Genomic DNA, 262,771 nt, shown 5'->3' with positions numbered 1-262,771 from the left:
GAAAGTTCTAGAAAGAAAGAAAGAAACAAGTAGTTGAGTATAGTGCAGACTACAAGGCTTGGTTCCAATCTCCACAAAGATCCTGCATCATTTTAGGTATTACAAGCTACCTGGGCCTCAGCTTTTCCCCAGACATGTGGGGGTCTCCTGTAAGGTTTGAGTCATGTCCTGCTAGCCCTGAGAGATGGATAGTCCCATCTCTATCCAAGATGCTCTGTACCATCTAAAAAGGCAATAGGAGCCCATGTTTAGGCAAATGAAATGCCTCTGCTCTATATTCTGTCAGCATACTTCCCCTTTTCCAATAGCCACAGTTCTGAGAGTCTGCAGCATAGAGTAGGAGGAGATACACCAACTGTGTTTGAAACACAGACCCAGATGAGGCTTGCAAATAAATGACAGGCCATGGAGTGTTTTGAAAGCTTCTATTATTCCAGCTGTTAAAGGAAGATGCAAAGCTTTTTTACTTTTTTAGACACAGGGAGCTTCTCTTTAGTTTTTGTGTCAACAGGAGATTTCTCCACAATAGTAATTGAAATCCCAGATATAGCTGCACTTTGTATTCATCTTTAGTAAGGAATTTAGGCTGCAAAGTGGAACTGCACTTAACAGATTCTGTGCATCAGCCAGAAAAAGCCATACTGCAGCAGCATGCTGAAAATGTTATAGTGAACAAAAAAAATATGGGAAATCACATACCTCCACATATCCTTCTTAATACCCTGTCCTTTGTGATCAGTGATAGTCAATCCCCAGATATCCTAAAATCTGCAAAAGCATAAAAGCAACAAGTGGTATCATGCTTTGAAGAAATTGAAAATAGGCTCTGTTTTCCTCTCTCAAATGCCCGAAAAAGAAGTGGTGGTTTCTTTTCCCAGGTTACACCTTTTGTAGCTTGTCTTTTCTGAGACCAAACTTGCTTATTTTATAGGCAAGCTCTGCCTGAATGGCAGACCTCAGAGGGTCATGACCAACAAAGCAGAATCCAGTTGGAGGTGTGTAGTCAATGATGCTTCCCAGGGATCAATACTGGCTCCAGTCTTATTTAAGTTTTTTATCGATGACCTGGACAAAGGGATAGAATGTACCCTGAGCATGTTTGCTGATGGTACAAAATTGAGGGGAATGGCAGATACACCTGGAGTCTGAGCTGCCATTCAGGACCTTGAGAGGCTGGAGAGTTGGGTAAAGAGAAACCCAATGAGATTCAACAGGGGCCAGTGCAGGGTCCTGCCCGTGGGGAGGAAAAACCCCAAGTCCCAGCACAGGCTGGGGTTGGACAGACTGGAGAGCAGCTCTGAGGAGAGGGACCTGGGAGTCTTGGTGGATGACAAGCTGACAGTGAGCCAGCAGTGCCCTGGTGGCCAGGAGGGCCAGTGGGATCCTGGGGTGCATTGGGAAGAGCATTGCCAACAGGTGGAGGGAGGTGATCCTTCCTCTCTACTCGGCCCTAGTGAGGCCACAGCTGGAGTGCTGTGTCCAGTTCTGGGCTCCTCAGCACAAGGAAGACAAGGAGGTAATGGAGAGGGTCCAGTGGAGACCACAAAGATGATTTGGGGTCTGGAGAATATTTCTTACGAGGAGAGACTGAGGTGAGGATGTTTAGTCTGGAGGAGAGTGAGAAGGGATCTCATTAACACATGTAAATATTTCAAAGGTGGGTGTCAAGAGGATGGTACCATTCATTTTTGGTGGTGCCCGGTGACGGGATGAGGAGCAACGGCCATAAACAAAAACACAACCTCAACATGAGGAAAAACTGCTTTATGTTGAAGGTGGCAGAGCAGTAGAACTGGCTGCCCAGGGAGGTCATGGAGACATTCAAAAGTCACCTGGACACATTCCTGTGTAACCTGCTCTAGGTGACCCTGCCTTAGCAGGGGGGATAGACTGGATGATCTCCAAAGGTCCCTTCAAACCATAACCATAATGATTCTGTGATACTGTGATTTCAAAGAAGAAGTTCAGATTATGTGACATGGGGAACTGAGAGAAGGACAAAAGGAAAACAAAAAGTATGAGACAGCTAAAATTGGAGAAAGAAGCAGTCCTGGAAGTTCACATCTGAAGGTTATATGTACTTTGGTTATACCAGTACACAGATACAGACACAGGTGCCTGATCTGATGAGATGAAATGTCAACAGCAGAAGCAAACAGAATTCAGACACTTGCTAGCAAAACCACAGGAACTGTTAAAAAAAAGAAAATAAAACCAGACCTGCTATTTATAACATTTATCAAAAAGTGCAAGGCCATGCAGGCTTGTCTTATAAAGAGTACCCTAAAAAAAATAATTTCTGAAATAGGAAAGACATACTAGGTGTCATCTGCTGATCCATTGTTTGTGCCAGTAAGAACCACGTGGCTTTTCTTTATCCATCAGCTTTACAAAGGCTGCTTCTCCAGGGTCTCCATCTACCTTCTTCCTGCATGTCGTTCACAGTCAGCACCAATGGAGACACAGAGATGCCACTGCAGAGTATCTGTGGCCTCCTGATCATTCACAGTAACTCACATCACCAACGAATTCACAGCTGCCTGTGAGGAGCACACTGCAGTTCTCCTGCCCTGCAACTGAGGTGGTGTTCTTCAGGGCTAAGCAGCAAATTGCTGCAGTTCCTCATACCAGTCACTTGGGAGCATAAGCACACATAAACACAAAGACGTGCTAAATCTGTTGGATTGCAGGTGATTCCAGTGTGTATTAGCTGGATGCCTTCAGCACAAGAAGGAAGATGAGTTTTGCATTTCTGAAAGGAGTGAACTAAACCACAGATCCAGTCGACCCAGAGCTATGAAGGATTTGGGTCTAGATACAGATTAGTGCTTGAAAACTTGCCAATTTCTAGCCAATCTCCAATATCTTCTCACTGTTTTTTCCCCTTTTGTTTTCATTTAAGCATGTGTCAAAGCACTGAAGCAGCTTGTTGCTCTGCTACGATTGCCAGCTGCTCAAATATATATGGCACAAAAGCAGTTTTGGTGCCTGGATAGGAAAATATTGTTGGCTGTATTGGATACCAGCAGATGGCAATTTCCCTCTTTCTGTCATCACATAACACATTTTCACTGAGTTGTTTCAGCCAAAAAATGAAAACCAATCATGTGCTTTAAGTAACCTGAGTTTGTTTTGACCAAACTTGACTCTCTTTTCCTGTTCTCCTTAGCCATCCTGATATCACTTCAGTTCCCAAGGAACTGGACATGGCTTCATCCCCCACTAAGCACAGGTTATCTGGGGACAATACCAACAGCCACCTGGCAAGACCGTGGTCACGTGTAGGTTCCCTGTGAATCTGCACTGTTTCTCTGTGCTTGTTTCCATTTCTCTTCCAGTTTGGTGAAAAAAAACCTTCTTACATTATTTATTCCTTCAGTGAGCCGCATTGTCTGCATGTCCTGTGCTGAGTCAGAAAATAGCAATATATAAGGTGACTGTACACAGCAGGCAGTGCTAAAGTGCCATGATGCTTGCCAAGAAGAGAACTACAATGGTAGAAGGAGAGGGGCTGTCATCCCTCCGTGCACATTACAAAACCTTTTGTTGCATGACCACAGTTTTATTCCCAGGAAAGTGTGTTTGGCACACAAAGCGGATAGTACCTAGTTTATGGGCAAACATAATTTTTTCTTGTTCTTTTATTGTTTAATGGGCTATTTACCAAGTGCTGTACATGAAATGAGTAATTCTTTGTTTTGTGGGCCTTCATGCAGCACTTGATTATTTGCGATGCTCCTTCAGTCCAGAGTTCATGGCCATTAAAAAAGAGCTTGGCTTGTGTTCTTCAGCAGAGGTAGGGAGAGAAACCACCCCTTGAAGATTTAATTCAGAAACTCTGGCCTTGAGATGAACTAGGATAGAGGGGACCATTCTCCATGGCTTCTCTAGGATAGAGGGAACCATTCTCCATGGCTTCTCCACTGCTTGCTTTGCAGGTTTCCCAGGAACGGTTTATTATCACAGATTAAAAGCTGCATTTTAGAAGCAGCAGCTCCACAGACTGATCCATCATAGAGCAGAGTTCTTTGAAAAACACGAGATGTGGTAGAGACGAATCAGCAATGTGATAGATAGAAGTGAGGTAGGTAAATGGAATACTTTTAAATTTCTTTGGTGATTTCAGTGTTAACACAGATAAGCTTTGGCATTTCACTTTGAAAGCATTTTTGTTTGGTTTTTTTTTAATGTACAGATTAGTTCTATCCTTTTATTATTACCTAATTCTAGGAGGTCTATTATATTGTAACTTAGATTTTTAAAATATGAATGGGAAAATGCAAGGCTGTTTCTCTTCCCCCTCACCACTGCTGAGGGATAAAACAAGGTCCTACTCACATACATGACTCATTCAAATCCATGTGCCACAGTACTGGGCCTTAAACACAATGTTTTTGGTCTAAGTTAGTAACTGAAGCCAAGGAAATGCCTCTCTGGGAAGGTGTAGGGCCATTACAGATTTTTGAGTGGGTCATCCTTCTTTAGGTCAGCAATAGGGTAGGACACCCAGCAGCACAGCAGCAGCTGATTCACAGCTGGATACCTGTGAAACTTGCTGCACAGGGCTTGCTCATGCTGGTCACTGAAGTGAGTGAGTTCTACAGACTAGGAGCTATGAGATATGAGGACTGGCCCAACTGATAAGTCATTCAAAAATGTCATTGCATGTTATTTTCCCTCATTTCCTTCATTCAAGTAATTTTCTTTTCTCTCTCATTTAATGTTGACTAGAATAAAGAATTGTTCTGTAAACATTTTGTCATGTCAGACTTCAGCTTTTGCCCTAAATTTTAGTTCTAGTAATTTTTTTTTGCATAATTGGTATGATTTGAAACCAGTATTTTCTTTCTGTAAAACTGATTTTTTTTCTTCAAAAAAAAGTTTTATCATTTTTCTTTTCTTTTATCCCTCTCTATGCACAGCTCTTTTCCAGTCACCCTGACAACGACAAGGCTAAATACTGAGTATCAAAAGGAAGCCTTTTTCATATTGCACTGTGAAAAGTCTTCTCATGTAGGAATGATTACTGTCAGGCTGATTATTGTCTGATGACCATATTGTTCTCTGTCTAAAAAAAATACAAGCATTCTTCTATGGGCTCTCCCCTTTATGACTCCACTCAGGATATTGTCATTGATGATGTTGTATAAGCATTGAGGGGATCTGTCTTGTCAAGATTTATACTTTGAAATTATTGTATAGATTAGCTAGATTAATATTTTTTTCTCTTTCTGGCATTTGGTCTTTAATTATCCCTGTCTTTCCCTTTTTCCATATGCTATGGATACATGTGGCAACTTAAGGCAAGCAGACTTTTGTTGACAATCCATGCTGTATTTCCCATAAGTAATAAATGTCAGTCCAGACCTAGAAGAACTGAACCCATCTGTTTGATGTATGATCAGGTCATTTTTTTAAAATCTGTGACAGAACATCCACCCAAATATGAGCAAAATAGAAATTAGGCAGTTGGATTTCTATAAATAAAACCATCTACAGTAATGTTAAATGTTCAATATCACTATATTGCTATTTTATGTCTGTATATGCTTAAAATAACAAGGCTCTCAAAACTCTAAAAATTATACACCACCAGTAACATACACAGGATTTTAGGAAGTTTCCTTGCTGCATATGACAAGTAATATGAGAAAAAGCAAGAAATAAACAACTGAGTTAAAGAAATAGATGAAATTAAATTGGAAATTATGTGATGGAAAATAGATGCTATCGATGTATAGGAATGTGGCCAAACATGCATTTAATTGCCAAAGAAGAGAAGGTTGCCTGTTTCTAGGGGAACATTATAAATGTTTGCATGAGATCAAATAATGGGTTTTGAACATCTGTTTTACATTATAAGTATATGTGTGCAAACACACACCCTCCTCTGTTGCTTATCACAGCCTTTCTACAAGGTATCTGAGTATTCACCAGTAAAATTAGGGGGTTTCTGGAGAAAGGCCACTTCTTTAGAAAACTTAGTCCCATTGGATTTCCAGAGATTTGGGTGTGCATCCCCCTAGTCTCTGAAGCATCATCCTGAATCTCCTGGGTAGCAGAGGTGCCAGCCTGTGAGTCATTTAAGGTGGTGGGCACAGTGTTCTTTGTCCTGCTGGGATGGAGGTGCGCCCTGTGATGCCAGACAGCACAACACAAAGGTTTCACAGGACCCCAGATCCTGGGACACTGGCCCATTCCTGGACAAACAATGACACCTTCTTCACACCCAAATCTCTGCCACCAGGACACCCTGTGACACAGGCAGGAGACAGGACGATGGCAATTAAGAACAAGCAGGCCCTGTGAAGCTGTGGACCATCATCTCCTGGAGCCTCCTGAGGGCCTGGCCACCTCTCCACTGCAGCAGCACTCTGTATTCAGGGCCAGAGCATTTTTAATGATAGCTGTGTGGGGAGGGACAGACGTCTCCCCTGGTCCCTCTCTGACTAACCCCAGGCTGCTGACGTAGGTTTGGCAATGGAGGAGTGGCGGCTGACTCACTGTGGTGCCGGGAGCATCGGGGGAAACATGCCAGGGACAACTCAGGGTGATGGATTTTGGACCCAGCAGCTTCTCCCTGTACCTCCGACAGTAAACCTCAGCAGCACGTCCCAGCCAGCCAGAGTGGTTTTATTACTGGTACTTATATTTTTAGAGTTTGTTCCATGACAAAGCACCAAGTCCTAACCCCCACAAACAATGCACGATTAATATCTGAGGCAGGGCAGACTACTATAAAATTACTGCATTTTCAGTTTGAAGATCCCAATTTAGTGAGTGAAGTACCTGCCACTGAGATCTCTGGTATTCCCATCTGGACTGAGGCAGGATAACAGAATTACAGAATATTTATTCTGAGTTGGAAGAGAACCACAAGGATCATCAAATCTGGTTCTGGAGTGAATGGGTCATGTGGGGATCAAACCCACAACACCAGCATTATTAGCACCATGCTCTAAACAACTGAGCTAAGCAACAAACTCCTGAGAGAGAAAATAAAATTTGAGGAACTTTGCAAAAAATTAATCAAATAAACAGGAAAACAACTGAAAAGGAGGTTTTTATGGTGTAACACACTTGCACGCCAACTTTTTCCACTATTCTCTTAGGGTGTTGATGGAACTGCTGATAGAGCTACGCACAAAGTCAAGCAAGACCAGGCTTTTGTACATATGCTAGAACAGAGATCTGATCAAGCATTAAGTTTCTTTTTTATTTAAAACACAACCCATTTCTTTAGTCCTCCCCTCAGTATTTCAGTCTCTTAAGCAAAACCAGAATGCTGTTGTTTTGTTTGTAAAACCCAGGCAGTTTCCTCTGTGTTTCCTGCTCACTTTGGCAGGAGTGTACATGCTACAGCATGACCTTAGCACAGGCCTTCCCTGCTGTGTTAGGGGAGGGGTTTACGTGCATTCCCCTGGGGCTATGGAACGCAAATGTCTTATAGGGGACCAATTCAGACTTCTCTGTATCATTATAATATAAAGACATTATGATGATTTTCATTGCTGAGCAAAAGAACAAGAAGTGTGGCTTCTCAAGGACCTAGAGCTCTTCATGTTCCCTCAAAAACTTAAGCTGAAACTTCACCTGGGAAAATGAGATTGAAGGTGAACCGAGTAAGATTACTTTCTGATTCCACAAATAAAATGTTACATATATTATGCATTCCTCAAGCACCAAATGTGAAGCTTTGACAGTTTTCTGTTATAATTTTAGTTCAGTTCTTCTGCTTTATCTTTATCAGCTTTATAATGGTGAGGATATCTTCATTTGTTTATTTAAATAATCACTGAAACATGTACCAAGCAAAAAATAAATGTCTACATTCACATTCTGTTGTAACAATCCTTTTTTTTTCTGTGAAAACTGTAAACAAAAGCTGACACGGCATTAATAATCTACTGTCAGTGTAATTAATATGAAGAAGGGACACATTTCCCAAAGGAATGCCTAATCCTTTTCATTTCTATTTATCACAGCAGCTTACTAGTAAACAAATCTGTATTTATTTTACTTCATGTAACCTATTCACTGTTATTTCCAAAACAGGGCTCACTCTAGCAAAGTCTTGCTACCATAGCTACCAGGCTACCTATACTTATAGCAAGAGCTGTGTCCTCTCCTTGTTTGCTTCTGCAGGGGGTAGTTAATCTGTGTGAGCACAAAGAAGCAAAGCCTCAGTATCTTGCATGACTTAAAGAATAAACATTTGTTCAATGTGGCAGATCACTGAAAGAAAAGAGAATAATATCAAGATGCTTTATGATACTACTAGTAATAATGAAACAATGGAATGTCTAACCACAGCATTCAGTGGGATTATACCTGGACGTTTTTATCCTGGCGTAAGCCATGGCTTTTTGTGCAGTTAAATAACAACTGTGCAGTTAGGAAAGGATTTTTTTTTTCACAACCTGAGGAGATTCATGCTGTTGCAAAAATTCTGGAGTTGGTAACAGATGTCAGTCAACCCCAGCTTTTGCCTCAGCAGAGATAAGGAAGCTTAAGCAGCAAGGCTGGGAGGAGCCCTTCAGGCACCCGTGGGTGCAAGGGTGGGTAATCAGTGCCCATGTGAGCTGGTACTCAGCTGCAGTCTCTGCCAGCAACCTCTGAATCAGATGTGCCTGCCATTTCCCTCAATTCAAGGTGCTAAGGATGAGAAAATTTAATGGAAAATGAAGGGCGCTTATCTGGTCATGGAATAATGGTGTTACTTATAAACACTGAAGCAGACACAGAAAGTTGAACAGCAATATATTATAGAGAAATTTAAATGCAGACTGCTTAGAGAGTTTTTTTTTTTAATATAGAAAAGTCACATTTATCAAAAAAATTGATCTGTCTGCTAGTCATTCTAGATATATTCAAAATGCAATTGTAAATATATTAGATTGAGATAGTGTCTGGTATTTCCGAAAAGCAATACAGGGCACAGAGCCAGTGAATTGCAGGGTTTTTATGAGGATGCAGTGCCTGTAACTAATGGATGGTCAAAGCCTTTGAAGTGCTGTTCTACCCAGAGGAGAATCACTCTCGACCTGACTGGGGAGGCAACAGCTTCAACTCAAGTAATTTCATACCACAAAATCATCATAGTTATCTGCTCAAACAGGTGATGGTCTTCATTCAGGTTTTTCTTTTATATTCTGCTATGTTGACATTTCTGATGTTAAAATTATACACATTAATTAATAGTACTCCATTATGTCCCATTCCAAAAGCCTGAAAGTAATAGTGATGTAATGGTTACTCATAGACGTGATTCTGCATCTGCTAAAACCCTCAGGAATCACTAAGTGCCCTGGCAGTACTGGTAGTGGGCAGAGGAAATCAGAGCCTGTGGCATCATGAGCAAGCACTGTGTATCTTCTTATCACTGCAGCCTCATCTCACCCCATGGCTATCAATCTACCAGGGAAACAGTCAGAAGCTGGAATACTACAAAACAACTTATGTTAGGTGACTAATTTTTTATCTTGCCAACCCGTCACACACTGTCAATGTTTATTTCTAATACTTGCTCCATCCACTGTCCCAAACATGATTCATTAAAATTAACGATTCTTCTGTCTTCATGCATCAGTCATTTTAAGCTGCATTAGTTCAACTCCAGTGTATTTAAGGACTTATCATTAATTAAATACAGCTTGTACCGGGATTTGTAAATGTAAAGTACTATCGAAAGACTAACTATTAATACTTGTCAGGTTCTTCTTAAAATTATACAAGCATGTCCATATTTTGCCCCATCTGCCTTCCTTGGTGGGAACACCATCTCTTCATCACATTTTATCTGTAGAGAGATGGATGTGGGTCCTCCAGAGCAATTTGTTTCAGACACCTGTGTTCAGTTCAAGCTCTGTGTTGCACCATGAATCCCCTTCTTTGCCTGATGCCCCTTTTCAGTGTGTATGCTCAGCAGTAGTGTGCATCATCTCAGGAGCTAAGGTTCTGTCCTCAGCTTTCTGGAAACACAAAGTACCCTTTAGAAGGGACTCCTCAGTGTTTCCTGCACTGTAATTGTGGCTTCAGATGTGATTTTGCCACAACTTGCAGGGCAAAATCGCATGTGAAGGGGCAGTGTGGGGCAATTTTTCTGCTTCTTCTGCTGCCCATTTGCAAATATTCAGTCAGTCCAAATATTTAATTTTGTTTGGACTGGATTTTGAATACACATTCCTGTTAGTGAAAAAGAGCAAAGATAACTGTGCAACAAAGAACTCCATCAGGGAAGAAGTAGTGGTGGAGAAGAGACCAAACCAAAAGCTTGTTTCTAGATCATTTCCATACTTCAGCAACAAGGTCTGCTCTTGAGGATTTACTGAGATGAGACATACACACCTTTGGCTTTAATGATATTTGTGGAGGAGCATAACAGTGTATTCCAAAGCGTTTGTGATTTCTGTAGAGCTCTTGTTTCAGGTGATTTTACTGCAAGGTTGAAGGAGTCAGTGTTGGGTGAGTCAGAACTGCAGAATTTCACTAGTGACTTTGACCTAAGGTAAGATTTCCTATTTTCTTGTCAAAAAATGCAACATTTAGAAAAATTTCAGGTCTTCAAGAAGAATGCTTCATCCAGGGAACGCTTAATCTTGCTGTGGCCTGGCAGGACATGTCCCATTTCCACTCCTTTTCCTGCTCATATTATCCACTGGAGTAGAGAACACATCCAGCAGACTCACTCCAGAAGGCACTTCCACATATAAGGCTTTAATGGGAGATAAGTTTGCAAAGGCTAACCAGCACTAAAAGTAGGAAAAAAAGAGATGTTCTCATATTTGGTTTATCTGTTCCAAATCGCAGTTGATGACCAGGTAGGACTGGCAAAGTTTCCTCCTCACTTGAGGAGAGTTAGGTGGAACTTTGCTTCTATGTTCAGTACCAAAATCTCTCAAGTATCAGACTGTTGACCTCTGTCAGCCAATAAAGATTGACCCAAATTATGTCTACCAATCTGCAGTAGAATGGTAGACATCATCTCATCAGCAGCTAGTATGGAAATAAACCCCCAGAGTTGGATATCAGATAAAAATGTAATGAATGATAAATTCATTCAATTTACAGGATATATAAAACCAGTTTGATCATAGGATTATTAAATATTAAATTGTGGCATTTGCCACTCTTGCACATTTTAGGTATATGCGTCTGTTTCAATCAGGAATAAGCAGATTAACTTAAGTAGGAAAAAATTGCCCTCTTCTCCTGTATATGGCATAAAACGTAAAATATATTTGATTCTATTTCCTGCATCATCAGAACCTGAACAAGAACTTTTCATTTGTTGTTAAACTCAAGAATAAGCATCTTTTTTATTTATAGACAACCTACTCTTTACTTAATTCAATAAAAGTCATAGACTTTTAAATTTAAGCATTCTGTGACTGTTAAAAAAAGGGTAAATAGTAATTTTGAGTAGCTCATTTCAAATCCAGTCTTAATGAGCCAAATACTGTTAGCAGACCTTATACTGATTTTTGGTTATTTGGATTTTCTTCTCATGCCGCTGAAATAATTCTCACGCTGCTGAAACAGTACATATATTCAGTAGAACAAATAAACTTTTAATGAAATATAAGGCCTCCATAGATCTTGTGAAACAATATTCAAACATATTTAGGTTTATATTGCCACAGCTAAAACTTATACCTGAATAGGAGCAGGTGATGGAACAATAGAGAAATACCTTTGCTGCCACTGAGAAAGTGGTTAAGCTACAAATACTCTAAGTGGAATAGTTTTGACAGATAGGAAAAATGAAATGTGGATCTACCATCAGGAAAGATAAAATATGCAGTAAACAACATTTTGAGAATACTAAAATGTAATAAGCAAGTTTTAATATGGTCTATTTGCACATTTTTCATCCTTTTATTTATTTATTTATTTATTTATTTTTTATTACAGACTTGGTTATGACTTAGCTTCCAGGCTATTCTTCTATTCTTCTTCAAAATCCAGACAAACCACTTCACAGTATTTTATGATAAATATGTCTGGGAAAAGTCTTCCATGAACAAGTCAGTTTAAAAATACTCTTCAGTGAGTATATTTGTTTTGGTGGTTGTTACTCATCACTTCTCAAAGCCCTGAGGAATTCATTAACTCTTTTTTAGCTAGTACTTTTTATCTTTCAGCAGTTCTTTTCTTTGTGACATAGGTACATGTGGTTGTGGGAGTGTGCAGAGGATAAATTCTATGCACTAAAATACTTTAAAAAGAGAAAAAAAAAGTTAATCAATCCAAAAGTTTAACAGAAATGAAAAATTAATCCCATCCTTCTTAAAAATGTGAAATGAAAACTAAATAAATTTGCATGTAGAGGTATGTTTTCTCTCTTTTTTTGCTTTACCATCACCACTTTATAACACATCTTTCTTCAGACCTATCTACAGAAATATTTTTCAAGTCTCAATATTTGCTTTTTATCTACATATTTGCTCAGTGAATCCAGTCCGATCCAATCCAATCTTCATCTGATCTCCATGATCTACCCCACTCTTGTTTGGGTTCAGGGACATTGGTGAGTGGCTCCTGACCAGGCAGCCCTGCAGTTGTTGTGTCTTGACCAAGTCTACCACTTGTCCCATCTTCACATAAATCACCTTTTTTTTCCACCAGGATTGTGCAGGATGCATGGAGAGCTTGGAGCTTGCCTGGAGCAGCCATGTGGGACATAATGGAAAGCATGATTTTACAATTGGTCTTGTGGAACAGCCTTTGTAACCTGAAATGGGGCAGAATTAGTATATTAATAAATTACTTTTTATAAACATTTTACCATAATGTTTTGGTTACCTTCATTTTCTTGCTGCTTGGAATAACATCACACAACTGTATGTGTGCTCACTGGTTAAAACAAGAGATGGATGTTTTTGAAGGGATTTGAAATGCAGGTTGAGCACATAGGTATACAAAATACACAAATATATCCATGTGCTTAGGTTAATCCTGATTTATTATCTTAAAGAATATTTCAGTGGTTTAGATGTAAGTTTTTATGATTCATTCACTGGTTCTTTTATTTATACATGTTGTTTTACTCTACACCCTTAAGCTATCACAGATATTTTATGTGACAGTACTTAATTGTGTTCATCCACCAGAAATGCTGATTGAAAATTAAAATGTTCCTGCTCATTTCTTTCTGGAGATGTGCACATTGAAGATTAATAGGTTCATTTTTATTATGTACATGAAAGAAACAGGACTTGTTAAGATGGTGAAATCCTTAAACTGATAGTTTCATAACTAGAAACTATACCTGAAGCAGTTAGTTTGGGCTTTAATGGGTGTTCCACTTTAGCCATGATCAGCTCACTAGCAGTCCTAGTACTTGAGCTTTATCTTCATTATCGGTTTAACGAACTGAAAAAAAAGAGGACCAAGCTAAGTGCATGTAAACCTTCCATGAAAATGTGCTGAAACTCATTATAAGTAAGGTACATTTATCAAGCAGGGGGTAAACTGCCTTTCACGGCAGATGAGGTCCATTCCTGCATTTTCCTGTGAAAGGAAGAATGGAGGAGAAATGACGGATCCCACAACAAATCTCATTGGAAGAGTAGATGAAGGGTGTTTTAATTTCAGTGCATCGACTGCAATATGTTGGTGCCTATGGAGTGAACTGAACAGATGGCCAGGCTGTCCTTGGTCCTCTTTGTCCTGTCCTCAAGGTTGGCCTCAAGGAGTGGTGGGAGCAGCCTCTTTCTTACTGCCTATCCCTCCACCTCCTCTCTGGAGTAGTGATGTTTACACTCCCTTTCCTACAGAAGCGAGCCAAGGGGTTTGAGGGGCAGAGCCAGTGCTCTCGAGACAAAAAGCCCCTTCAGGGTGTCAGTGCCCTACTCTTGCCCTGGGCTACCTGACAGCAAGCACTTCCCCACTGCTGCCATCCTTCCTGAGGAAAAGAAGGGAAGAGAAAAATTAGACTGGGCCTGAAGTCCATAGACCTCCTTGTTTTTTCCTGGCTGAGGGAAGCCACATCCCATTTTCAGTCTCAAAGAGAAAGATTAATCCACTTTTCTTTCTCTGCTGAAGCTCAAGGGGATGAGCTATGATTGGGAGGGAAGGTAGAGAGGCACTGCCTATAGGACAAGTATATCGGAGAAATATGTTCTGAATTTATGACTTACTGAGTATCTGGGGTCCTCCTGAGCATTTCCAGTTTGGGCTTTAATCCATCCTGTTCCTTATAGTCTTATAAGGTTTGGTTGGGGGGAAAGAAGAGAAATATTTGGTAGAGTTACACATTTAACCCAAGGGACAGCATGCCTTTGAGCTTGAAAGACAGTAGCAGATTTTTTGCTTTTGAACTAGTCCTCTCCTAGTTGGGAAAGAATGTTGGGTATCTTCAGCTGCTAATGAATACATTTCTGCCTGAAATAAAATTAAAAGGAGGTAACGGCCTGTTTTTCTGGGCAGATGCCAGTCTAAAGGCTGGGTTCAGTATGTTGGGTATGGAATAAATGCCTGTGAAACACTTACAGTAATTTCACGACTATAAGGCGCACATTTTTGACTAAAATTTTCCCCTGAACCCAGAAGTGCACCTTACAGTCCTGTGCGCCTTATCTGATGTACAAAGTTGCGACATTTGCCACCCCAGAAGTGTGAGCTGCAATGGGGGGGTGGTGCTACAGGAGCACCAAGTCGTGAGGGGGGAGCGGGAGCGGGTGGCCACTACTGGCAGGAGCCGCGTGGGGAGGGAGGGAGCCGGCGCTGGCCCCAGCTGCCGCATGGGGAGAGAGGGAGGGGGCGCTGGTCCCAGACATGGTACGGGGAGAGAGGGAGGTGGTGCTGGTCCCGTACGAGCCACGCAGGGAGAGAGCAGAGCGGCATCAGCCCCAGCCGCCTCACGGGGAGAGAGGGAAGCACCACCACTGGCCCGGCGCAAGCTGCGCGGGGAAGGCAGGAGTGGGCGGCCGCAGAAGGCGTGAGTCGTGGCCACCCTGAGCCAACCCAGACCATGGGCAGCCCTGAGCCACCCCGGACCGCCGCGAGCCGCAGCTACCACGAGCCCCGCCTCGCCAGCCAGCGCTGCGGACAGGCGGGAGTGCCGAGGCACACGGCATGGGGAGAGCGCCTGGGACTGCATTTAAAGGCTACGCCAACCTGTGAAAAATGTTTGCAAATTGAGCACATGCCAGTAAACCCATGATGGCGCAATTCTGTTACTAATTTGTTGCTTTGTTGCGCGCCGCGCGGCTCCTCGCTGCAAAGAAAAAGTGTGCCTTATAGTCCGGTGCGCCTTATATGATCTACAAAGTTGCGAAATTCGCCGACTCCCGGGGGGTGCACCTTATAATCCGGTGCGCCTTATGGTCGTGAAATTACTGTACCGTGGAAATAAATTTGTTCCCAGACATCATGTGTTTCCAAGTATTTCAGTGTTTGAACACCTCACATCTTGTGGCACAGCCATGTACTGTCTTCTTTTGCCAAATCAGAAATATTGGTAGATAAATAAAAAGATTAGTGTTGTTTTTTTGATTTCTTTAGCCTGGTTGCATAATATTAGTCGTTACAGTTTTACATTAAAAGATTTTTTAGGAAGATTTTTTTAGGAGAAATTAACTCCTTGTGCTTGAGATTGAGCTAAGATGTACAAAATGTCTCTTTTTTTGTTGCGATATGCTCTCCTGCTGGCCACAAGCAAAAAAAATTGGGAAGAGACAATCCCCTTCTGACTTATAGGATCACTATAATATGGAAAACTGATGATGTTTCCAGATTTTATGGTTTTTCCTCAGCTCCAGCTCTGGGACTAGCAGATCTGCACCATGTAGAAGCAAAGACAGGTAAAATGTCCCAAGTACGAGATGGAAGTAGGTTTGGTGGCTTCATTTGGAATTACACTCAACTACACAGAGTGAGCATGACATCTATTTGCGAATGTTAAATGGTTTAGAATTCAGTGCACCTCTCTTCTCTCTGAACACATGCATCACAGCCGTGCAAAAGTGATGTTGTCGTAAGCTCAAACCTTGTGCCCAACATTCCCCAACTGGCAAGTCTTTCATTACATTAACATTCACATTTGCTTGCTCCCATGTTCCTAAAATGGCGATTAATTTTCATCATGTCAAAGTTCTGAATGTCACAGGATTTCTGCAGTCATCATTCACAATACTTGTAAGGAAGTGATAGTGAAAGCAATTCCAGCTGTTGATATGGAAGTCTGGAGGTGGATGAGGACTAATTACACAATCATTTGAGAAGAAATATGGAGTGCTAAGCCACTTATTGATATGTATAATTTTGTTAGTGCTTTGCTTAAATTTTGAAGCAGCAATATGATTTCTACAAGTTGCAATGCATGCTTTGTTCCTAGTTAGTGTCTGCAGGCAGTAGAATTGTTGGGGGCATAACAATAGCTAGAGAAGGTGAGTTGATATAAATTTAAAAAAAAAATTGAAAGTTCTGAGTTATGAGTAGGAACTATGTATAACTTGGGTGCAGGGGCATTCATGATTTATGTTAGCAATAAAGAAACAAACTTAAAATAATTATAATAAATATATAATAAGCTACTTTATTAATGTAGTTATTAATTTATTCTTTATTATGCATATGAAGAGAGATTAATTACCTCATAAACATCCTTTCCTAAAGACTGTGCACTAAATGAATGGTAAACAAGGCTATGGTTGCAGTAGCATGTAGAAATAGGAAAAATGTTGCTGTTAGAGCAAGATAATGAATGCCTTGGAATGAGAACCAGCATCAGAGATTCTGCAATGCTGCTATGGCTTTTAACCTTTTTATTCAACTGCAGTTGCTTTGCTGTTTCTCCTTGTTTCTGGTAGATGTATTACAGCAAACCTTGGCAAGCTCCTGAAGCTGAAGTGACAATAAAAGAGCAGGACAGGTAACAGAGAGCTTAACAACTTCTATGACAGCTCCACATGTTGATGTACAAAGAGCATCTGAGCTGCTGATTTCAGACTTCTCTCCTGATGGAATCCATCTGGAATATGGGTAATTCCTTTTGGTTTGGTTTGGTTTGGTTTTATTGTTTGTTTTTAGTTTGGTTTGGTTTGTGTTTGTTTGTTTGTTTGTTTGTTTGCTGTTGTTTAGTCGTTGTTGTTGAAGGAAGTGTCTAAATGCTATTTTGGTGTCTTAAACACCCAATCTTTCCATGAAGAGAGGGCTAAAGAGGCCATATTCTGCTAAGGCATGGATGTGCTTTCAGTTGTTCCAAAGCAAGTCTTAGGCAGATAGCGACTGCCCCTGTGGTTGTATGAAAGCTCAGGTAGCCCAGGCAGCCTTGACCCCACTGAATTCCTCTATCCCATCAAACTGCTCTGCACTGGCATTTGTCCTGAGCTGACAGAAAGGCAGTTCAGCTACTAAATTATCTTGCCCAGATGTGCTCCAGATGAAGAGAAATGTGCTACAGGCTGTTCTCATGGGGCTGCTTGTGCACATTAACTTGGTCCCTTGTGAGGGGTAGGTAATGGTCCCTGTGCTTGTTCTGAGTGACCCTTTGCCAGGACTAAACCCCCTCCCACAAGTCCTTCACCTGGGGGGTGAATGCTGGGCAGAGATGCAACACCAGGAAGTCAGAAAGCTGCACACTGAGGAATTGGAAAGACATGGTTCTAGTCTGAAGCTGTGCAGTAGAAGGACAGAAATTGAATGTGCTTGTGGATCACCACTTGGGAAGGACATGATTTAATTTCCTTCAAATTCAATAGTTTAACATCAAATTTCCTAAGCGTAGCTGGGACTTTACCTATTGCTCGTTCCCACACCATAAATTTCAAGGGCAAAACCACAACAAGATGTTTGATTTTGAGACATCAAGCTTAACCAACTCCATTTATTGAAAGTTCAATTCAGTGCTAACATGCTGCTGTTGCACTTCGGTTGCTCTGCCCTGACAACTTCTGCCTTTGCAGCAGACTCCCTCTGGACAATGCAGGAGTGCTCACTGCAGAAAGGAGATTTGTGCTACTCCTGCAGTGCATCATCTACTTTGCGCTAATAGCAGTTTGAAAGCTTTGATTCTTCTCTGTGTATTTGACCAGACAGCAGGGCCTGTCCTTTCTGCTGGCAGCCTGGCTATTGCTCTGCACCAAGCAAGCTTCAGTGAGGAATCCCTCCCCTTCCCTCATGTTTTCCTGCCCTTTTACTTGCATTACTACAAGTCAGGCAGAGGGACCTGAAACCACAAGTCAGAAGAGGGAGTAGGACATGATTTTCAGGAGCAATGCCATCCTAGATCAGAATGAACTGACATAGAAGTGGCACTCTCCAGAGCTACACAAGGTTATTTGTATACACTTAGCAGAAGTGGCCCATTCAGGTCTGACCTTTTTTCCAGGGGAGGTCACATCCTAAAAGCATGAAATTTAGTTTTTATCTTTCTATTAGTGGTGACAAGCTGGTTTATGACTGATTCACCAATGATCTTTCATCAAGTATGTTCTGCTCATACCTAACCAAAGTACCCAATATTTGATTGCCCCCACAGCACTGCAATCCCTGTTACTCTCAGGTGCTGCTGAGCAGGTTGATAGGAACAGAGATTATCCCAGCCCCATCTGAAATTCAATGATTCTCATGCTCAGAGGGATTGCTAGGCCTGCCTGGATCAGAGCTGGCTGTAAAAGGCCACTGCTGGACTAGATTATCTTGTGCTGGAAGCAATCTTAGCTCCTGGGTAAGGATAATTTTGTGCTGCTTGTAAGGAGGAGGGGTTTTTATAGGGCAGATATATATTATGGACAAAACAGAGGGAGATGATAGAAGAGACATCACAGAATCATATATTTGTTAATCAATTAAGGGGTAATTAATTACTTACAAGAAGAGCAATCAAACCATTTTAGGAACATTTGTTTCCAAATTGCTTTTATCTGGCAATCAAATGGAATAATAGATCTGTGTGGGGGCATGACTGACAGACTGACTTGCATTACAACTTGCTGGAATAGCATAAATGCTCAACCTAGGCTTAGTTTAGCTATGTTAGAACTGTAAAATAGGTGCTGACTTTGTGGCATCAGTGGCAAGCACTACATACTGATTGGAGACAAACTCCATGTACCTCAGGAGATGCACTGAGCCTGAAACCGAAATGGGTACCATTTTCCCTCATGAAAAGGAAACAGTCTATTTGAGATCTGCCCAGGTTCTCTTACAGTTTCTCAGAAACGCACTTATCTCATCCCTGGAGAGTGTTTTACGGAAATATATTTACTTAAAATGTATGCAAAGAATTTCCAAAATGCAGATAAATTATGAAATGTTCAGTTACACAAACTGAGAAATGTGGTTGCAGTATCTTTTGTACATTTTCTAAGACATTTGGGATTCAAATACATATCTGGTGAGGTCTGCAGAGGTATCACAGTGAGATGAAATCTGTAGATATAAATTACAAGCTATTTAGATATTTCAGAAAACCCTCATAAATGCATAATCATTTTCTTTAGGAACTCAGCGCTTCCAGAAATCTTGCCCACTTCTCATATCATCTTCAAATGCCTATACAATGCAGGACACATCTCCAAGGAAAAGGAATTTACTGTAAACCATCTCCTTCTCGTGAGTGATTGGATGAGCCGAGTGAGATTTAGAATTTGAACCACTGCTGGTAAATAATTGAGGTCTAGACTTCAGGATAATGAAATGTTTTTGAAATCTTCCAGCTCCTCTGTGTTTACAAGAACATTTTTAAAAATTATTCTTGTATTAAAAAAAAACCCCCAACTATCACTACCTTTTTTCCTTTGCAAAAGGATCAATATTACAATAATTGCATAAACGAGACCTTGATGGTGAATGCAAATACAAAGCCATTTAAAGTGATTTTTGTCCCACTTGATTGTATTGGTTTGTTAAATTCATTACTGGTTTGCAATATTTTGGCTTTTACTTCTCTCTCTTCAGTTACTGTGGCATCAAAATGTTCCCCTCCCCTACCATTACATCATTAGCATTCTCCCAAAAACTCCAATGTACAATCTCTACCCCAAAATTAATGTCTAGTGACAGATAATAGCAACGAGTAGTTAGTTAGCAATCTTTTTAAATGTGGCTTGGAAAGCTGACTGCTGAGCCAAGCCATGTGGCCTGAAGCTATGGAGATACAGATTTCTTTGCCTCTAACAGCTGCTGAGCACTGAGCAAGACAACCTACTGAAGGGATCGTCTGAAAGATTTCTTGCTTGTTATGCTGTGAAGTTGTCAGAAAGGTCTGCAGAATCATAGAATGGTTTGGGTTGGAAGGACCTCAAAGATGGTCTAGTTCCAGCTCTCTGCCATAAATATATAATACCAGCCACTAGAGCAGGGTCCTCAAAGCCCCATCCCTCCTGGCCCTAAATGCTGCCAGGGATGGCATATCCACAACTTCTCTGGGCAATCTCTGTTCCAGTGTCACCAGTGTCAAAGGCTTTGCACAACTCCAAGTACATGTAATGTGGTTTGGTAACTGTATAATTGTAATAGGGAATAAAATCCTGGATTTCTCCTGATTTTGGTCTTTGGTGATGATCCAGGATGGCTCTGAAGTGGCACTGGGCTGACTGTCTTAGTGAGTGTCAGATCTAGCAGGATCCTGCCTGTTGCTGCAGAGAGTATCAGAAGTGGAGAGTTAATTCAGTGAGGCTCTATCTGCTCAGCCACCAGCCAAAGCCAAAAACCATTAAGGGAGATGAACAGCAGAGGCAGATGGTATTGCCTGAGTTAAAGGGACAACTTTAGCTAGTGTGCCTCTAACACTGGGACTACACTGCTCCCAACCCAAACTACAAATTGGCCTAAGAACAGCAGAAACTGAGAAAAAATGGGGTACAAGACACTTCTACACTGCATTTTCACCCTAATTGCAGGGGAGACAATCTATAGGCCTTTCTTGCTTGTTAGACTTTTAATTTATCATTTGTCATCAAAAGTTCTGCCTACCAGTTGGGTTCTCAGTAGTATTCACACAAAGAAATTTGTAGCCTTGTCTGACAGTAAATATGAGGATGGGATGTTTTTCATGCTGTAGGGATGCCTCAGACTAACTCGCTTGTATTCGCATATTTGTAGAAGGGAGGGACCCAATCTTAACTGGCACAAGTTAGCCATTTCCAAAAGCAAGACAGAAATTTTGGAAACTTTCCCTAAAAATCTCTGTCATGTTAGTGTTTGTGGACCAACTTAGTCCTGTTCATGTTGTATGAGAGGCTTTTCAATGCCTAACCTGCCCAGGACTAGAGAAAAACCGTGTCTGATAGGATGCTGAAGTGGAGAACTACACCACCTGGATGGGACACAGTAGCAATGGTGTCACATAAAGCTTTCGTCCAGAAGGTGACTTTGTGATGTTCAGCATGACTTCACTTCTTGGCTAACTCTCCAGTTTTGCTTTGCTCTTTGATTAATGCTAAGCCATAATGACTGGTGTCTGGCTTTTTCCTCTTACAGTCTTGCTTTTGCTGACTAAATGTCCAGAAGAAGTTTCCTTCTTACTTCACTTTACTCCATGGTTTCCTGGTTTCAGTTGGGATAGAGTTAATTTTTTTCCTCATTGCTGGTACACAGCTGTGTTTTGGGTTTAGCATGAGAATAATGTTAGTAGCACACTGGTTTGGTTGTTGCATAGCAGTGCTTACCCTAATTCAAGGACTTTCAGTATTTTGTGGTCTGCCAGTGAGAAGGTGCACAATAAGCTGGGTGGGAGCATAGCCTGGACAGCTGACCCAAATTTCCAAAGGGATTTTCTATATCATAGGACATCATGCCAGTATACAAACTGGGGGGTCACTGGGAGGGTCTGATCACTGCTCCGGAACACGGTCTGGCATCAGTCAACATGTGGTGAGCAACTCCATCATGCATCAATTGTATTTCTTGGGTTTATTCCTCTCTCTTTTTTGTGAGATAACAAAATTTTTTATTATGATGATGAGGTTGAGAATGATGGTTTTTTTTTCATTGAACTTGGTTCTTGTCTCAACTTACAGGTTTTATCCTTCTTTTTTCAAATTTTCTTCCCCATCCTACCGGGGAAAGAGTGGGGATGGGGACTGAGAGAGCAGCTCCCTGGTTCTTAATGGCCAGATAGGGCTAAACTATTTAAAGTCTAATGTCAGCTTAATACCTTTCCTAGAAGCCACAGGAGTGCCACTCCAGAGGGACATGGTGGGTAAAGGTCTACTGATACCCCATTCAAAAGTGTTGTAGACAGAGTATCTCACAGTGAGATGCTTTTGTAGTCTTTGTGCAATTTGGGTAAGATACTCCTCTGCCTGCTTAGGTAAAGGCAGCTTTCAGTTAAAACAGCCCCCTTGAGGGAGGCAGGAGCTTGTTTCTCTTATTTTAGTACAAGTTTCCAATGTCAGTATGCTGTTTAGTGTAAAGTTTAGCTTTTTTTTTTTTAAGAAAAGAGATTGACACATCTTCAGACTATCAAGACTATATCCTAATTTTGTTGTGCTGAGGCTTCATGGCACTGAAGTGTATTATCTGACTGTTGAAGATAAAAACCTGATGAAAAACCTATAGTGTAGGAAGGACAAGGAAATGGAGAGTAAGATTTGGAAAGTTATGCAGTGAAGGACTTTAATTCCAAAATCTTAGCTGACCTCATAGACCTGAGATAGATACCATACCACACTGCTTAAAAATAGTCTGCACAGAACAGAGGAGAAAATTTCATGCAAAATCCATTGTCAGTAAAGGGTTACCCTCAAAACTTTATTTTAAACTTGATTTCTGAGATAATTGCAAAACTAAAAGTGTCTATTTTTAATATAATTCCTCCTACCAAAGAAATCCCTAAAGAATGAGAAGTAGTACCTGTTTATAGGCTAAATTGGTGCTTATTGCAGTTATGCTACATGCAAAAACTGCTACATAAAGCTTGCTCAAGTCTCACAAATGGATAGCTATTTGTAACGTGGTGGCCTCTGAAAGTCTCCACACTGAAAGCTGTGGAGTTAAAAATCAGGCACTAGATGCTTCTGGTTGGGTTTTTTTGTGGGTTTTTTTTGGTTTTTTGGGGTTTTTTTGTTTTTTTGTCTGTTTGTTTGTTTTTGTTTGGGGTTTTTTAAAGATTTACCTTTGTCCATTAAAAAAACCAACCTAACCTGATTTTCCTGGACACCTGCTGTTTGCATGGCCAGTGGCATCCTGGCCTGTATTGGAAGTAGTGTAACCAGCAGGACCAGGGAAGTGATTCTTCCCCTGTATTCAGCACTCAAATCCTCTGTTCAGTTTTGGGCCTTTCCCTACAAGAATGATGTTGTGGTGTCAGAGTGTGTCCAGGGAAAGACAACAAAGGTACTGAAGGGTCTGGAGCACAAATCTGATGAGGGGTGGCTGAGGGAGCTGGGATTGTTCAGCCTGGAGAAGAGGATGATCGGGGGACCTGACTGTGCTATAACTACCTGAAAGAAGGTTGTGGCCAGCTGGGAGTCAGTCTCTTCTCCCATATCTCGAGTGAAATGATGAGAGGAAGTTGTGGCAGAGGGGGTTTAGATTAAATATTAGGGAAAAATTCTTCAGAAGAGTTTATCAAGCATTGGCACAGTCTGTCCAAGGAAGAGATTCAGTCGCCATCCCTGGAAGTCTTTACAAGACATGTAGATGTGGCACCAAGTGGCATGGTATAGTGACATGGACTTGGCAGAACTGGGTTAATGGTTGGACTTGATGACCTTAGAGATCTCTTCCAAACTTAATAACTCCATTATTCCACCACACCAGGATTCATGTTGGAACGGAATTTAAGGTGGAATGATGCCCAGCCACCTCCCAGGAGCTACTGCATGCCAGCTAAGGCAGCAGAACAGCGAGCACCTCTGCTCCTCATCTGCTGCAGTTTGTTGCTAAAAATATGTGAACAAGCTGAAATCAGCAGTAGTTTGGGGTTTTGAACTGCTGGAGTTCTGGAAAAGTGGCACTTCCTTCTGTCACTGGGACAGTAAGGTCTAGTGGAGGTACCAGCATAGCTACCAATACAGCATTAAGTCACAATAACGGGAAGGCAGAACCTTAATTCTCATGTGTTATACAACACAGGCACTGGCCTAAGACCCACAGAGATCATTAAGAGTGACCAAGTTGGGGATCAGCGTATGAGAAGAACATCCCAAAGTATTGTAAATAGATTGGAATCCAAAGCCCCCAGGGCAGGAACACAGAGACACACACATATATTCTCCTTGCACAATATGTGGATGTGCTGGCTTTGCCAATGAGCTCTGGACAGCAAGCCCATGCTCAGGGAAAGCAAGCAGACATGGCACAGGTTATCTGGATGAGTGGCAGTGCTATGCTGCTCCTGAAAGTGCCCTGCAGTCCTCCAGAAATTTACATTCATTTTGTTCATTTATTCAGTATTATCTACTAAAGCAGCCCTGCTGCCTGTAAGCAGCTGCGTATTACCATGCAGATAACCTCTGACTGAAGCATGGGAACAGAGCAGTAGATACAGCAAGGTACAGCAGAATGCAGCTACAGCTGCAACAGACGGGGGAGGCAGAAGAGAGGGAACTGTGCAGAAGTCTTGGTTCCTTCTCCATTAGGTGCTCTAGGCAACTGCAACACTCACAGCAAATCTGGCTGTGCTGCTTGCCCCATATTTCTCCAAAACCACAAGCTGATTGTAAAGCCAGCATTTGGGAAACGACTTGTGGTTATGCAATATTAAAAGAAACAGTAGTTTGTGCATTCATGGATACCAGTGGTGTAGGAAATGGTGCATGCATGCTCTGAATGGACAGTTTATTTTTCTTACTGTAACACACATTGATAATTCTCTACTTGGGAAAAACAAAGGAGCAAACCCTCTCAAATTGCAAAGCATGGCACTTCCATAAGGATATTGTCTTCATAGATGGTCATTGAACAGTCTCTGGAGATATGCCTGAGAGAGGGAGTTCTTGCAGTATCTGAGGACAGGGTGGGAAACCTCACAAAACGTGCACTGTGTCCCCTTGATGTTGATGTGTAAAGTTCATGGAGCTTCAGACCCTTATATCAGTGGGGTGGTCAAATATTCTCAGCATGAGGCTGCTTATCTGTGGAGCTGTTCTGTCTCAGCCAGCAGCACTGAAATACTACTTTTGCATTCAGCTCCAAAGTGAGATTAGCAGTCTGATATGTATTGCAGCAAGATGCTTTAGCACAAACTCCTCTTTTCTGTCTTCTGAAGAGAAGAGCTGAGTGAAGTTAGTTCATGGCACATTTTTCTGAGCCAAGGATTACCTTCAGCTTTGTTGCTTTGACATTGAGTCCTTCTCTTGTGCAAGACATTTTCCAGCAAAAAACAGCCAAGTGTTCTCTATGCATGAAGAAGGTTGGACTGTGTTTCTTTCAGCCAGAAGCCCAAATGATTTTCATTTAATGATTCTAGGTAGACCTTAAAACAAGGACAATTTTAAAGGTAAAAATCAGCTTACAATTGCTATTACAAAGACAGGCAAATCTCTAGCTCAATTATTTTCTCCTCCATAGAACATATCAATTTCTTGCAGCACAATACCTCCATCAGGGAAGAGGACTGAGGGCACCTGAGCTTAACCAGGCCATCTTTGCCCTGGAAGTAACAGAATGGTGGTAGTTCATCTCCAGCTGCTGTAGTGGAAACAAAGAGTTCTTTCACAACCTGCAGAGCTTTGCACATATGTTTTTTTACATATGCCTGACTCTACTTTAGAATTGGTTTTTTTATATTGCTGTAATTTGCTTGCAGAGAACTTAAATTTCACTTTTAAGGTAGTCCTGAGCTTCCAGAGAGCCCTCAGAGATTGGTAGCAGCATGACCAAAAGCTAAACGTGACCTTTCCAGCACCTAATTTATGAGAATCTCTCTGCCCCCGAGGAGAGACTTGCATGCCCATTCTTCCTATCCTGTTGAGTTACTAGCACTAGTTACTAGCCTGACTGGGGAGCTGCAAGTCACCTGCAATCAGCCAAATTTGCATCCTGCTGCAGCAGTCGAGTCAGGTGATGCCTTAGGCACTTATCAAGAGCTACAGGGCAGAAGCTCCATCTGCCATCTAGAACATTATAATGAAGGAAGATGGCACCTTATATCCATGTCTTTTTAAAGAAAACCCAGAGCAGAGTAGGAGTTTCTCACCAGTAAGGTTTTGTTTGGTTTGGTACGGTTTCTTATTTTTGCAGCTTCTGCATAAAATCCAGTGGCAGTCTTGAGAGTCCTCATGAATTCTCAGCTGAAAGCCCCATTGACACATCAGGCATTCACATCCTCCCTCTTCTGATTGAGCTCTTAACAACAAGGTAGCACAGCTTCCATAGGGAGATGCAGCCTGCTGATTTCTTGCTGGAAACAATCTGTGAGAGCAGTTGTCCCACTGCAAAGAAAACACTGCACCTTGGAAGGGTCTAGGGATGTGGAAACTGAGAGTGCAACAGCTGCCATCACTGTTCCTATTGTCTGTCAACACCTGGATTTTGTTCTGTGCCCTGTCCCATCAGTCCAGAAGCCTCAGGAAATGATTACTGGAGACAGCTCACCCCTTTTCATGGACAGAAGCATCCTCATCTCCTGAATTGTACTAAGTTTTAGCAGAAACAAAGTGCACGATCACTTAGCCCAGCTGGGAGAGGAGCGCCTTATGGCATGGCACGATGCCCAGTGCATGAGCCGGTTTTCAGTCAGACACAGTGGATCCAGGCACCTTCAGGGCAGTGACAGTGAAGCTGTGAGAGACATCCTTTTGGCTGTTGTTGGAATTTTGCTGAAGCCTAAGTCCATTTGTTGGACACACTGCAAACCCAGTCCCATTCAATGAACTGCCGACCCAGTCCCTGTTCCATTTTGGATAAGCATGTATCAAAGCACTGTCTTGCAAGTAGTCAGAATTTTATGTGAAATGTCTTCACAAAATATGAGTGGCACACTGCATGCCTATGAACCAAAGCAGTGGAAGTGCCCTGTAGGCATAGCTTAAAAAGAGCTACACCACCCCCTCCTCCCCAGTAATTGCTGAATGCACATAATCAGGTATTCTTCATTTTCTGTTACAAGATTTCCCTGGTTTAATTTTCTCTTTGCTGTTGAAACCTATTAAAAGAAAATGATGGAGCAAGCAACTAGAACTTATAGGTGTAACGTTCCGTTGTTTCCATAATCACAAGAAAATAAAGTCCCGTGGATCATGGAATAGAAAAATGAAGAAAATCTGAACACCATCTCAAGCAGTGTTTGCTTAATGAGTCTAAGACAGTGTTGATAACAATATTTCTTGTTGGTGGTACTTTATCATGTGATGAAGACCGCATTATGCAGCTCTAATTCTGGTTTGTGTTTTTTAATATACTTTTAATGAAGAAAAATAGATCTCATGGCTCTTAATGAGTGTACTTTTCACTTGTAGGTAGAATGAAGGGGAAGGAAATAGCTTTGGGAAAAAGAGAGAAAAGAAAAATCTTCTATCAGAATAGGAAGAGAATAAGGGGGTCTTTCATGGAATGGTACATTTGGACCTTCCATGTCCTTTTCCACCAGCCATATCTGTGTAACCAACCCAGTTACACAAGAAAAGTGCTTCCAGTCTTGAAATCTAGTTTCAAATACTTATTAGTGAGAACACATTTAGCAACTGTTGCTTTTCTAAAGGCACTCTTACAGATGTTTTCACAGCTGTATCATCTTTTGGTAATATTCCTGCAGACCTAGGGCTCTCATGTGAATGCAGATGCCCAAGGACATTTACATGCATAAGGTTTGCATGTAAGCATAAGCTTCTAATTTATGCCTTTGGGGTAATGTAAGTCAGAAACTGAAGCAAAAATCTTTGTTTGAATTTCTTAATAAGGTTCAGAGGGATTTTAGTAATAAATGCTATTTTGAATGCACAAACCAAAAGTTGTTCTTTTTGAGTAGCTTCTTTGTCATTGGTATGAACTTTACCACGGGGGGTAGATACGCAGAAGTGGAAAATTCACAGCACATTGCCCTCTCTGCTGGAACTATTGTTTTTCATTATAAATAACTGAAATGAACTGTTGAAAGATTGGATGAGTAGAGAAAGATATCTATTTCTTTTAATGTAATTCTTTTTTTTTTCTTTTTTTTAGTTCCTGTTACACATCAAAACTATGTAGGTTAAAATCCTTTCTGAACCTCTTCCCAGAAACATCAATGAGAATTTGCTTTTAAGTGCCTTGGCCACCCCAGCTGTGGAATAAAGCAGAATTTTGCTGCAATTCATATGCTCTAACATCTTATGCTAATTAATCCCAACCCCAAACAAAGCTAAGGGGAGAAAGAGGGGGAGAAGCAATGAGATAATAAAACTAATGCTTATGCAATTAGGAAAGAATATTCCTCAGTGGTTAGCAGGGTGAGCATACAGCTCATTTTTATCTCCTCTGTATGTCCCTTTTCGCTTCTCTGTTTTATCTGTCTTCTCATTTCTTGCCGTAATCCTGGACAGAGGAGCAAGGCACAAGGTAAAACCTATGCTCCTATAGGAATACTTCATTATGCCATGATATGGGATGATGTAGGCCTATCTCAGTCAGGAAACCCCCAGCCAGAAAGTTGTTTTGATACAAACAAATGTGTGAATGATCAAACCCAACCATATGTGTGAGCCTTCCCTGGGAAGGAAAAATGAGATGCCTGCAGTCTCCTCAGGGAGACTTCTCAACACCCTCTCTTCATGGTAATCCCGTCTTGATCTCTTTCCTTCCTCCACCCTTTATGTAGGGATTTAAGGGTGTTTAGGTAGCTTATGAACATTCAGGCAATAAAATATAACTGTAAAAGCCTTCTACACTGAGATTGTTATAGTTCTTTCTGATTGCAAACCTATCCAAGGCACCATATCTGCAAACCTGTTTAATGTATCTCTCCTGGTTAAAAAATGTGGTGCACCTTGTGTGAATGAAGGGCCACTTGCCTTAAGGATGCAGGAAATCTGAACACCAGAATTTTAAATAAACCATAGTAGAAATGTGTAACACTTTGGATTCTGAGTACTTCCTTTTGAATCGGACAATCCAAGAAAGAAATCTAGTCATGCTTTCTTGACACTGTGTAGCCAGGATACACTCTGACTGAAAAGTGCCTACCCTAAAAACCTCGATGCAGACCAGTGTCCCCAGCCTGGGTGTGGTGCATGGAGCGTGGGGTCCTGACCACAGCTGCTGGCACGGCAGCACAGCACTTGCAAACCTGTTGGAGCAGGTCTCTTCTGCTCAGTCCTGATGTGCAGCCCCCACCACAGGAATCAAGAACTAATGCTGAATTGAAGCAGCAAGAGGAGAGAAGAGATTTTTGCCATGCAGTTTTTGGGAACACAGCACACCGTGTTTCTCCTATATTGCAAGTGACAGACAGGACATTTTGAAATATAATGGACTTCAAATATCAGGTGTCATCAAGGGTGACACTGTGAATGCAAATGAGCTGTTTTCATAAGTGCAATCCAAAAACCAAAACCAAATTATAGCTTCCCTGTCATGGCAGTTCTGCTGTGTGAGGTGAAGGCAGCACAAAATCCTGAGATGTGAGCAGAGTATGAGCATTTTCTCACTGCACTTGGGCACAGGCACCCCTTGAGACCTGAAGGGGCAAAGGGGTGCCATTAGCTGTGGTTAACCAAGAAATGAAGGAAATCTGTGATAAAAGTGCAGGGCAGTTGTACTGGAAACAAACAAAAACCCAAGCAACTTCTTGATATTTTCTTTAATTACTGCTTCTGTCTCCTATCTGAAGGACAAATTGGTGGTCCCAAATCCTACAAGAGGAAGACTGCTACAGAAGCAGGCTATCTGGTGCTTCACATGCCATCTATTCCCTGGTACCTGCCTGTTCCTTTTGTGCATCACTGAATTACTCAAGTTGTGATCTGGAGTGCTGCCTTCTCCTCCACTATCAATTTGAAATTACTAATACTTTATTTTACTTTCAAAAGAAAATCTTTCATGAGAGCTGAGATGAAGATTTTAAAATTACTCAACCACTCTATGCAAATAATAACTAATTTTTGCAATGCCCTAGTGAGGTAGGTAATTAGATGTTACCCTTTCTGACAGGCAGAGACATTAAGTTTGAATTGGCCCCAGACCAGAGGAGATTTTTGATCTCCTAGTTTTCCTAGGCTGAGGTGAAATTTTGAAAAAAGCTCTAGTTTGATCAGATGCAGGTTTTCATTTTCCATTTTTGTCTCCTCAAGAAATCAGGCTTGGAAGAATATCCTTTGGCTGAGTTGCCAGAATATGTTCATAAATGATTCACTTGAACCTTTCGCAGTCAAAAATGACACTGAGAGTACCATGGAAATAAATTTTTGAGGGTAGATGAGTCACCTGGGTTTCATTGCAAGTAATGACAAAAGCTGATTCTGTTACTCACATGAGTTTTATCTTCATCACCTAAAATGCTTTTGCTATATAGTGATCTGGCTGGATTGCTCCAGCTACCTTTCCAGTTTAGGGTCTTGTCATAGATGGGGGAGTGTGGTTTGGTTGTGTTAAAACTGTGCAAACCTGAAGTGAACAGCACCCATGTTAGGTGTAGGCCCTCAGTAATCCAAAATTGGCTTGTGGTCTGAAACAGGTTTTGTATCTCTTCCAGAATCTGCCACCTACAACAGCTCAATTATCTTACGAATGACTCACTGAGTTCTTGTGGCAGTGAGCTCCTGTCCTAATTAAAGGAACAACCACCTGAGCTCTTTCCTTGCACAGTTTCCTGCTCCCCTTTTATCTTCTCTCTGCCATTCCATAACCTTCTTCACTGTGACCTGTCCCCAGCTCTTTGTGCCCATGTTTACCTTCCCCACTCATCACATTTACATGCTCAACATCACTCTGAACCTCTTCTGCATGATTTTAGGTCGCCAGAAGGGTTCACAGAGCCCCAGAGGCAGCAACATGGGGCATTAGGGGGTTACAGGGCAACAGCACTAGGAAAAAAAACACCATTTCCTCTCCATAATTACAGCTTGCTCAGCTCCTGATCTTTAGGCCATAGGTGGGCTCTCACTAGAGATGTCAGACTCTACTTGCTGATGAAGGCCATCAGCCATGCTATTTGATCTCTGAGTACCCTGGGATAGCTACAGTGTTCATCTCTGAGCACATCCTGCTCTGACATTCAATTACCACTACCACCATCCTCTTTAGCTTCAGAACAAAGTCATGAGGAGGTATGGAAACTTCTGTAACTTTTCCTGCATAGCACAATATCTGGGTCCTGTAAAGTACTCCTAGTCCTATGCTCACAAGAACTCCATCATATTGAAGAAAGGATCTTGAGAGAGGCACCACAATAGGACAACGGAACTTATTTATCTGGTTTTACTGCAACCACCTCAACACAAATCCTGATTTAATGAACACTCTTTGCTTGTGCTGGTTGGATTCAGTGTTCACCACAGGTGTTATTTACCTCTGAAATGCATGATGACTACCAATCAGGCTCAGGGAGAGGCACATTTTTCAATAATAGATCGGTGCCTGAACATGTCAGCAACTCATGCCATACCTAAGGCTGGAAATGGTAACACTGAAAACAAAGGTTCAGTTCATAAGTTCAGAGGATTTAGTGAAGACAAGCAGGAGCACATCAACCAAATGCATCCCTGCCACATTAGACAAGGGCTCATTAGCTCTTGGAAAGTGTTTGTCCCAAGTACTGCAGGTTTTTTCCATTAATGTGTTTACTCATTTTGTTTTCAGATGCATTCTCTCACATGTGCTGCCAACACCTGGGAATCCCTGTGACTGTGCACTTTCTACAAGAGCTCTCTCTGGACATATGTCCCAGGGCCACATGTGATACTGGGAGCATCAGACGTGGGAAAGGATTACAGAGCCCCGATTCTCATAGTCAGCAGCTTTCATCCTGGCCAGACTATAAATTGAAAGCAGTACACAAAATTTCTGTGAGTAATGAGGAGCAGCAAAAAGTGAGATAACTGAAGTATTATGGAAGAGACAGAAATCCCATTTTAAGCACATGTATAAAAGGTTTGATAAGTCCAGGCTTGTGCAGGGGTACACTAGCAGAATGTGGTATTCTTGCAGCTTTAGCCATTTACACAGATCTAACTTGGCTCAGGCCAGAAAACTGAGAAGCTTTGCTTTTTGTTTAAAAAACTGTGAGTCTGAAATTTCCATTCTGAACACAGGGAGAAGAAAATCACCTTGCTTTGAAAAGAGAACACAGATAAGAGAATCTAAACAACAACCTGAAAATTACTCTGTGGACAGAAATAGGCTGAATGTGATGGTCACAGGAGTAAGTCTGCCTGCGTTTACCACGATTCAAGCAGCTTCTTGGACAAGTAGATTTATGAAGAAATAGCTTTACCTCCCCAAATCAAATCACCATGTTTTATATATTTAGCCAAATAATTACCAGCCTAAAAGGGGAGGTAAGAATTTCAGTTTGTGCCTCATGCATCTCAGGAGAATGCTTTAATCATTAAGTACTGGTTGGTGTGAATCTCAGTCACTTTCACCTCCTAGAATCAATCTGGGGCTTAGTAAGCCTTCTGGATCAATATACAAAGTTAATTGAACCTTTTAATGGAAAAGTTCTGTTTTACCTTACCAACATTTTCTCTCGGGAAGGACAAAATAGCTCCATATCAGTATCGCTTCTTACACTGTGCATGAAAATGCCGTCTGTTTTAGCAGCCTATTTTAGTAGAGATATTTGGGTGAACAACAGCATTTTTTTTCCAATTGCTTTTTCTGATTTTGTTTATATGTTATACACAAGGGAAATTCTGAGAAATTATTTTTGCTATATTTCTCCTCTAGAGAATTTTTTTCCAACTCTGAGCTGCTGAATTCAGATGAGCATCAAAGCCTAGAAAACACTGAAATTTTGTCCCTACAAGAGAAAGTTCTACTAAAAAACCCTGGCCTGAAATATTAGAAAATCTCTCAAAAGGACTCTATAGTGTCCTCATGAGTGCACCTGACTTAGCATGGAATTGGAAAATAACAAGCAGGAACAGACAGTGTCATCACTCTGTCATAAGTGACTCTATTGGATTATGAGCTCTGTTTTAGAGTGGTTTTGTCACATTAACCAAACACCACACTGGACGCTTTCTAACGCACAAACAAAAGTAAGACAACATAAATGTGATGGTGGTCTTTGAGGTGGTATTCATTAATAATATGTAGGATTCCCATAAAGATGACTTCCACATACCCTCACAAATGCTGCTTTTCCATTCTATTTATGTTTTTAATTGTGGTGCCCAGAAGGCAGCTCCATGATCTAAAAGAAGAGACTTGGGGATAATAGCTGGTGGATTCAGATTATAAGAAACATGATTAAGAAGTGAGGAAAATAACTGTGAAAAATAGTAGAATTTTTTGAGCAAAGTGCAAGTAGTCCTGGAAGAATAGTAAAAGTAATAAAGAACTGCAGAAATACAGAGATGTAAGCTTCGGACTAAGCTCTAAAATCCTCTTTGTCTAAAGCAGATAAAGTGCATGAAGATGGTATTTCACAATGTCTTTGCAGCTCTTGGTCTGAGATCTCAGGAGCAGAATATAAACACATATAAAATGGATGCAGCTGAAGGGAACGTAGTAAATAAGGAGCAGCCACTCAGCCATGTGGAAGGACTGCTGGTCAGGCACCAAAATAAATTAAAATAGTCTATTCACCACCTATGCAAGAATAGAAGTTAGGATTACATCTTACATAGAAGTCAAGGCTCAGACATTTCAACTCTGCAGCTGTGGTAGATGATGCAGAATTAGAATGTGCTTGTAGAAAAACTAACAATTACCAACCTTGTCAAAGCTTTCTCTCTCCCCTTCTCTTTCATGAATTGTTCTTAATTAGACTACATTTCAAATGTGGTTACTATTTAATAAGAATCTTCAAAAGAAAACAGAGCTAATTGACAAAGATTGTAAAAAAATGCCTTATTTCTTTGGGTTTAATCCTTTGTGCCAAATAAACCGATGTTTTCTCAAATTTCATAACTTATTTTAGAAAAGTTAATTGTCTGAGAATGAGTATCTGCAGACAAACAAGAAGACAAAGTTTGGTATAAATTCACCCACGCCCAGTCAAGCTTTCATTCTCAGCCCCTCAGAGACAGTACATTAGTGCAGGAAAAAAACCAAATCCTATGGTAGCCAGAGTTCATTAGTCAGTATTTATCATGTGTCCCTTTATGCACACTTTCCCAATAATGCAAGCGCAGAACTACCTTCTAACCTTGTATTTGCTGGCCTACATTTCTGTGGAAAAGATGATGCTTACAATGCTCTTGCTGCCCATATACAAATGACTTAAATTTCTTCAAGCAGGTGTGGGTTGGAGTTTTACTGACTAAAGTTCACAGAGCAGTGAAGAGAAGCCATTTCCCCTGGAGACACTTTGATCAAAGGAAGCCCATGAGATATAATGCTGAGGGTCACAGAAGAGGGACAGCTTCTCTCGCAGGAATACACCCTGAGGCAAGTGGATTTACAAGAATCAGGAGAGAAAAAGGGAAAAAAAGGTAAGGTACATGGCAGGAGTTAATTTTAACTGCCAATGTAAGAATTGGCAGGAAAGAGCAAGACTTCCATGAGAAGTCAGAAAAGTCAGGAACAAACATGGTCCACTGGCAAAGTAGAGAAGAAGACAAGAACAGAAAGTTAATTGGATGCTTTGAAGGTATATTAAATGTTAGACAGAGAAAGGGAAACTAGTTTGTGGGCCTAAAATTACCCACAAAGTGAAATGGAAAAATCAGTGATGGGAAAAGAAGGAAATTCTTGATGCAAGCCCCTCAGACATCTGAGGGATAAAGCAGGGAAGTAGTAGAAAAGGCTGCAGGTTCAAAAAATGCATGTTGACCTATGTTTTTTGGGTATATGACTGGGTTTTTTCTTTCTTCTTGCTAGAAAATCTAGGTGGGGAGGGCTGTTACTACTTCACAGTTCAATGTTTCTAGACTTCACATGACTCAGCCAAAGGTGCCAGGATCCTCCAGCTTCCTGACACTGCTGAGAGCCCCATTGGTGGCAAACACGGAAGCTGATGTTTGCACCCCTGCTACCAAAACCTTGTCACATAAACCCACCAGTGACTTGCACAGCCACTGTGCAGCAGTGCAGCTGAGGCAACACTTCCAGAAAATCAGAACTGGAGCCCAGCAAGCAGCAGCTCCACAGCACGTGTGCTGAATTAGGTCCTAAGAGTAGTGAAGGTGGAAACTGGGATTGCTTTAAGTAAAGCAGAAGAGAAGGAGGAAGCAGGTATTGCCGCATCTGTATCTGCAGCACTCTGACATTGCTGCTTATATAATAATTGGGGTAAAACCCAAAAGCATCACAGAGCACATTTGTCTCACTGTCTGCCCCAAGTGGTGGGGCACAGTCATTAGAATTCTTTGAGCAACTCAAGATTTTGACTTTCTAACTTGGCGTGCAGAGGCAGGCAGTTGAGTGTAAGAGAAATTATGATGGCAAAATACAGGAAGGGAAAAATACACATTAGTCATAAGGTTAGACAAATTACGTCTGTCAACTTGATGCTCTTTGCTTTCTTACATATATATATATATATATGTATGTATTCATAGATATTTAAGTAACCTCTGAAATGCTTAGTTATAATTCAACGATTTATAAGAAAGTATCTTCCCTGGTACTTCGCATGTTTTATTCCCAAGACAAGAGAAAAGAGGTGGAAACAAAACTGTTCTCAATACAAATCTGATCAGCCCCTTCAGTTTCTTTGTTATGATAATTGCTAATTACAGGGGGAAAAAAAAATCTTCATTTAACATGAAGATTGCTTCAAATGTCTTCCCTACACATGATCTATCACAGCCCACCTATGGATGACATGTGTACTGAAGGTTAGACCAGGTCACATGAACTCTCTGAGCAGCTACCAGCCACTGCTCTCTGCTCCCCCATTCTCCAACACCTGGGGAAGCAACTGGGGCAGGACCAAGATCTGGATGTTTGAAATGGGCTCCTATATGAGGTGGCTGTTTGAGATACTGCATTTCCTTCCCTGTTTAGCCAAGTGGATGGAAATTACATGGCGCCAGTGAAGCCATCAGGAAAGCTTTGGGCCAAAACCAGAAGCTCAGTGAGGATTAACCCCATTCTGAGAAGAGTCACTGCCTAGTCATCCTCTGATTGGGCCAGACAAATCCAGGCATCTGGTGCTGGGTCACTGCACACCTACCCTCATGAACTGAACCTTTCCAGCAAAAACCTACCCAGCTTCGTGCCCATCTGCTGCACTACACCAGGATGCATCTCGAGTGATGACAGGTGAGTCCTGTCCTTCAAAGTCAGCTTCTGTGCATGTCACAGATTCACAGAATCACTGAATCGTAGAATTGTCTGTGTTGGAAGGGATCCACAAGGATCAGTGATTCCAATGCTTCAGTGAATGGCCAGTACTGGGATCAAACCCACAATTTTGGTGTTATTAGCACCCTTAAAAGGCACTCAGTTTCCACAGACCAGCTTTTGACCAGCTTTAGGTTGTAGCACTCACACTAATCACCAGATTCAGACTTGGATTTCACAACCAGTTTCTGTTTGCATCCTGGCTTGAATCCTTGGTCTGTGTTATGAGGTTCACTGTGGGCTTCCCATCACAGGTCCTGACACTGCCCCAGCCTGGAGGGGAGTTTTCCTGGCAGTGTGTGGTAGATAAGCTGTGCTCCCAGCAATGTGGGGGAACTGCTCTGACGAGTCCTCAGGGGCTCTGGTGGCAGTGGGGAGGGTGATGGGAAATGGCAAAGGTCTGACTAAGGACAGTTAGACCTATTTCCACAGCTGCTTGATTATCCTATTGCCTTGCTGGCCGTGTCCCCTTGCCTACACACAAGCACATATGTGGGTCTGCACACACACACACACACGCACACACACACACACTCTCACACACACACAAGCAGCCTTTCCGAGTTCAGAATTCTGCTATGTGCAACTTGCACTTATTTATTTTTTTTCCTGAAGCAAACACGTGACATCTGTGACAGGGAGATTAGATTGGATAAATTAGATGCAGTATCAGGCAATTTTCAGAGCAGAACTGAACATCTTTAACTGGTCCTGGAAAAGGGGAAATATTAATATTTCAGAAAAGTATTTGCTAACACTGCTGAAAGGGGTTGCAGTTTGATTCAAAGGTAGCCTTGTCTCTTTCCTTCCTTCTAAACACTTTTTGGGAGCTTGCTTTCTAATCTTGACTAGATACACGTGCTTATGTTATACTGCTGTGAGCTATGCTCTTGTGGATTTTTCTGAAGTATTATAAAATAAAAAGGAAAGAGAAAAACCCATTGACATGAAAGACATTTCCAGCTGAATCTAGGTGCTTGGCAGTGTGTACAGGTGTGCTAAAATAAATACACAGCCTATCAGAAAATGTAAGACAGGCATGCATGCAGAGTCTGTCATAAACTGCAAACAAATCTGCCAACAGGTAATGAGTGAAAAATGTTGGTGACTACTGAACCTCAAACAAATATATTCCACTGTTATCCAGGGAATGTGTGAACTCAAATGTAGTCATAGATTCTACAGTACAATTTTATGGGACATTGTCTTTATCATTAACACCTTTAAATGTGAAGGTAGAAGGAATTGACTGCGTGTATTCAGGAAAAAATACCCAAGAATCATGACACACTATTGTTTGGAACAAAGTAAAATCAGCTTCAAACCTTGCTTCCATTAAGAAGCTCAGCAGTATTGTATACAGATAATGTGAGAAGAGCTGACAAAATCTGTTGTTGTCTGGGCTTTCTGGCTTGCAGCAAGCACTTCTTTGTCGTTTATTGGTAATTTCTCAGTGTAATGGAGTTAAACTGGAATTACATTGGTGTTATCACTAACGATTTTCAATCTGGTTTGCTTTATGAGACTTTCAAAGAGTTGTTTTGCTGTTCCTATTACTTCTTTCCTTTATTGTAAAGCCAGTTACAGGATTACCCTCTCTCACTATATATTTTATATATGCTGTGTTTGTATAATGTGTTTCATCAGAACAAAGACTTATTCTGATGACAGAACAAAGAAATCAGACTTGTGGTAAAGGAACTCATATGTGAACTTCTTCAAATGTGCACTGCCCATGAAAACATACCCTCTACATTAAAAATAATGTTTATCCCACAGAATCGCAGCAGTTTTAAACTCTGAGTCACATGTTCCCCATTTTTTTAGCTTTTGGCCATTTAGCCCCAGATCAGAGAAACCACCACCTGTAAACCCAAGAGGTGACTCCCTCAGCGCTGAGCTACCAAGGTTTTTGCTGGAGCTAAGGCATCCGCTGCGGATGGGGAGCTCCCAAGGAGGACATCAGTATTTTCCACAGAAATAAACCTTAGATCTTTCAGCTGCAGTTAAGAAACCAGGCGGGGAGTGTAAATAATCTCCAACCAGGAGCTCTCCTTGGGAACCTCATTTCCATGTCTGTGTCTCCTCCCTCTGTCCAGAATTGTACCTGATCCCCTGCCATTCCTGCATTTTTTCAAAATACCAAGAGCTCAGCCCTCTGAAGGAGCAGGTAGCTGTTGCTGTGCCCTGCCTGCAGAGGTCCAGAGGCACTAGGCAGGCACCCTCTGCCTGTGCCCATCAACTCACAGGAATGCTGGCAGCAGCCCTGGGGCGTTTGGAATGCAATGAGTGCCCTCATGCTTCTCTCCAAGCATTCCCTGCTGGCCTCACAGCAGCCCCATTCTGTGCCTTTGCTCCCTAGATTTGCCTGTTGAAACACCATCCCTTGGCTGTGTTTTCTGTGCAAAGCTTTATGATGCTTTTAAGGTACAAACAAATGTCATGCATTAAATCATTACTTTTATAGATTCATTTAGTGCGAAATCACATTCACACTTCATTTACCAGATCCCAAAGCCCCAGAGAAATCAGGCTCATTTGTTCCTAACCAGGCAGATATAACTGAGAACAGCAACAGAGAACAGCTGTGAGGGGTTATCCAGGTGTATCTTAAAGGCAGTTTACAGGTCAATAAATACAGGTATATTCATTATAGCTGTATCCAGAGGCTGCACAGAGATGAGCTCATGATTGCAGGCCATAAAACTTTCTAATGTTGTTCAAGAAGGATAACACTGAAATCGATGCTCCTGCCCACGGTGAAGATGTGGTGCAATGAATGACAGAAGAAAGCCACTGCCTTTGCTCACAGACAGCTTGCACTTTCTGAGTGGCTTCTGAACAGGTGAAGTAAACCAGCTCATGCAAATGAGAGCAGAATTAATACACACAACAATATTCATTTAGCTCGGGAAACTGAAACTGGAGGTGAGCAAAGCAACAGCAGAGTTTGTTGGGAACCTGAATATCTTTTACCAGGACAATCCTGCCATTTTATGCATGGGGAAAAATCCTTCTAAACTGGAACCAGGATATAAGAAAATTCAAATTTTGCATTACCCAGAATTTCTGGGAAAAGTTCACTTGGTATTTAATAATTTTCTCACAAGTCATGTGAGAGCAATTTATTTCAACATGATAAAGACTTTTCTCTTTCTTTACATTTGTGGTTAGTTTCATTTACAGCTATGCCATATGAAATGTAATGTAAATTCCCATAAATGATTCAGTGAGAATGTCTCCTGCCTCGACATTGTGACTTGCTGCAAACAGTGTCTACTTAAGAAATCATCACATTCCCAAGGCCGTATAGCAAGAGTTACACTTGGGGCTTTCTGTGAAGTTTATAGTCAGAAAGGAATCCTGCACTTGTTAGATTGCAGTTTGAAGGGTCAAATTATTTCTCTGTTGGAGCATATCTTGGGAGAGATAGGAAAGATTTATTGGAATACCCTCTGTCCTCTCCATTTTCATCAGCATTAATTTGCAGCTTCTTTGGTCCCTTTTGCCTCCATATTTTCTCTTTAATGAGCATGAGGAGAACTGGTCTGTTATGAAACACCAGTAAGCTACAGATGAAAGTATATCAATATGAATAGTTTTAAGCAAGACAGCAAGAAAACCTCAAGTTCTACTCCCACTCTTCCCATACCTTAAAATCATAAGAAATTTGACAGCACTGTCACTGGAACTGAAACTTGTTTCTGTGAGATGAATGAGGCCAGGCAGTACATAGGGCTGGCATATCCCAATACATTAAAAATGGTCAAAAAGACCAACAAAATCATTCCTGCCACAGAGCTTACAAAATCTGTGTCTCTGCTGGAAGGGCAGCACTAGTGAGGTGCATCAGAAAACATCTCAGCAAATGTGTTTGCTATGCAGAATTCACTGTATTTCTCATTAAACTTATTTAAAGTGTCTCACAATGGATAACAGTACATTACAAAATATATTTTATTTTTTATTTCTTTATACAAATATATTTTTATGTCTGTGTTTATGGAAACAAAATTTAGAGTAGTTTTGACAATAATTCATTGCATTTTTGGCCTTCATCCCTTTAAGTTTAGATCCATGAATCTGTTGGGATTTCACTGAGTTTACCTTGAGTTAGTTGTCTAACATGGGGCTGGGAGGCTGTTTGAGATGCTCTGTGCTCTCCCACCTGGCCTCCAGTGGCTGCCCCAGGGACCTGCCAGTGCTGTGCAAACTTCTCTACAACCTGAGGGTGCCCAAAATGGCACTGCACACCTAAAGAGCTGAATCCCAGTTTGCAACCCTTCCACTAAGGGAAACAATGGAGGGAGAGAAGCTTGAGACGCTGACATGGAAATTCATGTTTCTAACTGCTGCTGCCTACATTGCAGCTCTTGCAGCCTGGCAGCGTCTTTTAAAGAGCTGCTGCAGGATGGATTTGCTTTTTCCCTCTGATTACACTGCTGTTAGAGCTGCCTGGCAGGAGCTGCAGCCCTTCTGTTTCCTGACTGAGTGTGCTTGTGTGGGGTTGGATTAAGTGAGGCTCCTTGTGGGAATGGCTTCTACGTGTTCTTGGTTCCCTTCCCAGCCTGGTTTCTCTCCATGCTGCAGACACTGAGATCCAGGTACTGGGGGGTGGAATTATATGCCGGGCACCCCTGCAATCTATGCAGAGCAGGATTTTGGATGTTTCATGGGGGCAAAGATGCTCATCTCTCCAGCTCAGCAGCAGCAGTGTTGCCTGGGCAGGAAATGCTGGTTGCCCAGAGCGCACCACTCAGGATGACTCCCGGTTCTAACCCACCTCCAACACCCTGCTTTTTTCACTTGTCTCCCTTCCCATTTGCTAATCAGGATGAAGCTGCATTTTGTTCACTTAATTTGAGAAAGCCTAATGTTTTGGAGACACTTCTGTGCCAGAAGGACATGGCCATTTCTGTTTACTTATATGAGGTAATGAGCACTGGCTCAAGCTGAAAGGACCTCCCAAACATTTTGGGGACAGAAATAGAGATGCATGAACCATGGGACTTGTCAAACTGGTTATTACCTCTGCTTCCACTTCTGCCATTTCCTGCGTCCAGTGACAAGGCATCCCAGTGATGCTGGTGCTCCTTTCCAAACAGGAAAACGCATCTTAGCCTCCTCAGGAGGGGATTATTTTGTGCCCTGAAACATGAAACCTTAATTCCTCCTACAACCACATTTAATTTCTGTGAACAGTTGAGCCTTCTTCAATATTTTTTGAACCTGGAAAAAAGGGAGAATTATTAGAAGTAAAATATGTTATTAAATGAGAGCTGACATGTGTCAGGCTTATTGATGGGAACTTGCATAAAATGTGATATTACTTCATTCCTACCTTAATTGAAGATATTTTCAGCCTAAGTGATGTGTAACTGCTCGGTGATTTAGCTCTCTTTTATGAATAATTATATTACATGTATTGTCTCTGGGTATTTCCATTGATACATAGGATAAGTGACTCTCAGAATAGCCTGTAAACGGGTCAGGCAGATCTCACTTCATTGAATCCCTTTGAAAATAGCATATTTTTGCCTTCTTAAAATCAATGGTTAAATTAATAAACACAATGAGAAACCTTCCAAATGAGAGAAATATTCCCTCTGCTTATGATCTAATTCCCTGGACACCCACTTACTAAAGATTTGACAGGAGTAACATGAAGCTACAGCATTCACTATGTGGTTCATTTTTTATCAAACAAGACAGAAAGAATGAGGCCTTGTCTGTGTTTGAAAGCTGTATCATGTTTCTGCCATTTCTTTAGGCATTCTTACAGAAACCTTTCAGTTCTCCCTTTCTCATCTTCTGCAGGCTATTGTATTAGCAACATCTTTTCAGTGATTAACAATATAATGGTGATTTTTGCATGAAGCATAGGAAGAGCCTAATTCTTACCTGTGTACTCATGAAATAGCCAATTTCAAACTGAGATGAGAACAGAAATAATTATAAACACTTCAGAAAATAAAGAAATCTTCAAGAGCTATATTTAATATTAAACACCACACAGAAAATTTCCCGGGCAACAGGCCAAGCAGAGATTAACTGGATCTTCTTTAAGAGGTGTTTGTAATGTAAATTTGAAACCAAATAATAAAAAACACTTTGACAAACCTTTACATCATTGCCATAATCTGCACCTAGACCAAATAAAATAATAGACAGGAAAGCTGCCAGCATCCAAGCCAGGAGTATGAAAATGCCATATTCTGTAGCTCACTGATAGCAGCTGAAGAGCTGAATCTAACAGTACCACTTCAAAGCTTTCCTAGGAAATAATTGAACACTTAATGATTTTAAAGTTCCAAGATAGGTCTAATGCCAAGTTTATTTAAATTAATTTACCTAGCAAATGATCAACACATATGTCTGGAAGACGCTTACCTCTGTGTGTGTGTGTTTGCAGCTTTGCTACAGTGATGAGTAGAACAAGAAATGCAGTGGGGCATGGATCTTGTCCCAGGACCCTGGGGTGAGCTGGATAGGAAGTTGATTTTGGATGAGGTGAAAAATCCACCTTTCAGACCACAGCATTCCTTTGATTTATTTGTTTATTTGCAGCATTTATTTGCTGCCAACTGGGTCTGTTTCCAAGGCAAACTCTGGAGGGCATCTTTCAAAATGCCACGGAAGACTCAGACTTGCCTGTGGCAAAGAAGCAATTGCTTTTGTTTGAGGCATTTCTGTGTGATATTGGTGTTTCAGTACCAGCTATGTTGGCTTCTGCTAGCTTGAAGTAGAAAAGAGAGGGAGATCAACCAGCAAATCCACGATGGGACAAGTACAGGAACTTTCCTCTCTGTCCCATTTCTCAGAGCGCTCAGGGGCACCCCTTGAAAAGACGAGGCCGCCCACATTTAACAGAAGAACAATGCTGTTCCACACGACTTCTCATTGAAATTTGGCCTTCATCACCATGGTATGTGCACCTGCATTACCTGAGGCCAAGGTTGTCATCTGCTCCCCTTGTTCCTGCTCACTTGCCATGTCCCAGGCAAACTTCATTTGCACCACCTCTTGGTGTCTGCACTGCATTTGGCATGATTCTCCATCTTTACCCACCATCTCTTTTGGTCCCAAGACTTGTAACCTCATCTGCCCTTCTATAGCTCAAGCTTGAAGTATGCTGAAGGGTTACTGCAAAGTTGTTCATAGGGCCAAGGGCAAAATAGAACTTGCCTTGTGGATAAATAGGAATTTTCAGCTCTCAGGTTTCTGAATTAAAATACGTGGCCTCAAAAGGCTGTGAGATAAGTTAGTGAAAAGTGCTGCATGGAAAAATGTTTAAGAATCTTACAGCATGAAAAGGGGAAAGAGAAACTCCAACCAGCCTGGTCTTGCAGAGGGTTTAATCCTTCTTTATAAATTAGCCTCTTTGTACCAATGAAACATGTTTGATCAGATTCCAAATCATGGTAGTGATTTGTGCCAGCTGGGAAGCTGAAGAGTAGAGGAATGTTGGATATTTAAATATTTTACCAGCCCTTCATCTGAGTTAATATTTTATTAGCAGCAAATATGCCTTTCTGCTAAGGAGTCTGCAATTACTCCTCACCATGCTGAGGTATGGGTACCTTTGCCTTCCACAAAGGCAGTATGAAAGACAAGAGTTGAGAGAACAATTGTTGCCACTAATTTCTCTTTCCTAGGGGTGCACCAAGTGCATCCATACTGATGAGCATTTGTATTCTCTGTGCCTTGATTTGAGTCTCACAGTTCAGCTTTTTTCCATTCACATTGCTTTCTGCGGGACATACCAGCCACTGTGTAGCTGCACCATCCAAACCATACCAGATCCTTGGGTCTGTGTCTGATCAGGATGGCAGCTAGCATGTCAGTAGGACAGAGAGGATTGCAACACCATCTATGAAAACTGCTCTAACCTAGATCTGACAAAGTGGTTGCCAGTGGGACAGGCCTGGCAATGACCTGTCTTCCTGCACTCCCTAGCAAATGCTTCATGGTTGGGGATTATTGGTCTCTCCTGCACCCAGCTGTGAACAGAACCAGGTCTCTGAGAAGAGCAGGCATGGATATTTTCACACAACCAGACCTAGGATTTTGGAAGATGCTTAGTTCAGTGCTCAGAGTGCAACAGGTAGAGCAGGGTGCAGGAGTAGACTCTGTTCTGTGCTGCCACCTGATCCAGCCATGAGCAGCCATGCTCAGTATAGATGTGTCTGTATAGATAATTATTTAAAGAAAAACCCAAGGCAGTTTCTCTGAGCAGCTGTTTCTGGAAAGGATATCAGTGAAGTGGCAGTATAGAGGTGAACTGGTAGGCTGGGAGCATGGGGAAGCTGCAATGATAACTAAACCATACACAGGAAAAACTGATATATTGAAGTGTTGATATATTAGAGTAAACTTTGTGGGAATTTATCTCATTTTCTAATGCTACTAATCGTGAAACTTTATATTTTATGCATATTGAGCTAAAAAACTACTCCCAGTCTTTCTGGTTGATCAACTCATAGTGGGCTATTTACTCTACCAAAAATACTAAAATTATTTTCTCCCAGGATTTTGGTAGATTCATAGTGCCAAGGAATACCCGGAATTCACATTAAATTTAGTATTTGTGGAGTTGATGGCAGTGACTAGGACCACCCTGCTTTGTATTCTTCCTCCATTCTTTCATACTATATGTCCTACTAAATTAATTAAAAAATTGGGGAGCCCTCCAGTGGCTAAAATTATAGAGCCTAAATTACCAGTGTATTAAAGAGGTATCCAAATATTTGATGGTGTCATCCAGCTTCACAAAAATCCATATAATTTTAATACAGAACTTTACAAGGTGTTATCTTTCTACTGAAGGCACAATTTTTGAAAGGTCAATCCAGTTAACTACCTGTGGAGATACTTAAAGAAAAATTAACATATTATTTTTTTTTAGAAAATACCCACAAATTGAACACACAAAATATCAACTTTGAGCCCTTAGAGGTTTCATTTTAAAGATAAATGTCAGGAATGTAAGAATGTTCTGCATTTGGTGATACAATTGTTCTCCTACTCCTCAGACTCTTACTTGGTATTCTGCTTTCATTTAAAAAAAAACCAAAACAAGCCAAGCATCCTCTGTGTGTGTTTGGAATCACGACTCTTGAGTCTTTGACAATGTCCATATTGATTCCTTAAAAGTCTGTATATTGCAGGTTTGTCCAGAAAATGTGCTAACACAGTGCTCTGTTAAAAGAAGAGAGAAAAGTAATCCAGGTCTGCAGCCCAGCTGAGGTAAACAAAAAGTATTGAGGGACTCTGCTCTGGATCCTCCTTGATCTCACTTCTAAAATGCTCATTGATTTCCATGAGAAGAGATTTGGACTAAAAATCCATGGGGGGATGTTGCAAAGAAAAGAAATCTTTTGTCTTAAGGCAGTAACTATCTCCTACTACATGCTTTGGATTTCTGTTAGATCATGGAACTAAGCACAGATGGAACATAAGTAATACTCTTATAAATGAGGAAATTTGGGACAATTTAATGTGTATCTCATTGCAACAAATTGGAAACCCAATGCAAAGCCCATTTAAGTAAAAAGCTTTTGGCTCGGGCTCTTGGAGAATGATAAATGGATCAAACTTAGAACAATGCTAAATCTCCCTTTGAGCTGGGAGACAATCTTTGCACGGGAGGCAACTGCTGAACTGCTGGCTGGCTTTGCCATTGAGTGGGATGGTGATACCCAGCTCAAATCCTGAGCTCCCAGTCATCTGTGTTTTGTTGTCAGCTTTTTTGGCAGCCAGGAAGCAGAGCCAGTCTGGTCACTAGCCCGGAAAGAGACTCCTGCCCTCTAATTAGCTGTGAACTGAGGTTACTGACTTGAAAGACCTCACGGTTTGTTTTTTTCTCCCTTCCTCTCAAATATTGCAACAGGTTTCTGTCACCTTGCATACTGTTCCACAGCCAGCAGGTGATCACAGTGCTTTGTAGGCAGTCTGAGACAATATCCCAGAGCCTGCACAGTGGCTCTGTAACCCATTAAATAATCCAGCTTTCAGCCGAGGTGAACTAAACAAAAAGTGTCAAGGATCTGGATCCTCCTTGATCTCATTGGCCCATTGATTTCCGTGAGAAGAGATTTGAACTAAAAATCCATTGGGTGTCATAGGAGGACAGTTTCATCACACAGGCTTATCTCAGGGTACAATAACTGACCTTGACAGTGCTGGGCTGCAGGGAATGACAGCCACTGTGGGAGAGTTGGAGCATCAGCCTGATGGAAACACCCTGCTTCCCAAGGATGAGGATGGCTAAATTCTGCACTGCACTGTGACCATTGCTCTGGAAGCATTGGCTGCTGCTGTTGGTGAAGGGCAAAGCCCCTCCTGATGCCACAGCAGTACAAGTCCAAGAGAAGAAGGTGCACAGTGCAGCCATCCATCATCTGTAGAGGCATAAAAATAGCATGGGGTGCCTACAAATTGAAAACGGTCTGTGTCAAGAGCTGTCAAAAGCTGTGGTTGCCACAGGGATAATTGGTTTGTGCCAGCTGTAGTTGATGGGTACCAAGCTGATGAAAGGAGACAGGATAATATGCCTTCTGTTGTTTAATTAAGGATTTTCTAAATCTGTATAAACTGAAAGCTCTGGATGTTGAAAACCACCCAAATGCACCCCAATATTTGTAGCAATGCCAGAATCGTGGGGAAACAGGTTCCTCCTAAAAAGTGCATGCACTCACAAAATGCCATTCCTGTGCAGGAAAATGTGGCGATGCTCTTGGCCTTTATTTCCCACCAAATGGCTCCCTTCAGATTAATGCTTTTCAGAATCTTCCCTTATCACAGGGGTTGCAATCTTTACTTAATACCCTGAGGGAGAGACATCTTGGGTTATTTTGCAAAGAACAAGTGATTGAAATACGACAGCAAACTGTTAACACGATCCCAAAACTGCTGGCTCCTGGCCCAATATCTTTTCTACAGTAATTTCAAAGAAGGTGATTAATGGCATGTCTGAGAGCTGCTCTGTATACCAAACATTACTTGAAGGACTGTAAATAGATAAAACTGAACAATCAACAACTGTATACTGAAATAAGGCCAGGTACCCGAAGGGTTCTGGGAATCTCAGTTGTGATTTCTACTTTTATTGTTGTAAATGGTAGGTATCAGGAGGAGATGAATAGCTCTCAAATTAAATTTGCAGCTAATCTCATAGTAGGTGGCAAAAACTCTATCATAGAGGCAGCAGCCTTATCTGGAGGATATAGTAATAAAATCCAACCTGAACAACATAAGCTAATACACCCAGAAGAAATGAAGAAACACATGTAGCTATTTGATGGGGCTGGAGGTGTTTAGAAAGAAGCAATGCTGGAAAAGTGCTGGGTGAGATGATGTGCAACAAAGCCATGAAACTGGCTGTAAGCTCCCAGTGTGGCATGGCAATTAGGCTGGGCAGCCTGTAATAGCAAAGCTCATTGTTGTTGTAAGTCTGGGCAACATGAAAAGGATGACATTCATTTCACAGGACTGGCATGCTGGGGGAAAACAGATACTGTTATGCCATCAAGTATTAAACTTGTGAGGAAAAGGCTGGTGATCTCAGAAGTGTTCATCCTTCCCTCTCTGAATTTTCTCTCTGTCCCCAGCTTGCCCAGTTTCGCAAGGATCTGCTCCTGCAATCAAGTCTGAACCAGGAAGAGCAGGGGTGGCACAACTATTCCCCCCTGCCAAAAATCACTGCTGGGGGCTGGTGAGTGCCCTGTAGCCCAGCTGTGCTCTGGTTCTCAGCTGCAGAGGTGGTGGGCATCTTCAGAAGAGTGGCTTGGATTGCATAAAAGTCTGGTCTCAGCAACAGAGGTAGTGCTGGCACTTCATAAATGTAGTATTGTTCCACAAAGGGCACATCTGTCCTCATCCCAAAAATAAGAGGACGGGGGAAAAAATCAGAGATATAAAAAAACCAGGATAAAACCAGAAAAAACCAGGATATACAGAAGTGTGGAATGGCTTTTACACCAGGAGCAGCCACAGAGACCAGAACTCTCCAACCCAGGAAAGGACATGTCCAGGGACTGATGTGCTCTAGGTCCACCAAGCATCACAGAAGGATGGGCAGGGAGTGACTGTTGGCTGTCCCACATGAGTTTGATGTCCACCAGGATGCAGTGATACCAGAATGGCGAGGGCAGAACTGGCAAAAGGAAAGAGTTCTTCACAAAGATGGGGTAAAATATTCACATTGGACTAAAACCAACTGGGTGAATTCACAAACATCCCCTAAATACCTCTAAATACAACCAATGACAGTAATTATAATACTTCCATAAGAATAACTCTTCTGGATCAGGAGCTGCAAATTTTCAAAGGCTGGAAGGTTATTTTGGGAAAACAGACCTAACATGTTCTTGCACTCTTGCTTGCATGTCTGCTATGACTGTCAGAAGAGACTCAATACTGGGTCAAATTACCAAATAGTCTGACTCAGTATGGTCACTCTGATGTCTCTGAAAACGAGTATGTGCCACAGGTTTCCCTGTGTATTTCCTCTTGCCATAGCACAACTGCTGCACCAGGCTAACCCTGATGTGTCACTTCTCTCTGTATTTATCGTGTCAGTGGATATATGACCAAGCTACACATTTCTGTGCCTTCAGTAACCATCTTTTTCAGTGGTCACTATCTACTCCAAGGCAGGACAGGCAATAAGAGAGGAGTATCTAAATTGGGGAAGAGGGGTTTTCAAAATCTTCCTGAAAAGTGATTTTTAAGTTTGTACATTGAAGTCACTTTTACCACTTTCAGGTTTCGTTCGTGGTAGATTTGGCTGTAGTTTCCACAGTCCCAGACTTCGCCACGGCAAAGCAAGCTGCATCTGGATCAGTCTTCAGGGATCTCTCTACAATTTTCAGGTGATGAGTTGCTTCAGGTCCTAGACACTCATCCTTGTCCTAAAGAAATGTCTCTTGCAGCAGCTCATCTTGCACCAACCCCCAAAACCCCCATGCCCAAAGCAAACATACACTGTTTGGCTGCACACTGCTACCCTGATCAGGGTATCCGGTTAACACCACTTGCCTCTCCCAGGTCCAGTGGGCTTGGATCAACCCCTTGCTACCTTACAGGTAGAATTGGCAGCTCTCCAGAGTATGCACTGCATGTTCAGCATCTCCATTTCTGCCCTGAAATACAATCCAGCTGCTCCTGAAGATTGTAAAAGTAATCAATAATAGGTTAAACTGTACATTTTCTCCAGGCACTGGGTCTCCTTACATGTAATAAGTGTTTATGAACTGAGAAAGGCATCCCAAATTTACAGAAATGCTTTGGTAATCCTGAAGCTAGAGTTTTGTTGGTTTTTTGGTTTTCGTTTTTTTGGTGCCTGTGTGCTCTGTGATACCAATTTTATTGTGCTTAGGGAATAAATTTTTACTCACTAACATAGATTTGGATGGGTTTGCTTTTATCACATTTAAAAACAGGAGGCTAGTCCGTGCTCCCCCCCCCCCCCCACCTCCACTTCTTGCACTACTATTTCTTAATGATGTGCTTTTGTCAGTGAAGATGAGTTGGTAAAGACATGAGGATTACATTCAAATTCAGCTGTATTTGTAGTTTAAACATGCGGGAAATGAGATGAGGGGAGGAAGAGCTTATGCTAATCCAGACAAATGGAAGAGCTTGTTTTCACATGGTTTATTTGAAGTCACATTAAATTCTGTTTGTAACAAGATGCATCGGCAAAACTGGAGCTGCCAAAATGTATATGCTTACCTGTTGTTATACAAGTACTCTAGGGATTTTAATGAGCTGTCAGATGCTGGAGATGCTTAAATTATGTAATTATGTGCTGCACATGCAAAGCACAATAGAATATATTAGACAACTGATCCACAAAAGCCCATCTTTTTAATTCATTCAAGTGGACAAATGAAGGTAGACAGACAGAAATGATCAGCTTATGGCTCCACAGAAAACCTGCCCAGAGCTGGGGTAACTGTATGGGAATCTGGCATTACCCTCCCAAGCCCTAACTCCTCCCAGGGCTGTGGTGAGCCTGTACCAAATGACTGATCAAGCATCATGAGCGGTGTGTCTCCCAGCTCCAAAGGAGAGACTGCTTTATAGAGGAAAACAATGCTTCCTGGGCAGCTAAATAATCGCCCCTCTCATCTTTGAAAGGCACTGTTGGCCCTTTCTCACACCACTGAAAATGTGCTCATGTGTCCCTTGGGCTTGACTGTTTCTGGGAGATGGTGCTGGCTCCATATGCCAACTGCTCCATCAGCTTCAGTCATAGCTCATCCCAGGTGAATGGGATAGCTGGTCTTGGAGTCATCAAGGAGATGAAAGACACAGAGCTACTCCACCCTGAACCAAAGGTTTGACTTTTCTAGTGGTGAGGCTGGCCAGAGCAGTGTTTCTGCAAGTGAAATAGAGTGGTTTAAGCTAATTTCATCCTTCATGCACAAGGTAGAAAAAACAGACAGAATAGAGGTACTAGAAGGAACTACCCTGCCAGGGTCTGGTGGGGTGTCACTCTTTAAATGGTGAGCTGCTTTCAGTCCGACTCCACAGATGATGCCCAGATCTACAGAAAGAGGACATACCCTGCCTGTATCAGCCTTTCCAGTTGGTCTAATAAGCATTTGTGTGAAGAATCAGAGAGGGCAGCTCACCAGCTTGCTCATGGGTGGTTTCCACTGCTCCTTGGAAAGCCACTAGCTCAAGATGCCAAAATGACACTATGCATGTGTCCCTCATGCAGCCAGTCAAACTGTGCCTGCCAAGTCCTTTTTCTGAACAGAAAGTGTATCATGCTCTCCATCAACATGTGTGTTAAACTGTTTGCTTCCCTAAAAAATAGAGACACATTTGGGATTTTTGGAAACTTTTTATCCACTTTTGTTTCTATTCCTTCCCCTTATTCCTTTGAAGCAGGTCTGATGCCCTATATTTGCTATGCTGAAGAAGGTGTTACGACATTTCCAATGTTCAATATTTTTGTTGAAACCATCTTGAGAAAATAATATTTAATTAAACACATTTACTATTTCTCATCTCTGTGTGATCTGTCTGATTTCCTAACTCCTTAAAATGATAAAAAACATTTGTCTGTTCATAGATGCTGGCCCAAAGCCCATCACACCCACAGGCTGTAGTTTTATGATATGAAATGTTTGCCTAATTCTACGTACCATGGAATTATAACCTTAGTTTAAGAAAAAAAAATCTGTTACATAAGCAATCCCACCAGAACATGGAATTAAAGGACAAATTCCAATCTAGGCAACCCAGAGGAGTGGACATGTATTTACTCTCTGAGATTACCTTTTAGCAAGTGCTAAGATACCACAGTGAGAGGTGCTGTTATAAAAAGAAAACACAGATTGCTGGAGCTAGAGCTCAACCTCTCCAGAGAACACCAGAAAATACCTCTTCCTCTGCTTTCTAGCACTTGCTCTTAGCAGGTGTCCTGCACAGCAAAGGGGCAAAAAAACCCCAAAACCCACCAAAATCCAAAGCCTCACAGTACTTTATTTTGCAAGAAGCAAAATATTTCAGGTAGATGTTAAATGACCCCAGCTCTTGATTTCAGTGAAACCTAAATGTGCTTTGCTATGCCACCAGGCAAGGCAGGAGAAGGAGGAGGATGGCTCAGTACTTTCATCAAGAAGCTCTACACATGCCAGCTTTCCTCTCCTACGGATGGGATGAGAAACAGGCAGTATTTCTTGGTGAGTTGTGCGTATTTCTGCAAATCACTTTCATCACGTTGCAGCAATTCCAACAGATAACATGACATTTTTCTCCCCTTTTGCATGACACCTTTCTCCCCTTTCTTTTATAAAGCGCTCATTTGTGTCTTGTAGGTTTAGGAATATAATCATCACTCAGTCACATGGCTCAGTACACATTCTGTTTCTTACATCTTATCTAATAATGCTCAAACACTTCTTGGTATCACTGTATCTACTTTGTATTTACTGATACCCCAAATTCCTCACAAACAATAGATGAATTGTTTCTGTAGCTTTCCTTTCCCCCAAAATTGACACAACAACTTCATTTTGAATACATTAGTATTTCCCAAACTCGCATTTTTCAGGGTTGTCACACTCTGCTTCTCAGCATGCCCTGACATGCTCCTGCCTTGATGATGCTGAGCAGCACAAGGGCCAGTCCCTTATCACACCCTCCCCTTCCCCTGGGGAGTCACAGCCCAGGTGCTCCTCTGCCTGTCCCACCAGCACAGCCTGACCCAAAGGCAATGGCAAACTCCTGCCCAGGAATGTGCCACAACAGCTGGATGTCTGCAACTGCTGTTCGCCAGGAAGGCACAGGGCCCTGTTTATGCTGCTCCCCTTTGCATGGGATAGATAAATGTTCACTGAGGGTGAGAAAGAGCACAAGATTGAATTTGCCTCTTTGCAGTCACCGTTACAGGTGGTGAGTTTGTGCACAGGGAGGTGGGATCTGAGATGTGCTCAAGAGGAAGGGCATGGAGAGCAGACCATCCCCCTCTCCCCAGTGAAATGCTGAGACCAAACTGGCCTTGGCCTCCCCGTGATCTCTTCTGTCTTCCAGTTGGTGCTTACCAATGCCATGGAAAGATGGACAGCTCCTCCAAGAGAAGCATGAGTGCCCCAAGTTCCATCTCTCCTTGTGTTACAGCCTGCTGAGTTGGAGAGACGTTGGCCTTGTCTTGAGCAGGGAGCAGCCTGTGTCACCTGTGTGGTGAGCTGGCTACTGACATACAACACCAAAATACTTCAAAAATACCAAAGGGAGGAAAACAGAAGAATTTTAAGCATCAGTTTCTGGGTGGCAGTAAAGACTTGCACATTTTTAAGATAGAAGTGGCTCCTGGTACTCTGCCCTAAGACGGACTTGCTTAAGGGACAACCTACAGTCAATGTTTTCTTTGGTCTGCTTGAGAGCTCCTGTGTTGGCTTGCTGGTTCCTCTGATGCCCTGCAGCTCCAGCACAGGTCTCCAAGTCAACCTGGGCTACACCCTGCCTGGAGATTGGACCTTTGTAAATGTGAATGAACCCAGCTGTCACTCAGAGAGGATCCTAAAGTAGAGAAGAGCAGCAGCTGACCACATAGTGATGAGCACTGGTCATGGATCCTGAGTCCATGAGGATGGCAGCCAGCACAGACAGAATGCTGTCTGGCTTTGGCCCACTTGTGCTGCTTGTTTTCCAGCCTGTGGTGAGCACATCTGTGAGTGGGGGGCGCTGCCAGCAGCACAAGCAAGGCATAACACAGAAAGAGCCCATGAGCCATGCAATAGGATGTACCCTGTACCATCACTGTCTCAAGACTCCTCACCTGAGCCAGCCAGTCAGTGGTGGCTGCTTGGCCATCAAGAAGCCAGGAGGATGCTGCTGCTTTCTGGGAGAAGGGGGAACCCAAGCATGCCGCCAGCCTGGGGTGAACACCTGCCCTTGGCAAAGAAACAGATCTAATTTAGCAGGTCTGGTGTCTGCCACCAAACGTGCACTGCAAGATCAGGCACCTGTGTTTTGCCTTATGCTTCAGCTGGCCTGAGGGTTCCTCTCTCTGCTGGGCTGCTACTGCTGCTCCTCTTTGCTCGTGCATGGCTTCCTCCACAACCCTACCAAGAACATACACAGCTTATGCAGTAGGTAATCAACTAATTCCTGAGGACATGTGAATCAGCTTTTAGAAATGGCAGCAACATCTTTCATTTGTTTCTTTTGCTTGAGTAGCTGAAACAAATTAACTATGCATGCTGCCTTAAGTCACTGATTAACTTCAAGACAGTCCATATTTTTGTCATCTGAGGTTTGCAGGCAAAAGCAGTATTGTTAGTTAGATCAACTGGTACAATTTGAAAAGTAGCCAAAGTTTGGGACATATGGTTTTGTTTTTAGGTCTCGAGTGGAAGGAGCAGAACTAATACATTTCTTCGCAATACAAGTGAATCAAAGCAGTTTCTTCTCTTGTTTTGACAAATTTATTTTTTTTGCACCTGATTTTCACATCAAATAAATATATATAAAAAAAACCCCAACCCACAATGCTCTCAGTTTTCATTAGAAATGGAATAAACATAGTCAAAAGAAACGTACACACTACAACTCATTTTGCAATGAAGATTATGTGCTAGTGACAGAAAAAGTCCATGTTCCAGACTGGAATCAGTTAATGAAAACTTCTTGTTCAAAGAACATGCACTCATACACTCATAACCATATTAAGACCTATTGAGCTATTAATCTATTGGACTATTGAAATCAGAAGTGATATGTCAATGAGACTCAAACGATCTTTGAATGGCTCCCTTTCAAAAACAAAAGAAAACCTGGGCCTGTCACAGTGAAGTTTCCCCTTTCCTCGCCTGATTAACAACGATTGCAAACATTCAACTCCTTTGCATACTCTTCTTCATTGGTTTTTGCAAGGAGCAAAGCAAAAGTGACCAAGAATACTAACTCTGCATTCTAAAAGTTCAAGAGATGTGTTACCAGGTACTCCACGCTGAACTGTAAGGGCTCCAAGCAGCTCTGGAAGAGGGATCAGAAATGCAATTGATTCTCACCCACTGCTGTAAATTCATTGTTTCTCTCCTGTCAGTCACTGTCAGAGGTAGTGTAGGAGAATGACTGAGAAGCAGATGGCTCCATCTAATAAATTTTGCAGGCTCATTTTTAAACAAGTGAGGCAGTCAGCACTGACAGTGCTTCACGAAAACCCTCCTGCCTGTCCCAATGTCAGCAGCAGCACTGAAAATGGGCTGCACGTCCCTGCTGGTTAGTAGGCTGGTCCTGCTGGGGCTGGCAATAGCCTGTTTCTCAGTTCCCTCAGCAGTGGCACAAGTCTCTCTCTCACTAGCAGACGTCTCCTGGGGGTGGGGAGCTGAGTATAAACCTGGTGGATGGAAAGAAGTAAGAATATATTCTTACATAAGGAGGATGTTTTTTACAATGATGGTGGTGAAACACTGGAATAGGTTGCCCAGAGAGGTGGTAGGTAGCCCATCCCTGGAAATATTTGAGACCAGGTTGTAGCAGACTCTGAGCAACCTGATTTGCAAGTGTCCTTGCTCATTGAAGAGGGGGTTGGACCAGGGGACTTTTAAAAGTCTGTTCCAACCCAAGCTATTCTATAATTCTATGATGCTACGGTCCTATGACTCTTCAAATCATCAGCTTGCACTATTTTGATGTTCACCGATACAATGGTGTGTAGGATTGTCAGGTCCTTTTCAGTAACCAAGGAGCACTAATTGGCAAATGGTGGTGGTTTTGTTATTCTCACTGGTACTTTTTTTCAATTCCTCACATCTCCAGCAGATATTCTCAGCACTAGGTCAGCTTGGCCCAAGCTAAATGCAGAACATGCCCTCAGTAGCTTTTCCAAACAATGGTACTTTAGCTTGTGTATACACTCACATATGCATTATCTGTGTAGGCAAGAATATTAGGCAGACCCTCTTTGCAGCTGCACCTTGTCTCTGAGGAGAGTGCAGCAAATCAATTCCTGTACGATCCAAGGGGGGAAAAAAATCAGTCTTCATGGATTCCTGTAAGTGAAATATTTAACATATTCTGAAGCCATAAGTTAGTTTTCTCACATTTCTCCCATTTTGCGAAGAAAGTAGTAGTGCATGCATATTCATGAGTATATGAAATTGATGGGGAATAATTATGCTATTCCGGGTAGTAGTAAAAATGGTTACATTTTAGTCACTTTTAGCTTGAGAACCTCTGTGGAAATAGTCACTCAAATGTTTAGAAAATAGATTCCTAAAGAATAGAGGATTCCTGAAGTTTCTGTGTATCACAACAGTCTCCCCTTTCAGAAGGTCAGCAGAAAATAGATTATATTGCCTACATGTGTTTTATTTTACATAGAATCTAGAATTTACTCTCAATATTACAGATAATGTGTTTAATTATATAATAGATCTTACATATATATAATAGTTTGTATTTTTTCTGACAAAACTTGCAGTGAAGCAGGCAAATTATTATTACATTTGTTTTGTCTCAGGTCAGGAAGTCCCAAGCAGTTCTGTGTTTTGGGCTACTGCAGATGTGTTGCAGTACACTTGCCAGAATAACAAGGCAGCTGTCTTGCAGAAATTCACAGTTATTCATGGGGAAAAAGAAACATTTCAAAGAACTGCTAACCAAGAAAACTGCTGGAGAGAAAAATCACTTCAAGATTTCTTCTTCAGTTCACATTGCAATCATATGAAAATTTTGATTGATATTTAAGCAACAGCTTCCTGACTAAATCTAAAATTTTCTTGGTTTGGTCTCTGTGTATATTCTTGTATAAAAGCTAACCATTTGGTTGAGCATTCTTAAAAAACTATTTTTGGTATGTATAACTAACCACAACTTGCAAATCTTACATATAAAAATCCACCTCAGCATTTCAAACATCATTTGAATACCATCAAACATATAATCACTTCCAGGTTGCAGAATGCTCTCATGCAATGCTAAAGGCTTTAAACAGAGACACTTTGCTGTGAAAAACATGGCTATTGGACACCTGATTGAAAAGCTGTTTGCTCGAAGACAGAAAGTCCAATTCACTAGCAGACAAAGCAATACTCTTGATGCAAACATGGCATCTCTCATTTGCTTAGAGAAGCCTAGGCTGGTGTCAGATATAATAGCTATAAACATAATTAATGCAAATGATGCTCTGCTGTCAGAGGACAGAGTTTCTAGACCACGTGTTCATTGTTGACATCTCCTTCATGTTGCACCTATTGGGGGAAATATTAAGCATCTATTTAAAAAGTCCTTTATAATATTTCATTTGTTTCTGAGTTTTCCTGTTAAAGATCAAAGGCAGATGACACCTCCCACCTTCAAACAGCAATGAAATAGATGGCAATTTTGGGACATGGAAAGGGAAAAGACAGAAATCACCTTTCTCAGACTTCATTTTTTGGAACCTATTATAGTGGACTATAGCACTATTATAGTGTCACAGAAGTTATTTTGTGATGAAGATCTCTACTGATAACTGATTCCCCATGCACTCTTTCCTCACACTGAGGAAGAGAACCTATAACCTCAATGACCAAAAATGCCTAACACATCCTACATGCCCCAGCACTCTGTAGTTACAGGTGTAAGAACTTTATTACATAAGTCTTCCTTCCTAACTAAAAATATTTCACCACAGATATGAAAATGTATAACCAAAATAATTATTTTAGTAAAATAGCAGTGTTCTGTGTTCTGTGGCCCATTCTGTGTTCTCCTATTACAGTGAAAAATGCTTCCATGTTTTTGTGGAGAGATAATTCAAGATATGCCACTGTATAATCTGCTTTCTTTCAATATACATTTTATGGACTAAGAGTTCCCTTCATTAGTGGTTATGGAACAATCCTCTAGGAACCATAATATTTCTAGCCTTACCCTACGCAGAAGGTGCAGGGCTTTTCCTGATTCTTTTGTGTATTCTTCCTACAGCAGGTATTTGGTTTATGAAAATAGGGCAGGGCATGAAAGCAGGCATGTGGGCCTTCTTCCAGATTCAAGAAATTTGGTCTATTATTGTGATTTCAGCACATGCAGAATATTCAGTTATGCTCACAAAAATGCCCAATCCTGGCTGCTTCAAGGTCCTATCCAATTTATGGATGTGGGTAATTTTATCCTTGCAGGTGATTCTATTGAAATAAGGGAAAGTTCTCTGCTGATGCAGTTTCTAGCAGCTGGAGATGTGCGTTTTGGATTTGGGTCCTTGAATATTATTTGAAATATCTTGTGATGCATTGACTTGTGGTGGGTTACACATTACCCTGCATGGACTCCTACTGACTTCAAGGAGTCTGCTCACAGTGCCAGGACCCACTCACAAGTCAAAACCTGGGCTCAGGCACAATGTATATTAACCCATCAAAAATTACAGTAATTTCACGACTATAAGGCGCACCCCTTTGACTAAAATTTTCCCCCGAACCCGGAAGTGCGCCTTATAGTCCGGTGCACCTTATATGATGTACAAAGTTGCAAAATTCGCAAACCCGAAAGTGTGAGCCGCAATGGGGGGTGGTGCCGCAGGAGCGCCGAGTCGCGAGGGGGGGCGGGAGCGGGCAGCCACGGCTGACAGGAGCTGCGTGGGGAGGGAGGGAGGGAGCTGCCGCCGGCCCTGACTCTGGCATGGGGAGGGCACCTGGGGCTGTGTTTAAAGGCTACACCAGTCTGTGAAAAATGTTTGCAAACTGCCAGTACTTCATCACTTTGTTGCATGCGGCTCAGCTCCTCGCTGCAAAAAAACAGTGCGAGCCGTGAGCCGAGCCGTGAAGTGGGGGCAGGAGCGGCCAGCCCCCGGCCAGTGGCGGCCGCGCGGGATGAGAGGCACCACCCAGCCCCCCATCCCAGCCCCCAGCGGCCGCGTGGGCTGAGAGGGAACGCCCAGCCCCCTGCCAGCGGCAGCTGCACAGGGAGAGAGGGAGCGGGCAGCCCCTGGCCAGCAGGAGCCACATAGGGAGAGAGGGAGTGGGCAGCACCGCGCTGCCTCGAGCCACGGATGGTCCCAAGCTGCCCTGAACTGCAGCAACCCTGAGGTGTGAGCCGTGGCCGCCCTGAACCGTGGCAGCCGCGAGCCCCGCCTCGCCAGCCAGGGGCGGGTGGGAGTGCCGGGCCCCGTGCATGGGGAGGGCGCTTGGGGCTGCGTTTAAAGGCTACACCAATCTGTTAAAATGTTTCCAATTTGAGCACACGCCAGTAAACTCCATGATCAGGGGATTCCGTTACTAATTCGTTACTTTGTTGCACACGGCACGGATCTTCGCGGCAAAAAAAAGGTGCGCCTTATAGTCCGGTGCACCTTATATGATCTACAAAGTTGTGAAATTTGCCAGCTCCCGGAGGGGGGGGTGCGCCTTATAGTCCGGTGCACCTTATGGTTGTGAAATTACTGTAATTTTGAGGTCTGTTTGGGGAAAGCCCTGTGCAGCCCAGTGGGTGACAGCCATCAGTGTGTTTGGTGCTGCTTTCTTGCTGTCCTTGGTGAAGGAGAGAGAAAATTCATCAACTCTGAGACTACATGAATCACCAAGTGCTCTGGCACAGCATTTCTCACAAGTCACCATGTTTACTGCTCCTCCTTGCAGACTTTGGGGTTCCTATCAGTCTGTCACCCTGCCATTTATGAGCTTTAGTGAAGCTATTTCTGTGCTTTCAGCTCATTTTGGACTCTGGAATGAGATGCCAGGGACAGCAGAATGAACCTTCAAGCACAAATAAGATCCTCACAGTTAAATTTAGGGGAAACTCCACAAGACTCTATTGATTTCTTTTTTCTTCTCAGTACTTAATAAAATTTCATTTCACTCTAGAAATGTAACAAAATTATAGGATTGCATGTCCCATTTACCAGGATGTCATTCCTAAACATCAAAGACCTGCTTTTAAAAGGACACACGTTCCCCTTGACCATTTTGTCCAAAGAGGGTATGAGCACAAAACCAGGTAAGAATTTCTGTATTGATTTTCAATGAAATACTAGTGGTTATATGACTGGTTCACTGCAGAACTTCGAACACTAAGCAATGATGTTACATTTACAAATGCAGGAACTTCATCCTATTGAGCTACTTGTCAACTTCTGTCCAAGTATAGACAGGTATTTTTCACATCAGACACTTTCAGGATGAAATCACCTGAGTGTTCAAAACAAGGGAAGCAGAAACCAACCAAAATCTTTCTGTTGGTGAGGGAGGAGAGAAAAAAGAGCATAAGACCCTCTTATTGTGTCTTACTCAGTGAGAAATAAAAGAGTGCAGTCTCATGCCTGAGTTATAAATAATTGTTGCTTTTGGCCTCGAGTAAAACAGACCATATGTCTACACTGCAGTCACTGCAGGTTGCATGAGTAAACCTGAGTTAGGCTTGAGCTCTCTCCCAGGCCTGCCTTGGCAGTAGGGACATCAGTGCAAATTCACCTCTCTGATCAGCCAGCTCCTTTGGCAGCATCACTGTGGCACCTATGGTCTAAGCAGTGCCTGAGCCAGCTCATGGCTTTGTCTCTCTGATTCCCAACTAGGTGTAAAAGCATGAAAACAGGAAAAAAAGAAAGAGAGGGGTGCAGGGGAAAAGAATAGGTAAAGTTACTAAAGTCAGTGTTCTCCAGAATAATTCATGCCAGCTGCTCTGCCTTAGCCACTGAGCCACAGCTCAGGAGTATGACTCTTTGTTTCTCAGGGATCTCAGCCCATTGGTATGATCCCTGCTTCATTTCTCCCTTCAAGCATGGCAGAGCTGGCTGTCCCCTGTGCTGTCCTCCTGCTGCTGCAGTGCAGGTGAGCTGAAATCTGAGAGGGAGAAGAAAGACAGAGACAGCAAGCAGGAACTCTCGAGGGAGGAGTAAGCAGAGCAAGGTCTTGGATGACTCAGTGGGGTTTCAGTACTCACCAGGATTACTATGCTTCCATTTGCAGTCTGAGGTGTAGGAGGCATGGACCTCAATATGCATGAGCAAACGGTGGTGTCAGAAGGCTGAACCATTGCAGCTTTAGCATAGTATCCCTCTGCATTTCATTCCATGGGAAGGATCCTTCCAGTAACTTCCTGCCAGAAGATATCAGTGGCAGAACAGCCTGGCATCACTTTCGGCATCCCCTTATCAGTTACATCCAACTCCTCATCTCTTGTCCATCCATCTCTGGGAGACTCCATTTCTGTTGGCTTCCAGACAAAGGAATACTCCATATCCATGGAGTAAGTCTGTCTGGGAGGTGGGTGCAGTAACTCCTGCCACTGAATAAGGTAAACACAGCAGAGTATTTCACAGCTATGCCATACACAGTTAATGCCATACACAGCTACAGGCACAACCAGATGAATGTTAGGCTTACTCCAACATAGGATTATGGTGCAGTTTGTCACAACAAAGCCCAATGAGATCCATGTTACCTCCCTCATTCCCATGGCACACACAGTTCCTGGCTTTGATGCATGTATAATTACTGAGAAGTGATTCAGGTGAAATTTAGATCCTGAACTACGCATTTTGCTCTCCCCTTCTCCCAAGTCACAGGAGTAAATATAAAAATAACTTCACAAGAAAATTTGAGTATTATGTTTTTATAAAAGACTTTCAAGAAAGTAACAGGTGACTAATAATACTGATGTAACAAGAATATAATAGGTGAATTTCAGCAGTAAATCTCAGTCATGTTACCTATGCCTTAAGGTATTAAGACACGATGCAGACTTGAGAGCTTTAGAGACCTTTGATCTGTGCTCCATTACAGTGACATGAAAGCACTGTCTCACAAAAACAAGTGGGGGAAATGAAATAACACCGGAGTTTTTAAAAAGTTGGTGCATTTTTTCACATAAAAAGAAGATATATTCTTATTATATTTCTGATGTAATCATGAGCCTTCAGCTTGAGATCTTGACAGAGTGTTGCTGTACTAAAATTCATACTGAAAAGTTTCCATGGGCTCTTTATTAAAAAAAAAAAAAATTGATTTTTTTTTTTTTTAAGCAGAGCTTTAAACAAAGAAAAAAAAATCTGAAAGTAGCCACAGGTAAAACAACACACTACTTTCTAGGACACCAGTCCAACTGGCTCCAACTGGATACAAGGAAAAACAAATCATCAGGAGGAAAATTAGGCATTAGAGCAGGTTGCCCAGGGTCATTGTGCAACCTCTATCCTTGGAGATTTTCAAGACACAACTGGATAAAACACTGAGTACCCTGGTCTGATTTCAGAGCTGACTCTGCTTTGAGCAGGAAATGGGACTAGAGACATCCTGAGGTGCCTTTTGACCCAAATGTTTTAAGTTCAGCTGAGTAGCAGCTGCTTTGTGGTGAAGCATTTTTTTAACATGTAGAATGGGGGTTTTCCTTTCTTATTAGGAAAAACGAAGACTTCTGAATATTTACATGAAAATGGAAGGTGTAGGAGTGTCAGCTGCACACATCTGAGCCTCTGGCTAGGGTGGTGGCTCAAAAGGTGGGAGACCCAGCTCCATATCTCTGCTTCATGACTCAGAGAAGAAGGTTGCCCCCTGCACCACTCCAGATGGGTTGCCAATGTCACACCATTTGGACCCATGTTTGCCTCAGCTTGCTCGTAGACATCTTTGATATGTTTGTGGTCACCATTGCATTTTTGGCTCAGCAAGGCAGCATGGTTTGTGGATTAAGTCCTGAGCCCTCTGGAATCCAGCAGCGGTCAAAGGTGGTACAATGCCTGCTGTGGCTTGGCCCAGCCTCAGACTGCTCTAAATTGTTTGTGGCCCCTCTTTGTTCACAGAGCAGCTCTCTGAGACTCCACAACAGCCCAAGAAAGGTCATGTTGCTGATTTTCTCCTTCTTAGTGCATGCCTGTCACGGCCTTGCTCTGCAATATAAGTATGGGATAACAAATGCCAGCACCCAGATCCCAGACCAGTCTCCTTTGTCACCTTACAGACAGTACAGAGATTGCAAAGGAGCCAGAGCGGGAGCACAGCGTTTTCAGCATCTCTGAGAGCCCATTCAGTGCTCTTGGAGGCTGGCTATGCTGCAGAGCCAAAAGTTCCCAATGGCTAATCCTGCCCCTAAAACTGTCTCCTTCTGTGCCCTCAAGCACAGCATTTCACCTCTCTGTTGCAATTTTTTCATCTGTAAAATTGGGATAATGACATTTTACTAACTCACAGGACTGCTGTGAACTTTAATTAAGGTAGGTTTTGTAAAGTGCTGTAATGAGGGAAAGCACTAAGAACAAGTAGATTATTTTGTTAAGCTGGCTGATGTGGTGCTGACAGACTTGCCTGAATAACTCAGGATCTGTATGTGCATACTGGAGATTGCTGTTCTGTACACCTTCATTTTGGGAGTGCTCTCCCTAAGAAGACTGGTGTGCAGCACTTGCTGAGAGTGACAGAATGGGTCAGGTAGAAGGGACCACAGTGGTCATCTGGTCCAACCCCCCTGCTCAAGCAGGGTTATCCTAGAGCACATGGCACAGGACTGTTCAGATGGTTTTTCAATATCTTCTGTGAGAGGGACTCCACAGCCTCTCTGGAGAATCTGTTCCAGTGCTTGGTCACCCACAAACGAAGAGGTTTCTCATGTTCAGGTGGAACTTCCTCTGTTCCACCTTCTGCCTGTTATCTCTTCTCATATTGCACCATTGAGAAGAGCCTGGATCCATCTCCATTGCACCCTCCCTTCAGATAATCAGACATTGATGAAATCCCTTCTTACATTTACTTCCCACCTTCTTTTTCTTTATTCTGCAGACACAAATGACTTTGACTTACCAAGATCTACCTTAAAATGGAGTACAAATCCAGATGGTAGGATAGTCTGTGATACCAAGGACCAAAGGTATATCCTTTCTAATCTCCTCTTTCTGTGTATAGGGAAAGCGACAGGCATGTACAGATTAAAGGTGGGAAACCAAAGAATTTCTGTACTGCAGTGGCAGGTATTACAAGGTGACAACATTGCATCCAAATGCCTTTTCCTTAGCATGTGAACAGGAGTCTTGTGATGAAGTTGCTCTGTTTTGCTGCCACCACTCAGCCCCAGACCCTCCTCTGCCATGGACTATAACTTGCATAAGGTGGCTGAGGCAGAGTTTCTTGCAGGGAAGCAAGTGGTGTGTCCACAGTGTGTGCACTGCAAGGGGATAGAAGGGATTGCCCTGCATGCTGTATCCAGCCCCTCAAATGCACTTAGGCTTCATGTTACTATTTTCTCTGCACTGGATAGCCAAACAGCAAGACCTTGGGCATCTGGCAGCACTCAGCAGAGGGGTGATTATCACATAAATTCATGCAAACACAGTGTCTCACAGGTATGTGTCCATCTGGACACTCTCTTTCATTTTGCACCTTATGGCACCCAGCAGGCGATGACCATCATCCTTGCATCTTTCTTCCAGTTCCTCTGCTACTTCCTGGGCCAGGAAAGAATTTACTGCTGTGAGCTACACTGAACAATTGAGCAAGTGAATAGAGAAAGGCAGCACCAAGACAGGGAGGACTGGGATCCAAGTTGTGCCTCTGGTTGCTCAGAGTAGGAATCAGGCAGTCAAAGGGACAATGCAGGGACATTGTGCCTCTCTATGGGGATCTTTCACTGTCCTTGTTCTACACCAGTAGAGGTAGGTGCCACCACAGCCTTGCCCAAGGAACTGGTCTTTTCTTGCATGAGAAAAGACCAGTCCCTCCAGTCAGTTCATCTGGAGCAGTCGTCAGGTCTGGGACTCCATATTCTTCTCTGAGGAAGATTTAATCTGTCTGGCTCTTAATACCACCCTGTTGCTCTTTGATCAAAGATTATTTAAGCTATTATTGAAATATTGTGCTCAGACTTCTATTATGGCTGGTATTCACAGAAACAATGCTCCTCACTAGCTGAACAAATAATGTTGAGCTGTTTGTTTTAGTCAGAATTCCACATATTCACTTTATGTTACTTTCACACTGCTGGTCAGGAACAATGACACTTTTCCAGGGCTACAATAATTACTGGGAATCATATTTCGGCGACATTTCCAGTAAGCTTCTACAGTGAAAATTCATTTGCAGCACTTCCAATTCCTAGGCATTTCTTTAAGAATCAGACATCTGATCGTCTTTGGGGTTTTGTATTCTGATGAGTGCCAGACTTCCTCACTGTGTTTCCATTCTTTACATTTTATCCATGTTTGGAAAATGTCAAACATCTAAATCAGTTTATTGTTTGTCAGATATGGAAGATTATTGTCTGTAATGATCAGCAGCTACTAACCTGGCTGAATGCATGCTGTTTGTTTGCTAGTTCTGCTATGGACACCTTGGCTCCGAGGTTGAGGCAAGCTTCTCAAGCTTGAGCATTAGCACAGTATCTTTTTTATTGCAAGATTGTTTAAAGCAGCAAATACACAGTTAGAGCAATGACCACAGACTAAATGTTTGATGCTGCTGCTCAGTTTAGATACCTGACATGGAATATATGGACATGTATTTTCAAAGCAGAGTTGCTTAGTCCAACCTGAAAAATCAAGCTGCGGATGTGAGCTATAGATCAGGCTTATGAAATTAGTAGATGATATTGACAATCCTGGAACTTTGCCAAAAGAGTTCCTGTCAAGGTTTATTTTTTTTTTTTTCTGTTTCAATTCAGTTTGTTTTTTCCTGAGAATCATAGAATCATCATAGAATCATAGGATGGTTTGGGTTGAAAGGCACCTTAAAGATCATCTAGGTCAATCCCCCTGCCATGGCAGGGACACCTTCCACTACACCTCTTACTACAACTGGTGGTGGCTCAAAGCCCCATCTAAGCTGAGCTTGAACACTTTCAGAGATGGGACACCCTTCTCCCTTTTTTTGTTTGTTTTTAATAAAGATTTCATGAAGTTGTTTCCAAGCTATATTTTGGAACAATTAGTGCACTTCAACTGCTGCCCCACTTAACAGAGAGAATTTGCATTGTTGAGATTCATCATGCATTTGAAAACTGTTGTATGGCAAGTCTAACAATCCAAATTATTGTTTGCTAATCCAATTAGGCATTTTTATTAAACTGTGCAAAGTTCAGTGGTGCTGTGAGGTTTTATATCTGCCTCTTGGTTCATTTTATTTTAAATTTTTTAGGTGTTATCAGATGACAGAGCTCTAGCTCAGAAAAACAAAGGTGAGGTGTCTGCATATTGGCATACTGAGTGGGTAGCTCTCAAACACTCCCGTCACTCTTTCCCGAACAGTAAAGTCAGATAAAATTGCAGATCCTATCATTAGAAAAGGCATCCAGTCCATTCCTCTGCCGCTGGCTCACTTCTGGCTGTATATTTACTTCTGTTTCCTTGTGACCATCACCTAGACCTCAAATCTGCTCAGAGTACTCTTATGAGATCTAGACCCAAACTGATGTGAAAGATTTGTTACATAAACTAGAAAAGCCCAAAAATAGACTGAGGGAGTGCACATGAACTCTGTTAATTCCACCTAAAACGGCAAACTGAAGTATATCTGAGCTGGAGTTGCTTTGTACTTGACAAAAGAGCCCTACTGTTTAAGCACACTCTTCACAACATGTCTTGTTACATCTATTCTCATTCTTCTGGAACAGAAGGAAGAGGAGAATGATAACTCCTCTGTGACCAGATATGGGAACCCTTTCCCCTCATATAAGAAAGACTGACCTACACAATACTCTCTTTTTCCAAAAAAAGCTAGAGGGAGGCAGAAAATCAGCATTCCCAAGTGGAGAAGTCTCATGAGCTGTTACATCTCAGTGTGCTGCTCTCAGGGTCAGCACGAGCTTTGAGCTAGCAACCAACCCTGCTCTGAGAGTGCAAGCTTTCCTTTTCCCCTATGCACAAATAATGCTGATTCTGAACCAACAAAAACTGACTGACTATCCTCTTCAGCAAGCAACATGACCATGATTACTCCTCCTCTGCTTGTAGATGGGATATCAGATCTTGCCTCTACTGGGTGGATGGAAACAAAAACAGTACAAAAGCAGTACAACTCACTACAGGCATAGGAGTAGGACAGGCACTCATCTTTCCTGACACTTCTTAGGAGGAAGATCAGCAGAGCTTTAACTCTACTCCATGCTTCTACATCAACATCACTTGGACAAGAAAAAGAATAGAAAAGCAGTTCTATATTTCTTTCATTTTATTATATGGAGCTTTACTCTTTGCCAAGTTCATATTGTCAGAATAATTTATTTAATTTTAAATTATTTAAAACAACAATTCTTTTATTTTGAGGTAGGTTTTTTTTTTACATTTTTCTTATACCTCCAAAAGTCTGCTCCAAATCTGTTTCAAGAAGACTAGAAAGGGCCATTTTCCTGCTGTGATGTGGGATGTTAGACAACCCTGTTGCTTGACGGGTGAAGAGCCAGGCTCCACGCTGGCAATGGGCTTCTCATCAGCTGCCGATTGAGATTTGTAAAATTATACATAGGCTGATAGCTGACATCTGTAATTGTGCTATTAACTATGACTGCCAAAGGATGCAGTAGGAAGATTCCAGCCAGCAGGCCACCACTCTTGTTAGCATGATCATTAGCTCTGTCCTGCATCAGCATTTAGGATGTGCTTTACCTGGGACTGGACTTCAAGGCCACCCACTGCCACCAGCAGCCCAGCTACCCATCTGTCACGATGTATTCCTGCTGTGGAATGCTTGGTGTTGGTGTAGCACAGCTTGCAATGTCTGCTTAGACAGGGGCTTCATACTAAAAGTTACTCAAGATCTGGAGTGGGGCTATCTCCCTGCTCATCCTTTCCCCCCACATCCAGTAGAAGCAGCCAGGGAGCTCTTCTCACCCTTTCTGATGCACCCTCTATGTCTCAGAACGGGAGGCACTACCCCTGCACAGCTCCCAGCTCTCCCAGTTGGCTGGGCAGAACTCCAGTTTGGGATTCAGTTTGGGATTGCAGCCAGGCTTATCTTATCTACAGAGGTTTTTGCCTGAAACCAGGCCTGAAGGGTTTTCAGTCCTCACAAGTGAGGGGAATTTTTTTGTCTGACTTTTTACCAGAGGAGGCTATACCACTCTGGGTTTCATTCCTTTTAGGCAAACAACTCTCTAGTCTGTGTAGATGTGCCTCCAGGCAGGTATAGATACATTTTTGGATCTGAATAAATACCTCAGCTACTTATTTGATCTTGGCAAGCAGGGAGCTATTTCACCATGCAGGATAAAGATGGCCCTTGTAACATAGGTAGATAAGAGGTAACTTTCCAGAGATAAACTTCTGTTCTAACTTATACATGGCAGTGCTCCTTTCTGGGCTATCTGAAGCCTCTTAAATAATTTCTTTTGATCCAATGTGCTTTAAAGATTCATAGTTTTCACCCTTAGAAAAAAACAAAATTTTCATTATCAGGTCAGAGAAAGAATAAAATGCATGCTTAGTTTCTGAATTTGGGGGAAGAGTGATACGTGTGACAGTCAGAGAGAGCACATGGTGACATTAAGCACTAGGCATGGCTAGGTAGAGTTCCATTTCTTCTGTTGCTTCTGGAAAATAAAACAGAATCACCTTTTTCCCCATGCCTAAGTGGGTGTTTCACAGAAACTGTCTGACTGGCTGAGGGGGCTGGCCACATTCATCCAAAACACAATTTTCTAAGAAGTTGGTCTTTGAAAGAATGTGTGCATCAATAAGAAAGTTTTCTCCATCCTATTCATCCTATTTTTTTTTTTTTAACTGAGAGATGAGTCCTTCTCCCACAGTGAAAGAACCCTTCGTAAACTCCAGCTCGGGAGCCCAGCCACTCCTAATATTAGCTTGCACCATTATGCAAATGCAGCCCTGGTGTTCCCACAGTCTGGGGAGGGATGCAATCCCAGCTTCCCACAGCATCCAACAGCTGCCTACAGCCTGGGCTCTGCCACCACTGAGGAGTGCAGCATTTGTCTACACTTCAGTTCTGACTTGGGTTTTGCCAGCTTCCATCCCTGGATGTACTTGTTGTTGCTCCAGTTTTCAAATGCAATAAAACATTAATTGCTGAGAATACATAATTTCAGCTGCTAACATTCAGAAAGATGGTGAAAGCAAGATTTCAATCATAATGCTTTATCTCAATGCCTACATGTAAACCTAATCCGGTAACTTTCTGTTTACCTTTTCTGGATTACTGTATAAACCTGCTCAGCAATTTCAAAAGACATTGAGAAACCACAAAACCCTGTTGGTTTTTTTTTTTTTTTATTTTTAAATTTAATCTCCCAAGAAGCCTGAGAAACAATTAGACCTACTGACAAAAAAGTAAGCAATCCATTTCTCCAAACTCAGGAGCCATTCTGGTAGTGCACTGAAACTCTTTTTCACTCAGGGCAAACAAACTATATTGACTTCATTTCTCCACTAGATAAGATCCTAGTCTGGACACAATGGAACTCTTAATGTTACAGGGTTCCAAGCTGATAGCTGCAAATGTTTGGCTTAATCGTTTTGGGATAAGTTTTGGGCCCTGGCTGAGATGGTAACATGTTGGTATGCCCCTGTGGAGAACCAGGTCCAGAAGAGTTGAAATTTCTTTTCTTCCCACCTCTCTTCAAAAGGCCCCCTCACCTCCCTGGAGCATGGAGAAGAGCAGCCAGTACCCCTCACCCTGCCACTGATCCTCTTGCATCATGCAAGGCAACCTCAGTGAACAAATGCTTACAGCCCAGTCTATTCTCCCATTTAATTTTGCTCATCTATGATGGTGAGAATACTTAAATATCCAAACAGAGAATACTTATGGTTGTCTGCCTGTTAGCACAATTTTTTTTACGCCTGCCTCTAAAGCTGTAAACATGGGAATCAAACATCTGTTGTGCTTTCAGCAGGAAAAGAGATTACAGTGAGGTACAACTACTAACACTATTTCTGGCTCAGATTTTTTTTTTTAATTGCTAAGAGTTTTAACACAATGATCTTATACACAATATAAAAGGACTTACTAAACAGGCTTACAATTATTTTCACTACATCTTAATAATTTGAATGACACATGCCTTACTCTTTTATGAGCTGCCAGGGTAAAAAAATCCTGTCTAGCGCAGCGAAATTTTCTCTGCATGGCTTCACAGCAGTGAACAGGAAAGGAACACTCCACGAATCTCCAGTCTTCATCTAAAGTTGCCTACTGCCTTTCAGGTCTGGAAGTGGTCCTATTGTCAGGATGTAAGACAGATATTTTCTGTGCTACAAATGTTAGAAGAGTTCATACATCCAAACTTGTAAAGGAGTCAGAATCATGCCATTGCTTTTGAAATAAATCTGCATCCAGTCAACTGAGTTAAGGTGTGGCTGAAGGCACACCAAGTATTTTGGAGAAAATAACTATGGGGATTGTTGTTCACATAAAAATGATGCTATGTAAATTTATTTGTTCATTTCAGGCAGAACCCTCTGTATCAGTCTTTTTGTTTTTTTAGAACTACTTGATTTTTAGACAGATTTCTTCTGCGCTGTAACTTGGACTACACTTAAGGGAAACAGAGCTAAACAAAGAAATAGTTGTTTCCATCTCTTCAGCAATGTGTTGTAATACTGCCAAAGTTATCAAACTTTCTTACAAAAATATAAAAACATTTATTTATAATTAAGTCACAGCATACATAAACGGAAACTTATTGTATTACTAATTTATACTTTTTTAAACTTCTCTGGCTGAAGATGTAGTACCCAGTAACTGTACTGTGTGTTATTATGCAGCCCTGTCTTCTAAGTAGAAGCAGCCCTTCATGCTTGTATTTTAGAGGAAACATATCTTTCTGTATCACTGACTTTAGAAAGATGAGAAAAGTAAATTTACTTCTCAGCATGCTTGGGATTCACTCTGTTTCCTCCTGATAAATTTGAAGAATACAAATTTCCTCCCAGTCATATAAAGAGGATCTTTCTGATCTTTCTGCATATTCCAGCCAGTCTACATGACTTTACTTTTATTATTGGGAAAGGGCTTCTGAAAACCTGCCAGAAGTTTTTCCCAGTGATTCCAGCTGGTAAATTGCCACAGACATCAGAATATCTCAAGACAAAGATGATATGGAGCCCCTTTTCTACCCTTTGGCAGCATCACAACCCTTCCTGTGGTCTAAGTGTCTCTCCACCTTACACTGCCATCATCCGACAGAGAATCCAGAGAGACTAAAAATACTGCTACATAAAAATGCGTTTATGTGACAAGACAGAGAAAACAGACTGAGAACATTAAAGTCTTCTGATGCTGTCACTGCAAGATGGCATAGGACAGTGTGTGCACAGCACAGTGCCTGGCAATAAAGAAGGAAAATGTTGGGCAAGAAGGAGCCTCTGTTGACAGTACATGTACATTATTAACATTTAATGGAGGAAAGGAAGGAGAAGAAAAGGACTCAGGATAGATTTCCTTCAGCTGGTGCTGTAGTTCTTATGAAATGACAACCCCACAAACTCAGTAGGAAAGTAGCATGTCAGGAGACTTTAATGACCAAGTAGATGTCAAGTCACAAAAATCTCTGAAAGGTTTCCCCCTCCAGGTCACATATTATGAAGAGACATTGCTTTCCAATCCTACCATAGATTTTACTTTTTTTTTTGCTGGGATAAATTTGCATTTGTGTCTGACAATCAATCTAGGAAACTAAAGTTCATACACACACAAGAGAGGACTGTAGCTTCCCCCTAGTTGCCATACAACAGGAATGAAAAGCCATGCTGTAGGGTGAGTGATTCAGTCCTCCTACAATTTTCCTCTTTTGAACACCAATGCAGTTTTACTAGTACAGCAGATTTCTATTCATTTGGAAGTAGATGGTGTTGGTTCATTCTATACTCAGGTATCTGTCAGATATAGCTAACATTTAAATTAAAATATATTTCACATCCTAGAATGAGCTGTTTGCTGTTTAGGAAAATGCAGTTTCTGAAAAAAAAAGAGTTACAGAACATTTCTACTTTATGAAACAACTTTGTAGTATGTCAACAGTTTGGTTCCACATCCTCAGAAAAACCTGGGCTAGATAATGTAAGATTAGAAATAAAAATGATTAAAAAAAATAAATTATTTAAACTATTGACACTGATGGTTCAGTCTTTCAGTCTGGATTTTTCCTTCCTGTTTTCTTGTTACTAGTAGGCACAGGACAAATAAACTGACTCAGCAGCCTTCTCAGTGGCTTAATCTTTTTCTTTTTTGTTGCTTTTCCATTTTTGTTCCCTCAGAAATACTTTTATTGACTCATCTTTTCATTTGTTGACTAGCTTTCCTCCAGCAAGCTCCCCCTCTTGAAGTACAGTGCCCTGGCTGCCTCCTGTCCCTCTTTCAACAGGTGAAGAGCTGAAGTCTCCAAATGAGAGGATCCCCCTTCTGCCACCAGCCTAACAACCAGTGGACTGGAGTACCCAGAGTATCTGACTTATGCTCCTTTTAACTAACCAAATTTAATGCGATGCTTGTTCAATATAACTTTCACCTTAATTTGATTGCTCAGTAGATTTTTAACGTATATTGAAGGTTTCCAGCAGCTCTCCTAAGTGGTTTGTTGCCCCATCAGACCTACACAAGGTATCATTCAGCATTGCAGTGTCACTCAAAGGTATTTTTGTTGCAAATTTTAGACCTTATTAATTCATGCACAGCACAAGAAGCCATGGATATCTATTTTCAGTGGAGATATAATTAAAAGATGCATAATTACAGTTAGAAAATATTCCTAGAAAACTTTATTCTTTCAGCATGTGATGTTTCCTTATAGGTAACATTCTGAGCAGTCTTCTAGGCTCATTAAAGATTAATATCGAAACAGCTCACCAGTGGAAAGATGCCTCAATTTTTTAGCTGGGGATCTGTTATCTTTGCAATTTAACAAAGCATTGAAAACTTTTTTTATTCATTCTTTAAACCTAAGTTTGAATATAAATAATATTCAATGTTATTTATATGCATTGAAGTCAGGACAAAACCTGATAAAATTCTCACTAAAGGAAAGAACATATGATTAAGACATATTGAACTTGCTTATTAGATGGACGGGAGGCATTGCAAAGTGTTCACTCATCAAGAAACGTTTTCTTTCTGTAGATTTTCTAATGAAAAGGCTTTTGTTCTTCCATATTTATGAACAAACCTCTCTGGAAATACAAGAACACCTCTTTAAGTGGACATACTAATTCTTCAGTGAGCTATTTTATTTATTCTGACAAAAAAAAAATTCTTTCTGTATATATGGATTAACATGAACAGCATTAGCTGCCAAAATTCATGCCCACTGAAACACTGATATTTTAAATGGAGAACTATTTTTTTTCTTAATGAAGGACTTTTGAAACACTGTTCTACTACTTAGAGTAGAACATGATAAAGGAAAGTCCTGACTACCAATGATCATGTGGTACCTTTTGCAGGAATTTATCCACCAGCTCCAGCATTGTGACTCTATGATTTGCGCAACTTTCTGCCTGTTCAAACACAAATTTCCATCACAATTGCATGACAGAGATTCTTAGTATTTTTCTCTGCTGTTAAACAGCTGCTGCCTTTCAGTGTTGGTAAAATAGTAACCTTCCTGTTTTTTACAAATGAAAGTGCTTTGGGATCTCTCCAGCTGAAAGATGGACTGGAAATGCAAATTATCCTTAGCCACATAACTCAGAATTACCTTTGTATTTTATTCTAAATCTGTATCTGGATATATATAAATCCTGAAAACCAGTGACATTAGACCTGCTCATATAACTGACATGCTTTTGGGGAAAATAAACATAAAGAACTGCCAGCTGCTGCAGTTGTAATGGAATGAGTACTAAGAGTATCTCCTTTAACGAAATTTTTAATACAAAAATTAAATTTATGTGTTGAGAAAAAAAGCCCCAGAAAATTAATATCCAAAAGCTTGAGTGAATTTATGTCATAACTCCTCAAGTTTCTTTTCCCCCCCAGTTTTATTAACACATTTGGGTTTGCACCAATACTCTTTGTTTATATAAGTTTCCTCCAAGTAATGACTGTAACAAAACATACCCTGACAGAAACTTGAAAAATATAAGCCTGTTTAAGTTACTCAGTAAAGACAACATTTCTTCAAAAATGCAGAAAAAGAAACTCTAGCTGCATGTAAATTAAAATTAGAACACTCCTTTGCATAGAGTGAAAGTCTGGCAGGCCAGCAAAAATCCATAAATGTGATTGCAGTGACAGAAGGTAAACCAAGAAAGAGGTCTCTGGTGTCCAGGCAGCACATGCATGCCCTGTGCAGGAGAAGTCTTTTCACAGAACTGTTGATGGCTTTGCTCCCCCATCCCCGTGACATGGTTGCCTCCACTTCCAAGCTTTTCAAAAGCTTCCAAACAAGATTTGAACAAAACCAAAACACTGAATGATAGAGCAAGAATAAAGTGCCCATCAAAATTTTATGTAGTTATTTAACTACAAGCATCAACAACAGGGGTTCCAATGGTTAGAGATCCCCCATCTTGGTGCTGCCACACCAATGTCAGGAAGGATTTTGCCAAATAAGACTGGTAACTTGCAAGGATTGCTACCAGAACTTCAATATGGGTTAGGAAAAATGGTTTGCCATTTTTGGTAGTGCTAAGGGTACCACCTTTGCTGTGGCAATAATCAAACCATGGCTTCCAGCAGAGACTGGAGTACTCCATGGGAGGTCAATGTTGCAGTGGAAGGCTATTTTGATAAAGATTTAAAGGAAATGCCCTTAACTCCAGTAAAGGTGAGGACCACAGGAGCTTTGACTTGGGTCTCTCATTGGAAACAAGCAAGTAGCACGGACTTTAAGGAGAGATTGCAGGACAGGAGCCAGCAAACCCAACCCCTTTAGGGCCTGTCTGTATGAAAATGAAGAGAGGATGTAGATGGATGAAACACACATGTACAAATCTGAACATAAATGCTAGTTTAAATACTTCTCAAGGCATCCTCAGTACCGCTGTTGCTGGAGGGTTTTGTTTCATGGCTAAAGATAGCTCTGCTGGTAACATGAGACAAAATAACGGTGGAATTGTTTTACTCCAAGAGAGGCTGGGTACTAAGGAACCAGCTTTATTTCCTCCCACCACCAGCTCCTTCTAAAAGATCCTTTGCTGTGAGCATTACCTTCTATTTCTTAACATGAGCCTTAATGGGACCTCAGCATCTCTCTGGCAGTTCTGTAAGTGCAGGACTGACTGCCTCTGGGGTACGGCCATTGGCCTGTATCAGGTGTGCTGCTAATGTAAGTCAAGCAAGCCTACGTCTATGCATTTTAAAATACCAGACTGCTGTTTCCATGACAGAAGTTGAAAGAGACAAAGGGCTGAACCCTCACAGCTTCAGAGTAAAAAAGATTTTTAGCACGGAAAAAGATTTGCTCGGTTTTCTGCCAGTGCAGTCCCAAGTGATGCAAGACCTCTCTTCCACCCCACTCTCCTTTGCACCAGAATTGCTGTAGCTCCCTCAAGAGATAAGAGTATTTCTGCTGAATTTTCAACTCTTAAGATAATTTGTGCTGCTTGTGGTATGCAAACGAGCTTTATGGGACTGGGATAACGTCACAGTGTTTAAAGCAGTGAAAGAACCCCAAGGTATGCTGCACCATTCAGGATCTGAAAGAAAACTGAAATTCTACATCTAAATCAAGGGAAAAAATTGAAAAAAACCCCCCATAATCTGTAATAAGTGTCTACTTTTGATTATGAACATTAGCAGGCAGAGATTAGCACCTTTCCCCTCTGTTTCTGTAAAAGCTCTTTTATGCAGCCATAACGTGCAGAAGGGCTGCGGGTAGATCTCTGCCAAAGATCATGCAGTTTAGTGACGGTCTTGGCTGATGAGACACTTCAAGACCTGATCCAGGGCATTGAAGGAACATGGAAAAGGATGCAGAAGCAGCAGGCAGTTACCTAATACTATCAAGTCTCAATAAAAAGAGACAAGCTGAGACATTTTGGCAGGCTTTTTGAATACCAAATAGGACAATGCTTGGGCAAATGGGCCTGGAAGTGAGGTTAAGATAAATAAATTCACAGCAGAAAAAAACCGCAAAGCCACACTTCAGAAGCGGTACCTGATTTCAGTTCAAAGCTCTTCAGATCACATTTGACCATTGGGCGACAGAATTAGCCTCACTGATTATTTCTGCAAGCCATGATTCATGTCCAGTATTTTATACGTAGCAATTGAGCAAAAACGCTCCCATCCGAGCCAGAATACATAAATATTTAACTTTTCGGCAGAGCGACCGTGAGAATATTTGTACCTATGGATTTGCTGTGACAACTAAACAAGTCCATACTCCTTCCTCACAGCTACAGAAGCGAAAGGGAGCAAAGCCCAGGGACATCGGGAGGGTCTGATTTTTCCAAGTTCTCACAGCGGTCTCCTTAAACCACCAGACCGCGCTGGTCGCAAAGGCAAACGCGGGGGCAGTCCCAGCACCGGGCAGACGTGTCTGTGCACAGGGGACGGAGGCGGCGGCGGGGGGGGCGGTGCGGTGCCCTCCTCCTCCTCCTGCCGGCGGGATCCGCCGCTTCGGCCACCTCCAGCACGGCCGAGACCCGTCCTTCTGCCTGCGTCCAGTTCTCTAGCCTCCCCGTGGATCTTTTTATTTCCAGCTAACTTCGCCCGGCCCCTCTCCCGCCCGTCGGAAGCGCAGACGGGCGCGGGGGGGGACGCGGGGCGGGGGCAGCGCGGAGAGCTGGGCGCGAAGCAGGACCCGGCCGGGCAAAGAGGCTCCGCGCCCCGCCGCTGCTCTGCCCTCCCCGGCCCGCGGGCGGTGGGGAGGGGCCGCCGGGGCAGTTTCTGGAAGCGAGAAGCAGCGCGGCCGGCTGCCCTCTGCCCCGGCCTCCCCCGCAGGTGGCCGCCCGCCTCAGCAGCTCCCCCTGCCCGCCGGTGCGCGGCGGCGGGAGGGGCCGCGTCCCGTCCCGCCCCGCCCCGCCCGCCGTGCCGCTGCCGGGCGGCGCTGCAGAGGGCGGAGCGGGCGGCGGGGCGGTGCGGCCGGCGCCCGGCGCGGGCTGGCTCCCGGCGGGCGGCGCTGCTGCGTTGCTCTGGGAGGCGCCGCGGGGCCGGGCGCGGAGCTGCGGGCTCGGGGGTGTGAGCGGCCGGGCAGGGCGCCCCCAGGATGCTGCGGTTCCTGCGCAGGACCTTTGGCCGGCGGTCGATGCAGCGCTACGGGCGAGGAGCCGGGCGCGGAGCCGGGCGCGGTGGGCTCGGCGGCGAGGGGGACGAGCGGGACGGGGGGCTGCGAGGAGCGGCCGCCGCCGCCGTCGGCTCGGGAGGCTTCCCCTCCTCGCCGCTCCCCGGAGGGGTCGTGCACAGCGCCGGGGCGCCCGTCCACATCCCGGCTGCCGGCGGCAGCAAGCCGGTGCTGCAGTGCCGCGTCCTTCTCCTGGACGGGACCGAAGTCAACGTGGAGCTGCCGGTGAGTAGCGTGCGCTTACCTCCGCCGCCTGCAAAACGGCGCCTGCAGCTACCCTCTCCCCTCCTCCGCATCGTCCCCCCCTCCCTGGCGACGGGCACCTGCGAGTGCCCCCCCCCGGCCGCACAACAGGCGCCGTTCGCCGGGAAAGCCTCGCTAGTTTCGTCCTTTCCTCCGCGGGCGCCCTCGCCGCCGTCCCCGCCCGCATGCACCTGCTGCCAGGTGCGCGGCGCGCCTCCCCGCCATGACCGCCGCCCGCCCCCGTCCAGCCTGCCGGAGCCGTCTGCGCCCTTCTTCCCTCTCCCCGGAGCCAGCGGGGAGCTGGGCACCCGCTGTCCTCCTCCCCTGCGCAGCCGAGAACGGCCCCTTGCAAACACTGCTTTCCGCGGCGCCTCTCCCGCCGGGAGGGGCCGTCCCCGCGGTGCGGGCGCTACCTGTGCCTTTCGCCGGCTGCTGCGGGGGGGCTGAGCCCGCCCGACGGCACCGCCGGCCGTGGGGGGTATCCCGGTGTGCCGGGCGCGGGGAACGGAGCCTCTGCGGGGCAGCGGTGCCCCTGGTCTCGCTGCCCTGCGGCCGGCAGCCCCCAGCCCCGAGCACCTGTGGCGCCGCGGGCAGAGCCAGGCGCGGCCGCGCTGCCCCCGCCGCGGTCTCCGGGGGTCGCCGCCTCCTGCTTCTCCTTAGTTCGTGTTTCCCACCGGCCCCGCTGCCGGGGCCGGCCGAAGGCCCCTCCGGGCTGCCCGAGGCGCTCTTCCCCGTCCCGTGGTGCCCGGGTGCGGGGCCGGGGCCAGGGGTGAGCCCGGGCGGCTCCGGGGGCGCAGCCCGACCCGGGCCGCGGGTGCGGGGACGGAGCCGGCGCTGAACTTTCTCCCCTCCGTTCCCGTGCAGGAGGAATGAGGAAGGGATGGTGCTGGCCTGCGGGGCTGTGCGTGTGTTGTTTGTGCCTGCTCGCTGAGGTTGGGCTGCGTTTGTAGGTGTTTCAGCATCCCCAAAGCCCGTTCTGTGTCCTGTCCCTCTTAAAGGCAGCTGCACAGTGTGTATCGGTAATGTGTAGTTTTGGTTTTTTCGTTCCTAAATACCACTCATCCTCTTTTGCTGACCTTTTCTGTCTTTCTTGAAATCCAACTTTCCCATGAACTAGGATGGAAGTTTATCGTGGTTGAAAAACATTTAATCTTCTTTCCATTTCAACCCAAATAGTCACTAGCCATTAAGCTTGGTCTCAAAAAACAGGTGGGAGAACTTAGTGAGTGTGACAACCTGAGAAATTGTGCACTCTTTCATCTCCAGCAGTATAAAAGAGAAGTTTTTTTTCAGAGTACCTTTAGACTCTTGTTAGGTGTCTTTCATATTCGCTGTCATCTGTATATATTGGCATCATTTCACTAAAACATGGAATTTGGCAATGCTGTTGTTTCTGCTTAAAAGAAACAGAATAGATTGAGTAAGACTTACAAGTGAATACAGAAGTATGTGAACGGAGCCACCTAGAGATACTTGCTGCAGCATTATCAGGCCTCCCTTGCCTACGGACTACATCGCACATTTCCAGATATTTGAAATGCTAGTATATTTCCTCTCCTCACATCTCCTTCACAACTTGCTGCACTCCTCCTAGCATCTCAGCACAAATCTTTTATAAAGTAGACTTGATGATTGTTATCAGTGTGGTAAGAGTTTACTTTTAGAGGTCTGTGTTAATAAGCTTGGTAAATATTTTGTTTAAGGTTATATTCTGATTTATCAAAGGTCAGATGTTGCTGTAGAGCCTGTTTAAGATGGTCTGAGGATTTGTAGGATTAGAAAGTGAGGTAATGACACTCTTAGTCCTTGAGTGCTGAAAATGTATGGACTTACCTGCTTGGCCCAGTAAAGAAGCTGTGGAGCACTCTTGCTTGAAACTGATCTCCAAATGAATCTTAGACTTGCCAGTACTCTCAGAATGGGAGCTGCACATGTGGTGGCTGTAGCTCAGCTGTCCAAAGACAGAGAAAGAAACTGGCGGTTTTTTCCCACCCAAATCCCTTGACTGATGGAGGACTTTAGAGCATGTAATAGCTGTCAGTGTTTTGAGGATTAAAAACTGTTCTGTTGAATTACATATCTGTTCCTCATGTTTTTTTCCTTTCTTTCACAGAAAGTAACACCCACACGGAGAGTTAGAAAAACTGAAAGAGGCATTGCACCATTTATAGAAGTTGATCAGTAAAGTTTCTCTGAGCTTTGCAGGTCTAGATTTTATGGGAATAGGGCATGAAACAGAAAGTGCTTTTATGCTCAGAAGCTGAGGTATGGGACTGGCTAAGCTGAATGAATTGAGTAGCATTTCTTAAATTTCTTTCATTTTAGAACAAATTTTGTCAAAAGGAGGGAGTGTGGGCTTCATCACCAATCAGCAGCTTACTCATGAAGTCAAGTACAGAGATGATTGCAGAGGATTTCACTGTGGTGCTGATTGTGTTTGCAAGCACTTATTTCAGGAGACACTGGTATCTATAAAATGTGCTATTCATGCCGGCATTGGACCCCTCTTGCCTTTCTAGGTGAAAAAGGAACTTGTTGATATTAAAACACAATACTCTCACAACTACAACTTTTTAGGTTATCTCTTTAGCCTGTTTAGAAGTAATTGAAAGGTTATTAGATTTCAAAGACTACAGGGTTTATTTGGTTGTGTGGAAGAATGACAGAAAAGACATGACTGGAGGAAAACTAGCTAGCTATTACACAGAATAAAGGTTCCGGGTTGTTTTTTTTCTCTAGTTATTGTTTCATTTAAAAAAATATTCCAATAAAACTGAAACTTTTGTCCAAGTTAAATGTATCATGTTCTGCCACAGTGTTTTCTTATAGATGGGGGCTGTTAAAGAAATCCTACATCAATAAATTGGCAACTGTCTTTGTGGTTAATGTTACAATTAGTGTGAGAGTGTCTGTGTCAGAAAGTACATGCCTTGTAAACCCTTGTCAGTTTATGGTGGTAACAGAAGCAGAGATCTACCCCGATCTCCAAGTTCTTTCTTCGCTCATTCTTCTCTAGGCTGTATAGCAGTAGTGAACTAGTTATCTTTCTTCTTTATCTGTGCTTCCACACCCTCTTTCTACTGGAACATTTGCACTTTATTCTTTTTATTGCATATGCTCTGCCCTTGGACTACCCCATCTGCTAGCCTGCCCTTCTGTGTGCTGTGTATTCTTTCATTTGTAGGTGTTCTCTGGCTTTCACAAACTTGTTTCGTACCCAGCTGCCCCCACACAAATGTCAACATGAGATTATTCTGAGCACTGCAGATACCCCTGGATAATGGTTTCTATACTCAGCTTCTTGCATGAAATTTCAAGGATTGCTTAATGATGCTGGCTTTTTTCTTCACTCTTAAGGCAAGAATAATGTACTTTAAAAGTATTCTTTCTAAATAGAATAATGCATTGGATGGCTTTTTAAACCCACAAGCTCCTCAGGGCCCTATATTGAATGTGAGATGCTATTAAGGTTATACAGGAGTGAGTGGCAGTTGACCAGGTCTGTTGCTGTGGGGTGATTTCCCATGGGAAGGGGAGCATAAATGGTGTCATTACTTCTTCTTGACCTGACACCACGTGTCTGCACATCTGAAATCCAGTGATGAGAACTGATGCAAAGAGAAAAACACTTCCATTAGAAACCATCCCTCTTCCTCACACATATATTTCTTTTTATCATTGGGAACCTGTTCAGTGTTACACTCTCACTTACAATGGAGACTATTAACTGGTCAGAGTTTGCAACTCGGTTGTAGGTATATGAAAGGCCCACTTGCTCACTGTTGCCAAAACAGTCCTGCCTCTGTTTTTCTGGAGGACTCGTGACTCTTTAATGAAAGAAAAACTGGTTGTAGGTGATGCTGTGTTCTTACAGAAAGAATGCAAGGAGAGAGCACTGACATTTAGACAGCAGTGATGGTGCCTGCTAGTTAATACATAGACAGCTCTCAGATAAAGCCAAAAAGCCAAATTTTTCTTAACTCTAAGGCATGATGGCTGACATTTCTGAAAACAGAGCCTTTGATTTTTAATTAGGTGCATCTTATGAAAGCTTAAAGGGCAGATATGAAAGATGGCTATTCAGTGGGACTGTCCAGAGTAGCAGGAATTAATGTCCCGTAATGGTGTTGAAAACAGGATTTTCTGATAAATTGTGAGAGGGTGGGAGGAGAATGAACATGTGTAGAGTGTTCTTGGCTTTCTGTAGTCTTAAGTGGGATAAAAGAAGCAGCAAATGGTAAGCTTCCTCCACTATGAAAATCCTCATCCTGCAAAGCAGATCTAAGATACCTTACATTTTCTGTGATGTGAATCCACAGCAGTCAAGATGTTGTCTGTTATAAATACTTCTTTCTAAAAATCTGCTTGCTCTGATAAATTCCTCTGCTGCTGTGAGCACCTTTGCAGAGACTCGTGTGATGTATTAGAAAGTATGTAATGTTTAAGGATTAAATTAATCAACAACCCAAGATGAATGGCTTTTCTATTATTTCTTTGACTTCCTTTTGGTGTATCTGTTTTAATAATTGTTTTGGCTGCTATGGAAACACTTCAGGATAGGAATAGTAAATGTTCTTCAGTACTGTTTTCTAATCTCTGAATCTCTGCTATGTGTTGTATTCTTTGCTTTTTTGGGGTAACATGAACATAGCAAAAATTGCTGTCTGGCTTCTATGCTTATGTCAAATATAAACGTTAAATTAACTCTTGAGCAGTCATCTCAGTTTTATTGATTAGTGTGTTCACCTTGATAAAGTTATAAATATCAGAAGAGAAGTGCAACTCATTTTTTCTTTCTTGCATATCACACATGACTTCCAAATAATGTTTCATTAATATTAACTCTAGAGAAAAGCACTAATGTGCATGTAGACAGTTGGATTCAGGTCATGCTCTGGAGTTAGGAATAACTAAGGAGTTATACACGCACATACACCCCCCTCCAACAGATATATTACATCACATGGATGATGGGATTTTTTTAATACATTCTTTAAAGCTTTTATCACTTATAAAGAAGGCATATTACCAGTTTTACCCAGAAGTTTCCTTTCAACAACATAAAATTAGAGTACTTGCTGGAAAATGTTAAAAGCATATTTGCAACACTGGAAAGGCCTCTCGCATTCATGAGCTCCTGTGAGCACCAGCACCAGTAATTTCCTTCATAAACTGATCAGGCTCTGTTGGTAGAAGAGGTTGGATATTTTTGCTTCTTCAGTTCACGTTGAAATGCCTTTTGAGTACCTTGCAGCTCTGATTAAGCAGCTGTAGCTAGAACTCAATGTGTTGTCTGCTGGTAATAACCTTTAATTATGTTATCCCTGTTCCATATGCCTTGATGCATTGCTGCAGCGTGTACTGAAGGTGTGTGAAAGGCATTCACAGTATAATCACATACAGTACCAGGAACATACACAGCCCCAGAGAGAGAGAAATGGGATGGGGTGTGCACACATGACTGCAGCCATGCCTCAGAAATGCAGAATGTTAGGCTCTTGAGAGAGAAGAGGGAATTTTTGGGCCTTGATGTGCTTGCCAAAAGTCCCCAATAAATCTACAGTAGATAAAAGAAACATAGTAGAAAAGGAAGCACATAGTAGAAAAAGGAGACAAAAAGCAGTGTTTTGTTTTGGCATATGTTAGAGAAGTTCTGCTTGTGAGTTCCTTTAGTTATTAATGAAAACCAATACAATTTTTCAGTGTAATATAGATAAACAGGATGACAGGAGTGCTGCTGCAAAGAGTTGACAACCAGGGAGGGTGAAAAATCACTGCCAGTGATGAGAGCAGTGTAATGCAAAAGCAGGAGCACCTGGTACAGATTCCCTGATGGAGAGCTTATGTGTTTGGAGAGATGAGGAGAAGATAAGGTTGTTGTATGTACTCGGTCAGAAGCCTTTTTGCAATGGTCTAGAAGACAGCTATGCTTAGAAGAGTAACCATGTGAAATGTCAGTGTGGCTCTCGTTTATTAGCACAAAAATGCATTTCATAGCAGATGTTTGCACTGCTCTTGCCTATCTGATAGCAAACCTTGGAGAAACTTTGAAGACCTCCATGGATTTGAAGGGGGAGGGTCTATAAGAAGGAAACTTACAGAGCAGTTTGACAGTACAGGAACTTCTTTTGTCAACAGTGTACGTCTAATATGTATTGGGGTTTTGTTCCAGTGGTTCTGTTCTAGCCTAGAGTCCTGGGTGGCTCTTAGCAAGAGTCCTGAAGAGGATAAAGAGCATCTGGGCATGTGAAAAATTCCTATGAGGCAAAAAATAGGAGCAAACAGACTTTGGAAGTGCAGTACATGTGTAAGAGGAAGCAGAGGGCTACTTTTGTTTGGATTGCAGAAGATGGTCCAAGAAGAAAAAAGCTGAAGAGACTATATATATAACTGTGTAACGTTATATAAAGTAAGAGATGTATTGTTCATCTGTTTCTTTTCTGAAACCGAAAGGGGACAGCTATCTCCTGCTTCTCTGCACCTGCTTTGTCTTTATGCACTTCCTTGTGCTCCTATTTGTAGTGCCTCTGTAAATACCCTTTTTATGTAACTTTCTCCAAGAGGCTGGCCTTGTTTAGTGTCTCACCTTCTTCAAGCATAATTCCATTTTGCAATTCAAGGCTTCTGTTGTTAAATTCCCCATTTCAACTCTCCCTTTTCATTTGCAGTCTCCTCCTTGAGCAATTATCTATACTTTCTCTGTGGATTAGTAGCATGATACCTAATAGATTTTCTTTTTAATAAGAGCAGATTTCTTTTAGTTTTATGAGTTTTCCTTTACTTGACTCTATTTTCCCAGTCTGTAAAAGTAGTTTTATTTTCCTCCCAGGAGCAGCTAGCTACACAAGCTGTGAGGGATCTCTTCTGGGAGGCACTTTAAAGAGCATTAGAAGTCTGTATCCTTCTGGTTTGGAGCTTGAGCGTAGTTCTCTGTCCTATTCCCTCTTACTAGTTGAGAAAATTTCCGTGGCTTTCTGCAGTTGTCAGAAATTTGAATCACTCCTCAGTCCTGTTCTTCTCCAGGAAAATTCAATTTCCTGGCTGTGGCCATGAGTCTCTGGCTGGCTCAGCAGCTCATCCAGCCAGCTTGACTTGCCTAAGTGCGCTGTCTGCCAGGACACAAATGGTGCAAGCTGAGGACAGCTCGTTGTGAACCCTTGCAGAGCTGACATTAGGGAACCACTATCAGTGAAATAATTAATTCAAAGGTTAAACCTCCATACTTAAAAAATGTATGGCTTCACATGGAACAACAAAAATGGACTTGAAAAATCAAATGATGTGGAAAGGAGGTGGAGAGAAAGGAAAATATACACATCATTGAGTTTGCAGACTCTTTGCAAAGTAAATAGAAGGATAAGGATAAGTACAAATAATTTCTTTTTTTGCTAGAAGGATGAACTCAACAGCTGCTAATAGTATGTACAGTGTTTCTGGGTTAGTATTTTAAATACTTGAGAAATGGGGCTTTTAGTACTTGTTTTCCAATGTAGACTATGGTAAATGTTCTTTTATTTTTTTCTGCATTAGAAATAAAAGGGTTGAAGGGTAATGAGGTGTTTAGAGTGACCATCTGCTCTTCATTTGATTTACTATTCCCATTTATTTCTATGCATCAATTTCAGTGTGTCCTGGACCATTAACTATATTGTGATGAGATTATTTTGAAATATTTGTTGCAAGTTACAGACTCAGACTCCAGCTATGAAGCATGAAAAATATTAAGAGTTAATTTATGTTGACTGTTTGGTTTTGATCTGTACAGATGCAGATTGTTTCCCTTCCGTGTTGTTATGGAACCACAGATAGTTTATCCAAACAAATACCAAATGTTGTCTTTTTTTTCTTTTCCCCTTTCCTTTTTTTTTTTAAGTATGCTAACAAACACATTGAGTTTATTCTATATTTCATTATCTTAATACATGTGGTACAATGATAAGAGACTGGAAGTCCTAATAGAAGAGCCAGTTTAATGTTTGTGAAATATTACAAATAACTCTACACATATACGTGGAGAATGTTGATACTTTATTTGAAGAACTTCACTTTATATGAACTTAGTGCTATCAAGTATACAGTTAGAAAAGCAGTGTTATGCATTGTGACCTGTAATTAAATTATTCTAGCCTGAAACATTATTTCAAAGGATAATTTACATGAGGATTAATTCTTTTATAGCTGTTTGAAAATAATTATTTTCTCAGTAGTTCTTTGTAGCAGTAGTAATTGATTTTATGTATTATTTTCATTGGTATATTATGTGTATATATATCTAAAACAAATGTAGACTTGAGAGGATTTTTGTAATTTAGTAGTCTTGACTGGGAAAACACCTGTTTCTTTTTTGTCCTCAACTGAGACTAAACAAGGATAATGCTTCCCGTTCCTAAGTTTAAAATTTCCTATTGTGTGAGGTCCTGTAGGTTATATATTGGATGATAAACAATTTCAGTTTTCTTTGTTAAATTATCCCAGGTTCTGAACAAGTTCTCACTTTAATTTTCTTAAATAATATTAACAGGCTAACTGTATCACATCTCTCTTGTTGGTATGAGGTCCAAATGTTAGCTGCTTTAACCGTACAAGTGAATATTTTCCAGATTTTCTGAGAAAAGAAGCAGTCCTATGAATTTTTTTTCCTTCTTCTCCCTTGTTTCCATCCAGAACTGGTCAGGCTACCTTCTGTCATTTAAACAAATCTCTTTCATACCTTGTTAATGGTTCCTAGATCTATGATAATGGCATGATTTTAAATGAAGATCTTACATTTATGTAAAAAGACCAAACTGAAGAACATCCATTTTCGTAAGCAGGTCTGAACACACCAGTGTTCAGTGCAATCATTGTGTTGCAATAGAGATCACTATTCACTAGAGATGCTGATCCTCAGTGTGGAGGTTTTACATTCAAGCTACTTACTGAGTAGAAATTCTTCCCGAATAATGAACCTTCCATGAGTGCTTTGCTTTGAGAGATGATGAATGATGAGTCTGTTATCTCTTTGAATTAAGCAAATAAGTGAAGAGTGGTGGTATTCTTCAAAGTAGGTCGTATCGCTAGGAAGGGCAGCACCCTGCAAGTGTAAAGTCCAGTGGGCAGTATCCATTTTTCTCTCATTTTTTGGTCTTTGGATGCCGATGTAAATTGCTGTGAATTCAGACTTCCTGCAGTAGCTCTGTGGAGGAATGAGCTGCTTTAATAGTGTAACAATATCACTTTGTTGTGCAAAAGACTTGATTTCTTTTTCTCCCTCTTCCCGCTGTTTCATGTTACTGGGTTGTGTTTAGTTTCTTTCCCTGCTGTTCAGCAATGAAGAGAGGGTGACAGGAAATGTTCTTTTTTGTGGCTGGCATTCCTTTCCCTGAGGAGGAGCGTTTCCAGCCCTGCTCTGTCCCAGGTTGGGCAGGGGTCTCGTGTGCCAAGGCCAGGCTGGGAGCTGGCAGCGCCCAGCTGCGGGTGGGTGCCCGTGTGCCCAGTGTCTCTGTGGCACTGCTAGTTCTGCACGCAGCTCTCTGCAGCACAGTGCGGTTTGGTTCTTGACTTCCAGTGAATTAAGACGTTAATTTCGATGGGTTTTCTTTTTAATGGGGGAACTTGCTTGCTAAGACAGCAGAGACCCCTGATTCCTTTTACAGAGGCCAGTGAAGCCATTTAATGTTGGCTGTAGCGCTTTTCCTTTTCTCCTTTAAGCTGGTTACTTAATATCAGCCTGTATGTGTGTTGTCTCTCTTCATTCCCTTCTTCTCATACAACATTTCACATTTGGCTTTTCTCCATTCTATGAACCATTTCAAAACTTATAAAATCAAACACCTTGTTTTTAGGTGTGAAAATCAGGGAGCCTTTGGGGCATCAAAACTCAAACTGTTCCAAACAGTAGGCACTTGGAGGGAAATTTTTCTTTCAATAAAAGAGATTTAGTTCATGAAAGCTGTATAATATATTTTGGGAGGTCAATCTATGAGGAAATAATCTCAACAAGAAATGTTTTATACAGTATTTTTAAACTTATAATGGAGAACAAGATTGAGGCTTGAGGCTATTTACCCATTGCCTTCGTGTTTTCCCTTGAATTCTCTGAGCCATCCCCTCTTCTGTTGATATTGCATACAATTGAGGGTTTTGTTTTTTTCCTGTGTAGCACGTTGATGCATTCTGTGCATTAAAATTTATCCTGCAGTAAAACTTTTCTGATGTGTCATTTCTGGCTTTAGAAAATAAAGATGTTTACTTTAAAGATGGAAAAAACGAGGAAGGAGTTGGAGATTTTGTATATTAGCAAAAAAATAGGCCTAAGTTGATGACTGCATTTCTCAGAAGGGAGTGGGAATAGAAAAATTCAGTGCTGTGAAACAAAAAACAAGTAGGTTTTGTTTGCTGCTATTGAAATTTGCCAGCAGATATTCTCATTTTACAGTTCATAAGCTTGGATTTTGATGTATTTTCACATTAAACACCCAGCATATTTTGGTCTGTGATTTGATCATAAAAATCATATTTTGTAAAAAAAAAAGTTAATCTGTTTCAGCAAATGTTTTGCTTTAACAACATTGTTATGGTCAGGAAAGCAGACCATGATTTCACCCCCCTACATCTTATTGTATTAGCTACTGATAGAATGGTTTCTTCTTGAAGAATTTCATCTGACTTTGACAGAGCAAAACAGATCATCTGATAGCATTTCCAGCATAATCAGAATCTTGAAAAATTGTTGAACAAAGCACAAAGATATGCTCTTTCATAAGTAGAAAATACTGTTCATCCAAATTCTGTTTCAGAAAGCAGATCTTTTCCCTGTAAAAGCTGCCAGTTTCTTAGCATTTGTGTAATGCCAGGAGGGGAGAACTTTCCCAGCTGTTTCAGTAAGCTGTGTGCTGGAAGCTTTCTAGGAAGAGGAAATAGTCTGAAGAACCTCTGTGTGACACCTCTCTTGAGCTTGCTGTGACTTTCAGCAGCTGTTGAGAGTGGGAAAGCTGCAGTGCAAGTGCTGGCTTGAAGGATAGCCCTCAAAATGAACTTTGTTTCTTTTGCATTCTGTAAGGCACCTTACTGTTTACTGAAATCAAAAGTTACTTCTTAATTTAAGGCAGACAGAGCTTTTACATAATACCAAAATCTTCAGTAAGGTGTTTGGAAAAGTTGTTTCTTGGGAGCTACAGGGAAGATGCCTGGTTAGGTTGTGAGAGAGATAGGGAATCATTTAAAGAATACAAATTCCTCTTTATTGCATATGCACCAACCTCATTAGCAAGATAAGGCTGTCGAGGCTGGGGCAGCATTAAATGACTTGTGGGAGCCAGCAAATACAGATCTTGTGAAAAGCCTCAAGCCTGAGGAGCTCTCCCTGCAGACAGCAACTCTCTGAGCAGCACTGCCTGCTTTCTTTGTGAAGTTTTGGATTAGACTCCAAGACTCTGGGAAAGTCTACATGGAAAGGAAGCTTTTCTCCCAGTTTTCCTTTCGAGTCTTAGAAAACTACATATTTTTTTGTACTGGTTTCTTAAGTGGTGCAATTGTCTGTCTACACTGCAGAGCTGGTACAGGTGAGGTGGAGGGCAAAGTTCTGTTGTTTCTGTTGTCTTCTGCACGATGTGGAAGTGCTCACTGGAAACAGCAGATAGTTGGCTGACCCTGTGTGATTCGACTCCAGCTTGTGGTGCTGAAGAAATGTCTCTGAAAGCAAAACGTGAATTCAGTGCAGTTTCTGGAGGGACAAAATGTCATCGCTTCCTCTGCTTCCGAGACTGTTGTCTGCTTTGCTTGGAAAGTATCTTCTGTGAAATGCCAAACTTGGGTAATCTCTGCCTCTGCACAGATGGCAGTGGAAACTTCCTGAGAAGGCGGACCAGGGCGTGGGAGGCTGGGAGCAGGGCTGATGTTCTGGGAGATTCAGAGGGCACCTTACTGCTCCACAGCTGCCTGAAAGGAGGGTGTAGACTGGTGGGGGTCAGTCTCTTCTTGTAGGTAACAAGTGATAGGACAAATGGAAATGGCCTCAAGTTGTGCCAGGAGATGTTTAGATTTGATGTTAGGAAAAACATCTTTGCTGAAAGGGTTGTCAAGCATTATAATGGGCTGCCCAGGGAAGTGGTGGAATCACCATCCTAAGAAGTGTTCAAAAATGTGTAAATGTGATGCTTAGATATGTGTTTTAGTGGTGGACCTGGCAGTGTTAGGGTGTGGACTTGATCTCAGAGGTCTTTTCCAACCTTAATGGCTCTGTGATTCTACAATGAGAATATATGCTTTGGAGTATACTTTCTGTTTCTGTCTTGCACATGGACATAACCCCCAGTACTAATAAACTTGGGGTGATTTAACTGCTAAAAGATGGGTTATCAATGCAGAAATGGCACCATAGACAAGCCTGTAGCTTTGGTTTCAGATCTAAATGAATTTATGGTGTTACTTAAAGTGCCTTTTGTATCTCAAATGCCATTGTGAGGCTGCTGGTTCCTGGTGGCAGTAAGAAATGGAATTTATGTTTGAGGTAGCTAGGATTTATGATGCACTTTTTCCTTTTGTGGTGGGATAGGGTGGAAGACAATGTTCTTAAGGCCTAACTAAATGAATATAAACTTACACATGCTAACAAAACTTCTTGGTTTTGCAAATAATTATTTTTCAAAGGGAATTATTAGAATGAAATACGTGCAAAAAATCACTGATTATTGTTACCTGCTTTGTTAATGATTATTGTTACCACCCCACTTACCCAAAAAAACCTGTCTACTTCACTGCCACTTCCAACCTACCTACTGCATTTGCTAAGAAAATTTACTTTGCATTAGTGATTAGCAGATGTTCCAGCTGTCTCTGTTCCCATTTTTTCCTCCTTTTAACATATTTTGTTAGGGTTCTTAGGATGATGTTAAATGGAAGTCAACTGACCATTCCCCTAGACATATTTTCTTCTATCACTCTTTATATTGGAGAGAGTCATATAGATGGCTTGTCAATAAATAGGATCTGAACTGTAGATTTGTTTCAGGTCAGAAAGGGTCATTTGGAACACATAATCTGTTCCTCTAGAACTTCCTCCAAGAATATGTTTTAATCCTGTCACTTTTTTACCATCAGTGCTCTCCTTGGATCTCATTAGTTTCTGTCTTTAAGAGTCTTTAATGAGAAGCAGTTACTTATTCATGTTACATGTGACCTTGGCAGTATAATAATCTGTCTTTTATTGTATCTGATATTTTTATGGTCCCTGTTGTCCCGTCTTGGTACTTGAGCAGGCAGGCAACAAAAAGGCATGGAACTATGGGGAAAAATATTCTCCACATGCAGGTAGTGAAATTTGTGCACATACCACCTCTTAGTCTTGTCTAAGTAGATAAAAAGAAGATTTATTTACAAATGCTTTTCAGGCTCAGATATATTGTTTATAGCTTTTTTTCTGACTTTGTGAATAATGTGCAGACATTTGAGCTGGGCACAGCAATGTTGTGTTATAATGGTTTGCTGAATGCTATATGAAATGGCACTACTTCTTACTTAATGCTCCCTTGTTTGTTTTCTTGGCTGTAACATTACACTGAGAGGTCACAGTCCATTGTTTTTCTGTTGTTATACCAAGGTTTTTGCAGTGCTGCTGAAAGTCAGAGTACTGTCTTTGACCTACGTGAAACATGATACTCACGTTCCTCTCTGTGTAACCTGTGATTTCACTGAATTCAGCTACGGCCTGTTGATGCAGTTCTGTATCCCCAGGATTTGCAAATTAGTTTGTACAAGACCCATCATCTCCTACTGCGCCAGTTTTGTTCAGCAGGAGTAATTTTATTAGCTCCTTCCCAGGGAAAACTAGTGAGTGACTGTGAGAACACTTTAGGGTTGCACTGACAGTGCTTGTTGCTGGCTGCTTTCCTTCTTTCCCTTCGTGATTAATTTTTTTTTTTAAATCTGCCTCTTGTGAACTGCACACAGCTATTTTAAGAATGCTTATGCTTGCTTCTGTCAGACTCATCAGCTGTGTTTTTGAGAGTATGAGTGTTTTGTGGTCAGTTTAATTTGAAACAGTTCTTGGCTTCTTTTCCCATTGTGGTGCTGTAGACAGACACCTGCGCTTTCAGCTGTTTGTGCTGAAAGCCAGCTCAGGGATCAGACCCAGGGATGTTTCATTGTGGGGGGAAAAAAAAGAAAACAAACAAAAAACCCCAAATAAACAAAACAAAAGCATTTGCAGCATTGAATGTCAGAAATTTGTTAAAAGTATGGCATAAGTAAAGGGCCAAGCTCTTTAAAATGAAAGTTCTGCAGAAGCTTGTGTTGAGTTGGGCCATGAGGCTCTAAGCGTTCACTTTAGCAATGGATTGATTCATGTACTCGGTGCTCTCATAGCTTGGTTATATGAGTCTTCTGGTCTGCCCCACCAAAGTAAGATTAGCGTGAAGTGGAGAAGAAATAAGTGCTGGGTTGCTGCAGTCCATGTTGTTCAGTGACAGAAACTGTGGCAAATAGCTCAAGCTAGGTCTGCAGCTTATCTGCTGCAAAGCCAGAGATCTTGCAAAAATTTATCTAAGGTTTCTTATGGTTGTTATCAAATAAGTGTAGTTTTATGGAGGAAGAATTTAGACTTGTTTTATGAGACAATTTTCTTGAGATCATGATGAGTGGTATAATTTATGCTGATGTTATCTAATCCGTTGCTGGCTGGACCCAGCTGTCTCTCATTTTTATTTTCAGAATCTAACAGGGAGCTAGAGTTGATGAGAATAACAAAGCTGATACTGAATTTAGAAAGACACTAGGAATTTTAGAGAAAGCCACCTTTGTCTAGGCTTCAGCAGTGGAGTTTGAAATGAAACCAGGACTGAAAAGGTGGTTTTAGAGTTGTCGCTTGATCTGGATATCCTGTGATGGAGTACATCCCTTGTCGCTTTAAGGCTGGCTGCAGGTGAGGTGGAAAGAAATTCTGTTGTTCAGGGAAACATTGAGCAGAGCCTGTATTCCTAATCTATCAGGGATCCATAAAATTCAAGTGGTCTGAGTTTAATTTTAGATCTCTATTTGTAGATATTACTGAAATGGGTCTTGCTACTATAAATTCAGTAATTCTTGATTGTGAATAAATGTCAATTAAATTTTATCTTTCCGTTTCTAATACCTCAATTATTTTTAGTTTAGTCTCTCACTTGGAAAGTAGACTATGGATGAATTTGACTTCATGTTACATTTACCAAATTAACCTTTTATGGTTTGCTATTAAATTACTGCATTTATGGAAGGAAGCTTTGTTTAAGAGCATGATCTAAATCAATTTTAAGAAGCAGGTGGAAGATTATTCTTGAAAGAACAAATGCATGGCTCTGAATCATGCTGAAAGTGTTCCAACAGAAAATATGCTTTTACTTCCAAGTACACAAGTTACATTAGAATGGCAGGTTTCTATTAGAATGACAACTATTTTAAACATTTGAATAAACATAATTTTTTTTTTGAGGGGAAAACCACAGAAAAAAAGTTTTGCTTCAGGATTTTCTTTCTTATGACTAAGTAGTTGTGTTCTTTTGATGGCTTGTGGGATAAACCCTGTTTTCAAAATGCTAAAGAAAAAACAGAGTTCCCAGGCCATCTGGTGCTTCTTTGTGTACATGCATGCCTGCATCCATTTACAGTCAGGGTTGTTGTGCTGCACTTTAGGGTGAGGGAGGATCTGGGAAATTTAAAGAATGATGCCAACCACAGCTGGGAAGTGTTGGTTTTAGTGTTCATGGGTGAAGGTTTCCAGTGTAATTGTTTAAAATTATTATTTATCTATTTTAAGGTGCAGGCATTTGCTACTCCTCTTATGATACTCCTAAAGCATCTTTGGAGGTGTTATACTGTCTGGGTAGTAAGGTGGCAATGTCTGTTATCCCCATCTGGACAGGAGACTTGAGGCTGCAGAAAAGATTACCCGAGATTGCCTAAGACATTATTGCCTTCAGCTGTCTTGCTCTGTGACTGAACTGACAGAAGGGTCTGCTGAATAACCAGGTGTGAGTGTAAACCATGAGAGACACTGAGCTGCAGTGACTGAGATAAAGGGGTGTGTGTGGTGGTGTGCAGGAAATGATGATCTCTAGCAGAGTCATGGGTTTGGTAGAGTACTAGTGTATTCAACAGCTTCATTAAGGTTGCTCTGTCAGGCTTCTTGATATGGTTCTGGATTGCTCTTCCTGCACCAACAGTATTCTTCTGTACAGATTCTTGTCTGGAGAGCCCCTGCAAACTATTGCCATTGTATTTTGGGAGTAAATGTTTGAATTCTGCACTGACCAAAAGAGGATCTGAAACAGTGCTGGAGAGAGAAATTAGATTGTTAAATTCTGGGTACTTAAGACATTCTGTAGATGCAAAGCCCCCTTGACTACGTGTGACTGAGGAAACAAGTTTAGCTGTAGTGCCTCTTTATCTGGACTTTGTTCTAGAAGCAAAATTTCACCTTATACAAATACTGGGAGCTGACTAAAGGTATTGCAGTGTTACAGTACAAAGTTCTTTTTGCTTTGACAGTCTGTTGAATTGAGGTGACTGTCTTGTGATAACCTTGTAAGGTAGAAGATATGAACTTGTGGAACACCCAATAAGCTTAAATTAAAAGCACCTCTTTTTGCATGAAACTGGCAGTGTAGAATTTGGTTAAGAACAGTGATAAAGCATAAAGCTGATAATTTGCTAAAACACAAATCTGTCTGTGCTACAGCTAATCTAGATAGATTATAGGTATTGTAATTATTTATTAGTGACTTGTTAGATAGTTGAAATCACAGAAAAACATATATTCATCATGAGTTATTCAAATCGCTGGATAATTTTTTTTTTAAGTTCCCCCAGCCCAAGTACTTCAGAGTAACAGAGTGGAAGAGGGAGGTTGAGGAGGCAAGCTTCAAATTTATGAAGTTAAGACCTCTGATTTCTTTTGAGACTTGTTAAATATGTTTGCTGCTTCTGAGAGGGAGAGAGAACCAATTTGCCTGTTAAAAATGTATCAGAATAAAACTTGAGACTTTCAACACGTTGCCTATTAGACTTTTGTTACGTAAGTTTATGACTTGGATAAACACACAAATTACTAGGTCACTGTCAGTGTAAAACAAATCAAAACTGGTTAAATTTAAACATGATACTCTTATGTTGTGCATTGTCTAAAATGCTCTAATACACTTTCTTTACAATTTTGTCAGACACAATGAAATAGGTGTTTGATTGCAAACTGGCAGACTTCTGTTGAATTGTTTTCACTCTTCAATGCTGGATTAATGGTTTTTCTTAGTGTTGTCTCTAGGTTTTTTTTTTTTTTTCCCCCACATGTTCCTGACCAGTACTTAAAAGATGTGGGTGTTCTATTCTTTTGATATGTAAATATCTAAGAATCTGCCTGGTGACCACTGCAGTTTCTCTGAACCTCATGCTACTGATACTAAGGGCATCTATTTTACCATGATAATCCTTTCCCATCCGATTCAATTGCCTTGGCCAATGTATCAAAAATCGTACATGAATGTGGCTGGTGCTGTAGCTGAATTTTTTTGTTTCTATGCCTTTCACTGAAATAAACTGTCACCCCCAATGACTGTCCTTCTCAGGCCATTTCTGTGCGCTTTGTTTCATTCTCTGAATCTGAAATATTCTATTCTGGTGTGCATATTGTTATATCTCATAGCATATTGTTTTCCAGCCTGGTGGACAGCATGTATGCTTCCATAAGTGCTGTGGGTCATAAGTTAGTCAAGAGGTAATTATCTTCTCACATCTGCAGGAACCTGCTCTTTTCTCTTGATGTTTTGGCTTCATCTTTTGCTAGAAATTTTTCAATGCTGGAACTTGTTCATTATGATATGAAGTGTGGTTTTGGTACTTCATGGGAATGTGTTGAAGTCTTTACCGCTTATGTCTTAACTTTATCTAGATTTTGACAAGTCAGTCTCCTTCAAAAAGTAAACCAGTGGTGGAAATCTCATTTCTTTGGAAGGCATACCTGGTGGCTATCATCTGTAAAAGTGTCTCTTAAGAATAAGGTGAGAGAGTGATGCTGCCAACCTCAGACTGCTAAAGTAATTTTAGACAATAAGCAAAGTAGGAATACTGTATTTGTTTTGATTAGGTGAGGAGTAAGGTTGTAAACTGGCTTTTATGGAGACTTTGCAAATGAAGTATTCCTCAGACAGTCAAGTAGTAGAGACCTTTATGATGCTGTGGAATTTGCTGCTTCAGTGGGCAGAGTTTCTTTAACCTTTGGAAAAAGATTTGACAAGTTGTTCTGCTTAGGCCTTCTAGTGAATAAGACCGTGTCTTATAGCTCAGTAAAAAAATAGCAGTGGAAAGATGGGTTAAACTGGTTTTTATAACCTCAGTGATATTTGGATTTAGTTAAATGGAATGTTAAGCATTAACACATGAAAAGATTATTGGCAAAATACTGAAGTTAGAAACTGAAGAGCTTATAGCAATCCATTCAAAGTGCATTTTTCTAAACAATGATAAACTCTTATACTTTTGTGTTAAAGGAGAAATTGCATTAACTGCTGTAAGCCTGTGTAATTTATCATAATTTGTTTATAACAGGAAGAAAGAATGTAACAAACCATGCAACCCAGCATAATCATTCTTCTTTTTGACATGCAGAATTTGTATGCACACATAAGTTTTGACAGAAATAACGTGTCTTCAGTTTGCTGTACATTTTTAAGGAAACAAAATCAACCTGAGATTGTCAAGTACAGGTATACCACCTTTAATAATTTGAAAGTGTTTAATAACTTGCATAGAAATAGGTGCAAATGTGAAATGATGTGAGTTGAGAAAGGAGGTTTTTAAATACATAAACACTTGGTATATTTTAATTAAATCTACTGCATTCCTCAGTGATTTTATGCCCATAGAACGCAGTAACTTGGTGGTTTTGCTCTAATAATGCTAAAGAGCACCTGGTTGTTCAAATAAACTTCATTATGTATGCTTTGTGACTCTAATGATCTTTGTTTTGAGTAACTGTGACTCATCTGGGGATGGGCTGTGGTGACAAACTCATGACACTTAAAAATTTTTGGGTTTTGCTTCCTGAAGTTGTTGTGTTCTTCACATGGATTTTTGATGATTGTTGCCTGACTTCCTATCTTAATTGTGTGTTGGTTCACTCTGCACTTGCTTTGGGCAAAGGAAACTCAAAGTACAGCTCTGGGACCCAAAGATTTAGCAAGTGATAAAAACCTATAAATCAGTAGATAAATTAACTGGCAACAGTACTTGGCACAGTGTTGGGAAAACTGCCATCTTGATATAAAAGCAAACCTGAACTTGGGAAGATAAATAATGAGTTTGTCAAGAAAATAAGAAAAATACCTGTTACCTTTGTTCTTCCAGCATTGAGGATGTACTTGTTTAGTTTGAAGAGAGAAGTGGAGGAATAAAGACGTTTGTGGGTAAAGTCAGACTTGTATTCCTCAAGAAAATGATTCTTTGGTAAAATAGGGGAAAACCTGTCTGTTGTCATTAAGATAATCATCTTCTATTGTCAAGTAGTAGTCAAAGGATTTCTGTTTATTACAGAGTTTTTATTGCGGAGAGCTAAAGGATCTTTTCTTTGTATAAATTAGGTTGAACGGTCATGCTTGCATTCTCTAGTGTTGGATTTCTTTTCCTTAAAATTTTTATGCTGACATAGTTTTTTAAATCAGGGTTAACATAAGGTTTCTGGAAACTAATGAGGCTAAAGCCTCTGCTGTGAAAGGTGTGGTGTAAAGGTTGAGAACCCTGTGTTAATTTAAAATGTCACATGAATAAAAGTAGAATAGAGAGGAAGGGCAAAGGCAGTGAGAATGTGACTTTGTTGTTGGCTGCATCATGTGCACACCTTGAGCCGCTCCAGATCACAAGCTCTTTTTGTTGATAGTCATCACCTCTACATGTCTGCCAGTGCCAAAGAATGGAGCAGGACTCTTGCTTCCTCACTAAACACACTGAATGCGCATGCACTAATAACAAATGCAGGCTAGGGGCACATCTGTAACATACTCCAATCCTAATTCTTCTTGCTTCCTCCCTCATGTGCTCAGTGTTATTTATAGTAATAAATGTTTTACCGTCCCTTTGTGCAATTTAAAAGTCTAGGAAAGATAAAGTACAGATTATGATGTTATTTTGTTGAGAAATTGAGATGACTGTGCCATCTTTCTTCTGAAATTAGGAATTCTGGCAGCCTGAAATGAGCAAGAGGTATTCAGTAGGGTGCAATATCTGAAAAAGATCCTTACTTAAAAAATACAGTTCTCCCAGAGTAATTTGGAAAAGTAGAGGAACTTATCCAGCAAACACTAATCACTAAATACTGTTATTTATGTTGTCCATTTAGCATGAGTGCCAATTTTCAGATAAAGGAAGTTGATGTGAACAGATTCAGGTCAACAGAGTTGGTACTATTCCTGATGTTTAAGGGATTATGTTCTTTTAGTTCATGTTATTTGAAGCTTTTTGCCAGAAAAATGCATGAAAGATGAAATGAATCAACTGTATGAACTCTATTCAGTAGCTAAAACATCCTTGGGCACAATATTTATGTATTAAAGTTGAATGCTTGTCTACTTTGCACAGGTCTTCCAAAGTAATTAACAGGTATATATTGCTACATACTAATTTAAACAAGAGTCATTTAAAAGGCTTCATTAAACCTAAAAAATTCCAGGCTCGAGGAAGCTGTGTGTGTGTGTGTGGTTGCTGGAGTGATTTGTCATTTGACTTGAGAATGAATCCCCTATTGAAAGCAAATGAACTAGGAAAGAACTGATCCAACTGTATTGTAAATGAGCCTTAGAAATTAGTATAAGGCCAGTGTTCATTCATACTGAAAAATGTGAGCTGCCTGTGACACTGGAAGGATGTTTAACTGTTGCAGGATGATTTTATTTTTCCTCTGAGTGTGATGTAAGGAGGTAGGAGGTGTGTGGGGGGAGAAAAGCACTGAAGGAAAGGCTGTAGTGTGTCCCCTTAATTAAGGGCTCTAAGCAAGTTGATACAGTGACATACTATCAGTCTTGGTACTAAATATGAACTGTCTTAGTACTTATTTAAATAGGGGCTTGTGCTGAAAGTATGTCACTGGTAATGTCAGTGGATTCTGGTAATTGGTAACTGAGTATTTTTACCTGTATGGGTCCATTATTTTATGATATGTACACTTCAGACATACTGAGATTGTATTCTTTTTGTCCAGTAACATCACAAATACAGTCTATATATTCTTGCATTTCCCTCCTTGAAGCCGTATTTTAGGTCCTGTGTCATTCTAGATCTTTGTCCCATTTGACTCCATAACACTAGTCGAAACTTGGGAAGGCATAACTGCAGTTTTTTTTGAAAGAACCAGAGTAAGATGAGTATTTCTCGGTTTATTGTAGTGACAGCAAGCTGGGACCTGCTTATTCCAGTGCTCCACCCTTGTCAGGAGACAATTAGGCAGTGCAAACAGTGGTATCTCAATAGGCCTTTCACCTGCCCAGAGCAAACACTGATCTGGTAGACACTCTTGGCAGATGATATGTAGCCAGCTATGATGAATTCATCTTTCATAGTTCAGATTTAGTGTAGATCTGTTTTTCTGTGCAAAAAATATCATGCTTTGAAGCAGGTGTCAAGCTTCAGACTGCCTTTTTTTCCTCGGTATTCTCTATGCTTGCTTCTTTCTAAGTATGGTTTGCAGGGTGGGGATTTGAGAAAGCAGAGTCAATGCAAATCTAGCAGACAACAGCATTTAGATACCCTTAGATTTGCTGTCTTCTATTTAAGAAACTGGTTTTCTTAAGAAAGTAGGACTGGTCCATTGTGCACCAGAAACCTTTTGCAAGACTGCATTATTGATAAAAGTAGGTGTTTTTCACCTGAACTCATCTCTTGAGTTTCAATATTTTAAAAATTATAGTGGTGTGTTTTATGTTAGCTCTAGTTCCTGTGTTTTCAGTGATTTTGCCTTACCAGTGTTACAGCCTGTATCATAAGCTGCTTTTGAGCCATGCTAATGTACTTGTCTTCAGATGCTGATTCTTGAAGCTTACCCCCTGGAACAATTCAGTCTGAATACCTAGGTCAGCCCAACTCTGCCTGCTTTAGGTAACTTGAGCTAGGGTGCTGCTGTGGTCCTCCTGCCTACTTCTCCTACTCCCATTGCTTAGTGTGTTGGGCTTTTTCAGTTAAACCAGAATATTAGTTCTACTCACTTTCCCCAAAGTCACTTTTACACCTGGAAGATCTTCAGGTCCGTTAGTTTTGCTGGTGGGGAGAAAATGAGGATTTTGTTCCTGGTTTGCCCAAGGAGATGTTCTAACAGAGATGTTCTTTTCCACTTCAAAAAGAAGTCCTGGCAGCTTCTGTCTGTGTGGAAAAGTATTTGTGTATTGGATGTCTGTAGGGCTGCTGCTTCATCCTGGGTGTTCCTTTCCCTGAAATAATTCAGCAGGAGCCCAGTTCTTTTGTTCTTATTTAGGTGGCTAAAGGTAGCTAAGATTCAGATTCTTATCTTGAAGGCTTTGAGGATTACTTTTTTTGTTGCCACAAGTGGGATGAGAGCAGGCAGAATGTGAGGAATTGAGCAGATCTTGCACAACCTGTGGTTGTTTGGACTCTGTGCAAGTCTTACTTGACTTGCGTTCATTCCTCCTCAGCCCCCTTCGTTGATGATGAGATGAGACATTAGCCAGGAAAGTGGGACAGCAGAGCCTGACTTTCTGTAGAAACTGCACACAGTCGGGGGTTATTGGGAAGTTCTAGAACCTGTACAGATGAGCAGCCTCCATGCACTGTGCCAGCTGGATGTACTCTGAACAGTGTGAGGTGCTTGCCTGGGAGATCTGGAATCCACAGGGATATGTTTTCTTTGTAGAGTCCCAGCTACTGAATCACAGAACCATTTCGGTTTGAAAAGAGCTTTAAAGAGAAGTAATGCTGGAGAGTTTTTTTCCTTTGTGCAAACTGGGACCATATTCTGGTCTTCCAAGAGCGAGAGAGGGCAGAGCAGAAGCTCAGAACAGAGGAATGTTTCTGGGCACTGAATGAAAATGAGGATATGATTCTCTTGTCTCCTGCCTGCCTTCTGATAAACATAGAAATTGCAGCGAAATTTTGCAATTCTAACCTGTGGTATATGGCTTTTCTTGTTGTATTGTAATCTACTATTGTATGATAATTAGCTATCCAGAAGATAACAGAAGCACATAATGATTTTTATGCTAATTCTCCTGTGGGCCTAATTTTATTTTCTGGTTAACTGTATAGTTACAGTACCTATATTACATGCCATGAATAATATCTCTTAGGAAGAGGAAAAGAAGAAAATCAACAACATTATCCACACAAATTGATATGTTGATTGCAGATGCCTTTACAACCCTGCCTGGTCATCACCAAAGACCTTTTGCAAGAACTTTTGTAATTTGCCCAGTTACCATGCTTGCCTGTGATAGTGAGATAGAGTTTCAGAACCTGCATGTGCACTTCAGGGAAGATTTTGCTCTTTGTCAAGCTAAGGCACAGATTTCTAGTGGTGTTCTGCTGTACTCTGACAAAGCTCCTGCATGTTTGCTGTGCACTTGAACTGTGATCTACTTAAAGGAGCTAATAGTACAAACACTTCTGTCCCTTTTTAATCTATTGCCATATAAAGAAAATTTTACTGAAACCATCCAAAAATGTTTTTGTTTCCTTTTGTGAGTGCTTGCCTCAATCTTGTTGTGTATTACAGGTATGTATGTCTTGTTGTTCAGTTGCTGAATGAAAAGATAGAAGAATTAACGTTCCCTTGGAGAGATAATCAGTTTTCTTGGAATAGCTGCTTGAATAAATGAGAGATTGTGTCCTACACCTTCTTCCCCTCAAAAAAGGCTGAATTAACAGATGTTTTCAAAGCAGTCTTTAGGTATTCTGAATCTTAATTTAAACGTGAATGAGGCTGGAATGTTGTTTGTTCTTGTGTATGTGTGTGCAATTTAACATTTATGCTACAGCTTGTACTAGTGACATCTGTTTTGATTGTTCTCTTTTTCTAGTCTTAATTGACATACATGCCAAAAGGGATTGCTTAATTTTTTTAAAAAAGTTTGAAGAAACTCAAATGGGATTAATTTCTTGTTGTACTTCTCTAAGATGTTAAGGAGGTTACCCTTAGAATAGAGGACCCTTAATCCTATTCCACAGAAACCTTTTCATGTCAGTTGATTTTTCTGAATACAGTAAATATTTTCCTGAAAGCTGATAACATTTAAAAAATAAAATAAAAAACAGGTTCTTTTGGTTGGTTTTTTTTTGTTTGCTTTTTTTTCCTTTCATATATGAGAATGGGTTAATGAGAATTAGAGCTAGAGGAGCAATGACATTAAATATGTTTTTCCCAAAACCAAACTGTGAGGGCATGAAACACTGTTCTGCTAGTAAAGATCTGAAAATCCAAGATAGTAGAGAATTTTGTAGTTTCAGTAAGTTAAAGCATTTTGAGTATGTAGAAACCAGCTTAATTGCTTGCAATATAGCAGCAGTGCTTCAGGTGAAAGCTGAACCTGCGTTCCTGGTTTATCTGATGTGTATTATCAAGAAGCGTTCCTCATGTGTTGGAGGAAATATGAACTCAGTGCTATTAAATAGCCTGGAATAAAGCAAGCTTCTGCCAGTCATAGCTTGCTTGTTGCAGAGTGCAATACAGAGGAGAAACTTAGGTAGAAAGAATCACTATAAACCATCTCTCCATCTGAGTTTTGGGTGTTGAAATAGTTGACTGGTAACTGAGAGTTTGCTTCTGTACCTGGAAGCAGGCAAGTGCACAATGACCCTGAGTAAAGAGCACTCTTACTCACAATATTATTGGGAACAAATTCACAAATTCAGCTTTATATAAACTATGTTTCCAATTAAATTACTTGGACTTTGTGCAGGCTTAATTTAAAGCAGTATCATCCTCTGTGCATTGCTTATGTCTCAAAACTTCAAAGATAGCTGTTTAACAAAGTGAAAAAACAAGGGACTAGAGCAAAATCAAAATCTAGGGAAGTCTGCCTCCCAGCACCGAGTTATTTCTGTTGGTTACTGCCTTGATTGTTTTTTTTAGTTTTTTTTAACTTACTTGTTCTTTTTTTGAACCTGAAGTATAGCTGAAGGTTATGTGCCTTGGAGGGTGGTGCTGTGGGCCTGAATTTCATTTCATTTTAGTTGGGTGCACACTCCTTTGGGCTGCTTTGTAAATACAAACCTCTGTGCATGTGTGTTTCTTCTTAATCTTGATGGCATTTGTTTTGTTCCGTTTGATCTTGGCATGCATATATATTAGCCCCTGGTGGAGATGAGTCACATCTGAGACATGGTACATGTGCAGTGCTGTTTATCAAGCAGTAATTTCAGACTTCATTTAAATATATTTCGTTTAGCTTGAAGGTGTGCGTGCCTTGAAGAACAGGCTTGACGAGATCTTGAAGTGTAAGTAGTAGCGAGGCAAATGGGATCTGTAAGGAGTTTATAGCTGTGAATAGTTGTCAAAATGTTGCAGAAAACAGAAGAAAGATTTCGTAGAAGATGGAAAAATATGGAAGAATATAGGGAATGGAGAGAGTATGAAATAAGATGGTTGGGAAACTTGAACCAGTCTTGAAAGGAAGGATATAAAGTCTTACTTTTCCATTCCTGTCCCTTAGTGAAGGCAGTGCTGCACCAAGGGAGGAGCAAACCCAGGCATCAGCAGCCGCTGGGTTGGAGGGAGGCTGCTGGAAAGCAGCTTTGCACAGAAAGACACTGGGGGTCCTGGTGGGCAGCAAGTGGAACCTGAGCCAGCAGCGTACCCTTGCCACAAAGGAGGTGGCTGCCATCCTGGACCGTGCTAGATGGAGTGTCACCAGCAGGCTGAGGGTGCTGATCCCTGCCTTCTGCTCTGCACTGCTGATGCTACACCTGGAATGCTGCGCCCAGTTGTGAGCTCCCAGTATTGGAGAGATGCGGAGATAACGGAGAGAGCTGAATGAAGGGCAGCTGAAGTGATTAAGGGACTGGAACATTTCATAAGAGGAGAGGCTGAGGGAGCTGGGGCTGCTTAGCCTGTACAAGAGTGGGGAGCATGGGGAGACACGCCGAGGGCACACACAGCTTACCAGTGTATGTAAATACCTGAAGGGTGGGTGCAAGGACAGAGACAAGCTCTGCTCAGCAGCACCCAGTGACAGGATCTGATGTAATGAGCACAAACTGAAACACAGGAGGCTCCATCTGAACATCCGGAAAAGTTTTGGTTTTTTTACTATGAGAATGACCAAACATTGGAATAGGTTGTTCAGAAAGGTCATGGAGCCTCCATCCATGGATGGAGAAGCAGTTTGGACACAGTCCAGGACAGCATTCTGTAGATGGCCCTGTTTGAGCAGAGTAGCTGGGTGTGGCTTTCAGAGGTCACTTCCTACCTCAACCATTCTGATTTCCATTTCTAACATGGGCAGTTGTTAAATCAGAGAACACATCTATTGTGAAGATACCATGATGGACCTAATACTGCAGAGTCACCACAGAAATGCAAGTGATGTTTTCCATTTGCCCAGGATACTGCGGCAGAATCTAGTCTCTTTGGAGCATTTGTCAGCCTAGTTCTTGCAAATCATCAGAGGCAAGAGATCTCACAACACCCTTGGGTATCTTGCTCCTTTGTCTTAATGTTCTAACTATTAGAACATTTTTCTAGTCCAAATAAACTCACCTGCAAGTTCAAACTTTCTGTTCCATATTCACTGATTGCTGTCCTCTTCATAAAACAATTGGGTGTATTGAAGGAGTGAATATGGAGACTTTTGTGATTGGGCTGTGCTCTTAGAAGGTAGCATTTTTGACACAAACATCCAAGCAGCCTCGTTTTGTTTTGTTTTGTTCTATATAAACCACATTTGCTAAAACTATTGTCTTTGCAGTTCTCTCTTGGGTGCTTTCTCTTTTTCTGTCAGCAGTTTTAAACATGGTGCTCCAAACTGAGTATGGGATTCCAGTTGTGATTTGTTACCAGTACAGAGGAACTGTAATTGCTTTCCAGAGACCTCACTGATAACACTCCTTGGAGGATAACACTCCTGCTAGAAATCAGACCTGCTTCTTTGGCCAGCAGTCTAGTATTGACTGCGTGCAGTTTTTAATCCACTGTGAGCACCCCATTCTCTCTGCTCCACTGCTTTCTTGATTTTATCTTCTTTGTATGGTATCTTATGTCTAATGGATTTTACTTTTTTTTTATGTTGAAACTTCATTTGGTTGATGCTTTCTTTACTAGTGCTGTTTTGATTTTCTTGGTTTGATCTTTAAAAAAAATCTTGGTACAGAATTGTTTATTTTGGACACTTCACCTAAGTTATTTGACCTGTGTCTTGATAACATCTATAAATTTTAAAAGTATACCAGTTCCGTCATCCAAGGGAACAATTAAAACTGTTGGAAAGAATCACATCCAGGAAATAATTTAAAATGTCCATTTCCTGGTTATTTAGCTGCTGTTTTATGAGTACAGTTGATCAAGAATATGAGTCCCCACATCACTGTACTTTAGATTACATTTCTCTAACTTGTTGAGGAGTGTATTTAGGACAATTTATGTTTTGAGAACACATTAAAATAGGCTGATACTTCACCTGTAATTTTCCTTTCAATCTTTGGGTTAATTGCTCTGCTGGAACAGAATGGGGAAGGTTTGCTGTTACCTACCATCTGTCTCAGTCCTCCTCTCGGATACATCTTCTGTACTTTGACTCTTAAGTGGGAGACCTGCATCCCTGTGAAAAATTTGAAAGTAATATTTCCTGTGAAAATATTTAAAATGCCCTTGTCTGAGAGAACAGAAAAAAACAACAAAGTAGTGCAACATCTCCTCTTGTGAAGAGACACCAAGTATTTTACATTGAAACCTGAAATACTGAGAATTTGCAAAAACAGCATGTTCTAACTGTAGAGAAAGGGCAGTCCTCTCCTATTCTGATAGAGTCCACAAGCTGGAGAAAGTAGCACAAGAGTATTTGACTTTTTATTTAAGTAGTAGGATTGAAGAAATAGTATATAAATTGGGTCCTTGCTTGTAAATGCATTTGACTTCATACTATTTGCTATATCATTTTCTAGAGAAATCAACCACCCTCTAAGGTATACTGAAAAAAAAATACGTAAGTTTAAAAAATATTTCTCCAGGACTTCATTCTAAGTGATTGTGGTACCTGAATTGTGTATCAGAAGGATTTTTATTTTTATTTTTAATGTGAATTTTCTTGCTAGTAATTAGTAGAGCTAGAATCCAATAGTGTGGAAGGCCTTACTTAAACTATTCTTTGAGTGAACTGTTTTATATTTTGGGAGTTTTTCCCTTTGTATTTATCTCACAGAGGTGCCACTGTGTTATGAGGATTCATTTTCCACTTCACTGGTAATTTTTCTCATATAATGATTGGTTATGAAAGCAGCTTTGCTTTTCTGGTATATGTTGACAAAAGAAAATAAATAGATAACTTTTCCATTTTAAAAGTAGAAGTTTTGGGGAAAAAATGGCACATGGAAAATTGGTTGGCATCAGCAGTGCAAAGCTTCTTTCTGACTCCAGCCTGCTTGGGGCTGTGCAGGTTCAGGGTCCCAGACCAATCTGCACCTCTGCAAGGAAAAAGCCAGCTGGCATTTTTGAGGCTTATGTTGCTGAGGTACAGTTATACCTGTGGATGTGGATCCCTCCATTTTTAATAGAGCAGAAAGATTCCTACCATGCCCCTTCAGGACAGAAGTATAGATACAGTACAACAGATTCTTCATGACCTGTCTGCAAATTGAGATACCTCATGAGTTGTTCATTGTTATTTTGAAATCAGTTATTTCAGCCTTCTGCAGAAAAGGCTGTTTCTTCTTTCCACCAGAAAATGCCATCTACCTCAGAGATCTCTGAGCATTGTTCTATTCACTGCTGCTCAGTGCAGCATTTTTATTAGCTTTTCTACTCTTGTCAGAAGGGATCAGGAATTGAAAGAGTGCTCCCCCCTCTCTTAAGGGTGGAGAGATACTGTGGTCTGTGTTCTCATGTGTATAGTATTGCAACATACTGACTGTTGTTTCTGTACTTTTCAATACAGAAGCACTTTTGCTATGTTGGAAACACCTTCAGACGCCTTCTTCTATCAATGAATATAGATATTAATTCTGATTTTTTCACAGAGAAACCTTGGAGTATCTTAATGTTGAGAGGTGTTTTTCTTCCCTCTTTGAATTCAGTTTATTTTCTTTGGTGTCATGTTACATTTAGAGGCCATAATGGATTGTCATAAAGTGATACTTTGTAAGCTACTGAACTATGAAAGCCTGAAATTATAAAACCAGTTGGAATTCTCCAGTGGAAGACAAAATGTGAAGAGGGAAAGTTGCTGTCCAAAGCTTGTGTCTTCATGGGAACTTGAACAGAAAAAAGCTTAGAACAAGAGGGTATTCTTGTTGCTAGAAATCTTTCTAGATGCTTTTAATTCATAGTCATGTGGGTTGTTCCAAGCTCTTGATCAAAGCAGAGTCAAACTTCTTATTTGAATTCAGATTGAGGGTATCTTGTCTTGAAAACAGTGATGAACATACTACAACTTCTCTGGGCAACCCTAAGGGAAAAGGTTTTTAGGACATCTAATTGGAACCTTTTCAATTTCAATTTGTGTCTTGTTCTCTTTACCATGCATCTCAGCAGAAACCCTGGCTCTGTCTTTGCAGTTATTTAGCTATCAGATTGCTCTTCTGTTTTCCAAACCTTCTTTCCTCTGGGCTAAACAATCCCAGCTCCTTCAGCTGTTCTGCAGGGGAAGGTGCTGCCCTTTGCAGAACCTGTTCCAGTTATCAATGTCATTCTTGTACTTGTCCTAAACTGGCTGCCTTCTCCCAGGTGAGATCTCAAAGCATGGAGTAAAGAGGAAGAGTGAGTTCACTCAGTCTACTTGTAATGCTCCTGTTGCTACAGTCCAGTGTTTGTTGACTTCCTTGTAACCATGGCATCCTTCTGGTTTGCCCTGGAGTGTCAGGTCCTTTCCAGGTGAGCTGCTCTCAGCTAATCAGATCCCAGCCTGTACCACTGCAGGGGGTTAGTCTGTCCCAAGTGCAGAGTATCTGAGATTTCTATTTGCCCATGTTGAACTTAATGAGAAATGTTCCTCTTGGCCCCTTCTGCCAGCCTGTCTAGCTTACTTTGAGTGGCTGCCCTTCACTTGAGTGTGACTGGATCCCTCAGCTCACTGTGTTCCAAAATCTCAGTGAGGATGCATTCTTGTTGAGGAGCTCTACTTGTAACTGCCCTCTAGGTATAGTATGGACTGATAACTGCTGCCTTTTGAGCCAAATGATCCAGCCAGTGTTTCATCCACTTAGAGTCTAGATGTGTTACCTATCAATACACCGACCTGAATTCAAGGGTGTTGCCAGATAGGATGTTGAAAGTTCTTTAGTCAAAGTGAGCAACTTTGATTGCTCCCTTCTCATTCACAGGTTTAGTCGCTTCATCATAGTGGTCAGTTGTGTCAATCAAGAAGATTTATCCTTGGTAAATACACGCTTGTATTTTTCTCCATCATCTGCTTTGTGTGCCCTATAATATTGTGGTTAATGTTTTCTGAAAATGACTTGAGATTTCCTGCCCATTGTCATCACAGAGGCTTTCAGCCATCAAGACATCTTCTAAGAAGACCTCAAAATTTTGGGAGATGATGTTGGAGGTTCCTAGAAGTTGAAGCTGATTAATTCCTGGCAGATGGGGCTAATGCTCTGTTTACCATATAAAGAGTCTGGTGGATCTTGAGTGATCATGAGATGACTGAGTTCAGGATTTGGAGAAAGCTGAACAGTAAAATTAGGCCTGTGGACTGGACTGTTGCTTATCTGAGAATGTGTTAAACTAGAATCCCTGGGGGAGGTGTTTAATAAAGGACTTAGCAAAGGAAATGTAAAAATCTGAGCTGTTGAACAGCTCAAGAAAGCACCATCTCATTTTCCAGGAATATCAGGACTTTGAACAGAGAAGTCCACTTGACTGAACAAGAGACTCCTTTATGAACAAAACCATAGAAAAAGGACGTATAAGAAGTGGAAATATGGACCAGCAACAAGAGTATGAAAGCATTACTCAGGTATTTAAGGATGAAAAATGGAAGGCCATAGCCCAGCAGAGTTAGGACTAATGAAGATTAACAGGAGAGTTTCTACATGTATAGTAGTGGATAAGAGAAAACTTAAGGGAAAAGGCTAATTGTATGCTCAGCTGCAAAAAAACTATGACAAGACTGTGAAAGTAATAGGCTAGTCAGCCTTATTTCCATCCCTGGAAGGATCATGGCTTGTTTCCACATCGGTTAAGTTTGTAAATATACGGTCAGGAATTTACTACTTAATAGTGTGCATTTAACAAGAGTGTGCTTACTCAATCTCATTGCCTTCTGTGGCAAAGTGGCTCACTGTATGAACGACAGATATGTCACCTTCTGAGGTTACTAAGGTTTTCAATAATGCCACCAACTGCATTCAGATTTAGAAGTCTAAGGAAGTACAGGCTGGTTGAACAAGCTGCTTAATGGGTTGAAAATCAGCTGCGCTATTATCAGTAGCTCAGCATCCAGCTGGCAGCTGACTGACTGCAGTACGCCAAGCTTTGGTTCTGGGGTCCATATTTTTCAATATGTAGTGATTTGGATGATGACATATATTGCAAATTACACTGAATTAGTGGGAGTGGCTGACATGACATATGGCAAAACATAAATCGCAGGGCATCCTGAGAGATTTAAGGCTTGGGCCATCAAAAACTACATGAAGTAGAACACAAAGTGCAAAGCTGTGCACCTGATGCATAACAATACTATGAATCAGTGCAACTGGGAAGTGATGGGCCAAGTGGCAGATCTGCTCAAAAGAGCTGGGGATTATGGTTGAAAGCAAGTTAAATATGAACCAGTAGTGTGCCATCATTGTCAATAAATCTGGTGCTGTGCTACATTAGGAGTACAGCCAGCAGATTATGGGAAATCATTGTTGCTTGGTCCTTGGCACTGAGGATCCTCTACTGAGAATGTTGCTTTTGGGCCCACTAGAGAAGTGAATGTCAGGATACTGCAGATGTTTCAGTGGACACAGTTGTCAGGGTGGTCTGCATGGCCTGCAAGGGGAGGCTGAGTGGGGCGAGCCTTGTCTGGTGTAGAGTAAGCTAATAACAGTCTGCAGCTGTTTGAAGGGCAGTTACAAAGATGATGGAGCCAAGCTTGTCTTGGTAGTGACAGATGATGTGATGAGACCAAAGACCTGTTTTCAGCTTGAGAGGTTTACAGTGAACATAATGAAAAATTACTCCACTGGGAAGGTAGTGTAGCACTAGCGAAGGTTATCCAGAGAAACCGTGAGATCTTGCCCTGTAAAAGTTTTCAGGAGCTGGGTGGATGGACATCCATTTGTCTATCCTTATTGTGTTTAAATGTGAAAGGCAAGGGATATATTGAAGCCTTCTGCCCTTTGATAGTTTTACATTCTCATTTGTTTTTTTTTATTTTTCTTGGGAGTGTGTAGATATAGATGTGAAATCTCTCTGAATTCAGTGGAGATGCTTTAACATGCCCTAGAAGCAATTTTTGCAGTTAATGACTGTACCTCCAGTGTGTAGGGAAAGAGAAGGGAAAAGAAAGAGCCAGAGGTGTCCCTTTAAACAAGAATGCTTTGTTCAGCATTGGTACCAGTAGTCTATTGGTCTTTGTCCTAGGGAAACATGGTAATATATTTCAGACTTCAAGATGCAGTCTGGCTTTTCTTCCTATTGAGGGAATGGAAATCTAGGCAGAGTTCTACTGGACAATTTTTGTTGTTTTTATTTTTTTTATCTTTGCCATAATGATGAGATATTCCCTCCTACTAATGGAATTCTAATAGAGCTTTTGGGGAACCCTTAGTGTCCTTGTAGGCTTTGTTGCTTCCAATCAGCCTCTTGACTGAAATGGGGCTGAGAAAGTGGGATCTTAAGTGGCTGGGTATCTCCACATGTGCACCCATGCTCACATTTGACTACTTTGGGGAGCTGGGATTTTCTCAGAAGCAGATTGTTCTTGAGCTCCTTGTACTTCACTAAATCAACATCTCTTCCACAAGGGCTTTCTTTGTCACTGATGGATGGCAATTCAAGTTCAGCATAGCAGGAAGCAAGAAACTGGAAAGCAGCAGAGAGCTTGAGGATTCTTAGATATGTTTAGTAATCCCTGTCTGTGGCTTGAAGAGTTAATGAAGACTGGGTGTATTTGCACCAAAAGACTGAGTTTACTCTGTGAGAATAAACCTTGACTTGCTGCAGCAACACGGTCTAAGTCTGTGCTTAATATGTTTAATGTGAAATAATCCTCTATTCTCACTAGGACAACGCTGATTATCCCCCTCCCTTCATCATAGTTGCAGCTTAATTGCTACCTTTCAGAAGTAGGGTGCCATACCTCTACACTTGATATTGTTGTCTGGAACCAACAGTAATTTTATAGTAATCTTTAAGTTTAGCTCTTCTGTAGTGGGCAGATGTGGTGAACAGGGAGCATAATATCTGAGTGAGTTGCTCATGAGTTTGTGTTTGAAAGCTGTAGCATGGTAGTGGGTTGTGTGAGAGCTGTGCTTCCTTTCTCCTAATTTGAGGCACTGGCACTTCAGAAAATTGTGCAACAAACTCTGGAGCTGTTTGTCTGGGCAATGTGTTGCTTGGGCAATCCTAGGCTGTTGATGCAGGGCTTTCTGCCAACTGATTGCCCAATTCTTTTCCCTCCTGTACCTTGCTTCTTCTTTGTAGTCAGTTCTCCAGTACAATTATTTACACATGCAGTAATTTTGTTGGCTTTGGAAAAATTGTCTGTATATCTTTTCTGCTTAACTTTTCTAATGCCGTCTACTTCCTCCTCTGGGCCCTTCACTTTCGATTTTTACATTTATTTTTGTAATGGAAGAAGTTCTTAAGCAACTTGAACTCAAAATAGCTGTGTTGGGCAAAAAGTAAACAGAATGTCTCCTTACAAGTCTCGTAGCTGTGCAAGTCCTACAGATGAACATCTAGATCTTGTTAATGGTGCCCAACCAGGCATAATTAAGGCAGGGTTGTGCTGGGCCTTGCAGAATCATGCAGCAAGATAAATGTATGACCTTAAACTGGTCTTGTAAGGCTCAGTGTGTATACCATCTCAAAGAGAATGGTGGTTTTTGTTGTATTGATGCTGGTAATCTCTTTGGGTTCCAAGTTAGTAGATGACCACCAGCTGGTCACCTGTTTTCTTACACACTTTCTCTTCTCGCGGTTGAATTTTTCAATAGTACCTCATATTTCAAAATTTACTTCCGCTTTTGTGGTTCTTGTTCCCTTCATTTTATTGCTGTCTTCTCTTGATTCTTCAATGCTGCAGATAGTTGCAGCCATGGCTTTTTTGGTCCAAGTCTTTCTCCTCTGCTTCATTGCAATGACTTTGGTCCTTTGGTTTCTGGATCAGTAACATACGAGATGTTAGACGTGCACTCCTGGTATTGCATGCTTTTTTTGTCAACTAGACTACCACGTTTATTTGCCTACCATGTTTATTACAGGAAAAAGCCTCTCTTTTTATATTAGTATTGTGATATTATATGAACAAAATATTACTTGACTCCTCTAGTGCCAACCCTGTCTGAAAACATCAAAATAAGATTTCATCTGTTTATAGAGATGCTGCAAAAAGAATTCAGGATCTATAGCTGAGCTGCTATGAAGTACAAAAATACAGATGCCATCTAAAGCTGTTGAGAAAAATTAAGACGTGATTTTAGTGCATGATAAAAGTATGGTATGTGATGTCTCTTCCATTACGTAGTGTTACATGTACACCAGCTTGTTCTGACCTGTAAATAAGGCAGTTCTGGTTTCCTTGTGAAGCTTTGTAAATAGTGCAACTTACCTGCTGATATCTTCCAAAGGGAGGAAGATGTTTGCAATTTTTGTAAATCCTCATGTCTAAGTATAATGCAAATATTATGAGTGAAAAACACCGCTAAGTACATACTACGCTGAATTCTTACTCATCTTCATGGGTTGTGTTCAGAACTACTTGTCGTTGTTTGGGGGATTTTTTAGGGATTTTTTTTTTAATTTCCAGCAATGTCTTTGGTTTGCCTTTTAAGCCCTTTTAAGTCTTTGCTGAGTCAATCTCACTATGCAGTGAAAAATGATATGTGTTTAACTAGTTTTTAGTATTAATACTTAACACCATAAGCAACTTAGCCATAGTAGTTCTAGCAGAGTTGTTTTGCTGTGGTTACCTTGCAGACTTTCTATTCTGAAATGGGTGCTGAGCTTACTAAACTGGAGAAGTTACTCCAGAACAAACTGCTTGTGGCACAGTCTCTCCATGAGGGAAGTGGAGTGTTAAGTTACCTTAGTGACTACAAAAGCATCCCCCTGTATCCAGATGGTAAACAAGCTGTAACTCATTCCTTCATCTGTGTATCCCTTCCAGGGTCTTGAAGACAACTGGTGACTCTGGAAGATGATGTTTTAAGCACTGGCTGTGTTGGTTTAGAGAAAATTGGTTAGACATGTATATTTATGAAAATTGTTGGTTGATCTTTTGTCTTGGGAACCAGATGTATTATGCCAATGGATTTTTAATAATATGCTTATTTTGAGTAGTTTTGCTTCAATTTTGCTTTCCATGCAGTTATACTTGACGAAGTGGGTTCTTTAGAGGAGAAGAACAAAGATAATTGTTTGAGTTTGATGTCTATCCTTATCCATGTGCTTCAGCAAATCTTACAGTTTAATACTCACCCTAGATCATGGGTTATCCTGAACAACCAGCAGCTTTAACAGTGATGAAAACTAGAAGGCAACTGGAACATAACTTGAAGAAAATGCTTTGCTTCTAAATGCTGCATGTAAACAAAGTGGCATTAATTCAGTATGAGTTACACACAACACCATGAAGGGCTTGTTACCAAAAGACTGTCAATCTTATGTCTGTTCATTTGCAGGAAGCCTAAATTAGGGGGTGGGAGAAAGTGGGAACATTTATGACTCATATGGATTGGGAGATAATAAATCTAAACCTATGTTTACATTTAAAATAACATAAAGCTTTAAAAATGCTTCAAACTGTTAAATATTTGTCATATTGTAGTTTGTAAGTTTTGTGTCTTCATGATTCACTAGGCAAAATTAATTCACTGGGAGTGAGAGAACAGCACAGGCTGAAGAAAGATGGTTTCCAACACATGAGATTTCACAGCCCCTGGATGTTGTGAAAATGAAGCTGGAAAAGCATTTGGCATTGCTTGCAGGCAGGTGTGTGCTCCCCGCTGACTCCCTGTGGCCCATGGAGTCTTGGCACTTCACTTTGCATGGAATGTCTGAGCAGATGGAGTGCTCTTGCGTTGAAATATGCTGTATTTTGTTGGTTGAATGTGTTTGTATCACTAAATATATTACATCTATTAAAACGTTGGCTTTTAATTTGGTGCCCAGTTATCAAATAACAAGTGTGGAATCATTTCCTCTTCTGAAAGTTGGGAGTGGGGAGGGAAGATGAGAGAGACAGAGAAAAGAGACAGCCTAGTTCTCAGCACCTGAGAGAGTTCTTGTCCCTTGTTGAGGATGTGAGTTCAGTGAATTGTCAGTAGAGAGAGTATTGCCTTTCAGTAACGATGAGCATGGCAGATCTAAGATAGCCTTGTCTTGAGCTGGTACAGCAAGACTCTCTACCCTCCCCCTGACCCCTGGCTATTCTGAATTTCATACTGATGGCCCAGTAATCTGTGTGTGATGTATGAGAAGACTGCATACCAAGGTCAATACAGTGGAGTATGCAAAAGTGGGTAAACATATGTATTGGATTTGTATGGCAGGGTTTGGTAGCCGGGAGGCTGTAGGGATGGCTTGTGTGAGAAGGTGCTGAAGCTGGCTCATGTCAGATGGAGCCAGTTCCAGCAAGTTTCAAGATGGAGTTGCCACTGGCTACATCTGAGTCCGTCAGCAATGTTGGAGCACCTCTGTTAGATTTAAGAAGGTGAGAAAAGCTCTACACAGCAGCTGTGAGGGGAGTGAGAGAACTGTGAAAGAAACAGCCCTGCTGACACCAGGGTCACTGCAGGAGGAGGGATGGGAGGTGTTTCAGGCGCTGGAGCACAAATTCCCTGCAACCTGTGGTGAAGAGCAGGCTGAGGCAGGCCCATGGCCTTCTTCCAGCCCATGCAGGCCCACGAGGGAACAGAGATCCACCTTCAGTCCATGGAGGACCCAAAACAGAGCAGATGGGTGTCCAAAGGAGACTGTGCCCCTATGGAGAGAGGAGCCCATGCTGGAGCAGTCTGTTCCTGAAAGACTGCTCTGTGGAATGATCCCATGCTGGAGCCAGTCCTGAAGAACTGGAGACTGTGAGAAGATTGCACTCTGGAGAAGTCAGTGGAGGACTGTATCCCGTGGGGTTGGACTCTATCTTGGAACAGGGGAAGGAAGGAGCAGTGAAGAGACACTACCCATTTTCCTCAGTGCCACTCAGTGACGGAGGAGGTAGAGGAGTCTAGGGTGAAGTTGAGCCTGGGATGAAAGTGAGGAGGGAAAATATGTTTAGTTCTGATTTTATTTCTCACTATCCTGCTGTTATTAATTGGCAGTGAGCTAAATTAGTCTTCTCCAAGTTGAATTTGTTTTGCCCATCACAGTAGTGATCTCTCTGTACTTCTGTCAACCTGATAGGATATATGATCCAGACTTGTAACAGTGATGCAAGTCTTCCCTGATCTCTGGTTTGTCAGTGTCCTCGTGTACTACCTTCATGCAGGTCACTTGCACACCCCAGCTTCCTGTGTTCTGAAAAGTGATGTGTTCCAACTCTTCCTCCATATGGTAGATGCAGGTGTTGAACAAAGTGGATTCCAGGATAGATGACTAAGGGAATTCCCATCAGAGCATGTCTCCAGATAGTGTTCAAACCACTAGCCACTTTCCTTTGAGACCAGTGATCTAGACATCAATAATTGACCTATCTAAAGAGCAGGGCCCCAGAGTGGATGTGGGAATATTGTGGGAGACCATGCTGAAAACCCAACAGTGGAGATAAACAACTTTTGTTGGTCTCTCATTGAAGATGATAAAAAGGCATAATTATAAGATCTTCAGTGTGTATGATTGGTGAGTGAGCATTCAGCTTATCACTCTCTTCATCTAAATTGCTTGTTTTCCCCCAACATATGGTATTTTCTATACAGGGAGATGAAAGACGAGTCTCTCGTAGTCTACAAACTCTCTGGCTGTATCAACAGTCATATGTGCTTTGTTGCTCAACCTGAATAAACTTCATGACATGTTGTCTCTTTCAGAATCAGCACAGCTGAACAAGTGAGTTGACACTTGTTCTTCCTGCATCATTGCTGAGGTGTTGTATTTGGTTGCACTTAAAGCTCTGCTGGCTACATACACATGACTTTGAAGTCATCTGAGTTGCTAGTGGCATCTAAAAGCTGTCAGGCAGCAAAGTTGTCCCTACAGCCAGCATTTGGCTTGCAGAACTCTGTTCCAACAGAAGAACCCAAGTTTGCTCTTGTCTCTGTCCAAGTCTGCAAGTCTGGTAATGAGAAACATTGTTCATATTAATAAATGTCTCCAGGACAGCAATGGATTCCCCAACCTTGGACACTTTTAAGATTGACCTGGACATGGTGCTTGTCTAGACTGTGATTTTGCCAAGGAAGGTTGGACCAGATGACCCTTGAGGTCCCTTCCAACCTTGTATGCTATGATTCTATGATTAGTTGTAGAAAGCAGAATTAGGGCAGCAAAATATGATCCTCCGGTGACTTAGTGACTTTTCAGACCATCAGAGTGCTTGGTATTAATGCTGGTAGTTGTTCTATTGGATTCTCTTCTCTTCAATACTTCTCTTGAAGTATTGTGAATCTGTGGGAGTTCTCTGCTCTCACATTCTTTCATTGTGAAATAAAATTCTTCTGAGACAAAGGGACTGTTACCAATTTTCTTTGCTCTGTAAATGAAGGTTTTTGTTAATGTCTGCAACAGATTGGTAGTACAGTCTTTGCTGGAGCCATCAAAGAGTGGTTTAATTTTTAAATAGTTGTCCCTCTAACTAAAATATGTTCTGTGAAGTGGCTTTGTGTTGCACTGACTTTTGGATATGGACTTCAATGTATTCATACTATGATTAAGAACTTAGTGACTTTTTTCTCTGAAATTAAAAAAAAAAAAAGTTAAAGTTTCACTTAAAAATCAAGTTGTTATTTTAAACAACTGAGATGGTAGCAGTTCAGCCATGTGTGACTGACCAATTTGGAGTGTTAGGTCTGATCTGTCTTGAGATTCAGACTCTTAAGAAAAAAAAATATTTGCAAAACTTGTCAAGCGTAGGAAAACTTCTGTTGAGGTAAAATGCCCAGGTGAAAAGAACCAGCTATGAGGAATGCCCCATTAGCCTGTCACAGTAAACTGGGAGTGTCACCAGTTTAATGAGTTCTGCTGAATCTCTGGCAGTCACTACAGCAATAGCAAAGTTTCCATGTGTTTGTGTGATGGTCTCAATTAAACATGCAAGCTCCTGTTGAGATGTTGTTAATACACACGTGTAATAAGCCAGCTGAAAAGCTGATACTATATATTTTTTAGTCCTTTATGGTGCTTGGGCTTAATTTCCATTAGAGCTTTTTTGATTCTGTTTCATTTCCCCTTGACCTGCAAATGTCCCGAATCCATTTCATGGCATGGAGCAGGCAGGGCTAGCTAACCCTCAAAGTGAAGGACCAAACTCAAACCTTCCTGCAAGCTACTAAAAGCTGCAGCTTGCTGCAAATGGATTTTCAAATCAAACCATATGTGGGGCGGCTCTCTAGCTATTGCAAGTCTGTCTATGCTCTCCGGAATGTATGTACATGTACCTTTGATTACATGTTTTCATCTGTATTTCTGCCTTAAAATTTCTGAAGACTGTCTTTTTAAAGTACATCCAGGGGAAGTTCTGGCACACAACACTCCCTCCAAGTAGGCAGCAAAGACTGCAGCATTCAGGGAACCTGTCAGGGAAGAAGCCTGACAGTTGTGCAGATTGTGGTTCTTCTTTTCTCTCTCCTTTGAAACCATCACTTTTCCAGATTCTGATGAATACTGGCTCTGGGGTCAGAGGTTTGGTTAATAACGAGACCTTTTATACTCTCAGCCTCTTACTTAACAGGGTTGGGTGATCTGTTGGTTGACATGAAATACTAACAAATCGTTTTTAGTTAAAACCCAGTGTTTCTGCTCTTCATATCAGCCCTCTAAGTTTATTCAGTAAAAATCCCCAGACATGAGTCCTTGTTTATGTTTTAGAATGAAGATAAACAGAACATTGTGCTGCCATGCCTGAATATTTATAAAAGAGCAAGAAGTTAAATACTATAGCATGATGAGAATTTATCTTCTCATGTAATTCCTTTGCAGCAGTGAGAAGATTAGAGTGCTAAATTTCGTTATAATAAACCTAGGTCTGCCATTGGTTTTAACTGAACAGTAGCATCATCTGAGAGAGGTGTTTTCTATTAGCTTGAACTGCTGTTTATTATTTTTTTATAATATTTCTGATGAAGTTATTTTAATAAAAACCACATGGCTTTTCCTCTTGCATATTCTTTCTTGAAAGAAATGTAATTTGTAGTGATTGTCTTTAATTGCATATACTTGTCTAATTATGGTTGTGTTTAAAAATAATTACGTCTCCGTGGCTGTCCACTAAATGAAATACTTTTACTGGCAAACTTCCCTGGTCTTCCCCTGTTTTTAAATCTGCTGATTATAAACCTGCAGTTTAAGAGGGTTTACTGATTTTTCTGGATTTGTGGGTCTCTTCAGAGAGAAGCAAATAATTGGGGCTGATTCTTTGGAGAGGTCCTATCCTATGACTTAGTGTATGAAAGAAAAAAGAATGAAGAGTTATGAAGTCAGTTGGCTGGCTGAATAAATAACTTCAAAAAGTTTCTTTGCATTTTTAAATCCATAAGAGCTTCTGAGGAAAAGACCACATTAGAGCTTTGTCCTCAAGTTCCAAACATCCTTTTTGGCCACTGCTTCCGTTCCACATCTTTGAACTTCTTTTACTGGCTGCAACTGTCAGGGTGATTAATAATAAATATGATTTATATGGAAGGTTTAGCACATTATAAAGTAATTAATATAGGTAATTAATGCTAATGCTAGCATGCATGTGGTATTAATTTTGTGCTATGAAAAGTGCCACAAATAGTATATGTTATTTAAGTTATAAAAAGGACGTAGAAATAATTGACTGTGAAATATGTGGGCATTAACAGGATGCAGTTTTATGCTGGAGGAGAGGAATGGCTCTAAGGCACTTTTATCCAGACGTAAATAAAAGTCAATTCATGCAGCGTGTATGATGTGATACTACCAAAGGAATCTGCACCTTTTTGCTTTTATGGCAGGTAGGGATGGGGATTCTGTTCTGTACACCCAAAATCGATGCTCTGTAAGGTGCTGTGTAAGATACCAGTCCTAGAGCAGCTGTCCTAGGTTTTGCCTTCCATTCACAGCACAGCTTCATGCCCTCCTCCTTGCCTGGATGCCAGTGTCAGGAAGCAGCTTTTGGCATACCAGGTCCACGCCAGGATGTGTTGTGTGCTCAGTGTGTGTGGGGAGGGGGTTTGAAAGCACTGTTAAATTAGTAGTGATGTTTAACTGATGTAACTTCCCCCTGTAGCCAGTTCCTTACAAGGCATTGAGCTGCCCTGACAAACCTCTTGGGTAGGAGTCAGGAAGGGAACCAGGGACTTGTCTGGCTGGGAGAGCAGGGACCCTGCAGCCTTAATTTATGTCAAGTTCAACTACTTGTGTTGCTTGTGTGTCTGACTGGCCATTACTGCTGGTCTGAGCTACATTTATGCTGAAGCAAGGTTGCCAGTAGAGCCTTATTGGTAAACTGCTTTATTGTAGACAGTCATAAATGTGCCCTATTTAAAAAATTATTTTAAAAAATTGGAAATAGTTGAGTCAACCACCTATACATGTGAATTGTTTTTGAAGGTTGGGTCTATATGGAAAATTGTACAATTGCATCTGTTTAAAACTACTTCTACTCCTGGAGCATTCAAATGCAGGTGTATAAGAAAGCAAAGATGTAATTTGAAACTTTGGCACTGCATTAGCATAAGAAAGTGCAGAGTCTTTGCTAAACTCTCCCGGGATTCTCTTCTGATAGCACTTGCTATTTCTCCTTGTTCTTTTTAATGTCATCTTATGCTAGTGTTCCATGTTATTTCTCAAATACAGTTTAAATTCATGACCTAGCATTTTCTCTAGCTCTCCAGCAAAATGGCACCTCTATCCCATTGTGATTTGTGCAGGAGGGCAATGGGCAAGGGAAGCCTAAAACATAACATTGTGTTGTGTTTGATGGTATCATCTCGAAGAGGTGGCTTCCACTTCAATGCCTGTAGCTTAGCTTTATCAAATAATACCTCTTCCTCTGGGAATGCAGAACTGTAAATTATTTTTTGAGTGAAATCATGTAGGTTAAGGAGTCTCAGCATAGGTTTTTGTTCTCCTCATCTTAGCTACTTCGTGTTTCCTCCACTTTGTGTTTGAGGGGCATGTAATATTTCAAGTGGGTCAGGAGAGGGAGCTGGCATTCTAGGGGTGAAAAAGAATCTTCTGTACATAAATGTAACCCTTTTTTAAATTGTGCCTCTGAGTGTATAATTGTCATGGGGCAATCTGTCTGTTCCTGAAATAACAGAAGTCCAGACCGACTTCCAGAACATAAAGTTGCAAGTAAGGATTTTTTTTTTTACTACTTTGTTCTGTGGCTGATGGTTGCTTTTATCTGTTGCCTGAGGATCCCATTTAGAAGTGCTGACAGTGCTTTTCTCCTGGGAAGAGGTCTATGTTGCCAGTAGTACACGTAGGTGATAGGGACAATGAGCAGAACCTCACCCTCATCGGAGTCCAATAAAACAAAAATGTCACTGCTGGAATAATGTTGACAGTAGTAATTGCACGAATAGGGCACCCACCATGGTAGTACCTGCCTGCCCTTCGTGTGACTTTTGGAGAGATTAAAGGCTTTTCAAAGACAGCATGCCCTTTTGATGACTGATAGAAATGTGAAATTGCCCTGCACAAGGATTTCCCCAGTGCAGTGGGTTAGCCTTTGCCATCAGCCAGGCTCCTACCCAGCCCCCTGATTCAGTCTGCAGGATGGGGGTAGAAAATATGGAGAAAAAATGAGAATTAAAAGGTTCGTGGGTCAAGGTAAAGCTGACCTTTTCCCTAGCTCAAATTCCCTCCTTCACTCCTGACTTCTGTACCCACTTCCTACCCCACACCACCAGTGGTCAGTGGGTCTGCTGTGGAGATGACTGAAACCAGCTGTGTCCAGCGTGGGACAACCCCATCATCTCTGAAAAAAACTAATAACCATGTGGTGAAATTATCAATCCCAGATAATGTAGGTTTTGAAACATGGTCGTTTCTTGCTCTTTTGTCAGCAACAAAACAGGCTTCTGGCCCTCTGGATATGCCACTATAATCAGTTTTTGAAGGGCTATACCATGAAACTCAGCCAGTGAAAGTGCCTATTTCCTGGATCTGCTTTATGTTTGTATTACTTTACATAGGAATCTCTCCAGTGGGTTACTTGGCATGGCTTTGGACTCTAGAGCTTGTTTTCATCTAAGGTAATTCCCTCTCTGTATATTCTCTATAACGCTGTTCTGCCAGTTCAATCTGATTCATCTTAATGAGTTTGTACTTTATGAATAATGAAAAATATTTTCTTTCCTCCTATTGCAGAGATGGAAGATAATGTATTATTTTCCCCACCCTTAGTTCTTAGTAGTTTAAGTTCCTTGGTTTTGTTTACTTTGGTTAATTATTTTTATCATTACTTTTTTGTTGTTGGGCCATTTTTAATTTGATTTATTTTTTATTGACAAGTGACTGCCCTTATATATCAGGTAGAAAGCATAAGCCAGTACAAGAAACTTTTCCAATGTCACACTAGCATGGTAAATGTACTGTGATCTGAATAGAAGCCCAGTAGTACCATTTGGGTTTATGTGGAGACTTGGTACACATAAAACATGGTGATCCATTTATTTGTCTCTGTTCAGGCTTCTCCTCTGGTGAACACTGATTCTTCTTGCCAGTAGCTGGTGGAGAGATGAAAGTTTGGGTGCTGTTAAGAAATGCTGCTGTGCAGCAATAGTGAGATTTACTGTACCCACTGTTGGGGATTTTTTTTCCTTAATGACTCTCTACAAACTCTCATTGGCATCTTGGTTGCAGGAACCCAGCTTGCTTGCACTGTCAGCCAGTCTGCCCAAAGAGAGAATATTAAGGGGTCGTGTGCTTATCTGAGGTTCCCTCTATTCCCTTGATGGGATGTGACTTGTGAGAGTCCTAGTTTTTGGGACTTTATCATAGGCTTAGAGAGTAATTTGAAGGAAGCAGCCTGGCTTGTTGGTTTGGTTTATTATTTGTGGGAATTCTGGGTTATTTTTCCTTTGGTGTTTTGTCATTTTTCAAGGGGTTCTTTAACTTTGCTTCTAAGCCACTTCTGCTCTGGAAATAGCAATTTTAGTTTGGGGCCTTGACAGACGTGACTGGGAGCAAAATGTTCTTTCAAGGTTATAATAAGTAAATACCATTCATGGGATGTTTTTGTCTGCTGATGAAGGGCTGAGGGCTTCGTGGTGTATGTGTGCATTTGGCATTTTTTGTTGGTTTGAATTTTTTATGCAGGGGAAAGTTAAGGGGATTTTGGACTCTTATTTTCAGCTAATTTCTCAAAGGAACTAAAATGAATTTTGTTCTCCTTCAGATAAAAGTTCACATGCGTCATCACTTGCATTTTCTTCTGGGCACATTCAAGCAAAGCTGCTTGCATCTATGGTCTGCACTACATTTAAACATCATTTGCATGCAGTAGCAGGCTCTGAAGCAGTACTGCTGTTATTGCCATGACAGGGTGAGAGGCTTAATGGTTATTTAAACAGTGTCACATTTTCAAGTGAGCTTGTAACCAGAACTGAAAATTTAAGTCAATGGTTGGCTGGTAAGAAAATAACCTGACATCTTTTTTGAGCAAGTTAGCCAGCCTCATGGAAGTATGATGTGTTAGTAAATAATTTGCATTTCTTCAATTGGCACTGATTTTATGGAAAAAAAAGAAAAAAAAAGCAATATTTGGATGATTTCAAGCACAGAAGATGCACTCTTAGGAATCTCCACTCATAGGAATCTGCTCATTAGGTGCCTGGAGCAGGTTGGGGCAGGCACCAAGGTCATGGCTGGTTTGCAGAGTGTCCTCTCTCCATGGCAGCGTGCAAACTGGAATTTGAAAACAAGCAGCTGACTTTGACAATACTGCCTATAGCAGCAGTGCTGGGGTGGATAATACAGTTTTCAGTGCAGCTTTTGCCATGGCCTCCAACATGTACTTGGCTGAAGCTGTTTGATACCCTTGCTTTATAAGAATGTATTGCATTTTTATACTTAAAATTACGGAACTACTGCTAGCTTTGAGTACAGCTGAGTGTGTTTGAGCAACTGAGGGCGCTTGACTATCCAGAAGAAAGCAAGTTAAAGGATAGATGATAACTGAGCACCAGGAGTCAAGGCTAATTAGAAGCACAGATGGCTTTTATGCATGTTTAGCCTGCCTGAAACACTTGGAGACAGCACTGCCAGTGACTGCTAAAAGGCAAAGTGAATTCTCACTGCTAAGCAGTATGGCCAACAGATAAAGCCTTAGGTTTGAAAATGAGCTTTAGCTCTGAAAATTGAGTTAGTAACAGTTCAGGTGTAAGAGGTCTGAGAACATACTGCACTGCTCTTTTCAGGAGATGCCAAGGAGAAGAAATGCTGGTGCCATCAGAGCAGGGCACCAGAGCAGAGCAGGCCCTGTGGAGGTGAGACTTGCTAGCTGCAAAGATGTCTTTAAGAATTTACTAGAAGCTAGAAGCTCAGTATTCTAGTCAGTGACCATGAGACCATAGCAGCCCACTCTGCAAAAATATTTAACATATTGCAGAATACATAATCTGGTCCTTTCTTTCATCACAGAAACAAAGTCTGCCCTACCTACACATTGCTGTTGCTACTCACTCTTCAGTTTGGGTTGCATTGGCTTTGAGTGCAAAGTTAATTTGCTTTGACTTTTTGCTTGGTAATAGCTTATTTTCCTTAATTTTGGTTGTCATTTTGTCAGCTGGCAGACTATTTCATGTACCTCTTGGCCTATTTGACAAGTTGTTTTCCCAAGCAGTTCTTCAGCTATTTCTGAAATCTGTTAATAGTTTGGGTTTAGCCCTGTAGTCTGAGCTCCCTAACTCAATAATTTCAGCCCCTCCACTTGGGTTCAAGTAACTGTGCTTGAGTTTGGGGAAACTGTGGGCAGAAGCTCTCCTGCTTTGCTTGTATGTGCTGTGAGAGTGATCAATGGCATCCTTGCACTGCATCTGCACTGAAATGGGACTTTTCTGGCTTCTATGTCCACTTTTCTTGCCCTTTGGCAAAAACTTTTTAAAGAGCTCTGGAACAGCTAAAATCAACACTAATCAGCTTGTTTAGACAGGGCCAGTTGGTGTAAAATGTCCCTGGCTGATCAATTTTCTCTTTCCTTCAAGTCTACCAGAAGCACATTAAAGCCTCTTGCCTATTTTCATGTCAAGTCTGGAACAGTTTCTAATTAGAGAAGTTAATCTTTGTTTTGTCATGTTTTAGCTGATAAGAATTTCCATAAATTCCCTGAGACTGGGAAGTCTGGCAGCCAAAAATGTAGCCTACTTGAAATGTGGGCCATGCAGCTGTCACTGTTACTGTACAAGGTGCTTTATACCCATCCCAATTGGAGTCATTGTAGGATTTGCAGCGAGTCCTCATTTACCATAAGAATTCCCTCTGAATGTGATCCATGATCCCAAGGATCATGGGGATTAATTGAGAATGGATTTACTGAAACAGAGTGGACAAAACTCTCATACCTCTTAGGTGGAACAGGGATGGCTGACATGAGAAACTTTTCTTTTTCCCTTTCTCTCAGTGATTGCTCATTTTCAGGGAGGCTCCCACTCTGCAAGTGTAATTCAGTGTTTGTGTTTCATCAAGTGCCTGCCTCATGCTAATTCAGTTTTGCCTTAGGCTGCAGCTTTAGTTTTGTTTGTAAGCTGAACATTTCATGCCCACCTCCCAGTGCTTGCCTGTGAGGTTTGATGGTGCTCACACAAGTTCTCCTGAGTTTCAAGGAACACTCCACCAGAAACTGTCAGTGCTTTAATTGTTGTTTCAAAACAAAAACTCACAAACCAAACAGAAACCCCTACCAAAACAGAAAGCAAAGACAAAAAAATCAAAACAAAAACAAACAAAAACCCAAACCAACACAAGGCTTTGCAACTTTTCTTACATCACTGTTCCCAATTATAGTAACTTCCATACCAACAAAATAGTAACTATATAATAGTATATGCATACTGTTTGTTGCCATATACTTCATTTTGTGAGATGTAAGTTATGCAGGCTGTTTATGTACATCTGATACTTCTGAACCATCTGTCTAGCAAGGTATGACTGTAAAATATTTTTAGTTGATGGTTGGGGTTTTTTAGCTGTATCTGCAGATACGAGTTAAAGGTCTGTAGAGAGAGTGTGATTTATTAAATTACAGATTATTAGATCTACTATGAAAATTTTACTGTACAAAATAATTTTCTTGCCTTTATGTGGTACCAGATCTTGAAAGGGGAAACATGTTTTTTAGCTACTATTTTGTTTAGAAGGAGAGAAGAAGTAAAAGATGGTGAAAATTGGAAGTGTATTGTAATACAGACAATTTTTGCTTTAGAGACCACTGCCATGCATATGTAATGCCTAAGGAAAAAAGCATTCTATTTTCTCTATTCCACCTATTTCATTCAGTGCACATTAATTTATCAGCCCACAATCTGACCTGCTGGCTTGTCAGTCAGTGATGAGGAAGAAAAAAGAAGAACAGGTCATCCTTTACTGTTAGTAGAGGAAAGGAGTTAGGAGCTTTCATCTGTCCCTGTAGTGCAACATCTCAAAGAGTTTTTTGTCTGCAATTTGTTGGCTGCAGCAGCTTTATCATTTAAGTAGTACAGGTTGCTGGGAAAGCTCATTTAGTGACAAGTTAAATGTTACAATCTCCTGTAAGCTATGTATGTAATACTGTATTTTATGGTCTGGCTGTGCAGTGCAGAGCTATTCCACATGTAACACATGTTAAACATTAACTACTGTTTGGGTACAGAAGGTGGAGTGTCCTCTCTCTGGTTTCTATTGGGTGTGTGGCAGTGGAAGATAAACATATACTGGTAGATAATGCCATAAAGCAGGCAACTATGAAGAGAGTAGAGCATCAAGTGGTTTTTTCCTATGTTTTGAACTTTTCATGTTCTGCTGTTCTCTTTTTGTTGCTTTTGAGTGTTTTCTCCCCCTCACTTAAGCAAAAATCTGTTTAAATTTTGTTGTGCTTTGGTTTGGCTTCTTTTAACAAGTGCTGATTTTACTCCATATGAGAAAATATGTTCTCAGTACTTTTTGTTCAGTTTATAATGATTATTGTACAAGTAAAGATGATTTCTTTGCAATGTACTGTTCTGAGAAGCCATTGTGTTCTCATCTGCCTTTAATAGAATGTTGAACTTTGGTTGAGAATGTCTATTATCCACCTCTTGCCCCCCTCAAAATAATGAAACAGTATCTTACAATGACAATTTTATGTTGGTATTAAGCTTTTACGCAACTTGTTTTAATGGAATTCCTGATTCCACTCTTGACATTTGTTATTATTCAATTTCTGTTTTATTAGTTAAAACACCCCCAAACCCCCAATTTAAATAAAATTTGCTACCTATACCTGAGCTGCTACCTATACCTTGCTTGACCTTCTTGGAAAAATAGAGGTATGACTCATTATTTTGTCCATTGCTGAAGAAAACTGATTTTAGACAATTTACAACCCTGAATAGGAGTTCTCCATGTTATGATTGAATGCTGCCTTTGTGCAGAAGACCAAACTAAAGGAACTGAATGCTTAACTCTGGGAATTTTTGCTATGTTTTGTGGTAAAGTGGAAAAACCTAATAACTTAGTTTTTTAAAAAAAAAAAATCCTTGAAGTTGTAAGAGGAACAGCAGTAACAGAGGTGGATCCTGATCAGTACTTCCCTGTAAAAGTACAGCTGTAACTCGAGTCTCTTACTCAGATTTATGATCATCTCATATTTTTGGCGTAGGGGTGTTTTTACTCAAGAACTCGAAAACTTTCTTCCCCAAGTAACTCAACAGGATTTACATGAAAAAATTGGTTTGTTATTGCCTTTTCCTTCTACCCACCTGTAATCTTCAAGCTTTGGTTTTCTAGTGTTGAAGACTGAGCGTCTAAATTCTTGCCTTAAGCTCTAAACAAGTACCCAGGCCAATGCAGCTTACCTTTAAGATCTACTAAGTTTTCTACCCTTACCTGTAGTCCACAGTTGGGGTTTTAGTTGTTAAGTTTTATTTCCATGTGTGCATGTTTAAAGTAAGATTCACACCTTGTTTGTTTCTTCATTTAAAGGCTGTAAATATGATGGCAATTGGCAACATAAATGAACGATTCTTATCAAATGCCATTAATTTTCTTCACAGTGCTCTTTGGGTATTCGGGCTGTTCAGAATTTATTTTGCAGCTTCAGTGGTGGTGTGGCACTGCATGACAGCAGTTGTTGTTGATAGCCAGCAGATTTCAGGCAGTGTGTTAACCAAGCTTTTCCTGGAGAATCTAACTTTCTGGGGAACAAAATGATGGCTCTGTGACTTAGGACACTTGCAGGGCATAAGCCTTCCCTTTTTCTTGTACATTTTTAGTTATGATGAACTTTGAAAGTTTTCTTTGAGAGTGAAATCTGATGCTGCTGGAATAACTGTAACAAGAACAGCGTGTCATTCTCTATTTCCTGAGGAAAATAAAAAGAAATGTAAATGCAATTCTTCAGAATAAATAAAATTGCTATTTTAATACTATTATCTTTGTGTATATCTTTGCACACATTTGAACTTGTAAAGAAACACACCCAAACAAACCCACACTGACCAGTTTAAAACAACAGTGTTTTCTTTTCTGTTACAGAAAAATGCAAAGGGACAGGAGTTGTTTGACCAGATTGTTTATCACTTGGACCTTGTAGAAACGGATTACTTTGGCCTGCAATTCATGGATGCTTCCCAAATTTCAGTGAGTATAACTTAAGTTGATTTTTATGTTTCACAGTAGTTTATGCTGCCTATTACAAATGTGTTGCTGGTGCAGTTCCATGGAGAGATGTCAGCACTGGGGGATGTACTGCTGAAACAAGTGATGCCATGTTTGGTTCCTGCACATAAAGCTGCATCCTCTGAATGAGCCCTGTGTCATTTTATATGACATGCATGTGACTGCACACAAGTTAAAAAAAAAAATGAATGTGGGTACGGAAAAATGTGCTTGGCAGTTAGTAGACTCATGGTATTCAAAATGTTTTGCAAGCAAAGATTTCCTGTAAATTTTTTCTCTCTGTGCACACATTGTGTTACTTTGTAGGATTAGGTGCATTTGCAAGAGCAAAAAGTTTTAGCTAAAAGTTCTCGTTCTCTTCCTTATATAAGGACTTCCAGTATCTACAGGTAAAATAATAATAAAAAAAAATTACAGATCTAAATAGCTGTATTGATAGGATAGAGTTAAAAGACTACAGCATAGTGGTTACACTGTTTTGACATATATTTAATTTTTTCCTTTGTCTGTTCACTCTGTATGAAGTGAAGATTGACAAAAACGTGTGCTGTAGATAGAAAATATGTGTATTTGGAAATAAGTGTTTCTTTTAGTGCTCTCTGGTCAGTTTGTAAGTGTTTTTTCCATGAAGCAGCAGAAATTGTCTGCTGTGGGATAATGTAATAAGATAATGGGAAAATGTAGCTGCAATATTGACATCCTGGGAAGTGTGGGTTCTAAGTTTATCATCCTAGAATTCTCAGCTTTATTCTCTCACAAGCTTGGGTCAAAGTATGGATCAGTGTTTAAACAGCTGTATTATCATCTGTGTTTTACCAGTCCCTTTAAACTACAAACAGGAAACCTATCCAGGTACTCTAATGACTTGATACTGGAAGAAGGAAGTGTGCAGGTTTGGGATGAAGCAGTATTTATATATTTAAACATTATCCTGATGTCTAAATTAATTTAAGTTAATATCACTGAAAAAACTGATGTTTTGAATGAAGTATGTCCATAATGGGTTTGGGATTTTTAGGTGATTTAGTGTGTGTGCTCCTGATAAAATTTCTAATACATAAATTGTGTGTACTTTTATGATGGATCTGATTATAAGGACACCGCTAATAGCATAGAACCTGCTTATTATAGGAAAAACACATTATATTGTCACTGATTTGTCAAATCATCCAACTGGGAATTTGATAGCTAGGAATAATGACCTAGCAAGGAGTTTCATAATATTTTGAAAGAAGCAAAGCAGAAAGGGAGAGTGAAATATCCTTTCTCAGGAAGAATGAGGGTAGATCAGCTGAAAGCCAGGCTGAGGAAGCTGGGAAGACTCATTTTCTTCTATGTTTGCAAAGCTGATAAGGTAATTTCTGGTAAGAAAGATGTGAGTAGCTCTGTCCTCTGTATGTAGTTCCCTCACTGGTGTTGAGGGCAAAATGTGCCTATACATGCAAGTGTTTTAGCTTTGTTTGTGAGCTATTTCTTGGTTCTTTTAAGGATCTTCATGATGCATTCACAGTTAGTTACAAGAAGGATGAAAGCTGTGAACAGCTGCTGGGGGGGTCTGAAAAAAGCCAATCCTGGTTGCAGGGCTTTGGTGGTAGGGTTGTAGTTTCCTGAATTAAGAGGAGTGTTGAGGGTAAAGTTCTTTACTTTCACTGAAGTGCAAGGCCAAAAGCTCCTACTTGGCTCTTGTTTGTTTTGGTCTGGCTCAAGCTGGGCAGAACTAGAGCTTAGAGAACTTCAAGGCACAAGCTTTTATCTTGCCCAGCGCCCTGTGCCAAAAGGTTCCATGCTTTAACAGCCTTCCTTGGTCTGCTTTGAACTTGTGACCTGCTCTTTTCGTTTGCACAGCAATTAATGCATAGCCTCCGTGGGCTTCTGCTGAGTGCCAGCCCAGACACACAATGGCAAGTGGGGGACTGGGAGATTAAAGTTGTGTAAACCCCTTTGAGGCTCTAAGCCTTTGTCTTTCGTATGTATTGTTAAGGACTAAACATCTTTAAGCCACCATTACAAGTAAGAGAGCACAAAATAGTCTTTGAATAGTGGAGATTGCTTCTGTGTGCTCCAAGGCCAGCAGCTTTTGAGTGCACTGTGTTTCCTGCAGTCCTGTAACTTTGCCAAAGAGTTGGGACAAGCAGTGTTGATAGCTGTGATTTAGAAAACAAAATCATGATTAGAGTTTATCTGCTTTGAAAGAGAGAAAACGTTAATTGTTTGAACAGCTTATTTTTAATCCACCCCCCCATAAAGCTGTAAAAAGCAAGATGCCAGCAGTAATGCAGAAAATGCTGTAATGCCTATTCAGTGAACTCTGCATTAGTTTGTATCTTGTGGTCTTTCAAGTTATGCATCAGAAGAAGGTAGCAGAATGCAGAAGGATAGAAAGATGTAGATAATTATCTAATAGTTTATTCTAAAACAAATCGTAGTGTACTGTTGTATTATGAATTACTGCTATTAACTCTAGAAGCAGAAATATTCTACCATTGCATTCTTTGTTCCAATTTTCTGTCTTTAGATGCCAAAACATGGATACCCTCCCAACCACTCCTGTGTTTTACATAAATTCTTAACTGAAGGATTGCCCACATTTATTAACTTGGAATTTGCTTACTTCCATTATGATTTTGTTTCTGTTCACAAGAACAATTGCAGACTAATTGAGGGGGAAGAATTTTAAAGATAAATCTTTGAATTCTTTTTTGTATTTTTAGTTTGTGCCAATGAATTGCTGTCATCCCTGGGAATGGATGGAAGTAAAATAAGTAAAATGCCCCTTTTCTTACATGTCTCTTTCAGTGATCCTCCAAGTCATTTAAGTCCTTTATGTCTGATCTCTAATGTCACCAAGAGCCTTTAGTTTAAAGGAGGTCTGTATGGAGCAGCCTTTCCCAGCTGTGCTCTGCAGCCAGTTGAACCATTCTGAGGATGTGTGGTTGCACCCAGTGTGTCTGGCACGTTGGGAAGGACTGGATTTAGAGTGTGTGTATAGCAGGACTGATGTGTGAGGACATCCCATGCCTTCTGCAGGTGCCCCTGGCTATGGTGGGGACCAACGTTCCCTGGGAAGATGAGTGCCAGGACCAACCTGCAGTGGACTGTCCTGGTAAACCTTGTTGGCCTCTGAACTTCTCAGTGTTGACCAATTGCTCAATTGGGTTTAGATGCAAGAGGTGAGAAGACAATGGAGGGAGGACATGGAGAAGATTGTGCAGAAGTGAAATAGGCTTTCACGAAAGCAATTGCTCCAAGTACAAAAGCAAGAGGGAAAAAAACATGGCCAGAGCTGTGTTGCCCAGAGTGGACCTGATCAGCAGCAGTGTGTCAGGATACAGTGATTCTGTCACTGAGATCCTCACCTCTTTGAAAGGCAACCCTCTGGCCAGGTTTTTCTGGGAGAGACAGGATCACGTATGACTTGTGATAAAGGATTTCAGCAGTGCTGGGGGGCAGGGAGAGTAGGCAAGCTGGACAGCAAATAATATAAGCACCTTTGTTTTCTTTACACATCAAGAACTAGATTCCTGGATGTTCCAACAGGTGTTGGGTCAGGCAGGGATTTGTAATACCTTAGTTCATTATGACTGCTTCTGCTGTATCTATCTGAATTTTCTTTTAAGGGCTCATTAAACAGACTTCTTCAGCCGCTGCTTTTGGTATTACTGCCGTGACTTCTTAAGATGTGAGGGATGGGGAAAAATGAGCAGTTCAAACCACTCAATTAGCCTCATAGTGGGATATCTGGGATCCTTTTTCCTTTTGTACTTCTTCACACTTTAACAAGTTTTTGTGAAGCAGAAGAAAATAGGGACTAGCGTTATTTTTACTACACTGGATGTGGGAAAGAAGGAAGACTGGTAAATATTTTGATAATGCTAAGTGTTTCCTTTTCTGCTACTGTTAGAAACATGCTATTTTTCCCATTAATAAACTGTGACATCCCTCTGTGACTCAGTTTCCTCTCCTTGAATCTCTTGTTCCTCTGGATGATGAGCACCTTGGGACTGTGGTTGTTGCAGGACTGTGTCTATGGACTGTCAGAGGAAAAAATACCAGTCACAGATGGAGGGTCCCAAAAGCTGTAGAACATCCTGTAGCACTCGATGCTTCAGTTTCTAATAGTGTCAGTGATAGGAATGCCAGTTCAGTAACTGGACAAAGGCAGTGTGACTGGCTCCACAGAGATGCAGAACACCTGATGAATGCGCAACGCTTCCAGCTGTGGCTGTCCAAGTGTGTACTGTGGTTTGTGAGCACTTGGTGGAAGGCTCCAAAACACTAACAAATTCCAGTCTTTAGTCTTCCAGTAGCACCTGCTGTTTTGGGAGGACATTTTTCTGACACAGACTTGAGAAGCAGGTGTACAGGGCAGGTATTTGTGATGCTGTCTGTGAGTGATGCTTCTGCACCTCTCTCCCAAGTGTAAAGAATTCTCTCCAGGACAGCAAACAGTTCGTGCTGGTTTCTTATTGTCTTGTGTGTGGTTGGAGCATAAACTGAAGAGGTTTTCTCAGTTTTCTTCCACAGATTTAGTCAGGTTTGTTGCCTACTTGTTACAAATCCTTTCAGTTTATTTTTGAATATTTGGACATAGGCATCAAAATTAAAGTAAATTGCTAGAATTGATCTGGAATGGTATCAGCTTTCATTGTCTGTAAAGTAAATCGACTGAGAAATATACTAGACTAGGCAAGGTTTTTATATAATTTTATATAATTCTGTGTTTTACTTCTGTCACATCAAGTCTGCAAAGCAAAATATTCTTTGTTTTTTGCATGGATGTGACTTAGGATAGGCTAATGGACTTGGAGGATATATTTCTCTGTTGTTTTTGGTTAGTTTATCTGGTCTGTAGTTAAACCACACCATTTATCAGGATGATTCTGAAATGGCTCTGTGCTGACTCAGACTGGGACAGGTCTTGTACTTCCCAAGATGACAATCTAGGGCTCTATCACAGCTCCATCTGCTCTTCTGCTGCTGGGTAGCATTGCTTGCACCCTGCACTGCCTGCTCTGCCTCACTGTGTCTGACTTGTGGAAGGTGGCAGCCCTTCTTCACAGGGCAGGAGAAAACCTGGCATGGGAACTGCAGAATGGTGTCAATTGAAGGGGGCAGCTGGTCTGACTTGTTCAGGCCAGAGACAACTTAAAAAACTAATAAAACTTTGCACCTGTATCAGGTTGGACCTCGCACCTCCAACGATATTGATGTGGTACTCTACCACTGTGGCCTGAAGATGTTCTTCATGCATTTTGAACTAGCAAAGAAAGCAAATGAAAAAGGGTCAAATGCAGATTTTTTCCTTTTCCAGGTCACCTTTGAGGGCTGTATAAATCAAGACAAAGAATTTTCATTCTTTTAGGAAGCAAGTAGAGAGGCAGTGGAATTTGCAAAGCTCAGGTCTGTGATGGGATTGTGTCAACCTGTGGAAATCCTCCTTTCAGTCTTCATTTGGCACTCATGTGGTCCTTACAAATTTACTACTTTAGCAGCTGTGGTTTATCTGCTGTAACTCGACTCAAATAGGTCTTTCCCATACTATGTATCTATTTTGAGAAAATATTGGCTGCTACCATTAGGACATATTGAGGTACTTATTTTTTCCTTTTCACATTGATAAAGTGAGTGATCAACAGGTGACCATGCTGAGATAAATACATGCTTCAATTATTTTAAGAAATTATTTTTTAGGTGATGCATCTTTCATGTGGAATTCATTGGTGTTTGTTTTCAACACGTGAATTCCAGTCAATGGCTATTGTATTATGTTAGCTAATACCATAGAAAGCATTATTCATTTGATAGAGCAAAGAAATTTTGATGAGATTAAAGAGGAATAAATGGAAATTAATCTAGCATTTGACCTTCCAGTTTACCTGACAAAATTAAAGGAGTGACCACAGTGGTTTCTGCAGCTGATGATGGGAAGCGAAGAGGGAGATGCTGAGCTCTCCTCCCTGGTATCCAGTGAAAGGATGCATGGGAATGGTTTAAAACTGCATCAGGGGAGATTAAGACTGGACATTGGGAAGCATTTCTTTACCAAGAATGTTGTCAAAAACTGGAACAGACTTCCTAGAGAGGTTATTGATGTCCCAAACCTGCCAGTCTGAAGAGACGTTTGTACAATACTCTTAATAACATGAAGTGGTCAGGCAGTGGGACTAGATGGTTGCTGGTAGGACCCTTGGAGCTGAACTACTTGTTCTGTTCTGGCATAATCATAGAATTCTGATTACCTGCAGTTTGATCAGATTTGGGTTTTTCTTCCCTTACTATGGGTAAAGTATCTTAGACGCTGTCTTCCTACCATAACACAGTTCTAAAGCAATAAATCCCTTTCCTCCTCCTTATTCTGCACTGATATTTCTGAGTTCTAACAGGATACAGGGATTATGGTGGTGTATGGTTGAAATGAGTCTGGTCAGTCTTGGTCCTACACTCTGAGATCCATAGTTAAGTTTCTTAGGTGAGTGCAGACCCTGAAATAATGTATGGTTGTTTTGCCGGAGCACAAGATAGGCAGAGCTATAGTCTTAGGTGCTGAGAGAGCAAGGCTCCTCCGGTTTTATTCAGCTTCCTAGTGAGACTTCTAAATTCATTGCTTTCACTTCCCTCTAATTGAGTCAGCAAGCCCAAGGTTTGTAGCCAAGCGCAAACCTATTTTAGGCTTATGCTAGAATGCTTTAATTTTTTTTTCAGCTCAGAGGGACATTTGGAAAGCTGGTGTGGTACCCAGTGTGAAGAAGCCCTCTGACATTATCTGAGGCAAAGAAGTGTTAAAATTCAGCCTGATTTTCACAGAAACTACACAAAATATCTGACTTTGAAATTGGAGTTGGTTCATAAATCTGCATGAAAACTTCTAGATCTGGGAGCTCTGGGCCAGTAATACTGTCAGTCCATGCCCTACCTCTATCTTTGTTTATGATCAATGTGGTGGCACATCACACACATGATGGGCAGTGTAGCATGGGGGTAAAAGAGCAGATTCTGTTGCTTCTGAAGAGAGATTACTTCAATGCTTGCTGTGCTTTATCTCCTGGAGCTGTCTGCCTCTGGCTGCTTGGGTACAGAGTGATGATGGTTTTCTGTCTAAGCTGTAGTCTCAGTTAATGGTCTGCACAAGTAATTCCTGGAGTCTTGTTAGGTACTTTTCTAGGTATTTTATTATTTGAAGTATTTGCACTTGCAAATAATCAGTTTGAAACTTACTCTTGTTTGAGCTTTAATGTACCTTAGAGCCCACATGCCAAGAAAGAGACTATCAGCTGTTTTTTCACTGGAAATTACTGTGGATTAGGTTGTGCAGTGCTTGTTCCAGAACATGGTACTAACATGAGTTTTTGCCATGTGTTATAGATGTTTTTTACATTAAGATAAACTTTTAATGCATTAATTATATTTGTCTTTGAGGGGCTTTTCTTTAGCCAAAATAAATATTAAATAGGAAGACATTTTCATAGCTAGGTATTTGAAGAATAAAAAATTAATCTGCCCTGGAGCTGTGAAAGTAAGAGACTTACATAATTTCAGTTCAAAAAAAATTAAAAAAGGTAAAGTTTCAATGTTAATATTCTTTTCCTTATCAAAAATTTGGGATTTCACTAAGTTATAATTTTTCATGAGAGAGCAAAGTAGAGACAAAGTAAATTACTTGCAGCTCTAAGGAATGTATTTATATGAGCTGCTGTAATGTTTTATTTCCATTCTGGTAGAGATATCTACCACATTGGGGATTATATGAATGGATTTTTTGGCAGCCTCACCTAAGGAAGCCTTGCAAGTTCCTGCAAATAAAATCACCTTCAGAATCATTGTTCCATTTCTCTTTCTTTCTACCTCTTGTGAGATTTATTTACCTTAAGGGTCGTAAGCTGTCAGATTTTTGATCTGTACACATTTATACCTAAATTTTTGCCTTGGTTTGAAACATACTTAGTAAATAAATACCAGTATTACTAGACAACAAATAATTCTGCACATTTATTTAACTGTAGTAGCATGGTGTCAGTGTAACGATAAGTAGTCCTTGAGAGATTACCCTTTTTCTGAAAATATTAATGCTTTAATAGGAAAGAAAGAAGAGGGTTTTTTCCCTAAGATTTTGTTTCATAGTACCTAGTTTATAATTTTAAAATATATATATAAAGATGGAAAAACATTTATTTCAAAGAAATTTAAAAAGACCCCTCTCTTATCACTTTGTATGGCAGAAGCATTTACATGGAATTGCTTCAAATAAGATTGCAGCCCTCTGTAGGACATTGAGCAGAGACTGTCAAAGATTTAAGCTAAATTTAGACCAGATTGTGTTTATTGCTGCCTTTCTGTAGATGCAACTTTCACTGACAAGAGAGTGTGTAAACTTTGCTGGGAATCATCTGTTTTTGTCATTATTGTTGCACTATTCCAGATCTTCAGCCTTAATTTAAAAAGGAAGGGATGGGATATACACCAGTGTTTCCCAAATGCTTTTAGCAGGGTTAAGTCTCCATCCTTACCTTGAAAAAATTTGGCTATGGGGCAGTGGAAGGCAGGACAGTACAGGATCTGGAGTTTTAAAACAGAGATTTAAAGGAGGCTGAAACTCAGGAGTTTGGGGCAAAAGGTTGCCTTCCTTACACACAACTGCTTTGTGGCCTTGGATTTTGACGTTTCTTCTCTGAAAAAGTGTCTTCCCTGGCAGTACTGATGAATTTAAAAATCAAGCTTTGCCATGTGGAAGAAGTAAAGTTACTAAATGTGCCAATAAACACTTTCACCAATGTGCAGAAGTTCAGAAAATAAATATGGTAATATTTCCTTATAAGAGATTTCGTATCTGTTAAATTTTATTGTAATCAGTTTATGGAGTCAACAAAATCTTGAAATGGAACTGCTTTTAAGTGTGGATTTTCTTTTTTTAGCACTGGTTGGACCATTCAAAATTCATCAAGAAGCAAATAAAAAGTAAGTACTATGTCCTTACCTGTTTATTTTGTTACTTCCTAATGAATTTAAATTTAGTGTATTAGAACATGATAGAGAATGTTTAAATATGGCCTTTAATGGAATAAATATTTCTTAGAAGATAGTTTTAACTGAATGGGTAATTGGCTGACTGTATTATGTCTAAAAGCAAGAGCACTTGTTAAGCAGTAGCCCAGCCTTCAGAAGCCCTTGTTAAACCTGTGCTTTGTGTCTGAAGCAGAGTAGGTGGCCAGGTAATTTCAGTCTGATCTGTGAAATTAGGTTGTCTGGACACAGATCGTGGTTCCTGTCACTGCTTCTGATCCACAACAGATATCCTGCAATTTCTTTCAAAGAGTGAATGGAAAATACTTCCTTGTATAATGATTAATTTTTTTTTTTCCAGATTATTATTTTAGAGGTAAACTAGCAGAAGTACCTGCTGTTTTGTCAAATGTAGTTTTGGATGGAGGGGTTGTGTTGGTGGGGGTGTTTTCTGTGAAAATTGGCTAAGGTAGGGCAGTAGCTCCTGGATTTTTGACAATCAGTTTGCAGGCTTTGGGTAGAGTGCAGCATTGGAATTAACATGTTTTGCTTCAATACTGCAGTTGGCAACAGTCATGGGCCATGAGGACATGGCTTCTGTGAGATTAAAAGGTGTCTTTTCAAGAAAATTGTTCACCCCCTTGCAGGACCTCAAGAGACAGGTCCTGATTGCTTCAGTGGAGCTTTGCCTTTCTTTTTGATGAGTGCCCAAGTGTCTAGATGATTTTTAAAAACAGTGGAGTTCTTCAAAGCCTTTAGGATAGTTTGCTGTCACCCTATGGTGTGTGGGTGTCAGCTTGCTAGAATCATGGTGAAGATAGCTGCTATGGGTAAAGTTTTTGCTGTTTGGTATTCTATCCACTTTTCATCACATCACAGATTGCTTTACCTTAGGTGACTAGCTGATTTGCATCTGCACTTTCTCTAATAGCTTTGTCCTGGAAAACCAGTGATTCTGTAATACCTTCAACCAGTTTCATTGCATGTTTTTGTCTGTTTTTGATGTGTGAAGGGCTTGTTTTAAAAAGAATTTGGCCAGTGCTGAAGAGGGAAGCAATTTGTTGGTGTTGCAAAGGTCTGTCTCACAGATTACTTTCTCTTACCTTGCATTCAGCAGATGCTTTGTGAAAAGTTCCTCTTTCATGATGGATACTACTCACTGCTGTCTTTTCCAAGTCATTATCTCACCTGTGCAGACCTCACCAGTGGTGCCAAACTATGAGCTCAGGGTGCTCTAACCTGACTTACAGGAACTGTATGTGGAGACAGAATCAAAACTCTAATTATTTGACTTTTAGCTGCATATCATTCAGTAGAAGGATCATTAATAGGCATATGCTTACTTGTTGCTGTGCTGCTACAGAAGACCTTGGAAAAGTGAGGGAAAGTAATTTTTCCATCAATTAATACATCAGCAGGTAGTTGGTTGGAAGAGAAGGGTTAGGCAGATAAGGATGCATTGGTCACAGTTTCTTGTTAGCTGGATAACTTCCTGTTATCTGTGTTACATGGACAGTCCAATGTAGCGTTCAGGTTCTGACATTAGAAAACACAATTCTTGCAACCCCATGGAATTTTTTAGCCTTCTATGTTCATGGGTGTCTTCCAGAGTCTTCTCTGGCACTTTTCTATTTATCTTACCTTTTCTCATTCATGTGTTTCAACTGAAAGCTGATTTTTGTGTAGGGTTTTTTTTGGAGTAGTGTTTTATTCCTGGTAAGAAGGAATATCACCCTCTCCTTCCCTCTTCCTTCCATTTCCCCCTGGACTCAGCAACAGGGAGTGTACCTGGAACTTGCTGCCATTCACAGCGTGCCGTGAGGCACCCCTCTTTGGATAAAAATATTTGCCAAATGGACTATTGCCTTGATAAATTTTAATTAATGAGTATCAAAGAGTATGGTAATCATCTATTTTTTTGCTTACTGCATGCATTTTAAAATTTTTAAAACAAAAGAAAAAAATTTTTGAGGAATTTGGAAAATGTAATTATTTTTGGGTTTCGTGGGTTGTGGGGAGGTGTGATGACTGTTTTGCCTTAGCAGGACTGCAATGAGTATAAATCACTTTCCCTGTTTAAAATCTCTGCATGTGCAGTTGGACCTCCGTACACGTTGCATTTTCGAATTAAGTACTATTCGTCAGAACCGAACAACCTTCACGAAGAGTTTACAAGGTAGGAACTGTGCATGGCTGAGGGGGGCATTAAGAAATACAAGTCATGTGGGGACACTGCAAGCAGGTTATTCGAGCTTTCTTATTAAGAGTGGTCATTCTGTCTGCCACCTTAGGTGTTTTCCTAAGATGTCCGGGAAACATCTTGTTTTTTATTTGCTGACATGGTGTTCATGGGCCTTTCCAAGTGTGTTGATGTGTAGGAGATGCTGTTTTTTGGTGCTTTGAAGTTGGAAAAGAAAGGCAGTGTTAGGTGGGGAGAGCTGCAACTGGAAGACACCTGCTCTTGATACCTGCCATCCTCTGAGACGGTTTTCCATTATGCCCTGCTAAAATGCCAGTGCCCTGCTTTGTTCCTCCTGCCCTGAAACTTGGGAGTGATTTAATAATGGTACCAAGGGTAGAGGATTGTGCTCTGAGCTCTGGGTTAACAGTTGATTGAATTGCTTCTGCTTCTCTGTGGTTCTCGGTGAAGTAAAAGCCTGCATTGTATGAAGTCACTACAAATATCTGGAAGTATTTTCTTTCAATCTGCTGGGTTGTTTTCTGTGGACCTGTACCTTGCTGGGTCTGTAGCATCTTGGTTCAGAAGATATTCTGAAAGCTGGGAAAGGAGCAGCTGTAGGAAAGGGTTTACTTATCTTCTGTATCTGCTTGCTTTGTGTCTTCTTTGTATAGTAGTCATCTATCTTAATGTTATTTTATCTTTTCTTTTGTTCTGCCTCTCACCGTAGGGCACTTTCTGTGTCTTCTAATTTGTTTGGCAATAATCAGTGTACTCCTAATCAGCCTAAGGTGTTTAAAGATGGTTGATTGTTGTAGTTCGTGTGCATGTGATGTTTACATTAAACTTATGCCTGCAGGCAAATGATTACTGTCTCCTTCACTGTCTGCTGGGATTTTTTCACTGCCTAAGACAAGATTAAAGGGCTAATTGTCACCACCTCATGATATAGTCTTTAATATCCATTATCAATTTAGTCCAGCAGTGCTAATTCAATAAAAGGTCATATTCCTATAGAATGTATAATTAACTTCTAGAAATTGCTGCCAGTTGTGTAGCTGAGTATAAGATCTTAAGAGAATCCAAAAATCTGGATGATTTGTGGACATCTCTAATGAGAAAATGCAGTTACATTAGTAGGAATAATATGTGTTTTCTGGAAATTTATGTAAGTCTTCATACATCAGGGTGCATGTCTGACAAGTATTACATTTTCCCTGTGGTCAAATTATTGCATTACTGTCTACCACAAGATTTCTTGCTTAATGTTCTGAAGCATATGATCCTAGTCACTGTGAGATTGAGTTTCTGAGCTATGTGATCATTGCTGTGATCGAGTAAGACATTTTGTCTGAAAGTATTAACCTCTGATGCCTTGTGATCTAATTGTTGCTGAAAGGTGACATTTCAGAAGACTATTTTAATTAGAAAAACACTTTAGTCAGCTAAATATTCAGTGTTGTGAACAATTTCTTTTAATTATAAGCTTGACAGAAGTCCACTGTGAAACTGTGTGAAGAAAAATTGGGAAGTAATTTTAAATTTAAGAATTTTACAGTTCACATATTTTTAATTCTTCTAATTTATGGATTTTTTAAATGTATGGTAGTTGGATCATATTTTCCATGTAGCACGTTGAGTGAAAAGCAAAGATTAATAACTATATATTCAAAATCATTCCAAGTAGAAGAAAAATCATCATTAACAGTAACTATGAACTTTCCAGGTAGAGGGTGTTCAGAATTCCTTCTGGAGGGAGATCTGCTGTCCAGTAAACTTCAATTTCTAGTGAAGCTACAAACATCACATTCTCATCAATAACACAGTATTGGGAAGCATTAAAACCCTTCACCCACACTTTTTTTCCGTTTAAAAGCACAGTTGAAATGCAGTGCATTTTGGAGGACATCATCTGTCACTTGGGTATGACCTAAGTAGTTAGTTTAGTTAGAACAACAGAGGAACATGTCTGTACTTGTGTGCTGTGGAGAATTTTCTGAGGTAGTTTGCTGATTTGGAGTAGCAGCAATTGAGATGCCAGTGTTTGTCAGCCTGCACACAAAAAGGAGCAGGAGTAAACCATACCCACCCGGCTGGGGCTGCAGCCCTGCACAAGCCACCGACACTGACAGGAGCGCTGCCCAGAGTCTTCTTGCCAGTTTAGAAGATTCATGGGATTGTGAATCATCTGGGCTGTCAATAAGAAGAGGAAGTACACTTGTCTACCCTTAATCTACACATGCAAATACCCAGATTTGATTGGCAAGTCAGATATTAGCCAAGTATGTGAATCAGAGATGTAACAAACAGCTAACATGGATATAAATCTGATTCTGCTCTGGTGTTATCATGAGAAGTCTTGATCTTCTTTTTCATATCTGTTTCCCTGTCTGATTCCAACTATTCATCCATCACCACGTTCACTGCATGTCCTCTGTGATGAAATAAAACCCCACTTTGTCTTTCTAGCATCCTTTGTAAAGACAGGAGAGGTTTATGTTTGCATTTACTGGGCTCTCCAGGAGTGCTTCATGCTTTCTTGAGTCACTCAACTTTGCAAGCCTCACTTCACAGTGTCCTGAGCAGTGCAGAGCCTGCCGTGCCTTGCTGTGCTCTGCACACCCCTTGCATGACCCAGGGTGCTTGTGCATGCCTCAGAGCCCAGCTCTGAGTGGTTTCAGTGGAGCGTGCCTAGAGCTGAAGATTAGCAAAGCAGCAGCTTAAAATATTACAACAGTTTGAAGGCTGTGAATTCCTACTTGGCTTAAATAAATGTGTGAGCTCTATGGAATTCTTTTATTCAGAACTTCTCTGCTATTTTTAAGTGACATTTTGGTATGAACCTTTCCTTTTGCCCAATTTGGACTTTTTCCATGTTCTATATTTGTCTTTGAGAAGACAGCCCTGAAGCCTACATGCCTTTATCTGTGTTTTGTTTCTAGATACTGTAGTTCAATTCCTTCCTGAATTAGGTAAGACCCAAGTTTAGGAGAACATTGGGGTCTTAGTAACACTTAGGTTTCTGTGGTGTGTGCTCAGATAAAGCACATCATAAGCAGCAAGACTTTGGACAGTGTCCTGAACACAACCAGTGGATAAAATATGGTCTTCCCTTTGATTTCATGAAAGCTGTGGGAGCTTTGAAGCTTGCAGGGTGTATCTCTGTGATCCTAAAGGCCCTTTTCTTGTAAAGAGCAAGTTATTCAAATTGCTGTTACTACTCAATGAATTGGGGTATTCTCCAGTCAGTGGAACTGCAAGGATGCCACTGTAATTGCTTTTGACTTTCTGAATTTTTATTTGTCAGGTACCTGTTTGTATTACAGCTCCGGCAAGACATTCTTTCAGGGAAGTAAGTGCCTTTTTACACTTGCAGCTGTAATTTAAAGAATTTTTAATAGTTAATCTCCTAGTGCATTTTGTTTTTCTTTGGAATACAGACATATAGAACTTTGTGTGTGTCATGACTATATTACTGAAAAACAGAATGGGTAAAGATCTTGGATTGATCAGGTGATGGAAATGCTTAAAGGGAGCAAAATCTGTCCTGGGTTTTATGACTTGAAAATGTAACATGGGCTTACCACATTTTTTCAGTATGGTGGGTGAAATAGAGGATGAGAAAAGTAAAATGCAACACTTTTTGCTCAGGTCAACTCTGCAGAAATATTTTGTGTCTTTAGTCTTACCCTGACCAATATTTATTCACACCTGCCTTTTTTTTTTTCTTTTGTTTTTTTATTACAGAAAGAAAAGTCCTCAAACTCATATATTCTAAAATACAGTGTTGAAATTAAAAAATGGTTATTTATTTGATTTAGTGTTTTCTCTGTTAGTTCAGAATTGTTTTATGATGAAGTGTATAATGTTTAATACTAAATAGAATGTTCAAACTTAGGAAATAATCATACAAGTAAATCATACAAGTAAATATTAATTGTAGATGTTTTATAGCATTAGTAGTTTGTGGAAGTTAATGTTTCTGGTTTTTATATCAAGCTTCTTTTTAGCTTTATTGAAAGAGGAATTCACTGACAAGAGGCATGAATTTTATAGTTTTGTCTTTTGTTTTGTTTTTAAGACTGAAATGCCCATACGAAACTGCTGTTGAACTAGCAGCTCTGTGTCTTCAAGGTATGCAATCTTTTGAAAGTGGTTTGTCCTAATTTATTAATAAACCTCACCTACTGCTTTCTTTTCCTTTGTTACTAATGCATTCTCACTGATCACATAGAAATGGCGTTCTTTTACCCAAGGTGAAGAATTTTAGGGAGATCGTGTTCTTGCCTCCGTTCATAACTTTGGAACTACATTAGCCAATACCAGCCCTTGATATGTGGAGGGAGACCCTCAAGCATGGCTAGATAAGAGTTTCATCATGGAAAGCCAGGGCTGATCAGGGAAGAAGGACCCAAAATAGCTGCCTGCTGAGGGAGAAGCTGTGGTGCCTGCACAAGTGTTGCCACTTGAGCCTGAAGAGCCAGCTGGCCCTTCACACAGTTTGTAGGAGGTGGGTGCCTGTGAATTTGGGCTTCCTGCTGCCCAAACAGTGCCTGGGAGAGGAAGCCTCCACAGTGGGTGACTCAGGAGGTGGTTACAGGACAGGAGGAAGGGAGTGGCAGGTATGGGAGAGGAGAGAATTACATGGGAGGGTGAGAACTAAGATGACTTCTGTGGCAGGAGCAAGGATTTCACTATGTAAAAGCAATTCCAGTACACTGGGTTTTATTACGTTATCATAGGGCAATGTGGGTTTTTTGTTGCTGCAAGCATGTTAACACAAATATTTGTTCCATTTTGAGCAATTTGTTCTGCAGATGGGAAGGAAGTTTTTGTAATGAAGTTCATATCAATTTTTTTTTTTTTCTAAAAGAAAGTGTAATGAGCTGGACAATTCTAGGCATATCAGCAGAAAAATCAATCGAAATGAAAAATTCTCTTCCTTTTTCACTGGCGGTTGAGCTATGGCACACAGAGAGCTTAGGCAGAATTAATTTAATAGAGCAGTGGAAGTAAGTCAGTGATTCTAGATGGACTTGACAGGCAAAACTGGGAATTCAGTTCCAGGCAGCAACAGGTGTAAATCTTAAAGCAGTGGATTGCTTTACTGCGTCAGTTGACACAACTGTGACTGTCAGGTGTGCCAAGAACTGCTGCAGGCAGACCACCTTTGTCTTTTTGAGGTGGAGGAAATGCAGAGCCCGAATTTGATTTGTTGCTTACGTTTCCACAGATAAACACTCCAGTAACCTCACACCTGGTCCAAGCAAGGAGGACCAAGCAAAAAATAATAGGTTAATGCCTCAGCATTTTGGGTAGTAATTGAGACCTGTGATTACTGTGTAAATGCAATAAAATAGCTGTCCATCATGTTCATGATGTGTCCAGCTATCTACTGAATCTAATACTCTTGGATGCTGTCTGTGGGAACGTGCTTTTGTACTTTCTTGCTGTCTTTATTTTCAGTTTCAGTTTTCTGCTATTTTGACATCATTACAATAAGCTTGTCCAAAATTACTTCATTATTGCAACTAATTAATTCTCTTTGCTGCCATACATAATGATAAGCATTTTTGGTGTAAATTTTGCTACATTTTATTGACGTTGGAAACATAATTAAGCAGAAAAGTATAAAGAAATGTCAATTATTCCCTCCTCAACGGGTTACATTTTCTCTGTAAAATGCAGTTTTGCTCCTTAGTGTGCCTTTCCTAAGACTGAGGGAAAAGCTGTGAATTGCTATTTAGGCAATAGTAGTCCGAGCCTGCTGAAGGAAAAGTCTTTTCACAGATAAGCTTTAAATTTCATACTTGTCTTTTTTTTATCGAGGGAGTTTTCTGTTACAGTAATTTTTTGGTTTCCAATAGCAGTTTCCAAGGCTGGGTTTTTTTAGTTTTTCTTGGTTTTTTTTTTCTTGTGAATCATCTTTCAAACCTAAGTGTGTTGATTTGTTGCCAGTCCCATGAAAGAAATTCTGGAGGGAGTAACATTGGTTTGTAGTATGGGGTAACATATGAAGCAGATGCATAATATTATGCTTCACTTAGGGATTTTCTGTGGAAACATCATCAAATTTGAGTTCTCACTGTTACAGTTAGTTTTTAACTACCTCATTAGTGTTATATGGTCTTAGTTGAACCAGGTATACTTTTGAAGCTGCTAATTAAATTGAAAAGGAAAACATCTTCTCACATCTCCAGTTTTCGGTTCTATTCATAAGACATCTTAATGCATGGGATATTGCAAACTTTTTTCCCCTCTGTATAAAAGAATCAGCCATATATTTAAAAATAAATATATTTTTTGAGTATTCAAAAACTTTCTAGAAGACATCCTTTTGAAAATGTGCCCCAGGTAATTTTTTGAAGGACACACGTAATGTGTATACACGTGTTACATAACACCTTTCCTACCCTCCACCCTTTCAAAAAAAGGGCAGAGAAGGGGAATGCCAAAGCACGTCATGAAGACAGAGATGAACAGATAGGTCCTCTGCTGTGCCCTTGCATTGCAACAAGTTGGTGTTGCTGAGCCATTCAGGGAGTTCAGTTCCACCCCAGCAGTGACAGCATCCTCGCCGAGAGTCCGTGACAGCCCCTTCTTCCTCTGCCCTCCAGCCCTGTGCAGGGAGCTGGCAGGTCTCTTACTGGCACTTACACTGAAGACCAATTTCTCAGAGATCAAAAAGATAACACAGTTTGTTCACCTGAAAGTGAATAAACAGTGAGTGCATCTGTGGAGAAACAAGGGTGATATTTTTCTCCTACCTAGTAGAAGCCTTAGCTTCTCTGTGTGTCTTGTGTGCTAACAGCTCATGATTCTTCTCATCCCTACACATCCTCTTTACAGCACAGTCAGCCTTCATTCCCCACCTTCCCTCTCAGTGAAGTAGTAGAGAAATCTCTCATTTTTTTCTAGATGGTTAGCAACACATCGAACTTCAAATCCTTACATTTTTCTCTCCCCTTGAAGTCCTTCTTGCTAATATGTTTGTTGTGGCTCCCTCCTGTATACTGAAGACTGGACTGCCAGTAATTCTTAGTAATATTTGTGTTAAATAGGCTTCCAGCTTTGATGAAACAGCCACAGAGCTGAGATATCTGTATGTCATTTTCTTTAACAGAAATAAGAGTACTGTAACACACTATGGAATATTACTGTTGAAAGAAAAAAATATGTTCTTACAGTAATTAAAAATGAACACAAATGAACTCAATCTGTTTAATATCCTCAGGACTGCTAAATGTTTCAGCAAAGCTCAAGTTCTCAAAACCACCTAGTAGGTGTTATCAGCCAACAGATTGGATTTTAAATGGGACTTCCTATCTACTGATGGATCCTGCTAGGTATTTTTGAAGTCTGGCTGTGAATAAAATTTTTGCAGCTGTTAAGTGTAAAAGCCCCTGAAGGAATAAAAATGTTTTCTTCAAGGGATTTAGTTTCCCTCTATGCTTTTTCATTTTTATTTTTATTTTGGCAGTAGTAGTAAGAGTAGTAAACAGTTAAATGCTGACTGACAAAGGCCTGGCTGGGAATCACATCATATGTCAGGTGACACATGGTATTGCTGAAGAGTGCCTTTTCCACTGATGTTTGCCACCCAGTCCTGACGCTGCAGCCTCTTAGTGCAGCTCAGAGGCTCCAGGAGCAAAGCTGTCACAGACACAAGGCAGCTAAGGGTGTCAGTCACTGGAATGCTCAGCACTTGCATCTCCTGCTGAGCTCAGCGGAGTTGGAAAGTGTTCTGCTCCTGGAAAAGAAAACACCAGAGCCTAAGCATATAAGTAGAAAGTGACACCTTAATTATGTTAATGTTTCAGCATTTTTTTCCTTAAACATTACTTAATCTGAATATTACACCACCACTGTGATTTGAAAAACTGCACAGCTTTATCACTGGTTTCATGAGACTAGATATTCCCTTTGTGTTTTGACATGAACAGAAGCATAACTCCTAAATTTGTCCTGAACCAGGACAAATAACAAAGCATGCGATGGAATGGGAAGTGTTAGGGAATGAAAAGTATGCAATGAGAGGAAGTTTCAAAGTAACCTCTTCTAAAACAGAAGATGCATTGATGATTGTTTTTAATAGAAACTTTATTTCATAGAAGTGATTTAAAATCCAGAGAAGCAGCTTTAGTTGAGCTGGTTCAGTCATAACATCCTGAATGTCAGAATTCTGTACCACAGCCTTACTCTGATCCTGCAAATGCATTTATCTGACTTCTGCTGTGAAACCTGTTTTGAATTTACTGGGACCAGGAGTGGAGGGATGGGATATTAACTTAAAGCATTGACACAAATTCACTGTGCAACGTGCTTAGGAACTTGCAAATTATCCTTGTCTTTGTAGGATAATGGGATTAAATATTTCTGGTCATCCCAAGGTCTTTATAGTTTTAATTTCTCAATTGATTGATTTCAGCTGAGTTGGGAGAGTGTGAGCACCCTGAGCACACACCAGAGCTCGTGTCTGAATTCAGGTTTGCACCAAACCAGACTGAAGCAATGGAATTTGACATTTTTCAGAAATGGAAAGAGTGCAGGTAGAGTACCTGAGTGGGAGTGGGGTCTCTAGGTTTTCTTCTCTTCCAAAGTCAATTCTTTCAACAGGCATGAAATGGGGATTATGTTTGTCAGTGGAGAAGTATTGTAAAAAGGCTTTGAGCCCTCACCTTCCCTAGAATTGACAGGCAGTAGTTTAGGGAAGGTTGATGGGGTGAGTTTTAATTCTTTGTTTTTTCTTTAGATTGTTTTGTAATAATTTAAGGAACTGGGTCTTTGGTTCCTGTTTGTATTGGAAATAAATCTCTCTTTCTCTCCTTCTTTCATTCAGACATAAATTTTATGTTCAGGGTGGTAACAAACTCATGTTCCTATCTTTTATTAATAAATATGGTACTTTTCAGTGATGCTTTGTTACCTGAACTTTCATCCTTATTGGCATTTTTCAACTTTATTGCATTTTCAGTCCTCTGTTTTATTTTCATTTGGAGGGAAGAGGGTGAAAACATAAGCTAAGCTTGAAATACCATTTAGTGTCATTAAGATTGAGGACATAAAGAAAAGGGTTAGAAGAATGAATCTTAAAGCATGTAAAGCAGAATTTTTTTTTACCATTAACTACTAATTTTTTGTTCATAGGGGAAAGAGCCCGGCACAGGCTGAGTTGTGCTACTTGAACAAAGCGAAATGGCTGGAAATGTATGGTGTAGATATGCATGTGGTTAAGGTAAGATCCATGTGATGTTTTATTTTGTCAGTGTGAGGTCCCTGCCCTGGTATGGGTCAGTCCCTGAGGAGTGTCCTTGTTCTGGTCTGGGCTGTCCCATGGGCTGTGGTCCCTCAGAAGCCATTCCCACCTGCACGCTCCTCCCAAAGGTGCCTCTCTGTGCTCCCACAGTGTCCCTTTCCACATGCTTTGTCCCGTGTCCCTCGGTTTCTTCCTGTTGCGTCTCCTTCCCCTGGCACGAACTGCCTGCTGTTAAACAGGTGAGGTGTGGGCTCCCCTGGATACAGTGCTGGTGTGGCTCCATCTCCATGGATCTCAGAGCCACTTTGAGCAGCAACTGGTCTCCTCCCACAAAAGGCACCCTGCAACCTCCTGTTGCCAAAATATGCCACTTTGCACCCAATACAGATGCATATTCTTCTGCTCTGTAATCTTAAGAGAATATGGCAACCTTATTGTTTAGTTTAAGACCTATGGATTTTGCAATACTATGGTATTAAGATTTACACTGCTCATGCCAGATTGGTTATTTATTCTGTACTTTCTTGCAGGGAAGAGATGGTTGTGAATATGCTCTTGGACTGACACCAACAGGCATATTGATCTTTGAAGGAGCCAACAAAATAGGCTTATTTTTTTGGTAATCTGATTTTGTCTTATATTCCTTTTTGTTAAAATGCTGAAATCTTTCTCCTTTGCATAATGGGATCTCCACTGCACTTTGTAATTTTTAATTGGATCTACAAAGTTTAAAGTCTGAAGGTTAAATCTGAAGGTAGATTGTTCTGGTTAGAAGTACCACTCTCGAGTGTGAAATATTTGTTGAAATAAAATTCTTCTTATGTTCTTAATTCTCTTCTTTTTGATTCTTGTGTTTAGGCCTAAAATCACAAAAATGGACTTTAAAAAGAGCAAACTAACGCTCGTGGTTGTAGAAGATGATGAACAGGTAACTCCTTTCCCTTACTTGGGCCTGATCCAACAAAGTGTGGTGTGTGCTCAGGCTGGTAAGAACACAAGGGAGGCTCAGCACACTGTTGGCCCAGGCTGTGTTTCTCCTACCGAGGACAATAACTAATATCATGCATGCCAACTTCCAAAGCTTTTGTTTCTGCATTTAGGGCAGAGAGCAAGAGCACACATTTGTTTTCCGGTTAGACAGTGCCAAAACGTGCAAACATTTGTGGAAGTGTGCGGTGGAGCACCATGCTTTCTTCAGATTGCGAGCCCCAGCAAATAGTAAATCTAGTAGATCCGACTTCATAAGGCTGGGATCACGCTTCAGATTCAGGTATTTAGTGAAGTAACAGCAATATATTTATCTTTCTGCGAAGAAGCAGGTACAGCTACCCGCAGAAGGCAGCAGTTTACTTTGTTTATTTCTGTGTTTTAAGTGGGAGGACAGAATATCAAGCAACACATGGGACAAGATTACGCAGAACTAGTACATTTGAAAGGAGGCCCAGCAAGAGATACCCCTCTCGGAGGCATTCCACTTATAAGGGTAAGTGGTTTTATATTTTATATATCTGGGCACTGAATCGGTCATGCAGGTGCCCCACTAAATCCTATAAATGTCACATTGCAATCATGGCATCTGTGCCACATTATATAAAAAGAATATGTCAGATCACCTGAGAAATCAGAACGTGCATGGAGTTTTTTTTGGCCAAAGTTCATTGTTTCCATCTTCTGTTTTTAATCTCTATCTACAATTAATTCTTCCACCCCCATCTATGGAGGAGGTGTCTGTGGTTTCTTTTGTTGCTCTGTTGAGGAAGAAAGAAAAGTTGCAGAAAACCCACTAAGGGAAAACATGTAATGTGTTTTTGAAGAATTGCCTCACTGTCTAAAAGCCTCACTGACTTGCTAATCTAGCTACACAATTTTAGGGTTATTGAGCAGTCTCATTATGCAGTTTTTGCGTCTTTCCTGACTGTAATGACATGTTATTCCCCTATCCAGACTCTGACCTTAACTAGCTTGCCATGGGAATTGAGATGTGCTGAATTTAAACGGAATGACAAGGAATTTATTCCCCTTGTGGTTTTGTAATTTGTCCTTAAGAACTTGAACTTTTTGTTCCATGTAGAAAAACCTAGGAAGAAGCACTGCAGGATAACCTCTCCAAATTCTGTATTACTTGAGCCTGCAGGTATAGTTGCCATATGGAGCAAGGCTGCTGTACAGAGCAGGATGAGATGACATTCCCTTAGAATGTCTTTGCACTCATTTGTATTCCCAGAATATAAACCACAGTTCCATGAGCAGCCCTTGTGGTATTATGGGGACATTTTTATGTCTCATTTACAGTGGGGGAAGAAAGGGTGACAAGCATACATGCCTTCTAAAGCCTGTAACCCTTTCCCCTGTATCCTTCCCTAGTACCTGGAAGGAGTTTGTTTAACTGAAATGCAAATTTAATAAATCTGTGAGATGCTGTTATGTGAGACATGAGAGTCAACTATATAGTGTGGGTTATTTTATAAGTGTAAGAATCAATTATTTAAATTTTGTTCTTGCCAGAACAGGATCTGACAGGCCTGCAGGTTTTGCCTTGAGTCTCAGTGCTTTTGTGCTTATGTCTGTGAGATAGAGGGAGAAGAGAGAAGGTGAAGCTTATGCTTAAGTATGTTCTCTGTCCATTGCAACCAGTCAGAACTTCTTTCACACCCAAGTGATCTCCTTCTAGAGAGCTCAACAGCATGTTTGTTAAGTTAATGCAAAAACCTCCCTCTAGGTTATTGTCTTTCATGCATCTTTTGGCCATTAAGCCCTGTACCTAAATGCAGCCCACAAGGACTGGATTCTCTCCTAGCTCCGTTGCTTTTGAGACTCCTGCAGTGTGTCATTAACTTCTGCATTCAGCAGTCAGTTGAATTTTCACTTTATCACTGAGAAGTTTTTCGGGTCTCTTGAAACACACACAGTCATGAAAAAGAGATGGTACACTCCAGTTACTCAGCTGCTATCTTCACCATTCTTTGCAGCCTGTACAGAGCACAGGCCAAGACCTTGTTCCTCAGGATTACTCAGTGCCTCCCAGGATTCCCAACTGATGGGCTATTTTGGCTCCCACTGTTCCCTGTAATAAGACATAGACCATTACCAGCTTTGTGAATACTCTGGTTTCTATAAGAATGTGAAAATCTCTGCAAGGGATAGTTCCTGATTTCCAGTGGAGTTGATAGTATTGGCATGGCACTACAGTAAGGTGAGGAAAAAAAAGTGTTCTGGTTGTGCAGAACATCCTGTGCCAGAAGTCCTGTTGTGGCATTTGGGAAGAATATGCTTGTCTGCTGTCACCTCTAAAGGACTTTCACTCTTGCAGGACCAGAAGGAGATTTGTGTCTTTCTCATTCACACTTTATGGTGTTGCACAGGATTGCTAGAAAGCACAGAGCTGCCCTTGAAATTCAGAAATTCTGTGCAAATATATCTGTGTGAGGATTCACTTTAGCCATAGCGTAACAACCCAACAACAAGAGCTGCAAAATGGCTGATATTTCACTTGTCTTAACATTTTGTGTTTGTTTGTTTTTAAGCAAACAATCCTGTGAAAGCAGCACAACTGTGGTAAGTGACTGCTCAAGCTCTTCCTACCTCTCAGTTGCTGTTCTCGGGCTAAAAGAATTCTGAAGACAATATTTGCTTTAGGATTTGTAGAAACAGATTCTCTGGTGGGAATGAATTGCTTTGGCAAGTCTCATTATGCATTACCAGATTCTTCTTGGGGCCTGCCTGCTTCCTTTGTTAAATCTATTTTTAAAAATTGTTTTTACATATAAAATCAGATTAAAGTAAAACATACTTCCTTTTTACTCATTGCTCTTATGCTAACTTATCAAGCATAATTTTATCATGTTTTTTAAATCTAAAACATAGAAAAAAATTTTACACCCCTCTTTGACATGTTAACTGCTATGATGTATATTTTGAATGAAATAATTATGTCCTTAAGAATGTGATTTTTTACTTCTCTATAGTACTTGCCTTACTCTGTGATGTAGATGTATGGATTACATAAAAGCACTTTTTTTTTCTCTCTTAGTGCTAAAAATACTCCTGAAGTCCATAACTATCAGGTAAGAGCATACTAGTTACAGAGGAAAATGTGGTCATTTTCATATTTTTGGTAAATATTTTTGCTCTTTATAATTTGTGCAGGTGTTTTGCTCCCTTTCCCTTACTCTGGGGTGAAATTTTCTGATGTGTCAGAAATAAACAGCACCACATTGGTGTGAAGGAGAAGGTGGAGGGACTATTTTCTCTTTTTTCCCCTATGTTCTTGGATGCTCTGCAAGCTGAGTACACTCCATTTGCCATCTTCTTGCCTTTCTGTGAAAGTTAAAGCCCTTTGGGACTGTGAATGTGATGGGCCCCAGGAGACTGCTCTGTGAGCAAGCTTTTGTCTGGAGCAGCCTCTCACAGTGGATGATCGTGACAATTTCAGAGTTACAATTACCTCCCTCATCACAGCGCTTACAGAGTTCACTGCTGGTCAAATGCTTGTTGGGGTTTTTTTAATACACTCCGGGGAAATCATTACCTGGTTGTCATCTGTGCTACTGACAGTGATTACTGAGAAAAAGCAAGCTGTATGTGCATGAGAACTTAGTCATAACACTTTTTATTAAAACTCTCACCAGTGATTTTGTTTTACTGTTTCTCTTCAAGATCTTGTGGATATAAGAGGGAAGTGCTGTCACCAAAGACAGGAGACCTTCTGAAGCCTGCTCTTATAACCTTTCTTACTCTCCCACTTTGATCAAAGTTGACATTTTTTGATGTGCTTTCTACGAGAAGCACTAGATGTGCCAGGTTGTCTGTCAAACAGGAGAGCAATTTTCTTTGCATTGTCACATGAGTGTGTCCTAATGAGCAGGCTCATGTATGTGCCCAGTGACATGGGAGAAGATCTGAAGCATTAGGGTTTCTGGGGTTCACCTTAAATGTATTCCTCATGACCCCAGGAAAAAAAAAAGTTAGAAGTTAATAGGGAGCTTTTGTATGATTTCATTGACCAAGTTCAATGTTTCCATTTGCAGCCACAGTATCATCCTAATATACATCCTGCTCAGCCACTCTGGCATCCACACACACCTGTGAATGTAAGGTAAGCAATTTTCCTTTTGTGAAAAAAAGATGATTACTTTTTTCTTTATGTTGCTCGGTATGAAGCTTTGGTGGGTTTATTGGGCAGTGTTCTGCATATGAAAAGCAAACAGAAGTTAGAAGTATGGGATATAGGGATAGTATTAAATATAACTTCTACGTTTTGCTTTGGCATATGGATTTTTTTTTTCCTAGTTGATTTCTAATTGAAAATTCAAAATAGAATGTTAGTGATTTCCTGTAAGGGAGCATGTTGGTTAGGGAGCTGCTCTGTAGCTTACTTGCAAATTGATCAGTATTTGTTTGCATTTAATTTCTTAAAACAGAAGAAACTCATTTTGGTGTAAAGTTCAGTTATTAATAACTATATTCTTGCAGTGAAGCACTGTTTTCATCTTCTGCAGAAATGTATATGGGAAAATGACAAGTAAATGGAACAATTTATCAAGAACTTTAGCGATAATGAGTAAAATTACAGCACTGAGTTTTTGAGAACTGTCTCACAAAATTATTCCTGCATGTGCTGTCGTGCTATGTTCTTGCATACTTTTTTGTTTGTAGCTAGTGATGAGAGACATTGAGTGAAAAGAAATTCAGTGCCATTAAAACCCACTTGGTGAGTGCATGGTGAAGGCATGCACCTACTGGTGGATATGGATATGTGTCTATATGTGTACATATGATAAAAAGCCACTTTTTTATCCTAATAAAAAGTAACCTTTTTTAGATGAGTCAGTTTTTTAGACAAATCATTAATGTCTTCATTGAAAAATTCCAATACCCAAATCTTTTTTTCCCCCTTATTTAACATTTATATTCTTACACCACAATAGGTAGACTTTGGTTTTAGTGTGGGCAGGCTCTGGGGATGAGGCTGAGCTTAAGATGAATGAAAAGACAGTTTGGTGTGAGTTTGAGTCTAAGAATGCAGGAAAAAGGCAAGTATGTTGTTAGAAATACTAGGCAGAGAAGCAGACAGGCACTGTCACCTCAGAATTCCTAGTGCAGAGCAATAAAGCAGATACTAAATCTGTATTAGAGACAGGAGACTTGAAGTTGTGTAATGAACTTTGCCTGTATTACAGGCTCAGGAGTTTTCCTGATTTTAGGGTTTCTTTATCCAGTTTATTATGAGCACTTTAAAATGTACAATTTCACATTATGAAAGATTGGTTGCCAGGAGACCCTAATGATTTTATAAATCATTTGTGGTTTTGCTGAAATTTTTCTAAAGATTTCATCACTTACGATACCAGTCCATGACATTTTAAAGCCAAATAGTTCACCCTGGAGCAGAGTGATATTGAAATAAGCACAGTAATGTATTGTTGTGTGTGTAGACAACCTCCCCCTTCAACCCCTCCACTGCCTGGGCAAAGACTAAGGTCAGTGAAATATGAACAATGGCTTTTTTTATAGCAAGGCTAGTAAAAAAAACCAACAAAAACCAAGAAAACCCCATACTTAAAAGCTCAGTCATAGAAGCCTGATGGTAGAAAAGGTGCTCAGAATTTTTATCCCATTCAGGTAGAGGCATTTAAATGTGCAGTTAAAGTGGAAGTTTCAAGTTATTCTAACTTTGAGTCAAAGTGAAAGAATTGGATATTTAAGAGCTTGGATAGCTTGATTTGAAAAAACTTATTCCGTTCAACTGTGAACTTGAGATCACAACTACGGATGCATAAAATTCTTTCTGCTGGGCATGAAAGTCTGGAATGGGCATGGGCTGAAATGAAATGACCTGTGTAATACATGTTATATATGGAGCTTTTGTTTAATAATTTGTGAAATAGTATGTGGAAGTTTGTCTCAGTTTTCTTAGTAAAATTCTTTCACTGAAATTGTTTGCAGATTCTTTCAGTGGAATTGTTTGCAGTTAGCTTAATATTTAACCTTCTGAAAAAACAATTCCAATTAATAACTGTCATTATATAACTTTACAATATATTAAAAAAAAAAAAAAGGTAAAATCTAAACCTTGCCTGTGTTTCTACTACTATAAAAAAAATTACCAGAATCATAGAATGTCTTGGGTTGGAAGAGACCTTAAAGACCATCTGGTTCCACCCCCCTGCCATGGGCAGGGACACCTTCCACTAGACCAGGTGGCCCAAAGCCCCATCCAACCTGGCTTTGAATACTTCCAGGGATGGAGCATCCACAGCTTCTCTGTGCAACCTGTTTCAGTGCCTCACCACCCTCACAGAAAAGAATTTCTTCCGTATATATAATAATTGCAACTTCAATTTGGTAATAAGGTAATGTTAAGTGTTGTGGTTTTCTACATAGTGTTCAAAACTGTTGTTTTATTTATTCCTCACCCTGCTGGAGTGATTCAGGGAACACTGTAGGAATGGTTGAAATTAGTATCTCTAAGCAGCAATAAGTAGTGAACAAGTAAGGAAAAAGATATTTTGCAAGTCTCAGAGAATAACCTGTACTAACTATAGACTGGGGGTGTTCTTAAGGAAATACAGCTCTGTAAATTGTAGGCTACTTTAGTGTTAATTAACTGCACCAGTGCCAAAGGAATGGCAACAAATACAGAAGAGCAATTTTCATTCATAATAGGATTGCCTTTCCTAACCCTTTGCACTTTAGGGATGTACTTTCATGAGCTCAGCACTTTGCATGATACGTTTTATTTTACTTGTTTGTTGTACAAATTTAGTTTTCCTGTAACCTCCTCCTCCCTCCCCACCACCCCTTTGGAATTCTGGAGCGTTGATGCATTCTGCTTGTCTGTAACATTGCAGACAGAGAGGGTTTTTAATGATTGAAAACCTTTTGAAATCAACTAAAAGATTCCCAATTGCTTCAGCAGCTTCAGCATCAGACCTGTAGGTCTGTCCCCATTTCCTTCCGTGCTGTAGCTCCCTGTGCATGCTTAGCCCTTGCGGGATGAGCTCGTGTTACTGTGTAGCACTCTGAAGTTGACTTCCATTCCTCACTAACCAATAACTGTGCAAATGGTACAGGCCACCCTATCATGATGACAGGCCCTATTGGAAACCCCCCACAAGTGGAGAGGACAGCAATTTACGGTATATCCAGGAACAGAACCAGAAGAATTTAGGAGGAGTCCAAAGCATGGTGTATCAAGATAAACTCATGACGACTCTCTGAAAAAGAGCCACCTTCATTTCACCTGCCATCTTAGACATCATTGCATTCCATGGTCCTTGTCTGTCTGCAGTATGTTCAAAGTGTATTGTGCATAAAGTGTGTGTCTTTGTATGTACATCCATCCTTGTTTAGTGTTCGTGGACATTCTTGGGAAAAGTGTTTTCCATATCTTTGTTGAAAAGAAAATCTTGAAAAACCTTTTTTGAATTCTGGTAAGAATTTTCAGTGCCCCAAGACCAGAAATACTCCTAGGGGTTTTCATTCTACCCTAGTTTTGAATCTGTGACCCTCTGCCTGCTGTTGAAGATCAGACATTTGTGCCTTAGTTATTTTTATTACCTTGTTTCTTTTGAGTCAAATTGATAGATGAAGTATGAGAGCCTTATTTTTTAGTTGGCATGCAAATAGGAGATTGGAGGAAGGAAAAAACAGAATTCATACTAACAATCAAATTGGCTTGTGGGCCACCAAAAAGGGAGCCTACTGAGGCAGTCATAGGTTTGGATGTCATTTCTTTCTAATTTTTGCGTTATGCAGAAGAAAATAGAGGTGCTTACCTAACTTTGAAAACAAGTATAGGGAAAGAACACTGTAATTAATTTCATAGAGTATGTATATCTTTTTTTTTTTTAACTTACTGATTATATTGATAGCATTCCCCAATACCATACCTGCTGCTATAAAGGCAAGAATGTTAAAAATTAATCCTTGCTAAAAGGGTGCTGCTGTCATCTTATTTTTAATGTGATTATAGAAGTGAACTTTATAATTACATAAAACTACCTACTAGTAACTTTTCTCTGAGTGGATTCAAAAAAAACATATAATCAGTGCATTAAAAATGAGCACATTCCAGTGGAATAGCTCTATTTTTTTAAAGTTAGACATTTGTGAAGTTGAATGTATATTTTACAGACCTAGGACTTTGAATTGAACTGGCTGGTATTTTGATCACTTGCAGACTTTTTTGTTATCTTTAAACCAAAAATCTCAGTGCCATCTTCACTCGTGCATTTGTTTTAGTTAGGCCTTATATCTGTGGTCTCTCTGAAGTTGTTGGAATGAATGAATCTTCATTTGGGATGTTTTCAAAATGAAGTAGTTTTTAACTTGATTTTGATAAATACACATTTATAAATGGCTATAATGACTTTTTTCAGAGCAAATTTGATAGTTTATTACTTCTTGTGAAATACATTTGTTTACAAATGCTATCTTTTATTATTTGTTTTGATCTTTCCTGTATGTGCTAAGTACAAATAAAAAATGTCAATCTTGTTGATCTGGTTATGATGCATTATTTATTTTTGCAAGATTTTGGGGGAGGGTGGGTAGATGTGCTTTACTGGATTTCCCCTGTAGTTACTAATGCTGTGGTGGATCAATGTTTCCAGTACAATCTGTGGAGAGGGGAAGACAATAAAGCAATTGTGCAGAGATGTGGAAATGCCAGAGTAAGCCTAAGGTGTGTAATCACAGAGGCTGACTTTAGTTTCCCCAGACTATTCTTCCTCTATTTCAGCAATATTTTATTTAAGAAAGGAGAAAGAGAAACTTTTTTGGAGCCACTGGAACAGAAAAGTCTGGTTTAGATGCTTCTCTGAAAGCATTCTGGATAAGGGTTTTTTTTAATATTCACATTAAAGTGTGGGGCAATGGTACTTTATTATTTACACACCTACGTTCATAATTACAGTATCATTCTTGTCACATAACCTTGTCAGCTTCCATGTGGTTTGTTGCCAGTGTTCCACCTCATCCTGTGTTGTTATGTGTGGTTTGGTTTGTTGCTGAAGGTGCACTGAATGGGGGATCCATTCCCTGAGAGACTGCAAGAAAAGACAGCCCAAGGCCCAACTGGTCCTGTAAGTGTTAAAAAGCCTGAGGCACATTGGTGAGGAGCAGCCTTGTGTGTTCTGCAGTTTGTGTGTGTCGCCTCGAGGGAAGCACTTGTCATTCTGCTTCTCTGGAGAAGGAGCCCACACATTCTGCACTCCTTTCCACTTGTTCATCCCTCATCTTCCTGCTGTCTGCAGAAATCTGAACCAGCCAAGTCAAGAAGCGATCAGCTGGGTAAGAAGAGATCAGTGTCTCTGTTCTTCCTTCCTCTAGACATAGTTGGCTTCCTGTAGCAAATGGGGTAGGGTGCAGTTGGGAAGAGGAAGCAGGTCTGCCTGTTTCCTCTCTGACCCCTGCTCACCTGTTACCACCTGGACAAAGATGGATATGGGTAGTATCTGTCTGAACAGGGTAGTATAAAAGAGTTACTTCAAATATTAAAAAGCACATTGACAGGTTTTTTTCCCTAAAATTAGCACAGTCGTAATTCACAAGTTTGTTTTTAACAAGTAATAGAGGTCTTGTGATGCTAAGATTACAATTTTTTGTTTGAAGCAACAAAAACCACTGCAGCTGAAACCAGATTACATCTAGAGAGGGGAGAGACAAGAAAACTGGAAAATGTTTGGTTAAGTCTGTTAAACGCAGTAGCAATTTTTATTTAAAATATTGGGAAAGCTCTGTCAAAACAATCAATACTACATCTTAATTTTGCGCTACTGCGGAAATCCTCTGGTAGTTCATAGGCACAAACTGCAATATAGGAGCTTGAAGGCACTGGTATGTGAGTGTTTATACACTGAATGGCTGAATTACTTTACCTAAGAGTTCCTCATGAGGAAATGCTGCACAGTTTTTACCAAAGAGCATGTTACACAGTCATTCTAAGTCAACGCATTTTAAATGTGTTCTAAATATACACAGGGAAGTTTGGTTTTTTGGGGTTTTTTAAGCCTTGAAAATTCCTTAAAGGAGGTAACTCCTTTTTAATCCAAATGAAACGTGTTCTCAGGGGTACCCGTTGAACTGTATGTGCAAACTTTCTCCACCCTGTTCTGAAGTGTGTTTGTTGTCTGAAATCTTCTCTTTACAGCATACACTTAGAAACTTCTGTAATTTGATTACAGGTGATAAACACTATCCTGGCATCAACTTGGGAGGGTGGAGGAGGAGTCTGAGTATAGCAATAGGTGTTGGAGAAATTACACTGATCTGAAGTCCAGCATGGAAATCGGTTCTTCCATGTGCTGGAGAATTAATTGATACAACCTGGCTGAGGGTATCTTTTGATCACCTCTCTGCACACCTTCCTCCTGTGCTTAATAAAGCTGGAACCCAGGTCTTCCCTAGCAGGGCTCAGGCCTGGCTCTACGCTCTGTGTATTTGGATTTGCAGGGGGAATACCTTTGTCTTGTAAAAACTGTAATCCCATGTCCTCTCCCCCCAGGAACTGCTGGGGGAATTGAAAAGCTGATGCCACCACGTCTGTAACACAAGCTGAAATATATCGCTTTTCAGGCCCTGGCATGCAAACTAATGACTAATATTGAATACTGAAATATGATACCTGAAATACAATACTGAAAGTGTTGTCATTTTGAATATATTGTTTTAGTGTGGGCTTTTTCTTCAAACTTTCAGCTATTTTTCTCTAGTTGATGTGAGTCACAGGCAAAGTGAACAAAGGGATCAGGTTTTATAATGCATTTCTAAAGCTGGCAGTCAGGGGTTTGCATACATAAAAGACAGAATTAAGTCCTTCTGGACCCTGTTATCATTGAACCCATGTGCAAACTGACCAAGAAGAGGATTGTTTTCTCACATTATGGATGGCAACAAAGCATGTATTATGGCCTGATGATGTAAAATGTGATTTTTTTATTCCTCTGGATAAGCACTGCAGAAGATGTCTCTTCAGCCTGTAAGAGAAAGAGTTTGCAAGTAATTTTGAAAATGGAACTTCAGGAGCTGGTGAGGAATGAGCTGGGGAACATCAAAGGCGGCAGGGGAAAAATGAATGAGAATGAAAATGAAACCAAATATATCACCTGCTTCTCAGGCATCAAAGCTGGCAAGATGAGGCTCTCTGAAAGAGAGGAGGCAGTTCACCACTGCAATCATCTCTTTTCAGAGGAGAAATCTTTTCAGTTTGTTTATCAAGCAGGCAGGCTTCTACCTACCTCAAAGGAGAGAAGTTTTGATGTACATCCATCTCACCGAACATGCCAGATCTCTGGAAGGACTGTTGGCAATGAGAGGTTTTCCTATTAGCCTGCAACAGAGAACCAAGGAAAACAGACTTGTAGGGAAATGCTGTCATTGCGCATTGCTAATGGCAGCTAAAGACACTGCTGGTGCCAGAGCTGCTACAGACCAGCATTAATGGACATAAATTAGGAAATGTGTTTTTTTAATTGGCCTCAGACTCTCTGTGTTGTGCTTTGAAAGGGCACTGATCCACCAGGACTGGCTTCTTCTGTTAAGACAAGTTTCATGTGCTTGCCATGAAGCCTTGAGAGCCAGCCTGAACTAATACTGCACCCTAACCAAACTTTTGCTACATTGTGAGGATGGAGATTTTGAATTGTTTCAGAATAAATACCTTTTTCCCATGTTATGGTCAAACTGCACATGCTTAGAAAATCACAGTACTCTTTTTGTTGCTCTCAAATTTTTGTGTCGAAGAACCTGCAGCAAAATCAGTCCTCCTTCCCAGCAGGCACGCAGAAGGATGCAGCTTTTGGAAAAAACCAGTCCTAGTCAAATCAGATCAGAAGAAACATGTAAAGAGGTGGACCACACCTTTCTGTCTACCTCCTGCAGAACATGGCGAAGCAGTGTGTGGTAATCATGAAGACCTTGTTCAGCTTTCCTTGTTTTCTACCTACTGTTGTACTTGCTAAAGGCTTGTTGACTGGCTAAAGAGTTTCCTTCCCTCAGTGTATGTGATGATGTCCTTGTTGCCACTGCATCACTAGAAGAAACTGCAACAAACAAAAAACCAAAAAAACCCCAACAGATAATTCAGTTGGAGGTCTTCCATTGGTATGAATCATTTCCAGTAATAAAGCTACAGAGTAAATGCTGTTCCCAAGCACATACTAATGACTGTTTCATGACTGTGCTTTAAAGCAAAACAACTTAATTCACAGAGCTGATTTCACAAGTGTTAATCTGAATTTAATTGTAAAGTTCACGTGTCAGGCCTCCCTGTGTTCTGCCCCTGCAGATATGAGTATCTTGCTACAGAGAGTACAAGCCTGTGTGTAATAACTTGCATATTGCTTTTAATTTATGCATGTAATATAATTTCAGTTTTGAACAGGAAGAAGAGATTTTTAAAAAACCCAAAAGAGCCTGGATCTTCCTTCCTTTAGCTTTTCTAAAGATGATTTTTCCCTCCTTTCAGTTAGAATCTTGGCAGACTTGGCACACAGATTTGTGGAGAGAAGTTCTACCAGCCTGACCCAATGTTACTTCTTCGTTTTGTAGCTTTTTGCATAACAGCTTTCTAATGGCTGTGGGATACTCCTTTGGGTTTGATGGCACCTTATCTTCTATGATCTGTTGCCTATATCTCTTCAGAAGAAATCTAGTTTGTCACTAGCAGAAGAAGCATTTATGATGACTGCCTTAATCATCACAGTCTCAGAACTGAGGAATCTGTCAGTTTAAAATTAAGATAAATGTTGAGCTCTGGCTATGGGAACCAGTGGAAGTGCCCAAGGTTTCTGTTTTCAAATTGCCACCACAACTTTATTTCCACCATGAGTGTACTATCTTTGTAATGTGCTTGGGCTTTTTTTCTTTTCCATTTTCATCTTTCTTTTCCTCTTCCCTTTCATCTTCCTTTTCCTTTCATAGCACTAGTAGTATGACCTTTTTCTTTAAAACTATTGAACAGCAAAATCTGCAGCTCATCATAGGAAAGAGGATGTTTTGGATTACACAAGAACAGATGTTTCATACAGGAACAGTTTTGAAAACCTCCTGGCTTATCAATATCTTATGTTGTTGGATTATAAAAAACATATTTTTTTAACTGAGGCAATGAAAAACATCTACTTTCTGAGTCACAATGAGAATGAAAGAATTAGCCACACCTAATTAGAAGTAGGAAGTACTGATCTAATGCAATTAAACTCTGGATAATTACTTAGGAGTTACTTTTTCCTCCCTAAACTCATAACACTGTGCTGGAGTTACAATCACAGTAGCTTACCTGCCATTACCAATTTCTGCAATTTTGTCTTCCTTAGAGAAGTAGAAATACAAATCATTAATTAATCTCCAGTGCACTCTTAATTGTGTAATTGCATGGTAATGAACTCAGTACCCAAACAGGTGACAGAGGGGCTGTTTCTTTTCATCTCTGGGGCCAAGGCTCTGAATATTCAGACCTTGCTGGTGACAGCAGAGCCAGCATCACAGTGCCTCTGAACAGAGTCTTCCTCATCACTAGGAATATGGGAGTCAAACAGGAAGGAAGAACTCGGGGAAAAAAAATGGGTCAGGCAAACAAAAGGCTCAAGTAGAGGGTTTAGGAGAAGCACAGTTTTACAGTGTTACATGCAAAAGAAAGGAAGTAGAATATGAAAAGGAATGGATTCTGCTAGAAACTCTGAGAATGGAGAAGAGGAATGAAAGCAGCAAGGGAGCTTTGTGATTTCAGCATCTGTGTCTTCAGTACCTGGGGCTCTCTGAATCAGTAGCAAGGCTGATTTGAAGCAAACTTCAAGGAACTTGAATGTAAAATTGGATGCTGCTTCTGTATCAAAATTTTGAGCCCAGGAGGCCTTTGTTTGTTATTATTCATTTTCTGTTTCAACGGTTGTATTTAATATGTGTGTCTCATTCTCAATTTCTGACTTAAAAAACAACTGTGAAAATGGCTTTAAAGGTAAAATGAACAGTTTCCTGCTGTAAAGTCAGATGAGTTGCCCAAGCATTGAAGGGAGAACCTGCCCAGAGATAGGGCAGAGGTTGCAAGTACGTAATTAAGAGAGGCCTTGCTGTGCTGAGTGATTTTGTACTACTTTTACCTGTTAATACTGTCTTTTAAAAAGGACAAAAATCTATAACCTAAAAAGAAGTCATTTGTGTGGCAATGGAGTCACTCGTGTTCACATTGGACTTTAAAGTTATGGCAAATTACTGAAAATTCACGACACAGCATATTTTTTGTAAAGCATTAACAGAATTCAGAATCAGAATAATTCAGAAGCATGAAAATTACACAGCTTGGTTAATTTTTTTTAAAACAAGGGTTTTTTTCCCCAAGGAATTTCAGCTTAGTAAGAATGGAGACAGAAAGGAGATTCTGTAAGGTGGGAGCATATTGTTAAGGGAAGCCAAATCCAGTGGATTGGCTTCAAGGCTAAAGGGATTACACTTTTCTAATCTGCTAGATACAAGGCTGCTGCAGTTCCTGGCTTCTCAGTGCAGGATGAGATTCTGAGCATTCATTCCAGAGATGCAAATGCTCACCGAGCACCCACTCAGCCAGGCTTGGCAAGGAGCACCTTGAGCAGCACCTGCATTCACAAAGAGCAGCTCACAAAGGTGGGGCAGCACAGAGAGCTCCATGCTCGATGCTTACACCCCTACAGAAAATAGGACTGCAGCTGAGAAGATGCCCGGGGCTCTGGTGATCAGAGCTTGGCCAGCCAAGCTGACTGACCAGCAGCTTGCTTACATGGGGCTGGTCGCTTTTCTCACCTTTCTCATGTGCATCCTGAATGAAATCCATCCTGCACGTGCATTCATCTCTTCCCTTTCTCTTGTCTCCTCGCAGTTACCCCTGCTTTTCCTTTCATTGCTCCTGGTTTGCTAAGTTCTTACTCAAATGTCTCAAGGTTACCGTGGTAGTTTGGACCTTACACCGAGTTACTGATGCAGTTTCCTGGACAGTGCTGGCCTTGCAAGGTTGTTCCCACCCAAGAGACCCTGATTCTTCCCCTTCAGAGCTCTGTGATGTTTGGCTCTTGCTCACGTATCCCTACCATAAGTGCCTGTGAATTACAGCAATCCTTTTGGGCATGGTCTATAGAATTTTTTATGCTCTATAGCATTTTTTATGTTTCTGCGTTCATCTTTTATGCCCAGCAACTTCTGTCATGTCTTGTGATTTCTCATGTCCTCCTCCTCTCTTAGCTAAGCCTCAGGCCTGTGCCTGCTTCTCTCTGCATCCTTTGGCAGCAGTGTGATACTGAGCACAGTAGAGATGAGACAGGGATGTGCTTAGCTCACAGGACTTGAGTTATTTAATGGGTTAAGTGGTGGGAAGAGCTGTACCATGGCTAGCAATCTGAGATCAGCTGCAGGCTACCTCAGAGGCCAGACTGCCTTGCTTGGCTTTGCTCCTGTTTTAACCTTGCTTGGATTAGCCACCCCGAGTTGTTTTATTTCCTAAGGACAAGAATGCATTGCCTCTGTCTGAAAAGGAGACTTGAGGGAGGATCTTGTTGGTCTGAGAAAATTTTATGTCTGCTTTTCAGAGTTTTCTCATCTCCAAGGACATCTGGGGCAATGATTTTATTTGACAGGTGATTAAATATCATTAGCTATTGTTAGTGTTAATTAAAGCATTTGTAACTGAAGAAAAGCACGTTTAGTTCCCCAGTGGCCATATTTTGCATGACAGTTTTGCAAGACAGTATTTTTTTAATGATCTTTATGCACATAAGGTGAAATGCATGAGGACAGTGTCTTTATCAAGTCAAGATTTGTTCCTTGGTATTTTATTAGAACATGCTTTGCTGCAGGCTTTATTCTTCTTGTGGAGAATTCCAGATTAGTATTACTTCAAAACTTAGTACAGTATCTTGTATCCTACAGCAGGCTTCTATCACCATTTATTAATATATTTTTTCCCTATTATAATTTTCTCTTTAATTTCAAGATTGTCTGGGAGAAGGCTGCTGGCTGCCTGCTCTGCTTTCTGAGGTGTCCCTAGGATTGGATGGGGACTGTGGATCATCCCTGGCAGTAGGGAAAGAAATCTGCAACACAGTTTTCAATGTCTTCCCTGTAGGAAGCAAATGGGCCAGCTGTGATGTCCTGGTGTCAGAGCAGAGCACGGAATTGTAGCTTTAGTTACACTTCACCCAGCTCATAAAACCAGTTCTGGCCAGCAAAGAGATCTTGGTTACATGTGCAGGAAGAAAAAACCACATAGGTTTGGTTTTAATTTTCCTTTACTTAAGAATACTAATTGCTTTTATATGTCCCGGTCCTTGGCTGCAAAATGAAAGTTAACCCTCCTCTTATTGCAGTTGTCCTGCTGTGGTCTGTGTTCCCTTCTTGTGTTCCCTTCTTATGTAATGCTGGGTCAAGTCTTTTGCTTCTGTCCAATAGCCCTGACCATTAAGTGATACTCACATGTGCTGCCTTCTTCCTGTTCCCTCATTTCCTCTTCTTTCCTCTCCACAGGGATATTTTCAGAGAATGCAAAATTCCTTCTCTCTCTGTGCTGCTTGCCATGCTTTAGCAAAACAAGTGATAAGTGAGATTTTAAATATGATTAAAGGAGTTCAGCTAAAAGTTCATTGTGGTTTATTTTTTTTTAACTGCTTTTGAAGCATGGGCAGGGAATTAACCCAGAGTCTATCCTCCTTCCTTCCAAAAAAGGGAGATACTAAACCCAAAAATGAATGTTTGGCTTAACATAGCTGTTAAGTCTCCTCCCCTGGCTGCCACGCTGAAGTTTTACATGCAATGGCTGCTTTCATTACATGCACATTAATACACATGTATGTTTACAGGCACTGCAACACTTCCCCTGACTGCTATTTGGGAGCACACCTAAAGCCCATTTTGGTGTTGGAGAAGGTATTGTGATGGTACAGCAATGGGTGATGCATCTCCCAGCACACTCAGTACAACGCCAGCAGTGTGAATTTTTGCTGCCAAAACCTGTGCAAATCACCACCAGGCTTGCTCCGAGCTACAGACGGGGGAGGATTGAGAGCAGTTCTAAAGATGTTTGTGGAAAGTTTGAGGATTTTTAAATACTGGAAAATTGCAGTGGTTTGGTGCAGGAGGAATGTTCAAAGCTAATAGAGGTGGGTGGGTGGGTGTGCTAATTATTGAAGGTTACAACCTGACCTAGAAGCCAGGTGTTTTTTAAACCACTGTTCAGCTATAGTAGGGAAGGTCTAAACTCTTGGAGTCATCCACGAGGCACGATAGTTTGAGCCTGCTTTCTGCTGTTGCCTCTGCAGCTTCCCCATGGAGTGGACAGAAGAAAGCACCACCGTTTGCTCTCCAAGTGTAACTTCAGACGGGTGGGAGATGCCTAGAGGAAGAGTTGGAAAGAGGGGCATGGGCAGGGTGCAGGAGCGAGCCTGCTCTGGGACACAGGTGGAAGATGTTTCTGCAGGGATACAGGAGACTGAGGGTAGCAGCTGGGAGAATGGCATGGAAAGGCAATTAACTTTTCTGTTTGAAAATACCCTTGTCACCCTTTGGGTTACACCAAAATGGGAGTCCTTGCATACTGGGCTTGTCACAGATGAGAGAAAGTCCTGATCAGGTATTGATGTTAGCACATCAGAAAGATTAGGGCACAGCTCAGGAGGAATGTTTGTGCTGTTAGGTAGGAGTGAGTGTCACAGCTGAGGTTGTGGGGCTGGAAACCTGGCCAGTTTGGGAAAGGAACTGCTGTTCTTGAGGATCACAAGTTAAATATGAATCAGCAATCTCAGGCTATATAGAAAAATGTCATGTTCCAGTGTATAAACAGGAGTAAACCTGTAGGACATGGGAAGCGACCCTTCCTCTTTGCAGCATGTTTGCAAGGCGCAGCTGGAATGAGGTGTCCAGTTCTGAGCAGCACATGCTGGAAGCAGAGCAGAGAGCAGCTGGGAGAACAGGGGTGTCAAGATGTCTCAGAGCTGTAGGGAATGTGTGACCTGTGAGGGGCAACTGAGGAATTCAGAGCTCCTCAGATCCTGAGGGGAGATGTAAAGGGACATTTTCAAAACCACAGGCTTCTGTAGCAAGAAATAATCTTCTCACTGTGCCTGTCATGGATGGGAGATAAAATAGTGGCTTGAATTGCAGTAAAGGAGACAGAATAAACAAAGATATAAGTGTAGACATACTGAGACACTGAAATTGATTGCACAGGAGGGTCATGGAGTCTCTGCTAGTGAAGGTGTTCAAGGTTCAGTTCAGGTAACACAGGCCCATGTACTTTGGTTTTGAAGGCTTTCAAAAACTTTTCTGCTTCCCATTTTCCTATGTCCTCTTAACACTGTGAGTTGTACACTAGAGACATAATTCGGTAAAGCAGTAGGTGACTGGAGCACATGAAGTTTAAGAATGTCAACTGAAAATAGCTTTTTGGGTAAGTTGTGAGGAGCATAAAAACTGAGACAGAGGACTAGTAATATAAATTAAAATTGTAAAATAGAAAAGGAAATTAGTAGATATGTGTTATTTGCCTTGTTCATTTTTGGTCAGAAGGAAGTAATTAATGTGAATTTGAGGCTAAAGGCAGTACTAACCTTCTTGTGAACATTAAGTGGCTTTTTTGAAAGTTCAGTCTTCAGAAACTGAATCCTTAAGGAGTGCTTTTTTCCTGAGTGAGGCACAAAGAAGAAAGGAATGTTTCCTTCTTTTGCACATTTGCCTGTAGGGTCCTGCCTCATTTTTCTTGAAGGACAAGAGCTGTCTGTATAGGAAACAGCTGGAGCTTGTTGAGAAATCCACAGAGGTAAAAACCAGCAGAGAGAGGAAACCTGTAGGACAGCCAATTGGTGTTTAAAAAGTAAACCAAAGGTGTGATATTGGCACACTAGGATGGCCAGAAGGCAGGTGCAAGAGAAAGGATGAAAACTATTACCTGTCCACATAATGCACATGGTCTGAGAGCATTACTTGATGTCTGAGGAGCAAGTATGAATTCCTGGAGGTTGGGAGTATGAATATTTTAGAATATGGTCAAAAAGTTGGTTCACTGAAAGTAGTGATTTATTTACATCAATAGATTGGGAAGGATATATGAGCATGTTTTCTATTCAGGTAAGCCAGATAGAAGCAAGCAATAGAAAACCAAGTTAGCAACAAAAGGATGCATTGAGTGGAAAAGTGTCAAGTCGCTATATTTAAGACAGCAGAAGAAGAGAAAGGTGAAAAACACATGATATGAGATAATTATAATAATGATGTCACCTTGTAGAAACTACAGTAAGATACCTAATATGCCCCTGAAATATATATGAGACAGTGCACAGAAAAGGGATGTGGACTACTTATGATATTTTTGTTTGTCAGCTTTTGTAGTTGATAGGCTCTGGGGCTGCTGCAAGACCTGTTGTTTCTGGTTGTTCAGTAACTCTTTGGTAATGAGGGTATCTGTGCAAATGCCCAACCTCATATGCATCACAAGTGCAGGAATTGGCTGACCCTGAGGTGAGTTTGCCTCCACATCTGTGAGTTGCTGTCAGCCCTGGAGGAGTGCAGATGACCTCACTTTTGCATGGGCCAGCAATTTGAACATGGGATTTCACATCGGAGCACACTGCCTGGGTAGTGACACCCCGTCTGGAGCTCTGGGACCTGCTGTCCTCAAGGATTCCAGTGCATAGCTGAGCATCAGCTTTGCTGGGCTAGCTCTTGACTTCTTTGATGTAATGGCCTCCCTGCATTTTACATTTTACATGTTGTTCTCCTCTCTGGACAGTCAAGAAATACATCCAGAGAATTTGGTGCACATTTGCCCTCATGCCAGAGGCTCATTCAGTTGCTCATCTCCTTCTCATTTCAGCATGGAAGATACTTTGGGACCATAGCAGTATGAGGAGTCACTATAGGAATTTGGTGTGATTAATTTTAAAAAGACCAATTGAAAATCTGCTCAACCAGCCTGCCAGTGGGTGAAATGAAACATCCAACACATAGGATTCTGTGTCTTGAAAAAAATTGAATCAGATGGGAAAAAGAAAAAAAAAAGATGTGCTGAGGCTCCAGCCCCAAAGTTATCTTATTTCACAGTAGGGTTTTAACCATGTGAACAAAACCACCTATCCTCTCAGTCAAAAAATGTCACTCCAATCCAAGGCTTGAAGGGAAAGTGCAGGAGAGCTGCTACAATTAGTGTGCAATCTCATTAGCCTGTGCCATTTTCCCCCTGTAGGCACTTGCTTGATTTGATTATAGCAGTAAAGATACAGTGCAGTTTGAAAAGACAGACTAGTCCTGGATTATCTGAGCTCACAAAAGCTGTCCCCTGTGGATCAGACACCTATTTGTATTGTTTCCTTAAGGCAAAACAGGCATCAGAAGTGCTTTATTGGCAGTGGTTGCTTCATGCTAGGAACCTGCCAAGATTAATATACACAACATTCCCCTCCCTGCCTCCTGCTTTCAAAAAGTAACCAGCATAAAAGTATTATTCGATTATTACCCAGTCAGAAACCTCATCTTGTTTGAAGTTGTTTCTAAGAAGACAGGGGTTATTAATAATGTACCAAGCTTTGTTTCAGTATAACTTTGGAAATTATACAGATGTGTTTATTCGCAGATGACTGGCTAATTTTGCTTTGAATCACTAAGTAGTCTGCAGAGAACATATGTAGCAGGTATCTTAGGTATAAATTATTCATTGTTCCTCTAATTATTTGAGTGTCTTCATTTCATGTTGTCAGGTTTTTGGCTGCTGTTATTAATAAAAGCAAAACTGAAAATCCATGCAGCTGAAGATATAATTTCTTTAGCATATTTCAAATAGGCATGGGATTCATCTTTTGTTGAAATTGATTGATTTACTGAAACTACTGTCTAATGCACTACTATAGAATAAGTTAAAACCTTATAAAAATTTTAAGCACTCCTCTGAGGAAAACACATTCAAATTGTTTGCAATATCTGTGTAGAATCATCTGAATCTTTTTTTGGTTGCTGGAACAGAGAGAAAATATCACTTCTAGAAATCCATCATAATTTCAAACAATAAACTGAAACAGCATTAGATAAAGCTAATGAAGAAAAGCAGCAGTGTCATCTGTCGCCTCTCAGTTAGAGAGGATGAATTAAAATGCCAATGTGTCCCTGTTTTCCAGCTATTGTAGAGTGACGAGGGTTAATCTTCTAACTAAACACATGCAAAAAACCCCCACCAAAACCCAAACTAGTTATACCAGCACAGGTAAAATTCCTTTTTGACCAGGTGCTATTTTGTATGTTGTTATCTATAAAATGTTTTTATTTCTCAATTTTTTCCCTAAGACAGAATTTTTTTTGTATAGCTATTTTGCACCATAGATTTAGAGACCTGAACATTCTCAGGAATGTAGTGTTACTCTGAGACTGTTCCTTGGTCTGCTCTTTGGACAATTTCACTTTAAAGGAGTTATTGTTTTCTGCTTGATGACTTTCATATCCCAGGAAAGATTCTAGCAGAGATTGTGTAGTGTGTAAAATCAAAAATTGTTCTGATCTTAAGGTCATACCAACAAGCAGAGGCATCCTTTTCCATCAGATAAATCTCACAGAAATAGAAAGCCCTAAAGATTTGAGATCTACCTCATTAAAATTTCTATTTACAAAAAAAGCTGTGCATATTTTCCCAAGAAAGTTTTCACTCTGTCTCTCCAAAAGTACAAATGGTGCTACTGTTTACTGCTCTAATTTGAACTGGGTTTATTTTGCAGCTATCCGCTGAACAACAGCGACCTGCACCCATTCAACATTGAGGAGAACGGCGGGACCCCATACACCACAAAACTGGGTGCGAGGCACCACCACCACCATCGGCATCACCACCACCACGCCAACTACGGGGCCCTCGCTCCTGAAAGCAAGGACATCGTTTCTGCAGTTCCAAACACAGCCAGTAAGTCCACTGCAGTGTGTTATTTCAGGGACCGTGCTGCTTTCAGGTTTTCCTCCTTGAAGAATGTGCTTCCTGTTTGTATTCACTAGCTTTGTAGCATGTGCAAATGAGACAAGATTTGCAATTTCCTTGGTTTGCTACGGGGTTGTGGGATTTGGTGTTAGGTGGGTGTTCCATAGCTGAACAAACACCCCATTAGTCACAGATACTGACTCTCTAACCACTTGGCACAGGCTCCTTTTTCATTGTTACTATTTGTTTGTATAGTTTCACAAACCTACTCTCATCTGCTATTGTCTCTTGCTGATCTGCCCAGCTGGCCCTCAGCCCTCATTGTTTGGATCTTGCTTTCATGTCTGGGCACAGGCAGCAGAAATTTTGGAGCGCTGGACACACAGCATCTTGCTCTGCATTTGGGTAACGGGAACAATTGCAAGCCTTAGCTGCCAAGACTGGAATATTCTTGCTTCCTTACTGGAGAGATTCTTGGTTGGTAGAAAGCAACGAGAGGAGAAGCCTATCCATTCCTGATGCAGTCTTGGGAAGTTTGGGTGGAAGTCTTTGCTGCTAAACGTGTACAGGCATTTTTAAGGGTACGGAGCTTGGCCAAATATTTGTAGGTTTACACAGGAGCTGGAAGAGAAACATCCCTGTCATTGATCAGTCCCACTTCTGCTCTCCAGATTTACAATCTCTGTACTCTGCAGTGTGTCAGATGCTGAAGCTGTGTAAGAATGTCAGATGCTGGGCAAAACAAGATATGATCTATTATATTCCTTGTCTCTAGAAAACAATGAGTTCTTCCCTTGCCCAGTTTTTTTCTTCATAACTGTAAAAGACCCTGAAATAGCTATCCATTATGGAATCTTTCACTCTGGTCAGTTAATCTGACAATTTTCAAATTCCTGAAACCAGGGTCTTGGACTGTACTGGGTGATCCTGACTGTAACCTCAGCAGTATTGCACAGACATCTATCTGGACAAGCACTTTAATCAGACTTTGTTTCAGAAAATCAGAATCGTTTTCTTTCATTTTCTTTCCCCAAGAGAGTGCGATAGTTTTTAGGAGAGAAGCTCAAGAAATAAAATGGAAGGCATTGTAGATATTTAAGGAAGGAATCCTAAGCAGCAATACAACTTGCTTCCTGGGGCTTTCAATGAAGCTACTCCCTTAGGAGCAACCTCCAGAAGATGTGTCGTTTTCCACTGACTGTACCCTGCACTCCAGTGCACCTTCATGCTGGGAAGCACATGGGGCTGACATGGAGCATGGCCACCCCCTGCCTGGCACAGCCATACAGGCTCAGAGCAGGCTGCTGGATGCTCCTGTGCCACTGGCAGGTGTGTGCACCTCAGCCCTGCTCTGCAGGCACCAGCACCATGCAGGAGGGGAGTGCAGGCTGTCCTGGAGTGGGATTCCCCTGGCCCTGCACCCACTGGGTTGCAGGGCTGCTCTGGGTGCCGGGCTGGGTGCAGGTGGTGGGGGGATGCTGGCAAGGCAGTGCTGGAAAACCTCTCCTGGCTGGCAGCCTGGCACTGTGGGAGGCAGTGACCTTTCTGGAGGGTGTGCCAGCCCATATTTTCCTTTCCCAAATTAGAGCTGAAGCATGCCAGGAAATTCATTCAGAGCCAGCTATGCTGCTGCTGAGTGTCCTGACCCAGAGGGCACTGCTGGCCCTGCTTCCCCCGACCCCATCCTTGGGGCTCCATCCATCCAGCCCACAACTCAATGTCTGACTCCTGGTGCCCCAGCTTCAGCCCCCACAGTGCTGCTGTCTCCAGCTCCCCACAGCCCTGCCATGGGCTCACCTGCAGGACAGCAGGTAATTAAAGAAATAGCAAAAACCACACAGCACAGGGTGTTTATTCCAGCACTCTGTCTCCTCTCAGGTCACACAGCTTTCCTGCTTTCCCTTATTGCAGAAATAACCTTAGAAAAAGCCTGGGAGAGCACAAGGGCAAACATCAGGAGCAGTTCTCTTTGTGCCCAGTGGGTGTTACCTGTGAGATGAAGCTGGCCCAGGAGGCTCCATGTCCTCCCCCAGACATGGAGAGAGTGAGCCCTCTCCCCCAAAGCTGGCCCTGGTGGTGGGGAGCAGCCTCCCTGGCCTGTCTGGCAGCTGCCATGCTCTGAAGGGGACTTCAGAAGCCAAGGTGTGTATGGCACCTCTTGCTGGAGACAGATTTACCTTTCTCTTCACTTTGTCTGCTGAAGACTGGTCCACACTAACTATTTGATGCAGAAGAAGAGAATCAGTGCCAATTCCCAGTTTCTCTAAGGGAGTGGAAAGGGATGGGACACCTCCAAGGGGAGGCTGTGGTGCAACTGTGCTGACTGCTTCTAGCTGAGCTATTGAGGCAGCCTGTGCATGCTGTGTGCTGGGTGTCTTAATGCTACTGTGCTGTCCCACTGCAACCCATTGCTGATCCAATGTTGCACTTGTGCATCCAGATGGAGGTGCAAGGTTGATTTCCCTTGAGAAGCCAGTCCATGGTTATATCTCTCATGTTTATGCTGTGAGAGCAGTGGCAATCTGGGTAGGAGTGCTTTCCTTGAAATGGAATCAGACTTACTCATTTGCAGCTTGGGGTGACGGGTCTAAGTGCCTTTTCAAGGTTGGTGCTCAGGGGACTAGGGTTGGTTTGTTTTTAATGGTTTCATTAAAATGCTGCTCAGGCTATTTCAGCTGAGAAAACTCTTGTAGAGAGCCTGTGGGAAGGGTTCACAGTGCATGTACTGAAATGGTTAGGAGCATGCTGGACATTGGCTGTTTATCAGGGACATGGCACAGTGTGTGGGATAAGAAAAAAATCAGGCAGAGAGGAAACACTATCAGCAGTCTGCCTCAGGAACATGAGGACATGGGGGGCTGATGTCTGGCTCCAGGCTGTGTGGAAAGACCAGTGCTGGAAAAGTGTTTCTAGGAAGTAAGTGGTCACTAAACTGGGGACACTCTCAGGAAAGAAGGTGCTTGTGACCAAAATATCTCAAGTGGAAATGCCTGAAGAGCAAAAAGGTCTCGTGGGCCAAATATGCTATCCTAGCAGAAACTTCCCCATAAGGCTGACAGAGGTGACACCAGCACTTAACCTACCTTGTGCTTTTCCATGGGACCACAGGTGTTTTGTGACTTGTTCCAGTTGCTAGGGACTGGACTCATCACTGAGCTCTGGGATGGTTTTGAAATCATCTGAAATGGAACACAGAGTGACCCACTGATATGCACCCACCATCAGGCTGAAAGAGGGAGAAAGCATCTGCCTGTCTTCCACTTACATCTATTCTGAGAAATGCCAAAATTCCAGTGCAATTAGCAGGACATGGGTAGGAGAGAGGGAAACAACAATGTGCCCAACCAGGGTTCCTTTAAATACTAGAACATGTTTCCCAGCAAACAGCACAGAACTTTGTTACAGAAACAAACAGAAAACAAACCCAGGCCAGACCTGCCTGATTTTTCACATTCCAAGTAATTTGTCTACTTCAATTACTGGAGGAGGTGAAATCCAGTGAAACAAATCTGACGTGTGTGCTTATGAAGGCAGCTCAGCAGAAGATGTTGTTTTCCTGCATTCAGCCTGATTCTTGTACTTGGGACGCTACTCTTCACCTCAAAGCTAACGTACACAGCTCACATCTTGTGGTGCAGCTTCCCCCAGCGTATCCCAGGGCCCCAGCCCCACTCTGTGCAGCAGCAGTTGGCCTTACAGGGAGGAGAGGGTGAGCTGCTTGCTGAGCCTAATTGGCATGGCGAGGTCGTGCATGGATTACCAGGTGCACAGGAGCAGATTCACCGGCAGCAGCTGGGGCTGTCGCTGGGAGCAGATGCCAACACGTAGGCAGTGCAGCTCACAGAATTTTTGTGACAGAAAATGAGGGATGGGAAGAGGGGACCCAGGTTGTTTCTTAGACTCTGGGCTGAGCTTGCAGGTTATCACTTAAAAAAAGGCATCCTTTATTCCTGAGCAGCTCACTACAAAAGACCTTGCATAACCCTGAGAGAGAATGGTCTAACACAGGCTGAAAACAGCGCTTTGAAAAACCACAGTGCTGCCAGATTCTCTCTTGGAATGAAAGCCTGGGTTTGCCAAGACTTGATGCTGACTCAGGAAATTTATGCCTTTTGTAGGAATTTAGTTTTTTGCCTTTTTTTTTTTTGTTTGTTTTTGAGGTTGAGTTAAAAGGCTAAACTGGTCCGCTTGTCTTCCAGAATTCTCCCTTAAATCAACCAACCCCCCTCCCACCCCCATCTTAAAAATCAGTTTTAAATAATAGGAAACTTGAATAATTTAAATAAGACACTTCCCCCCTCTTCCCCCTGCCCCTTTATTTTCTTTCTTAGGAGAAAAATAGAATGTGTTTCTTAAAAAAAACTCCGCATCATCATGTCTGATTTTATGGCTGTGGTAATTTATTCCCAGGGTATCAGGCAGTTTCACAGTCTTACACACACAGAAGCAGCTGTGATCTGAGAAATTTTGAACTCTGGCAACACTAACTTGTGATGAAAGACCACCAAGAGGAGGTCAATGCTGATATTGTAACCCTTTCTAGGACATTATTACCTCTGGGTCTGATAATGTTTCACTAATGCCAAAACCAGCTTTTTGCTTATATCCCTATAAGCTGGTTTTAGCAATTTGTCTCTAGTCAGCAAAGCCTTTAATGTATATTTAAACAGCTGTAGAATTATATCTTGAGTGAGGAATATTTAATATTCTTAGGACAGCTTAAGAACCTGATCCAAACCAAACTGCAGTCAGTGCAAGGTTTTTATTGATTTCAGTAGGCTTTGAATCAGACTCCACAGAACTGGATTGTTCCCAACTGTTATTAACTAGAATCCATGGCAAAAAGAAATGCGGGAAAACACAGAGATTCGTTAAATCATCACATGATAAAGTTTATTTTTTTCAGAGTACTTGCAAATATGTATATAGATGCCATACCATCACCAAGATGATGACAGAGACCTTTCAGGGCTGTCTGAAAAAGTATTTTTCCTTGTCTTTCTGTATTGGTGGCTTGCTCAAAATCTCTGTTGACAAAGCACAGCAAATTCCTGACAACAGTCTTAAAGAGGCTGGTATATAAATAAAGATGTCTGAGAGAAGCCAAAAGCTATACTCTGATCTCTTTACACATCACATGTTTTGAGAGTGGCACCTTGGCTGCATAAATAATCCCTCTGGTGTCAACTAAGTTTTAGAATATAGAAGGGGTAGAGGCGGCGGGGAGGTAAGGAGAGAAATATCTAGCCCAAAGCTGGCAAAAGCTCTGCTGAAATGAAAGGATGGGTGAGAAGGAGGAGGGGGAGGAATTGTATGCTAAATAGAAAAAAGGAAAATGACCCAACAGGCATAATTACGAAACATTTTAGAGGGTCTTACAGAGAAGATGCTTTGCCAACCACTGTCTCTTCAAATGCAGTTGAGTGTCTTGCTCTTCAGTTCTTCTGTAGCCTCCCTTCAGATTGTATTTTTTTCTTTCTTTCTTTTGGGCATCCTTTTAGAACTGAGCTCAGGACTTCCCCTTCTTTATGATGAAACTTCTCATCTGAAGAAAATAGAAACGGAGAGTGTGAAGGTAGTTGGACCATGGCCAGCCCTGCACGTCAGCATGAACAAGGTATAGCATATACATATATACTTTTACATACATATGCCAGAGCACTTTTGTCACTTCATATCCAAAAGCTACTGCTTTTTCACCTCCAATTCAAAACAACATTCATCTTCAAGTGGCTTGCTTTTTAATCACCTCTCATCATCTTCATATGGGACTGGGATTTGGTTTTCAGATTTAGCATTTCAATCAGCTTTGCCTTTTAAAATTTCAGAAGCTGCTGCAACAATGTTATGATATAGTTTTAGTTCAGTTGTGAAAAGTTAGTCATCTAGGCAGCCCAGAGCTGTAAAAAAATAACAACACTTTAAGTGATAAAAAAAAAAAAATCTTGTTTTTCTACATGAAGAGTCCGTGTTATGCCATAAACTCCCCCTGGCATCTGATGTTAGTGGGTGTTTTATGAGACAGTTTTTGCAGGGGTGGCCAAACAGCCATGTCCTGCTGTTTCTGCCACAGATCAGCAAGTCAGTGGCTCCTTGTATCCATGTGAGGCTAAATCCACTGTGCCTGAACTGTGGGATTCCTTGATCTGAATCTGGACTGGGATCTCTGGTTTGCAACCACCCATGTCCTGAGCTGGACCCTGACAATGAGAGCATTGCCACTGTCTTCAAAAGAGGTGTGTCTGGGTCCCCAGTGACTTTGCACAGACCTGTTAAAAGAAAAGTGGTGTTTTGAGAGTTGTTTGTCAGCTTAAGGAAGAACTCAACTAAATTACTTTGGTTTTACAAACAGCCATTTGTTATTTATATTATTTCAAAAGGTGTTAGGGAAATTAAAATCCAAGGGGACATGACTAAGTGTACCAAAAATACAAACACGAAGGAACTGTATATCTATATAGCAGAATCTCTCCTCTCTGGATGAGAGATTCCAGGAGATGGAAGTCAAGGCTGAAAATCAGTGAGACAATTAAATATTGGAATTTTTTTCAACATTACAGTTAATTCAATTTATTCCATAATGCAGTGGATTTACTATAATTAAGATTTCCTTGAACCATGTTAAGTGTTTGTCATAGGAATTGTGGTGTAGCTCAGACATGGACTGCAGTCCTTATGCCTTATTAATGTAGTAATGAGATAATGACCTGTGTCATGATTTTTGGAGATTTCTGAATGAACAGAGGAAGATGGAATATTTTAGACTTTCTCCCAAATCTATTTTGTTTTCACCTGTGAAACCTTGTCTAGCTCAACTGGGAATTAAAAAGATAAATCATGAAGTCAACAAACTGGGGTGAAATGAGAAAGAAGTCACCTTTTATTCCTACGTATGTTTCTCAAATTCATCTTCTAGAAATATTTTCAACTGGTAATAAGTACAGCTTTTTAATTAGGCAAAGATTGTTAAGCATTGACACAGTTTGCCAAAGGAAAATTCTCCATCACAGACTCATCCAATGAATACCCAGGTCTTGTGAGTGGGCTTGTGTAGTTCATATGTGATTACCGATACTCTATCTGAACGCCAGCAGAAAACATTCACTCAGGTGCAATGCCCAAAGCATGCTTTAAAGGAGTGTCCTACACTATTGAGCTCACTGAGAGCTGAGTTTGGCATATTTAAAGGGCCAAAGTGAAGAAATGAGAGGACTCCCTCCCCACAGACCACAGTGCACAATTGGGTAAACCAGTCTGACCTGTGAAGATTCAAAGATGTGATCTCAATGGTACCTCTGTGATTTCAAAATGAATAGATTTATGGTCTGTCTTCTTTCGTAAACTGAAAGCTTAAAACACTTTGATCCTGTATCCCACCATACTGTGCAAGTAATCCAAATATTGTACCTGCAACTTCTGCCTGATCTCTGATCCTCTTTCTTGTTCCTATTCACTGCAAGTCTGTGGAGGGAGGACTCAGCTCTTCTATAATTAAAGGTTTTCTCTGGCTTGTCCTGACAGCTCTAGAATCTTGTCCACAGTCAGATGGATTATTTATTTAAGGACTAATTAGCAGAACCCAGTATCATAACAAGTCAGAGCTTCACAATAAATGCAGCTGCACAGTAAATGCAGCCTGTGTCTGCTGTGATGAGTCTGCCATCAGTCAAAGTTTAGCTGATGAAAAAGTCTTGTAATGAGCATCAAGAGCTGCTAAATGCTTCTGTTTCTGGCAGAAGCTCAGCAAAAGGCAAGGCTAGAGACATGGGCTGTCTAATGAAAATCCTCCCCTGGCAGTCATAGAGGGTTTGGGTTTAAGAACTGGGCAGCATTCCCATGAACAGCAGTTACCATGTGAATGGAAAAGAAGCCAGCCCTTCAAAATTTATTAAAATTACTGTTTTTAGCAATCTGAAAATTGTACATACTCTTGAAACTGGCCCAGAGTCACCACTGGAAAGCATTTCAGTGATCCAGCCCTTACGTGACAGGCTATGGGTTGTGATCAGCAAATCATTCTGAAGTTCCTTTGGCCTTTTGCTTGTGGTTTCTTCTTCAAGCACCATTGTCTGACCTAGATCCTGGTGAAATGTGTTTAGAGAGCTTACAAAGTTAAACCAAACAAACTACAAGTCTCTGAGCAGAGCCTGGAGTTGCTTCAGTAGATGACTTCTCCAGTGAAAGAGAGGGACATGGTGCGAACATTGGGCTAACCCTGGGCTGAACTATCATAGAGCACTGCCCAGCAGAAAGGCAACAAGGCAGGTTAGACCAGATTGAACAGCCTCAAACTGTGACAAGATTTTTTTACTGAGAGTGGGGCCTTTAAAGTTCCTTTGGCTATGGGAGTTAACTAGCTACTCAGTCCAGCAGCGAACAGATTTTAATGAGTCCTCAACACGTCTAGTTTCTAGCAAAAAAAATGAAGCATTAACTCCTTTCCTGCACCACTCATTGATTTCTGGTCTACTAAATGCTTTTATGGTCTACTCTTGCATCCTCCAAAATATTATGCTTAAATAAAACCAGTGAAGCTGTTACAAATCTGTTTCATTTACTCTATTTCTAATTAAAAAAAAAAAAAAAAACAACCATTTTCACATCTGTTGTGGAGTCCCAGTTTTCACTCCCTCCCTTCCTGTAGCTAATTGTTATTTTTTTCAAGCAAAGTGCTTCCAGGCTGGAATTTGTCAGGCGTAATAATCGACCCATAGGAGAATTAGCAAGAAATTGGGTAAATTAGATTCTACAGTTAATTAATTTGATTGTCTGCTACAGCAAACTTCGTCTCATGGGAATGATGAATGGATGTGTCCAACTTCTTTTCCAGGGCTGTTCGGTTTGGTGTATGTGTCTGTCTACCTACTGAATGATGAAAGTCTGTTTCAACTTGTGCTTCATGCTCTTTGGTGCTAGCAGACTCCTTAATCTCCAAGAAGGACAGTCCTAAGTGTTGTAGCTGTGAATGTTTTTCTGATTTCCTTCTTGGAAGCCTTTCTTTAGAAAAATATGTTCTCCCATCCCCCATTGCTCTGTGTGTGTGTGTATGTGTGTGTGTGTGTATAATATAAAGCCAAGAATGTATTGTTAGCATTTCTGAAATCTTGGGAGTCTAGTAATTATTAGCCCAGCTGTAATTATTGCATAAAAAGAAAGAATAATAATACATTTCAAATTGTTTCTACCTCTTTTCCTGGTGTAATGCTCACCTTTTTCCTACACCTGTGGGTCCTGAGGTTGGTGATTTCATTCTGGTAGGGTCAGAGGGGGAATTATGATGATCATAGAATCACAGAATCATTTAGGTTGGAAAAGACCTTTCATACCATCATGTCCAGCTGTTAAGCCAGCAATGCCAAGTCCAGCACTAAACCATGTTCCTCAGTGCCACATCTACACACCTTTTAAATACCTCCAGAGATGGTGACTCAACCACGTCTCTGGGCAGCCTGTGCCAATGTTCTATGCAGCCATGTTCATGTTTTCTTTGTTCTCCTCACTCTACAATACACTTTGGGTTCTTTTGTATGTTTTCAGATTAGCCTTTTACATCCTGCTCTTTCTTCATTGATCTACATCTTCCCATGACACCCAAATTTACTGTACGTGGTGGCTTTTACATAGATATGCTATATATGATGTCTTCATTGTCTTTATTGCCCCAAAACTCAGTTTTGTCCAGGTTCAGGTCTGCACTTTAATTGGCCATTGGTGAGTTGTTTATTGCCCTGGATCCCCAGTGCCAGACTGTTCCCTTTGCACTGTCACTCCGTATCAGTGCACTTCTACACCATGCCCTGTGTCTTCCCTTGTCAAGGCCCCTTATCAAGTTTTCATATCAGCTCTACGTTGCTTTGAACTACGTTTGTGTTAGAGTCATAAATACCTTACTCTACAAAGAGTACTGGTGTTACTGTTTTCTATATAAAATTATTACTGCTATAGCTAAATTTAGTAGAACAAAGCTGCAGCCAGATTGAGAAAGGTTCAGACAGAGGCAGCCTGATGAGCCTCAACATCTTTGCAAACTCTGTTCAGAACTTGTAGCCTTTTGCTAGCAGGGTAAAACTCTATTTATAGGACTGCTTCCAAATGATACCACTTGCAAAAATCTGTGCAACTACTTGCTCCCTGAATAACAGCAATATCCAAAGCCACTGGGGGTCCAAAAATCATTTGTAGTTTAAGAAAACCCACAAAAAGAACCTACCTTGTTGGTGTACCTGAGACTCTTCTGTGTGATACAGGAATCAGAGGGTTTGTCCCAGGAAACATGGCTACCACGGTCCACTAAGCTGTCATGAAGCTTACAGTGACAGAGGCAGGATTTAATAATATTGAGCAATAGCATTTTATAAAATAAATTTGATGCCAAGAACGAAAGAGGTTTACTCTGAGGATATAAGCATAACAAGACTTATTGAGTGTTATATCTTTCATTAAACCAACTAATAGCTAACCTGAGGAAAATATTCTGTGTCTGACAGCTTAATGAGGGGTTTATTTGTTTGTTTGTTTTTTGAATTGTATTTTTTTTTTCTAATAAAGAAGATGCAGTTTCTGCTGGTAAATTTTGCCTCAAATAAAAATAACACATAATTGTACAGGTCATTGTGGTATCTGTTCATAATTGGTGTTAGCTGTCACATGGTTAAAAGCAGTAAATTTTCTGGTGAAAAGGGGGCAAAAGAGTCTGTAGATTTCCATGCACATTTGCAGATGTAGTTAAGTCCCATGAAACCTCAGCTAGCTAATGTGCTTTCAGAGCCTATATATTTGTGTTGCCTTTGTTAAAATTTTACCTCCCACTAGCAGTGATGACTAGCGACAAAAAAAGACCTGCATCCCTAAAGAAAACATTCATTCTATTCTTCAGTTATCTCCAGTCAAATACATGTTTTAAACATGCTGTTGGCTAAGAAAAGGCTATCAATAAGTCCACAGAGGCACAAGATCATGAATCTTGCTCTTGGTACAAAGTTTGATGTGGAACAAAGCATGAACCTTTTAAAGAAGAGCTTGGAAATGTTACGTACAGGAGTGGTATTGCTGTGTTTCATGCAACTATTTTTATAATCTGTATGTGTACTTCATATTCACTTAGCTTAGCAAACCAAAGTCAGTGTCATCATTATCTAACACTCTACAAATCTGCCTTTAGTTCTAGTACCAGCAAATGTAATTGAATTTAAAGTAAATGTTTGAGAGGAGAAAAAGCAAGTGTAAGACCTCAATTACAAAAAGAAAAAAATGCCTCTAATTTGATATGTGTATATATTCTAAGCAAGAATATTATCTCTTTCACATGCAAGTTTGACTCTAGGACTTTCACTTGAAAGTGGCATCTAAGATTCTTTTGAATTGCATCATAAAAAAATGATAAAATAGGAAGTTTCGTTAACATCCTGCCATGTTTAGCATTCTAATCACTTCCAAAAAGAATACTCTGAGTTTATAAATTAAAACAAAATGTTAATAAATGCCAGCCTGGCTCAACAGATGAATACCTAACTGCTGTCTTTATGCTGCGAGCAGCGAGGATTCTGGAAGTATAAAATTTCTTTATTATACAACAAAGTAAAGTAGAATGCAGCTTTCATTCTTGTAGCAATAGTATGTGAAGATTCCTAATGCAGTTTAGTGAAATGAACCATAGAAGATTCTGCATGTGTTTTTGTTGCCATGAAATATTTTATTTTCTTTTTCATTCTTGATGACAGTTATACTTTAGGAGTTAAATTGGGGGATGAACGAGCTGAATGTAAGGATTAGTGACATTAAGGGAAAATAGGAGTTTATACAGATGCTTAGAAGTGCTAATAGTCTGCAATAAGGAGGTGCTGGTTTTGTTCTGTGATTAAAGTTTACTTTTCATCTGGATCCTCAGTGCCACTGACTCTGTGTGCAATAGTCTCAACCAGTCAGCTGTGGGAGAGCAGAATTCAGCAGTGATTCAGGATGTGCTGCTCGGTGGCACAGAAGGCTGTCACTGCCAAGGCAGGCTGGCAGAGAAGGCTCTGACATGTGCTCAGAAGCTAAAGGAGGCCTGGGTCAGGCTGAGCACTCCCAAGCCCTGTGTGGTTTGTGTGCAGTCAGCATTTCCACTGGGGCAGGGGGACGTGGTGGCCTTTGGCTGCTGGCCCAGCAGCTGCTGAGCAGGACAAGGCTGAGCAGCAATTACAGCAGTGTCTGCTCTTCATGTGTGACCAGTCACTAAAGGTGCTGCTGCTCCTGGTGCAGTGCAAGCAAAGCAAGTTTTGCTTGCTTGAAGGTGAAACCCTTAAAGTGTGACCCAAACAAGGACTCGAGCAGAACTGAATACCCAGGATTGGCTTCTGAGAAGTGTGCACCTTCTAGCAGCAGCTTTCCCCTTCAGCCAGGTCAGCCACCATCAGTATTTGGACAAGATCTCAAGAATCTCAGTGTGAGACTTGCACATCAGATCTCACACTGGGGATCTCCATTAAATGGAGAATACTGAATACAGCAGGAGATTTAGATCTTTTGAGGATTCCCAGCTATAGGGCAGCCCTGGGAGCTTTTATCTTCCTCTTGGTCAATGTGGGAAAATTGGGCAATGGAGAAAGAACAGTGGGATTGAAAAATATTTATATCCACCTCAATAACAGAGTGATGGGACTTGGGAACATTTATTGTTATGAAACAAGGTTGTTTCCTAAACAAGCCTTGATTGTCTTGCTATAGGAAGTAAAATACAACTGTTTAATCTTGCTTGACTGAAATGTCATTTAATTAGTGTACAGTGTTAAAGGTGGGATTTTGCATGGCCTTTAGAAATGCCACTTCTTAGTGTGTTGTTTTTTTCTGCTGTTAGAAATCAATACAGATGAAAGTTGGCAGTAATAACAGCCTTTTAAAAATGTGTTCACTTAGTCTACCAAGAATATTGGTGAAGTAAAACTGTGCTTTCTTTACAAACATTTTTGTCCTTTGGATTATCTCCACTTCTCAGCTTCATGAGTATCCTAGAAAAGACACCTATGGCAATCAAATAGTTCATGTTTGGGTTTGGTGTTTTGCAGTGGGTTTTTTGTTTGTTTTTTTGTCATATCTTGCCAAACTACTATTATATTCAAGACTGAATAGATGACTACAGTTCCATAAGTTGCTCCAGCTAGACACTGTCACTTTTCATTTTATGTATTTTCTTTTTCCCTTAGGAGGAGACTGGGGAGAATAGGAAGTCCAAATATATCTTCCTCTAAAAAAAGTAAATGTAGCTTGACAAACAAACATGTAAGAATTATTAGAAATTTGGTAGAGAAAAAAAATCTCACGATGAGCAGTCCTTGAACAGACAGTTGTTCAAAATCATACCTGGCAGCTATGGCATTTTGGATGCAGAAGGCTACTAGACCAACATTGCTTACACATAAATGGCATTCTCAACAGAGTTCTGCTAAGTTCTGCTCTTTCCCTCCCCACTGTTTGCTGAACAGTTTCCTCAGGGAACACAATTGCTTTTGTGACTTGCTCCACTTGCAGAAAGTGTTCCCCGAATCTTGATGTTCCCATTTGTCGGTGCTTGCTCAAGGACCTGAGAAAAGAGTCATAAAGATTGTAGTTGCCATCAGCCAGTGGGATGCCATGGGGGAGGGCAGAAGGAAGGATAGAGGAGACAAATTTTAAAGTTAAAGGGCTAATCATATTGTAATTTCAGTGGCAAAAAAAAAAAAAATTGGTTCTGTCTTGAAATACTTGGCAGAGGTGAACCTCAAGGATCACTGGACCTGGTGTACTGATGCATTGTACCTGTTTTGGCTGAAATCTGAATGACAACATTACATGTCTGTTCTGGGTATATATAACTATTCACCCTTCTCAGCCATGAGAACAGAAAAGGAAGGCACAATCTAGGCTGTTATTCATCTGTAATTCAGGTGTCACTTCCAGGAAGAACAGGGAAGTTTGCAATGGCTGTTATGTCATTGCCCAATTATTCTCTAAAAATATGTGACATATTACAGTTTGATTGTTTAAGAGTTCATGTTTATAATCCTGGTCTCATCATACTCTCTTTGTTAACACATTAGTGCATTGTCTTTCTTTTTGTTTTCCTTTTATGCATGGGAAGTTTATTAATGTGGCATTTCTGCAGGATATAGTTTGTTCAAGGCACAAAACCTTTAGGTCATGTTTGACCAGGGCACTACACTAGCTGTCCTGAGGCCAAAATTTCTGATTCAGATCACTGCCTAGGTAAAGGATTGTTATAAAATGGAAACAGCATCAGCAATGTTTAAAGTTCCTTGGTTTTTCTTCTTCTGATGGAGATTTTGCTTGGCTTGCAAATAAGTGGAGATTCCTTCACATTTTTCTGGTTAAACTTGCAAAGCTTTGCATTTTAAAGGTGGTGTAAAAAGCCAGAGTTCAGTATAATTTTGCTGTTTGCTCTTCTGCCTTCTGTGGGATATTTTGAGACAATGTTTTGTTTCTTCAGTGTGATCACAGGTTTAAGCAACCACTCCAGGACCTGGCTGGGCTTTTTTAATGTATCTTCATTTCTCATCATTTTTTCGCTTCTATTACTCAGGCTTCCCTGGGGCTATTATTGTCTTGAACATAGTATCAAGTCATTAAATATTTTGAAAACTTTTAAGATGTATCTATCAGGGTATGAATATGGAAGTTTTAGCCAGTATTGCTGAATCAAGTTATTACAAGTAAAAATTTAACCTTTGATAATTTTATGAACTTATCTTTCTGATGTGTGTCACTGCTTTTTTAATAAATACAGGCTGAAGACAAGAAGGTACCGGAAAAGACTCTTCATGCCCCTGTGTCGCCTTCATCTGTACCTGACCATTTGAAGTGCAACATCCTCAAAGCTCAAGTGGAAGCTGCTTTTAGAGTGGGTGCCCAGGTAATCTGTGTTTAATACTCTGTTTTTTTTAGTTTTGGCATAGCTTTAACCAGTTTTCCAAAATCCCTCCTGAGGGATTCCTTTATTTCCAATTCCTCCCGAGGAAGCACTTTATTTTTAGTCAAGTATGCACACTGACATAGCGTTCTCCAGGTGCCCTGCAGTTTGTTCAGGTAACTCAAAATGATTGATATGGTGGAAGTAGAAATTTATCCTAGCTGACATGATTAATACAGCCAAGGGAGGCTGGGAAAATAGGAAAAATGGCCTCGGGAAATCTCTGTTTTGTCACTGTAGCTTTTACTTACTTTGTAGCTTAGAAAGAGTAACCTCTGGAGTTTTCTGAAGCCACCCACTACTCATGGAAACTGGGGTTTAGATTTTTCTTGTAAAAATATCTGTATATCCAAATTCAACGTTTATTTCAGGGGATTAGCTTTAGATGTCTGAGTATGAAATACTAGCTAGTCTTATCTTTTCCTACTTATTTGTGTGCTTTCAACTAAATCTTAAGCTTCTATTTTCACTGCTTCGTTGATGTTCACATTAGATGCATCCTGTTTCAAAAATACTTTTTTAATGATGCCATACAACTGAAAACTGATGCTAAATACTCATTTTCCTGGTCAGAGGCTGAAACCTAAAATGTGTGATTCTTCTTAAGTGAAATTTGTGGACAAAAGATTATGCCAACAGTGCCAAAAAATTAAAGCCAGATACAAAGTTTTAGGAAAAAAAATAGAAGTAGAAAGATTGTTGTAATACTATCCCAAGTTCCTGTGGTATTCTTGAGCACACTATTCTCTTTAAATACAAGTTATGTTGGTATTTCCATTGCTTTGTTTCTTTTTACAATAACATACCAGGTCAACTTGCCCTGCAAAGGACTTTGTTAACAATCAGGTTTGTGTATTTGTTGTTCCCTGGCATTTGAGAGCTACATTACATCTGATCTAGCTAGATCTAAGGAAGCATCAGCATTTGGTTATTCTGACTGCCTTAGATTTCAATAGCAGAAACCATAAATCTGGCAGCATAAGGAAGAAGGAGTTGTTTGGGTGATTTTTTTCTTTTAGTTTTTGCTTAAAGCAGTTCTCTCACCTCTCTGAAATCTGTGTTGTATCAGCTGTGTTTTATGCAGCATATTTTGCCTTTGGGTTTACCCTCTGTTTTTCCTGTATGTCTTTTCTACAGGATGTCATGGTATACTTCTCATATTTGTACTTTCTCCTGAATATGCTTAATGATCATGTTTGACTGGATAGTTAAAGGCTGGAAGCAGTGTGTGCTGCTGCATTCAGAATACAACATTATTAAGGCAAGATAGGAAATGTGCTTAATGTATGCATCTCTCAATTGACCTGCTCTGTCTTAATTTTTCAGTCTGAGGCTTTCCTAGAGAAAACATCCTGGTTTGCTTTTTCTGCCATAACCATATTCTTTAGCTGCTGCTGTGTTGTAAATAACTTTCAGAGCAAACTGATCATTCCTCTTGTCCTTCTTGTCTGTGTTGTTATTCACAAGGATTTAAAAGTCAAACTGGATTAAGTAAATGTCTGTGGACTTGGCCCCAGTAAGAAAAATCTTATTATTTCAGGGGAAGGAAGGTAAAGAAAATTGTTGCAGTATAGCATATATTGTGAAAAAATAATGGCATAAGGTTCAGTTTGAAATCCGTGAAACTTTCACTGCTAACAAAGTATGGCTTAAGATTTATAGCCAGTAAATTAGGAAGTCACCTTAATCTTAGAAATCCTCATTCAACTACCTGCTTAGCTGCAAATTGCCTGTGTAAGTAGAGATGAGTTCTTCTGCACTTGAGCTCCCCTCCTGTCAATTATGAAAGATCACCCTTCCCAGACACATTGCAAAAATAAGCAGGCAGAGACCAGGCAGTGATCAGCTGTTACAGTAAAGAAGCTGTGGCTACACAGGCATTGAAAAGAGTAGGAAAAATAGTCATGGTGAAGGAATCAGTGGAAACATATTTATCATCTAGAAGGCAGAAGAAGGGAAGGCAGCTACAGGAGGATCTGATAAACCATTGTATTAGATACCATAAACCCACCCAGTTATCTTCTCTACGTACTCCCAGCAGCCCCAGACAACTAGCTGAATACCAGTAGCTAAGCCATTTCCCAGTGGTAGTTCAGTCATCTTCTGGAAAAAGCTGGGATGGAATTACATTGCTGAGAGACACAGCATCCTTTTGAGGGAGCAGATAAGGAATAATTTTGTTCATGGAAGACAACTATTTAACTCCGTGTATTCCCTCAGGGCTGTGGTCCTGCCCCTCTTTGACCCCATCTGACATATTTGCTGCTCAGTATATCTGGAGGACTAATGATGTTATCCTTTGCCCAGCTCTGTCTTTTTATGCCAGTTCCATATTATATCCCTGAGAAGTCTTGCCTTCTGGCCTTATTTGTAACACTCAAATTTGTCATCTTTTTTTTTGTACTGTCATATTTCAATTTACTAGGCAGCCAGAGCAAGAGGTATATCTTGGGTCTGTAAGGCACAGTCTGTATTCCTCGAGTTGTAAAGCAAGGCAGCCTTGCTTTTCCTCATGTAGAGCACAGTTATTCCCATATTTCATGGTAGCACAAAAAAAATAAAAAATAAGAGAAAAGAAAAAGAATTTGCTCCTCTAGTTTGTAAAAGGAGGAAGAAAGAAACACTCTGTCTTATGCACATTGGTGTTTGAAAGGAGATGTTCCTCTAAGGGCCCCAAAAAATCTATGGTCTAACTTGTTCTTTTTGTAACATCAAGGGGCATCTTCATTATGGTTAGGTTTAAAAGCATAAGAAAAATATTGGTGCACTGTAGGATTGCATCCAAAATTAACAAACTGTTGCTTGAAGTATTTGTAACAGCTCTCCCTTCAAGTAGTAGGAATATTTTCAATACCATATGCTACTAACATCAGGATGTGACAAGTTTATGAAAGCACCTCCTGCATGTAGTAGAAGAAGCTGTTCCTTGTTAATTTGGAGAATGGAGTAAATGTTTGCAAATGGAAAATATAAGCTGGGACAGAAATTTTTGTTTGCTTTTTTTATGGCAGCTAGGCACCAAAACAAGAGAGAGCCTTATAAATTAATGATTCCAGTGCTTATAATTTAAAAAATGAAACTAGGGGAAATGTTGCTAGACATTTGAAAATATATCCTGGGACGTGATCTCTGTGCTTCTTCATTTCAGAATTATGCCAAAGAGCCGTTTATCACATTCCTAGGGGAAAATTTATCTCCCGCGGTTATAGCCCTGCTTTGAGACCAAAACTTTAAAAGGTCATAGTACAAGCCCTTCTTGTGGTTTAGAGTTGTAGAGCAGCAGAAAACTAACATGAGTGAGGGTTAGTTTTTTTTTTTTAATTTGGTGAAGATGTGAATATTTATGTGGTATTCATCTAAATGTAGAATCAAAGTGCATTGTGCCTAGGGATGCTGGCAGCTGGGTCTAGGAGCTCACTGCCATGGACACCACAGGTGAGAAATGTGAGGAACCCTCACACAGCTGTGGGAACCCGTGGCTTGCACAGGCCATGCCTTGCAGTTACCTGTAGGGCGAGAGCAAATGAGTAATGTTTCACAACACACCTCTCAAAGTGTGCCACAGGGATCTGCCACCTTTTCGCTGACAGGCTGCATGTCACAGTTCCCACATAATTAAGCTCTGGGGGAGCCCTAAACACTGTGAAGCAACTGACATCTCTTTTTTTTTTTTCTTTTTTTTTTAATATATATTCCAGTCTCTTCATTTGAGAGGTACTCGTATAAAGCAACAGTAAGGAGCTGCCAGAATACAAAAGACCAGCTCTCCCTAGCATTTAAAACCCCTTTGCAGCTGGCATGAGTCAGTGCTGATACGCTGTGATTGAGCAGACATGACTTGTTAGTATCACAAAGAGTCCCTTTTACCAAAAAGTTCATGGCCCAAGTAATGAAGGAAAGATACCTGCAGGTTTCAGTTGCTATTTATATCCATTTTGGCTTTGGACAAATCCTAATCATCCTTAAAATTAAGCACAGGGTCCTGAGCAAATGTACAGCTATCTCAGCAGGGCTTTTTATTTTGGCAGGCAGTGTGTGCTGTGTTCTAGCAGCTTGTCATCCACAAGTGGTGTCTGTATTCTGCACCTGTTACCCAGGCTTTCCTAAACCCTTGGGTTGATGTGTGTCCAGCAGGTCAGCACGGGGAAGGAGCTTGTTTCTCACAGACTTCCACTGCAGCTGATTTTTGTATCACTCACATTTCTCCCGTGTCTGCAGACAAGGGAAGGCCAAGCTCATTCTGCAGGTACATTTTTGCAGTGCAGTTTATGGAAGACAAATAGAGGTGACATTACTACCGAGCTACATTATGGGTTGGTTACTGGAAAAAAATAAAAAAGTGGTGAGAAAAGGTGGTTTGGAGCTGCAGGATCCTTACAAAAGGGCATACAAAATCCCATTTATTTATCCCTTTTCAACCCCAATGGAAACTCTCGGCCAGGGAGAGGTATCTTCAATCAGCTAGGTTTGGGTTCTCAAGCCACTGATTCCCCTGCTTTGGTTCTCAGTAAACAAAGGGACATTTAGGCTGAACAAAGGGACGTTCTGTCCTAACTCCTTTCACACTCTAACTTTCTTGACAAGCCTATACACATGGAAATTTTTAGGCCAGGTCGATAGCCATCTCTGTCCTTTTTCTCCCTTTCCTAGAAGCAAGTACAGGCAGATCATCCCGTAGTTTTGCCTTAAGTGTTGCAAACAGGTAAGTTGCCTGTGCTGTTTAGAGTTGACTTGAGGAAAGGACTGGTCTGTGGTACAGAAAATACTCTGGTCGTGCAGGATGCCGGTGCCATCCTGTGCTCTGTACCTAGATGCAAGCCATGGCTGCAATGTAAATGAGAATGGCATCTGTGCATAATTTATGGTAGAGAAGGTGCATAAGTGAGGTGATCCACAGTGCTGGTCTGTCATGGCTACATTTTTGAAGATTCTTTGTCTCTTTTAGTGTTCTGCCTCCTTTAAGGAAAGATTCAAGTGTAAGGATTTGTTGTCTTCAAAGTCCAGATGCTTTTGCTGTGTATTTCTAGAAAAAAATCACTGTCTTTATGTAAGCTGGGTCTTTGGAGCTTTATTCACTTAAGGAGATCTGGATTCAAACCCTAATCAGGTCATGAATGAAAATAGAGTAGGTGAAGGGAAGACACTTGAGGATTTATAATCATATGCAATCTTTCTTATAATAGGACTTAAACAAATCCTTCTGGATACCCAGAGGAATTCTCAGCTTTCACTAGACATTGACTTAAGTGCCTTGAAAGGATCAACTTTTCCAACATTTCAGGCTCCTTCCATCATGAATTAGTTGCTGTTTGCTTCCCTCTCCTCCTTTCCTCCCTCCCTCCCTCCATCCATCCTTATTCACAGCCCCGAGCTCCTGCACAATTTGACAGTCTTTGCACAGAGATCAGAACTGAAATTATGTGAACATAACAGGTCACAGCTGAGGTGTTCAGGCTGTGGGGGAAGCTTCCACAGCTCCTTATGTACACTATGCCTTCCTTGCTAAAGCTGTTGCTGTTAGTCACCCACTTGGATGAGCAATAACCTCACTGTCAAGTTTCAGGCTAGGTAAAAAGAAGCAACTGCACTGGGACTCTCAACTGGAACAGCAGCAAGTGCAACATCACATCAGTTATAATTGTTCGTAACAATGGAATTTAAAAATGGCTCAGCTTCAAATTCTCTGTGTTCAGTTGCTATGTGGAAACAGGTTTGCTCAACTTAAAAAGTGAGACTACAGGAATTTGATGGTTCCACAGGTATAAAAATACAAATTTTGATGGTGTGTGAGGAATATATGATACATGGCAACTCATTAGAAGCATGTCAGCAATGATGCCTCAAAATCAGGGAAGTAAATGAGGAAATGATGTGGCAACCTTTCTGGAGGTGCAGACGGGGAGTGGAGATTTACATAAACAGAATGTGGGAACTGATGAGATCTTCAATTTATTCCCTGGGATAATGGAAGCAAATGCGGCAGTGGTGTCACAAGACTGAGAGCCGTGGGTATGTCAGCTCTGTCTCCTCTCTGGTGTGTCTCTAAGTGCCAGGACATGATGAGACAAGTACTGCTAATTGCCTTGATGTGTAAGAGCCCCACCACAACCCATGGTGCCAGGCCTCATTCAGAGGGAAAAAAACAGAGTAGTCTGCTCCCAAGAGACATAAACATCATGCTTTTCTGCCTGAAAAGCTACATTTGACATATTAAATCACCAAGGTAGGTTTACCTTGGCAGAACATTCTTCCTGATGACATGTTCCTTGGCCTGTACTATCTAATGAGATCAGCCAGCATTTGGCATGGCTGACAAAAGATAAAAATGTTGATAAAGACCTGAAAAGTCAAATACGATTCAAGCCTCCTTACCATCCCTACAGATTCAGAAAGAGCCAAGATAGAGAAGTATTTCCATGCCACTGCAGTGAGAGTCATTTCTTCCTTACTCTTGAAGATCTCCAAACATGTTGGAGAAAGATTTGTTGCTGTCCCTTCCTTTCTGCAACTGAGAACTTTGTGAAGTTGCTAAATAAGAGCCATCATGCGTTTCCTATGAGCCTTCTAGACCCTTGTCTTTCTCAGATGAGAACCTGACACTCTCCCTCAGCTGCAGTGATTTGATTCTTCATACAGTTGTTTTGCTTATCCAAGGTACTCCTATTTTGGATCAGTAGAGGTGAGAGCTGCAGTGATGCCCCTTGTGATGGAGGAGAGACACAGATGGCACTAGCTCCCCATGGTGCTTGCTTGAGGCATGAAGAACATAGACTGCCTTGCACAGTGCCCCACTGGCAAAAATCACAGAAGGCTGCACCCAGAGTTCTGTCTTTACTATATTTTCCCTCTTGGTACATGCTTGGTGCAACCAATTCCCATTTTAAGGTTCTGTGCTCTGTTATCCTGGGGCTAACTCTTTCTTCAGAAGAAAATCGAAGCAACTGCTGTTTACTAGGCAAATCCAGCCACCAGGACTTATGAATTCATGCATGGGATTACTCTCATGGGCCAGAAAGTGTTCCCACCCCCTCTAGAAAGCTCAGCAGAGTCTGGCATAGCATCCCTGGGGCATCCACCCCCTCTCTAAGGCTCCAAAGGACCTGGCTGCCAAGACAGTAGCAGGGATTAGCAGTGCTCAGGAGTGCTGGAAAGCAGTCTGTAGAACTCCCAGGCTGCCCATAAGTAGATGGCTTAGAGAGCTAAATTTTATATTACTTAGATACTTTTCTCCTCTTTTCATCCTTTGGTGAAACTATTTCTTAGCAATCATCTGTGAAGAGAGCCTGTACAATGGCATTGCTGCCCAGTCATGTTTCTTGTCCCTAAACAGTATAAAGTAATGCTTAAAATGATAAAGTAATTCTTTGTTTCTAATATCATCCAGAAAGTTAATGGCATATGAAATCAGAACATTAATGATTTTTCTTTTCCTCTGGGCCTGATGCAGATAAAAAAAAAGAGAATGGCGTTGTGTGGATAGATTATATGGATCAACTTTTAATTTGGTTTGCAGTCTGGTAGCCAGAAGAGTAGCTTGTTTCTGTTTGGGTAATTATTAAATGAATCTGCTTCTGTATAAATTGGGCTTCCAGGTCTGCTATCCTGAAATCTCTCCCTCAGAGCAGCAGCCTCTGTGGGAGGGGAGAATCTGCCTTAGTTAATATCTAAGCAGTTGCATGCTTTGCTTCTGCCTCTGTCTTTCTTGCACAGCTCAGTGCTGGGCTTTCAGTGGGTGAGAGCCTCTGCCCAGCTCTCTGTGTGTGTTCCTTACCAGGCGCCTCCTGCTACCCTTGGTTAAACCCCCCTGCCCCATTGCTGGAAGGCATCCTGCAATGGAAACCCAAATCCTGGCCCCAGCAGGTGTGCTTGTTTTCAAATGAAGGCAAACCACCTGGGAATTACATTGTAAGGGCTGTCTACAAGCAAAACTCTTGTTCCACAGTCGTGTCTTTTCAGCAAGGCTGAGAAAGTCCTTCTGTGATTGGTGAATGGGATTTGCAGTGTTAAGAGGAAAAAATAAAAACAACAGGCTGCCAGTTGATGATTTACTGCCCTCATTCTGAAACAAACAACCCCAAAGCCAAGGAGCCCCCGGGTGAGGCAAGGGTGGAACACTGACAGCTGAAGCCATTTGCAGAAGGGTTTGCAAGTATAACATTTTCCTGTGTCTGTTCATCCACGGATAGGGAGGAGAGGCATAAGACGAGAAGAATGAGCCCATCCTTTTCAATCTGTACCCCCATGGCACCCTGAGGCAGAACTCATCACCTGAGCCTGTGCAGGTTCCCCCATTTCTTTGCATGCTCCCTCTCTCGTTACAATTTAGAGTGGGATTACTTGCTCACTGGTCTAGGGTGCATACTTGTGGGTACAGAAGTCTTTTCTGGTCTCTAAAACATGAGTAATAATGGAGAAAAATTATTACCAAAAGAAATTCCTCATTGATGGAGAATACTGGGCATGTATGGGACCGTATGACTTCTTGAGATGCAGGCTTAGCCTTCCAATGCAGAGAAGATAAAAGAGAGAAATAATGTAGTCACAGAAGTGAGAAGCAGCACAAGTGAAGCCTTCTCAGCTGGCTAATGAGATCCATGGCTTATAGCATTTAAGTAGGTGGAATTTTAATAATTTCACTATTGGTCACAACCCCTGCATTGCATTCTTAATCTCTGTAATCTCCTTTCTATTGCTGTGTTCAAGTGCACCTTAAAATGCAGATCAATTAACTTGGTGAGAATTGGAATGAACTAAAATTTATAGTTTTAAAAAGTAACCAATTTGACACATAATAAGCAGCTAGCTTGACAGGCTTAACAATAAAATGCTGCTAAGACATCAGTGTGGAAGAAGAGACTTTGTATTAGGTTTCTGACAGCTGGATTCATGTTTACAGATTTCAGAAACTAAACAGCTTTATAAAAAGCATTATAATTTCTGTAGAACAAAGAAATATTGCTTCCACTGCTCATCTCTGCCAACAAAGAATGATTTTCAATGCTTTCTCTCAAGTCCTTAAAAAGATTTTTCTTTCCTTTCAAGAAAGCGATAGGTTTTGAATAAACATTATGCTAGACAGAGCTACTAGAAGTCCAGCAAAAAAAGTTTTCTAAAGCTGAGATGAATTTCTTAAAGCTACAAATTTATTAAAATTTTAAACTTGCACTCCAGATCCCCAAATGGTTTATGAGGTAGCACTTACTGAAAACCTTAGCAGCAAAACATTTGGTGGCTGAGTTACAATGATGGTGGTTGTGATTATGTCCCACCTTTGTCTGATACCTTAATTAATGAGGGTCAGAGGGTCCCCTCTCTGCAGATGGTGAGTTTGGTATCAATATACAAAGTTCAAGAATTCTAATAGGGAGGGATGAACTTCCTACTAAAGGACTTGTCCCAAAATGCCCTCTAACCCATCATCTCAGGTACTTGCCTGGGCTGGAGAAGATCCAGAACAGAGTTCACTTTCTGTCAGGCTCCCAATGGTCCCAGTTTAATTGCCCATACAGTTAATTGTGTGTGCAAGCTGGAACGGTGGCTGATGAGCTAAATAATGGGTAATTAATGGGTAAATAATGATCTGGGAAGTGGTGATGAGGGCTCTGTTCCCTCTAATATAAGGACAAAACAAACCCAAAACTATCACAGCTTGGGTGATTTCCCCAATCATTGAGTATCTCTACTGAATTTTTTTTTTTTAGTTCGCTGGTAAGGTATAGAAGAAACTCAGCTTTGATTTTGTTTCCTTTTCTTATGAGTACCCTCAAATGGAATATGTCAATTTTTATTGAATGGAAGGTCTTATGTAACATTACAATATTTTTACATGTCTGTAAAATCGTTTGATTTGGATTTGATGGATTTGAAGAAATCTGTTTCATCCTTTTTTAAGAGGATTAGAGTGACACATTTAATTTAATTTGATCTGGACCTATGGCCTCAAATTACTGTGGTTCAGATACTGAACACTGAAAAAATCACTCTGTTGTGGGACTATTTCAGTCCCCTTCTGTTCATGTAACGGGGTGCAAATGTCACAGTCTGAGAAGTCCCTGACTGATTTGGAGATACTCTTGTCTCTTCTCTGCAGTCAGCATTTCCTGTAGTGGGGGGCAGTGTTGTCCTCACACTGGCATTTACATGTGGATTGTGGAATATTGCATCACAGATGAAGAGTATATCAACACCTGCCCAGATTGGGCATTTCCTAGGTGATAAAGCAATTTCCATGTAAGTTGTTTTGCAATACTAGTATTTTCAACTCGACAGACAAATGGCATATGAGAGACAGGACTCTGTAATTTGGCAGAGAGCAGTAATGGGTGAGATTTTCTGTGAATTGTGCATACAGTGTGAATATATGTAGAGGATCACATTTTTCAGTTAGGTTTTCAAAGACTGAATGAAAAGTTGGCATTATTACTTCAGTTAGGCTACATAAATATTTATTCTACTCCAACTGAAAGGACAGCTCAACTACACTATGTTTGTCTGTGTAGATTTTTTATTATTTCTGCTCAAGTGCTTTCTGGAGGAACCACAAATGTCAGTTCCTTTCTTTCTCCTCTAGTACCAGTCTCTTCCTTTCACTGTTGCCCTGCACACTGTACACTGTTGCTCATCACAGTGAATCTCTGCTGTAGGAGATGAAAACCCAAAAAGATTGTGTCTTTTAAATCTGGACAGAGTAGGTCTTTTGGGTACTGCAGTTTTCTGAGGTGCTTACAGGAATATTTTTTTAATAAACAGCTGTATTATCCTAAGTGCATGGACATTGTACTAAACTTTGGCTCCTTCTTTTAACAGGCTGTGAAAGAAGAGACCACTTTTGTAAATCCCAGTAAGACCTCCAGTCTGCAGGACCCTAATGTAAGGTCTGTTGCTTCTTGTCTGTAGGGGAAGCAAAAAATCAATGTATGATGTAATAAGGCATTTCCCAAACATTATCTCAACCTGTTGTTACAACTCAATTTGCTCATCTCCAGGTTGCTGTGTAATGTTCACCATGCAATGACCTGAGAAGAAGGTGATTGTCAGAACATTGCTTATTTTATACATATATATCAGACACAGCTTAAGAATTAATAAAAGCTCAGCTTTAAGGATCAGACTGAGTGTATCTATTTGAATAAATGACAAAAGCTCTGGGTAAGAAATCAGGTCTAGTGACGATCTTAGAAAAGCTTTTATAAAAATAAGTCAATTTTCATAACTTTTCTATCAGAAACATGCTAGATGTCCAAAACTGGAATATCCCTGTGTCTGCATTTTCCTGGTTTGTGCAAGGTCTTTTCTTCACAGAAGAAGAGGCATTTGGTATACCGCCTGCAGAAAAATTTGCATACAGTAGTAACTACTTTTGATTGTACTTTTCTTCTGTTGATAGAGAATAATAGTCTTTCTTAATTGGAGTGGACATTTTGAAGAGGCATATTAACTGTAAACATTATTGGAGTGGCACAGTATGCTGTCTTCCAGCAGGTGATTAGAGAGGAGGTTACAGCAGGAAATTATTTGGAATTATTACATTTGGAAATCACCTGCCTCTATGTGTGTGGCAGTGCCATCACTTTGGACATCTTCAGTGTTGAAATCTGAGGGGAGAGTTTGAAGGAAAAATATTATGGATTTACAGTTTTTTATATATGTTTCTATAGATCTCATATCTATGCACTGGAGCACTCATCATCTCATGATTTTATTTTATAATTTTGGGTGGTGATTCTTGCAACAGGAGGCAGACATTTAATCACCTTATAGAAAAATCTGGTTGAGGGGGCTAATGAATTATGTTTGAAAAATTAAGTCATTCTGAATTCAAAAAGAAATACAGTTGGGAAAAATTATTTCAAATGTGTATCTTTCCTGCAATGTGATAAATCTGTGCTAGCCTTCAGAAATCACTTCACTCAGAAATTCCTTTTTGACCACATTGGGCTAGCAGAGTTGCTGTGCTTGCTTAATGAAAGCAGCTGCCTGGAGAAGAGTAGTGGGGATGGTTGGTGCTGAGGCAGGAGGAAACGAGAGGCGATGCTATTGCCTCCCATGGCAGAGCCTGGCTTGCTTGGAGTGCAGCTGTGTTCCCAGTTTCCCAGTCTCTTATCTCGAGATACCCTGTGGAGCTGAAATGTCTCACCTGATAGGCCATGATTTTCACATTTGTTTGTCCAAGAGGCTGTAAAGTCTGATATTTAAAATCACTCATTTTTCTTCTGTGCTGTTGGCTCTTCTTAGACCTCAACAGAACTTCCTTGGGAAAATGATTTTAAGAAAATTCATCACATACACTGCACGGTGACCTATTTCTTTGTTTAATTGAAATGGGTTTCATATGTTGTCTCTGCCACAACACCCTTTGCTGGTCTGCTGTCACTTCCAGAAGCAGTTCAGGAGACCTAATTTGTATATCCCTGTGTGACTGGGAATGTGGCTGCAGACTTGTTTTCCTTAATCACTTCTGCTGAACTTCTGCATAACATCTGTAGAAAAGCCTTTTTACTACACATTTTGGAATAGGTCCTCTCCTTCTGCATCATGTTGAACTGTAAATGAGCAGTGTGTTTTGTGATGTAAAGTCTATTCAGCAAGAGGTAAGGTTGGTAACCTGGCTACAAAACAAATGTCACTGTTTTCTTTTGCACACATCCAAGCTTATAAAATGGTAAAAGTCACTTTGGAGTTCTTGGTATGCAGGACTCTGGTGTATATTTGTCTAATATTTATTTTTATCTGTTTTGTTTCAAGCATCATTTCCTCTACAGCGAGTTGTACCAAATAAAATGGTATTCTTTTATTGCTGTGTCCTGGAGGTGCACAAATACAAGTAATCAATGCTCAGGGATAGACCAGATTTAAGGGATAGACCAATTTTAACAGCGTGCGTTCAAAGCTCAGAGAAAAGTGAAAAATAAATCCAGTGTCTAACCATTCTCTCTCTCCTTCAAGCAGCTACCCTTTCTGCAGGGATAGATGCACCTTTGCAGCCAGCCAGCATGTGACCTATTTGCCAATAACATCCTCTATGACTTCTATCTTGTGGAATTTGATGGACATAAATGAGCTCTGCTAGGAATTGCATCTGAGTAGAGCCAAGGGTTAGTTCATACTGGGAAACAAATTTTCTGGGAGCTTTTTTCTTCCGTTTAGCAGAGACAAGCAAAAGAGCCCTTGGTAAAAAACCCTTCCACATGGAATATATATTTTTTCCCTGGAAGTACCCATGCAGACATTTCTGTAAACAACACCTCTGTGAATCTTTGAGGACTCTTTGTTTGCTGAAATATCTTGCTGGTTGAAACCAGTTGCTGTCACAGCTTTTTAACAATACTCCACACTTTTCATGCGAGGGATTTATAGCAGGGACAATGACTTTGTGTATTTCTTCACACTGATGACTGTACAAAACACTATAAAATGCTTCATTTTTTTCCAAACCCAGACACAGGGAAATTCATTCAGGCCAGCAAGTAAGCAAACATATGCAGTTTTGAGCAGTAACTGAAGCATGAACTGTTCATACAAATAGGGGTGACAGAGGAGGGCAGTAGTGCTTGTTTGATTAAAAAACTGTGCTCTCTTTGCTACCATTTTGCCTGCTTTTCCATTGCCATTCTGAATATTACACTTCTAATGAATTAACTGCTTGGATATGGCCTGTAATCTCCCTGAGCAATTATTTTAGCATCTGCCACGACAGACTCAATTTGGCAAACAATTGCTATAGCTCTTTGTAGAATTAGTTCTGGTTCAACTAGTAATTACTCATATGTATGTGTGGTATAGCCACTTTTCCTACAAGCAGGTCTCCAGTCATTTTCTTGGGCATGGCCTCAGGATAATGTTGTACTTAGGCAAAGTTGTCATGTATCAGGCAGTTTATCCCCCTGTTTTCCGTGTCTTCTGGCAAACTCCAAACACTTCTTTATGAGGAAGGGGGAATGAGACCTGAAGCTGAAATAGCACCAATTTTTCAGTTTTCAGAAGGGGAAACCTTGTTAAATTTGCTCTGTCATTTGTTGCACAGACTGGAAGTGCAAGGTTGCCTCCTGATCTTGCTGTTAATAGCTAACCTGTACACACCAGATTAAGCTGCAGGAGGATGTGGGATCACAGCAGACTGCAGCCCTCTCTCACTCCCTGCTTTTGGAGAGCAGTCCTGCATGTTTCTATAGGTTTACCTCCTCTGAATAGGAGGTTTTTTTTTTCCTCCCAGACTGTTTCAAGTGCTGGTTCCAACATTAAATGAGGAAAAAGCTGGTGACTCAGTAACCCAATACGTGCTGCAGTGTTCTAGCTTGCATCCTCTTTAATCCTCAGTGTAGACTGGTAGAGTGCACTATGAATTGGGTACATTCCCCCTGCTGACCCTGCTGCTTTGCTGATAACCTGTAACAGGTCTGGACAGTGGCTGCAGGGGAGTTGGATGCCTGCCTCAGCTGGATCCATGCGGGCTGCATGTGACAGAGCTCTCAGCTGAACAAAGTCAAATGAGAGCAGCTAACAGGAGGGGAATTTCTCCAGCAGGTTAAATAGGAGAGCTACGAGTTTCCTTGCTAAGACACAGGAATCCTCCGAAGAAGAGTCAGACCTTTCTTTGTTACAGCTCTGTTGTAACAGATCTGAAAGCACACACAAAAAGTGTTATTTATGTATTTGCTTTTTTTTTTTAATACAGTCTGTGTTGAATCTCTGATCAAGAAGAGATACAGTTAGTTTGCAGTTACCACTTCCCATGGTGAAGCATGCTTTGTTAAGGCATGTAGTAAAAATATGTTTGTGTCAACACTGGGTTAGTTTGGAATTGCATTCAATTTGCAAGAATTTTTAACAGTACTTCTTTTGGAATGAAAACCCAAGTGTACAAGGGAAGAAATGAGTGTCAGTTCTTTTAAAAACCAACAAGAGGAATTCATCTTACAGTAGAGCTAGGAGAGCCTTTCTAACAGATCAGTTTCTTCTTTAATATTGTAAAAGAATCTTTCATGGTTGAAAATGATCCAGAAAGGATTATGAGGAAGCAGCAGAGGTATTTTCCCATCTGTTAGAGAATTCCTTACACTCAGGTATCTGTCTCTGTGTCCAGATGGAAGTGTTGAGGGAGAAGTGTTGTGGGAGAATTTGCTGTATAGATAGCTAATTTAATTCAGGTTTGAGATTACCGAGTGTTCTTAAGTATAGTTTTCCTAAGGCTCTCACTCCCTGCCACCACCGACTAGTGGTTTTTTGTATTTGATTCTTTTAACCTTGAGAGATCAGGGTTCCAGCTGTCTGCCAGAAACAATGAAGGAAGTAAAGAGTTATGCAAAACAGAAAAATTAAAAATGTAGTCAGAAGCTTTGCTGTCATCTCTGGTCACTTTTCTCTTGATTAGGGTGTATCCCACCTTCTGATTTGGGACGTGGAGTTTTCTCTCTTGCAACATATCAAGGGAATGTGAATCACAAAGTCTCCTTTTGACCTTTTTATAAACCTCACCCTTTTCTTAGTAAAGGGGTGGATGCTAGAAAGATAAACTCGTGAACTTTCTTCGCAGAAATTTATTGCCTAATTGCCAGCCTACTTAATTTATTGAATATAAGTAATAATGGCTAACCACAGAACCCCATCAAGAGAATTTGGTTTTTTATTCAAAGCTTTGCCAGACAGAAGCACCACCTGTAAAATTTCCTCAGTGCCTATGCATGAATTTCTCCTGAAAACTCTAAAGCATGTTTCCTTTCAGGCTCTGACCACCTGGAGAAGCCTATAGCATGGATACTGTGTGCGTTGCATGCAGGTTCACACATACAGATTTGCACTGTATTTAAGATAAAGGTCTGGAATTTTTAAAAATTTTGTTTGCTTCTTCAAACATGTCTGAATGCAAGCCCAGGTATAATTCTGCTGTACTGGCTTAAAGAATTCCACAATTAAGAATTAGTCCAGATGTTAGGAATTCCTACTACTTAGGACAAAGCAAAATATTGGCTATCTTTGGGCATAGCCTGTTTGCCAAACTAAATTTTACTCTTGGGATAAGTCCAACAGTAGAAATGTTGGTAAAAATGCCCAAAGTTAAATGAGTTGGGTAAGCAACTGAAGTAAAATTTGTAAGACAGGAATTACCTAGCAACAGAATTTGCTGATATGTTCATGTGCTGCTCAGAAAGCTTAGATATGATATGTTTTTTGTCTGCTACATGGTAGCCTTCATTTTATGAGGGCTCAAGGCAGGACTCTCACCAACACTAGATCAAGTCAGCCATGGCTTTGTCTATCTGAATTTTGAAAACTCCAAATACAGGATGGAGATTAGACAGCCTCTTCCTCAAAATAGTGATCAAAAGTGCAAACATAAGTTCAGTTTTCAGTCAGGAACCCTCTTCAGCTGAAGCCCTCAAGTTGGCTGGTCAGTTATTACTGTTCTTGTTGCTGTTGCCACTTGCTGTCATGCACCATGTGGTACATTTATGCACTGCAATATTTATTTCCCTTAAAATATGCTTTTGGGTTACTGCCAGCTTTGGCAGGCTTTATATCCCACATGGTTCAGGATTTGTCTGTGGATTTCTTTCTGTTTAGACCAACTGCTGCATCACCCTTTGTTGATCCTTGTTATCCAAATTATCTCATCTTTCATAGGATTGCAAATAGCAATATTCTTCTTATGTGGGAGTAGGTATAAGCACCAGCTGGTGCTTTGTGCATTCATTTATTCTAATTTTCTTTGTAAATCTTCCCATCCAAAACCAAATTACGCCATTACACTGAGACTAATTACATTAGGAGCTGCTCAACACGTAACATAAAATTAAATGTTATCTCATAGAGCTTGATGATGCTGCACACCAGAAAAGAAGGGTGGAAAGCATTAAATTATATCAAATATTGCGAGGTGCAGATGAATAAGGAGAAGTAATCTCAGGCACGTTCTGAATGCCCACTGCAGAGTAAGCTTTGCTCATACAGATTGTGATTAACCTGCTGTGGCTTATGCCTCTGAGGTGCACTGGGGTTTGAGTCTGGCTGCCTTTCAATCTATGGGAAAATGTCTGACACCTTTTGTGACAGAAGTGATACTTCTAAAATATAACTTCCATGTATCATCAAGGAAGGAGTGTCTCTCAAAGTAATGTCTGCACTCTTGTGCTTTTCCCTCTCCGTTCTCACCTGCACAAACTATATTAACATTTAAATTGTCTTTTTTTTGCTCTCTGAGATAAGGTCCTGCTGACCTACCTGCTGCAGTCTAAACCTGAGCCGTGTTTTTCAGAGAATTCTGGCTCTCTGCAGGTGCCCTCAAAATATGGCTGTATAAGTGAAGTGCAAAGTGTAGTGATGTTTGCCGAATCTGTACACAATTTGGTCTGGAACTAGCACCTCAGGATCTGCTTTTATGCATATACTTCCACTGAATGTCAGGGTAGCTTTCATGCTACCTGATATGTAGCTGGATGATTATGAGCAACTTGTTTCCTCAAGTCGAAGGCTTCAGTTCCCTAGAAAACTAGATATATCCAAAAGAACTTTCAGGAAGTTCAGAACTGAAGCTGGTCAAGAATTATGTGCTTAGTCTTACCTGGAATGAACTTCAGTCAAATCAAGCAGGCTGGTTTTTCTTAAACTCAGAATGGAGTTAACTCTGTGAGACAGAGTCTGAAATATTACAGTAATTTCACGAATACAAGCCACACTGTTTTGACCAAAATTTTGCTTCCATACCGGAAATGTGGCTAATATTCAGGTGCGGCCAATATGTGAATAATTTTCCGACATTTTCAACCCTGGGACTGCAAAACAAGTCAGTGCAAACTGCAAAGTCGAGCTCCTGCCAGTAAAACCCTGCATTTACGCGGTTGTTACAAATTGTTACTCTGTTGCGCGGTGGGTGGAGCTGCTCCGTGCAGGCAGCACAGGGGGTGGGGAAGGTGGGGCAGCTCTCTCCTGCTGGCCCTGAGGCCCAGAGGAGTCAGGGGCTCTCTCCTGCTTGGCCCCGCGACTCGGGGGGCTCCCGTCCCCACATGCCGCTGCCGCAGGAGCAGGCAGGCTCCATCCCCGCCTCCCATCGCCACCGCGGGTGCCGGCGGGCTCTGTGCACCCCCTGCCGCCGAGCGGCAGCGCCGGGCCGGGGTGACCGAGCCCAGCGGTGGTGGCGGCCGGCCCCGAGCATCCCCGCCAAGCGGCGGCGCCGAGCTGGGCCACCCAGCCCTGTCGGCAGCCCCGAGCCCTCATGGCGCGAGCCGAGCCAGTAAACCCCGCCCTGCCGCGATTCTGTTACTAATTGGCAACTTTGTTGCACGCGGGTCCTCTCTGCGAATGACAGAGCGGCTTATATTCGGGTGCGGCTTATGTATGGACAAAAAACAAAATGTTTGCCAACACCCGGCGATGCGGCTTATACTCAGTGTGGCTTGTATTCGTGAATTTGCTGTACATTTAAATATCTCTTTCTAAATATATTCTGAAATATTCTAAGTAAACTAAAATCATTATCTGTGTTGTCTTCTTCTGAACAAATTCGAATTGCTTTTAAAAAGCTCCTTTTTTCATCCAGCCTTTATCTTAAAAATGATAATAAAGAGTCATTCTCCAACTGAAAAAAATCAACTAACATTTCCAAAAATAAAGCAAATATCTAAATACACATCACCCTGGCCTCAGTCCATGGACAGGTTAATGGATCCAGTGCTCTAGCTTTTTGCAGGAGCCTCACACAGTAATTTCTGCATCAAAGTCATAACTTCAAGCTGAACTCTTGAACAGCCTTTGCATGCCAGTCTGCATTAAAAGATTGCAGATAGCACATCTAGGTATGTTCTTTGACTTCATTCTGAGTCTTAAAAGACCTTTTTGACCTGCTGCCTGAAGCCAAATGCTGATAAACTGTTTGTAATTTTATTCTTAACCTCCAAACTACAGAGAAAGGAGCAGTACTCAGCCCTTTCAGAGGAGGTTAAGCTGATGAAATACCCCACTCAAGGTGCATTTCTTTGGCGGTGTCCCGTGTCCTCCAGAGTGTGCCTAGGCTCTTTGGAAAGCACAGACTTCATCATGGCGGTCCTGGATGCTTGAGGAGGGGTTGGATTTGTAGCTCAGTTTGACCTTAGATACCAGGTGTTGACCTCCCACATTACCCTGAGCTGTGAGAGAAGAGCAGTTCCTGTATCATCATTATCTATCTCTTGGACCACAGCAGCACTGCACTTTTGTCTAGGCTGCACATACATTTTCATTGTAAGGGCAATGGAGGGAGGGAACTTTTTGCTTTATGAGAAACAGAACTCAATTTGTGAGTAAGAAAAGTGCATAAGCTGTAGCAAGGATCTTTGTTATACATTTGCATTCTATAGGGAAAGGAGTATGGCAGGTAAAAAGAAGGAAAAACTCTCTTCGGAAAATTTGGTACAGGCAATAGGTTTGAAATGTTCAAACAATGTTTTGAAGAGCTAACCTGTCTTCTGAGAAAAGCTACCTTATCAAAGTGCAAAAGAACATATTGCTTCTTAACTTCAGATGACCTTTGGAAAAGAAATGTGTGAAACCCTTAGAGCACAGGCTTAGGAAAGATTTGAGTGTTTGTGTTTGCTTAGCTTGTTAGGCTATGTCTTTGATATACAAGAGAATGCATCTATCAAATATTTTTCCTTTTCCTTCCTTTCTTTCTTGCTTATCTTTCCTATGTTTTCACTATCATGTTCCCACTCAAAGGGAATTCTGAAGCCAAAATCAGCCTCTAGGGCTTTTTTTTCCCTTTTCCATGAGTCAGCACCTGAAAGCAGGTCAACTTTTATGCAGCTGGCTGTATCTTTGTAAATCATGGAGCTTTTATTCTCTATCTCTTGGCATCAGTTTGGGAAGACACAGGGAGTGGGATTGTTCCAGATGACAAAACAGACACAAACAGAAGCAAAGACGATAAAATCTGTTAAAGACAAATGCAGGAAGTGTGTTCCCCCAGCAGACTTTGGTGGTTTTAAAATCCTGAACTGGATCCTCCAAGGTAAGAGAGGTTAATTAATGCCATTCACTTTGGCATTAATTGACTGGTGGACAGTCATTTGATCCCACATGGCCCAGTTGCTGTGTCTCAAACAAGTATGGAGGTCTGCCCAGAGCCACCTAAGCAGGGGACAAGGAAGCCTGGGCACACAGAAGGATGATGCAGGAGCAGTGCAGCCTCAGCCCTGCCCTGCAAACTGAGCCAAGGTGGGGTGGGACACTCTGAGTCCCTCAGCATTCCACCCCCAAAAAGGTTCAACCTAAACCAGCGTACATCTGTGGTCACTTGAAATGTTGCACAGGGTAATTTTTTTTTTTTTTTTGTGAGCAGTTTTGGTTTCAGTCACCTTCTTGGCTGCTGTTCTGAGAACAAAACAGATTCCTTGGGTTTGGGGTGGAGGGAAATCTCTCTCTGGGTCGTGTTTGTGTTGCTGTGCAGGCTTGTGAAACAGGCTGAAGCTAGTTCAGGAGAGTGTGCTGGCTGTGGCTCAGGAGTGTGCTGGGGCTCTCAGTGCACAGGCAGTTTCTGATGACCTGCCACTGCATGCTGACATTCGTGGTTGTTATTGTCATTCTCACCAGGAAGTGACAGATTTTTATGTGAGGTGCCAGGTCATTAAGTAGCTCTGTCTTGGTTCAGTACCTTCATTTGTATGCAGTAGTGGTTGGGTACTGTTACAGGAAAAGGTTTCTTATGAATTAATGACATTGAAAAAGGGCCTTCTAAAGGAACTGTAATACACTGTACATTTTCTTTTTCGTTTTAATTCCGAGTCCCACTGATCCTTTAATACTTTTGGTTTTCCTCAAGCAATATACTTTGTGCAGAATTACAGTAGTTTATATAGCTGTGTAATTTATATAGGACTGCAGACTTGAAATGGTGATATCTGCACATAATCACTCTATTTAAATAATTGAAATAATTACAGGGCTTCTCTTCAAAAATAATATCTTTCCATGTAAGAGTTCTGGCTATAGAAATCAAAGGATAATAACAGAAGTTATTCTGCTACTTTCTCTGGAATATCAATGAGATTTTTTAAAAGAGTTTCTGTGATATTAAAGGCCTGCCATTTTTAAAACACAGATCGAGTGCTGGGTTGATCAAGCTGAGCACTTCTTGCATTTAGTTGCCTTTCAGAGCAGCAGCAGTTTGAGCAGGTTCAGACTGAGGAAGAGTATTTGGAGATGAAACAGGAGCTGTTGCAGAATTTTTAGTCTGGTGTGGAAAGAGGTAACCTAGCAAGGTTTTAATGAGAGCAAAAATCCAGCTTTGTAGGACTAGTCTAACATTTCATTTTGTGCTAATGGCCTCTCTGGGTGGAGGTATTGCCACGGCTCCTTCTCATTCAGGGGGCACTTCAATTTACATCCTAGCTAACCTGCAGCTTCTCAAAATGTGCAATAAGTGGTGCATGTGTCTCCCCCAGAGGCCTGATAAATATCAGGGGAAAGGTAGTTGGTGCCACCAGCCTCTAAAAAAAATTATGGCAAAATTTTATCATCATGGGAAAGAAGGTTTTGATTTTTAAATGGTATTGATTTTGCAACATAAGTGAGTGGAATACTTTACTGGTATGATACAAAACATAAGTTTATCTGAGCAATTACAGTGACTGAAAAAGGAGTAGATGTGTCTAATGTTTATTTGACTTATTTTTCCTACTTGAAAATCTTCATCATTTAAAGGAAAATAATAAGTTTTTCATAAGTTTTTATTGGATTATAGAGTAGGTGCTTTTTGTATCTCAAACATTTTATTAACAGTTGAGTGAAATTTTTCACTTTAAACATTTTTTCCAGCGTTAATTCAGACTTAGAATTTTAAAATTTTTCAGATATATAAGTGAGTTTTATAGCTTGTTTTGAAATCATTGTGAACTGCTTTAGTTACAAAATTGCACATCTTTTCAAACAAAAACTTGATTGTGACAACTGAAATAACTCCTTCAAAGGCCCCACCTCTTCCTCTTTTTTTTTTTTTCTTTAAATTACAAACCATGGTATTCCAAAACAGATACACAGGCTTTGTAAAATGAAACACAACAAAAGAGCTGAAACGATCACTCAAAATCTTCCTTTGCGTGAAATCATCTGACTTACTTACATCACAGGTTATAATGCTGTCCTGAGAAATTTGAAGCACCAATGAACTGGAAACAGATCTATTACCAGCTTTCCTGTTTCTATGCTTTGCTGTTTCTTGAGCCTCTTCATAGCATTAGTGCATTGCTTGCTGTCATTTTGAGGAAATGTTATTCAATTTATGTAGTTCATACCACTAATTTTGGTTTCCACTCTCACTGATTTGATGAAAAGGTTTAAAAATTGTAAGGTACCCTCTTACAAAATTATTGGAAAATTGTGAGGAGCACTCATACAGAGCAAGAATGTCAGTTAATATATTTGAGCTGAAAATAATGACATAATAATTACATTTATTTACACTCCTTCAGAATTTGACTATCCATTCTTTAATGTGTTTTTACATATTTATCCAGCTTATGTCAGACTTCAATTGGAAATCACTTTGGGTAAATTTAACAAGTAATTTTTTTCAGTAGCCAAAATCTACCTCTGCTTCAGCAAAAGACAAGCTAGTGTTGTCTTCCAATCTGAAGTCTGACTTGATCAAAACAATCTTTGGAGGTTCCATAATGATGTTGGTTCATAGATTTTCAGGTCAGATATGTTGAATTCAAGACTAAAACAGATGACTTGGGATTTTTTTTTTTTAATCTTCCCCTTATTTGCCAGCCTAATAGCCTTACAAACTCAGTAAAAGGTCTTCAGATCTGGCTGGCTTGTTCTGCATAATTATAATCGAGAAATCTGTGATATAAATGACTGACACTGAAATTTGAACTGGGGAAAGGTAATATATATGATATAGATATCTTGCTGCTATCTATACTAACTTCTTGAAATTAATGGGAACAAATAGTAGGTAAATAATTGACAAAAATTGTAAAAATTGTTTCATGAGAAGTGGAACTAGTAGTCAGGTTTATGATTTATTTATGCCCTTTGTACTTTAATACTTTCCATTGCTCCATCTTATGCTCTGTGACCTCTCCAAAGACTTAAAAACATTTAGGAAAACTGAATATATAACCTGAAGGCTGTGCTATCTCAGTAGGTTCTGTTGTAGCTCGACATCAGTTCAGGGTTATCAAAGAGAGTTGGTGAAGCTTAAAACACACAAGGGCATCAGAGGGATCTGCAGTTGTGAAGATTAAATATGCACATTTATTAAGGCTTTAGAAGGCTAATACAATGCACACAGGCTCGGAGAACTTTTGCCATTTGTGGAATATACCTCAGTACGTGAGCAGTCCCATCAGGAATCAGTAGGGCTGCTCAAGTTACTAATTTAGAATCTGACTTCAGATTAGATGGCAGAATACCATTTCACAAATTGTTAATCAGGACGATCAAATTATTTTGTTAATGTTTGACATACTTATTATGGTTGTAATACACATACAGTGTATTTAACCATAACCTGCTGCTTCAAATAAAGGCAGTATTTAAGATATTTCATGTGTCTTCATGCCCCTCAAACTCATGGTTGAAATGGTTTCCTCCCAAGGTCGTGAGGATCTTTTGTTTAGTATTAGAGATTTTTTTAAATTGAAGTATGAGTTAATTCTACTAATAAATGGTTAAGGACCTCCTCATTGCCTTATCTGTCCTTTGCTGGAACTCTGCAGATGTATTTTGCATTAATGAGCATCTGAAACATGTCTGAGTTTTGCTTTTTTCTAGCAAGTTGGAAAAAATTTGATCATTTTTCTTGGATCAAATCCATTAGTTCATTTCCCTTGAGCTGCTCTTCCAACAGGGGAAGGATAATGTTTAATTTCAAGTAAAAACTATTTTAAACAGCACAGGTTTCACAATTCATAAAATGGTTTTTGGTAAACATATATTTTGTAAAAATATTTCTGACATGACTGAACTGCTGGTCTGTTATTAAACTGAGATATTTTGGAAACAGTGATATTTCCATGTGGTCTTTCACATAGGCCCTGTGTTTGTAACCAGTGGCTGTCTATAAATGGTGTGCCCAGCTCAGGAGGGTGAGCTCACACATCCTTTTCTGTGCACACACACACACACACACACACACACACACAGAGGCCTGTGAACTATAAATGGAACAAAAGAACAAACTTCAATGGGCGCTTGCCACTTTGCAAGATAAATGAGTGTTGATGAGTTAGAACTTTGTTGATATGCCTGAAGTAGTTTAAGTAGAGCCTGCATGACATATGTTTTTCTTGCTATTTTTAGGAGTCCAGCTCCAGTGAGACCTGAAACAGCACCAACAACTGTCCCTGCAGAAAAGCAGGAGGTGAAAGCTCCTCGTGTGAGGAAGTTAACGAGGCAGTACAGTTTGTGAGTAACTTAGCACTATCCTTGTGGTTTTGCCTACTACAGCTGAAAATGAAAGGGGATGCTAATTAATGCTCTAACTATGCCTTCTGAAAGGCATGAGTGCAATTACATGATAATGATCTTATACCGATACCATTCCTTTCATCACTGAGAATCTTCATGCTTTTAATACAAAATGAATTTGCCTTTCCTACGCAGTGGCTAACCCTTTGAATTGCAGGCCATCCACCTTTCCCCAAGCTTATGGGCTAGGAATTAAAAACCTCTTTACCACATGAAATGTCAAAGACCTGGTGTGAGCTGGAACAAGCTGCTCTGTCGGCTTCATTACAACCCCATTTGCAAAATGAGGAAAACAGTCTTTAGTTGTTGGGGCATCAAGCTGTGCTGTGAGCCATTCCCTCTCAGAGAGCACACCCTCTCTGTGGTTTGTCACACGAAGAAATTGCTGAGCCTGCAACAGCTACAGCCAGCAAAACTAATTCTCTTAGTTCTGGAAAGAGGGATCTGTGCCTACAGGCTTTGGCATCCCATTTACATGTAATTCATTCCATTTGAAAGTCTCTAGGGATGTGAGGTGCTGAGCAGAGGTGAAAGTCAGTGTTGATTTGTCCTCCCATGAAAAGACAGACAAGGCCACCAGAAATTAAGGGGAAAAAGATTTAATGTCAGCATTAACTTTTTAATACGAGAATACCAATGCCATAATAAATAAAATATATGTATGCTTTCTGTGTGGAATGGCAACTGTTAGTCCATCCAGGATTTCAACATTCTAATGTCAGTAAAAATGCATCAACATGAGGAAAACTTTTCTGTCTTTTCAAAAGGATTCTAATAAATAGCAACACCTTATTATTTTTTTGTTTCACTGTTAAGAACATTGTCTTTTTAACAACCTGCATTAACAAAATTGAAAAATTATTTGAGACAGGAAACAGAAGAACTAGTCAAATTGAAGCTAGGACAAAAATGAGCTATTAGCCAAATTGGTATTTGTCCAAGAGGCCAAGACTGGCATGTGGAAACACACAATCACTTTTTGATTGATGAGGTTTTGAGGAACGGTTTTGAACAAGTAGATTTTCAGTTGTCCAGCATTAGATGTGAGGAACAGCAGATGAACACATCTAACCACAGGTGTCACCTATGCTGTGGCCATGCGCAGCACCAGATTCCCTAGTTAAAAATATGGGCCACAGCATTTTTTCTTTTTGTAAATTCAAATTCTGTTAAATTTAAATTATCTTGTATCTGGAATGCAAATATGGGAAATGTGAAGAAACAGAGAAGGATTATCATGGAAGTAAGACAGTGAAGGCCAATTCTCAGTTATACAGCTAGTGTGCTGATAGCTTGATGGTTGATAAATCAACCCTAACTCTTATTTTTCCACTTCCTTGTATACACAAGAGTAGCTTTACGCAGCAAGGATGATGATGGATTCCTGCTGAGAGTGGGGAGCAAGGATTCTGAAAATGTCGGCTACATGATCCTGAAAGAGAGATTAACTAGGTCAACAGCCCAGCTCTGGGCTTGTTATATTAAAAATGTCTATTCAACAGGTCCAAAAGATTTCACATTTTCTTTCCAATATAAAACCTGTGTATTGTGCATGCTGTGATGCTGGATTCTATCCCTACCCAGCAGAAATAAAAAATGAAGTTTGAAAAAGATAATATTAATCACCAAAATTTTATGTCATAATTAAAAAATGTTGCTAGGCAACCCAGCATAAGGTTGTGTAACCTGTATGGCATGTAGTTTTGAAGTTTTTTGTGTTGCCCAGGCATGCTGCCTTCAAGTGGCACTAAATCAAGTGTAGCTCTGTTCTGGAAGTATCTGTCAAGCTGGCATGGCAGGCTTCTGTGCACTGTGAGTACCTAATTGGTAGTTAAAATTAGTGCTGTTTTATGAGCAGAAGTAATTTTTCTCATTATTTTTCGCTATGCATTTAACTGTCAATCTGCAGCTCCTTTTCACACATCATTCCCAATAATAAGGCTTCCATTGGCCAAACTATGACTCTGTTTACCTCCATCCAATTGCAATTATCAATTGGAAACATCCTGACTCGGGGTTGACTGATCCCAGTGAAATGTAGTCAGTGGGGTTCTGAAAAAGTAAATGGAGGTATAACATTCTTTACAGGCTTTCATTTAGTAGTGACAGTAGGTGAGAGGGAAAGAGCTCAGCTTGATGGCCCAAAGCCCAGGGGAAGCGTGCAACCTCATCTTAAATAAAGTGTTTTCTCTGTAAATGGAATAAATGGGACAGGAAAAAGATACTCTCACAAGAATGTGTTTTAAGAGATCCTTTTTGGAGTCAATCAAATTCCTTTAAAAACAGTTTGAAAATAGCAGCACAGACTAGCTCCATAATGGGTGTCAAATCTACTGTTGTCTGAAACCAATGAAGCAGTCAGATCCATGGATAGATGTCACCCTATCTGTTCTTATCAATGCTGCCAGCCTCCACAGAAAAGAATAAACATTAAAGTGCTGTAATATCTAGTCAGTTCATTTATGCATATGTACATAATCCATAGCAATGCTACTTGCATCTAATAATCCTAAGATTTCCATTTGCAGATGAAAAGTACACAGCCAACCCATTCTTAAGGAATCTTTAAAGCTTAAAAAAAAATTCTAATTTAGTTGAAAAGGTGCGTTTCAGAGGGAAGAGTAAATGGAGCTTCACTTCAAAGCACTACAACAGACATACAGGTTACCAGGGCCTCCTCTGACACAAGTGCAGTCAAAAGTCCAGTGGCATTTTCTAAGGAGAAAATCTGTCTGTTTTTGTCAATGGCAGTGATGAAGATGACCTTCCTCCAGCACTGGCAGCAGCAGCAGCAGCATCAACACCTGTGTCTTCAGCATCTCCCGGGTCACAGAAAACGTGTACGCCACAAACGTCGGAAGGACAGACACAGGTGTCACCCGGTGGCAAGGTAACACACAGAGAAATGAACTCAGGTCACTTGGGACAGGGTTCAGCAAGGCTTGGAGGGAGCTGTGAGTAAAAGGTTTTTCCTAGATGGAGTAATTTCACATTTAAGAGTAGTTTTTAATGCAGAGTTGTAGTGATATGTATAACTTGTGGCATAAGGAAGTATTTAGAGCCTGCTCCAAGACCCAGCTAAAATCCATAGCAGATTTTCATCAGCTTTAGTGGGCAGTGGATCAGCATTTCTCACTTGCACTAAAAGGTGCATAATTATGACCTCTATCTTTCCTGAGTAGCTGTACCTGAAAAACATGGTGTGAAATTTTAAATCCATTTCACAATCTGTGCTTTAAGGAATTAAAAAACCCCAACAAAAATAACCAACAAAATTACAGAAATTAAATGGTTCTTTATTCCAATGCTGGGTTTCTTTTTTGCCTTTAGAGTTCCACAGATGCTGGGAGTACATTTGCTTTGGAGCCAGGTGACCTCCTGATGGATTTCACAGAGGCCACACCAATGGTAAATAGTTTTAGTTTGTAACCAGGAAAATCTAGACGTTTTCAGTCATTTGCCTGCAGCTAAAATGAATGGGATGCTACGCAGTATGTTAGAGATTGCATGGGAATAAAGTAAGTTTCTTTGATATTCAGTGATCCTGAGCCTCCATCAAATTGAGCTCAGAATTTCTGAAAATCAGTCCACATCAACAAGGGTTATGGCTGATCTTCTGAATGCATTTATTGTTGGATAACTACTTATTTCTCTCTCCTATTTTGCACATTGCTGCACTGGTTTCACAAGCTTCTTTGTCCCTTTAACACAGATTCCTAGTGTGATCATAACTTTGCTTTTGGGAGTTGTCTGAACAGTCACTTCTTTTTGCCACAATTTTGTTCAGAGCTTACCTAATAGCCAATCCCAAGATGTGTACCTGCACTTTCATGTTTCATTAGCAGAGTTCTCTTCCTCATTTAGACAAAATTACCTAAAATATGTTGATTATGAACTTATTTTTTTGTAACTAAGTGATTTATATTTTTGCTTAAAAGCCAGGGAGAGATGCTGGTCCCACTGTAATCAAAATGCCTCTTGACTTCAGTGATCGCAACTCTTTCATCTCAGATTCTCAGCAGATTTCTTGCTGAATCATAATAGGATCCTTAACTTCCTCCAAGTCATCCTGCATTGCAAATAACTCTAATGCCAGATAGCTCCTCTGCTGTCCAAAGGCATTTTGCTTTTTTCTAGAAGCCACAGTTGAAACGTATAAAAAAGCATGACAAGGACAGCACTACGTTTGGGGCATAAATGCTTTTGTATTAAGGTAATTCTGTCCTGGGCATTGCTTTCACTACATGGTTAGGTCCTAGTTTAAAGTATTGGAAAGGTGCTTTTGCTTCAGTACTTGAGACAGTATTGTAGTTGTCTGTAAATACCTGCTGGTGTCCTGTTGCCACTGGATGAGAGCTGTGGGGCTGCACAAGACACAGGCAGACTGAAACCAAAACTACCAAAAAGGGAGGTTGTAGCAAGGTAGGTATCGGTCTCTTCCCAAGTCAGAAATGGCAGGACAAGGAGAAACAGCCTCAAATTACTTTTAAAATTGCATATTAGTAACAGTTTGTTCACTGAAAGGTTTATAAAGCATTGGCACAGGCTGCCCTGGGAAGTGGTTGAGTAGACAGCCCTGGAGGTATTTAAAAGACTTGTGGATGTTGCACTGAGGGACGTGGTTTGGTGGGGGGCTTGGCAGTGTTGGGTTGTGGTTGGACTTGATGATCTGAAGGGCCTTTTCCAACACAAGTGATTCCGTGATTCTGTCTAGGTTAGATTGTCCTTTTCTATATTAGTAGTACATTTGTGGCTAAATTGTTATCTGTTGGAGTTTACAAATAGATTTCTTATTCTAAAAACATATGATGTCTTACTGTATTAATCAGAATTTTTTTAAAAATGAGTCATGGAGACTTCAGCAACTGACCTGCTCTGGATAACATAGGTTTGGTTTTATTTTTTCCATTTAACAGAAGTCAGCATTATACACTTTTTCCTTTTCCAGCTGAAGATACAGGCTGTTTACCCTAAATATTTTACCAAATCATGCTTTCCCCTTCCCTACCCCATCACCCACTGACATAATTTATCACTTTGTATGTTCATGAACTAACCTTCCATTGACTTTCTTGGTTTTAATATTTTGGAGAGCAGGTACTGCCCAGCATCAATCAACCCTTTTTGTTTTGTTTAACATCTATAAAGGTCAGCTTGTTCTCCACAGAGCAGGTATTGTTTACAGACCTTTCTCTGCAGTTTCACTGACTACAGGCTGCTCTCACTTGAGGTTTGAATGAAAAGTTTACTCTTCAGGGAGAGAGGCTCCAAGCAAAGGCAAGCTAAGGGCAAATGTATAGTTTTGAGACAGTCTGATCATTTAATAGTTCTGTTGTGCTAGAATGTGCTGTCTGTTATTTGAGGGTCAAGGTAATGTATAGCTTAGTGTGGTGTTAGTGTCAAGTCTATAGTCATGTGCTGGTTTTGCATGCTGTGACCTGGCCCTTGGGAATTTTTTTGTTAATTCCACCCATTTGTTTCACATTCAGTGACAGGTACACTATCTGAAGGGGTCATTCATGTTGTCTTATTTGGGGTTTTTGCCTGAGGCAATACAGATGGAAGTTCAGGTTCCTGTGTAGTCAAGGTTTTCCTGCAGAGGGTCATTTCAAACAGCAGTCTTGTCTTTGTTGTCTGGACTATAAAGAAAAAAGTCACCTAATCCAAAATTAGGTTTTATAATTTGTTTTGGTCATGATATATGCTGCCAAACTTCCCCAGTTCACTGGAGAGCTGTTAATTTGAAGAAGCTTTAGATGTCCTCCCTTCTTTTCTCCAACATAACTGGTAGAGAGTGATTAACTGACTGAGCTGCATGGTCTTTGTTGTTCAGTGTCTAGCCATTGGTGCTTTGTGATGACCTTGGGGTTTATCCATGTTTTGCTGCTGTTGCCAGCAAAACAGAGGAAGATACCAAATACAGTGAAATACATACTGAGAATTACACTGAATTATACTGAGCAGTGGAGCTCAGAAAACCAAATTCACTTATAAAAATGTAAGGATTACTGAATGGAGTGAATTAATAGAAACCATCAAGGCATCTCATGCAGGGATGAGAGCAATCAAATTTGTCTACTCGGTCAGCCTGGAGGAGGTACTGTGATATACACAAGAACCAGCTGAGCTCTAATGGTCACTTAGTCATCAATACTTACACTGCCAGTAACAGCAGGGCAATTATGAGGCAGACTGATTTCAGGAAATCGTTTTGCAGGAAAAATAATGTACGTTTACTAAGGCAGATTGCCTAGAGGGAAAGGTATCCTTTTGTGCTCTGTGGTCCTAAAACCCTGTGGTTTATGCACATTTCTATTAATTTTTCAATTAGATCCTACAATTAATTGACTAAATTGAATTGAATATTACTTGTTGTCCTTCAAATAATTATAACATGAGGAGAAGAAAATCTTTATCTTTTTTTACCACTCTATTGTGACTTTTAGCACCATATCCTTTTATTTGTATGTAAACAAGGTTCAATCCCTCCTGCTTTTGTGTTTGCAAATGGATTTTTAAAAAATGCAACATCATATATGAAGAATTATATTATCACATTAAGAGCATCCTTAATGAGGTTGAGAATAAGTTTTGTCAGTTTAGTAGGTACTTTCTCCTCCTGCATTCCCTCCTTGTGATTCTAGCTTTTCTGGAAGTCAAAGCCTCAGCTTTAAGCTGTTCTCTTGTGGCTTATAATAGGTGTGATTTCTGACATGTGTATGAATGCAGAGTTTTTCTTGTTTAGTTACAGAAATCTCAGTCTTAAGACCCTGAATGAATGTAACAGCTGCTGCACTGCACTGACAATGCCTTCTCAGCCAAGAGAGAAAGACAGTGTGCACCAACTTCAGTTTGACCTAATGGGGTAGGACAAAAGAAAGAGTTTTACACACAACATGGAGCTATTCCTAAACTTAGACTAAGGTCTGTAATGCAAGGTGGATGGGCTAGGACAAAGTCATTATCACATCTAACGAGGTATCAGAGAGCAGTAATTTACAGCTGGCTGTGTACTTTCAAATTATATGTTATCTCATGCTGTATCAAGTGAATAATTTTCTAGAGCTTCACCTGCCATCTATTGGTGGAAAACAGAAACTAAAAAATTATTTGCCTATTTAAAGCTTGAGATATAACATTTAAAAGGTATAAATTACCAGTATGATAGTTTAAAAACAAAAATTAAATGTTTTCAGTGCAATACAACATATTTTTATTTAGGATGAGTGGGAAACAAGTATGTCTATTTTAGTGACAGCATTACTAGGATATGCAAGCCTATTCATTCAAAGTGATCTCAGTCTGAAAGTGTAAAGAATTTGATGCATTAGCATCTACTGTGTTGGAAATAAAGTGATGGTAACCAGATCAAAAGGGAGCTCAGGGGGAAACTGGGGGAAGTTTTTGTATCCTAGTGGAGGTGATATAACATGCCTTCAAACTCTCAGTAGATAGTGGATAGTGAGCAAGAGGTAGTGAACAGAGCAAAATAAGTAATGTATCTTTTCATTCCACTCCCCTTTAATATTTTTATATGAATAAAGAAGAGTTAATTTAATTTTTAGTTGCCAAATTTTTATTACAGTTTTGCAAGGTTGCAATAAGCCAGAGTAGGAAAAATAAAACAGAGTAGGAAGTCAGTTCAGTACTTCTTGCCTTCATTTTGAATAACTTTTCACTTTCTGTGCAAAGCAGTTTTTCAGTGGAAGACAGGCAAGCATATCAAACGCTAATACTTCCATATCCAGGCCTTTTGAATTCTAAACAAGAGTGACTACAATGTAATTCAAGACTGATATTTGATAAGAACATTAGCATGTATCTACTATCTAACTGGCTGAAAGTATAGATCAAGTATCTCTGCATGCCTCGAGATCTTTAAAACAGCTCAGTCAGAGAAAAATTTATAAATGCTTCACTTATGGTGAACTAAATACTGAAGGAAAAATAGGACTCTTGAAGACTGGGGGATATATTTCAGAATTAGAAGCTTTCTACTTTTACATCTTCATCATAAAAACAACAAGAAGTTTCTTTTACTAAGCCAAATTGGATGTAATAACTCTGCAATGGATTCAAAGGGGAATATTAAAAATGCTGTTTCCCATGCTGGCTTCTCAATTGATAATATTTGCACACTCAAACTTACATGGCCAATTATGAGCAAAAGAATTTGCAAACAGTAAGAGTTTATCTGTTACACATGGAAATAAGAAGTAAAAGCAGCAAGCAGGATGTCAAATGATTTTTATTTCCAGTTTTAAGTTCATGCCATTTATCTCCATATTAAACTAAGAAAAAGCAAGAAACAGCATTTGCTAAAGCAAACAACTTCTATACAAAAAACTTACAGCAAATAGGCAATAAATCTAGTTCCATGTGAACTCAAGGAATACTCCAAATTTACTCATACTGCAGAGGACCATTCTTATCTGCTGCAAGAAAGGGGCATCAGCTGGATGAGAACACATTGCAAAGAAGTGCATGGTAAGGCTCAGCCTAACTGAGCACAACACATTAGACTGGGGCTTTGCTCAGGGGCCCATGCAGGGTAAGGCTCCTGGGAGCACACAGCTTGAATCAAGCAAATGCAGGTTACCTGAGCATCATTTAGGTTATATAAGGCATGTCAGTAACTCGGGATGGCACTTAGAATATTTTAGAAGAATCATAGTCTTTGGGCAACCAGATAAATGGGTGAATACATAAAGCATTATAAATAGGACTTGTGACTAATATGTAGCTCTGCAAAGTACGGGGCTTTATTGGTGGATGCCAGTTTCATAAGCAGTCTGTTGAATTAGTAACAGGCAGGATAGCTGAGTGTCAGGCTCAGAGACAGCCCCTTGAATCTTAGTTTAAAATTCACTAAAATGTCTAAAACTCTTTGTTGCAAGAATTCTAAAGGATGAACAGTAAGCTTCTACATTTGCTTTTTATTTTTCCTCTGTTTTAGGTGATTTAAATTCATTGGCTCAGTATATTTTTCCCCTTTATCTGTATGCTGAGCAGAACAACTTGGTGTGCTCTGTAGATATATCTGGCAGGTGATTCAACACTTCTCTATTTCTTTAACTAATTGAAAGTAAATTCTCCAAGAAATAGAAAGATCGACAAAGTTAAATCCATTGCTGACTTTGCACCTGTGGACCCTGTGATAAATTGGATATGATGTGTATATGAACAAGAAAGTTTTCCAAAAATAGGGAAAGGTGTTAAACAGAAAAAAAGTTCAAGCGTGTATCATCTAATTCAGTGCTTTTAAATAATTAGTAGTCCAATGGCTAACATTTTATAAAGCTTGAGACGAAGGTAAGGTGCAATGTCAGAAGAGAGTTTGGATCAAGAGGGCAGAGGCTTTTCCCTGGAGAGGTGATAAATTCTGCCATGTACTATTATTTTTGTCACCTTTTATTTTTGTGCTTTTTAGGATACTGTCCTAATGCTCTGGCATTCCATGCACCTGCTTCATTTTTGTAGAAGTTATAAAATGTGCAAATGCCCGTCAGTAAATCTGGTTCCTGCCAGATCATGCAAGCAGAGCTGGTCCTGGCACTTAAGACTTTGGCTGAACTCCACAGCAGGCCTGAGCAGATGGGATCTCATTTGAGAAGGTATTTACACCAGACGACTGGAGGATCCTGCACAACCTGTGTGCCTGCAAGAGATAGAATCAGAAAAATGCTCTGTAGCTAATGACTGTGAGGTTGTTGCACAGTGATGGGATGTTTGCCTGTACGATGGGTGGTTCAGTGGCCATTTCCAGACTTGCCTATGGAGCTGGAGGGCTGAGGTTGTGGTGTCACAGCTGCACATGTAGCTCCTTCTGTACGTGGGTGCTGGATGGTTTAATCTGTCCCAGCTTCCTTAGTGGGGCCAAACACTAACCCTACAAATAAAATTACTGAGCTTTAGGTCAAATCATCTATGAAACCCTGTGGTTTCACAGATGGCTCTCCTGAGGACTGTAGGAGTGATAAAGTGCTTTTGCAAGCAGTGTGGTCTCTGGAGTAGTATTCCAAAAGGAAGTACAGTGGTTGTTGAAATTACTTTAAAATTATATCAGTTTGTGGGAGGGGGTATAGGATGTGCTTGACTGCAGTAATACTGACTTGAGGCCAACTGACAGGCAAGGTCCCAGGGAGTCTGCTCCCTGATGATGGAGAGCATCTGCCAACACCACAGACAGGGCAGTGCAAGACTGTCTGTGTCTGTGTGCTTCCCCTTTTGTGCAATTAGGGCGCTAATAATTTTTAGTCCAGAGCTTTTCTCAGTACCTCTGAAGTGATATACATTGCCACCACTTCAGCAGAGTTTAGGAAGGTCAGAAAACTTGATGGTCATGAACATTATCAAAGTGAAAAAAGAAAAAGAAAAAGAAAAAAGACTACCTGAAATTCCTTTCTCCTGCCTCCTCAGAAAAAAAAATAAATAAATATCATTCCATGGCAGTAGTAGCTTTCTCTTTTGCTTGAAATCAACATCAAGTAAGTGAAAGGAATCAAGTAAATGCAAGCAAACAGATTTTAAACCAGCTGGCATCTACCTCCTACAGCAAGCAGAGAAGGCCAATCTTTAGCAGAGCTTTTATAATCTGTGTATTGTTGTAAATCAGGTTTGATAAGTTAAATAATTCTTTTGCTCAGTGTCTTTTTTATTTAAGATTATTTCTTTACTTTTCAAGTGAATATGTTCCACGTTCTGAGCAGCAGTAAGCAGGTGTAACATCTGCCTAAGAGGAATAAAAATGAACTATACATAGACAGGGCTTTTCAGACAGAGCATAAAGCATCATCTTTTTGTATTGGCTGAGTCTCCTCTTCCACTCTACAATAATTGATGTGACATAAAAATGCTCAGCTTCTGTGCAAAGATTGAAACTAGATATATATATTTTACATTTGCTCTCAATGAGACAAGTGCATTGATGAAGCTATTATGTAACAAATACTTTTGATAAAGGCATATTGATCACCTTTATTTTGGCCTGAGAAATACATCATTCCTTTTGTCTCAGCAGCTGCGAAGTTCCTAATTTCTCTTCCTCACTGTGACTAGTGACAATTGCATTTAGACTTCAGTGAGTAACTATTGTGTGTTTGTTTTCATTCCAGCTATCTAATAAATTGATATATGTGTAATTCTAATTCACATTTTTCCAGTGTGATAACAAGTGTGATACTAACAACTTGGCTGTTCTGTGGAATTTCAATTGAATGTCTCCAAGCTTCAGCAGAAAATGGGAACATCTGCTTTCTGAACTGCTTTTTGACTGGCTGGGTGATTCAACTTGTAAAACCAGCAAAAAGATCAAGTAAACTTTCTGTTTATTTGCACACAATTGAATAATCAGAACTGATAGGAAATATTTTTTTTTCTTCTTTAATGAAAGTAAAATCTGGTTGGCTACATTTTCCTTTCAAAAGCCTGTACTTTGGAAAATATCCTGGACTGAATGTCAGAGAGTAGTAGGAAGGATAGATAGAAAGATCAAGCCAATTTGAAATTAAATAGTGGTTCATTTCCAAGTAATGTTGGGTTATTAATTTCAATGAACTCATGTTTCCAACCAAAATGTCATTTCTGAATTATGCACTAAAAACTGCACTGACAAAGTGTGATTGAAACCTTTTAAAATTTATTTTTCAAGTAGAGAGAAAATGGAATCAGCACCATTTCTTTTGTAACACATTCAGTTTGAATAAATAGGCATTTTCTGATGAGAATTCCAAAGCAGTAGCAATTCTTTTTGATGAACCACAAGTGTTACCTAAGCGACCAGAGATTTTCTCTTCTGGCCTTTTCTGATTTTTGCTATTACTCACAACAGTGGGTAAATTCTCTACTGAAGCATAATATATATTTAATTTTACGTAGTCTCTTCTACTAGCAAGCAAAACCAAAACAGAAATACAGTCATTGACTTGTGAGATTTACATCCAGACAGATCTTTTGCTATGACTTTATACAGAGCCTAGTACAAGTCTCATAACTCAGACAAATGGCAATAGTAGAATAACCAGTAAGTCAAACTGATAAAATTGAAGTTTGCATAAACCTCAGCACATCTGTGGCAAATCCACAGTTCTGTGCCTTGTCCCAGACATTGTATATCATAGAAGAAAATTGTAATGTAATTATGGGAGAAAGAGAACAGGAGTTCCATAATTCTAGCTTATTAGCTATCATGCTAACTGGATTGAAAACCAATGAACTCAGTAGGAAGGATTCCCTTCTGTTCAGTATCCCTTACATGACCCTTTGGGGGAAAAAAAAAAAAAAAGGCTGAAGTGTATTCTATAGAGGTAGATATTCTATACAACCATTTTAAGCCTGATTAATAGAAAGCAGTTCTTGCATACTTCTCAGAATTATTCCTTGGAACTTGTCCACAAAACCATCCCTGTGAAAGAGCTATGGATTTATTGCTTGCTTTATGGTATGGCATTCTTCTCATTTTCAGCAAACCAAGACCAAATGCCCCTACTCTCTAGGAGATACAGCCAGTGAAGTCAGGAAGGTGAATCTCTACAAAACTCAAGTTAATATCATTTATTGGTCTTTTGTCAAAATGTTGACTAGAATCTTGCAAGTGCTCCAGTGCTGTGGAATGTCACCTGGCCTCTTCTGGTGGAGTGCCAGATCTTGCCAGGATGGATTGTGATGAAGGAGCTGTCCCTGCCATCTGGCACAGACACCCAGGCATGTGCACATGCTCTGCTGAGAGCCCTGTTGGCAGTGCTGGGGATGGGAAGTCCTGTGCCAAGCACAGTGGGTTTCCAACCACCTGAATCTGTGCACGATTTGGTGCTCATTTCCTGCTGCATCCAAGTTGAGCAGACTGTCAATATTTATAACCATGAAGCTCAAGTGCTCACATACAGAGTGAATCCATGTGTTTGCATCAGTGGCTGAGCTGCCCATATTTCAGACAATGCTTGCTCTCTTCAAAAGTGTCTGTGGTTAGGAGAGTCCATGTTTCTCTGTGCCTCTAAAGCAGTTTTGGTCTTCAGATTTCTCCTGTCATGCTGCTACTGGTTTGAAAAAAAGGTTGAAAAAATTGTGTTTTCTCTTTTCTTCCTCACCAAAAGCAGGGGTGGTGAGGCAGTGTGGTTAAAGGCTTTGCTTTGCATCTGTGGCCTCAAGTTGGGCATATTCCTGCACCAGGAACAGTTAGTTCCCAAGCTCACAGAGAGCACACTCAAAAAGCACCAGGCATGGGATTGCAAAAGGAACCCCCAAACCAAAAACCTAAATCCAACAACAAATCAGAACAACATCCTGCTCTCACTCTTTTGAAAGAAAAGAATGTATCCTTGGTCTTAGCCTGAAGCTATCCCAGGGCTCTTGGGAAGGAATTTAAAAGTAAACGCTGTAAGCACCCTCATTGTTCCCCAGTTATGAAGTTGCCTGGGCCAGGTTTTGCTCCTCTTATATTTCAGAAGATTTTCAATGCTTTCTGAATAGAAAGAGTTAACTATAATCTTCACAGGGACCACAACATCAGCAGAAGTTGCCAGACAATAGTGTTTTGGCTTCCTCCATCACCACATGGTGATGGGAAGGAGTCTTTGGGGCAGTGGTGTTGGAAACATGCCTCACAGAAAACCTCCAGCCCCAGTCCGGCTTGCCTGTGAGCTCCTGTTAGGATGGGCAGGAAGTCGGTGACTGGGGACCAAGATCTGCCTGTGACATTTTATTCAGAGTGTGTTTCTTCCCTTGAAGAGGTGGCACAAGCAGACCTCCGGGGAGAGGACTGTCATTGTTTGGCCTCTCTCTCGTTTCTGTTTTACTTTCCCTGCTCCCTGCAGCATTATAATATTCTTCAGTTGCCTTCACAGAGATGTCTTTAATAAGGAATCCTCTGTATCTTTTGCTAAATAAACAAAACATGGGGAAGCAGAGCTCTGCTCAAATGACAGAACAGCCTTCTGACATTGAAACTGCTGTCATTCCTGGCCCAAGTAGAAAAGTTCTGTACTTGTGCTCTTGGTCCAAAGGAGATATTTCTTTTGTAATTAAGGATGGGCAAGAGTGAGTTATGTGCTAATAGCCCCAATTGATTTGGATAATCCCTTGGCTGGGACTAATATCTTTAGCTGTGGGATATTCCTGAGTGCAATATCTCAGACTGGGAGATGGGCTTTTAGGGAAACATCCTACAGACCCAGAGGCATCTGATGTGTTTCATGGCACTGAATTGGCAAAATACTACAATGCAGGTATTTAAATCTGTATAACCCTAATGAGCTCTTGTGTTTGAGCACAACTAGATTTTACTTGCAGTCAAGACAAAATATTTGTGTTTATTTAATGCATGAGGCTGGCAATATAAATGATTCATAGTCAAGGATGTGGCATTCTGAATAAATTGGATTTTAGTTATAACATTTATCACAAAAGATTTACTAAATATGGGATTGAATTTGTTCATGCATGAGTCTTAAACCAAGCAACACATTGCTCCTTGTACACTTACAGCTTGTACTCCAGCTGGTCTTGTTGAAAGGATCAAATAGTTTTGTATCTACTTGCATTTAAAGAAGCAATGCTCTGCTTTCCATGTTGGAAAAGGTGACATATTATGATGAGAAATTATTATTGTCTTATAGAAGCTTAAATCAGAGTAGACTTTTAGAGTAGTGAGATAGCTGCAGCACAGCACAGCAGTCAGCACTCTTATGTGTACTTGAGATAATAATTTGTAAGAGGTCACCAAAATTTGTAGGCACGTGCATAGATTAGGGCTGCAGTAGTCCCTGGGACTGGTCACATGCTGAGGTTGAAAATACACTCAAATGTCCTTCTGTATAGATATATAAATAGTGCACCAGTTTGTAATTTTAACACTCTTTCTGCAGCTCCACTGACTTTAATCTACCTGTGCTATTCTTTTCCTTTATAATAATGAACTGTATAGACTCCTGGGGATTTTGTCAGAGCTCAATAGCCCAGAAAAATGGGACAGAAAATTAGTGCAAAGTATTTCTTACTATCCTGACATTCAAGGAGACTGTGATGGGTTGAGTTTCTGGACGTTTAAGGACTTTCAGCCAGCTTTTGCTCTTACACAAGTGGAGATTGATTACAGTAAAGAGAGAAACTGTTTGTGTTGGACTATGGTCAAGCAGTACACTGTTTGTGCCAATCCATCACAACTTTTCATGTGATCCAGAGGGTTCTGAAAAAGGGCAGGTGTGTTACACGGTTATTAAGCAGCCTTTGTGGGAATGTTCCTGGGTTCAAAGTCTCTGAGTTAATAAGTCTTGGTGAACTGATAGTTATTGGGTGATGAGCCATCAGTGTCTACACTTAGAAATAACCAGGTGTGGTGAGGGCGTGAGTACCAGTTCCATCTGGTACAAAATACAGTCTGCCTGCTGGCAGTGAAATGGGGAAGTATATGGCTTACCTGGGGCACTCTCAACCGGCAGGAACCACAACACTCATTTCCTCCTCTTCATGTTATCCATCTTTAGTGACTTTCTTCTGTGAAAACAGCCTCCATCTGCAGAGATCCCATTTGATTTTGTTGGCTGTGCACGTGGTGTAGGCACCTGCCACTGGATCACCGTTGATTTCATTGGTAAAAGCCAAGGGACAGAAAAGGTAACTTTGCATTAGCTGTCCCAGAAATGCAACTAATGCAGCAACTGTTGGAGAGCAACCATATACAGTGGTTTCTGCTTTCTGTTTGCTTCATTTTTGTGTTTTAAACAAAGACCTGCCATCTTTTTAAACAAACACTGCAATCTTTAGTCCACATTTTAGCCAACACACCAAGACTGGGACATCATTTTGCCTTGCTACATTTTCCTCAGGGGATGGTGACTGGGCTGACAGCCCATTCTGTGGTTATGTTCTACCTAAGCTTGCTTGCCTTCAGAGCACCAGTGAGAGTACTGAAAATCCTGAAGACTGTGAGAGCATGGACACTGTCTTGTTTTGTCACATCTGAATTGTTCTTATTCTGTATTCTTTTGAAGAATGTGTTCTCAAAAATATTCACAAGGCAAGTCATGTTGTAAAAATTATCCAGGACATGTATTTTCTTCCAATGTGCTGTAGAGGTGCTGGACAGATTTAACAGCACTATTACCATCATCCCTCATGCTCCGCCAGTACCTCTGAAATCCCTTTGCTAGCAACCCATAATTACAATCCTTAGAGTGAAAATCTGGAGTACTTGATCCCTAAAGGTAGCATAAAAAAGAAACTAGAACCAACAAAATTTGTAGGGCTGTCCTTGCAAATTTTTACAGAAGTTGACATGAAGATTCAGGATTTTATCCAGGACATCTTAACTACTGTGGTTTAGGTAGACCTGCTTGCAAATAGTGTATAGTTTATGCTGCAACCACAAACTCCTGTGCATAAAATATCTGTGAAATGCTATGACTGCAGCAAATCCAAGCTTTAGAAGAGACTGAACCTTCTACATCTTCTACTCCCATGAACTCCCTTGACATCTATTTGGGAGACAGGAGTCACTGGAGCACAGTCAAGGAGCCACGTAGCCACCTCCTGACAATGCCTCTGTATTAGGAATGATTGCACAAAGTCCCTCTAAGAGGGAGGAAAATACCTGATGGAGAGGAAAGTACCAGCAGCTGGTGAGACATCAAGAAAGCAGTGTATGCTGCCAGGACAGGTGGACTCAGCCTGCAGCAAGGTCCAAAGAAGGGCTGGTGTACATCAGTGAGCAGAGGAACGACAAGTTCACTGTTTGAGGGAGCCCCAAGAGAGCTTGTCCCATCAAACATATTGTGGGATGAACATGGAGTTTTCCAAGTGGAGCTTTTTCAGTTCACCAGAAGGAATCCAGCGGTACCTGTGAGGAGGGGGACTCTGTACTGCAATACAGCAGTCCTGTGGAATCTCACACCAAATCAGATGAGTCAAAGACTTGCATTCACTTATGTTGGTTCTTGGGAATCAATGACTATTCTTGGAAGTGTTTCCTTGAACTCCAGACTCCCCTGGTTTTTTGCAAGGTGAGTAAGGGAGACCCAAATACCAGATGGAACCATGATGGAGATTTTCCAGTGTTGTCTCTCAGAGAGAGTGACAGGGCAGGAAGGTTCTGAACATGTAGCTTCTTCCTCCCTGGCTTAGTGGCTTGTGCGGAAACCCATCCTCTTAACAAACTTCTCATTTGGTGCCTCAGGGTGTTTTCAACACTACATTTCTGCAGAAGTGCTCTCTTCAATGAGTGTGAACAAAATCTCTCTGCTGACACCAACACCTGGATACAAGTTCATATACTAGAAAGAATTCTGCATCCCATGAAAAGAAGGTGGCCTGTGATGCAACATGTGATTTGCACCAAATGTTGTTCATCAGGGTATTTAGTTCGCACAGCTTCTTCCCAGGCTAGTTAGTCAATAGTACTGCTGATTTATGTTTCTGTCCTGTTGCAAGTTTGCTGCACTGTTTTGGTCTGATTTTCACCCTGTGCATCCTGGCAGTGATTATGCCTACCTGTCATGCTGGCTATGTTGCCACACGAGAAGGACATGGACTGGGATTGATATAATCCAAGTGTTCGATCGTTTGAGCCTGGACCTGCTCCCACTTAAAGAATTTGTTTGTCCATGTAGATATTGCATGGGTTTACATTTTCTGCCTCAGTATTCATTTCAGCCACTGAAATGGTATGACAGCAGGCAAGGAGCTTTACTGAAAAATTGTGGAGTCTAGAATCTTCACAATGGTTTTGGAAACCAGGCCTAACAGTTAACTGGTATTTTTAAAGTCATGTCATGTGTCAGGACTGGGAAATGTTAGTGCAATATTCTCTAGACATTTCAGCTGTGCTGTATAGATATGATGGTATTCAACTTGCATTGTGTATTTTGAAATAAAGCATGACAGAATACTCCTCTGGCTCTATGTGTATCCTGAGGGCCTTATTTATGACACTGCTCCAGGTGTTAGCAGCTCTGCTTTTTCTTGCTGCAGTGCATGGGAATCCAGTGAAGTGTTTGGCCTAAAGTCTGTCTTCCATCTGGTCAGTATAAAAAGTGACAGTGCAAACCCACTGAGATCACATCTTCACTGTGATGCTACAAATGCCTCCAGTTAAGGTGCAGGGGATGGCAGTGAAGCAAAGTGTCAACACCAGAAAATCTTACTGGACCTTTGTGGAAGGATAGTTGAGCCAGGGCAGTGAATATACTATTCCAAAGGCAAGGGAACATATCCAAATTAAGCCCACTTCTCCCAACAGTAGTATTTTTTGCCAGACCAAGGGCATTTGTAAAATTCCCTTCTGACAGAAATACCAAAATAGCTGAATTTTTATCAATTAACTTGACAAAAGTACTCTTTCTTTATCTCCTTCCACTTCCATTTGTTTTTATGAGAAAGTAACATCTATTTTCCTCTTGACTGATCGAAAAAGTGCTTCAGGAATGTGCAATTTTTTTACTGAGATTTGAAATTTCATCCAGAAGAACTCTTGCACAAATTTCACAAATGCAATGAAAAGGGGAAGATTCTTGTCCTTTTGTCCTTTTCCTTCCTTCACTCTTCTTCATTCTTCCTTGCTATATAAATATCAAGGAAAATCAGTGCTGTTCATTCTTTCTGTTTGTGGCAAAGATTCCTCCAAAATATGGGCAACAATAATGCAAAAAAAAAAATTTGAGTAGTAGCAGGAAATTATCCACAGAGGAATACATTTTTGTTTTTTTTTTCCCACAAAATTCAGTGTGACTGTTACATCTGTCTGCTTTTCAGATTTTTCACCTTTACTCAACTCAAGATTACTCAACCATTGGTCTTCTCCTGAGACTATGCTAATCCTTTCTTTATTATGATTTTCTTTTTTTCTTTTTTTTATTTTCTCTCTTTTTTTTTTTATGACAGTCAACTCTTTTAAGCTTAGTAAATTCTCAACTTGCCAAGCTAAATATTCCAGACAAGGAGCTACTTGTCCAAAGTTGTTCTGCTATGGTAATGCACCCTGACCTTTCAAGCAAGGGGCATTTCAGGTTATGAAACAAGCCCTCAGCATGTGAGATGCTGCTGGAATGCCAACCTTCTTCACTCCCCTTTCATGTCATGCCCTGCAACCTGACAGCTACTCATGGGACCTGCCTTAAAGGTTGTTTTCTGGCTGTCACTTTGCCTGCAAGACTGTTGGCACTCCTGCAGAGAGAGCAAGTGTGCTTGAAATCAAGTTTTGTGCTTAAAAGCCTGTCTGTGCTGTTAAGGAGAACACAGCTCTAACCTCTTGTTGCTCATTTCTGTATATTTCTGTAGCCCCTGTGACAGCAGTCAGTCCCCTTTTGCTCCTGTGGAAGAGCCTGACTCTACCAGAAAATGCCCATCTGAGAAATATGGATGAGATTGCTGCTCCATCTGCCACAACAGGAATTGTGCCCAGCTGTAAACTTTAAAGATGTTACTTGTTTGGTTTCATACCAAAGCAGACAGCAAACCTCACTCTGGTTTATAGGCAATTCACACACTGACAGCTGCTGTGTTTTACTTCTCTGAGTAGCTGGAGTTCATCTTCATGAGATCAACCTGCCCATGGAACTGCCCACCTCGTCTTCCCTCTTCCTTTTCCCATCCTGTGTGCCATCCCAGGTAAAGCCTGGAAGCTGCTGAGGGTCTCCAGATGCTGGAGGAACTGCAGGTTTGAAGTAGGTGGTAGAGTTGTCTCTGCCCTTCTTCTGTTCTCAGTTCCCAGGTGGCATCTTTCAACTGATGCTGCAATGATAGGGAGAAGGAAAGCACCCTGGAAAATTAAAGAGTCTGCTTCTTCCATGTGAGTTAGGAGATATTTAAAGGTTTGGTATGTCTTCCTCCTAGGTCAGGGAGAGAGGCTGTGTGGGGAAGGCATAACATTTAGGTTCTGGTTGTTTTGCTTTCTGAGCTGCTCTGAGATTTTTGACTTCACACAATAAACTCAAGCATAAGGAAGAGACTCACCCATGACGCTGCTTTCCTTTGTGTGGTGGGGTGGGAACCACAGGCTTTTCTTCCCCTTCCAGGTTCTGGCAACTGCTACTGCTGGCCACGGTGAACATGCAGGACAGTTAGGTCAAAGTAGGTGAAGTATATTCCTGGCTGAAGAGACCCTTCAAATTTCCAAATCAAGTTTCACATAAGCCAGTTTTTAAAGTGATGCTTTCCACTCTGCTGTCTCCCTGTCCTGCATATCCTTTGCCTGAACAATATTCTTGAATATATATTTTTCTGCTATTGTATGGATTAGGATGTTGTACTGACTTCCTACTCAGAAGAGCCAAGCCATTAATAGTTAAGAACTTTTTGCCAGTGCTGAAGAGGCAAGAACAATGTTGCCTCTCTGCCTTGCCTATGGAAGCTGATGGCAATAATTTAATCAAGGTCTGAGCCAAACCAATAAACTGTTGTGTATTTTGAGTAAACACTTTTGTATATTTGGACTATTCTCAGAGACAAAAAAATATGGGGGGAAGAAAGAGTAAATACTAAAGGCTAAGCAAGATGGTGTCTGTTTGTCTTTCTTGAATAATTTTCAATTCAACAAAATTGAACACAGGTATGGGTTTCTTCCCCTCTGTTCCTTAATTTCTCTTTCCACTTTGTTTAAAAGGCAGGAGTTGAGGGGTTTATAATCCAGAGAGCCTTTCTTTTGTCAACATTGTCGTATTCTCAAGATTAAAAAAGCACAACTCCCTGAGAGAGGGACTCACACTGATAACTAAACAAGATTAACCATTTCTTGCCCTGTTTTGATGCATAGGCTGACCTCATGCACATTCACAGATTGAAGTGCTGGTTTTGCAAGAGGGTATTCTGCATGGTTGTGAGTCACAGCATGTGACCAGGCTGACTCCTGTTATGTGCCTCTGCTCCCAAATCTCAGTGGACTCTCCAGTATTCTGCATAATTTTTATTTCTTGCATTCAGTAACTGTGCTTCATTTCCTTAATGAGACTAACCAGCAAAATTGGAGAGATTTTAGCTGTGGGATATCAAACTCATACTGCACATGAGCAACCAGCTTCCCATCGGTTTGTCTTTGGCTCAAAGATTTTATTTGTAACTGAGTACACTTGTACTTTGTACTGTAACATCATATTGTAAACCCTTCATAACCTGAGAATGTCAGCCTGGGCTCATGGGTATTTGCTGTCTCTCAAAAGAGTGAGACATGCTACAGCTGTCCAGATTTGGCTCTGGGTGTAATGTAACATAACAAACTTGTGAGGAGCTATTGTGTCAGTCTAATGAGATAGGTTCAATCAGCAACACAGCAGACATTTGTACACTTTGCTAATAGACATGAATTTAGGACTGTAAAAGGACTGTGAAACTTCCTTTTATAAGTTTGCAGAGAAAATTTTGATTTGAAGTAATTTCTCTTTCGCAGAGTGGTTAGCTCATTCATGCCTGTGTAATTGATTTAAAAACACCTTCACTCTGTTAAAAAGACTACTTTTACTTACATGCTTGATGGTATCTTTGCTATCCATACTCCTCATGGGTAAGAAGCCTGACAATTAATGCTAAGCTTAATTCCACGTGTTTGCAGAAGGAAGCCCACAGATAGCTGTTAATTTCCCTTGGTACCCTTATAAACCAATATGTTTTTGCTGTTTTATTTGTAAAATAAACACTGTACATTTACTTAATTATATTTGATGTGTTAATTCCAGGTTTTTCTTTGGCCTACAGGGGCTCAGGGCCCTCAAGCTAGCTTTCCTCATTATTAAACAACAATTATATAGCTGTAGTTAGTAAATTATGATTGAAGACATGCATAACAAACCAATGCACAGCAGTTTCTGTAATAAAGTAAAAAACACACCTTTAAAGTGAAAAATGTAATTTTACAAAGGGAAAGCATGAAGTGAATTTCAAAACTCAAATGTTTATTTGCTATTTTGTCTTCTCTGAATGAATGAATGAATGGATGAATAATGTATGCATTCTAAAACGGAAAATAGTGAGAAACAGCATTCACAGTGAGGTAGGACAGAGATTGTTGCTGCTTTTAATATATTTTTAATTTCAGCTAATGTTTGAAACTACTTTAAGGGCACAAGTGACTTCCAGTAGGATCTGGTCACACCAGTGACTATATCCTCATGGACCAAGCCCTCTCACCAAATGGATATGTTGGTCTCTCTCCTCTTTGTCTCCTTTCACTTTTCAAAAAAACTCCAAGGGTCATCCTTTATTCACAGCCCTCCAGTCAGCACAGGGCCTCCTAGCTGCCTGAAACAAACAGTTGTCCCCATGTTTGTTTAATATATGATTTTCTTTTGATCCCACCTTGTGTGATTGTTTGTCTTCGGCAGCAACTCTGTAAGTGAAAATTTGGAAGTCTAAAATATTTAAAGGACAAGTTCTTTAGCCAAAGTTCCTGTACAGCAAAATTTGCTCCTGCACTTCAAATTGCATATCTTAAAATGTAGTGCTTGCTGAAAGAATCACATAATAATTCTGGTGACAGAATTGGAAGATATATTGTATGCAACCAGCTCTGTATTTGCTCAACATATTTAATTACACGGTAAAATTAATTTATCAAGTTTTCATATTATGCTTTGACTATTCATCATCAGGTTTTTGGGTCTGGTCCAAGCACTGCTGAACTGCTCTGATTTGTTGGATATGTCACTATAGTTGCAATGCTTTGCTGCTTTTTTTTTTTTTTTTGCATTTTTATGCTCTGAAAATAACATCTTTTTCTTTATCTTTTTTAAAGATAAAGACATTCCCTGCTGATACATCTAATCCTTTTTTCGATCCCTTTACAACAGTACCACAGTTTTCTGTAAGTAGAACGTGCAACTAAAAAACTGTGTTTTAACACAATTCCAACTGATTTTTTAAGTGTCAGAAATCTATGCACTAAGCAGTCCACGAAAAAAACAAACAAACAAAAAAAAGATAAATTCCAAGTAGAAATTAAGAGTATGAAGCTGTTAAATATTCCCATTATACAGAACGTTGCCTGCATTCTGACATTGCTGCTTACTAGACAGAGGACTAAAAATTAAAGGTCAAGGTTCACCACTAATGAAGTTGGTCCCAAAATGTTAATTTCAGGACTGTAGAGGACTCTTGTGAAGCTCCATAACATCTTTACAGGGAGCAGTAAAGCAATGGGAAGACTTAGTCCTCTGTCTAGCCATTGCATGGCCTCCTGCCTGAAACCACCTGCTGTGCCATCACAAAGAGGGCCCTGATTTTCACTGAATTTACAGCTGAATTTTAAAGAATTATAGTTAGTGTGTGAATGACTGCAGTGGTATCCTTGTACAAACTCTCATGTTTACTGAGAACTTGAATCCGATATTGAACTTCATTCTTGTTAAATTTTCCCAGAAGACATGACTTAGGGAATTTGGTGAGTTAAACTACATACAAACAGAGAACAATTATCTGATAATTTTAAAAGTATGATTGAAATCTTTCTTTGGTGGCAGAGGCATTATGTAATAAATATGACAAAAAAGTATGACAAAATTAACTACTCTTTACGAAACACTCTGCTTATAAATGCCATGTAAAATGACTTACAATTTCAAAGTTACATTTGCAAGATAAAGCGTTTCAGACTTTGACCTTAAATTTTACTGGTTGCAGCAATCTATATCTGGCATATAATCCAAGATAAGTAACTTCATTCACTGTTGGGTCATGTGAAGTTTCTGTCTGTATTTAATGATTTAAAGAAAGGCTCTTCTTTTACAATAAACCTGATCATGGTCTTTTATGTAAATGAGTTTCTTCTCCAAACAGGTACCTTAAAGTCAGAGTTAGTTAGCCTCCCCAAGCTGTATAAGTGCCACAGCTGAGCTCTAATTAAATGCATTTGAAAGTGCACAGGAATGTCACAGCAATGCTTCATTATATCAGCCACGTCCAGACAATTGTGATAAAAGCTCACCCAAAGTTACAGAGCATGGATCTTTCAGAGTTGTCCTTTATCTAACCAAAGTTGTGCATCCCCCAAAATAGCTTTCCCATTGAGTAGTATTGATTGTCAGACATTATTTTTCTGCTTCTGACAGTTAGGATTAAAGCAAAATTTAAGAGGGCTAGATAACATACATTTTCATAATTGGGGGGTCAGAACTCTAGCATACAAACAGAAGGTATACTGATGTATACTTACCCACAGAAATTTCCATATTGTAGAAAATGGATATTTCATGGCAAATTCAAATGTGGAATTTTTGTTTTGTTCTGTCAGGAGAAAAGAAGCAAAGCAAAATTTAAACTAATCTTTTTGAAATCCCATCTTCTCCCCATAGATTTCCTATTCCCTGGGCAGGGCAGAGAGCAAAGCTGAGATCACAAATATTTAAAATACCATTGCAATAAAACCCCAATAATGTATGATCCAGTACATTCTTTTTAGTGAGTTACGAACAAATATCTGTGGTGAACAAGCAGCAACCTACGGGACTGCACAGAGATGGGAAAACAATCAGGAGCATTATGTGGCTTTGGCCCTGTGTTTCATGGCCCTGTGTCCCAGCCCAAAGGGAGGTGTCTCTCCACAGCAGCATTTCAGATCATCCTGATGCACTGCTGAGGGCTTGAGGGGAGCTGTAAGGGAAGGGTAGCTAGGACTTGCAGGCAGATCAAACTCTGAATGGTCTCCAGTCACACACAGACCCAGATTAATGGTAATGTTTGTTAATTGTTTCTTTCTTTGTCGTTGTTTCCTTTCCCTGCTTGCCCTTCCCCTACACTTTTTTTCTTTTTTTTTTTTTTTTTCTTCTTGGAAGAAAACATTGTGTTGCTATTAAGCAGGAAAAGGATTATGAATGATGACATTTAGAAGGCTTTACCTTTCCTGAACAGCTTCAAATTTGGTGGTCTATATGCAGTTATGTTGATTTGATCAGATGAAAAATTAGATGACTTGGTTTCCTGGAATGTTTAAATATAAGATACAAGCCAGGAACCATCTGCATTTCAGAAATTTCCACAGAAAAATGGCATGCACGATGGCCGTTTTCTCAGGCAGGTGTAAGTCACGTAGATTTAAATTAATGAAATTATGTCTGTTTAGACCTGTCTGTTTAGTTAAATATTTGGCTTTAGTGTGCTGTGCAATCAGAAATATATACAAAAAGATGCTTTGGATATCTACTGTAAAGTAATCATCCAGAGCAAACACACTAGGGGATTCAAGGCAAATTTTCAGCAAGTGTGGTTTGTCATCACTCTGCTGATTTCAGTGAGGCTGGGAGAATTTATATGAGCTTCAGAGTGATGTCTTCTTTTCATGCCATAGAGTAAGAAGTCCTCAGAACACAGGGATCCCATATGAGGAACATCGAATTTCATACCCCTGCAGTTTCTAAGGTTGAGTTTTAAAAGTTGAATGACAGAGAATTTTGAACAGATTCTATTAGCCATTATTCACACACAGGAGAGTTTCTCTAGTTGATTTTACATTTTTCCATTTCACTAATTTTGTGGAATTAATGGAATTCCTTTTGCTTCAGAGGTTATTTTGGATCATTAGAAATGTTTAGACATTTTAAAATGTGATTATAAGCAAGCAAACCTAACACAGCAAGTCTTTCCTGGCTCAAATAGGTTTCGTATTGTTTAAACTAAGTTTGTGAATCACTTGCAGAGAGCTTGCAGAATTTGAGAAATAATTAGGGGGAAAAAAAAAACAACCAGTTGCTCTTCAAATGGCTGCTTTCTTATCATGGTGGCTTTTCTTCCTCCCTGCCTTAAACTCTGAACCAGGTTCAGAAGAAATAGTCATCAAGGAAGAAAGGTAGCTGATGCCAGTAGGAGTGTGTTTTAATGATCCTGACACATTGGCAATTGCAGTTGCTCTATATTCTTCCCAGGTCAGGGTCAGACATACACCACAGGCACTAACTGTTGTGGTTTGGCATGAGAAATAGCTCATGCCAAAAAAGCAAGGCAAGGCTGTTTGATTTTTAGGGATCCTCCCCCTCTGGTTGTAAAAAAAAGCCCAGTCTTTGCTAAAATATTGTTGCATTGAAATACCTCACCGAAAAGACAGGAGATAGTTGTTTGCTGTTTGTCTTAAATCTGCACTTCCAATATTGTTTTTACATTGCCCTTCACTGGATACTGCAAGAATATCTCTTTTGAGGCATGTTCCAGTTAGCAAAAGTGGGAAAGGGATGGAGATTTTGAAACCTGGATTCCTAAAATCCCAGACTCCCAGGTGTTGACAAAACATGGAGTAGTTAGAGGACCCACCAGCAAATTGTATAGGATTCCTGAAGGATATTCTAGAAATCTCATGTTATCAGGATTCTGCATAATTTTTAGGGAAAATGCAGTACTGATAAGTGACATTCTCCAAACTGATCATGTTTTTTACCTGAATGCTGCCAGTCCCGTACGTTGCCGTGCCATCTCACTCAGCGCATGTTGCAATCAGGCTGGTCCCCCAGGCATCAACAGAGGTGCCTGTCCAGCCTCTGCAGAGGCTGCACTGAGAGGTTATAGCCACAGCGTCCCATTTGTTCTCTTTCTTTGTTGCTGTCACTGCGTGCTTGGCAATGAATTGGATGGTGAAGGATGGCAAGACCAGTAGAAACTAATATACAATTTTTTCTTTCTGTGTGTGTGTATACATATTTTATTTTGTAGGCAGAATTTGCAGACAGCAAATTACAATGCTGTGGGGTGCAGTCATCTCCTAAGATTACGCTGGTGTCTCCATCACCTGTCCTGAGGTCTCTGGCAGACACTATACCGACTCCAACAGTGCAGACAGTATATACGTCGCATAAGCCCATTTCGCTGGCAGACAGGTACTGTGCAGTTCTTTCACAGAAATACTATGGTGTTTTCTGCATTAAAGGAATCAGCTTGATTTCCCTTTTTCTGTCGTAATTGCCTTAAAGTGTCATTTCCTCTTATACTGAAAGATTATTGCTTGACTACTTCAGAATAGGTGGGATATGTAAAGAAATATCTGTAACTCATACTCTCATGCTCTGAGATTAAGCAAAGTTTACCTGAATTAACTGCTGCAGCCTGCAGTGTACCATTTCTGTGGCCAATGGCCTGGAAACAAAGGGTTGCGCAGGTTTTCCTCAGGCAAGTAATTTTGTCTGAACCACATAAGTTTTGTTTCAATAATTGCTGTTACAATTTGTGTTTTGAAATTAGATGTCCATGAGGGAAAGCTTAGTTTGAGAAATGTCTGTTCCTCTAAATGAAAAACAGGGATTGGTTTTCTTTCTTGTTCCTCTTTCTCTTTTTTCTTTTTTCTATTTTAGTAATGTCAAGCTACAGTGGTCTTGTAATTTCTCAGAGAAGCAACAAGCTATACCACCTTTCCACAGACAGACTCTTTTCAGTTTTCTGTTCTTTTATTCCTACTGGTTTTGCATGCTGGCTTCTTATTCTATAATTTAATCAAAGCTGAACTTCCCAAGCTGATAATTTACTAAATATAAATGTAGCAGTGGATATAGTCAGTTCTTCTGGAGCACAAATAGTCCAAGGCTTATGAAGAAAAAAGTATTTCTTTGACATCATAATGAATGAGTCTTTTATGCTTTTGGATTCACATTCGATTCCCATTTTTGGTTGTTAATTATTTTTTGCAGATGTTGGTTAATTGCACCTGCACACTTGTTCAACATTGTTTACTCATCTAAAAATTTATCATTCCCATGAAAAAGTAATTCTCTTGCTGTAGTGCTGAACTCAGCTTCTGTAAGATGTTTCGTGAGCAGGTGGGTGATTCTACCCCTGCTTGTCCACGACTGGGCTGCAAAGTTTCTGCAATGCAGTTTTTTAAATCTCCAAGCTGTGTTACAAGTGTGAGGTACATACCTTTTAGAACAGCACGGTAAACACTTTCAGAAATGGAATCACTAACTCCGGTATTCCCAGGCTTACAAAACTTCTGGGCTCTGGAGTGAATCAGTGAGAACAACGACTTCAGGCTCTGATTATGGCATCCTGATATGTGCAGAACTATGGTAAATTCAGCATATCTATATATCTATGTATATAGATATCCCTCAATATCAGATCACACCCAGGAGCAGAAGGCTGTAACAATAGTCTTTCATAATGGCATTTGCTGTAGCTGCTCCATTTTTAGAGTCCTTATCCAACTTCCTTTGAAATCAGTAAACTTTAATGGGGGTTAGATGAAATTATAAACTGTATTGCCATGTGGATCTTTTTATATCCTTCTTCTTGCCTCTGTTTGCTCTTCAGAAATATCAAGCGATACTTGTTTTTGAATCAGCCATCAGTTATCAGCTTTTTCACTGAATTGAGCCTGACCTTTTTTTCCTCTCCTTTGGTATTTTGAAAATGTTAATTATTTTAAATTGAAATCTGAGACTTATTGTTGTTCCCATAATTGGCTGTTTGTGCATTAATTACACAGTGCTGAGACTCTGAGGCGTGAACTTGAGAGAGAGAAAATGATGAAAAGACTCTTGATGACAGAATTATGAAATTCGCACTTCCGTCAGATGGAGAATGGATTGGGGCCTTTCATGTGCCTTCTGTCTGTTTACATTCCTCTGCTTCTGTGTACTCAACATAATGCATCGGGAAAATGTGTGATATTCCTGGCTCGCCTGGATTCACCGCGGTTGGCTAAAGTTACGGCTCGGCTAGACTTTAACTTGAAGGAGTTCCTTTATTCATTTGCTGCTGGGAAATAAACCTTCAATCCTTTATCTCTCCTGAGATTTTATACTATTAACACGATTAATTTCTGGTTTGGTTTTGGTAAATCTAGGGCAAAGAGGATCAGCAAGGAGCATACTGATTTCTATTGGGAAACACTGTTCTGTACATATGTTAATAAGTGCACAGAAATTAATGTTATGCAGAATATTTTGATAGTAACATAGAAAAATATGTCATTTTGTACAACTGAAAATTGCAATGAGCTACTGCTATTTGTTAAGAGAACCATTTTTAAAGCAGAAGAACGATTATTACATCCTAACCCCAGGACTGTTAGTCTCCACAGAATAAACGGCTGTCTTATTAAATTCCTAACCTTAACCTTCACTCAGCGATATAAATAGCTGCAAGGGGGAGAGACACCCCACCATACAGATATACACACCCAATACTCCCTATAGCTTGTCACCTTGACTTAAACCTTCAACAAAATCTTGCTGTATTTCCATTAATGGATGAAAAAAATCTGTTGTTTAAAGTAATTTGCTACTGACTTTCTAGCTTGAAACTGACTTTTTTAAAGTAAGTGAAGAGTTTTACCTTCTCCAGTTTGCCTAGGCTTTAAGGCTAGCCCACGCTCAGACGTCTTCTGCCCCAGCACTGAAGGTTGCAGAGCCTCAGCGGTGTGGATGTAGCTCACGTAAGGAGAATGTTTTCCTTCCTGGGTAAATAAACCACCTTCCTGACTGACATGAATTGGCTGGTCCCTTTCAAGAGCAAGAAAAATGATAGTTTATGGCATAGCTGTGCCTATACCCGTGTTTTTAACTGTACTAATCAGCATGTATGTCCTAGCAAACCTGTGGAGGGTGTGCCTGGCTATACGTCCCGTTCACCTCCAACACCCAAGCAGCCTCTACATCCAGTGGAGCTATCTCAGGCATGAGGTGGGGAGGGTGGTCCAGCACTAGCAGAGCCACAGACACAGGGAGGGAATTAATGATATACAGGTAATGCTACCAACTATCTCCTAGGAAAAAAAAAAGGTCTCTGTTTCCCCTTGTTCAGTAGCACGGGGTCATCGAGAAAACTAACAACATCTGACTGTCAGCTACTCTTTCAACAGGAAAGCTTTTGTGCATTTTGTATGGCTGAAGATGTATATTTTTATGTTACTCTGTACACTATGTTCTCTTATTTGTATTAAGATAAAAGATTGTCCTTCATTTGGCACTGATTATGATGGCTTTATCTCAGCTTAAGCAGTTTGTTTGTGTGGAGGCTGGGAAGTGATTGCTGTGAGACTGGCTTTCCTTCTGAGTTAGCTTCTGCTGTTTTTCTAAAATGAGAGTTCTGGATTGCAGTGTGAAGGTACGAAATAACTTGTCTATTTTATATTTGCTGGGACAAAAAAGTAGCATTAGGCTTCCCATTTAAATCCACCAAACCCAAAACTCTGGTTGCCATAAATTGGGTCAAAATACACAGAATGACCATTAGATAGAAAATCACATTGTAAAATTTAATCAAGTGGCTCAACATGAGCAGTGGGCACAAGGAGCCACAAAACCACACCTGGATTGTAGATTTAAGAGCATTCCAGAGACTTCCCTGAGTAATTAGATATGGCTTGTGTGTTGTCCACCCTCTAGTTGCAGTGCCAGGACACTTCTGTTCCGTATGTTTTAATGCCCCACTCCATCAATCCAGGGTTCTTAAAAATTGGTTAGGAACATTAAATCCCTGTGAGGAAATCATAAAGGAGGATAAAATGCACAGACACAAAAGATTGCAATTTCCTGTTACTCTTTACCACTTCCCAGAGGGTATTGGTGAGGGAGAAGCAGCAGCACATTTTGCCCGTGTCCAAGTGAGAGTGAGCATTCTGAAGAGCAAATAAAAGAAAATTGTGACTATAAATGCTGGTTTGGGAGAGGAAAACAAAGTAAGGTTGAGAATGGCACAGTGCTGACTAGCTGAATCTCGTTTTCTGCCTGTTAGGTAACTCCCAATTGTGTTTGAACTGGCAACAATTTCACAAAGTCACTGTCAAGGAAAACCCGGAACAAAAAAGATAAAAACAAACAGAAAAAAATCTGAACTCTTCAGTCATACTGATTGCCATGGAGTGGACTTTAGGAACCCCACAATATGCCTTCAAGTTTGGGGGCAAAATAGATCCATGTTAGGACAGTTTGGTCACTTAAGCAAAAGCCTTTAGCAAAACTAAATGCCTAAGTCAGACTAGCCCATAAGATGTTCTGGCTCATAAACAGCGTATTAGTTCATTGTTTTTAATGAATTATTTTTGCTCCCATTGTATAAAATTTCTTCAGCTGAAATAGTCAGAACCAGAAAACAAGTAACATGAACCGAGGTTACTTTATCTGGCCAAGTCTTTATAGCTGAGGCATGCTCTGGGATAGCTGAAGAAGGGCAGAGATTCCTCCTTCTTTGGTTCCCACCAGGAGAAGAGGGAAAGGCTCATATGGCTGCTTAGTTTCTGTGGGACATTTTCTACAGAACAACTTCAAGTATGTTGCCTTGTCGTGTTTCAGTGTCTTATCCACTGGCTGCTACCGTTTCCTATTCTGCAGTCTAATGGAGCTTTATTAAAACTGTTTTACTGATATCAAACTAAAGTTTTAACTGTGGAATGTCATCATCTTGTTCTTTCTTACTGGGTACCTTCTTCAGCCATGCTTCAGCATCTCAGTTTTCACATCCTCTGAAGAAACACTTCTGCCTCACTTCTGGTTGGGAATTTCAGTGTTAGGACACCTGTTACCCAAAACTGCTGTGAACAAGACAGTGTCAACACAAATATGTTGCAGAGGGGCAGACATTGCAGATTTGCCCCTACAATTTAACTTTACAGGTGTTAAAGGATACTCTGCCTGAAGGTATGTCTATATAATAGTGCAGAAGTATCTGAGCTAGCTTTAAGCTTGCATATGTAGTTGTGGCAGCATGAAGCCCAGCACAGGCTATCATTATCATGTACATTGACATGTGTAAAGATAACGCGTTTGAACAGCAGCCTTCTGAAGCATGGTCTCCAGAACTGGTGACAGGAAAGGATGGCTGAAAGGATTTTGTCTCTTCAGCTCTCCTGGAAAAGGGTTCATCTCATCTAACATTAAAATGCTCAGCTCTCACCTGATGAGAGATTAAAAGAACTGTCTTCCGGAGGTGCCTCTGACTTAAGTGTCTACCTTTTTACTGATTAAAGTTAGGTGAGATGTATCCTGCTTTCCGTCCCTCTGGCTAGGTCTACATTGCAAACCCTTGCTGACTCAGCTGCATCATCCAGGGCTCAGCTTCGAGGGACGATTTGTGACCGGCGTAGCTCTGCCAGAGCACTGCCTTTTGTCAGCAGATTTATCCCTTGTGGAAGAACAGAGAGCTGGGATAGCAACTTACAGTGACATAAGCACCGAGGCTTCACTACAGTTGTGCTCCGTCTGGGAGTAGCTGGTTGATGAAACCTCCTGCTGCAGCCACGCTGGCAAAGCTTATCAGGGATGGCCCTGGCTTTCTGCAGTGCCCCCGAGTGATGCTCTGACCCTGTCAGCAGATCCCAGCTTTTCAGCGTGAAGTCTCTAAGCAGCGGAATGCAATGTTGTCATGTTTGGGTGATTCCAGCAAAATTTATTGGCCATTTAAATAGCTATGCAAGGAGTTAAATATTTTCTCATTTTGCAGCCTCTTATGGAAGCCAACCAATTGTGCTTTGTTTTTTTGTGGCTCAGCTGTTTCCACTATTTTAAGAGGAATAACTGAGTTTTCTTTAGAAACATTGGTTGAGATTCCAACCTCTCTCAGATCCCACCGTGTGTGCAGACTTTTCATGTTTCACAGACCCTGGAAGTGCAAAATATGAAAATTAACTCCTCCAAAGTTTCAGTTCATGGCTTCACTCTCTTGCAACAGGATGCCTATGTGCCCATTTGAAACAGAGCTGGCAATGCAGTGAAATGTTTCATTGGAGGCCGCATCATGTTTTGTTTGAACTGTTTACAAATAGCCTTTGCTTTTATTTATTTATTTTTTTCTGAATACATTTCTGGTTCATTTGCTACAAAAAAACCCTACTTGTAATTATGCAATGGAATATTTTTTCTCTTTTTTTTTCCTCTCCTTTTTTTTTTTTAATGTCCTGATGTTCAAGGAGTTTGCAATAAATATACTGAGACTGATCTGTAATTGCATGTAAGATTAGCCTCACAACTGTGTTTTGTAAAGTTTCGTGCCGTAAAAGAAGCTGTAGATGACGTGGAGAGGGAGGGAAGGTAGAGAGTAAGTGGAGGAGAAGGCTTCTTTGGCAGCTGCAGCATTGAATGGTGGGTGGCAAGACTGCTCACACCATTTAGTTTTCACCTGACTAGCAGCGTGTATCATCAGACAGTGTATGATGGCATTTTGTTGAAAACATGCCTAAAGAGAAACTTTTACGGCTCAGCTGTTTACCTGTTCCTGTATTCATGCCTGCAATAAAAGAGATGAAAAATAAATCACAGAGTCTGAGCAATTTGTAGTCAAACCAGTTATTTAGGAGGCAAGGAGCGACATGCCAATTAAAGGAAACATTTGCTTGCTAGGAAAGCGCATCCACCATCATAAAAAAAAAATACAACACAAAGAAAAAATTGAGAGATAATTTCTTCATAAAGTTCAGAGGGTTTCTCTTCAGCTTAAAGTTATAGTGTAGTGTTGTAGGATGCCAATCTTTTGTGGGGTCATTAGGTGGGGCACACTTTGCTGAATACCAGAGCCAGAAAAATACTGGCAGGATCAAGGTAGGAAAACAAAAATATTGACAGGTTTTGGGGCTTTCATCTAGGGCTCAAAAGGCAGCAAAAAGTATTACTGGAGTGGAAGGGGTGGGGAGGAATGTTCCACACAGGGCTGAGAGACACCAGGTTGTTAAACTGCTCCATTGAGGAAAATTTAAAAACATGCCCACCAAAAAACCCAAATCAAACAAAGCCTATCTGCTGTAATTTTTTTCAAACACAATTAAAACATTTTACTCAGAGTTTTGCCCTTGTTTTTGCCTTTCTTTCAATGTCTAAATGAAAAGTTGCTTCAGAAGGAAACATTTCACTTTCCTTCAAAGATCTTTAAATCAGGACATTTTGACATTAACTTTCCCAGTGCACTTAGGAAAGTAAATCCCAGCAATGTTCACCCCATTTTCTGAGGTTGCCAAAACTCTGTATTCAGAAGGAATCTGATCCCAACCCAGTTTCTCCATCTGGACCTTCTTCTATTTTTATTCTCTATGTGGGGAAATCAGAGGAGCAACAGATCAGCATTCTTCCAACTCTACTCAATTTATACCAAAAAAATTGATTATCCAGCAAACCTAGTTAATTAATTCTCCTTAATAAAGATCTTTGCTAAAGAAGGGTGTTCTGAGGTGCAGTGTAATGAGAAGCTGTGCACTAAAAGGTCAGCAAATACTCCTGTGCAATTTGGCTGCAGTGGAGAAGTGTGGAGACTTCAGAGATGTAAATCTGAACCACCTTTTGGTTCTTTATCAGATGGCTGATCTATGACTGAGTGTGAAGTCTCTGAGATTAATTCTATATCTCTGGGGATATGCTTTCTCAAGCAGAAAACAGACTTTGCATGCAGGCGCTGTTAAGCTGGGCCAGGGGGACAATAAGGCAATAGTTTCAGCCTGGCTGTGGTGCAAAAATCCGTCAGGGTACAGACACAGGGAAGTGGAGGAAACCCCAGGCCCCCTGAAGGACAGTGGCCATGCCTTTGCCAAGCACAGTGAAGCCCTTGGGGCTGGTCAGCACTGGGATCCCCATGTCCAACTTGACCTGAAGGGCAACCCTGCAGCAAACCCAGAGTCAGGTCTGGTTGTGACCAGATGTGCAGGAGGATACTCCAGGGAATGAGGGAAATAAAAGATGAACTATTGCCCTTTCCCAGCTGTCCCAGGACAGGTTCATGGCAGCATCCCAGCTTCTGGTGTCAGATGAGGACAGCAGGATTGCCCTTTTTGTGAGAAGCTGGAAATAGGAGTGTTTTAGCTGTGACATCAGATGTGTTTGACAGCCCTGACCATTACAACTACATCTTATGTACTGCCAGTAGCACATATGGTCTGTGGGGTGTCACTAGTCTGTCACCAGTCTTTAGGGTCTATGATGGTCAGGAGAACAGGGGAAAACAACAGCAAAAAAGAGAACAGCAAACAACCTACACTGTCACCTGCTGGTCAGAGTGGTGGCAAAGTACTGCCTGAAACATTATTTGCCTTTTTACTTTATTTTAAAATTACAAATATAAAATTGTCTCATTACCTAAGCAATATGCAATTGATACTAATTATTTTATTTTTTAATGAGCATTGCTATAGTGTGTTTGCTATATAATGCCAGTGAGTGCTCAGCTGTGTCATCAGAGTGGCATAAAAGCCACATGGATCTTCATAGTTTCATCCAGTGATTATTCAGTTATTCAAGGAGGGAGTAAGTTAATCCTCCTGCATTGTTATTCTTCTGCCTTTTATTAGCAAACTCTTATGGAAATCCAAGAAAACCACAGCAAAAATTATTTTCTTAAAAGGTATTTGGTCAGTCAGCTTAGCATCCCAGGGACTCTATGATGTGAAGAACTCAAATACCTTATTTTTTTAATTATTTACCTTGTTGCTCTCAAAAACAACAACAACAAAAAACATTATTTCTGTTCTGACTGTATCATGCTTTGCTCCGGCTGCTGTTTCCTTTCCAGCAATGCCTTCTTGGCAAGGGCACAAGATGGTTTGTCATGAGACAACAAAGATTGGGTGGGGTTTTTTTGGAGGGAGGAGTGCTAATAGCCCCCAGGACTTCTGTCCTTCTTGGGATACATTTCTTGCTTACATTCCTCTTCATTCTCCACAGTGGGATGTGCACTGACTTCCTGGGAGCTGAGATATTTGCAACTCCATGGCCACCCAGCAAAGGTTTGGGGCTGTTGAGGCTGAAAGCTGCGGTGCTTGTGTATGTAAGGGGTAGCCATAAGAGCTCAGGCTCTGGGATTTTGGAGGCTGCCTTGTTCCCATGTTGTGAGGCCATAAATAGATATGTGAGGCTCTAGGGAGAAAGGTCAGTGTGAGCTGCCCTCCACCTGAGTGTGCAAAATTTGGGATTTAGTGACAGAAGTATCACTGAGACTGATTACTCCTCCCTCCTGTGAAAACATTTACAGCTTGTGCTGTCCAAAGCTGACTGAAGCCCACAGGACCAGTCTGCTCCAAGAACAGAGCAAGGTGTGCAGCAGAGCCTTTGGCAGTACACGTGCCTGCTCTGAATGAGAACAGCAGTGTCCTTGTCACACTGGCTCACAGTTCCTGTGTGGCAATGTGAGGATGACAGCCCCTGAGAAGCACCTCTGCCAAGGCTGCCAGCGTAGGAAGACAGGGATGGCAAGTGCTGGAGCTGACTGAGCTCTGCAGCCCAGGAGCCCTCCCATTTTTCCACATCCAGCTCAACATGCCAAGGCTCAGTGTGGACTCCTGACAACTTGCCCTGGTTATTGCAAGCCACGGGGAACAGAAGGTACCTCCTCTAATGATCTGCCTCACAGCCCCTCAGTGCCTTTCTTTGCCACCCTCCCAATCCTCCTCTCTCCTCTGCTTGGCACTCACTCACAGACTGGTTCATGGGTAGCCTGCATCCTTTATCCTTGTGAGCACCCCTCCTACACAAGCATCTCTGGCTCTGTTGACTTTCCTGTTTAAAATCTTTTGCCTTTTTGAGGGCCCTTGCCAGCTCTTGCTTTCCCTGACCCTCAGACCCATCCACACTTTTCTGCCTTTCCTCTGTGTCTCACTCATCTCTCACCTTCTCCACTGTCCTGGGTCCAGTGTGTAACTGGCATTACAGGACAACAAGTTTTCTTACCAACCAGGAAACCTCCATGAGATGATCTCTCATTAGAGACCAACTGCCTAGTGAGGGTCTGCCATCAGCCAGGGCTGAAGGACCTCCCATCTAGTCCAGTAAATATCTGTGGGTACACTGCTCACCCTCAGTGACTCTCCATGGACCAGAGAAGGACACAGAGGAGTAGTGCTAAAGAGAGGATATTATCTTTTGCCCTACCCTTGAAGTGAGTGATTTTGCTCTTGTATTTTGGATGGTTAAACTCCATTTTATCAGTGAGGCCTTAGCAAATGAAGGCGCCCCAAAGAAGTGTGATGAAAAGTCACCTTCCTTCCCTAGCTCCCTCCCTCTCTTTCTCCTTCCTTCCTTCCTTCCTTCCTTCCTTCCCTTCCTCCTTCCTTTCCTCCCATGTTTCTCTTTTATTTTTCTTTCTTCAGACTGGGTATTTTTGCAGCCTCCCTGTCCTTACCATAATCCAACATGGTATCAATGTACCATCCTTTTATCCCTTCCTACCACTGAGGTCTTTGGCTATGCTGCTTCATGTTGCTGTGCTCAACTTTGAAGCACTAGTGGTGGAAGAGGGACAGGTGTCATTTCTCCACCCTCATTCTACCCTTGTGGGATTTCTATCTCCCATCGTTCCCCAACAAGATGATTTAGGTTGCCTCTCAGTAAAAACTGGATTAGTACAGTGACTTGAATCCCTGCACTGCCAGTCCTGTGGTGCATCCTTGGTGCCTTGAAACATCTTCCCGTACATGAGTGGTCCCCAGCACAGCTGTGCTGTGGCCTGCCCAGCCTAGCAGACCCAGACACTGACCCTGCACTGCACCCAATGGATCCCATCACAGACTGTGAGGAGCTGAGCAATGAGTTTGGCAGAGAAGAACGTGCCATGGTGGATCTCAGCAGCCTGTTCCTCGGAGGTGACACATATCCTAGCTGTGTGCATTACCTACAAACTCTGTGGCAAAAGGGCCAAGCTACACTTTCTAGGGACACCCTCCTCCTGAATGAAATCTTTGTGCAGCACTGAGGTATCTCAGTTGGTGTCCAAGGGGCACCTCTGCTGATCCCAAACCATTGCTCCCACCAGCCTGTTCACCCCTGCTTGCACAGCCCTGGCTGCGCTGTGGTCTCCACTTGAACAAAGCTCCTGCAGGACAGCTCTGCTTGCTTGGAAACCCTTCCAAGAATGCTGTATCCAAGCCTCAGAGAAGTTTAGGACATGCAGGACTTGTTCCCTACAGCTGTGGGTCAGTTCAGGGCAGCTTCTATTTCCCTCATGGCCCTTGGACATCTCTGTTCTGACACTGCTCTCTCCAGTGGGGACAGCCTGGAACAGCTCCAGGTCTCCTTTGTCACATCTAGTCCCAAAGTCCAATTAGTGTTGTTTATGCTCATATTGTAACGGAAAGAAAAAAAAAGTGATGCTTCAGTAGGTCAAAGGCTGTGAAGAGATAAATGTAATTGCAATAAATGTAGTTGCAGTATATTCAATATATTGAAAGATGGTACCATTTAATTAAAAGTATATTAATTATGCATGTATCTCTTCCACAGCCTTACTGTGTGGGCTTGAGCAGTAACTGAGTACATTTAGCTCTAGCTGCCACATAAAACCCACGGCTGCTTAATTTCTCCCTCACACATCCAACACTGCCAGCTGAACTTCTGCTAGGAGTAAACAATGACATACATGGGGTTTATTTGGAGTCACCTTTACCATTCTGTATTCTTGGGCACCTGAGAATGGACAAAGTCTTGCCCCACCTGTTTCCCCCCGAGAGGATGGAGACTGCCTTTTGGGCAAATTTTACAATATCAGGTTTAAAAATCACATTATTTAGGGACGCAGAATCACTGTGAAGGAAAGCAACACATTGGACTACCCATACTATGGGGCTATGCAGGCAGTAGCATCCTGCAGTCTTGGGGCATAAAATGTGGCTGGCTGAGAACTCCAGCAGGCTGCAAGGATGGGAGAGGAGAACAGGACTTGGTGCAAAAATTGCAGCACCTGCATCTCCCCAGAGCATCCCATGGCTGGCACTGCCACCCCCACCCTCAGGTGCTTAATGTCACCATCAGGTGCCTGGTGCTCAGCTCAGCTATACACCCACATAGTGCAAGCCATTTCATTAATATGGAAGAGTGACTTTTTATAAATGCTGTGCTGTCTTTCTGGGTACAGAAAATCTTCCCCATCAGGGCAGACTTGCCCTTTGCAGCACTGGTGAGTCCATCCTGGCAGACTGTGCCCAGGGCTGTGCCAACGATCTTCCACTAAGGGCTACTACCTTGTCATATCTTTGATTATCAAAGGAGATGGAGTGAACTCTCATAAGGGAAAACAAATCCCATTAGTGTTTGTGGAAATTTCAAACTGGCTATTATGAAATTAAAACAGGAAACAAAGTGATTGGGGGAGGAGAGAGACAGCTCTCCCTTAATCACTTAATAGAGGCCCATACATCTCCTTAGAGCTTGCAATAGATCATTACTCATTTTAACCAGATGTGCAAGTTAATGAAATCTGAATCCAAATGTTCATCTCTAGCTAATTTACTGCAGATTTTTTTCCTTGTTTCCATGCCTTATGGAAATGAGAGTAAAGATTTTTTTGTTGTTGATTTTCATGCTTGTACAAGCTCTGCCTTTTTTCTTCTAGGGAAATTTTGGCCTTGGTTCAGCAAGACGCTCACACATGAGCAGCTTCAGGGTGAGACTGGTTCCCCTGGCCTCCCTCCAAAATAGCCAGGAAAATTCAAACAGTTGCAGAGGAGGCACTTGCCTGTGCTGTGTGCTCTGCCAAGGCTTTAAACCACAAGATATTCTTACCAGGCACATTTGATAAGCTAGGCTTGGCTGTTTTCCTGCATGCTTTTTGGCTGATGACAAGAGTAATACATAACGAAGGCACGAAGCTGCAGCCTGCTCCGAAAAAGATAGCAGAGTTATTTTCTTCTCTGTGCCTGCCATGGTCAGGGTTTGACAAATCCTCAGGGCTGAGCAGTGCCTGTTTGGCTTGCAGTGACTCAGGAAGTGCACAGACCTCATCCTCTGTGCCAGGGCAGAGCAGGATGTGGGGCAGAAGCCCTGGGGAAGGGGCTTGTCCAGTAGCATGGGGAAGGACAGCTAAGCTAGAAGACAAAAGGAGTCCAGTGCTGTAGGCAGGCCTAGGGATGGAGGGATGGCTGGGGGAGTTAGGTATCTTCATGGACCAGGCTTCAGGAGAAGGAAGAGCCAAAAGCAGCTAAAGCCCAAAAGAGATGGTTTTCACTTAGACCTTTTCTAGGGTGTGCTATGGGGTGTGTATCCTGTTCTCTGCACTCTGAAGGCAGACAAAGCTGCAGAAAGGCAGAGAAGGACTGGAACCTGTGATAGAGCTGTTTTTTTTTTTTTGGTGGTGTCCCTCTTCTGGCTGCATCTGTGTCTCATGTGCCAGTACCAGCCTGGGTCCACTGTGAGTTCTGGCTCTTCTAAGTTTGAGGCTGCCTGCAGGCTCCATCTGGATACATAGTAAGAGGCTTTTAAAGATAATCTGGGATATCTTTTTTGAGCATTAAATAGATAATCAAGATCAAAGATCAGGATCTTCCTCAGGTAAAGAAGAGGAGACATGGAGAGAAGTCTGAGTACAGAATATATTTCACAAACTGAATAGGTTATTCCTACGCAAATGTGAGCCACATGAAAATATATCTGTGGTTGCAACCTGCAGAGACTGGGGTGATCCAGCTGTTTTCATTCCCTTTCCTCCTTGGAGCAGGAGCTATAGCATAGCAGCTGTGTATGCTGTTCAGCAAGGGAACAGCGGGGAATTGTTGAGTGGGGAGTGGTTGAGAGCTATCTTGAAATGTCTGGAGGAGGCTTGAGCCACTAAAATTGAGCATTTCTGAGTGGCAATAAGAGAGTCAAAGGGAACCATCAGCAACAGCTGAGAAAAACCCCACAGTCAGGGCAGCCCTACTGAATGGGCTTTCCTTGCCTTTGGGCTCTTGAGAGGCAGGGAGAGGGCTCATCATCACTGAAAATACTCTAAAATAGACAGAATAAATAGCATGGGTAACTGCATAGCCCCATCTCTGAGGGGCTGAGCTATCTCAGCTGAAAGGTTCCAGGGGCATGGAGACTGACATAATCCCTCTGCTGTGGGCACAAGATACATCAAGTTTGTTCGGGGTCTGAGAGGAATAAAGGATTGCCTCCATTCTGTAGAAACTCCACCACTCAAAACGGAAGGAGTTCTCACTTTTCCTTAGAAAAAAGACCTCAGGGCTGTCAAATCTTGAATTATGAGGGAGACTCCACAGGCTCTCTGGGCACCCAGTTCCAGTGCATGGTCACCTGCACAGTAAAGAAGTTCTTCCTCATATTCAGGCGGAACTTCCTGTGCATCAGTTTCTGCCCATTGCCTCATGTCCTATTGCTCAGCAGCACCTGGAAGAGCCTGGATCCATCCTCTTGGCACCCTCCCTTTAGATACTCACAGACACTGATGAGGTTCTCTGTCAGTTATCTTTTCTCCAGGACAAACAACAAGACCCAGAACAGAGTTAGTGAGAAGACAGTAAGGCCTTGCTATAGCTTGAGTAGTTTCCTTACTCTTTGAAGCTGAAGTGATGGTGGTGATGGGAATTTTGATGTTAAAATCCATTCTAATTCAAAAGTGGTGTTTGAAGAAATGTGGTTTTTTAATGACAAAAACGCCTCTCTGCTTTACCACTGGTTTATATGCCAACCAAACCATAGCTTAGTAGAGAAAGAATGCCGGCTGATGCTCATTACTGCAGTGCTACAGCTCATTTCTTACAACCTTCTATAACAAAGAAACACAAAAAACCCTTAATCTGCTTTTTTCAAACTGTCAAAAAAGCCATTCTTCCTGTTATGTTTGGCTTTGGGTTTGGTTTTTTTGTTGTGGGGTTTTTTTTGGAGTTTTTTGGTGAAAGCCCAGAAGTATTTATTGCCTCTGAAACATATACTCAGAGAAAGGGAAGAAATGTGCTGGTGAAATGGCAGTCCCACTGTGATCTGTGACAGTTTCAGGCATCCCGGAGGAAGGGTGAAAAAGCCAAGGGCATCCCGCAGGATGTCCTGGCCAGCAAAGGGAGAAACAGAGGCTGCTGATACATGCTGGATGACAACTGCCTGCCTCTGTATGGTTTAACTCAAGCAACTTCAGAAATATGGGCCATGGTAAATTTAAAGGCACCAGCGCAAGGCTGAAGGACAGAGCTACAGCTGGACAGTAGACACACTCCCCAGGAGGTGAACAAGAAGAATGGGAATCTTGGGCACACAGACAGGACAGGTCTTTTCACCAGGCAAGGATTTTTTCATCTTGTCTCCCCAATGCACTTGGAAAGGGCTATAATAAAAATGGGACCAGGAGAGACTAATTTAGGAGAAATAATCTTTTTTTTTTTTTAGGGCATTTAGACAATTCTGAGTACCAACTGGCTGAACTCAGATGATTGAATATTGTTTTTTCTCAGTATTATTTGATCAGGTCATGTGCAGCATTTCATTTCGTGCTGGTAAAAAAACCCCCAACAGATTCTAACAAGCGCATATTCTGAAAATCAGCACCACAAACAGCTCTCGGTTTCTAGTTCTGTTCCTTTTGAGTCCATTATAGCCATGATAAATGGTGCACAGCCATTTGTATGAACCTTGACAGGGGAGGGGGTGACTCACAGCAATTTGATGCCACAATGCCATATCACAGCAACAGAATCGGATGAGTAATCTCAGATCTTGCCTTCAGGCAGCTTACTGGTTTATCTCACAGATCTCCCTGCAACAAAATGTCAATGTTTTAATACCTTTGACATTTCTTTAGGCTCAAGAGACAATAATGAATCTTTCTTGGTTACTTACTAAGAGGAGATTATATCAGCAAAAGCAGCTAATTCTTCTTATCCAAAGAGACAGTATTGGAAACAATCTCTTTTTTTTCCCCACTAAATGTAAAAGTAACCAGCATTAAATAAGAACCTTTTAATTAACTGAAGCCATCAAACATCCCTCAAATAGATTTAGTTTCAAGCAGTGACTAAATAGATTTAATGCCTAGGAACCATCCAAGCACCTCAGGTGGATCCTTCCTTTTCTGTTCCTCCAGACACGTATGCTCAAGGAAAGGCTGCCTGTAATGCACAAGGCAGAAGATAGCAGTGCTCAAGGCTTGGTAAGCAAGCCTTGCCACAGCTGGCATATGGCCTGCTGCCATAAGCTGGCACAGCCTTGTTCAGCTTGTGGCCTGCACAGACACATTCTAAGGAGCAGGAACAAATAGAGCCTGGTGGAAATTAGCATATTTCATCAAGTTTCTGAAGGGTGAAGGTGGAGGACTAAGCTGCCAAGGAAAGGAAGATGATGTCTATGATTTAGACCTACTTGGAAAAGCTGATATGAAGTTTATATTATAAATAGCTATGGTGATGCAGACGCTCCTTACTTGTAAGAAGGTAGATGCTGCTCTGAACCCATACAGACAAAATATAGGACAAAATAGACATATCTAATATTTTTAGTGAAGGGTGATCTTGATCTTTGAAAAGCCCTGTCAGGCACCAATCTCATATGGTAGTTGCCACTCAGCATGTGTTCTCTGCCTCAGAAAGGGCACCCACACCAGGGCTGTACAGATGGGTGCTTGCATGGGGATGTTCCACCTTATCAAACAGATGCTTGGCTATGAAGCTGCTTCAGCATTTTCAATTCAGGTGAGGAGATATTTGATCACTTTCAACACCATGAGAGGGTAAGACACACTTTGAAGTTGCACTGCTCAAGACATCATGAAGAACATGGGGCATTTTCAAATTTATTTTCAGGTTTTGCTATCCAACAACAGGCTTTTTGCAGAAGCTGGCCAGCCAGGTTCCAGGGACAAAACAATGGAGCTGGGTTAGCACAAGGCTGTGCTATAAACCAGAGGTAGCACTGAGCTGATGATATGTTGTGATATATGCTCCTTCTGTATCTTCCAGTTTAGTCAGAATCAGTCTGAAATGAAGAAGGATTCACAGTAAAGGCATTTTCTAAAAATCTAAGGATTGCAAAGCAATAGGAACATGACAAGCAAAGAACCCTGCAATACCTTTGGGTCTAGTAAGACCAACAGGATACATCCTCAGATTCACCACAGCTGTACCACTGAACAGCTTCTCAGCTTGTGAGAAATGCTGCTTCACACTGGCAAAGCTCTGTCAGATGGTGATATTTTCCCTGCCCAGGATTAGGTTCTTATCTAGCTGGCTTACTGCTGCGTGGGAGGCTCAGTGAGGTTTCACGCATGTCCCATATGCTGCTCTTCCTCTGTAACCACTCAGGTCTGCAAATCTGCCTGAAAACAAAGTGAACAGCAACCCTTGTCCTGCTAAGGACTGCCTGTTTCCATTCAGATGCCATGTTTCTGTGTGAAGCATCCCTGCTGTTGCTGCCTTGTGAAAGTTTCTCTGGTCCTATTAATTTTTGGTCTATTTATCATTGTGAGCTAAATAGTCAACAGCTATATTAGAGGGAAGAGGGGATTCCCACAACAGACAGGACTTAGAGCCCTAAATTAGGAAAGGAGAGAGCTGAATTGGTAGCACTCTGTAGCTCCTGAAGTGTCATCTTCCCTTTTCGGTGCTCACTTACAAGCTTTGCTGAATACAAGTGCATGGTAGTCTTTTGTCTGCTTTGCCTTCTGCAAAGTAGGCAGACTTCTTTTAATTTGGTTTACTTCCAAATGCACAAAAATACCCAAAACCAAAAAAAAATAGAAAGTGTGGTTTCCACATGAGCTGCCATTGTTTTCTGCAGCATCTTCTAAAATATCAGGAAATACGTGAGAAAAAAAAAATTCCTTTTAAGTAGTCTCACTATTGCTTATGGTCAGAAAATGAAACACTTGGGAAGTGAAAATGTAGGCTAACTTTTTTTTTTGTTGAAATATGAATGCAACAGTTCACTGCAAGCTAAAATAGGAGCAACAGAATAGATTAAATGGGTCTTCTCTCAAAGATAATTTTAATGACAATGTGATTCCCTGCAAGGAAAAAAAATGTTTTTGCTGTTCTTTTATAAGGGATTCAAATAGAAAAATACATTACATTTTATATCACCTTCCCTTTAAAGTGATTGAATAAAGGGATGTTTTTAATTACAACAAAAATCTCCATGTTAATAGTCTTGATTAAAGGGGCTTTTAAATAGCTTATCTGCCTGGCTACATTCCATCCTTAAGCTCTGCAGAGGAAGATGTCTTTCATGTTGAATTTAAATGCTTATTATCCCTTTGAACTCTGCCAGTCCACTCATTTGAAATATTATTCTTCCCTTCCAGCCTGTGGAGTCAGCTCACCAAGAGATCTTGGTAATGTCACTCTCTGGGGGACTGTGCTGGTTAATTTGAACCTTGAGGTAACAGCTGGGGCTGGTATTTCAAAGCTTCAGGGCCAGCCCTACAGCAGGGAGCTGCGACATCTTTATGGATCCATCACCTGGAAAAATGAAGCCTTGATCTCACCTGTGGGCTTCCTATGTCAATAATCACTGATAGGTAATGAATAGAGGTCTCAGTTAAAAACTGCTTTACCACTGTGGTGCCTACTGAGCAGAAATCTGTGGAAGGGGAAAGGCAGGAAAGATGGGCAGGTCCCTGAAAAACCACGCTTAGATGTGAACGCGAATAATACCTGGAGAAGAGATTTTCTATGAAGGCTCCCACTCTTTTTCCCACTGTTAACTACTGTAAATGTTGTGTTCACTTTCTGCTTTCTTTTGCCACACGCTGAAAGCAGAGCAGTGTGCAGTGCAGCTGAAGTCACTGTACACGACTGCATCCAGAAATGTTTTCCTTTTTACTCACCTGCTACACAGTTCAGGCATCTGACAACGTCAGGTTAGGTGAGCAGCTCTCCTGAAGGATACATAGCTGTAAAAATAGGGCCTGCAGGTGCTTATGTGTGTTAGGAAATTATGCATCCTGCTCACCCCTCATGCCAGGGAAAGCAATGACTCTGGTCATGGATAAGGAATGATACAGTCCCCTGTGGCAAATTGCTCCTCCACTGTCTGGTCATGGAGGTTTGAGGAATGAATCTGTAAAAAGGGACTGATGCAAGCAGATGAGAACCATTTTTCCAGAGCACACAAAGCCAAAGGTTTGGTCCCCTGCACAGCCCCTGAATAGCCATCCTATTTGCTCCTCCTGGTAAGTGGAGAAGTGAAAGCACTTGACAAATGGATCGAAATACTCATGCTCTTGTCTTTGCAAGCATCATACTTAGCAAAGGCTTCACTGCAGGTTTCTTATACTGGAAGGGTATGCACTTGGCTATTTCTGCTGGCCAAGCACACCTGATGAGCTGGAGCTGGCAGACAGGTGTGCTGCTGCTTGTCATGGTTGTGCACACACAGAGGAAATTGTTCTGTCTGCAAATGTCCAGTGGAAGTGAGTGGGTTTCCAGGGGAAGAGCAGCCAGGTCTGAAGAGGAAAGCTTGGGGCAAGAGAAGGTGCTGAGGGTTTACATCTGTTCAGGCTCTCTGCCAGCCCCTTCTTGGGTCAGGTACCTGCCAAACCCTCCCAGTACGGGAACAGATGGAAGGAAAACAGCACAAGGAAATGTGACTCTTGATGGTAGAGGACAACCACTGAAGAAAAGAGAAAGTGATGTGAGCATCAATTGTTTAAACAAGGATCAAGGAAGCACAAGAAATGTTTATTTTTGCAGTTGTGCCTACATGCTTGTTAAGCTAGTGCTTGTTGACACAGCTTGCATTGTCCGTGTGAGCATCCCTCAGGCCCATGGCCAGCTGCCTCCCTAATTGTCTTACGTGCAATACCTGCAGCAGCATTCCTGTGTGGAATGGGGCAGGATGACTGTCTCTATTAAAACTACAGTGCTGTGGAAGAGCTGGAAGAGCTCCATTTTCCCCCTAAAGATGAAATTTCCTTATGAGAAACTCAAAATGCTACTGGGTCTCTTCTTTAATCAGAAAAGTAAAGTAAAATAGTCTTCTGCTAGGAAATTGTGACTTAGCTGCAGCGCTGAAGGTCAGTTTCATAAGCACGGGGACGCAACTGAAAGGATGCATGCAAGTCTTTAAAAGTAAGTGGTTAAATATGCTTCTGACAGTTGTCCTCAAAGCAGAGCTCGAATAGAAAAGAGAAGATAAAAATAAACATTGCTCAACTCTTTCATTCATTACAGGCTGTCAGATGGGACAGGTGCAGTGGAAAAACCCATGTGTGACTGTGTCATTAGAAGTTGAGTCATCATGCGAGGGCAGAGAGAGGGGTGGAGGGGCTGGGGTGACTGCAGCAACCTTAACTTAACATGGACTGAGCTTTAGAGAACAGCTGGTCAGCAGCAGGAGTTTCTTGTGTTTTGAGGACTTTCCTCAAATTGAGAACCAAAAGTAAAACTTTCCCATGGATAAACACTAAACAAAGTATCGAAATTCCCTTTTCTGATGCTGTTAAACTCTTTTTGACACACAAAATAAATACGAATACAATAAGCAACAATATGATGTCATGAGTTTGAACAAAATGGTAGAAACAAAGAACTCCGATTCCCAAAAAAGATTAGAAAACCAAAGCCTTGTTCTTGACTTTCACTTTGAAAATGCTATCAATATTAATACTTCACTACAAAAGGGAGTTCTGATGAGTTTGAACTTTTTTCTTTGTGTTGTTTTAGCAAACGTGAATGCTTCTAAATATATTTCCACTAAATGCTGAGACAATCCATGAGAAGAAGTATTGTTCACTATGGACGGAAAAAGCTGTGCTGTTTTGCAATCCCTAGTGCCACAAACCATTAGCTCTGTCCTTGAGGGATGTTCGGAGCTGGGACTGTAGCAGCATCCGGTCCTGCCTGACGGTCACCATTTTGCCTGGAGCCTGCACAATTAAATCACATCACCTCCTCAACCAATTGCACACCCTATCCACCTGCAATGTCTTCCTTCAGTGTGTGGCCAGGACCTAAGGGAGGGAAAAACTAGTTTCTCATGGTCCAAAAGAATACTCAGAGGGCAGATTTAAACTGTCTATATCACACAGTAACTATGTTTAACTGCTCTTTCTGTGTCTGGGTTCAGGGTTTGTGCTCACCAACTCTTACGGAGAAAAATGTTGTCCCAGCATGGCCTGAGCTTGGTAAAGCTGTTGGGTGCCAACTCAGCAAAATTGTGACTGTCTGTGAAGAGTGGCAAGAAAGCCTCAGTTTAGTGCTCCTTTGCTCTCCACTGCTACATTTTTGGGTGGTTGACATATGTGAATATTTCACAATGGCAGGGAGAGGGCTCTGTGTACATGTGGGAGAACCGACTGCCAGAACAGGGGAGCTTGTGTTTCTCTTCAAGTACCAGATTGATGTCTGGATTTTTTCCCTGTTTTTTTTTTCTCCAGTTGATGAGCAATGTTTTCAGTAAATGCTTAGAGACTGTTTTCCTGTCTGAAATTGGCATAGCAACAGCATCAGAACAAAATTCAAAAGCATCAGCTTAATGACATACTGAAATGGCTTCAGAATTCATAACATGCTCTCATTTTTTTTGACATGTAAGGAAAGGGACTATTGCACAGCATGGGAAAGGGGCTACTGCACAGCATGGGTTGTTGGAAACCTTTCCTCCAGGCATGTTTTGAATGCCAAATGAAGATAAGCCAGTTAAATACTTATTTTTAATCAGTTTTACCCTAGTAAACATCTGTATGAAAAACACTGCATTAACCCTGGGATATATTACATATCTGTACAGTAGAAGCAAGAAAACAAGTTCAATATTCCTTATGGGTTGGGTCACATGAAGAACTTAACTAGAAAATCCCAGTCATCTATCAATGCTAACATTTTTCTGTTAGTAGAAAATAGAGGTGTAAGGATGGTTAGAGATCTCCAACTTGGCCTCAAACAACCATCAAATATGACTTTTTAGTCCCCACACTAAATGGTATAAGCGTTTCTTAATCTTATCTCTTGCAAAATGTTTTGGTCTGTTCAATAACAGTTTCATTAACATTCCTGTATTCTAGAATGTCTCGATAAATAAACCATGCTAAACCTCAGTTCATTGATTTTCTGAGGAGTAAACCTGACTTTGCTAATTTAAATATTAGTAGCAACTTACAAACACCACAATGTTTACAATGTCTTTTTTTAGCAGAGTTTACAAGTAAATCAAAACCATATATCCAGACTCTCCAAAGTTGTTTGTTGTTACACCACCAGCAGATGTATGGGATCTTTTCTACATCAGAGCAACTTGTTCTATGTTTAGTTTGTCCCTGCATCCATGGTTCAAAGACTCCTATGCACCTTGTAGATATTACCAAAGCCTGCAGTGAGGTTTTTGAGAGGTATAACTCTTTTCCATTAGTGTGGACTAACAAAAGAACAACATTTTTTTTTAAGTCAATGAAACCACTTGTGCCCTGGTCTGGCTCTGCCATCAATGGAGGTGCCTGTAAATAGTGACATGCAAGGAGGGAAGTTTGAGACAAAAGCTGGAATTTGGGCTGGAAATTCCCTTCCTCGCTGTCTAAGTCACCCTATCGCTCTAGAAACCTTTTCCTTGCTATTGCTTGGGAACTGAAGAAGTCTGACTTGCAGTCCCGCTAGTTTTCCAGTCATTTGCGTGCGCGCCTTGCTCAGGATGCCCTGCAGGGCTGATCCCGGCTGCCTCAAGCTCCCCGCACCGGCTCCAAGGGGCTCAGCGGGCTCCCGTCCCACCCCGCTCCTGCTGGCAGAGAGGGAATAGCCCGGTTTCCCGCATGATGGGCGGTGTTTTCCGTCCCTCGGTGCCTTGGTGCCGCTCGGCGGCGGGCGGGTGCCATTGCCGGCAGGGATGCTCCGGCACGGGAGCGGGGGCCGGCCCGGGAAGCGCCTGGCACCATCCCTGCCGGCCGCATCGCCCCCGGCGCAAACCGGCTGGATCCCGGGGACACTCACACCTGGCTCCTCGAGTTCTCCCCTCTCGTCTGCCTCCTTTCCTCAGAAACTCCCCAAAGCTGCACTTGCGGCTGTAACACAGCGCGTTATCGCATTTGCGGAGGAAAGAAAAAAAGCACCAAAAGTTAGTGTAGAGAGCGCTGGGTGCATTTGGGCAGGGGGCCAGCAGCACCAGGAGCAGCAGGAGGTGACCGGGATGCTCCATCCCTAAGCCAGAGTTGGAGCATGTTGCCGGAGCCTGGGGACTCTGAGAGAAAGAGAAAATTGCCCCAATCCCAGAATTTATCCATGGGTTGGTTGTTTGAAACAAAGCATACCCTGCAGTAGCCTCCATCCAGGAGGGGCCAAGACCTATGTCCCTTAGATCCCCTGGCTGAAGATGCCTCAGTCAGGACATATAGAAAGCACCTTCACTGCAGAAAAGTGAGCCAAAATGAGCTCCTCTGCTGCTTTCTCTCACCCACTTATATTAACCTAGAAGATAAGGGCAGTACTATTATTATTATTATTATTATTATTATTATTATTATTATTATTATTATTATTATTTTGTCTCACAAATATCTGTACTTGGACTGGGGAAAGGCTGTTTTAAATGGTTGCTTTTCAACAGGCAAACTTACAGGACTTTTATTGTAACTCTTCAGATGAAGTCTCACAAGGGAACAGAGTTTCTCTTCTTTTTTTGCCCTCATTTCTGAATTCTTAAATAATTAGGATAAAATTACATTGTCACATGTGGAATTAATTGAATTAATGCTGCTTAAATTCTTTAAAACATTCCTACCTAAATGAACTCTTTGCTAATACAAGCAGAATTTTTCTGCTCTCCAGGCAAACTTTTGCACAGTAAGTAAGTGGTATTTGTGCACAGGGAGGCCTCAGTGTAATGCCCCTTATTGCAAGTTCTAATAAAAGGCTGCTCTGTTTTGGCTCCTTATTAGAATAACACTATAAATAACCTCTTTGTAATGAGGACTTTTTTTAAAAAAGTGAAACATTTTGCTCCAGAATCTCCTGGTGCAGATTGTGCCACCATCTGGTAGATCTGGCTTTCAGGGTGGATATACCTCCCAGAACTGCATTCCAGCTGGGGTAGCAAAGAGTGCCAGAAGGTAAAAAAAAAAATGCAGTCTTGGTAGAAAAGTTATAAACTACCTGATGTAAACCAACAAACACACACATATAAACACACAAACAAACAAAAGCCGCCGTTTTAATATACCTTGGTCCATAGTGCTTAATGCAGCAATCCTTATGTTGATTTAGTTCTGGACTTAATCTTTACATTGGTGTATGTTATGCTTGTGGAAAAGAGTTTGGAGACTTTTTTTTCCCCTACATTAGATTAATTTTACAGGAAGAGTGCTGTTGTGGGCAGTAACAGCTGCAAAGGCACGATCACTCTTGAAGCAAAACCAGATACATAACTTGGTGACAGCAGAAAACAAAAAAGTCACCAGTGCTGAGCAAAAGATGATCTGAGGATCTAATGCAGTTTTTATTTGGATTATAGCATATTTAGAGTTTATATTTCCTTGCTGTTCTCCAGAAGATCTGAAGTAGTACCGTGCCTCCAAAGAGCTCACTAATCTCTTTTGCGAGCTGCTTCCAGAAAATAGCACACATCTTTTTCCTTTTTAGTGCTTTGGTTTCTCTAAGGCAGCCACTTAGTTTTCACTTTTCTCATAAGAGATGTACTTCATCTATTGGCATTTGACATATTTTCCATCATCACTGTTTTGTACACTGTGAAAAAGCTCTACTTGCAAGAAATTCCTACTGGTTTTTCTCCCATGTCTCAGTCTGAGTAACTAACACCACAAGCGTGTTTCTGTAGAGTTCCAGGGGGTTAATTAGAGCACAGGATAAATGACTACTAATGAAAACTTATGATTCAACAATTTTTCCATTTATTGTTGTTCAATAATGAAAGCCCAAGAGAAATTACTTGTAGAGTAGACACATCCCCACATTGAACAAGAGCATTGTAAGAGTTTGAGAAAACTGCATATGAATTACAAATTCTAGTTCAGGTTACTAAAGATTTACTGTAAGAAAACTGCTGTCTGAGGAGTTGTTTTCTCAGTAAGCACTGATGGATACATATTAATTTTTCAGTACGTGTTGATTGGACGGAAATGATCTGAAGAACTAAAGAAGATTTTTTTTTTGAATGTTTGTTATAGAAACTATGACTTATCCCTGAAACTTTGATTTCTAGTTCAAAGGCCCCAAAAAGCATGAGCCTCCAGGGGAAAGGGATACTTTGAATAACAAAATCAGGCAAGAAAGAAGGCACAGTGGGCCTCAAGGCTGGGGATAAATCTGGTCTCCAGTCCTGGGAAGACACCCAAAGATTGATTTCTAGCACGACAGAATTGTCAGACTCAGAGAATTAATCATCCAAACAATCTGACTGCTAGATTCCCCTGAGGCAGGAGGCGATGGTGCAAGAAGTGGTGGAAATGCTCACATCTCTAATTCAGCAAAAGCAGAGGAGTACTGCCGCCAGAGGATGGCAATGCCTCCCAACCTGTGGTTCTCACACTGCCTGTGTGTGTCTCCTCTAAGAAAGGTGTTACAAACTCATGCAAACTGAGAAATATGGCATTCAGAAAGTTCAGGCATTTGAGGGTTAAGGCTGCTCATGTAATTGCAGTTTGGGCTCCTTCTGCTAATGCTTTTTTTATAACAACCTCCATAACTTAATGAGATAAGCATTTTTCCTGCAGTATTGCTGGCAGTGCTGTTAGTTGCAGTGTAGATCTTTCTGTCTGGTGAAAACTGAAGGTATTTATTAGAGCTTCACCAGTCTCAGTGTGATATTGCTTCCCATGAGCAACCCATTTTTGAGATAGGGACAACCTTCTGGCAAGCATAAGCAACAAAAAATTCAGGCTTATTTTACTTCTAAGGATTTACTAGGAGGAAGGTCAGTCTCTTAGCCATATCTTCACTTCAGAAAATCAGTGCAGCTCCACTGTAATCACAGTCAGTTGTCTCAGCTGCCAGATTTAAAATGATAGGTGTCATGTAGGCACAAACAATACATGACAAATATCCTAAGTGTTTACAATAACTGTGAAGCATTGCCCATATCACAGTGTGCTACAGC

General features: G+C 40.9%; 1 protein-coding gene across 7 annotated transcripts; it reads left to right on the top strand.

The window, feature by feature from the left end:
• The first annotated feature begins 76,814 nt into the window (after positions 1 to 76,814).
• EPB41L4B (erythrocyte membrane protein band 4.1 like 4B) lies at positions 76,815 to 243,316 on the top strand. Of its 7 annotated transcripts, none has more exons than XM_033053757.1 (27): positions 76,815 to 77,145; positions 127,307 to 127,411; positions 136,360 to 136,402; positions 138,545 to 138,623; positions 141,934 to 141,978; positions 142,708 to 142,760; positions 147,055 to 147,175; positions 147,774 to 147,861; positions 148,413 to 148,501; positions 148,741 to 148,810; positions 148,983 to 149,152; positions 149,256 to 149,365; positions 151,407 to 151,437; positions 151,913 to 151,946; positions 152,910 to 152,977; positions 155,124 to 155,234; positions 155,955 to 156,020; positions 170,598 to 170,779; positions 176,293 to 176,408; positions 185,550 to 185,675; positions 196,539 to 196,606; positions 210,009 to 210,113; positions 212,928 to 213,066; positions 213,507 to 213,584; positions 232,888 to 232,956; positions 236,787 to 236,950; positions 238,552 to 243,316. In XM_033053757.1, the coding sequence occupies exons 1-27, from the start codon at positions 76,846 to 76,848 to the stop codon at positions 238,619 to 238,621; spliced, it is 2,700 nt and encodes an 899-aa protein (XP_032909648.1). In that variant the 5' UTR covers positions 76,815 to 76,845; the 3' UTR covers positions 238,622 to 243,316. The 7 variants fall into 7 exon arrangements, with proteins under 7 accessions (XP_032909648.1, XP_032909643.1, XP_032909668.1 ...); XM_033053752.1 differs by having other exon boundaries at positions 176,281 to 176,408; XM_033053777.1 differs by lacking the exon at positions 155,124 to 155,234 and having other exon boundaries at positions 176,281 to 176,408.
• The last annotated feature ends 19,455 nt before the right edge of the window (positions 243,317 to 262,771 follow it).

This window comes from Catharus ustulatus, chromosome 1 (assembly GCF_009819885.2).
Source record: "Catharus ustulatus isolate bCatUst1 chromosome 1, bCatUst1.pri.v2, whole genome shotgun sequence".
Taxonomy (NCBI): Eukaryota; Metazoa; Chordata; class Aves; order Passeriformes; family Turdidae; genus Catharus; species Catharus ustulatus.
The sequence above is the reverse complement of the archived record's forward strand: the minus strand, read 5'-3'. Positions and strand labels throughout refer to the sequence as shown.

Excerpts from the sequence above, each read along its gene's own strand:
- EPB41L4B (XM_033053752.1), top strand. The coding sequence starts at position 76,846 with ATGCTGCGGTTCCTGCGCAGGACCTTTGGCCGGCGGTCGATGCAGCGC. Across the intron at positions 141,979-142,707 it reads CAAGACATTCTTTCAGGGAA|ACTGAAATGCCCATACGAAA; the intron begins GTAAGTGCCTTT and ends TTTGTTTTTAAG. Across the intron at positions 170,780-176,280 it reads TGCAGTTCCAAACACAGCCA|GCATCCTTTTAGAACTGAGC; the intron begins GTAAGTCCACTG and ends TCTTTCTTTTGG.